Below are 285,698 nucleotides of genomic sequence, written 5' to 3'. Positions count from 1 at the left end.
CAAGCTGGCTCCCTCTGTTGGTCTCAACTGCAGGGCATGGGCATAAGAAGAGGGTCTTTAAAAAGTCTTCTTGACGGGGTCCCACCCCCAGAGATTCTGATGTAACTGGTCCAGGGTGGGGCCTGGGCACTGGGAGCTTTAAAAGCCGCCCAGGTGATTGTGATGTACAGCCAAGTTGAGAGCTTACCCTTACCCTGCCCTGCCAGTCGATGAATCAACAGCAAGCTTTTAGCAAGTGCAAGCTGGTGGGAGGGGGGAGACCAGAAACAGGACACAGTTTCTGCCCAGGCTCATTTACATGAAGCCATAATGAGGACTCCCCACACCCCACGGGCAACAGAGACCCTGTGAAGAGGCCTGGGTGCAAGCACCTGGGGGAGCAGCTGCACCTGATCTGCGCCCAGAAGCTGAGGCTGTCTAGAGGCTCCCACCCATGCACACAACCACTGCGTGCTCCCCCGCCCCCTGCCACGGCGTCCTCACAGGCGCATGCGTCATCTCCGTCCCGCTTTCTTACTCCTCCGACCTTCCCCAAGCGGCCTGACTGAGCACACCCAGCTGCCTGAGGATCCCCTTTTATTCCACAGACAGACGTTTGCAGACTACTTTGGGCACGGACTGAGCACCAGGACTGCAAGGGGCAGCGGGCTGGAAGAAACAAACACGGGCGGGCAACAACAAGGCTCCTTCAAGGACAGTACAGCTCTTATCACTGACAGGTAGAATTCACTTAATGCGCTGCCTCAGGAGGCGCACACAGAGGCTCAAGAGAGTCTCCAGCAACCTGTGTTCTTCTAATGAAATCGAAAGCGGGTTCCATAGCGTTCCAGTTACTCTTGGGTATAAATAAAGAGTCTCATTTTCTATAACAAAAAGTCAGTTCACTCGACTGTCAAAGCCATAAACTCTCCCAGGTTCAAAGTCCCCCCTCCCCTTGGCCAGCAGATCAGCCCTTAGGTGGCTTGGGGGTCTCAGGGTCCTGTGCTGACATTCTGGGGGAGACTCTGCATGCTCTTGAGAAGCTCCCCAGGGCTGGGGGTCCCTGGACCTGACAATGTCTCCTACCAAAGCTGACACCGCAGCAGAAGCCCTGCTCAACATCTGTTTATTCACCCAATATTCAAACTTCTGTGGGTTGTTGATATTTGTTTTAATGAAGGCATTTAAGGATATAAATTTTCATTAGAGCACATCTTATTTTTTGTATGTTTTTACTGCTCTCCCTACTCTTCAGTACTGATAAAATTATTAGATGTTCAATGAGCAATTTATACAACCCAGAAAAGCAGTCATTAATTCATTCAACAACTATTTAGCCAATGGCTCCTGCATCCTTGAATGGTTCTTGCCATTGTGGACATACCAAGAAATACATTAGCACAGACACTACACTCAGAGAGCTTATAGTTCATTCAGGCCTCAGATAGAAACTAGTAAGTATGATAACATCTGGTGCAGAAAGATGAAAAATACAACTCACCTTTCATCTCAAAGCCCAGAGTTTTCCACAGTTCACATTTCAGTACATGACTTTCTAGTACCAGCATTGTCACTGTTACACATGCATTAGGTGGTGAATATTTTTCTCATATCAACAAATATTTTTCAGCAAAATGATTTTAGTATTTCAAGAGGTGGATGAATCGTGAATATCTTAATCATGGGATCTTTAAAGCAGAGAGAGTCCTACCAGGCTTCTATTCTGTGGGTGCGTGGAGTGGGTGTAAAAATCAGGAAACGGTGAGAATTAGGAAGCGGAGCAGTGTCCCCTCCTAAGAGCACACACATTTTGGGAAGAGGAGGGAAGAAAAGTTAAAACTCTGTGTTGGCCAGACTTATCTGTGCTAGATTCAGCCCCAGCCCCTAAAAAGCCACCCCTTCACTGAGCCAAAGATGAGGGGTCAACAGACCCAGAGGACTTGTGTGTCCAGATGGCCCTGGTGACCTGATCAGGATATCGGATGGTAACCATCATGCCACACCGTCTGCAGAAACTAGGGTCCCCCTTGCTCCCTCTGGATTCTTGAATTATTTGAATAATTGCCTCTATCTTCTCGGCAAAGGCCAAGGTTGAGGCGACCAATGTTGGAAGCCAACTTTTCCCTTTCTAAGGGAGGATATTATGCTCCTTAGAGCTGCAAGGCTGGACCCTTGAACACTTTTTGAATGTGAAGGCTGAATCTGGCCCAAATTCCCTTTCCTCAACTACAGCCAAACTGCTGCTGAATTTCAACTTTAAACTTCAGAAAAGTCTGGTGGGTGTCTTTAGCTGGGAGAGACTTTTTCCCTTCCTTTTAATCTGCTCATAAGTCAATAACCAGCTCAGGCAATAAAGTTCATACTTGGAGAAACCAAAGACTAAATCACCATCTGCATTCACACCCAGGGTGGACGGCCTCAGCTTTCAAGAATTTAGTGTTTGTCTTGGAGAAAACCAAGAGCCTAACTGCAGCCAAGGGAAGGAAAAAGAAAGGCCACCTCAGCCTGAAGCACAGTTTCCCCTGCAAACACCAAGCAAAAGTAACAGAACCACAACACAATCCAGGGAACATGTGCTCAGATTTGTTCATTTGAAGGTTCTGAGACCAACTTGCGTCACCCTCCATGTGTCTGAGTTAAATGGATTCACCAAGCCATCTGCGGGTGACGCCCTCTGGGACTCTGCTTGGTCATCACTCCTAAGTGATTCCCTTGTGGGTGTTTTAGGTTTTCCAACTAAACTTTTAAGCTTTGGGCAGGATACATGTGGAGCATGGCGGCTTGGTTTGTTTTACCACCACCCACCTACTTGCCCAACCAAGGGCTCGTTGTGGTGAGGATGGGGAAGAAAAAAAGTGCATCAGAAGTCATGGTTCCTGCCCTCATTTACAAGCCACCTGACACAGGGTAAGTCACTTCTCTGAGGCTCAGTTTCCTCCTCTGAAGAATGGGGAGAGCAGTGTCTTCCCTGTGAGGTTGTACCGTGTGAAATACAGTTGGTTAAACTGTAAAAGGCCACAACAAGTTCATTACTATTATCACTGCTGTTAAATGCTAGTTATCCACTTGGAGACTTGAACTGTCTCATGAATATTCATTTCATTCCCTCCCTCGTATAGTCTCAAGGAGAAAACATTATAGGAAACTTCTGGAGCAAAAGCATAAACTGCACATTGATGGAGCCTAGCCCTGGGCTAGATGCTTCCTCATGAACTTATTTATTCCACTACAACCCCATGAGGTGAGAAATATGATTACCCACTTTCAGATGGAAAGACAGGCTTACTCAGAGTGGTTCCCCATGATATCCTCCCTCAGGGTCCCCCAGCTAAGAAGTCAAAGAAGGCGCTGGTAAACTGACTCTCTGAAAGGAAAACAAACAAACAAAAAGGCTTAGCTGGTAGGGTTTGCCCATTGCTCGGGTGTAAACGCTCCCACCATGGCTGATTTCATACTGCTGGGCATGCACCAGCTTCAGCACATTCCTGAACAAGCAGCATCAGGAAGCAAACTCAGGTTTCCTGGTAAAGGCCTTTCCTAAGCCCACAGTTGAGATACTCCCCTCAAGCACAAGAATCCCCTCATGCCAGGAAGGAACCAGGGCTGGCTGAGCCACCCAGGGCTCCACCCCCTCCTATCCAACCAGACCCTCCTGGGCATGGCCTAAAGCCCTGCATTCTAAACACATGGGCTGGAGTTTGAGTACTGCCTCAGCCGTTGAGAAGGTGATGAGTCCAGTCACCCAAAGGCCCTCCCACTCCTGTCCCCCAAAGGCAGCAGGGGAGCTGACACATCCAAGGAGCAAGAAGACAGCATCCTGGGTCACCTGTACTAGAATTCTGGTTCTGCGTGTCCATTGGGGACTGGATAATGGTGGTGAGCTAATGGCCCTGTCTTTATGATGATTATTGTTTTTCACCAACTTTAAAGATTTCACTGATGTAATTCATACCATTATTTAATTTTCATTTACCACCAAGAAATAAAAAACAGCTGCCAAATTCAAAGATGTGAAAATATGAAAAAGCACATTATAGAATCAATGCAATATATGTAGGTGTATACATATTCATACAGTCCCAGGTTCCCAGTAGCTCATTAAATATTCCGTTCTTTGAGAGCTGAGATTGGGTCTCATTCATCCTTCTTTATGTCCTCAGAGATCCATTAGATTGGATGAACCTATGCCTAGGAGCATGTGGATACATACAATTTATCAATCAGTTATCAATAATTGCCCCAGGCACTTGACATTTAATTTCCATAACAATCCTATGAAATAGGCACTACGTTACCCACACTTTACAGAGGAAGGAACTGAGAATCCTGACTGGAATTTAAACCCCAGGTCTGTAAATACCTAGGAATAACCTGACAGAGGAGGTGAAAGACATACGCTGAGAACTATAAAACATTAATCAAGGAAATTAAAGAGAATTCAAAGAAATGGGAAGATAGTTCATGCTCCTGGGTTGGAAGAATTAATACCGTAAAAATGGCCATAGTACCCAAAGCAATCTACAGATTCGATGCAATCCCTATCAAATTACCCATGGTATTTTTCACAGAACTAGAACAAACAATCCAAAAATTTATATGGAAACATAAAAGATCCAAAATTGCCAAAGCAATCCTAAGGTATAAAAATGAAGCAGGAGGCATAACTCTCCCAGACCTCAGGCTATATTACAAAGCTACGTAATCAAGACAGCATGGTACTGGTACCAAAACAGACATACAGACCAATGGAACAGAATAGAGAACCCAGAAATGAACCCAGACACCTATGCTCAATTAATCTTTGACAAAGGAGGCAAGAATATAAAGTCTTTTCAGCAAGTGGTGCTGGGAAACCTGGACAGTCACATGTAAATCAGTGAAACTGGAACACACCCTCATGCCACACACAAAAATAAACTCAAAATGGCTTCAAGACTTAAACGTAAGACAAGATGACATCAAACTCCTAGAAGAGAACATAGGCAAAACATTCTCTGACATCAGTCGTACAAATGTTTTCTTAGGTCATTCTCCCAAGGCAATAGAAATAAAAGCAAAAATAAACAACTGGGATCTAATCAAACAAGCTTTTGCACGGAAAAGGAAACCATGAAAAAAAAAAAAAAGACAACATATGGAATGGGAGAAAATAGTTTCAAACAATGCAAGTGACGAGAGCTTAATCTGTAAAATATACAAATAACTTATACAACTCAACAGCAAAAAAACCAACAACCCAACTGAAAAATGTGCAAAAGACCTGAATAGACATTTCTCCATAGAAGATATACAGATGTCCAACAGGCACATGAAAAAATGCTCAACATCACTAATTATTAGAGAAATGCAAATCAAAACTACTACAAGCTACCACCTCACACCTGTCAACAAATAAATGCTGGAGAGAGTGTGGAGAAAAGGGAACCTTCCTACACTGTTGGTGGAAATGTAAATTGGTACAACCACTGTGGAAAACAGTATGGAGGTACCTAAGGAAACTAAATATAAAACTACCATATGACCCAGTAATCCCACTCTTGGGCATTTATCTGGACAGAACTTTCCTTGAAAAAGACACATGCACCCATGTGTTCATTGCAGCACTGCTAGCAATGGCCAAGACATGGAAATATCCTAAATGTCCATTGACAGATGAATGGATTAAGAAGATGTGGTACACATACACCATGGAATACTACTCAGCCATAAAAAAGAACAAATAACGCCATTTGCAGCAACATGGATGGAACCAGAGACTCTCATACTAAGAGAATTAAGTTAGAAAGAGAAAGACAAATACCATACGATATCACTTATATCTGGAATCTAATATACAGCACAAATGAACCTTTCCATAGAAAAGAAACTCATGAACTTGGAGAACAGACTTGTGGTTGCCAAGGGCAGGGGGAGGGGAGTAGGATGGAGTGGGAATATGGGGTTAATAGATGCGAACTATTGCATCTGGAGTGGATAAACAATGAGATCCTGCTGTAGAGCACAGGGAACTGTATCCAGTCACTTGTGATGAAACATGATGGAGGATAAGTGAGAAAAAGAACGTATATGTATATACATATGTGTGTGACTGGGTCACTTTGTTGTATAGTAGAAAATTAACAGAACACTATAAACCAACTATAACGGAAAAAAGTAAAAATCGTTAAAAAATAAAATTAAAGTATATAAACCAAATAAATACATAAATAAATAAACCCAAGGTCTGAGACTCCCGACTCCTGAGAAAGGTTCAGAAATGCTCTCTGATCTAACTTATAGAGCCTTGTTCATCAAGGATTGACAATAAATAAACCAATTGACTTCACTTTGGTGCCTATGTTGCTAAAGGATGAATAACATTTCTTTCTATTTTTCTTTTGGCTGTACCAGCGGCATGTGGAAGTTCCCAGGCCAGGGATCAAACCCATGCCATGTCAGTGAGCAGAACCACAGCAGTGACAATGTTGGATCCTTACCCCATGGAGCCGCCAGGGGACTCCTACGAATAATATTTTTGTTTGTTCTTTACGACCGCACCCATGGCATATGGAAGTTCCCAGGTCAAATCAGAGCTGTAGCCCCTGGCCTACACCAGAGCCGCAGCAACGCCAGATGCGAGCCACACCTGCAACCTACACCACAGCTCACAGCAATGCCAGATCCTTAGCCCACTGAGCAAGGCCAGGGATCGAACCCCATCCTCATGGATCCTTTCTGGGTTCATTAACTGCTGAGCCATGAAGGAAACTCCCAGTAACACTTCTAAAAGCAAAGTTTTCTCACCTCTGTCAGGATTTCAGCTTTCGTAGACGTTCTGAAGAGGAGCGTGGCAGGAGGAGTGTCTCGGCTTTGTAAAGTCTTAGGGGCTTGCTGGCATCAAACCTGAAGAATTAAGGTCAGGATGTGAGCCCCAGGGTATAGGGGGCCTAGACTCCATACACTGCTTTGGCCCGTTCAGAGTTTACTGGGTCCACAGCATCATGACTGCTTCTTCCCATCCAGGTTATCACTTCTATTGTTTGGGGAAAGGATAATAATGCCTTTCCCCAAAGTAGTTCAATCTGAGTGGTTTTAGTCTCTTCAAGTCCTTACTCATTTCTGAATGGTGGTGGTGTTGTTTTTATGGGTATGGGTATGTGTGCGTGTTTGGGAGGAAGGGTTCTGGTGGCCGTCTGATGCAGGGAGATTTGAAGCCGAGTCAACTTATCTTTTTGCCTGTGTAAGTGATCGTGTGGAAGGGAGAGCAAGTCACATTCAATTAAAAGGACCGTGTGATTCGGCTCTGCTGCTCAGGAAGCATTTGATGTCAGGCAGCCTGCCTCTCGGATTTGAAGATTAAAAGGATTTTGTTCCACCTTGAGGCAAACACAGCTGCCAACCCCACATGGAAACATTCTGTGCTCCTGTCAAGTTCAGTGACCCGAACACAGTCGACTTTCAGGTCTCTCACCAAACCCGATTCATCTAAGAATAGCTTGTATAATAGGTTTGAGGCTAGCTTAAGGTCCACTGCTTACTAGTATCATCAATTATGTGCTCTGTAATGCTTTTATTTTTTAAATTATACAATGGCATTGTGACAGAGTCCTTTCTATAAAGAACATTTCATATGGACCATTCATTCTTCAACTGCATCCCAACTATTGACTTCATGTTTCCACGTCATTTTTGAATCTTCATCCACACACGTTATCTTAAGCTTCACAGCAATCGAGGTCGTTGTAACTTAAATTTTCCAAGTGGGGTGAACAGCCCAGGGAGAGTAGTGCTCATACACTGCAACTCTAAACCATTCTCCATCCCGCCCCACCCCCACCCCCAACAAGACCACAGCTACTCTTTCGCTTCATTCTCAGGACATGGCCACACATCTGTGACAAGGACAGTCATAGCATTAGGTCTGCCACACAGTAGGTGCTTAGTAAATGCTGGGAGGAACTAACCCCATGCAGACCATTCAGATCATTTCGTACATGACCTTAGACAGCCCACCCACCTACCCACTCTCCCATTTTTCCCCACTACCTTCCCAGTGGAGGAACAAAGTAATCCAGTAAGGACTTTGGGAAATCCACATGGGTGGGAGGAGGTAAGAAGGGAGAGTGAGCTTGTATTTTCCAGGAGGGAAGCAGAACTGACTCAAAAAATAAATAGCCCTTGGACAGGATAGGAAGGGCTGGGGAAGGACATTCTGTGGGGCACTGCTGCCATCTAGTGGGTGAAAATGCAAATGACAAATTTTGCATCAAAAGACCTGAGGGGATGGATCACTGGGGTAGATAACAAAAATCTCAGAATCTTAAATATTGGCAAAGAGTCATCACAGGAGGAGTCAACAAATGCTGACAGAGTGGTCCTCCTGGGCTCAGCCTCTGCCGTGCACTCAAGTGGTAGAGAAGAGGCAGCAGACAAGAGAAGACAGACTCAGGCCCGATGAACAAAGAACCCGCACCAAAACAATGCCCTGTCTGGTGGAGGGCAGGCAGGTGATGGGGCCTGGAATCTCACTTCAATATACATCTATTTGGCATTTTTATTTATTTATTTTTATTTATTTATTTATTTATTTTTGTCTTTTTGCTATTTCTTGGGCCGCTCCCACAGCATATGGAGGTTCCCAGGCTAGGGGTCGAATCGGAGCTGTAGCCACCAGCCTACACCAGAGCCACAGCAACGCGGGATCCGAGCCATGTCTGCGACCTACACCATAGCTCACGGCAGCGCCGGACCCTTAACCCACTGAGCAAGGGCAGGGACCGAACCCGCAACCTCATGGTTCCTAGTCGGATTCGTTAACCACTGCGCCACGACGGGAACTCCTATTTGGCATTTTTAAAATACACTCTTTCGATGGTTATAATGAATTCATTACATGTTAGTGATCATGTACTCTCTAGGGCAACGGTTCTTAACCTCAGGTCCACCAACCATTCCTAGATAGAATTCAGGGGATCCATAGACATGAACAGGAAAAAAGTATACCTTTATTTTTATGAACCTCGAGCTGAAATTTAGTATTTTCTTGAATTAGGAATTATGCAACAAACTGTGATGGTATTAGCAGAGACTGTGAGTGACTTCATCATTCACAGAAAATTATAAAATGTTTTCCTATTACAGTATAGCTGGTGCAGATATCTCAAATCACTTATCATGAATATGAAATTACAATGATTATTAAAAATGCTTCTAGGGAGTTCCCATCGTGGTGCAGCGGAAACGAATCCTACTGGTATCCGTGAGGATGTGGGTTTGATCCCTGGCCTTGTTCAGTGGATGGGGGATCCAGTGTTGACATGAACTATGGTGTAGGTCACAGATGCAGCTCGGATGCTGCATTGCTGTGGCTGTGGCACAGGCTGGCAGCTGTAGCTCCGATTCAACCCCTAGCCTGAGGAACTTCCATATGCCACAGATGTAGCCCTAAAAAGAAAAAAAAAAAGTGCTGCTAAGTCTTATTAATGCTAATTAAGAAGCACATATATTATTAAATCGCTTACCCTTTAAAATATCTTGGTATCTTGGTATTTCAGTATTATTTGAAAAAAAAATGGGGGAGGGGCTCTTTTGGGGGTAGTACTTGCGGCATATGGAGGTACCCAGGCTAGGGGTCGAATTGGAGCTACAGTGGCTGGCCTACACCACAACCACAGCAACACCAGATTGAGCCATGTCTTCAACCTACACCACAGACCATGGCAAGGCCAGATCCTTAACCCACTAAGCGAGGCCAGGGATTGAACTCAGGTCCTCGTGGATACCAGACAGGTTCGTTACCGCTACGCCACCCCGGAACTCCTGAAAACTTTTTATTTTATGCATTTGAAAAGATCACTCCATAAAGGAATCTATGGCACACAAAAGACGAAGGTCCGCCTTTCTGAAGGCTGAGAGAAGGGAGGTGACCACAGGCTGGACTAGGCAGAGGAGAGGGATAAAGGTCTTCACATTTCACTAAAAAGGACCCCAACAAAAACCTTCAATACAAGCCTTTCCTGAGGAAATAGAGCCAAGCTTTGCCAAAATGTAAACATGGAAGGTGTCCCTGACTTCTCCTGTGTCTCTTTGGAAAGAATCAGAGAAGGAAGGTCCCGTGTGGCACAGCGGGTTAGGATCTGGCATTGCTGCAGTTGTAATGCGGGTCTGATCCCTGGCCCCAGGAACTTCCACATCCAGAGCATGTGGCCAAAAAAAAAAAAAAAAAAAGAATCTGAGAAGATACTGTACTAAAGGATGAATGGCTAAAATCATTTTCATTTGGGGAAGATTTTCATTTAACGTGACTTCAAACATCTATGAACACAGAAGACTGACCGCCCGTGAATGGAATTTGGTTGGCATGGCTAACTGCGTCAGCCTGCCCTGGAGTTACACTGTCCCCACCAAACCATTCTGTCTGCAATGGTGAGGTTCTCTTGGTCATAAGATAGAAACCACGGTGAAAGTCTTAGAGGCGATTTAGTGGAGGCCACCGGAATCCAAGGGAGAGTGGACCCACCCTTCCCAGAGCAGCAGGTGCAGGGCCGCCCAGGTCTCCTGGTGACAGGGGTCTGGGATCTTCTCTCTAGAGCAGGCTCTGCAATTTAACTAAGCACACAAGTCACTGGGAATCTGCTTAAAGAGCAGGTCCTGATTAGCTGATACAGGGTGGACATGCATAAAGCCGCCAGGTGATGTTGCTGGTCCGTGGATCACACACTGAGTAGCAAGCCCCCGCCTGCAACACACATGCCTCCACCACCATGTCTCCTGCTGCTATGCCCCTCGCTTTGATGCAAAATCCCTGGGAAAGAGAATGAGCCAGCCCAATCTGAGTGGGCATTGAGGCCTATCTCTGAAACTGAAGTCAGTATGGCCTCAGAGCATGGGCCCATCCACCCTCCCGGAGGGGGAAAATGAGAGAACAGCCAAGAGGGAGGCACAATTGCCCGAGCTATTGGCTGGAGGTGTGCCCTTGAGGCAGAGGAAGTCTTGTGGTCTCATGGCTTCACTGTCCGCCTCTGCTCCTTGCCTCCTCCATCTACACCGTCATCTTCTCACCCAGCCACTTACCCCATCAACCCAAGGATGGATCTCCATGAGGTTGTGTTGACAGGGCCCTGGGCTCTCAGAAACCCCAGGCTACAAGAATGGGAACTTTCGGAGCTCCCGTCGTGGCTCAGTGGTTAACGAATCCAACTAGGAGCCATGAGGTTGTGGGTTCAATCCCTGGCCTCGCTCAATGGGTTAAGGATCCAGCGTTGCCTCGAGCTGTGGTGTAGGTTGCAGATGTGGCTCGGATCCTGCGTTGCTATGGCTCTGGTGTAGGCCAGCGGCTACAGCTCTGATTAGATCCTGGGAATCTCCATATGCTGCAGTAGCGGCCCAAAAAATGGCAAAAAGACAAAAAAAAAAAGAATGGGAATTTTCAAAACTCTCACCCCTTCCGATATAGCCACACGATTCCCATCGCACACCCCACAGAGCCCACAGAATTTAGCTGTGGGCGCTGCAGCCTGCTCCGTGGATGAGCCCCTCTATTTCCTGCACTCTGGTTCCCCAACATCCGTGAAGCTCCAGGTCCTTCCCCAAGATCTCAGACAGCTGTCTGGTCCCTGCCCCTTGGGTTCACCCGCTACAGCCTCACCTCCCCCCGTTCCACTCCTTTGTCTGTACCCACAGCCGGGGGCAAGGGACACTCAGCCTCTTCAGTCCCTTGGGACTCCAGCCACTTATACCAGCCCATGGACCCCCCCCTCCCCCTTCGACTCCCATCCCTGGGCCTTTCAGCTTTGGCAGGCGTGACCTGTACATCCTTCCCCAGCCACCCAATGAGATGCAACTTCAAAATTCATGGACAGAAAATGTCCAGTGCAATGTTTCTGGCAGAGCAAAAATAATTCTCTGAAAGCCTAGGAAAGAAGGCTCTGATTGGAAGCATTGCCAGCACGGCCCCGCGGCAATAACACCAAGCCACAGGCCTATTCTCACACTGTCCCAGGCTCTCAAGTTTAAAAGTGCCAACTTACATGCAGTTGCAAGAATTCGCAGGAAGGTCTAGTGTACCCTTGACCCAGTCCCCCCTGTGGTAGCGCCTGCCAAAACTGTCACTCCATATCTCAACCGGGGTACTGACGTTGACACGGTCAAGATACCGAATATTCCCATCACTGAAGGATCCCTCAGGTTGCTCTTTTACAGCCACGCCCCCTTCTCTCCTGCTTCCCCCGCCCCTTAATTCTTGGCAACCACAAATCTGTTCTGCATTTCTATAATTCTGTCATTTCGGGAATTCTGTATAAATGGAGCCTGGCTATATAATGGAGTCCTTGGGGACTGGCTTTTTTTCACGCGGCATAATGCTCTAGAGAGTCATCCAGGTTGCTGCCTCTATCAAAATTGTTCTTTTTGGTTGCTGAGGAAGGTTCCATGGTATGGATGTGCTATAGCTTGTTTAGTTATTCAAGTGTGGAGGGGCCTCTCCGTTGTTTGTGGCTTTTGACTATTACAAATAAAGCTGCCACAAACATCCTTAGGCAGCTTTTTGTGCAAACATCAACACCCAAGAATTCCACTGAAGAGTCTTACGGTCATTACAGGCTTTGCTTTTAAAAAAAAAAAAAGTCAACTTGTTTTTCAAGGTGGCTGTACCATTTTACTCTCATCATTTTATCAGTTTGAGTGAAATATAGAAAACTCACCTTTGCATTATTTTACCTTCCTGCATCTTCAATATAACTGTCTTAAATATTTCCTCTACATACATTTAGAACCACATCAGACTGTGTTATAATCTCTGCTTCGACTAATTTTTTTTTGGCCCATGCTCCCAGCATGCAGAAATTCCCAGGCCAGGGATTGAGCTCATGCTACAGAAGTGACAACACCAGATACGTAACCCACTAGGCCACCAGGACACTCCCTCTGCTTCAACTATTAAACGTAATTTAGAAAATTCAACAGAAGGAAAGCCTATCATAATTACCTGTGTTGTTTGTTTTTGTCTTTTTGTCTTTACTAGGACCACATCCGCGGCACATGGAGGTTCCCAGGCTAGGGGTCAACCGGAGCTGTAGCCGCCGGCCTACACCACAGCAACGATGGATCCTTAACCCACTGAGCGAGGTCAGGGATCGAACCCGCAACCTCATGGATCCTAGTCGGGTTCATTAACCACTGAGCCACGATGGGAACTCCTAATTACCTGTATATTTGTTTACCATGTTTCCTCTTCCTTCTTATCATTCTAAGTTTCCTTCTTTTATTGTTTCCTCTGTGGGTTTTTGTTTGTTTGTTTGGTTTTGCTTTTTAGGGGCATACCTGCAGGATACAGAAGTTCCCAGACTAGGGGTCCAATCAGAGCTGCAGGTGCTGGTCTACACCACAGCCACAGCAATGCAGGATCCAAGCCATGTCTGCGACCTACACGGCAGCTTGCAGAAATGCTGGATCCCTGACCCATTGAGTGAGGCCAGGGATCGAAATCAAACCCACATCCTCATGGATACTAGTTGGGTTTGTTAACTGCCGAGCCACAAAGAGAACGCCTCTCTTGCTACTTTTGAGATTTTCTTTTTTTTTGCTTTGCTTTTAGTTCTCAGAAGTTTGACTATGTTGAGTCTTGGTGTGGATTTCTTTGAGCTTACTATTCTCTTTGACCCTCACTCAGTTTGTTAAATCTGTAGATTCATGTCTTTTGTCAGTCTATGAAGTTTTCAGGTGTTATTCCTTTTGAATATTGTTCCAGTCTTCCTTTCCTCTTCTTCTGGGACTCTGGTTATGGAAGAACGTTAGATCTTTTGCCACAGTCCTATAGGTCCCTGAGGCTCTGCACGTTTTTTTTGTTTTGTTTTGTTTCGTTTTGTTTTGTTTTGTTTAGTCTGCTTTCTCTGTTAGTCAGACTAGGTAACATCAATGGTTCTATCTTCCAGTTCACCGAGTCTTTCCTCTGTCCCCTCCATTCAGCTGCTGAGCCTATCCAATGAGGTTTCTACTTCAGCTGTTACATTTTTCAGTTCTTAAGTTTCCATTTGGTTCTGTAAAATTCCTATTTATTTGCAAAGACTTGGTTCTTCCATTTGTTTCATGCATGTCTGTGATTGTTTATTGAAGTATTTTTATCAGGACTACTTTAAAATCTTTGTCAGATAATTCTAACCTATCTAATTATTTAACAGTTAAGATAGCCATCTAACAAAGAGCATCTGTTACATCAGTGTCAGCATCTTTTTTCCTTCCGTTTGAGGTCTTCCTGGTTTTTATATGATGGGTGATTTTTTTCTATTGACACAAACATTTTCTTGTTATGTAATGAGACTGGATCTTCTTTAAACCTCATTATCTGGTTGTCTATGACACAACTTCAGCAGGAAGCAGGCAGGGTGCTGCCTCATTACTGAGAGGTAGAGGGAGAAGTCCAGACTCCTCGCCTGGCCTCCAATGATACCCAAGGCCAGGAGCTCCTCATTACTGCTGGGTGGGAGTCTGAGCTTCTTGCCTGATCTCCACTGACTCTGGGGTGGAGGTGGCCTTGTCACTGGGCAGTGGTGAAATTCTGACCCTCCACCAGGCCTCCTCTCACACACCCAGCAGGAAGGGGGAGGGGACCCAGGTGGGGGTGGGTCCAGGTCCCTGTGTGTTCTCTACAAACCCTACAGCCAAGAGGAGGGCCTTGGTACTGCTGGGGTAGGGGGAGAATTAAAGCCCCAGATCCCTACCTGGCCTCCTCTGGTATCACCTCAAACACAGGAAGGAGGAAGAGCACCTCATTTTAGCCTGACAAGGGAGGAAGTCTGGGCTCCCTACTCAGCCTCTGCGGGCAGGGCCACAGTTTTCCCTGTGGTGTTTGGCTGGAGTAGAGCAGTTATTGTCCGAAAGTTTTCTGCCATGTTAGGCTGCCCTTTTCTTCATCCTTGGCTAGAGAGAGCAGGTTTTCACTGGGGCTTTTTTATGTCTGCGCCTTTTGGTATTTCTGGGTTACTGGCTTCCTTAGCTCTGACTCCGGGATATACGAGGCAAAGAAAAGAAAACAGAAAGACAGGGAACTCACCACCACATTGTTGTTTAGGACTCAAGGCCCCTGGCCAGCCCAGCTTCTTCTCTCCACCTTTCAGAGTCTTCCTTTGCTTGTTTTGTAAATAATGTCCCAGAGTTTTGTTGTGCTTAGTTGGAGAAACAGAGAAAAATGTTTCTACTCCATCTTCCCAGCAGAAAGTCCTCTATTTTTTTAACATCCAAAAAGTTCTAGTATAATGTTCACGGTTTCTGCTACTGATTTCCCACTGAAATGCTAGATATTTGGTTGGGTTCTTTTTTTCTTTTTCCTTTTTTTTTTTTTTTTTTTTTTTTGCTTTTTAGGGCCACACTCGTGGCATATGGAGGCTCCCAGGCTAGGGGTCAAATCGGAGCTATAGTTGCTGGCCTACACCACAGCCACAGCAATGCCAGATCCAAGCCTCATCCACAACCTACACCACAGCTCACAGTAACACTGGATCCTTAACCCATTGAGCAAGGCCAGGGATCAAACCTACATCCTCATGGATGCTAGTCAGATTCATTAACCACTAAGCCACAAGAGGAACTCTCGGTTGGGTTCTGGACATAATGGATTCCCTCTTGAGGTAGAAATGTGATTTGGCTTTTGTTTTTTATTGGAGATTCTGTGCAAGAATATTTCTGAGTCCCCCTCAGCACCTTCAAGAGAAGCCTGGCCTATGACAAAAAGACTTTTTTGTTTTTCTCTTCTCCAGGAGATACTAAAATCCAGAAACTGGGCTATGTGGCAAACACACAATAAATAATCAATGAGTGAATCGACCAATGAACAAATGGTAGATAGACAAACAGCACTGGTATAGACTGTGCTATTTTGAACAAAAATGCAAAAGCATGGATGCCTGGTTGCTCTATGTTTAGGGAAACTCGTTGGGATACACCATGGGTCTAGCTAAAAGAAACAGGCTCTTCATATACAATGGAGATGAGTATTAATTAGCCCAGCTCTTCTGGATTGCAATTTAGCAATGCCTATAAAGGCTCAAAATTACTCAATTTCCTCAAGAAATAAAAGCAAAGAAAGAAAAGGCTTTCAGCACGAAGACATCACAGTGTAATTTTTAACACCACAAGTGGAACATTCTCACTTGTTATCTAGAGTCTCGAGAGGGAAATCAATCTTCATCATGGTCTATCCAATCAACAGAATAATCTGCAGCCATTAAAAATGAAGTTTAGGAGTTCCCTTGTGGCACAGCAGGTTAAGGATCTGGTGTTGTCACTGCAGCAGCTAGGGTTGCTTCTGTGGCACAGGTTTGATCCCTGGCCCTGGAACTTCCATATGCAGCAGGTGCAGCCAAAAAAAAAAAAAAAAGTGAAGTTTACATGGACCATGTCATAAGATATGAAAATATCTTTGATGAAAACATACACAAATTGTATAATACCATTATTGAAACTATGCAAAACAAGACTAAAAAGAAATACACCATAACTGGAGTTCCCATCATGGTGCAGAAGAAATGAATCCGACTAGGAACCGTGAAGTCTTGGCTTTGATCCCTGGCCTCGTTCATCAATTTAAGGATCCAGTGTTGCCAAGAGCTGTGGTGTGGGTTACAGATGCGGCTCAGCTCTGGCGTTGTTGTGGCTGTGGCTGTGGCCGGCAGCTGTAGCTCCAGTTAGACCCCTGGCCTGGGAACCTCCATATGCCACAAATACGGCTGTAAAAAGACAGAAAGATTAAAAAAAAAAAAAAAAAAAAAGGGGGGAAAAAATACACCATAATAGAGTGGCTGTATTGAATGAGACCATTTTTTTTCCCTCTCTACTATTCTGGGTTTTCACATTGTTTTTAATGAAAATACATTATGTTCTTTCAATAAAATCCCCACATTTTATTCACAAAGCATCAAGAGGGAGAGAGTAGACTGCAGTTGTGCACATAGTCGAGCACAAAGTAGGAAAATGAAGCTGACATATTAATACATTTTAAAGCATATTACTGTGAAAATCAATTACATTTGACATCCAAACTCCCCACCCTTGAGCTTCCCCTGCTGAAGATTTATCCTCATGGAGCATCCTGTGGACTCTCCCAGTCCTGCTTTGGTCCTCAATTCAGTTCCCTGGTCCCTCTAGAATCCCAACCATAGACTAGAGTGCTGCCGACCTTTCTATGGGCCCGCTCTCCCATTTCTCTGCTCTCTCTGTGTGCCCTTGACATTTCCATGCTCTCCTCCCGACTGTGGGATTCAGTCACTTCCTTTCCACAGGCACATCTTTCCTCTCATTCAGAAAGCAGCCTCTGAGGGGCTCGGTAGGTCTCCAGACTGCAAAGCCTGCACTCACAGTTCCCAGGGAATGCCTAGGATGGGAGGAAGTAACCCCAGTGTAGATCCAGATGTTGAGAGGTGTGAATTGATGCAAAGGGTCCTACTGTGTGCCCTTGCACAGCTAAAGGGTTTTTTTGTTTGTTTTTCTTTTCCAGCTGCATATGGAAGTTCCTGGGCCAGGGATCAAATCTGAGCCACAGGTGTGACCCACGCCATAGTGGTGGCAACACCAAATCATTAATCCACTGAGCCAGAGAGGGAACTCTCTGAAGATTTTTTTTCCTAAAATGGTGTCAGGCTGGGGAGTTCCCATCGTGGCTCAGTGGAAACAAATCTGACTAGCATCCATGAGGATGCAGGTGTGATCCCTGGCCTTGCTCAGTGGGTTAAGGATCAGGAGTTGCTGGTGAGCTGTGGTATAGGTTGCAAACAGAACTGGGATTCCGCTTTGCTGGGACACAGACCAGCAGCTACAGCTCCAAATGGACCCCTAGCCTGGGAACTTCCTTATGTCGCAGGTGCAGCCCTAAAAAGACAAAAATAAATAAATAAAATAAAATAAAATAAAATGGTGTCAGGCTGGACCATGTCTGAAAAATGCTCCTTTGCTCCTGGAAGGTAAGTGTGAGTGACTCCAGGCTGTCAGGAGTTGGAAGATAATGTGCTGACAAAAAGAATATGGAGCACAGCTTCCCCTCATGCTCATGATGAAGACCCAAGTAGCAACTGGCAGGGAACTGGGCCTTCAAATAGAATATTTACCTGTCTCAACAGACCGTGAAGCCAGGCTGTTGAAAGAAGGGACTGTTCCACTGCCAACTGTCCTAAGACATGTCACTCAGGGCCACCCACCTGCCTCCTCCAGTTACTGCACCCTTATTTCCTTCACAGAAACGCTTCCTCCTCACTGCCGCTCATTTTATGCTAGTAGGACTCCAGCCCTCCCCAGAAATGCAGCTATAACCAAAGCCTGAGCCCACCGGCCTGGTGGTATGGCCCCCACCTTGGTGGAGTTCAGGGGTGGGCTCAGAACAATAGTTCTACAGCTGAAACAGGTCGAGTGTATGTATGAACTCCATTCTTAGGGTGTTCTGTTTTGTTTTTGTCTTTTTGCCTTTAATAGGGCCGCTCCTGCGGCATATGGAGGTTCCCAGGCTAGGGATCTAATCGAAGCTGTAGCCGCTGGCCTACGCTAGAGCCACAGCAGAGCGGGATATGAGCTGCGTCTGCGACCTACACCACAGCTCACGGCAATGCTGGATCCCTAACCCACTGAGCAAGGGCAGGGATCAAACCCGCAACCTCATGGTTCCTAGTCGGATTAGTTAGCCACTGCGCCACGACAGGAACTCCCATTCTTAGGGTTTTGCACATGTTGACAATATCTTACCTCGATTAGTCCCCGCAATAGGCTCATGAGGTGAAACATTACATCCCTGCTGTCAGATGGGGAAACTGAGGCACAGAGGCATTAAAGTAACATGCCCCAAGTAGCAAAATCAAGACTCACAGGTCGTCTGATGCCAGGGTTCACGCTCTTCACACCAGCAGTATAGCCTTTGAGGTCACGGTCAGGGCGGCAGAGATGGGCTTTGAGCTTGAAGCAGAGCAGGAGGATGGGGATGCTCGGAGGCTGCTGCCATCTTGGAGCTGCCAAGTGAGACCCGTGGGTGGAGCACGCTCAGCGGGGGCGGGGCACGCTCCTGGGGGCGGAGCTGAAGATGGGAGAAGAGCAGGGGCTGGTGGCCCTGGGAGGCCTGGGATTGGCCACGTTGGAAGGCAGCTCGGTAGGGGGGTCCGCACATCCTCATGTTTCCCACCTCCCTTATGCAGTTTTTCCCCTTATTCTAGTTTGAGTTGGTTTTTGGTTACTTCCTCACTGTCACGTTTTCTGTTTTCTCTTTTTAAGAACTATTAATTGAATGTTAAATCGCCCCAGTAAATCGTCTTGGTTTTTTATCTTTGCTATCACCCATCTCTTTATTTCCTTTTGTTTTACTTCCTGGGAGATTTCCTCGACCTTACCTTTTAACCCTTTTAATGGAAAACATACGGGGCGGGGCGGGGGGGGGGGGGTGTCTGAACTATCATGTTTTTAATTTCTAGATGATCTTCTTCCAATTTTTCCTCTTTTATGGCATCCAAATCATATTACACGTTGTGATCAAGTCACATCGAAGGTCACTGACTAGAATTACTTATTTATTTATTCATCTTTTTAGGGCCGCACCTGCCACATATGAAAATTCCCAGGCTAGGGGTCAAATTGGAGCTGTAGCGGCCGGCCTACATCAAAGCCACAGCAATACCAGATCTGAGCCATATCTGTGACCAACACCTCAGCTCATGGCAACATCAGATCCTTAACCCACTGAGCAAGGCCAGGGATCGAACCCAGTCCTCATGCATACTAGTCAGATTCGTTACCAGTGAGCAATGATGAACAATTTTCTAGTCTGCTCATCCCTGCATTATTTCAGTTTCCTCAATGTTCCTTTTCTGTTTGTTCTGGCCACTGTCTCCCTCACACTGAAAATTTCCCTAAACTGATATATGATCTTGAGTAACCCATTAATATTTAAGTGTGACATAAACAAGCTGATTGGCAGCTGTAAGTGTGTGGACGCCTCCATTTGGTGTTTCTCTGCCGGAGGAGCAGGTGGCCAGCATGACTGTTCATTAGGAACCCCCAGGAGTTCCCCTTGGGATGCAGCAGAAATGAGTCTAATTAGTATCCATGAGGATGGAAGTTCAATTCCTGGCCTTGCTCAGTGGATCGGGGATCTGGTGTTGCCATGAGCTGTGGTGGAGGTTGCAGATGCAGCTCGGATCCCAAGTTTCTGTGGCTGTGGTGTAGGCAGGCAGCTGCAGCTCTGATTCACCCCCTACCCTGGGAACTTCCAGGTGCCATGAGTGCAACCCTAAAAAAGAAAAAGAAAAAAGAAAAAAGGAACCCCTAAATGTCAGTGTTTGAAGGTCTCGCCAGGAGCAGTTTAGTTTCTCCAGAAAATGGACTTTGAACTTCCTTCATGGGGAATGAAGCCTGGCTCCTGGCCGTCTGGAGCTCTGTGATCATGTACAGGAAGGAGTAGGTTTCACTTCCGTTTTTGGCATAGTCCTCATCCCCACTCTTCTCTGCTTGGCATCCCCAGCCTAGAGCATCTCTGGCTCATCTCCTTCAGGGTCAGCCTGCGGTATTATGAGGAGGAGGTCGGGGGCAGGGGGTTGCCTGGATGCAACAGACTGGGCCTGGCCAGGTCTATCCCTCCCCTCACAGGGTTGGAATAACCCCTACCTTTGGCTTCCTGTTTCATGACCACCTCCCATGGTACCTGATTCCTTCAACCCTGAGGCTTCGTGGAATTCTACGGGACAAAGGAGTTGCCTCACCTCAGTGCTACCCCCATTCCTTCCTTGTCAGCCCACCGACCACTCAGTCTGCTTACCACTCTCACATCTGGTGAACCCAGTTCACTGAAGAGGAAATTTGGGGTTTTGCTCTTACTCTTGATTTGGGACAGATTACTTAAGATGGAGCTATAGATGCCTTTATTCTGACATCTTGTAGATGCCATTTATTTTATTTCTTATATTGTGTTATTATAGTTGATTTACAATGTTCTGTCAATTTCTGCTGTATAGCAAAGTGACCCAGTTTTACATATATATATATATATACACACACACTTTCTTTTTCACATATTATCCTCCATTATGTTCCGTCACAAGTGATTAGATATAGTTCCCTGTGCTATACAGCAGTATCCCATTGCTTATCTACTCCAAATGCAATAGTTTGCATCTATTAACCACAAACTCCCAGTCCATCCCACTCCCTCCCACTCCTCTTTGGCAACCGCCATTTATTTTTATTTTTTTATTATTATTTTTATTTTTTGTCTTTTTGCCTTTTCTAGGGCCGCTCCCACGGCACATGGAGGTTCCCAGGCTATGGGTCTAATTGGAGCTGTAACCGCCAGCCTATGCCAGAACCACAGCAACGCGGGATCCGAGCCACGTCTGCAAACTACACCACAGCTCACGGCAACGCCATATCCTTAACCCACTGAGCAAGGCCAGGGATCGAACTGGCAACTTCATGGTTCCTAGTCGGATTTGTTAACCACTGAGCCACAACGGGAACTCCCCGCCATTTATTTTAAAAGCCCATTTCTGGGAGTTCCCACCACAGTACAGTGGGTTAAGAACCCAACTGCAGCAGCTCGAGTAGCTGGGGAAGCAACAATTCAATCCCCAGCCCACAGGGAAATTTCCTCTGAGGAAGGCAGGCTAAGAAGACCACAAAGTCCTGCATGGAAAAATTTCAAATAGCAGCCAGCTGAGGAGGAGGAAAGAGGTGGCTAGCTGGGCTGTTTAACCAGGTGACTCTGCCTTGTAAGACCCTGCCTCTCCCCAGCTGCCTCACTGACTCCCTCCCCAGCTGCCAACAATACAAGGTTCTTTCAACCCTGAGGCTGCTCACTAGATCCATCCAGATGAGCAGTTCTGGATGAAGTCAGGCCAGTGCAAGATCCAAGGGTCTCCAAGAGGGGATAGGGGGTTGGGAAGGGGCAAGGGTAACTTCCTTCCTGGCTTTTCAACTGGCAGAACAAAATGTCCTTTCCAAAAAGCCAGGGGGAGACGGCTTTTTGCTTAGGCCTGAGATGCTTTCAATAACACTATCTAATTAAATTTTCTGGCAAAGAAAAAACAGTCACCACACTCAAGGAGAAAACACTCTATTTTTCTAAGCTAGAGAATGCCATTATAATCTGAACTTGGCTAGAGAAAGAAGGTCCAAAAAGTGATTTCATTCAGAGGAAAAAAATGCGTAAAGGGGGAAAGTGATGACTGTGAATCCTGGGAATCTAGCCCTGCAGAAAGGAACAGGGTGGCACCAGGGAGGTCCCAGCACATGGATGAGGGGTCCCAGCTACCTGGAATGGAGAAGGACATGTAAACATCTGTATTAAGGCAAGGCAGGGGTAGGAGAAGCAGCCTATGTGGGCAAAATCAACTTTCATCACTTTTATTGGTCATATATCCAGAATTCATTATATAAATCTTTCAAAATAACTAGATATTACAAGAATAGTTTACAATTCAGCTCTGATTGCACAAATACTTGACACAGGAAACCATTTTTACAAATACTTATTTTTCTTATAAGAATACTTTAATACAGAAAATAAGTCTCTATATATCTTACAGCAAACTGTATGCCGTTTTTTTCCCATTCAGCCATTATTTCAGGTTTCCCATCACAGACATGTCCATCACATCCCATAAATACATTTGTAATTCACTGCTGCTTTTCATTTGCAATTATTGAGATTCACACTGCTAATCTGTCCTCTGAAAGAATTAATGTATCTAGACTAGAAGAGGTAATTTAAAAACATTCCTTCTTGTCTTTGTTTTTGTTTCTTTTTGGGCCGCACCTGCGGCATTTGGAGGTTCCCAGGCTAGGGGTCTAATCGGAGCTGCAGCCACTGGCCTACACCAGAGCCACAGCAAAGCAGGATCCAAGCCGTGTCTATGACCTACACTACAGCTCATGGCAATGCTGGATCCTTACCCCACTGAGCAAGGTCAGGGATGGACCCGGCATCCTCATAGATACTAGTCAGATTTGTTTCTGCTCAGCCACGACGGGAACTCCCCAACATGCCTTCTAAATATAACTTGTATCAGGTTAATCACCGTGCTTGGTGAAGCATCTTTTCACTTATCACTTAAGCTGGACCAGCTAGTAGGGCATCCCTGCGGTATCAAGGAGAAAGGATAAAGTCCTTACATTCCTAAGACTTTCTAAACTGCAAAAACAAAAACCCTAGAAACAAGAGTTAAAGACAAATCCTTCAAAAGCTAAAACATTTGCTAATGGTTAGAAGTAGAGAATGCTTTTAGATTTGAAGTCTCTCCTAGGCTGAAGAAGACACAAGAAGGTGTCAGGATGTGGCAGTAGTTCTATAAAAGAGTGAAAAACTAAAAAAGTGACTCACGTCGGTCAGTGGTGTACTGTTTCCGAAGTGCCAGGAGATACAGAATCTCAGACTCGGTGGCTGGCTGAACCCAGTCTTTGACATTCTTCTGATGCTGTGGCTTGGAAATAGCTTAATAAATACTTCCTTGGCCAGAACAAGGAAGCATCTAGGCCAGAGGCACTTCACAGAACACTCACCACCTTTCCCTGAAGAGACATGACCCACTAGGGGAAACACTTGGCATTCATTCCGTCCCTTCCTTGTTACTGAAAAGTATGTCCAGTTAGCAGACCTGGTCCTGTTTTCAGACAGCCTGCATTAAAACCAAGATCCTGGCAGTATTCTTCAGTCACGTTCCTGAGTGCTCAGCTCCCCTCATCCAATTTTCTTAAAGGGATTCTTCATAATCAAGCCCTTGTCCAGTGAGAGATTTAACAGCACTTGGAGACTACAGTGTGTCCCATTTCTCCGCTCTTTAATTTCTCTTTCTCACACCAGTGTAACAAACTGCTACAGGTTTTTACAAATACTGCTACTGCAGCATTTTCGAAAGGAGTTATCTTGCATTATCAAAAGTGTGTGATCACATTATAACGGGTCACATTTGCATCAAACTAGGAGATCGCCACATTACGCCTATTGCAGTGATTTTGCGAACTCGGCATAGTCGATGTATCCGTCGTTGTTCTTGTCATCATCTCTCAAGACACCATCTATTAGGTTGATCAGTTCATCCTCACTCATTGGTGCCTGCTCATTCCCTTCCTATAAGATACAAATTAGATAATGATGAGCCGCATCTTTGATTGGAAGTGCTTGGTTAAGGTTCAAAATAAAATGTCCATAAACTCCTTCGAATGGAGTACTTCTAGGAATCCACAAATCACACATCAGATCCAGAGTCAACTCATAATAATCTGATTTAGAAATTACATTTGCCAGTTAAAAGGACGATGCACTCAAAGTAGGGGCTTGCTTTTGGTTTAATCTTTTTTTTTTTTTTTTTGGCTTTTTCAGGCTGCACTTGTGGCATATGGAGGTTCCCAGGCTAGGGGTCCAATCGGAGCTACAGCTGCCAGCCTGCACCACAGCCACAGCAACGTGGGATCTGAGCCGCATCTGTGACCTACACCACAGGTCATGGCAACGCCGGATCCTTAACCCACTGAGTAAGGCCAGGGATCGAACCTGCAAGCTCATGGTTCCTAGTCAGATTCGTTTCTACTGCGCTATGACAGGAACTCCACTTTTTGTTTTAAAAATTACTTTTCCTCCTTTTCTCTTTACAAAAGTCAGAGCTGTTCGTTGTAGAAGGCTGGGTCTGGCTTACACAGAATTCTGAGCTTCACAGATTGCAGGACCCACAAACCCATCCTCAAGATAAGCTCATAGCCATAACCCTCCCGAGGGTCAGCTCTGCTAAAGTGGAAAGAGTCCACACTAGACAACATCTCGGGGTCAGAACAAGAGGAAGAAAGCACTGCTGACCAGCAGACCCCATGATCGCTGAGGTGAAGGCGCTTCTGCTCCCCAAGCAGGTGCAGCAGGGCTCACAGTGCCTAGCGCTGAGCTAATGCTGTTCATGTCCTTGGCTCATTCTTCCTGAGCCCCCTCTCCCACATCCCCCATTTGCTTTCCTGTCACCACCGCCATCCTGGCCTGCCAGGGCTGCTGACCCCAGCCCCTTTCCCTGATACCCAGTCTCTCCTCACCTGTCAGTCCGCCTCCCCAGCGACACTGGCCCTGCTCATGCCTGTCGCCTATGCCAAGCCACAGGCGCTCCCCATGCTCCCCACTGCTTCCGAAGCAAACGCAGCCCAGCTCAGCAGGCAGCCAGTGCAGGCCCACGCCCCTCCCCAACTCTGCCTCTCCCCTTCTCTCTAGAGATTACAGGGGTGGGAGTGGGAGAGACATCAGACCTGGAGAACTAAGATTTGAATTTCAGTTTCCTCACCTCTCCAACTGGGGGTAATAACAAGGCCTGCCCCTTCCTGCTCCCAGGCCACTGCAATGATTGAATGAGATCTCTAACCCGCCAGAGAGTGCTTTGGAAACTCTGAGCCCTGTACAGTATCACCCAAACCCTCCGTTATCACCAAGTCCCTCCATCTCTTGGTCCCCTGATTCGCCGTTCTTCCCAAATGCTATCATTTCTCCCCTGTGTTTTGAGTGTGGTCTTTTTTTTTTGTCTTTTTTACTTTTCTGGGGTCACTCCCATGGCATACGGAGGTTCCCAGGCTAAGGGTCTAATCGGAGCTGTAGCCGCCGGCCTACACCACAGCCACAACAACGCAGGATCCGAGCCACATCTGCAACCTACACCACAGCTCATGGCAATGCCAGATCCTTAACCCACTGAGCAAGGCCAGGGACTGAACCCGCAACCTCATGGTTCCTAGTCAGATTCGTTAACCACTGAGCCACAACGGGAACTCCGGAGTGTGGTATCTTTTAGGTGCTGGTTCTGAGACACGGGTGTGCAGCAGAAATGCCCGTGGCACTTGCTAAAAATACAAGGCCCGGGGGCTTCTGCCTCAGCCAGTCATGCTTTGTGAGAAGGACCACTGAACAGGAAAGGAGGCAGAAGAGAGGGTGAGCAGACAAAGGAGAAGCAGCAATAGCGTGGTACAAGGACAGGAGAGGCCATCACCATCAGGGGCTGAGTTACCAAAGAGAGGCCCTTCCGAGATGCTGCTCAGTGAGCCACTGCCTGACCTACCTCCTTATGGACATGAGTGATGGCTGTGGAGAGTTCCAGGCCATCGAGCAAATTATTGCCGTCATAATCATGCATTTTGAAGTAATGGAGCTGCAGTTCTTGTGGGGACATCTCCGCCTCTGGTTTGTTGATGACACCTTCTAGATGCTCCATGATATGCCTAAAAACCAATAGTGAGACTCAGATCACTTGGCAGTGACAGCGGGATTGCACCAAAATCTTAAGGGCTCTGAAAAGCGCAAGATCTTAAAATTCTGCCATCCCAGAAAAATAAACAGAAACAGTGGCAGACCACATTCAAGGATGACAGACATAGGCAAAGCCATGAAAGAAGCGGGGCAGGGGATCAACCGGTTCATCTGTTATACCGGCAAGACTGTGGGTATTTTTTCCTTTATATTATTAGAATACTATTATAACATTTGGGGGAGCTTTCCTTTTTTTTTCCTTTCCTTTTTTTTTTGGTCTTTTTGCCTTTTCTAGGGCCACTCCCACGACATATGGAGGTTCCCAGGCTGGGGGTCTAATCGGAGCTGTAGCCACCAGCCTACACCACAGCCACAGCAACACCAGATCCGAGCCGCATCTGCAAACTACACCACAGCTCACAGCAACGCTGGATCCTTAACCCACTGAGCAAGGGCAGGGACCGAACCCGCAACCTCATGGTTCCCAGTCAGATTTGTTAACCACTGCGCCACGACGGGAACTCCTCTTTTTTTTTCTTAAAGCAATTTAAGAATAACAGAATATAATGTGTGAGGCTAACTGGCCTGGGGCAAAAGTGGCAAGGTATGAGTCAATGTTTGAAAGTGCCAATAAAAAGTTAAAAAGTCCTGACAGAAGTAAGAAACCGTAGCTCTATCCTGGACTCTGCCACTACCAATGTGTGTGTATGTTTGGGTGTTTGTAAGTGTGTATATGTGTGTGTCTGTCTGCCTGCCCATAGTGAGACAGAATCAATTCAGGCAAATCATGTATTCCTTTGGGGCCTCAAAACCCTCCATCTGTGATAGGATGATGAAGAAAGAATACCTGACTCACAGGGGTTTATAAAGAATAAATCTCATCCGTGGAAAATGTCAAGGGGTCGCACAAATAGTGGAAGGAAAGTGGACTGAGCGAGGGAGCCTTTACAGCTGGCTGCAGCTGCAGACAGGGAGGCCCCTGCACCACAGCCCTGGCTGAATACGTACTCTTGGTCGTGCACTGTGTTCTTATCCAGGCCCATGCTGCCGGGATGCGAGAAGCTGGCCCCGGGCTCCTTGGCCCTGGCCCCTGGGGCACAAAAGGTCCAGAGCAGGCCCCACAGGAAGAGCAGCCACAGAGATCTCATGGTCACCAGTACCTGGGAGGCAGGGAACATAGAAGATGAAGGCAGTAACACCAGAGCTGAGGTCCTTTCAAGCCGACCCAGTGCGCTCCTGGGAACCCTGGTGAAGGAGCAAGGTTGGGAAGAGGAGGATGAGGCCCAGGCCAGCTCTGCCACCAGACTGCAGGATGACCTTGGGCAGTCTGGGGCCCCATCACTCAAATGGGTGGGCGGATCCATGGCATCTCTTGAAGCACCTTGAGAATGCTGAGCAAGTCCGTGAGACCTTCCAAGGACTTGAAGAGTATTCCTGCTCACAGGTAGCTTACAGTCTGGTGAGAGAGAAATACATCCTACTGAGAGCACTAATAAAGGCAGAGAGTGAGGTGTACTCAAGATCAAACCCTCTGAGAGTTCAGAGGATGCAACACCCTTTAGGTGAGGGAGGGAAAACCCGAGAAGGTTAACAGACCCGATGATGCTTCAGCAGGGCCAGGACCCAGGGGCGCAGAGCAGGCGTGCAGGCTCTGTAGGACTGAGGGCAGGTGCAAGTGACAGGGCAGGTACCGACACGTGGGAAAGAAATTCCACGTGGCTCAGTTGGGCTGCTGCTTAGCAGGTATGAAGTAGACACGACAGGACAACAGGCTGCCAAGCGGCCAGGCCATGCTGGGGGTGGCTTTGTGCACTAAGCAAGGAGGCTGAAGGTTCCTGAGGGTAAGTGGGAGCCACTGAGGATTCATGAACTCAGGATGAGATCATAGCTGGGTTTCAGAATAGTGCATTTCACAGCACAGTGAGGAAGGTATTTAATGGAGTGAGGCCAGAGAGAGCGGCTGAAGGAGCGGCGAGGTGGGCCAGATGGAGGCCTGTGGCAGTGAGGACGGCAGTGGAGGCCGAAAAGAGGGCATTAACCCCTCCCTGCCTCGTCCACACCTGGGGCTGCGATGGAAGCAATTAACGGAACCACCGTGAAAGAGCACTGGAGAGGAAACCTCCAGAGGAATTCGGTTCCATCAAGTACCGCTGGGATCTGGCGAGACTTGGAACTGCAGTCCACACCACAGGACAGTCAGCTGCACAGCAGTCTCCCCGAGGACAGAAGCGCTTCGTTCCCCTCCGCATCTCCACCAAGCCGCAGGCAGACCTTCACTAACTAACCGCTGTTAGACAAGTCCTGGTCCTTCCAGGGGCTCACAGACCAGACTCATCAAGGAAAAGAAAGAACAGCCAGGAGACCTCCAGGCCACACAAAGAAAACACCCGACTCACACATTCATCTCCCTGGATAACAGGGGCCCGCGAATTCTAAGGGGCCAAGTGCAACCACAAAACTTGGAGCAGCAAAGAGACAACATGAGGTACTGGTCAGACCCTCCCACACACCACGAAGAGCTCAGCTCCGAAGCTGCCACCATCTCCACTCTGTACCTGGGGCTGGGCAGTGGGAGTGTTATAACCCCAGCCGCCCACCCCAAAAGGCTCCATAGGGTAGGACCCCGCAAGAAGGCCATCCCCACAATGTTCAGGAAAATTTCCCAAGCCCACTTTGGTGGGTATCAGCAGTATCCTCCCAAAGGAGGTGATGGTCACTGGGATGTCATTCAGCTGAATAGGGACATCACAGTGCGATCTGTCACGCTTCAAAACAGAAAAAGATGTTCAACATATACCAAGCAAAAAAGAGCAGGCTGCAGGGAGTTCCCGTTGTGGCTCAGAGAAAACGAATCTGTCTAGTATCCAAGAGGATGCAGGTTCAATCCTTGGCATCACTCAGGGGTCGGGAATCCGGCATTGCCATGAGCCGTGGTGCAGGTTGCAGACGTGGCTCGGATCTGGCATTGCTGTGGCTGTAGTGTAGGCAGGCAGCTGTAGCTCCTATTCGACCCCTAGCCTGGGAACTTCCATATGCTGCAGGTGTGGCCCTAAAAAGCTATTAAAAAAAAAAAAAAAAAGAGCAGGCCACAAAAGTCTGTAAATAATTCATTTTTGTAAAAATCAAAACAAAACAATGTATGTATATTTCTCACACACAGAACAATGACTAAAAACTATGAATAAAGATTATTTTCTGGAGTTCCTGTCGTGGCTCAGTGGTTAATGAATCCGACTAGGAACCATGAGGTTGCAGGTTCGATTCCCTGGCCTTGCTCAGTGGGTTAAGGATCCGGCGTTGCCGTGAGCTGTGGTATAGGTTGCAGATGTGGCTCAGATCCCGCGTTGCTGTGGCTCTGGTGTAGGCCGGCGGCTACAGATCTGATTAGACCCCTAGCCTGGGAACCTCCATATGCCACGGGAGTGGCCCAAGAAATGGCAAAAAGACAAAAAAAAAAAAAAAGATTATTTTCTCAATTATGAGATTAGGAGTAATTTTGATTTTCCTTCTCCTTTTATTGCTTCTAAAATTTCTACTATACGCATATTTTTTCTTTACAAATATGTTTTTAATGCAATTCATCTCACAATTTTTGTTCCAATACTCTACGGATAAAATAAAAAGGGGGGTTCCAGTTAATTCTCATCTATAAAAAGTCAGTCTGGAACAGCCGGTAACTAGGTCCCACCTTGACCAAATAAAAGTGTCCAGACCCTGGGGAGTTCCTGTTGTGGCTCAGCGAGTGAAGAACCTGACACAGCATCCATGAGGATGTGGGTTTGATCCCTGGCCTCACTCAGTGGGTTAAGGATCCGGTGTTGCTGTGCGTCGTGGTGTAAGTCATAGATGCAGCTTGGATCTGTGTGGCTGTGGCTGTGGTGTAGACTGGCAGCTATAGGTCTGATTCGACCCCTAGCTGGGGAACTTTGATGTGCCACAGGTGAGACTGTAACAAGAAAAAAAAAAAAAAAGTGTCCAGACAATGATGAGGCCACTGACACTGTACCTGGTAGAGAAAAGGTCTCAAGTTACTCTCTGCAGAGACTGCCCCAACCAGAGCAGAACAACATGTTCTGACCACATACTGTAGAATTCTGATTCATCGGCCTTGGAGCTCTCTCTTCAGCAAGCCTTCTTCAATTCCAAGTCTAATTTAGGCATTCTTTTTTTTTTGTCTTTTTTTTTGCCTTTTTCTAGGGCTGCTCCCACAGCATATGGAGGTTCCCAGGCTAGGGGGCTAATCAGAGCTGTAGCCACTGGCCTACACCAGAGCCACAGCAACGTGGGATCCGAGCCATGTCTGCAACCTACACCACAGCTCACGGCAACGCCGGATCCTTAACCCACTGAGCAAGGCCAGGGATTGAACCCGCAACCTCATGGTTCCTAGCCGGATTCGTTAACCACTGTGCCACGACGGGAACGCCTAACTTAGACATTCTTTCCACTTGCTCCTAAGTGCTTGCTCCTAAGTGGAAAGGCTGACAACAGCTGTGCACGAGACCTTGAACATGCCTGATAACCCCTCAGTGCCCCTGCTGGACCGGGCTCAGTGAGGGCGGGGACTGGATCCACATTCTCCGCACTGGGCACAGTGCCTGCACAGAGGCTGGTGGTTCTCAGCCTGTGTGCTGTGGTCCTTGGGGGCTGGGGGCAGGGGATTACCAGCTTCACAGATATGCGGCCAGGTTTTGATGTTAAGGTAACTCAAGATAAAACTTGTTTTTGGATACATCTATCAGACAGTAGAGCTGAGTGATCATGGGACCCATGGCACTATTTCCTAGAACTACTTGGCTGGATGCTTAGTATATCAGATGGGGTGTGGGGAGAGATTTTCTATTCAAACAATACCAAAAGGCAATCAAGTGATTGGGAATACAGTGACTTTGGGTCCAAATGGTCCCCTCTTCAAGGAAGGCAGGATAAAGGGCAGGAACCATCCATTTTGGACTTAGCCCACTTTGGTTAGCTGTTGCAGGTTTCTAAGCATTAGAAAACAACAAGGAGTTCCCTTCATGAACCCGACTAGCATCCATGAGGGTTTGATCCCTGGCCTCGCTCAGTGGGTTAAGGATCCGGCGTTGCTGTGAACTGTGATGTTAAGTCGAAGATGCAGCTTGGATTCCGTGTTGCTGCGGCCATGGTGTAGGCTGGCAGCTACAGCTCTGATTCGACTCCTAGCCTGGGAACCACTGTATGCCTCAGGTGAGGCCCTAAAAAGACAAAAAAAGAAAAAAAAAGAAAACAACAAAAGCCAAATCTATGAGCACAGAAGAGAAACTCCCTTGTACAAGTGCTACAGTGAGGACAAGAAATCTGACTGCCACCTAATAAGTTAAACTGTTCACACAGAAAAGGAAATATCAGCAACTCCTTTCCGCCCAAAGAACAAGTTGCATCAGCCACACTCCAACTCAGCTCAAGGCCATAAGCAAAGAGCTTGGCAGATGAGCCCCAGGAGTTCCTGGGCTCAGTGGCCCATGAGAAATTGGAAGAGCTAGGCTGGAGACACATCCAAAGGAGGACAGATTTCTGAAAGGACAGACTTTGGAACACAACCCCGCTTTGAAACATCCTTCATGAGGAGAAGCGCCAGGCCTGGGAGGAAGCTTGGACCTTGGATGGTGGCAGGCTCCCACAGTGCCTTGACAGTGACAGGGCTTCCCTCACTGCTCCAGCCATCTTTCCCAGTCCTAGAGCCTTTGTTCCCACTGCTTCCATCTGTCTGTCCTCCCTCTTCCTTCCAGGCCCAATTCAAATGTCCTCTCGGGGTTCTCCCAGCCAAGACTAACGGTGACCTCCAATGACCTCAGTCTGCAGTCTCTTGCACTCACTTGGCCTTGACATACGGTCACATTGTATTCTCCTTTTGTTTTTCTCTTTTCCTCCCTCTGCGAGGGCTGAGAAGCTATTTTCTCTGCCTCTCCTTTACCCAACTGAATTTATCACAAAGTGCTGAGCTGACCTGGCATAGCACGCCTTCATCAGAATTGGGGCAGTGGGTCCTGGCATGGAGCCATGCTGTTCCCTATCACAGAAGAGCTGACCCAAGCTAGAAAAGCAACTTTGCTTTGGAGACCTCCCACCAGGGGCTCGGCTTGGCCCACCCTTCCTTCTCATTGTATTGTTAGGCCACACGGAAGAGTTTGGAGCCAGCCTTCCTCCCATGAAAACCACAGCAGCTGTTAGCAACTATTCCCTCATGCTGGGGCCCTCAGGAAAAACTTCGAACCCACAGCAGCCACACTCACCAACATCCAGACATCGTGTGCTCAGAGTCAATGCCAAAGAAAAACTCTGACTGACAGTTGCCCATTTAAAACAGCCATGGTCCTAGACTGAAGGCAAGAAAGGAACCAAGGTCCTAGACAAAGAAACATCTACATGGGTTGGGGGCTGACAACTGGTTCTGAAAAAGCAGACATTCAATAACTTGATCTACTTGTTCATTTGGAGAGCCAGGGAGCTGCCATGCTTCACTTACACATTTAATCTTTTTTTTGGGGGGGGGTGCTTTTTGCCTTTTCTAGGGCCACTCCCAAAGCATATGGAGGTTCCCATGCGACCCTACACCACAGCTCATGGCAGCGCCAGATCCTTAACCCACTGAGCGAGGCCAGGGACTGAACCCGCAACCTCATGGTTCCCAGTCGGATTCATTAACCACTGAGCCATGACAGGAACTCCACTTATACATTTAATTAACACGCTTTACTAGAAGCCTGATGCTGACAGGTTCTGAGGATAGGACTGTGACCCAGACTGGCTCCTGTCCCACAGATTTCAGCCTGGTGGGAAAAGAGAGACCAGTAAATAAGTCAGCTGTAGGATACCACAGAAGCCCCAATCCTCACCTGGATTAATACATGAAAGAGGATTTCTTCAATTAAAGGACAACACCTCTGGCAGAGGGAACGACATAACAAGTCTTAGCCTTCTAGCCTAAGCCCAAAAGAATGTCCAATGTGAGAACCAAAAAGGAAGGGTTCAATGTGGTTGAAAACACAGTATAGTGGAGATAGATGAGACAGACTAAAGCAAAAAGAGGAAAGGTCATGAGGGGTCTCATAAGCCCTGTCCAAGAGCTTGAAAGAGCAATGGGAATCCACAGAAAGGCAGTAAGGGAAGAGTGAGGAGGTCTGGTGACTTTTTTGTGTTTTAAAACCATCACTCTGGCTTTCCAGTACATAACAAACTACAGAGTAAAAAGGAGATACAGGGAGCTAGTCAGGAAGCTACCGAGGAAGTCCGGGGGAGAGATGATGGTGGCCTGAACCAGCTAGAGCAGAGGGACTGGGTGTGACGAAGTGGGTGTATCCAGAGATTTGCGATGGATTCGATGTGGATGGGTAAAGGGTGCAGCGGATGAGAAGGACGCCCAGGTTTCCGGCTTGTGCAATCAGGTGGATGGCGGTGCCATACCCAGACAAAAAATACAAGAGGGGAATACAAAGTTCCCCCGCCTCCCCCACTCCCCTGGCACAACGTGGCCAAGCTCGCCAGCCCAACAGGACCTGTTTATTTTTCTCCCCCGGAGGGAGACGGAGTACCAGGGGCAGACGGAGAGCAAAGACTCAGGCCCGCGCGCGCAGGTCCACGGCAGATTGGTCGGGCCCATTAGGCTTATCGCCCCTGCGGCTTCTGCCCGGGAAGAGGCTCTTCTCCTAGTCAGCTATCTTCTCGAAGCGGCTCGGGTCCGAGACCCGCAGCCAGGCCGCTCCTGTCTCCCAACCTGAGCCCGAAACCCCGGGATCCTTGAAGGGACACCGGGATCGCGCCTTGCTGAGGACCCCTGAGGGCCGCCCCACGGATCTCCTCCTCCAAGGTCGGGTCACAGGCCTCACAGGCCGCAGCCAGATCGCGACTGTTCCGTGGTTCACTCACCCTCTCTGCCACCAACTGCCAAACAGCTTTCCGCAAAAGCGAAGCACCCCGGCGTGAGCCTCGCCAGCCCTGGTCCTCAGAACTCTTTGCCCTGGCCCTGGCCCCGCCCCACTCCCAGTCCGCTGTACGCACGCGCGCCCCTTCTGCCCGCCCATTGGCGCCTTGAAGCCCCACCCCTGCTCCGCTGGTGTAGTGCGGGCCGCTGGGGTGATTCCACGTGTAACGGACTGTGGCCCGGTAAAGGTCAAGCGGAGGCATTTCTTTTGCCCACCCTCCAGAGGATGAGGATGGTGGGGACCTGCGTTGGTCTACCTGAACCCCCAGAGTCCTGACAGGTTGCTAGGCAATGCAGGAAGCCTCCCAGAGGCGTAGTCCGAGAGAAATGATGGCTAATGCGACGGGGTGGGCGCCAAAACTGGCTTTCGGCTCCACCTCCACATTTACAGTTTCCTGCATTCCTCTGACTGCAAGTTGGGAAGTATAATAGTATAAAGAAAAAATGTTGCCTGCCATTCCAGTTCGCCGAGGATCAAGCCATGAGCCACTGTACTTGCCCACCCACCGTGTGCCCTGAGGGGAATTCAGAATGGAGAAAAACAGGAACCATTCTGTACTATAGATATACTGGCTTTCAGTTAAGCTGTATCTCTAAGGAAAATTCTCAACTGACCCCATATTCTTGCATCTTCTCTTTCATAGAATGGCACTAAAAGCATTAATTTGAGATGTCTGTTCTTTGTGATTAGCAGCAATCTTTTGATGCTTGACTAGAAGTCTTTCCCCTCAAAAGAGTTCATATATATGTATCCTGGCTTGTTCCTTACCTCTTGAGAGCAGATCCTCAGAGCCGAGAAGCTGTCTCCTCCAATATAGTCCCCAGTAAGTTCCCTTAATAAAACTTTTAACTCACAACTTCTATGTTGTACATTTTTATTTTAGTCAACAGTAAGGAATTTTAATTCTTCTCATGATGAAACAGCCAAAAACACTGGAGCTGGCCTTGGATCCCTCGTTTCCAAGACTGGCCTACGTGCAGCCTCTGATTGCTCCATTCTGCAAGCTGCATTGTCTATAATACACATTCACTCGTATATGAGTTCCACCAAGACTTTATGGGCAGCCCAGTTCAAATACCACTTTACCTGTGCAGTTTGTGAAATCAGCCATCATTCAAGACAGGAAAAAGCACTCCCAAAAAACTGACCCACTAACAAAGGAAACAAACAGATAAGCCCCATATGATTCTGCCCTTATACCTTTTCTCCTATACAAGACTGTTCAGTGAATAGCTATTGATCAGATGGGTAAGTGAATGTAGGACTGTCATTTTTAAAATTCCTTCTCCCATTTGTGCCCATAAAGATACATAATCTTTTTTTTTTTTTTCTTTTTTTCAGTCTTTTTAGGGCCGCACCTGAGGGATATGGAGTTCCCCAGGCTAGGGGTCCAATGGGAGCTGAAGCCACTGGCCTACACCACAGCAATGCCAGATACGAGCCACATCTTCGACCTATACCACACCTCATGCCTGGTCCTTATCCCACTGGGATCGAACCCATGTCCTCATGGGTGCAAGTCAGGTTCATTAACCGCTGAGCCATGACGGGAACTCCTACATAGTCATTTTCATGTGAGCCTGGATCCAGAAAGGGAGAGACAGAGAAAGAAAGTGATTAAGTAGATGATCCCAGAACACTCCCTGCAGTTTGCTTTAGGAGATCAGGGCCCTGCAAGTTGATTGGTATAACTGCTACTGATCATGACTCATTCCTTTTCCCACCTTCAACTGAGTTTGAAATCTGTCAACCCTACCCTAGAGAAAAATTCCAGGATCCCAAAGTCCCTGAAGAAACTCTTACTAATTCAAATACAAACAAGACATGGTCTCTTCTTTCAACAAGCTCAGTGATATCTCCACATAAGTGTCTAACTAGCATCTTACATTTAACTTGGCCCCCCGATATATTAATTTTCACCTCCAAACATGTACCACCCTGTTTTGCCCATTTTAGTAAATGTCACCGCCATTCACTTTTTTCAAGCCAAATTCTAGTGGTTCCCCCCCAAAAAAACTTTATTGAGATATCATTGACATCAAGAAATAATCATCTACTACCTAGACTAGGTGAGACCTTCCCAACTGACCTCCCCGTCTCCATTCTTGCCCCATTCTAGTCCATGAGACAATACGTTTGTGTAAGCCCTCTCTAGGTTGCATGTTTTATAACTTGTAGCTGAACAGATTCCTAACAGGAAAATAATTTGGTCCCATAAGTAAGACATAAAACCAGACACTAAAATGTGGAATTGGTTAACTGAAGGGCAAGGTAGCCACTGGTTAAGGCTCTATTCTAAATGGGAAAGTTGGTGACCAACTTGTTAAGCAAAAGTGAAAATGTTGAGCTGCTGTCACTTGCTGGACCTTGGGGAAAACCCACATGCCCACCAAAGTTGTATGGCCCGAGGAAGCTCAGAAACAATATAGAATATTAGTGAGTGCTGGATGGTTTTTTTTGAAGTAGCTTTCAGCAAGGTCCTTCAAGACAGTGGCGAATCCAGATTAGAGATAACTGATTTGAAAGCAGAGATTAAAGAAAATAAGACCTTGGTAAGAGAGCAACATCTTACCTGCAGCTTATGACCTAAATTGGCTGAGTCCCACAATTTGGAGTCTTTCTGGATTGAAATAAACAATTTCCTTTGAATACCCACGCCGAAGCCAACACCAATGGAGACAGTGAAGAGGGAGCTTTATCAGGAGATAAGGTGGAGGTCTGAGGTAGTGAGGATGGGCTAGAGGTGCCATGTCTGCCTGCTGTGTTTGAATTGCCTCCGCTGCAATGGTGCACGCAAAGATCACCCCCTAGAAGACTCAAATAGTCTAATATTTGGTTTTCCTTATTCTTTTTTTTTTTTTTTTGGTCTTTTTGCCATTTCTAGGGCCGCTCCCGCAGCATATGGAAGTTCCCAGGCTAGGGGTCTAATCGGAGCTGTAGCCACCGGCCTACGCCAGAGCCATAGCAACGCGGGATCTGAGCCACGTCTGCAGCCTACACCACAGCTCATGGCAATGCCGGATCCTTAACCCACTGACCAAGGCCAGGGATCGAACCCACAACCTCACGGTTCCTAGTCAGATTCGTTTCCACTGCGCCACAATGGGAACTCCCTTCTTGTTCTTCAAGGAGAAAACTATTAGAAGAGAATAGAGGTGGGAATAACCTCAATTTATACCTTTTTGTACTGCTTTAATTTTTTTTTTTCCCCCTCAGGGTGGCACCCGAAGTATATGGAAGTTTCCAGGCTAGGGGTTGAACCAGAGCTGTAGCTGCCAGCCTACGCCACAGCCACAGCAACTCAGGATCCCAGTCCCATCTGTGACCTGCACCACAGCTCATGGCAATGCCAGATCCTTAACCCATTGAGCCAGGAAGGCAACTCCAGTGCTGCTTTAATTTAAAAAAAAAAAAAAACTAAGTAAATATATTAATTACTTGGGGAAATTTTTTAATCTTTCATCAGAAAATCATTTAAAGACTCCCTAGATAAATTATTTGATTGCAGGAGTTACCATTGTGGCTCAGCAGGTTAAGAACCTGACTCGTACCCATGAGGATGTGGGTTTGATCCCTGGCCTCGATCAGTAAGTTAAGGATCTGGCATTGCTGTGAGCTGTGGCATAGGTTCAGACTCTATTTGAATCTGGCCTTGCTATAGCTGTGGTATAGGCCAGCAGCTGCAGCTCTGATTCAGCCTCTAGCCTGGGAATTTTCATATGGGGCCCTTTTTAGGTGCAGCCCTACAAAGCAAAAAAAAAAAAAAAAAAGGGAATTGACCGGAAGTCTAACAAATGCTTGAGGGAATCATGTGTCCCTAAAATCTCAAGCCTGGAGCTGTGGTGTAGGTCACAGATGCGGCTCAGATCCTGTGTTGCTGTGGCTGTGGTATAGGCTGGCAGCTGCAGCTCTGATTTGACCCCTAGCCTGGGAACCTCCATATGCTGCGCATGCAGCCCTAAAAGGCAAAAAAAAAAAAAAAAAAAGACTGCCCCTCATTTTAGATGCCAAGCACCATAGTAGACCCCCATGGCTTCCATCTGACTTGGCTTCAAAATGGAGGTTTCCATGATGCCTTCCTGGGATTTGATCATTTGCCAGAACAGCTCACAGCACTCAGGAAAACACTTAAATTTACCAGTTTATTATATAATATAGGATATCATAAAGGGTGCAGATGAGCAAATACATAGGTCTAAGGTTGCCCCAAGCATAAGAGCCCTGGTCCCTTTGGAGCTGGGGTGCCCCACCCAGCAGACACATGGATGTGTTCACTAACCCAGAAGCTTTCCAAACCCTGCACTACTGGGATTTTTATGGAGGCACCATCAATCATAACTCCATCTCCAGTCCATCTCCCCTTCTTGGAGGTTAGTGGGTACAGCCCACCAAGGGTCACTGCAGAACAAAGGACATTCCTATCACCTCAGACATGCTAAGAGATTTAAAAACTATCAGGGAGTTCCCTGGTTTCCTAGCCAGAGATCTTCACAGGATGAGGCACTGTCACTGCTGCGGCTGTGGACACGGCCGTGGCACGGGCTTGATCCCTAGCCCTGGGAACATCCACATGCTATGGGTGCAGCCAAAAAAATAAAAAGAAAGGAAGAAAGAAAGAAAAAAGAAAAACTGTCAGGAGCCAGGATCCAAGGCCCAATATTAGAGCTAAAGATGCTCCTAGGGCTCTTATCACTTATGAAATTGTAAGCATTTTAGTAGCTCTATTTATTTTAGTAAAAATATATATATACCAAATATATATATTTTGTCTTATTATTTCACAACATATACACAAAAGTGTATATTAGAAGATCATACAGATCCATGGAGTTCCCATTGTGGTGCAATGGTTAACAAATCCCACTAGGAATCATGAGGTTGTGGGTTCGATCCCTGGCCTTGCTCAGTGGGTTAAGGATCCCATGTTGCTGTGGCTCTGGTGTAGGCTGGTGGCTACAGCTCCGATTGGACCCCTAGCCTGGGAACCTCCATATGCCACGGGAAGTGGCCCTAGAAAAGGCAAAAAGACAAAAAAAAGAAAAAGAAAGAAAGAAAAGAAAAAAAAGAAAAAGAAAAAAGAAAAGCATACAGATCCATACATTTTCCAAAATGGAATACTCCCTTGGAACCAGCCCCCTGATGAAGAAACAGAGTATTAGCTACGGCCTAGGAGGCCCCTTTGAGCTCCCTTCCAAGCACCATCCTCCCCCGTCAAGGTAACTGCTATCCTGACTCCTCATGTCACAGAGCAGTTTTACCTGTTTTTGTATTTTCTATAAAGGGAATCGCACAGTACATTCTCATTTGTCTGTGACTTCTCTTACTCATCACGGTTTTGAGAGTCATTCCTAATGCGCAGATTTAGAGCCTTAATCCTCATTTCCGCGTGCTAGTCCCTCTTTCCTTCCATCATCAGTGGACATCTGGGTGGTTTCCAATTTGGGGCTGTTAGAAACTATGCTGCTTCGAACATTGTAGAACATGTCTTTTCTTGCACATCTGTTCATATCTCTGCCAGGCATTTACTTAGGAGTAAAACTCCTGGCTTGAAGGGAATGCAGATGTTCGGCTTTATTAGAGGGTGCCAAAAGTTTTTCCAAGTGGTTGTGTCCAACTACCTGGTTTTTTTTGGTGGTGTTGTTACAAAACTCTCATATGTCCTAGCTCCTCCCTTACCTCTTTTTTTTTTTTTTTTTTTGCCATTTCTTGGGCTGCTCCCTCGGCATATGGAGGTTCCCAGGCTAGGGGTCTAACTGGAGCTATAGCCACCGGCCTATGCCACAACCACAGCAACGCAGGATCCGAGCCACCTCTGCAACCTACACCACAGCTCATGGCAACGGTGGATCCTTAAACCCCTGAGCGAGGCCAGAGATCAAACCCGCAACCTCATGGTTCCTAGTCGGATTCGTTAGCCACTGAGCCATGACGGGAACTTCTCCCTTACCTCTTCAGAGTAGTCCCTTAGAGTTATTTGAGAGGCTGTCTCCTGGGCTTGAAGTCCTCAGAAAGTCTGCCAAATAAAATATAATTCTTAACTTTCAGGTTGTGCATTTTTTTTTCAGTCGATAAGAGTTACTTGCAGTCCAAAGCATTCCTAAGTGATACACAGATGGAGCAAGATGTGGACCCAAATGTGAATTGGACTCATCAATGTGAGGCCACTGGGGGCTCGGAGAACAGTTTATGTGGCGTGCTGGGCAGCAGCCAAAGTACAATGGGTGGTAGGTAAGACTGGGTACAGCAAGTACAGGCAAGCCTTTCAAGCATTGGCTGTGAGGGAAAGTATATGGAAGGGAACACAGAATCGAGAAGGGTTGTCTTTAAGATTGAAGATCTTGGGAGTTCCCACTGTGGCTCAGCAAAAACAAACCCAACTAGTATCCAAGAGAGTTCGATCCCTGGCCTCGCTCAGTGGGTGAAGGATCCGGTGGTGCCATGAGCTGTGGGTCACAGACACAGATCAGATTTGGCGTTTCTGCGGCTGTGGTGTAGGCAGCTCCAGTTTGACCCTTAGCCTGAGAACTTCCATATGCTGTGGGTGTGGCCCTAAAAAGCCAAAAAAAAAAAAAAAAAAGATGGCAGACCTTGTGTATGCTTAGATCCTTTGGGGAAGGAGCCAGCATAGATGATGGAAAAGAGCAGAGTGGACCAAATTAAAAGAACACGGTTATTGAGGAGGCAAGAGAGAATGGATACAAAGCCCAGATGAGTATTAACCTGAAATTTGGGAGGCATGGCTATTTTCTGCGAGTGTCATGATTGGGGGAAGGGCAGGTAGGCTGAGTGAGTCAAAGTTTGAAATCATCATTGCATAACTAGGAAAGTAAGCTGCCTAGAGGAAGCAGAAGACTGAGTTGAAGGCTCAACTGAAACTGGAGAATGTCTAATTAGAATAGTACAGGCTGCAAAATTATTTGCTTGTGTATAATGGTTAATGTACATTTCTTGAATTTTAATTAAAAATTGTTTTGTGGGGAGTTCCCGCTGTGGCTCAGTGGTAATGAACCTGACTAGTATCCCCGGCCTCGCTCAGTGGGTTAAGGATCCTGTGTTCCTGTGGCTGTGGTGTAGATGGGCAGCTAGAGTTCTGATTCACTCCTCAGCCAGGGAACTTCTATATGCTGAAGGCGCAGCCCTAAAATACAAAAAATACAAAAAAAAAAAAGTGCCTAAATTATACATGGATGTGGCTAGGAAAAAAATAAATAAATAAAACCAAAATGCTGTCTAATAAAGAACTAAGTTCCTCTTTCTCAGTCACCAAATCTTCCCCCTCTTGCTATCTGCTGTTTGTGACCACACCAGGGTTGAGGGTGGGGATGGACTGGGGAGTGGTAAGGGGGATAAGGAAGTTCTTATAATAAGTCGGCTCTTCGTTCCCCTCCACCTGACAGATGTTCAATGCTGGGTGCTTTTGTGTGACCCCCCCCTTCTGGAGCCCTCACTGCAGTTCCCCTGACAGGGGCAGCACCTCTCTTACAGAAGGCTCCTGGTCCTCTCTCAGTATGTGGTTTCCCCTAGCATCCAACAGACACTCTTTGGGGCAGAATCCCTTTAAAAGTGATCCCAAGCTGGGAGTTCCCATTGTGGCTCATGGGGTTAAGTATCCAGGAAGATGTGAGTTCATTCCCTGGCCTCCCTCAGTGGGTTAAGGATCTGGTGTTGCCCCGAGATGTGGTGTAGGTCACAGATGTGGTTTGGATGTGACATTGCTGTGGATGTAGTGTAGGCTGGCAGCTGCAGCTTCTATTCAACTCCTAGCCTGGGAACAGGTGCAGCCCTGAAAAAAAAAAAAAATCCCAAACTTGTTCAAGGACTTCTGAGTTGGGCTGGGTTTGAGAGGAAACCAGGGTAGAGTCCCCATCTTCTCCTGGGTGTTTTCCAGGGGATGGCAAGCCCCGTGGGGCTCAGAACAGTGGACACGCAAAACTGAGGGTGATGTCTAGGAAGACATCCTCAAAACCCTCAATCTCTTGGGACCCAGCCTGGTTCTCCAAGAGAGCTGGGCATGAGGGCAAAGCATCAGGTGAGACCTGGTGACTGGGAAGAGGGAAACGCCAAGTAGATCCACCTGACAATGAGAGGTCATGGCAGGACTTTGGACATCAGTAACACATGCAGAATCCACAGGGGTGTCCTGTCCTAGGCATATTTGCCTCCAATGCCATTCCTCACCCTTCTCCTCCTGCAGTCTGCCTCGCAAGGGGACTGACCGCCAATGAGTTGCTTTTCCCAGCCTCCCTGGTCAGCTGGCTTCCTGCTGGCTCAGCTAATAGTACCAGCAGCAAGGGATCCAAGGACAGAAGGAAGAAGCATAAGAAGTTCAAGATAACTACAAGAGCGCAATTCAAGATACTGATATCAGTAAAATCTGCTTAATCAAGGCATTGGGGGTAGGGCTTTGTGGTTCTCCATCTCTTATTCATACTTCGTGGGGTTTTTTTTGTTTTTTGTTTTGTTTTGTTTTTTTCATTTTAGGGCCAGACCTGAGGTATATGGAAGTTCTCAGGGTAGGAGTCGAACCAGAGCTGCCACTCCAGGCCTGCACCACAGTCACAGCAATGTCAGATCCGAGCCACATCTGTGACCTAAGCTGCAGCTTGTGGCAACGCCAGATCCTTAACACACTGAGCAAGCCAGGGATTGAACCCACATCCTCACAGAGACTCTGTTGGGTTCTTAACCCACTAAGCCACAATGGGAACTCCTCATATTTCTGATGAAGGCACAACATGGCATTAAAAGCTTGGAATTCTGGCTTATGTTGGGATGTTGTTTTTCAGATATACTATAAACTGGGGTGGATGAAATGATGCCCATTTGCAGTCAGTGACCACACTTCTTCCCAAGGCTTATCAAAGAACATATCACCCAGATGAAAATTCCCACAACTGTTGATTTTTTAAAGTTCTAAACATATATACCTTCCAGAGTTCCTATCGTGGAAATGAATCCAATTAGGAACTATGAGGTTTCGGGTTCGATCCCTGGCCTCGCTCAGTGGATTAAGGATCTGACATTGCTGTGAGCTGTGGTGTAGGTTGCAGACGAGGTTCGGATCTCGAGTTACTGTGGCTGTGGCTGTGGTGTAGGCTGGCAGCTGTAGCTCCGATTCGACCCCTAGCCTGGGAACCTCCATATGTCAAGGGTGCAGCCCTAAAAAGAAAAAAGAAAGAAAGAAAGAAAGAAATATATATATCTTCCTCTTAACAAGCCAAATGCATTAGCACTTCTTAACATGCTTTTTGTTTCCCTCTTCTCCTCCATCATATAGTTCTTGTTTGGAATTTTTGACATTAGTCATTCTGAATAAACATTCTCTTCTTCAGTCTTAGCTTAAAATTTTTTTAAAGCAATACATTTATCAAAATATTTGATCGCCTTGACATCCCATATCTCTTGAAGTTTCTCCTGGATTTGTTTCTCTTGCATGAACACTTCTTTTTTTTTCTTAATGGTTATTTCCCCAATACAATTTTTTTTCTACTGTACAGCATGGTGACCCAGTTACACATACATGTATACATTCTATTTTCGCACCTTATCATGCTCCATCATAAGTGATTAGACGTAGTTCCCAGTGCTACACAGCAGGATCTCATTGTCAATCCCATGAACATGTCTTTTAAAGGTCTTTTTTTGGAGTTCCCTGGTGGCTTAGCAGGTTAAGGATCCAGCATTTTTACTGTTGTGGCACTCGTTTGATCCCTGGCCCAGGAAATTCTGCATGCCCCGGGAGTGGCAAAAAAAATAATGATAGTAAAAATTTTAAAATAATTGGAGTTCCTGTGGTGGCTCAGTGGGTTAAGAACCCAACATAGTGTCCGTGAATATGTGGGTTCAATCCCTGGCCTATTTCAGTGGATTAAGGATCTGACGTTGCCATGAGCACTGTAGGTCATAACACCAGATTCAAGCCATATCTTTGACTTATGCTGCAGCTTGTGGCATAATTCACTGAGTGAGGCCAGAGGTCAAACCCACATCCTTGTGGACTTTATGTTGGGTTCTTAACCCACGGAGCCACACCAGGAACTCCCACCTTCAACTCTTCTATTCACTATACACTAAAGTATCAAGCCACTGCAAAAAAAAGGTATAAAAGCCACAGAGACTGGAAAGGAAAATGGTCTTGACTCACAGATAACATAACCATGCACATAGAAAATGCTTCTGAAGAATCTATAGAAAGCTACTAGAACTATTAAATAAATTTAGCAAGGCTACAGCCTATAGGGCAATATACAGTAATCAATGGTATTCCTATATAGTAGCAATGCACTTGTGGAAAACAAAATTTAAAAAATACCATTACGGGGAGTTCCCATCCTGACTCAGCGGTTAACAAACCCAACTAGTATCCATGAGGACACGGATTCGATCCCTGGCCTTGCTGAGTGGGTTAAGGATCTGGTGTTGCCGTGAGCTGTGGTATCGGTCGCAGACTCAGCTCAGATCTGGCATTGCTGTGGCTGTGGTGTAGGCTGGCGGCTATAACTCTGATTGGACCCCTAGCCTGGGAATCTCCATATGCCGCAGGTGTGGCCCTGAAAAGACAAAAGACAAAAAAAAAATACCATTACATAGCATCCCAAAACAAAATACTTAGGGATAAGTCTAATTATTATTATTATTTTTAGGGCCACACCCATGTTCCCAGGCCAGGGGTCAAATAGGAGCTGTAGCTGCTGGTCTACGCCACAGCCGCAGCAACGCCAGATTGGAGCCGTGTCTGCCACCTACACCACAGCTCACAGCAATGCTGGACCCTTAACCCACTGAGCAAGGCGAGGGAATCAAACCCAAGTCCTCTTGGATACTAGTCAGATTCGTTACCACTGAGCCACAGGAACTCCAAGTCTAATTATTTTAAGCACATTTTTTAAATAGTCTTAAAACTGAGGGCAGTCATCAGATTACTTGAAATATAATTTGCTTAATACACAACGAGTCGTAAATTGCCTTCACTAACCATCTTGCTTAAATTGTTCTTGCAAATTGCATACTCTCCAAGCTTCACGTAGGTTGGACAATGTCACTAGATTCCTTTAACCACCCCCTATAGATGAAACCTCTGACACAGGGGTTGCTCTAGAGACAGCTGATTACATTATTTTCAGGAAGAGGGAGCTAATCTTGCCCAGTTCAAACTGGCCATTCAACTGAGCCTGTGCAAGAGTCCATCGGATGTCAGAGGACCAAAAACTCCACCTTCCGTTCAGACTAATGCCTCCAATTTCTGAACGCGTGTCCCATGAAGAAGCGTGTAACTCAGATACACCTATACAGAACAATAATTACCTCACCTTTTTTTTTTTGGTCTTTTTTCTGGGGCCGCTCCCATGGCATATGGAGGTTTCCAGGCCAGGGGTCTAATCGGAGCTGTAGCTGCCCACCTATGCCAGAGCCACAGCAACGAGGGATCCTAGCCGCGTCTGCGACCTACACCATAGCTCAGAGCAATGCCGGATCCTTAACCCACTAAGCAAGGTCAGGGATAGAACCTGCAACCTCATGTTTTCTAGTCGGATTCGTTAACCACTTCGCCACGACAGGAACTCCTACTTCACCTTTTTCTTATCTCAATCCCTTTTCCCTTTGCCTCAGACCACACTGCTGCTTCTTTCTTTTTCCTTCACTCATGGCATACGGAAGTTCCCAGGCCAGGGAACGAGACTGAGCTGCAGCTGCTGCAACACCAGGTCCTTAACCCACTGTGCCACAGCAGGAACTCCCCACCCTGCTTCTTTATCTCATAAATATCCCAAGTCCCTCGCCGTTAGGGAGGGGGATCTGAGGCTTGTTCTTCAGTCTCCTAGCTTGGCTGCCTCGTGAATAAATCCTTTCTCAGCTGCAAACCTCCGTGTCTCAGCATTTGGCTCGCTGCGTGTGGGGCGAACGAACCTGGTTCTGTGATCGTCTGGTGATTCTATTATCTGAAGTTATTGTGGTCAGGTCCTGTTGCTGTGTTTATCCTTTTGACTCTGTCAAAGCATACCTCAGAGACATTTAGTTATCTGCACGCAAATGACAGACTCGCTATTTTAAGAACAGTCACTAGACTCTTCACAAAAAGGGCTTTAAAAGAGAGGGGGAAAAAGCTAAAGACACTCTGGGCACCCTACACTTCCAGGTTTTTCGGTTTGACCTTTGGGTGGGGGGAGGCTGACTGATCAGCTGTCACCTAGCAGAGTCTCGTCTGTAAAGCATGCTCTTAAATAGGCTGGTCAGGGTAAACAAAGGAAGCAATTTCAGACACTGACAGATTCTTCTGACCATTTGGAGTTTTTTTTTGCTTTTTGTCTTTTCAGGGCCGCATCTGTGGCATATGGAGGTTCCCAGGCTAGGGGTTGAATCAGAGCTGCAGCTGCCAGCCTCCGCCACAGCCACAGCAACGCCAGATCTGAGCCGAGTCTGCAACCTACACCACAGTTCAGGGGAACACGGGATCCTTAACCCACTGAGTGAGGCCAGGGGTCGAATCCACGTCCTCATGGATACGAGTTGGGTTGTTAACTGCTGAGCCATGACGGGAACTCCTGGAGGTTTGTAACTGTGTAATATTCGTGCCAGTTTGAGGCTGTCCTGTTAAGTAAGGTTTGCATCGCTTCCCTCCTCAGAGTTTCTCAGCAATCTCTCCTGGTGATGATCTCCTACGATTTTACACGATGAGCTCACATTTTTGGAGTTTTGTCTATGGGAATCCTGTGTGGTCCGGGTAGAGGGTATGTTTCTTTCAAGGAGATTTTGTGTTTGCTTTTTATTTTTACTTATTTATTTATTTTTTGCTGCACCTGTGGCATGTGGACGTTCCCAGGGCAGGGATCCAGTTGGTACCCACTTGTAAGTTGATTTTTCAATTTGTAGGCCCCTGGTTTCCATCATTAGTATAAGATTGAACTCTACACCTGAAACGAATACAAAACTGTAAATCAACTAAACTTCAGTTAAAAAAAAAAAAAAAAGATTGAACTTTGGACCTGAGTAAGGGCAAACTAGGATTTTGAAATCTCAGGGGAATTTTTTTTTAAACCAAATCAAGAGATTACACCAGGAGATTCTGTTTTCCTGTGCCTTTCTGCAGATTTTACTTCCAGTATATACTTTCACCAAAGGGATATGCTTTCAGAGTTCTAACTTTGTGTGTCAAGTCAATCTGTCCATTCTTGTTAACCCAAAGTTTCTTCTTCTGTTGCTATAAGTCCATTAAAACTCAGTCTTTGGATCCTGAGACCAGTAAACCCCCAAGCTCTGCCTAAGCTCATTTGATTCACACCTCCCACCCCCCCACCCCCAGTTAAACTCCCTCTTAATTAATTAATTAATTATTTTTTTTAGGGCCATGCCTGTGGCATATGGAAGTTCCCAGGCTAGGGGTCAAATTGGAGTTGCAGCTGCCAGCCTACACCATAGTCATAGCAACACTGGACCCGAGCCATATCAGCAACATACACCACGGGTTGTATAACGCTGGATCTGTAACCCACTGGGAAAGGCCAGGAAACAAACCCACATCCTCATGGAGACTAGTCGGGTTCTTAACCCACTGAGCCACAACGGGAACTCCTCCCTCTTAAGTTTTTGACCACTGAGAATTTTCCGTACATTTTTGTAAGTTTAGCTTTCCAATTAACAGAAAGGTTAATTTATCTTACTAGCATTTCAAGGTGTTTTGAAAGCAACAGAAGTGAATATATCTAGGGAATATATTCATATTCATGAAGAAAAATACATTCTAGAATATATTGAATACAAATGTTTTAAATTAGAATGTGATGAAATTATCTTTTTTTTTTTGTTTTAGGGCTGCACTTGAGGCATATGGAGTTTTCCAGGCTAGGGGTCAAATCAGAGCTGAAACTGCTGGCCTACACCACAGCCACAGCAATGCGGGATCGGAGCTGTGTCTGCGACCTACATGGAAATGCCAGATCCTTAACCCACTGAGCGCGGCCAGGGATTGAACCTGAAACCTCATGGTTCCTAGTTGAATTTGTTTGCACTGTGCCATGACAGGAACTCCAGAATGTGACAAAATTATCTTGAAGAATATCTTGAATAAAAATACTCCCTGTAATATTCTAAAAATAACTTAATATTCATTGGATATTTTTAAGAGGAAAAGTTTTTGGTAATCACACATTTGGCAAACTGAATGTAGTTTGGGCATTGAACTAACTGATCCTTCCATGAATTGGCCTTTAGGGATCTGGGATGCTTCCATTCAGCTTTCAGTATTTTTTTTAAAGTACAGGTCAGTTCAGTACACTGCACTTGTTTTTCAGCAAAATGTTGACACATGCCTGCTCGGAATAAATTAACTTGACTGTATCAACGGACTGACTTGGTGGAAAAAGGCAATTCATAAACCAGTTCCTACGTTGACTTTTCTCCTTTTTCCCAAATTCCCATCATTATGGTTTATTCTTCTATAAGTAACATTAATAATTGTTTTCTCTAACATCTCACACAGTTTTAATAAAAATAAATGTAGAGACTGATGAGTGAATGAATCAGTTAATTCTTTTTCTATCTCTTTTTTCTTCCAGATTTATTGACATATAATTGACACACAGTACTGAATAAATTTAAGGTGTACAGTATAATGGTTTGACTTAATACATAATGAAATGATGACCACAATAAGTTTAGTTAGTCATGTTGTACATTACATCTCTAGTACTTATTTATCTTGTCATTAGAGTTTATACCTTTTGATAATCAATTTTTTTTTTTTGGTCTTTTTGCCTTTTCTAGGACCACTCCCGCAGCATATGGAGGTTCCCGGGCTAGGGGTCGAATCCGAGCTGTAGCCACCGGCCTATGCCAGAGCCACAGCAACACGGGCTCCAAGCCGTGTCTGTGACCTACACCACAGCTCATGGCAACACCAGATCCTTAACCCACTGAGCGAGGCCCGGGATCGAACCCGAGTACTCATGGTTCCTAGTCGGATTCATTAACCTCTGAGCCACGACAGGAACTCCTTGATAATCAATTTTAAAAGAATGGTAAACTTTTCAAATTTTATTTTTCACAGTGACACATGTCACTAAACCTGAAATTCTGATTATTAAATATACTAAAGAATGCAATGACAGAAATAGAGAAAAGGAGTTTGGGAATAACAGATACACACTACTATGTATAAAGTAGATAAACAACAAGAACCTACTGTATAGCTCAGGGAAGTGTATTCAATATCTTGTAATAACCCCATAATAGAAAAAAATCTGAGAAAGAATAAACACACACACACGTGTGTGTATAACTGAATCACTTTGCTGTATACCCCAAACTAACACAAATTTGTAAATCAACTATACTTCAATTAAAAATTTTTTAGGGAGTTCCCGTCGTGGCGCAGTGGTTAACGAATCCGACTAGGAACCATGAGGTTGTGGGTTCGATCCCTGCCCTTGCTCAGTGGGTTAAAGATCTGGTGTTGCCGTGAGCTGTGGTGTAGGTTGCAGACGCAGCACGCATCCCGTGTTGCTGTGGCTCTGGCGTAGGCTGGCGGCTACAGCTCCGATTAGATCCCTAGCCTGGGAACCTCCCATATGCCACAGGAGCGGCCCAAGAAATGGCAAAAAGACCAAAAAAAAAAAATTAAAAAACATTTTAAATAAAGACAAAAATAGAGAAAAAAAGGAAGAGGCAAGGGAGGCATTTTTTTTAACCCTGTCCATGGCATGTGGAAGTTCCTAGTCCAAGGATAGTTGTGGCAACACCAGATCCTTAACCCATGGGAACTTCCAAGAGAGGCATTTTTCTTTTTAAACTTCTAAACCTTGAATGCTCTTAACTATCTATTTATTTATTTATTTTGGCCATGCCTTCGGCATGTGAAAGTTCCCAGACCAGGGATCAAATCCAGCAGTGACAAAGACAAATCCTTAACTGCTAGGCCCTGAGGGAACTCCTGAGAATTTTTTTTTTAGGGCTGCCCTCATAGCATATGGAAGTTCCCAGGCTAGGGGTCGAATCAGAGCTTCAGCTGTTGGCCTACACCACAGCCACAGCTGTGAATAGATCTCAGAGGCAAGATCTGAGCCACATCTGTGATCTATCCACAGCTCATGGCAACTCTGACACCCCAATCCACTGGGCGAGGCCAGGGATTGAACCTGCATCCTCATGGACACTAGTCGGATTCATTTCCGATGCACCACAATGGAAACTCCCTGAGAAGCATTTTTAATTGTATTAAATTGAGTATTGTATGATACTTAAAAAAAAAAGCATTGTAGGAATTAAATAATGAAAGTGATAAAAGCTGAACTATAGGACACAGACAGTGTTAAAATTGAGTTCAGAGGAGTTCCCACTGTGGCTCAGCAGTAATTCGACTGGGATCCATGGGGACTCAGGGTTTGATCCCTGGCCTCCCTCAGTGGGTTAAGGGATCTGGCGTTGCCCTGAGCTGTGGTGTAGGTCGCAGATACAGCTTGGACCTGGCGTTGCTGTGGCTGTGGTGTAGGCCAACAGTTACAGCTCCGATTCAACCCCTAGCCTGGGAACCTCCATAAGCTTCAGGTCTAGCCCTAAAAAGACAAAAAAAAAAAAAAAAGGAAAAAAATTGAGGTCAGAGATGAATGAATGAAAATGAACTCTTTTTTTTTTTTTTTGTCTTTCTGCCATTTCTAGGGCCGCTCCCGCAGCATATGGAAGTTCCCAGGCTAGGGGTCTAATCGGAGCTGTAGCCACCGGCCTACACCAGAGCCACAGCAACGCAGGGTCAGAACCGCGTCTGTGACCTACACCACAGCTCATGGTAATGCCGGATCCTTAACCCACTGAGTAGGGCCAGGGATCGAACCCACAACCTCATGGTTCCTAGTCAGATTCATTTACCACTGAGCCATGACAGGAACTCCTGAAAATGAATTCTAAAACCCAGGTAGGCAGGGGACGGCTTCATTGAGCAGGACTTAAGCTGGAGGACCTGGTTATCCAGTCAGGAAACTGGGTTCTCTACAGGCCATTAGCTAAACAAACCCACTAACCTATAGATTATAGCCTGACTATTCACATCCTAAGAGTCTCTTCATATAGAGGGCATTTCTATGATGATTCTTTCTTTCTTTGTTCTATGCCCACAGAATATGTGGGTTCCCCGGCTAGGGGTTGAATTGGAGCTGTAGCTGCTGGCCTACACCACAGTCAGAGCAACCTGGGATCCGAGCCGCATCTGCAACCTATACCACAGCTCACAGCAATGCCAGATACTTTAACCCACTGAGTGAGGCCAGGGATCGAACCCACATCCTCATGGATACTAGTCGGGTTTGTTACTGCTGAGCCATGACAGGAACTCCCTGCTTTTTTCTAATAATATTTAATTTTAAAAACTTCAATTGGTATGTTACTTTCCAGCATCACAGCCACTGTGTGAACAGAAGTATTTATTCATTCTGGAGTTTTTCCAGTCACAGTATTTACTCTAAGAATTAATTAAAATCCTCTGCTTAGTCATTAGTTAGTTAATTAGGATAAGTCTTTTCAGGGTCTATGTACACTCAGACCACCCTTGACATGAATAAAAGGAACATATTAAAATTAAAGGGACTTACTTTGACAGAACATTCTTTTTCAGAAAAGGGTAAAAGTTTGAATCCTTCTGTTCCCTCTGGAAGAATGAGAGATTTCAGAGACTGTCTTATATTCAAAGAACTATGCAGAATATTTATATGAACCTCTCTGTACTGATTGATGACTTACCTTTACTATTCGGAGATAGAGTGGGGGGAGAAGGGATAAAGCATGTCCATTTTAGATACCATCATTTTTCTTTCTTTTTTTTTTTAACCAGAATTGCCAAGAGGATTTTGTCTTTTTTTTTTTTTCCCCAGGGCTGCACCTGCGGCATATGGAGTTTCCCAGGCTAGGAGTCTAATTGGAGCTGCAGCTGCTGGCCTACACCACAGCCACAGCAACTCAGGATCCCAGCCGAGTCTGCAACCTACACCATAGCTCATGGCAATGCCAGATCCTTAACCCACTGAGCAAGGCCAGGGATGGAACCTGCGTCCTCATGGATGCTAGTTGGGTTCATTAACCATTGAGCCATGATGGGAACTTTGCCAAGAGGATTTTAATAAACAAGCCTCTTCCATTCAAGTTTAAGGACAGAATTCATTATAAAATGCTATTGTGGAGTTTCTGTCATGGCTCAGTGGCTAACGAATCCGACTAGGAACCATGAGGTTGTGGGTTCGATCCCTGGCCTTGCTCAGTGGATTAAGGATCCGGCGTTGCCGTGAGCTGCGGTGTAGGTCACAAACGCAGCTTGGACCCCGGGTTGCTGTGGCTGTGGCGAAGGCCGGTGGCTATAGCTCATATTAGACCCTTAGCCTAGGAACCTCTATATGCCGCACGAGCAGCCCTAGAAATGTCAAAAAGACAAAAAAACAAAAAACAAACAAAAAACAACAACAACAAAAAAACCGCTATTGTGTATTTTGTCTTTTCTTGGAAGGTCCTTATAAACGTGTCTATATTTGCTCAAAATGTTTCAAGAAATGCTTACATATCCTTTTATTCTTTGTAATCAAAACCTTTCCTATGAGGTTCTGAGTGGCTTGGGGAGGCCAATCCACAGTCTATCATCAGAGCATCTCTACCTGCAAATCTGTGATGGACGCACACCGCAACTACATAAATGCTGGGAACACAGATGAAACTGCCGGCTTGGAGCAGAGCTGAATGCATGGCTGTTTTCCAGTGGACTGGACAACAGAAGGCTGGGCAGCCTCTGGCCCCCAGGGTCCGGCAGGATGGCCACAGCTCCAAGGCTGGAGCCCCAGCTGCAGGAGGAGGCCGTCAGCGTCTCTCTGGCGAGGTCCCTGTGTCAAGGGGAACGGCATCTCTACTCTGCACATCTTCCTCTCCCTGCTGACTCAGCCTGGCTTGGGCTTGCCCAGGGCTCAATTCTTTACCTTCTCATCTTTACAACTTTAGTTTCAACAGTTTACAAGCAAATTCTGAGTTTCTTAGTTGAAATCCCTGGGAAGAGGAATCTGGTGGAGTCCATTTTTGTGCCTAGCCATCCATAACAGCTAATTTGTCCCTGGGGGAGTCTAACCACCCTTGGGGCAGGAGCTCCCCTTTTTTTTTTTTTTTTTTTTTTTGCTTTTTAGAGCCGCGCCTGCAGCATATGGAAGTTCCCAGGCTAGGGGTCCAATTGGAGCTACAGCTGCCAGCTTACACCACAGCCACAGCAAATTGGGATCTGAGCTGTGTCTGCAACCTACACCACAGCTCACAGCAACGCAGGATCCCTGACCCACCGAGTGAGGCCAGGGATCAAACCCATGTCCTCATGGATCCCAGTCAGGGTTGTTAACCACTGAGCCATGAAGGGAACTCCACCCCACTCGTTTTATGTTTTTGGCTGTGCCTGCAGCATGCAGAAGTGCCCAGGCCCGGGATAGAACCAGAGCCACGGTTCTGACAACAAGCCACAGTGGCGACGCCACCGAATCCTTAACCCCTAGGCCACTGAAGAACTTTCCAGAAGCTCCTACTTTGGTCTTGTGGCCACTCATATCTAAATGGACAGGGCCTCTTGACACAGAAGGAGCTGCTCAGGTATAGTTTGGGGCTGTGATTGAATGGGGGCAGAGTCTCCCAGAAGGGAGGAGGGTGACTGATCTGGCCTGAAGCAGCCCTAAGGGTGGCCCCTCAAGGTCCCTTGGAGACGTATCTCAGTCTCGAAGAGGGTGGGTGGGGAGATATCCCAGAGCCCTCATTGTCCTGCCTGGGAAAACATCCTTGGATTCTAAAATTAACCTAACAGAGGGGAGGGGGAATTGGATGAAGGCAGTCAAAAAGTACAAGTTTCCAGTTATGAATAAGTATTAGGGATATAATGCACAGTGTGATAAATACAATTAACATCACTGTATGTTATACATGAAATTTGTTAAGACATTAAATCCAGGAGTACCCATCATGGCGCAGAGGAAACAAATCCATGAGGTTGCAGATTCGATCCCTGGCCTTGCTCAGTGGGTTAAGGATCCCACGTTGCTGTGGCTATGGTGTAGACCAGCAGCTGTAGCTCCAATTGGACCCCTAGCATGGGAACCTCCATATGCCATGGGTGCAGCCCTGAAAAGAAAAAAAAAAAAAAAAAAAAGAGAGAGAGAGAGAGAAAGAGTAAATCTAAAGAGTTATCACAAGGGAAAAATATCTTGTATCTTTTATCTATATGTGATGAATGGTCGCTAAACTTATTGCAGTAATTATTTCATAATGGATATAAGTTAAATCATTATGCTATATCTGAAACTTATACAGTGCTGTATGTCAATTATATCTCAATAAAACTGGAAGGAAAAAATAAAATAAAAAAGATTAAATTCAATTAGCATAATACCTAATTACTAAATACCTAATATGGATAAGTGCAAAGAATTCACGGCTTTTTTTTTTTTGCTTTGCTTTTTAGGGCTGGACTTGCAGCCTACGGAGGTTTCCAGGCTGAGCTGCAATAGCGGCCTACACCACAGCCACATCAACTCAGGATCCAAGCCACGTCTGCGACCTACACCACAGCTCATGGCAATGCCGGATCCTTAACCTACTGGAGTAAGGCCAGAGATCGAACCTGCAACTTCATGGTTCCTAGTCAGATTCGTTTCTGCTGTACCACAACGGGAACTCCCAAGAATTCATGGCTTTGAAATTTGCCTTTGTACAGCCTTTTCCTGTACCTAATGACCACCCCCAACTTTCCCGGCAGCTGTCAAAGGGAAAGACTGACCATGCAAGCCGACCCCTGGCACAATTCATGTCAACATTCTAGGAGGGCTGGTTGGGCTGGCCAGTCCATAGCACTTAATTCATGTAATTACGACATGAATTACATGATGGGCCAGAAATGCTATGAGCCAATAATCATGGTAATAAGTAAAAGTTGGCTTTCGTATACAAGGATTTGGGCTGTGTGACGACAGAAGATTTGGGAGGTGGTTTGTCATTTTGTTCTATATCACATACCCTGATGATCTAAGCGGAAGAAAACACTGTTGACCGTGAAGGAAAGGTTTTAATTCATGTTCAGATTTGGCATTTTTAGGGTGCCTCCTGGGATCCCCAAATGGCAAATACAATAGTGTGAAAGAAGAGGAGTTCCCGTCGTGGCTCAGTGGTTAACGAATCTGACTAGGAACCATGAGGTTGAGGGTTCGATCCCTGGCCTTGCTCAGTGGGTTAAGGATCTGGCATTGCCATGAGCTGTGGTGTGGGTTGCAGACACGGCTTGGATCTGGCATTGCTGTGACTCTGGCATAGGCTGGCAGCTACAGCTCCACTTAGACCCCTAGACTGGGAACCTCCATATGCCACCGGAGCAGCCCAAGAAACGGCAAAAAGACAAAAAAAAAAAATAGTGTGAAAGAAGAAGCTGGATTAGGAGGTAGGAGGACATCTCCTCATCAGGCCATCTCCATCTCTGGATCGCCTAACGATTCATGGCCACTGTGAAAAACAGTAAAAATAAGAGCGCTCTGACAGGGGGAAGAGAGTATTGGAATAATCTTTTTTTTTTTCATCTTTTCTAGAGCAGCATCCATGGCCTATGGAGGTTCCCAGGCTTGGGGTCTAATCCGAGCTATAGCCCCGGCCTACGCCAGAGCTACAGCAACGTGGGATCTGAGCCATGTCTGCAACCTACACCACAGCCCATGGCAATTCCAGATCATTAACGCACTGAGTAAGGGCAGGGATCGAACCTGAAACTTCATGGTTCTTAGTTGGATTCGTTAACCACTGAGCCATGATGGGAACTCCTGGAATAATCTTATATAACACATCTTTGAGGCAGTACAAGGAAAGAATCAAACACCCAGGCAGCTTACTGTTGACAATGACATGAATTTCCTATTGCAAGAGACTCTTGTTGGAGATGATATAAATTGTAACTACTGTATTTTTTGATAAAAAAAAATTTCCAGAAAAGGAGTTCCCATGGTGGATCAGCGGGTTAAGAACCCAGCTAATATCCATGAGGATGAGGGTTCTATCTCTGGCCTCACTCAGTGGATTAAGGATCCAGCTGTGGCATAGGCCAGTGGCTGCAGCTCCAATTCAACTCATGGCCTGGGAACTTCCACATGCCATGGGTGGGGCCCCCTAAAAGAAAACAACAAAAAACTTATAAGGGGGTTATATTTCCTATAAACCCATTGTCCTAAGTTGAAAATATTATAAGTCAAAAATGAATCTAGGAGCTCCTGTCCTGGTGCAGAGGAAACAAATCCAACTAGGAACCATGAGGTTGCGGGTTCAATCCCTGGCCTCACTCAGTGTGTTAAGGATCTGGCATTGCCGTGAGCTGTGGTGTGGGTTGAAGATGTGGCTTGGATCTGGCATTGCTATGGCTGTGGCTTAGGCTGGCAGGTGTAGCTCAGATTAGATCCCCTAGCCTGGGAAGCTCCATATACCTCAGCTGCAGCCCTAACAAGCAAAAAAAAAAAACAAAACAAAAAAAAAGAATTTAATATACCTAATCTACCACCATAGCTTAGCCTTGCCTAACATAAACATGCTCATCCACTCCTGGGCAACCATGACTTGAAAAGATACATCTACTCCAACGTTCATTGCAGCACTTTATACAATAGCCAAGACATGGAAACAACTTAAATGTCCATTGATAGAGGAGTGGATCAAGAAGATGTGGTACATATACACAATGGAATATTACTCAGCCAATAAAAGGAAACAAATAACGGCATTTGTAGCAACATGGATGGACCTAGAAATTGTCATGCTAAGTGAAGTCAGCCAGACAGTGAGGCACCAACATCAAATGCTATCACTGACATGTGGAATCTAAAAAAAGGACATGATGTACTTCTTTGGAGAGAAGACACTGACTAGCAGGCTTTGAAAAATTTATGGTTTCTAAATGAAACAGGTTGGGGGGTGGGGGAATGCGCTGGGGGTTTGGGATGGAAATGCTATAAATTTGGTTGTGTTGATCGTTGTACGACTATAAATGTAATTGAGTAATAATTTAAAAAAAAACCCTCCAAAAACGTGCTCAGAACTACAGTCTACAGTTGGGCAAAATCATCTAATACAAAGCCTACTTTATTTTAGTTATTTATTTATTTTGCTTTTTAGGGCCTCACCCTCAACATTTGGAAGTTCCCAGAATAAGGGCTGGGAGAGTTCCCACCGTGGCTCAGTGGTTGATGAGTCCAACTGGGAACCGTGAGGTTGTGGGTTCGATCCCTGGCCTTGCTCAGTGGGTTGGGGAGCCGGCGTTGCCATGAGCTGTGGTGTAGGTTGCAGATGCTGTGGCTCTGGTGTAGCCCGGTGGCTGCAGCTCCGATTTGACCCCTAGCCTGGGAACTTGCATATGCTGTAGGAGCAGCCCAAGAAATGGCAAAAAGACAAAAACAAACAAACAAAAAAACAAAACAATACAGAATAAGGTCTGAATCGGAGCTCTAGCTGCCAACCTATGCCACAGCCACAGCAATGCGGGATCCTTAACTCACTGAGTGAGGCCAGGGAACCGGCATCCTCATGGATACTAGTCAGATTCGTTTCTGCTGTGCCATGAAGGGAACTCCCACAAAGCGTATTCTATAATAAAGTGTTGACTAGCTCTTGTGATTTACTGAATACTGTACTGAAAGTGAAAATCAGGATGGGTGTCTTGGTCTAACACGGTTGTATGTCAGTGGTTTCCCCTTGTGAACACATGGCTAACTAGGCTGAGGCTCGCTGCCCTGCCCAGCACCACGAAAGAGGATCTAACCGCATATTGCCAGCTCAGGAAAAGATCAAAATTCAAAATTTTGTGGTTTCCACCTCTATCATTTTCCCACCATCTTAAAGGCAAACCGTCATAAATGAGGGACCATCTGTACAACCTTTTCCTTGGTATCAACAAACAACTCAGTCAGGCATCTACCTAATAATCCTCACCACACCTTCTTTGGGCCCCAGCACCTAACGGCCAGCCTTGAACTTTTAACCAAGGAATGTTCTTTTCTCCTTTGTGACACTACCCTCATTAACTTAATAGCAAGGGATTTACCTGTGAATGGAACAGCCACATTAAAGGCTCTCCTGGAGGCCTCATCCTTCCAGTCACTGAAGACCTTCTTGTTATAATGAAGTCCTGGCTAATCTGGATATTGATTTACTGGTCCTTTTGTGTGTAAGTCAAAGCCTGGATTGAAATTCTCTGGTGGGCAAACAATTCTACGGACTTTCTACTGCCAAGAAACCCATCAAGGTTCAGACTGACCCACCTACGCCTCTACTCAAACTTACACAACAGCCTTTATTTATTTATTTTTCTTTTTAGGGCCGCATTTGGGGCATATGGAAGTTCCCAGGCTAGGGGTCAAATGGAAGCTGCTGCTGCTGGCCTATGCCACAGCCATGGCAGCATCGGATCCCAGCCACAGACGTACACCACAGCCAATGCTGAGTCCTTAACCCACTGATCAAGGCCAGGGATGGAACCTGCATCCTCGAGGATACGATGTTGGGTTCTTAACCTGCTGAGCCACAATGGGAACTCCTTGAACAATAGCCTTTAAAATAAGACACTAATGAAGGAATAAAACTAAAAATCAAACGCCTTAGGGAGTTTCTCTGTGGCACAGTGGGTTTAGGATCCAGTGTTGTCCCTGTAGTGGCTCTGGTTGCTGCTGTGGTATGGATTCGATCCCTAGCCTGGGAACTTCCAAATGCCTTGAGCATGGCAAAAAAAAAAAAAAAAAAAAAAAAGAAAAAAATCCTTAAAGAGGAAAAAGCCTTCATACCCTCCCTGTCAAAAAACCCCGTGGGCAGGAGTATAGATTCACTTAGGTCCCTGGTGCCATAAATAAGTCATTCTCTGAGTCTCTTTAGAAACAAACTCAAATACTGTTTTATTCTCAAGGCCTAAAAAGATTCACTACACACTGTACAACTGTAGACTTATGCTGTGTCTTTCTCTCTCTTTTTATTTATTAATGTCATGTGGAAGTTCCCGGGCCAGGGCTTGAATACTACCCACACCGCAGGTTAGGTTGCGATGGCAACACTGCATCTTTTAATCCACTGTGCTGCACCTCCACAAGTGACCAGAGCCCTCTGGTGCTTAACCCACTGTGCCACAGTGGGAACTCCTCTTTGGTGTCTCTTTAAGTCAAAAGTTAATACCTGTCTTCTCCAAGGAAAATGAACAGCATATCTGAGCTGCCAAGCTTCAGTTTGCGAGGTGTCCTCCCACTTTACACAAGTACTCAACCAGGTCCTCCAGAGTTTAAATTGCCCTGTGATCCTATTCTCATCCAGTATATAGATCATTCGTGTTCCAAAGATGAGGTGAGCAGTAAGACTGTATTCATCTATCTGATTATTCTTTTTTTTTTTCTTTCTCTCTCTCTCTCTTTTTTTGGTCTTTTTCTCTTTTTAGGGCCACACCATGGCATATGGAGGTTCCTAGGCTAGGGGTCGAATCGGAGCTGTAGCTGCTGGCCTACATCACAGCCACAACAACACAGGATCCAAGCTGCATCTGCGACCTACACCACGGCTCATGGCAATACCGGATCCTTAACCTACCAGGGACTGAAACTGCGTCCTTAAAGATACTTGTTGGATTTGTTAACCACCAAGCCACGACAGGAACTGCTCTCTGCTTATCTTTTCGCACAGAGAGAGCATGTGGGTTCCAGAGAGAAGTTAACAGTTTGTCAAAGGAAAATGCAGACCTAAGACAAGATTTAGCCCATGGAGGTGAATCTCTTACTCCAGATAACTAGCTGTGCAAAAGGCTCCTGGACAACTAAGGGACAATTATGAGGATTCCTGAGTCTCACTGGCCACTGCAGGCAGTGTGTTGCCAAGTTTTCTGAAACTCCCACACTATTATTGACTTACCCGAGTCCTTGGTAACCAAATCACTTCTCTGGGAACAAACATGAACTTGGTTTTGTGAGTTCAAGTGAGCTGTTCAATACCCTCCCATTTGGGGCCTAACTAAACATCATAACCTTTCAACCTCTAAGTAAATCAGAGATCTCACCAAGCCCTTAACTTCATGAGAATAAAGACCAATAACTTAGCCTCTCTCATGATCCAGTGGCAAGAGCTTCCCACTTTGCCGAGGGCCAGGAGCTAAACAAATAGTCTATATTGGCTTGGCTTCCGAGTCTCCTTTTTTTTTTTTTTTTTTTTAATCTTTTTCTAGGGCCGCACCCGAGGCATATGGAGGTTCCCAGGCTAGGGGCCTAATCGAAGCTGTATCCGCTGGCCTACGCCACAGCCACAGCAACACCAGATCCAAGCTGAGTCTGCCAACCTCACCACAGCTCACGGCAACGCCGGATCCTTAACCCACTGAGCAAGGTCAGGGATCGAACCCGAAACCTCATGATTCCTAGATGGATCGGTTAACCACTGAGCCACAACAGGAACTCCCTGAGTCTCCTTTAAACCAGATGGTTCCTTGTGCTCTACCATCTTTGTTGCTCCCTGAAAATACACATTTCTCAGCAGGTCCATTTACATCCTTCAAGTGTCCCTACTTTCTCTAAGATGCTATAAAGACTGTCAAGGCAGTGCACCCCCTCACTCTGGTAAGGAGTGATTCTCTGGATCAGTGAATTATTTTGGCAGCAATTTTTGAGCTGGCAAATGACAACAATCTTTATCACATTTTTTTTTTTGCCTCCTTCTTCTTTTTCAGGGCTGCACCTGTGGCACATGGAACTTCCCAGGCTAGGGGGGCCAATCGGAGCTGTAGCTGCTGACCTACACCACAGCCACAGTCACAGCCACAGCCACGCCAGATCTGAGCTGCATCTGCGACCTATACCACAGCTCATGGCAATGCCAGATCCTTTACCCACTGGATGAGGCCAGGGATCGAACTGGAGTCCTCATGGATACTAGTTTGGTTCACAGGAAGTCTTCTTTATCAGAATTTGTCCTAAATTCTTATTTGAGAGAGTCCAGGTTATTAAAAAATAAAAACAGAAGTTCCCATTGTGGCTAGGGGGAAACAAACCTGACTAGTATCTATAAGGACTGGGTTCAATCCCTGGCCTTGCTCAGTGGCTTAAGGATCTAGTCTTGCCAAGACCTTTGGTGTAGGTGGGTAGCTGCAGCTCCGAATAGATCCCTAGCCTGGGAACTTCCATGTGCTGCAGGTTTGGCCCTTTAAAAAACAAACACACAAACAAAAAAACCCCACCACCCTTTCTATTTGTTGTTAATTTTGGTAAATATTATTGATTCAATCATGGTTGTTTTTTGTTCTTGTTCTACAGTCTCTTACTCCCCTGAAAGATACTGGTCCCTAGTGGGCTGGGGTCTTGTCTGCCAGAAAAGAGCTGGGCAGGGGTCCAGCATGTGTTCCGCTGTGCTGAGGGGCAGCTCGTCCTAAGCCTTCACCACCATCCTCTGTTCCTCCATCCCACGCCCCATGCTCACACAAATACTGCTGCACCTGTCAAAGAAAAAGGCAGCAGTTCCTGCAGTCAGTCCCCTGGAGTCTGGCAACCTGGGGGTGGGGCTGGCAAAAGATCAGAGAGAAAAAGGAGGAGAGATGTTTTCCTTTACATTGTCAGGATTGCTCTTATCAACTCTGCTTTTCTTTGCCTGCCCCGGGGCTGCCTCTGGGGAATGCCTGACTAGGGCAAATCGCAGGGTGTCCTCAGGCCACCCTCCCCAAAGGACATGCATTGCTCTCTCCAAGTGAAATCCAGTTCTGGTGACCAACAAGGGCAGCCAAAGGGTAACCAAAAGCCAGCTAGAGCAGTTGAGAGGAACAGGCGTGGAGTTTGTGCAAACCAAGTCAACCGCCAGAGCTGTCCTCATTTTCCTTCCTCTCTCTCCTGGTCTCCAGCAGCTCAGAGCAGCAGGCAACTGAGCACTTCTGCCCCCCAAGTAAGGAAGGGAGTTTCTTTCAGAGCCCAGAGGAGAAAGTACTCGTGGAGGGAGTCAGGGGTGAGGCAGGGCAGGACGGCTGCCTTCAACAGCAGCCCCTTGTGGCTCCAGAGGCAAAGGGCGTGGGAGTCTGAGCTTCCCTTGACAAGAATCGCCCATGGTTGGAGGCATCGAGAAGCACAAAGCAGTGAGTCTCTCGTAACACTGCGAATGGTCAGGCTCACTCCCAAGGTTGTGTTAGGTAGTGGTTGGGGAAAAAGGTGGACACTTTCTAACTCTTCGGGGTTTAAACTTAAAACTTAAGTTTTAAAAGCTTAAAAGCTTGCTCGGATTCTCCCGCCTTCTGGAACCTTCGGTCTGTGCCTTGCACTCTGTCACTTAAAGAGTTTTGTTTTGTCGTTTAGGTATTGCCGTGATTTCCTGTGCCACGGCCTCCCTCCCCACACGGGACTGTCAGCTGCGGTCGCCGGGCCACCATAACCGATCTCAGCAGAGGGTGTCGGTCAGCCTCTTCCTTCCAGGCCGCCATGTAATCCTTTGAACTCCTTAGTACCCACAGCACCCGGCTAAGCCCTGCTAAGAGCTCGATACAGCTTTGATCACAGTCTTTAGACGCCGGAATTAAGAAATAAGTAAATACCGAGTTGGAGAAACAGTTTAAAAACTTTAAGAAATCCAGGATAGGCCAGCCAGTTGGGGTGGGGGGAGACAGGTTGGAAAGAGGAACTCGGCTCTTAAAGGAACGTACAAGTCTCTCCGGGGGAGTCGCGGGCTGGCAACCGCTCTCCCGAGTGCCCCCGGGGTGGCGCGCGAGGCTCGCGCGGCCCCGCAAGGCGGGACCCGGGCCGCTGCCGGCGGCCCCCCGGGGAGTCTCGCTTTCAGAGTTAGCGACTGGGCGGCCCGCCTCTCCCCGGATTTGTGACGTGCCGAAGACAGACCCGGTGACGGAGTCACCGCACAAAGCTGGGTCGTCGGGGCGGGGGGTCTCCCAGGCCAAGAGCCCCGAAGGGATGGGGAGGGGGAAGGAAGCAAGGCGTCCCCAGCTGCCCCTGCTCCGCGCAGCATTAAAGTGAGTGGCGAGTCGGCGGTGGCGGCGGCAGCAGGGGGTTGGCGCCCGTGCGGCCGCGAGCGCCCAGCGCGCGCCTGGCGGCTGTGGCCGCGTTGGCCGCCCCCGCGCCCGACTCGCCGAGGCCGCGCCACGCCCCCTCGGGGGTGGAGCCGCGGCCGGGGGCGGGTCTGCAGCTGGCGGCGCCCGGGCCTGGGGCGGGGGCTGTGGCAGCAGCTGCAGCGGCGGCGGCGGCAGAGGCGGCAGGAGCTGCTGCAGCAAAGGAGGAGGCTGCTCCTGGACGCGTCGGGGCCGCACAGCCGGAGCCCCAGTCCGGAGACGCCGGGCGGTGCGCTGGGTGCTGCGGCTGCTGCCCACCCGCCGCCGCCCGGGCCCCCGCTGCCACCTGGGCCCCAGCAGCCCCTCGCGCCCCCGTCGACACCGCCCGCGTGTGCGCCCCAGCCCGGACGCCGCCCCCGGCCGGGTCTCCACTTCTCGGCTGCGCCTCCCATGACAGCACCCGCTCGAAGATGGCTGCGAAGGGCCCGCACAGCTCCCACCTGAAGATGGAGAGCGAGTTGGAGCGCTGCCGCGCCGAAGGCCATTGGGACCGCATGCCTGAGCTGGTCCGGCAGATGCAGACGCTAGTCGTGCCCGGCGGCGGAGGCGGCCGGCGAGCCAGCCCGAACGCCGCGTTCACCTCTCTGGACACCGGTGAGTGAGGGAAGGGGCTGATTCACAGACGCGGAGCGCGCGAAATGCGCCGCCTCCTCCAGGAAGCGGCCCCGACTGCCTGAGGCCGGCGATGGCTGCTTTCGGTATTACCCGTCCTTCAGTGCCGCTCTTAGCAGCAGCCAGAGTCTTTAGGAAGGTACTTCTGCCCCAGAAGAAAACTCACGTGCAGGGAGTTTGGGAGGAAAGAAGTAAACGGCTTTTGCGTTCTGCCCTCTCGGATCGTTGTGGGCTACTCCGACTACTGTGAAATGGTGGTGTTGGCACGTATCAGATCACGGCATGGGCTAGGCTTTTGCGCCGCTCCTCCAACCCGCATTCTGGTTCCTAAACTATCAGGTGTAGGCTGTCGCTTCTTGCCCTCTCCTCCTTTCCCCGAGTCAAATTGACGGCGAAGCTCTGTATGGCTAGGGGCTTGACGAGCACCAGGGTGGGGTGGTGGAAAAGCGGGAAAGAGGCCTGGTAAGCCTCAGTTTCCTCTTCTCTCTTCCAACTCGCGAGCCATCTAGGCCTGGCAGTCGGTGGCTTTAGCAGTAGGCTGTTTTGGCAGGGCTGGGCTCTAGCGCTGGGGCGGGAAAGCACCCTGATGTGGCAGAGGGGGAACACCCCGCCCCAGTCTCCAACCTCAAATCTTGTTCCTGGTGCCTTGAGCTCAGCCTGGAGAGCCATCCCTGAGCCTTCTCTTTGGCACAGCCACTTCAGAGCCTTGGTAGAAGACGGCAGGGAGTTAATACAGATATAAAGAGTTTTAAAGACCACCCAGCCTGTGGAAGGCGCTTCCAGGAGACAATGATCATAACAATAGGAAGAGTAGTAGCTAACACTCAGCTAGCACTGTGTGCCAGTGTCCTAAGCACTGTACTCAGCCCTTTAATTTCTCCCCAACAACCCGAAGAAGCAGGTACTCTTTTTTTGCCACCTGCAGATAAGGAAACAGGCACAGAGAACTTACATAACTTGATCATTCAGCTATTAAGTGGTGGAACCACAATTTAAACCCAGGTTTCTGAGTACATCCTTTTTTTTTTTCAATGAATTTATTACATTTGTAGTTGTACAATGAGTACATCCTTTTAATAACTTGCGCTGTTACCTCTGAAAATCCGAGCTTGAGGGAGTTCCTGTTGTGGCACAGCAAAAACAAATCTGACTGCTATTCATGAGAATTCGCGTTCGATCCCTGGCCTTGATCAGGGGGTTAAGCATCCGGCATCGCTGTGAGCTGTGGTGTAGGTCGCAGATGCAGCTTGGATCCTCTGTTGCTGTGGCTGGGGTGTAGGCTGGCAGCTGTAGCTCCAATTCAACCACTAGCCTGGGAACTTCCACGTGCTGTGGGTGCGGCCCTAAAAAGCAAAAAAAAAAAAAAAAAAAAAAAATCCCAGCTTGAAGAGTTGTCAGAATGGATGGGGAGACAGAAGTGTGATCAGAGGGCAGTTGTGTGTTAGATTGTGGAGCTCAGAGGAAGAGGAGGTTACAGAAAGCAGCAGCACTGGCCTCTAATTGGTGTTGGGGAAGGGCAGAGTATATTTGCCCAATGAAGAGGAAGGATAGGTGGACAGTGGGCGGAGGCTGCTGGGTCACAGGGATGGACAGTTGGGTTGAGGCTTTGAGGTATGTCTGAGTGTTGCAGTGAGGGGCAGTGACCGGAGCTAAAGATGCATGTTTGAGAGAAACTAGTGAGCCCCTCTCTTCCAGGGAAGACTAGGTAAATTGTACGTTCTCCTCTGTCCCCTGGGTGGGGTGATGTGGTGGGGTGGTAAGGGTAGAATGGAAACTGACCCATTCAGAGGGCATTGGGGCCTGAGTGAGGTTGGCAGCACCACAGAGAAACATGTTGGGCCCAAGATAGGACCTCCTAGAGTTTGTACATGGATGTTCTTCCTAAGCTGTTCTTTAGAGATCTCAAGGAGGTTGAGTGATTAATTCATTGGTATTCTGGGGCAAAGGGTTTTTGGAGCCAAAAAAGTGAAGACATTGGATTAACAGATTGATGTTGTTAAACTGATTTTTTTTTTCCACTGCAGGACTTCTCAGAGCCTTTAATGTGCTCACCTGCATGTGATACTCAAGCCAAGGTTAGAGCATAAACACCACACTCTCAAACTTGCTGTGACCAAATTCTCTGAAGCATTATTGGGAAGCACTTGTGTGGCATAGTTTATAAACAGTATGGTATAGTTATAAAGTGCTTCTTCTATTTGAAAAAATCGTTTTGTAGATATCCCTGTGGGAAGGGCAGAAATTACTGTCCCCATTTTTGTTCTTTCTTTATCTTTGGTTGATTTATTTATTAATTTTTTTGGCAGTGCCCATGTCATGCCGTAGTTCCTGGGTCAGGGATCAAACCCCTGCCATAGCAGTGACATGAGCCACAGCAGTAACAATGTTGATCTGTAACTGTTAGGCCACCAGGGAACTCCAGTTGTCCTCATTTTAGACACCGAGGCCAGAAAGCTCACATAATGAGGAGTTCTCATGATGGCTCAGTGGAAACTAATCTGACTAGTATCCACAGGGTGCGAGTTCAATCCCTGGCCTCGCTCAGTGAGTCAGGGACCTTGCATTGCCCTGAGCTGTGGTGTAGGTTGCAGAGATGGCTCGGATCCTGTGTTGCTGTGTCTGTGGCTGTGGCCGGCAGCTATAACTCCAATTTGACCCCTAGCCTGGGGACGTTCATGTGCCACAGGTGCGGCCCTAAAAAAAAAAAAAAGTCGGAAAAAAAAAAGGTCACATAATGAGTATGTGGCAGAGACTGTACCCACACCTGTCCCTGCCACCAAGTCCACTAGAAACAGAGGGAGTAGTATGGAGCCTGGCTTGGCTTTACTGTGGGAACTGACCAGCACAGAAAGCAAGGCTGGGGCAGTAGAGTCTCTCCTGCCAATTTTGGGGTTTGGTTCTATGAGTGATTTTCTCCCACTGTTAAATCCAGACGCACTTATCCCAAAATAAACACACGCACATGCGCACACAGGCAGACACACACACACACACACACACACACACACACACACACACACACACACACACATGGAAGGAAAATAAATGATTGTTGATGCCCATGCTTAGGGCATTCTTGGTCTTTTATTTTGTTTCTCTCTCTGCTGGCTTCCTTGATCACTGCAGGGATTGAGAGCCTGTTTTTTGAGGGGGTGTTGACACTACCACACCCTGCCCCTCCCCACTCCCCAGCCAGGGAGGAGGTTTTTGTTTTTTTTTTCTTTTGCTTTTTAGGGACACACCAGCAGCTTATGGAAGTTTCCCGGCTAGGGATTGATTCAGAGCTGCAGCAGCTGGCTTACACCACAGCCATGGCAACGCCGTATCCTTAACCCACTGAGTGAGGCCAGGGATTGAACCGCACCCTCAGGGATACTAGTTGGGTTCATCACCTTCTGAGCCATGCGATGGGAGATTCTTAAAAGTTGCACCTGGCTTGTTAGACTCTTATAGTCAGTGATCAGGAGCTTCAACATAAATTATATAATTTGAAAGAGGGGTGGAAGGTGCCAAGGGAGGAAGCTGAACCCCAGTTGAACCCTATTTTACAGATTGAGGCCTTGCTGTATCCATGGAGTTTCCTACAGAAACTAAGAATAGGTCCCAGAGCATGGGTTTCACTCCAGGGAGCGGAAGGGGAAGATCCAGCTGGAGGAAGGGGCTCTTTCTGGTCTGGTGGGAGCGAAGGATCATGCCCCCACAGAAGGAGCCGCTCCCCACCTCCCCACCACCTGCCCAGGGGGAAGGCGGTTGCTACTGTTTGTGCATTTTCTTTCAAATTCACATCTGGTTTAGATTTGGTCAGGATGGATCAGGGGAACCCCAGAGTGTGGCTCGCTGTGATGAGTTTTTTTCATGTAAAAACAAAGCCCATCCAAGTGATTGCAAAGAAAGCAAGCAAGCAAGAAAAACTTTATTATGAAAAATTTCCAAGATAACAAAAAAATAGAGAGGAAAACGAATCCCATGTATCCATCAGCCAGTGTCAATGATCATGAACTCAGGAATAGTCTTATTTGAGCTACACCCTGACCCATTTCTCCCCCACGGTGCAATAGTTCAGTATGTATTTATTAAACAAGAACAGTTTTGAAAAATAAAATTACCATGTTATTATTACAGCCCCCTCCATTTAATTATTTTTTTACAGTTCGTTGGCTAGAGTCAGGATCCAAATGAGGCCACACATTGCTTTATGTTAAGAGGTTGAGTCTGTCTTCTATCCCCAATGTTTTATTATAAAAATTTCAAACATACAAAATTGAATATTCTGCATATTTGCCATAAACACCTGTATTCCCACCACCTAGATTCTGATTTTTTTTTTTTTTTTTTTCCGGGCTGCACCTGAGGCATATGGAGGTTCCCAGGCTAGGAGTCTAATCAGAGCTACAGCTGCCAGCCTACACCACAGCTCACGGCAATGCCGGCTCCTTAACCCCCTGATCAAGGCCAGGGATCGAACCTGCATTCTCATGGATACTAGTCAGATTCGTTTCCGTGAGCCACAACAGGAACTCCTAAACTAGCGCTTTTTAAAAAGAGAACTGGAGGTTATTTTGAGCATTTTTTTCAGCTGAAGCTAGTGGGCCTGTGTTTGAGGCAGGTGGCGTCTTGCTAGTTTTGCCCTCTTCCTCCTGTCACTGTGGTTGGAAGGTCCCAGCCCTTTGCAGTCCTGTGAAGTGAGCAGCTGCAGAGCCCACTGTGTCCCCATTTAACCCAGTAGGAAAGGGCCTGAGCGCCTGGCCTGGTGGCTGCACGCAGCTTTTGTGGCTGAATTGGCAGGTGGAAGAGAGGGAAGCACTGTCCTGCAAATATGGATTCTGGGGAGGAGGCCACTATCTTTGAAGTGAGTTCCTCGGCCCAGTGAGAGGCCTGGAGAGGAGTGGGAGAGGAAAGGAAGCTAGCCGCCAGAAGCCTCTGAAACAAGGTGGGGAGATGGGGGTGGGGGTGGGGTGAGTGCTAAGCGGGGGCCTTCTTTGGGCCTCTGCTCTGGGCCGAGGGCTGGGCTGGGCACCAGAATCAGGACCCAGGCTCCCAGAGTCTGTGTCACCGACGGAGGAAGGGCTTCTTAATGCCCCGGGAAGGGAGAAGCTGGAACACCTCCCCCAAACTGGGATAGGGAGTAGGTTTTGGACAATTTGGAGGATAATAAGCAAACTGTTTTAGCTTTGGAGAAGGACAGAAAGCCTCCATCCACCTGATTCTTTTTTTTTGTTGTTTTGTTTTGTTTTGTTTGGCTTTTTTGGCTTTTCTAGGGCCGATCCCTCGGCTTATGGAGGTTCCCAGGTTAGGGGTCTAACTGGAGCTGTAGCCGCCAGCCTACACCACAGCCACAGCAATGCATTTTCCGAGCCGCGTCTGCAACCTACACCACAGCTCAAGGCAACGCCGGATCGTTAACCCACTGAGCAAGACCAGGGATCGAACCCGCAACCTCATGGTTCCTAGTTGGATTTGTTAACCACTGAGCCACGATGGGAAGTCCACACCTGATTCTTATTTAACAGCTGAACATCTAGACCTTTGGATTTCAAAATATCTTGCAGTTCCATAGACTGACTAGTTGAGAATAGTGGGATGGAAAATGTGCAGCAGGAAGAAGGAGAGTTGGGCAAGGAAGAAAAGACAGTAAACACCCAATATCTGCTTGAGTGTCCGCTAAAGAAAAAAACAGAGAGGCCAAAGGAGAGCGAAGAGTGAGGGCAAAAAGGCTCTGGAGAAGGATCCAGAGTATTACTTTACAAAATAGTCTGAAACTCACAGGTGTGTGACAGTGAGAACTATTTTTATTCCTGCTGTGGGAATTATGGTTTTCTTTTAACCAGCTGTTTACAGCTCTTAGACGGTTCTTCATTTCCTGGCTATCCGAAGCACTGCTCTGCCCCCAGGATCCAGGGGAGACAGATTGTTCTTCGGCTGTGTTATGTTACTGTGGGTTGTGACTATAGCAGCAGTGCATCTTTATTAGCATCTGTAAGATGGGAGTCATTTCTACCTTTCAGGGTTGTGCAGGTTAAATGATACTATATGATAAAGTTCCTGGTCCTCAGGGGGCCCTCAGGAAACACCAGTCCCCCTCTAGTGGTTTAGAGCAGTGCTTCTCAAATCATCAGTGGTGAAGGCTCTGCTTTATGTTCTGTTTTGTTTTGTTTTTCCCTCTTGATTCTCAATCCATTGTGTTCTGATGCTTTCTTAAAATACACAGACTGATTACTGGCCCTCCTCCTCATGTTTAAAATATTTGATTCAACAGATTCACAGTTATTCTGTCACATAGATATCAACATTTCTGAACAGGTACTCTAAATCTCTGCACGCAGCTTGCGGGACTGGGTCACAAACACGCACAGACCCGCCCCGGCCCCGTGGACCACACTTTGAGCAGCACGTGTTCAGAGGACACTCCCATTATTTTGAGGAGAGGTGTAGGCCCTGGGGAGTATTTCAAGATTGAGCCTTGTCTAGAAGAAAGCTGGTTTCTCTTGACAGGAAAGGAGAGGAGCCAAGGAGCCCTAGGGAGTTCTGGGCTGGGCAGTCTGGTGGCGAAGGCGGGGCCTGGTGGCCCAATGGCTGGGCTGCAGACTGGCCCCGTGCTGACCCTGCGTGCTGACCCTGCAAGCGAGAGCTGGGGGGCAAGTGCACCTGGGGCGGGGGGAGGCAGCCGGCCGGGAGGTGGAGCCTGGGCAGAGACGTGGTTCTGCCCAGGGAGCAGGTTCCTGATCCTACCTCGGGTGTTACAGATGCAGAACAGATTAGAAAGAGGGTGGTCACTTGCCCTGTCGCCTACAGCTCAGGAATGCTGCTCAGGCACCCACTTGTGAGCAGGCCACCTCTCCTCCTGGCTGGGATTTTGGAACCGTAGGAGAACATTGCTTTTCCTTCTTGGGCTGATTTAGATTTTATTTTTGACCAGGTAATATATCTACTTGGGCCAACCTTCCCAAGGTACCCAGAATAGAGTCAAAGGCCTCCCTTGTCTCTGCCCCACTCCCCATAAGGCAGCAAAGTTATTAGACGTTTATGTTACCCTTTTACATATTTTTATGTGTAAACATGCAGTGGTCTGCTGTGTATGCTCTGCCTGTCTAATATGTTTATCTTTTTTTTTTTTTTTTTTTTGCTTTTTAGGCCGGAACCGGTGGTGTATGGAAATGCCCAGGCCAGGAATCAAATCTGAGCTACAGCTGCCGGTCTATACCACAGCCACAGCAACTTAGGAATCCAAGCTGCATCTGTGACCTACACCACAGCTCACGGCAACATCGGATCTTTAACCCACTGAGTGAGGGCGGAGGTCGAACCCGCCTCCTCATGGATACTAGTCGGATTTATTTCTGCTGAGCCACGACGGGAACTCCCCTAATAAGTTTATCTTGAAGTTCATTCCGTGACACCCATACAGAGCTTCCTCATTCCTTTATACAGTGGCATGGTGTCCCTTTTAATGGGTGTATCATGCTTTGTTTAATCAGCCTCCCCTTGATGGACAGAGAAGTTGTCTCTAACTTTCTGCTTTTGGAAACAGCACTGCGGGAATGACCTTATATGTTGGTCATTTTATACATGTTTGAGGACATCTGTAGGCATGGGATTGCTGAGTCAGTGGGATGATATATGTTGCCAAACTGCCTTTTCTAGAAGTTCTACCAACTTCTACTCCCCCGGGGATGGATGATAATTTGTTTTGAACCGTCGCTTTTGACCATTTCCTCCAAATGTGAATTTTAGAAATCATGGGGTAGGTAGCAAAGGATGAGCTGACAGTCTGTGGCATCTTCAGCAGGCACAGCTCCAGTGACTGCTCTCTGGGATCTGGGCTTCCGGGATGCTTTCTGGGGGGAATCGCCCTTATGAAGAGAGAAACCCTTCTTTGTGGACATGCCATTTAATTTAATTTAATTATTTTTCTTTTTAGGACCGCACTTATGGTATATGAGAGTTCCCAGGCTAGGGCTTGAATCAGAGCTACAGCTGCCAGCCTACACCACAGTCACAGACAGCAACGCGGGATCCGAGCTGCGTCTGTGACCTACACCACAGCTCATGGCAACGCCAAATCCTTAACGCACTGAGCGAGCCCAGGGATCGAATCTACCTTCTCTTGGATACATTTTGTTATTGCTGAGCCACAAGGGGAACTCCATGGGGGGGGTGTACATTTTTTTTTTTTTTTGGTCTTTTTGCCTTTTCTAGGGCCGCTCCTGCAGCATATAGAGGTTCCTAGGCTAGGGGTCGAATCGGAGTTGTAGCTGCCAGCCTACACCAAAGCCACAGCAATGCGGGATCCGAGCCATGTCTGCAACCTACATCACAGCTCATGGCAACGCTGGATCCTTAACCCACTGTGCAAGGCCAGGGATTGAACCCACAACCTCATGCAGGACCAAGCACACAGTCCTGGAGGCATTTTGCATTGGTGCAAACCTCCCTGAGCCCTGTGCCTCCCCCATGCGGGAGTGGAAGGGATCTGATTGACTCAGCAGCTGTTTATTGGGGGCCTGTATTAAAGGGCTAGACCTGGTCCTTGCTCTCTTTGGGTGGGGGTGGGGGGGCAGTGAGCCGATTACACCGAACATAGCCTCCAGAGGCTGTCCTGAAATCATGCTCAACCTCAGACCCTGCACCTTGAGCCCCTGATCCCGTCCCACTCAGGTCGTCCCTGCCATAGGTGGAGAAAGAAGGTGGCCCCAAGACTGGAGTTTTTGGTGCTGTGGGGGAGACAGCAAATTAAGCCAAGCAGTATAAAATCATCAGCCAAGTGGTGATGTCTGCGGACGAGCTAATGCATGTGAGAGAACTCCGGCAAGTGCCAGGGAGCGAAGAGGTACAAAGCTTTGCCCCTTAACTCTGCTCGGCTGCCAGGTTATCCCTGGGTCATGTTAAAATACCTTAAAAAGCAGAGAAAACCAATTCAGGTTACATGGAAGTTAGGAGCACATGCAAATCCATGATTAAGGCTTTGTGTATGTTTTCTCTTCAGTTGCCTGGGGGGAACTCCTATTTGGTGTAAGAACTTAGCACCCACAGCGGCGCATGGGTCTGCCTTTGCCCCTCATTTGAAATTCTGAAATTCTGGGAATTTGTTCCAAGTCCTGGGAAACTCCACCTCCCCCACCACTGAACTATAGAAAATAAACCCAAGAGGGAAGTTTGTGCTATGATTGTGGTAGAATGTCTGTGTTTTTTCTTTGAAGGCTGTTTAAGTTTGTGTTTAAGTTTTTCTTTTTTTGGTCTTTTTGCCATTTCTGGAGCCGCTCCCGCAGCATATAGAGGTTCCCAGGCTAGGGGTCGAATCGGAGCTGTAGCCACCGGCCTACGCCAGAGCCACAGCAACACAGGATCCGAGCCGCGTCTGTGACCTACATCACAGCTCATGGCAACGCCGGATCCTTAACCCACTGAGCAAGGCCAAGGACCGAACCCGCAACCTCATGGTTCCTAGTCGGATTCGTTAACCACTGAGCCATGATGGGAACTCCTGTGTTTAGGTTTTTGTTTATTTTCTCACACCTGGGCCATTCAGGTGCTGGAGTGGGGTGGTTGGGTGGATACAGGGGTGAATACTAGTCTCCACATTGTGGTGTTTGGGGTCTACGGCCCTCACTGCTGCCACTCTGATCCCTGCTCTGTTTTCCAGATGACTTTGGGAAATTGCTTCTGGCCGAGGCCCTCCTGGAGCAGTGTTTGAAGGAGAACCACGCCAACATAAAAGACTCCATCCCTTTGCTGGAGAAGAATGAACCGAAGATGAATGAAGCCAGAAACTACCTAAGCAGTATCCTTAACCACGGGAAGCTGCCGGTAAGTTATCAGCCCCCCAAGCCCGGGCCTGAGACCTCTCTCCTATTTCTCCTGCCTCCCACCTGCTGTCAGGCCTTCCAGGGGTCCGTGTCTCTTAGGGGTTGGCCCTGCGCTGTTCAACACAGTAGCCAGTAGCCACCTGGCTTGTCCAAATTGAGATGGGCTGTGAGTTTAGTAAAACATACATGGGATTTCAAGGACTTAGCACAAAACGCAAAATGTGAAAGATTAATTATTTATATTGATTACATGTTCAAATGAAATTTTTGGCTATATTAAATAAAATAAGTTGTTAAAATTAATTTTACCTACTTTTACCTTTATTTTGCGGGAGGGGGGAGTGGGCTGCAGTGCAGCATATTGGAGGTTCCTAGGCTAGGGGCTAAATCAGAGCTGCCCCTGCCAGCCTGTGCCACAGCCACAGCAATGCCAGATCCCAGCTGCGTCTTTGAGCTACACCACAGCTCACCACAATGCTGGATCCTTAACCCACTGAGTGAGGCCAGGGATCGAACCCTCATCCTCATGGATACTAGTTGGGTTCGTCGTTTCCATGGAGCCACCATGGACACTTCTACTTTTACCTTTTTTAATGTGACTAGAAATTTTTATTAGAAAAAGTCTACATTATTTTTCGCTTATGCTTGTGGCCCAAGTTAGATTTCTGTTACACAGTGTTTGGCTTTCCTAGTTTGTGCCTGATCCTTTGGTCTCTTTGAGGGTCTCAGGGAAATAAAACCTCAGGGAACCTGGGATCTAGCTGGAAACAGATACGCATGCTGAGTGGGCCAGCAGTGAAGCACTCCATAACATGGCAGCCAGTTTTGAGTCCATGTGCATTTATTGAGCACCCACTGTATGCAGGACACCAAGGGGCAGTATAGAGGGACGTATCATCACGATTTTCTCTAGACCTTTATGGCTCAGAGCACTGTCCACCCTCCTACAGTGTGGGCATCATCTAGGAGCTGGTTAGAAATGCAAAATCCGCATCAGAATCTGCATTTTAATCGGCTCTCTTGATGATTCTCATGCACATTGACGTTTGAGACTATGCTGGTTTACACTGTAGCCTGAGCTATAATAAAACTATAGGTATGGAGTTACCATCATGTGCAGAGGAAACAATCTGACTAGGAATCATGAGGTTTTGGGTTTGATCCCTGGCCTCCATGAGTGGGTTAAGGATCTGGCGTTGCTGTAAGCTGTGGTGTAGGTCACAGACACTGCTTGGATTCCCAGTTGCTGTGGCTGTGGTGTAGGCCGGCAGCTGTAGCTCCAATGAGACTCCTAGCCTGGGAACCTCCATATGCCGTGAGTGTGGCCCTAAAAAGCCAAAAAAAAAAAAGTATAGGTATATCATTAGACATCCAAAGAGGACCTAATTTTTCAAGAGATACTCCAAAGTAATGCACTTCCTGACTTAAATATTTTGTTGCAACCTACTATGTGCAAGGTATTGTGTTACGTACTTTGAGGGCAATAAAGATGAGTCCCGCAGGGACCCTCCCCTCAGGGAGGTTGCGGGGCTACTGAGAAGATAGTCCTATTGGCAGATTGTCCAAGGTGGACGGTGACACATGGCACAGGAGTAGCCTGTATGGGGAGGGGAGTCCAAGGGGACTCCCTAGGGGTGAGGTTGGGAGTCAGCTAGGGGTGATTGGACCCTTTGGGGAGCTGAACCTTGAAGGGGGTCGTGATATGAATATTCCAAGCCGTGGAAGTGGTGTGTAATCCAAGAGTTCCTCCTAGAAGAATTTCCTTAAAGTATGTCAGTTAGCAGGAGGGGAAGGGAATGGTGTGTAACTAGGTATGAAGGGACATTGGGCCAGAGAGTGACTCCGAACACCAGGCCAAGACGCGAGGGGCATTGTCTGTAAGCATTGTGGGGAGAGTGTACTGGAAGTTTAAGGTTACTGCCTTTAGATTTCTTGACAGGGATTATTGTAGCTCTGGGAGGTTTTGTCTTGGATTAAAATAGCTGCTTGGGAGTTCCCGTCGTGGCGCAGTGGTTAACGAATCCGACTAGGAACCATGAGGTTGCGGGTTCGGTCCCTGCCCTTGCTCAGTGGGTTAACGATCCGGCGTTGCCGTGAGCTGTGGTGTAGGTTGCAGACGCGGCTCGGATCCCGCGTTGCTGTGGCTCTGGCGTAGGCCAGTGGCTACAGCTCCGATTCAACCCCTAGCCTGGGAACTTCCATATGCCGAGGGAGCGGCCCAAGAAATAGCAACAACAACAACAACAACAAAAAGACAAAAAAAAAAGACAAAATAAAATAAAATAAAATAAAATAGCTGCTTGACCCTGAGCCTGTTCCTTGATCTCTTCATCTGCCAGTGAAAATGGTTAGACTTGATTGGTGGGTCCCAGGCTTTTCCCACCAAGACCCTTTTAATTGGGTTTTCAGAATGCTCTATTAAATATTTTTTCTTTTTCCTTTTTTTTTTTTGCTTTTCACACCCTCGGCATATGGAGGTTCCCAGGCTATGGGTCAAATCAGAGCTACAGCTGTTGGCCTACACCACAGCCACAGCCACGCCAGATCCTTAACCCACGGAGCCAGGCCAGGGATCGAACTTGCAACCTCATGGTTCCTAGTCAGGTTTGTTTCTGTTGCACCACAACAGGAACTCCGAGAAAACTCTATGAAATATTTAAAAATTCTTTTTAAAATAAAAATGACTCAGGCTTATTGTAAAAATAATTCACTAATTAGGAGTTCTTGTCATGGCTCCGTGGGTTAAGAACCCAACTAGTATCCATGAGGATATGAGTTCCATCCCTGGCCTTTGCTCAGTGGGTTAAGGATCCAGCACTGCTGTAAGCTGCGATGTAGGCTGCAGATGCAGCTCATTCCAGTGTTGCTGTGGCTGTGGCGTAGGCCGGCAGCTGCAGCTCCAATTTGGCCCTTAGCCTGGGAACTTCCATGTGCTGCAGGTGTGGCCATTAAAAAAAAAAAACAAAAAAAAAACTCAGGTGGATTCCCATATATCCCAAGTAGTTCTGATAGGATGAAGAGAGGTGGCTCCTGGGGCACCTCTTCAGAGTAGTGTGGGACCTTCTACACTTGGTCACCTCCGAGATCCTGTACAGCTCAGGGCTTTGGAGGCTAGTGAAAAGGAGCCATTTGTCATAACTTCTGTTAACCAGTAAGTGCCAGGCCTTGCACCATCTTATTGCTGCCTTACAGTAACCTTCAGCAATGGTATTTACTATTATCCCCATTTTCCAGATGAGAAAACTGAGACCCAGGAGATGTTAGTCACTTAGCCAAGGACAAGGACTGCAGTGAAGGTCTTTTTCTTTTTTTTTTCTTTTTCTTTTTTTTTTTTTTTTGCTTTTTAGGGCCGCACCCATGGCATATGGTGGTTCCCAGGCTAGGGGTTGAATCAGAGCTGCAGCTGCCAGCCTACCTCAGAGCCACAGCAGTGCAGAATCCAAGCCATGTCTGTGACCTACACCACAGCTCACAGCAACGCCAGATCCTTAATCCCCTGGATCGAACCCACAACCTCACAGTTCCTAGTTGGACTTGTTTTTGCTGCACCATGATGGGAACTCCTGCAGTGCAGGTCTTAAACGCAGGTCTGCATGCTTTCACGTCCAAGTTCTCATGTTCTTTGCCACTTCTCGGGGCTGCCTCCCTTGAACTGGAGTAGAAATAAAATGACTGAGAAACTTGGACCAATGTTGGTGGTGATGCTGACACTCCTGCTTTTACAGGCCTCAGTTTTGCACCTATCAAGTATTTCCTCATCGCTTCCTCCTCTTACCTGGGTATCCACATGAGGTCATTGTTCCCCATTTATTGACAGAAACAACGAGGCACAAAAAGACTAGGTGACATGCCTGACCCACCCAGCTGAGAGACTCTTCCCCAGGCCAAGTGACTTCCTGCACGCCATCCTTCCACGCAGCCAGGGCTCTGTCGTTCCCTGACTGTTGGATTGAGAGGCCAGGTTCAAGTTCAGATGTATGGGTCCTGCTGAAGGTAGCCAGCTTTTCATTCTGCCCAGTGAGGACATTAACAAAGCCAAAAAAACACAACAGCAAAACCATACTGTCTTCCGTTACCATTGCTCCCTAAAAGAAAAAACATCTTAATGCCAAAATGCAAGATAGATATGCTTAAGAATCAAGGGCAGTGGTGTTTCCATCGTGGCTCAGTGAAAACGAATCTGACTAGCATCCACGAGGACCACGGTTCGATCTCTGGCCTCGCTCAGTGTGTTAAAGATCCTGCATTGCCGTGAGCTGTGGTGTAGGTCGCAGATGCGGCTTGGATCCTGCATGGCTGTGGCTGTGGCTGTGGCCGGCAGCTGTAGCTCTGATTTGACCCCTAGCCTGGGAACCTCCAAATGCTGCAGGAGCAGCTATAAAAAGGCAAAAAGAAAAAAAAAAGAAAAAAAAAAGAATCAAGGGCAGCTTTTAAAATAGTATAAATTTAGCTTTATGAAACATCCTCCACTGGTCCTTAATTTTTCGCTAAGCTTGGTGGAAGCTCTGTTGTCAAGTGTCATTGGTCCACCAGAAACCACTGCAGGCTACACCCTGTCATCTAGTCCTGAAATGTGTCCTGGGCTTAGCTGCCCTTTCCCCCCTTTACAGTAGAACAGGATAATAATAATAATAATTACTCACTGGCCTGTGTTTATCTAGCTCCTTTCTAAAGAGAAGTTCAAAGCTCTTTTCTGGACTTTGCCCTATTAATGCTCTTGGCATTGCTGTGATGGGAGGTGAGGGGTGGCTGTTATTATCTCACTCTCAGCGATGGGGAAAACCAGGCCAGAGCAGGGAGGAAATGGACCTGTGTCTTAAGACCTGGGGAGCAGGGACAGCAGAGGTGTTCCCCAGCTTGGAGGGACCGTGGACCATATGCCTCAGGGGTGTGTGTGTGTGTGTGTGGTCTGTGGCCCTGTTCCAGGGCGTAGGGTGGCCTCACTGGGGAGACTAGCATGTACCCTGGAAACACTCAACCTTTGAGAGGGAATCACTGGTCAGCAGGTCAGGCGTGCGGAGCCCCAGTGGGCCCCCTTGGTAGAGACCCCAGAAGGGAACTCTGTGATGGGGAGGCTTCTAGGAGGAGGTGGGCCTGAGCAAGGCTCCAAAGGATGGCAGAAAAGCTGGATAGACCAAGGGGAAGGGTTCCAGAGGGGGGCTTGTCTGAGCAGAGGCAAAGGAAGCATATCTATTTACAAATAGCAAAGACTGGTTCAGATTCAGCGAGGAAGGGGAGTTTGCCTTCGCTGCATTTCTCTTCATGGGCTTCTGAGAGGGTGTGAGATGACAGGGAGTTGTAGACCCTTCCCCTGGGGTCACAGGTACCCTGGTCTCTCATCTCTCTGCAGAGAGTCAGGGCAGCACCTTCCTGTTGGTGACAGAGGCCAGGGGTGGGGACTGGCATGGCATCTCCTAGGAGCTTGTTGGACAGAATAGATGCTGTGTGGTGGGGGTGGTGCCCAGAGCCTGGCCAAAGGGGTGTTAGGCCAGCTGAGCCCAGAAACAGAGACGGAGGGCTAGAAAAACTGGCCTCAGAAGGTGGGAGATTTTAGGGCAAGTCTGGGTCCATGTTCAAGGCTAGAACTCTTGGCCAGGGCTGACCAGACCCCCCTATGGGGCCTGAGGGAGGCCCTGAGTTTCCTTGTACCAGGTAGAGATTTGGGTGTAAGCAGCACTTGAGAAAGTAGAGAAGAGAAACCATGTTTAAATGCAGGTGCTTGATTCTAATAAGATATGGACAGTGGCCTCCCAGGCCTTCACTCTCCTCTTGTGCCCTGTCCTCGGCTGCTGTGGCCATCTCTCCATAGGGTCCTGCTGCTGTGGCGGGTGGTGGGGGCTTCAGCTTTAGGCCCCTCACCTGCAGGACTCTTTCCAAGGCCTTTCACCCAATCGTATATTTGTGCACATATGTGCATATGGAGGAGCCCTCAAACTGTATATGCTTTGGGCCCCTTAGAACCTGGCTTGGTCCCTGACTCCCCACTTGTGTTAAGAACAAGTGCCCAGGAGTTCCTGCCGTGGTGCAGCAGAAACAAATCCGACTAGGAGCCATGAGGTTGTGGGTTCGATCCCTGGTCTCGCTCAGTGGGTTAAGGATCTGGCATTGCCGTGAGCTGTGGTGTAGGTTGTAGATGTGGCTTCGATTCTGCATTGCTGTGACTCTGGCATAGGCCTGTGGCTACAGGGCTGATTCAACCCCTGGCCTGAGAACCTCCATATGCTGCCGGTTTGCTCCCCCCCCCCCCAAAAAAAGGTGCCCGAACTCCTGAGCACCAGCCTTGGGCCAAAACTTCTGGGAGCTTCAGGAGAGAGGAGTCAGGACCCAGTGTGCAAACAACCTATAGTCTAGTTGGGGGCCTGAAACGCATACACACAGAGCAATCTGGGACTTGTGTAAGAATGTCACTAAGGAGTTCCCAGTGTGGCTCAGTGGGTTAAGAACCCAATTAGTATCCACGAGGATGTGGGTTTGATCCCTGACTCACTCAGTGGGTTAAGGATCTGGTGTTGCCATGAGCTGTGGTGTAGGTTGCAGCTGTGGCTCGGATCCCTCAGTGCTGTGGCTGGCAGCTGTAGCTCCAATTGGACCCCCTAGCCTGGGATGTTCCATATGCTGTGAGTGTGGCCCTAAAACAGAAAGAAAAAAAAAAAAAAAGAATCTCACTAAGACGCATGGTGAGGGCCACTGACTGCGGGTGTGGAGACAGGGGAGCCGTCCATGTGTTTGAGGGTTGGGAAGGCTTCTTGGAGGAGGAAGACAGTTCTAAGGAGGGTCTTAGGCAAGATCACCATGGTTCAGTGAGGGGGCCCTTCATCCTTGGGTACCCAGTGGGGGTGGAGCCAAGGACTTTGGGACGGGAGCCTGCTGACATGGTCCTGTCCTTTCAGCCACAGTACATGTGTGAGGCCATGCTGATCCTGGGCAAGCTGCATTACGTGGAAGGCTCGTACCGAGATGCCATCAGCATGTATGCGAGGGCTGGGATTGATGACATGTCCATGGAGAACAAACCTCTGTATCAGATGCGGCTGCTGGCGGAGGCCTTTGTCATCAAAGGTAGGTGTGGGAGCCGGCCGGAGCTCCTCTCCACTGTACCTAGCTCGTTACACTCCAGCCCGCATGTGCCGGGAGTAGGTGGCAGCTGCAGGGCAGCTGTGCTGTGTTGAGGGTGGGCCTTCAAGGCAGGTGTTTAAGATACTTAACCTCTGTGAGTGCCCCGGGCACTGACCAGCCACGTGGATGCCAGGGTGCCCAGCCACACCAGCACATACTGGGTGATGGCAGGCACTAGGTCTGAATCAGGTCAAAAGATGCGGGTTCTTGCCCTGGCTCTGTCGACAGCTAGTTACCCACCTTCACCTGTCTTGGCCTCAGTTATCTCTAAGGCAGAGTTGTAACGCCTGCCCTTACGGGGTTACTGTGACCAAGAGGGATCAGTTATGTAACCAGGTGGAGAGAGGCTTAAAAATGTGCCACCTGTCATCAGGCTGGCGCTAGTGACTGACCTTGGCTATAGATCAGGTGCTCCATGGCATGGAGTGGCCTGTCCCTCCTCAGGTATTTGCTAGGCACCTGCTGTGAGCGGCCCAGGGAGGCAATGCTGGAATCCAGTGATGGGCAGGTCAGAACCAGTTCCCAGGGTGTCTCGTGCTCTGGTGGGGAGCCAGGCAACACAGGGACAGTGATGTAGGAATTTCATGGTGGGGGCTGAGGATGCCCACCTGGGGAAAGAGTGCCCTTGAACTGACCCTGAAGGTGTTACATGGCAGTCAAAGCCCCATCCCATACTCTGTTCTTGAGGCTTTTTTGTCCTTAGATCCTTGAACCCTGGTATCACAGAGTCTGAGGGGCTGGCTTTTGGTGGCAGTGAGGTCCCAGGAGCCCCTCTGTCTAAACTATTGCCAGGACTCTTGGATACTTGATCCTCCCTCTATTCCAGGACAAACCAACCCCCAGAGAAAAGTCTAGAAACACGTGTGGCCCAGTGGGGATCTGGTGTCTGCCACTGATGGAGTATTTGTCACCTCCTTTTCTCTTGTAGTTGGGGGCCTTCTCCCATCTTGTATACAGGGAAACAGAGGCCCAGAGAAGAGATGTACCTTGCTCGAAGGTTCCCAGAGATTTGTGCTGGAGCCAGGATGGGAACCTCTACTCTGACACTGGCCTTGGAGGATGAGTCCCCACCCCCACTCCTTTTGCCATTGGGTCCCAGGGGGTTAACTGTGACACCTGTGCAGGGCACAGGCTCCTTTGACCATGGCCGGTGGGGCTTCTTGAGAGCTGCTTGTCTGTTCCGGGGTCTTGGGTCTCTTTCCTCATTGACCATTCACGCCATCCTGGGAAACTGCCGAGTGTCACCCCAGACAGACCTGGCACCTGGGTGCCCATCTGGGAGGGTCCCTGTTGGGGACGAGGGGTGGAGGGGGGCTTCTCCCTTCGCTCCCTCTTCCCCTTCTCCGTGTCCCTGGCACAGGCTACTCCTGGGGGTGATCTTCGTCGGATATCCGGGTCTTTCGGGCCTCTTGGAGAACACTTCTGCTGTGGACTCCCCGAACCAGTCACCCTTCCTTAGGGCTTCTTTCCAGCACTTCTTCCTGTAGACCTGGCTCGGTACCTACTGCTCCCTGTCTCCTGCTCTCTACTCTTTCCAGCACGCCTCCAGCTTCTTGGGGGAACCCAGGCCCGGTGGCCAGAGGTGCTGCAGGGGAGGTAAGGAGCCGGGTGTCTCCAGCGTGGGCTGCTCGGTCATGGGCTGTGCTCGCTCCCCGCCCCCACTGACTGCATGCAGCCTCCTACTTGCCTGCCGCCTCTCTGCCTGTCCTGCCTGTCCTGTTGCAGTGCCTGCGCCCTGCTGCTTGGCATGCTGAGGTTCGCTGACCCTGCGTGTGCCTGAGACTGTGCACGTGGCCTCCAGGGTGTGCATGGTGTCGATTTTCCTGGGTTTGTGGGGACCCGGTGGGGCTCCCCACGAAGAGAGTAGGGGAGAGGGATGGCTGGTCATTGGTCCTGACTCCAGTTATGAGCATGGGCTTGTCTTAGTCGGCTTGGGTCGCCATAACAAAATATCAGAGACTGGGTGGCTTAAACAATAGGATTTGTTTCTCCCAGTTCTGGAGGCTGGGAAACCCCAGGTCTGTCTACCAGCAGCATGGGTGTCTGGTGAGGGCTCTCTCTTTGGGTTGCAGATGGCCGCCTTCTTGCTCTGTCCTCCCTTAGCCTTTCCTCGTATGTACTCATGGAGCCATCCCTTTCTCTTTGCCTTCTTATAAAGCCACTAATCCCAGAGTTGCCACTGTGGCTCAGCAGGTTAAGAATCTGACTGGTATCCTTGAGAAGGCCGCTTCGATCCCTGGCCTCGCTCAGTGGGTTAAGGATCCAGCATTACTGCAAGCTGTGGTGTAAGTTGCAGACATGGCTTGGATCCTGTGTTGCAGGAGCTGTAGGCTGGCAGCTGCAGCTATAGTTTGACCCCTAACCCCGGAACTTCCACATGCTGCAGGTGTGGCCCTAAAAAAAAGAAGAAAAAAGAAAAAAAAAATGGTAAAATACCTATGACCTCATCTAACCCTAATTACCTCCCAAAGGCACCATCTCCAAATCCCATCACCCAGGAGTTTAGAGCCATAGCATGTGACTTTGGCAAGACACACACATTCAGTGCTTCAGAAGAACGGTGGCAGTGGCTTGCCAGAGTTCACAGAATAATCACGATTGGTCTTGAATAAGCCCTCATTCCACATGGGGCGAGTCTTCAGTCAGTCCACACAGTACCCCTGCTGAGTAGGTGTTTCTCATTCCCGTGTTACAGGGGAGGAGTTGTGAGCAAAGAGGTTAGGGGACTCCTGTGGATTATACTGCAAGTGGCAGAGCCAGGGTGTGAACCCAGGCAGCCAGAGCTCATTAACACCCCTTGATGGTGTGGCTTGGACCTCTAGACTGAAAGGAATCATAGAAATGATGTAGGCTGGTTTGTGTGTTACCAAGGAGCAAACAGAGGCTGGCAAAATAAGGAGTTCCTATCGTGGCTCAGCTATAACAAACCCGAGTAGTATCCATGAGGACAGGGGTTTGATCCCTGGCCTCGCTCAGTGGGTTAAGGATCCAGTGGTGCCATGAGCTGTGGTGTAGGTCGCAGACACGGCTCGGATCCCGCATTGCTGTGGCTGTGGTGTAGGCTGGCAGCTACAGGTCTTGATTCATCCCCTAGCTTGAGATCTTCTATATGCCGCAGGTATGGCCCTAAAAAGGCAATACATAAATAAATAAGCAAATAAATAAATAAAAGTAATGTGACTTACTGGGAATGACCATTAGCAGAATGCCCCATCCCTAAGCTATCTTTTTTCAGGCTCTCAGACACCAGGCGGCCTCTTGCAAGAGTCTGACATGCCTGCCCCCCCAGCACTCGGCTTATATCTCAGCTTATTTACTGTCTTCTGGTTGATTCTGCTCCCTGGTTCCACTTGGTACCTTGCAGTGGGAGGGGGCGGGACCTGAGCGGCCAGGCCTGGAGGCTCAGTGGGGAGCATGTCTGATGAGCAGGCCCTGGGGCCCTTCACCCCCCAAGAGACATAAACCACCCCCAGCTCACCTGCTCTCCGCTTGGGAGCCGAGGGACTTGGCAGTGTGTCCTGTGAGGGGTCACTCACAAGGACTAGGCTTTGCTCTGAAGTCAGAGGACACGGATTAGACCAGAAGATGCATTCTGATTCTCAGGGAGGGCTTCACACACCTTCCTGGGAGCTGAGGAGGAGGCAGTTGGAGCAGCTGTGGGTTCCTCTTGCGTGAAGTGTAGAAGCGTGACCTGCTCATAGGTGGCTGTTGGAAGGGGGTACGTGACCCTCCAACTTCTCTAAGGGGAAAATCGTGTCCATGTCAAGCTTGTTCGGAAACAATATAAAAACCACAGATTTTTTTCTTTTCTTTTCTTTTCTTTTTTTTTTTGTTGTTGTTTTTTGTTTTTTTGCTATTTCTTGGGCCGCTTCCGTGGCACATGGAGGTTCCCAGGCTAGGGGTCGAATCGGAGCTGTAGGCCTACGCCAGAGCCACAGCAACGCGGGATCCGAGCCACGTCTGCAATCTACACCACAGCTCACCGCAACGCTGGATCATTAACCCACTGAGCAAGGGCAGGGACCGAACCCGCAACCTCATGGTTCCTAGTCGGATTCGTTAACCACTGCGCCACCATGGGAACTCCAGATTTTTTTCACTAAGAGAGAAAAATAAAACAGCTTCATTCCCCTGTCTGAGTGAACTGTCCCCCAGCATCACAGCTGGGCTCAGACTGACCTGGTCCTGACAGGGGTGGAGGGCTGGGTTTTAGGCACCTAGCAGGAGCCTGTTGGAGCCTCTGGCTTTAGAGGAAGCTCCACCTCTCCCTAGGTCGTGCCTCCAGCTCCTCTTGGCTGCCAGGGTGATAGATCTGCCACTTAGCAGTCACCTGCCAGCCCTGGGCAGAGCCGAGGGCCCTTGCCCTGCCTGTCAGAATCCCCCATTCAGCCTCTCCTTCCCCATTTTCCAAGCTCCCCTGGTGTCCCAGACTTTGATGGTGTACCCAGAAATGTGGAGTGTGGACCCTTCCCCTTGGATGCTGCATGTTTGATGGATTGGGGGGAGGATGTAGGGGTGCAGGATTATCACATGCACCACCCAGGAGCTTCTTAGAAATGTGGACTCTCAGGCCCCTCACCAGACCTAGTGAATTAGAATCTGCATTTTAACAGCACCACTGGGTGATGTCTGTGCACCTTACAGCATGAGAAACACTGTCCCGGAACTCTGGTTTAATAAATATTTGTTGGCTGATGGGTTGACCTTCAGTTAGTCTACAAGTGGAATGGAGTTGTTATGCCCACTCTATGGATAGAGAAACTGAGGCTTGCCCACGGTCGTGTAGCCTGTGAGTAGCAGGGCTTGGACTGGTGGCCAGTGGTGTGTCTCCCAAGCTGGTGTCCTGCCTGTGACAGAGGAGCCCTGCAGAGGGTGATTATAGTTGCATAATCATACAGACAAGGGGGGCACAGGAGGTACGGGAGCCCTGAGAAAGGACAGGTTCCTGGCATTTACTGCAGAGCCTGGGGGACGATGCCTTTGGGCACTGTCATTCTGCTCTCTGCCCCGATGTTAGCCCACAGGGGTCCCTAAGTGGGCCTTGGGGAGATGGGGGACTTCAGCCTCTTAAGCCAGGGGCAAGTAGGAGCTGCAGCCCCCTGTGAGGCCCTGCACTTCCTATCTGCTTAGTGAAGAGCAGCCCAGGGCAGTGGTGTTGGTGGGCCCGAGTTGCTCAGAAAGTTTGCTTTCATATATTAATAGCAATCTCCTTGGTCTGGAATGGGAGGTCTGCCCCTCTCCTACCTCATCCCCAGGCCCTGCAATGGCCCTGCTGGGACTTCTGCCAGCCCACTGCCCCTGACCAAGCATGTCGGCCCTGGGAAAGGCAATGGTCTTGGCTTAGTCCAGGTGCAGAAGATAAATATCTGTGTGTTTTTTGCTATTTTAGGGCCACACCCACGGCATATGTATATTCCCAGGCTAAGTGGTCCAGTTGGAGCTGTAGCCACTGGCCTACACCACAGCCACAGCCACAGCCACACAAGATCCAAGCTGCATCTGTGACCTAGACCATAGCTCATGGCAATGCCTGATCCTTAACCTGCTGAGCGAGGCCAGGGATCGAACCTGCATCCTCATGGATTCTAGTTGGCTTCGTTAACCACTGAGCCGCGAAGGGAACTCTGATAAATTCTTGTTTTTGATGGCATCACCCTACCACCATCCTGGTTGTTTTGGGGGGCAACACCTTCCATTTGCTTTGTATGAAAAACAGTCTAGAATAATTTGGTGTCTAGACCCTTCTCAAAAGGCCAGCCCACGGTGCTGCCCACCCTCTGGAGCCCTGGGCCCAGCTCTGCTCATTTGATTCCATGTCCTGTGGCCATCAGCCCTATCTCCCTACAAAACTCCAGGTCCCCCGAGTTCCACACCCCCAATCTTCTCTCCCTCTTCTCCCTTCCTGGAGCCTGTGTTCTAGATAAATGAGGTCACTCCCAGTGTCCAGCATCATCTAAAAAGTACTGTCCCTTCACCTTTTCTTGGGCCACTAACTCTTTTTTTTTTTTTTTCCCTCTGCCCGTAGATAGTGCTAACACTCCTTCAGACACAGTTCAGGTGCCTCCTCCACCAGGAGGCCTCCCTTGGTTGTAGCTGCAGCCTACAGCGTTCTCTCCCTCCATCAAGCTTGTTTGGACCTTGGCCTGGCTTTCCTGGTTGGAGGTCAGTGTCTCCTATGGGGGGCTGGCATCTTGTCATTGTACCCCTCCAGGTCCCTGGCCCAGCTCCCACGGGAGAAAGTAAAATTTGCCAGCAGTCAATTGAGGAAACGCCTGCTGGGGATGCCAGAATGGCCTGCTAAGGTCCCTTCTCTTTGGTGGTGGGCAGCAGGCAGGTGAGCAAAGCCTGCCACTGGTGTGATGTGACTCTGGCAGAAGCAGCCGCTCTGGAGGAGGCCTGTGGCACATGGTGATTTGTCACTGAACTGATGAATCATAAGCCACCTAGTGCCACTCTTTCCTGCCTGGTCCCTGGATCCACAGGCTACAGTGTCAGGGAAGTCTGCCTGAAAAAAGCAGGAAATGCCCAGAGGGGGCCGGTCTGCAGCTTACTGCTGTGTTTTTTGCCTTTTTTTCTAGGGCCGCACCCACAGCATATGGAGGTTCCCAGGCTACAGGTCTAATCGGAGCTGTAGCTGCTGGCCTACACCACCGCCACAGCAACTTGGAATCCAAGCCGCATCTGCAACCCACACCACAGCTCACGGCAACGCCGGATCCTTAACCTACTGAGCGAGGCCAGGGATCGAACCCACAACCTCATGGTTCCTAGTCGGGTTTGCTAACCACTGAACCATGATGGGAATTCTGTAGCTTACTGCTATGATTTGTGGGGCCAGGACAGTGAACTTGCTGCCTGGTGGTGGTGGCCCGGCCATGTGGCTGCCCTCAGTTCTGTCCTGGGGGTAGATCTGCTTTGACACCTGGGGGAGCTGTTTGTGAACTCCCTGGGGCTGCAGTTCCTCAGCTGCCTGCTTCCAAATACGAGTGTCACGCCTGGGAGGACTGTGCCCTGAGCGGTGTGAGGCCTTGTTTGGGGTCTGTCTGGCTAGTCCTAAGCCTTTAGGCTTTGGCATCTGATCATCTCCATGATGAGAAACTAGAGCCAAAGACTGTTTAATTGTTTGTGTCAACACAGTACTTGGATCTGGATCCAGGCCTAGAAGTTTCTGTCCTTCGGCACCAGCCCTGGGGCCCCTCTTAGCCCTCAGGTTAGTGGATGAGCAAGGGATAGGCTGGGGATACACATGTCCTTTGTCCCCCGGCTGCATCTGGCCATTTAGTAGCACATGAGAGCCACACTGCAATGCTTTTAGGGGTCCTGGGGTATCAGGCCTTTCCCCAGCCCCAGCCTTAGCTCCTGATGGGGTCTGGTTTTCCTGCCTCCGCCAGCACTGCCTTTAGCAAGAATAGAGAATTTCCACCCCCAGCGGTCTGACTTTATTCTCAGCTGTCTTTGGTTGTTGTCTGCAGGCAAAAAGGGCCTCTTGGAATTCCTGTCGTGGCTCAGTGGAAACGAATCTGACTAGCATCCATGAGGATGCAGGTTCGATCCCTGGCCTTGCTCAGTGGGTTAAGGACCTGGCATTGCTGTGAGCTGTGGTGTAGGCTGGTAGCTACGGTCTGATTCGGCCTCTAGCCTGGGAACCTCTATATGCTGCTGGTGCAGCCCTAAACAAAACAAAACAAAACAAAAACGCTTAAAGCTGTGTCATTCAGAGGGGCTGCTGAAAAGGGACTGCCCCTTTTCATAGGACTTACTGTGGGTCCCAACATAGGCCAATACCCTGAAATGTTCTACTACACACCCCAAAGCTCCAGCCTCTGTGGCCCAAGGTCTCGTCACCTCAAGACAAAATAGGCTGCCTTTCAACTGGCACTGCTGCCACCATGGATCTGGAATTTGAATTGCTTGGCTTAGAAGTGGCAAAATCCTCACTCCCATACCTGACCTCAGCTCAGCCAGTCCTGCACGTCAAGAATTGTCTTTCTTTCTGACATTATGCTTCTAGGTACTGGTTTGTGTATAACTAGACTTATTGTAATGACAAACATGCTACCTTAACTAGCTGGAAAAGCAGCACAAGAAAGGGGGAAGGACTGGAAATGTATGGGCCTGTGTAACTAGAAAGTTGTTGGGATAGGTGGCATCAGGCATAGCTGAATCCAGGGGCTCTGTATGTTGAGGTCTTTCTCAGCAGCTCCAGGTTTACCTGGTCCTGCAGCCTAGACTCACAACCTCAGAAGGAGAGAGTGGCTCGGTTTCATACCCATCCTGGACCCACTTTCGGTGACCAGTGTCTAGGTTGCTGGGTGGGTGCCTGGGGTGGGATTTCCTCACTTGAATCTTGGGAACTGAGTTGGAGGAATTGTTCCTTGAAGGAAAACTGGGGTCCTGTTTCCAAAGTAGGTGAAAGGTATGAAGGGCAGAGCCCCAGAGCTCAGGCAGAATTGACTCACCTCAGGTTATACCAGTATTGACCAGGTCAGGATTTGAACTTGGCTCCCTCTGATTCTGGCTTTGGGGCTCATCCCTGATGCCCAGGCAGTACTTGTTTGACTGATCTGCTGTGCTCCAGAGAGGGAAGCGAGTGAGACCCAGCCAGGTGTGAGGCTTTCACAGGTGAGCTGGGTGGGGAGGCTGAACTTCAGGAGTAATTGGATGCAAATGCGTGGTGGAGGTGTCCTCCAGGTAAAGGAAAAATCCAGAGATGCCCTGGGGAAATGATGGGGCCTGTTTGGAGTGGGGTGTAGTCACACCTTTTTGGAGCTGAATGGGGGTGTGCGTGGGAGGGACTGGGAAATAGTGGGCATTGAGAGCCCAGAAGCAAGGCTCAGGGTGTCCCTTTTGCTGGTATTCCAGAACTTGGGCCCTCGGTAGCCACACTGTGAGGTGCGACACAGCTTGTTAAAAATCCAGACTCAGCTGTCAGTTGGCACGCTGTCTGGGTTCATCTGGAGCAGAGGGCTTTGGGCCCCAGACTAGGCCAAGTCTTTGTGGATCCAGGAGATAAACTGTCCTCTTTCTTTCTTTCGTTTTGTCTTTTTAGAGCCATACCCCGGCATATGGAACTTCCCAGCTAGGGGTCGAATCAGAGCTGCAGACTGCTACCCTATGCCACAGCCACAGCAACGCCAGATCCAAGCTGTGTCTGTGGCCCATACCACAGTTCACGGCAATGCTGGATCCTGTAACCCATTGAGCGAGGCCAGGGATCAAACCCACATCCTCATGGATACTAGTCAGGTTTGTTACCGCTGAGCCATGACGGAACTCCTGTCTCTTTTCTGTTGGCTGAGTCCTTAGGGGTATCCCCCACTTTGATGGATGGGTGTGCAGAATGCTTCAGGGCCTGTTCTATCAACATCTCAGGGCTTGCCCCCTTCGGCCCCCAAAGCCCTGGTGCCATTGTCCACCCCTCAGGGGGCTGTTCTCTGGCAAATGGCTTCCTTCTCTCCTCTGCCCTGTGTTGCTTCTATTTCTCTGGTGCTCACTCAGTGTGGTAACGATGTGGGGAACGACCCCCCATTTCTCTAGCCATGAGTCCTGCCCTGAGCCCCACAGACAGACCTAGCTGCCTCAGTGGGAGCTTGTCATGCTAAGGGCCCCTTGAAAACCCATGCTGCCGTGTGTTTGAGCCTAGCTCACCCCTTTTCCTCTTGCTCACAGCCCAGCACCAAGGAGGCCACTCTGGGCAGGCTTGCCTGCCAGCTGACAGTTAAAAAGTTGGTCTGGCTGTGGAGTAAAATGACCCCAGTTCGCCCAAAATCCTGCAGCGAGATGCTACATTGTGAAGGTGCTGTGAAAAAGAAAAACGTAGAAATCATTAAGCAGCTGTGAGAATTATGATCTTCAAATTCTCTTCTCACCCTTCCAGATTTTTCTCTCTCTTTTTTTTTTTTTGTTCTTTCTCTCTGTGCAACCCCCAGCTCTTCTCTTCTCACCTGGGATCTTCTGGCTTTAGGAAAACTCTTGAAAATGAAAGAAAGAACCCCAGGCTGCTCTGAGGTAGGGCAGGATATGGTGGGATAGTTGGTTTGGGTTGTTTTTTTTTTTTTTTTTTTTTTTTAGTCCTGGTATGGCAGGAATTGGCTGTTTATTTTGGCTTCCTCCACGAAGGGGCGTCATCCGTCTGCCTTGTGGGGGTGCAGGTCAGCACTGGTGCTGCTGCTGCACTGGCGCCAGACTGTGGTCCACAGAGTGAGAGGCTGGCCTCCGGATGGAGAGGAACAAGCCGGCCAGGGTGTCTTGGAAGGAGGCTGGGTGTGTGAATCGACCCAGGGTGGCAGAGTCGCTGGAAGGAGACCACAGGGTGGGAGGGGAGGGAGCCCTCTCCTCTGCCGTTTGGAGGCTGCTGCAGAGAGAAAGAGAGAAATTGGTGGGAACTGGGCTTTGAGGGTGCATTTGAGAAACCAGCACCAACACTAGGGCCCATCCTCTGCCAGTGTAGACAGCTGTAATTCAGCCCACGGATACATGAAAGGGGAACCATGGCGGGCTGGCCAAGAAGCCTGGGATTTGGGAACTCCTGGTGGGTCACTGGGGGTAAAGAAAGATGCCTGGAATCTGGGCGAGAGAACGGATCGTTTTGAAGCCAGAAGACTTGGATCTAGTTGGTGCTTTTATTTATTTATTTACGTATTTATTGGTTTTTAGGGCTGCACTTGTGGCATAGGTAAGTTCCCAGGCTAGGGGTCAAATCGAAGATGCAGCTGCCGGCCTACACCACAGCCATAGCAATTCAAGATCCAAGCTGTGCCTTCGACCTACACCACAGCTCAGAGAAACGCCAGGTCCTTAACCCACTGAGCGAGGCCAGGGATCGGACCCGCATCCTCATGGATACTAGTCAGGTTCATAACTGCTGAGCCACAACAGGAACTCCCTAGCTGAGGGGCGTTGGATGGAACCTTTTCCCCTTGAATTAGAGTTCTCAGTTGTCCTTCTAGGTAGGGAAGGGCGAAACCTCTACCTAAGAGGTCATCGTGAGCGTCACTTGAAAACTTTTCTGACCACATGTTCTGTTCTTTATAGTAACATCTAATTTAATTTTCATAGCCACTCTATGAGGTGGGCGTGTTAGTGATCCCATTTTGCAGTTGGGGAAACTGAGATCTCTCTAAGCATTTTGAGGTATATCTTTCCAGTCTTTTTTCCTACACGTTTATATGTTTTAAGTAAAAATAAGTTTATACAGTCTTATATTTTAAATCATATAACTTTTTTAATTTAAAAAATTTCTCTTTTTTATTGAAGTATAGTTGATATACAATGTTGTGTTAGTTTCAGGTGTTCAGCAAAGTGATTCAGTTACATATATGTTCTTTTTTTTTTTTTTTTTGCTTTTTAGGGCTGCCCCTGTGGCATATGGAGGTTCCAATGATGGGAACTCCTACATATGTATTCTTTTTTAGATTCTTTTCTCATATTGATTATTACAGAATATATGAGTATAGTTCCCTGTGCTATGCAGTAGGTCTTTGCTTTATCTTTTTTTTTTTTAATGGCCTCATCCATGGCATATAGAGGTTCCTGGCTAGGGATTGACTCTGAGCTGCAGCTGCAACCTAGGCCACAGCTGTGGCAATGCCAGATCCTTTAACCCACTGCACTGGAGGGGGGATCAAACTCACACCTCCACTGCGACCGGAACCATTGCAGTCAGATTCTTAACCCACTGAGCCACAATGGGAACTCCCATTTATCTTTTTTTTTTTTTTTTTTCGTATAGAGTAGTGTGTATGTGTTACTCCCAAGTTCCTAATTTATCCCTCCCCTGCACCTCTCCTTTTTGGTAACCTTAAGTTTGTTTTCTATGTCTGTGAATCCATTTCTGTTTTATAAATAAATAAGTTCATTTGTATCATTCTCTCTTAGATTCCACATATAAGTGATAACATATGATATTTGTCTTTCCCTGAATGACTTCACGTAGTATGATAATCTCTAGGTCCATCCATCATAACTTGTTTCTCTTTGCCTTTTTTTTTTTTTTTTTTTTTGTCGTTTTAGGCCCATACCCAAGGCAAATGGAAGTTCCCAGGCTAGGGGTCAAATCGGAGCTGTAGCTGCCAGTCTACACCACAGCCACGGGAGTGCGGGATCTGAGCTGTGTCTGTGACCCACCCCACAGCTCGCAGCAATGCCAGATCTTTGATCCACTGAGCGAGGCCAGAGATCGAACCCGCAACCTCATGGATACTAGTCGAATTTGTTTCTGCTGCGCCACAATGGGAACTCGTCTTTAATTTTTTTCAATTGGTAAAATATGACATATAATTTAGCGTCTTAACCATTAAAACATTTTTTTAACCATGGTAAAATATACATAACAAAATTTATTATCTTGGCGCTCCTGCTGTGGCACAACAGGATTGGTGGCGTCTCTGCAGCACCAGGACACAGATTCCATCCCCCGCCTGTCACAGTGGGTTAAAGGATCCGGCATTGCCACAGCTCTGGTGTACCCCACATGTGTGGCTTGGATCTGATCCCTGGCGCAGGAACTCTATATTGCTGTGGGGTAGCTAGAAAAGAAGGAAAAAAAACATGTTAACCTTTTTCTTTTGCTTTTTAGAGACACACCTGCAGCTTATGGAAATTCCCAGGCTAGGGGTTGAATCGGAGCTGCCGGCTTACACCACAGCTCACGGCAATGCCCGATCCTTAACCCACTGCTTGAGGCCAGGGATTGAACCCATGTCCTCATGGATACCAATTGGGGACATTACCACTGAGCCACAATGGGATTCTTCCTTAACCATTTGTGAGTGTACAGTTCAGTAGTGTTAATTACTACTGAACATTTCACATCGCTGTGCAGCTGGTCTTCAGAACACTTTAGCTTGTAAAACTCAAACTCCATACCTGGTAAACAGCTCCCTGTTCCCCTCCCCCAGCCCCTGGCAGTCCCCATTCTTCTTTCTGTCTCTATGCATTTGTCTATTCTAGGGACCTCATAGAACTAGAATCATGCAGACTTTGTCTTTTGTGGATAGTTTATTTCACTTAGCATCATGACCTTTAGTTCATCAATGTTGTGGCATATGGCAGGATTTCCTTCAAGGCTGTCTAATATTCCATTGTGTGTATATACTATATTTTCTCTATTCATCCATCAGCGGACATTTCGGTTGTTTCTGCCTTTTTGCTCTCCTGAGTAACGCTGCTTTGAACATGGGCACACACATATCTCTTCTAGCGCCTCTTTTCAGTTCTCTTTCATATGTCTCCAGAAGCGGAGTTCCTGGATCATATGGGAATTCTGTTTTTAGTCTTTTGAGGAACGGCCAGACCGTTTTCCACAGCAGCTGCACCATTTTATGTTCCCACCGTCGCCCGCTTTTAAGTGCAATTTATGAGGGTTCTTCCCAACCTGCCCTGAGGCTTCCTCCCTGAGGGCTGAGCCATGACTTGCACTTCTTCCTCCCCCCACCCCCCACCTCAGGGTACCCAACTCTGGGCGTAGCCCTCTCGGGTGCCCTGTGCTCTTGGATCAGCTGGGTAGGCAGGAGGGAGGGGTCCACCCGTTTGGAAAGTTCCATTGCCAAGGAAGCATCGTGCTCTCCATCTCCGCGTCCAGGGCCGGGGCTCCAAGGGCGGGACTTCTTGGAAGGGCTGCTGTCTGGGATGCGATGAGTCATTCAGACAGATGGGGCCCGGACCCGCCTGGCTGTTGAGCCGGGGCTGTGCCAGGATCAGCTTGCCTCCAAACCGAAAGTTTAGCGTTAATGAACAAGCAAGCGCTCCTCTTGAAAGGGGACCTTGTTTGGTTTGTCGAGCTGGGTGCTTTCACTGAAAGGCCCCTCTGTCAGTGGGAACCAGGAGGCAGTGCCCGGTGCTCCCTGGCAGCCCCTGGCTTCCTGCCCACTGGACAGGGGCTGCGTTGCACCCACTGGGGATCCTTTGGGCTGAGCTCAGGGGCAGCCTGTCTCCCTCTTGGATCTAGTGCTATGGTTTGGCCACTTGTGCAGAAACACACGGGGCAGATGGTGAAGGAACCCGAGGTTGGAGTGCCCGGTGGGCTTCCCAACCAGATATTTGTGGACAGGAAAGTGGATCTTCATATGAATCAAAGAGCAAGTATAAGGCAAAGAAGCCCCCCCTTTTATGAGCAGAGCTGGGTGACTGGGCTGTGACCCTCATAAGAAGAGCCATTGCCAGGCCAGGAAGCCTTTTGGCCTGAGGTATACTGGAAATTATTTCCCACAGGACCGCCTCAATGACTGTCACCCTTTTACTTTGGTCATTATTAGTTCCCTGGAATTACACCTGCTTCCTTTAAAAAAGGCATCATACCTGTTGTTTTTAGATACATGTTCACACTGTGAGGCGAATAGAATATCAGTGTATAGTTTGATGAGTGAGGCAAGTATAAATACCCTTGGAACCAAAACCCCAATAAAGACAAAGGACATTTCCATCACCCCAGAAGATTCCCTCAGGTCCTTTCCCACCTGATTTCTCCCCGACCCCAGGCAGTGGTTGGGGGGTTTCTACTAATATAGGTCATAATTTTACTCCTTTAAAAAAATGTCATCTGGAGTTCCCGTCCTGGCGCAGTGGAAACGAATCCAACGAGGAACCACGAGGTTGTGGGTTTGATCCCTGGCCTCACTCAGTGGGTTAAGGATCCGGCGTTGCCGTGAGCTGTGGTATAGGTCGCAGACGCAGCTCGGATCTGGCGTGGCTGTGGCTGTGGCTGTGGCCAGCAGCTATAGCTCTGATTCGACCCCCTAGCCTGGGAACCTCCATATGCCTTGGATTCGGCCCTAAAAAGACCAAAAAAAAAAAAAAAAAGTCACCTGACTGAAATATACAGCATGTACTTTTTGATGTATGTCTGGCTTCTTCTATACAATGTAATTTTTAAGAGATTCATCCATGTTGTATTATATCAGGAGTTGGTCTTTTTGATTTTTTTTTTTCTTCTTTGGCTACCCAGCACATCTGGAATTCCAGGGCCAGGGATCAGATCCAAAATGCAGTTGTGACCTATGCCACAGCTGTGGCAGTGCTGGATCCTTTAACCCACTGTACTGGGCCGGGGGTCAAACCTGCGTCCTTGGTGCTGCAGAGATGCAGCTGATCCCATTGCTCCACAGTCTGCTGATTATTTCTTTTTTCTTTTTTCTTTTTTTTTTTTTGTCTTTTTGCCATTTCTTGGGCTGCTTCTGTGGCATATGGGAGGTTCCCAGGCGAGGGGTCTAATCGGAGCTGTAGCCACAGCAACGCGGGTTCCGAGCCGCGTCAGTGGCCTACACCACAGCTCACGGCAACGCCAGATCGTTACCCCACTGAGCAAGGGCAGGGACCGAACTCGCAACCTCATGGTTCCTAGTCGGATTCGTTAACCACTGTGCCATGATGGGAACTCCCTGCTGATTATTTCTAAGTAATGTTTCATTGCATAAATATGCCACAATTTGTTTGCAAGAACCATTTTTTTAGTTGGCGCGGGAGAAACCCCGCGGAACTCTACTTCGGCATGCGAGAATGAGTGTGCTCGTCTCTGTGTCCGTCCTTTCACTAAACACCAGGCCTTGCTCCCCCTGGGTGCAGAGACCAACCAGAAGTGGGTGGAGAGGATGGTTAAGACAAAGGGGAAAGGCACACGCAGAGAAGACACAGCTAAATGTTCTGCTGGTTCTGATGTTTTAAGAAACTTTCATAGGGGAGGTGGTTTTGCTGTGGGCTTTAAAGGAGGATAGGATTTGGAATTCAGGGAGATGCATGGTGGTGAGGCCCCTCCTAGGAGCAGAAGGAACAGTGAAGCACAGAGAAGATGCCGGCCCCACAGACAGATATTCCTGAATTCACCACCTCCGGGTGGCCAGCCCACCGCCTTGGAACTGGCCGCCTGAACCTGCCAGGCAGCTGGCATCATCCCAGTTCTGCGCTCCAGAGGTGGGGCAGGAGGGTGGTGGAATGAGGATCTGTTAAAACAGACCCTGTCTGTTTCTTCCGGAGTTGGTTGTGGCCTCCTGCCATCTGCGCTTGGCTTCCAGGCCCCTGAAGAGTGTCTGTGTCCCACCAGTCTTCAGGGTGCACAGGCCACCGGGCTGGAGAGGAGGGGCTGGACTAGCACCAGTGGTGAGCGGAAGGCCTGCCTTCTCCCGCCTTCTCGCGGCATCTCCTCCAGTGCCCTCCTCTGTGTTCCCCCTCCCCCTTCAGTCCTCTCCTGGTCATGAGTCATTTGGCAGGAGGCACAGTGACACTTGGTGACCCGGGTGACTGAGACTCTGTCTTGAGCCAGGGCCTTCATGGTCCGTGCCTGCTTTTCCCCAGGCTGAGGCACCCCGACCTTTGGACCTGTTCACACCCCAGCTTGGCAGAGGGCAAGGTCACTGAATCCATATGAGTTGGGATCTAGCCAGGAAAAGCAATCGCTTCTTACCTTGTGTTTGTAGAGCACTCTGTACTTTGTTAGACACCATGAGGCTTGTCATTTCTTCAGCCCGCCAGTGCTTGCTGAGTGCCCACTGTGCGCCAGGTTGCAGAAAGGGAAACATGATAAGGTCAGTGCCTTTAAGGAGCCTGCAGTCTAGTGGAGCAAACGGGGGTGAACAAATAAGTATAAGAAATGGAAAAAAAGTAAAGAAAAATAGGAATATATGTGTATGTATAACTGGGTTACTCTGCTCTATAGCAGGAATGGACAGAACATTATAAATAACAATAATAAATTTTTTTTTTTAAATCAGGAGAAGTGGTGGGGCAGGAATATGTAGAGTGTATACAAGGGCCCACGGGAAGAATGGTTGGTTATACCAGGTTGTATCTGTATCACCATAGAGAGGCAGAAGGTGAGCTGTCATTTGGGGTGGACTTGGGGGGTGCGGTAGGGGTGGCATTCCAGGCAGGAGGAGTAGCCTGAGCAAGGTCAGCATTTGGGAGCAGAGGTTGGGTGTGGATGCAGCGGGTATGGTGTTGTAGTCAGCCCGGGCTGCTGTGACAAAGGACCCCACGCTGGGTGGCTTATGCCCAGCAGACACTTCTTTCTCACTATCCTGGAGGCTGGAAGTCCGAGATCAGGGCATCAGCATGGTCGGCTTCTGGCTAGAGCCCTCTTCTAGGTTGTTCTTCCTGCTTTGTGCTCCCCTGACGGAAGGGGTGAGGAGCTCTCTGGGGTCTATTTTATTTTATTATTTTATTTTATTTTATTTTATTTTATTTGCTTTTTTTAAGGCTGCACCTTTGGCATATGGAGGTTCCCAGGCTAGGGGTCGAATCGGAGCTACAGCTGCCGATCTACACCACAGCCACAGCAACACCAGATACGAGCTGCATCTGAGACTTACACCAGAGCTCATGGCAACGCTGGATCCTTAACCTGCTGAGCAAGGCCAGGGGTCGAGCCCACATCCTCATGGATCCTAGTTGGGTTTGTTAACTGCCGAGCCATGAAGGGAACTCCTCTGGGGGGGGTCTCTCTTATAAGGACACTGATCCCTATCAGGAGGGCTCTCCTCCCCAGACGGAATCACTTCTCCACCTCCTGTTACCATCACCGTGGGCATTAGGATTTGAGCATAGCACTTTTCACGGGGACGCAAACACTCAAGCTCTAACATCTGGTGGGAGACAAGGCTGCAGAAGTGACAGGGATGGATCTTGGAGGGCCTGGAGTGGAGTTTGGGCCACCTTCTCCTGTAGCAATGGGGACCTCGGAGGGTTTTAAGCACTGAAGTTTCAGAGGAATCACCCGGGAGCTATGAGCAGGATGAATGAGAGTGAGACTGGAGGCAGGGAGGCCAGCTAGGAGGCTGATGTGGCCATCCACTCAAGAGATAAAGCCTGAGATAAAGAGGTAAGGGGAAGGGAAGAGAAGGGAGGTTTGAAATGCTTGGTTATCAGTTGGGTATTGGAGCCAAAGGGCAGGAGAGAGGTGAGGTTTCTCATACCTCCCTTCAGTCAGTTTGCCTTGAACATCTACTTCATGTGAAATACTGTGTGGGCACACAGATGAGAAAGGTCTGGATTCTGCCGACCAAGAACCACAGTCTAGAAGGGCAGTCGCTGGTCAGGACCGTGAGTTGCCTGTGACAGGAACACCATTTAAGTGGACTTTGGCCCCTACCCTGAGAAAAACGTAGCAGGAGGGGACTATCTGTGCATATTCTGGAAAGTGTCAGGGGGGCAGAGCTTCAGGCAGGGTGCTCAAACACTGTCTTTGGAAATCTGCCCTTTTCCATCATGTCTCATCTCTGCTTTGTGTAGACTTCACTTTTTTTTTTCATGACTAAGAGTTTATTCAGTCTTTTTCCTGTCTCCAAACAAAACAAAACAAAACAAAAACCCAAACCAGACATAAATATAGTTGTTTTGCTTTACAGCTTTTCCCTTCTTGGTTTCTCCTAGTTTGGGAGCTTTTGTGTTTTTTTTTGGCTTTAGAGCTATGCTTTTATGTTTAAAATTTTGGTTAAAAAAACACATAACATAAAATTTACCATCTTAACCCTTTTCAGGTGCGCAATCACGTTAACAACATTCATATGGTGTAGCTTTTTTTTTTCTTTTTTTTTTGGTCTTTTTAGGGCTGCACCCACGACATATGGAAGTTCCCTGGTTGGGGGCCAAATCAGAGCTACAGCTGCCAGCCTGAGGCGTAGCCACAGCAATGCAGGATTTGTGTCTGCGACCTACACCACAGTTCACAGCAACGCCCGATCCTTAACCCACTGAGCGAGGCCAGGGATCGAACCCAAATCCCCACGGATACTAGTCGGATTTGTTTCCGATGTGCCTTGACGGGAACTCCCATGGTGAAGCTTCATTTTATGTTGTGAGCCTCATGAGAAGTCCTATAGCTTCATTTTGAGGCAGGCTGTTCCTAACATCTCCAGGCTGGCCTCTTGGTTTAATGAGCCCGGTGGAAAGGGTAAGAATTCTGGGACTGGGACTTCTCCGCCCAGACCAGGCCACGTGCATACCCTTAGCCAATCACTGTGGCCCTGACGATGGGTCAGCTGGGCTCCCGTGCCTGCCTAGGAGGTGGGGCGTGCTCTTCGCCCTGTGAACCCTGGGGGCTGAGGCTGCAGGAGTAGTGGTGCTCTTGCCCTGGATGCAAACAAACAACAAACGTCAGGCTCCACTGCAGATATAGGTGAGGTAGACATGGTTTGGTTCCACGGGAGGGTGCTTATAAATGCTGTGTAATTGGAGCTAGGGTCTGGGGTAATCCACAAAGACTCACCTTTAGCCCCCATTAACTACCAGGGGAGAGAAGCGCTGGCTGTAAATAACCACCCCGCGGTGTAGACTTGGTGAGTGCTTGGGGAGGGGATGTTTTCTCTCAGCACCTGGGAGGAGGGGTCAGGACTGGTTCCTGGAAGGACAGGCAGGAGTGGGGGTGCCATAGCCTGGTTCCCTCGTGGGGCATGGGTGCCTGCTGTTGAGCCACCGCTTGATCCCAGCTGCCGCTAATACCATCCTTGCTTGAGCCCCCTCCTTCCTCTCCCAGGACCTCCGCCTCCCACTGGCTGCTTCACGGTCTCCTTGGATGAGCCCACCCTGGGCCCCTGGGAGGGACCCGGAGTCGGGGTCCCGAGTGGGGCAGGTGCGAGGTGCTGTCCTCCTCCCACAGGCCTCTCCCTGGAACGCCTACCCAACTCGATCGCCTCCCGCCACCGCCTGACTGAGAGGGAGGAGGAAGTGATCACCTGTTTCGAGAGGGCCTCCTGGATCGCTCAGGTGTTCCTGCAGGAATTGGAGAAGGTGAGCTGGGAATAACAGCCCCGTGGTCACCGCTACCCTCTATGAAGCACCTGTATCTATGTGCCTCTGCCCCCTGCTAGCCTGTAGGTCCTGCTTGTGCAGATTAGAAAAGCGGACCCTCCACCAGCCCCTAAAGATGCTCCGCTTCGTTCATTGGAAAATGCATTCCGGTATCCTGAGTTGGTCAGCGTGAGCCAGTTTTATGGAGTTGCCTTTGTGGCTCAGTGGGTTGCGAACCCAACTAGTATCCATGAGGATGCAGGTTTGGTCCCTGGCCTTGCTTAAGGATCTGGCGTTGCCCTGAGCTGTGGTGTAGGTCACAGAGGCAGCTCTGATCCTAAGTTGCTGTGGTGCAGGCTAGCGGCTGTAGCTCCGATTCGATCTCTAGCCTGGGAACTTCCACATGCTGCAGGTGCAGCCCTAAAAAGAGCAAAAAAAAAAAAAAAAACCCAAAAAAAACAGTTTTAATAAATAGATGCATACACGCCATCTGTCAAGGGCTGGGAACCTCCTTGGTGTCTACGACCAAAGGCGAAAGCCCTGCTTGTGTCCATTCACTGGTTTACCCCTTATATAAGCAGCTCTCCAAAGTAGGTACCACATTCATCCCTGTTTAAGCCATTTTCCTACTACTTATTTTCCCCTTGGAAGGGAGCAGTCAGGCTGGTTCTTGTAGACACCCCTCCCGGCTCTCAGGTTCCCCAGAAGCTCCCTCCTGGATCCCCTCAGGGGAAGGAGATCTTGGGGCCCATTTTTTAAGCCTTGCAGAGGCTGGCAGAGCTGGCCACTGGGGTCAGGAAGTTCTCAGACCTCCTCCTGGATCCTGCGTCAAGGCGCCTGTATGAACTGTCTATAGGACAGCAGTTCCAGGTGTTAGCAGCAACTGCAGTGGTGCCTCAGTTCTTCCCTCCTGGGGGTGTGGGGGTGTTTGTGGAGAGGACAGGCAGCCATAGTCAACAGAGATACTGCTAACAGTTACTGCTTTCCTGGCAGGTGCTACCCTGGGTACTTTGCCGTTGTTTTTTTTTTTTTTTGGTCTTCTTGCTTTTGTCTAGGGCCGCACCCGTGGCATATGGAGGTTCCCAGGCTAGGGGTCTGATCGGAGCTGTAGCCGCCGGCCTAGACCACAGCCACAGCAACGTGGGATCTGAGCTGTGTCTGTGACCTACACCGCAGCTCACGGCAACGCCGGATCCTTAACCCACTGAGCAAGGCCAGGGATCAAACCCGCAACCTCATGGTTCCTAGTCGGATTCGTTAACCACTGCGCTGCAAAGGAACTCCACACCGTTGTTTTCTAATTGAACCCTCAAGCAGCCAGCTGGAACTTGTTACTGTTGTTATTCTGATGTTGTACCTGAAGAAACTCTGGTCTGGAGAGGAGTTAAATAGCTTCCCAGAATTCAGACAGTTCATAAGTGGCACTGGCAGGGTTTGCACCCTGGGGCGCTTGTGACTTTGGGGTGGTACTTGAGCATCCTGTTGAGTAGACATTAGCTGGCAGACTCTGTGGCACAGTGAATTACGATTGGCATCCAGATGAAGGAAGCTGTCACGAGTGGCGAGACTCAGCGCCCAGATGTTTGAACTTGACCTACTTTGGCAAATGTCACAATGTCACCTGTTTTTTTGCGACAGGCCTTTTTGGAGGAGTCCTTCTCAGGCTGGGGCAATTCCCCTTGAGCAGGGATTCTCAGCCTCAGCAGGCTTGATGTTTGGGGCCAGACAGTTCTTGGAGTGGGGCTGCCCTGGGTGCTGTAGGAGCACCCCTGACCTCTACTCACAGCAGCCATGCTCCCCCCACTGTGACAACCAAAGTGTCTCCAGATGTTGCCAAATGTCCCAAGGGGCAAAGCTGTGCCCCCCTGTTGAGAGCCCCTGCCTTAGAGCCCCTCTGCTGGGCGAAACTTCAGGGGGAAGGAGGGGTGACTGGGAGGCTCAGGAGAAACAGGACTAGAGTGTAGTCCCTGGCAGAGGGCCACGTGGAGACAGGAGTTGACCTCTGCCAAGGTCACATGCAGTGTTTGAGGAGCTCTTCCCGTTTGAATTGCACATGGAAAGGTGCAAAGTTGGGAGGAAGCTTTCATGAAATAGACAGTCTCCCCTTTGGTCAGAAGCCCAGGCTTTGGACTCTTAAAAGGGGATTAGAGTGATGAGCTCTCATGGTGTTGAGGGCCGGAATCAGTGCCTGGGGGCACTGGGCAGACAAATGGGCTCCACTACCTGGTTATCTGGGGTCAAGGGAGGGCAGGCCATAGGACCCTGTGCGTTCTCAGGGATGCTGGGTGTCCCTTCTGCTGGGTGAGCCAGCCCCAACTTCTGAGGAACTAAGAATCTCTCTTAAATGTACTTCAGTTTCTTTTCTTTCTTTCTTTCTTTCTTTTTTTTTTTTTGGTCTTTTTGTCCTTTTTAGGGCTGCACCTGTGGCATATGGAGGTTCCCTTCCCAGGTTAGGGGTCTAATTGGAGCTGTTGCTGCCGGCCACAGCCACAGCCACACCAGATCCAAGCCGTGTCTGCGACCTATACCATAGCTCACGACAACACCGGATCCTCAACCCACTGAGCGAGGCTAGGGATTGAACCTGCAACCTTATGGTTGCTAGTCGGATTCATTTCCGCTGCTCCATGATGGGAACTCCTACTTCAGTTTCTGAAAGATATGGTAGGTGGCTTGTTGATCCCCTCCCCCAGATCAGAGGAGGAGGTGACATAGTAAAAGCAGGCCCATCAGTGGGTCTAGGTGACCCTCAGAACTGAGGCTTCAGCGATAGCTCAGCTAACATAATTGTCCCTCAGCTTTCTCTGGAACCAGGGATCCCAGCCCTTTGGGCTGTTCTGAGGTTCCATGATGATGTGACAAGGACCATGGTGTCTGGTAGGGACTCAAGTGTTTGTTGAATGAATATATAGTAGAATCAGTATATGGTAGAAAGAGCCTGGAATGTGTTGATGGCCAGATTTGAGTTTGAGGCCCAGGCCAGCTTTGTGACTTCAGGCACTTTCTGAGCCTCAGTTTCCTCGTCTCTAAAACCAGCTTTCTAGAGCTCTTGAGGGCATCCAGCATTTGTGCCAGGAGGATGCTTTAGACCCATCTTAAATTAAAAGTTTTTTTTTTTTTTTTTTTGGTCTTTTCTAGGGCTGAACCCGCGGCATATGGAGGTTCCCAGGCTAGGGGTCTAATTGGAGCCAGAGCCCCAGCAACGTGGGATCTGAGTCTCATCTGCGACTTACACCTCACTGCAGCAATGCCGGATCCTTAATCCACTGAGCGAGGCCAGGGATCGAACCCGCAACCTCATGGTTCCTAGTCGGATTCATTAACCACTGAGCCACGATGGGAACACCTAGACCCTGTCTTAAATTAAAGCACGCTACGTTGAGTTTGGTCTCAGTATGGCCCTAAGTACCCCTGGAGGCTTGGGTGGTGATGCAGCCACCGCTCTGCCTGGGCGGACCCTGGCCCCAGCCCCTGTGCCTCACAATGTCCAGACAGTGACTCTGTGTGTTTCTTTCTCAGGTCACAAGTAACACCACATCCCGGCATCTGAAAGGCTCTCCCCTGGTGGACTATGAGCTCACCTACTTCCTGGAGGCTGCCCTCCAGAGCGCTTACGTGAAAAACCTGAAGAAGGGGTAGGTCGTGGCAGCCTGGCAGGGCCTGGGCACTTCTCGGGGGCTGGGGCCTGGATGTTTCTCGGGGGCAGGAGCAGGAGGCGTCTTCTGGGCTGAGAGCTGTCAGGAAAGGTTGCTCTGAGTCAGGCGTCCCTCTCCTTTGGCCTCCGTGTGTGCAGGCTCCCCGGGGAGGACAGGGGATACTGGCTTGTTCACGTCTTGTCAGATGGCGCTTGCCCAGGTGCTCGGGTGACCGTCGAGCCTCAGGAGGCTGCTGAAGCACTGCAGCCCACGTGTTGGGGGGTGGCCCTCTTTAGAAGCGTGGTATAGGAAGAGTCAAATATGGTGCGCTGGGAGGTCTGGTGGTTGTCACTGTCACCCGAAGTGTCACCTAAAGTCATTTTGCTTCTCGGAGCCTCCTTCCCCTCCAAATTTAATGGAAAAGGGGTTTCCTGCTTATTCCAACTTTCAAGGAGTTGTGAGATGTGGGCGAAAGTGTGATGAAAATAAAGGTCTGGATCATTTTAGGGGTGTGTCTGCCCTGCTGTTGAGGTGGCAGCAAGCTTGTGCTGTGCATTGACTGGAGGGCCCTGGGACCCAAGAGCGTGGTGCCCAGAACTCCTTCCCTCGTCTCTTGCTCCTTGGGGTTAAGCAGAGCGCCCTCCCTCCATGAAGAGCAGTGGATGCTTCCTCGTGGGTGGGAACAGCTGGTGGTGCAGGTGCCAGGACCTCTGTGGTGGCTGGATGGTGGGGAGGGAGGGAAGGAGAAGGGGCACAACTGGGGGGGGGGGTGCTGCATGTTGGTGGCAACTGTGGCTCTTTTGGTGGCTCGGCAGGGCTCAGTGCCTCCCTGAGTCTGGAGACCAGCAGGTGGGGGGGCCAGGGTTTCCTGTGCCCCATCAGCTCCTTCCTTGGCATCGTCACCCTCTGCAGACACAGTGGGCTGGGGCCAGAGGACAAGCGGACAAGTGGAGGGACTCAGTGCAGCCATCACCGTGGGGGCTGGGCACACACCTCACCAGGTGAGGAACCTGAGGGGTCAGGATCACGAGCTTTCTTTGCTCTGACTAGCTAGAGTCCTTTGAAGCCCATATTTTATTTTTGGTATGATTTATTTGGTTAAATTTTACTTTATTCATTCTTTTAAATTTGACATTTTTGAAATAGATCATTCTTGCACCTGATCCCAAATTAAAAGGCACAGGAAGTTCCCTTTGTGGTGCAGTGGAAAGAAATCCAACCGGTATCCATGAGGATTCAGGTTTGATCTCTGGCCTCGCTCAGTGGGTTAAGGGTCCAGCGTTGCTGTGAGCTGTGGTGTAGGTCGGAGATGTGGCTTGGATCCCAAGTTTCTGTGGCTGTGGAGTAGGCCTGCAGCTGTAGCTCTGATTTGACCCCTCGTCTGGGAACCTCCATGTGCTGCAGATGAGGCCCTAAAAGGCAGGGGCGTGGGGGTGGGGCACAAAAGAATAAACAATAAGAAATTTTCCTTCCCTCTCCACCTGCTGCCTCCTGGTTCCTTTGTAGACAGTGCTCCTCGGCTCCTATATTATTCCAAGATAATTAGCAGTGTATGCAAACAATTATATGTATGTATTATTTTCTTCCTTTTTTTAGTGTATGTTCTCTCCTTTGCCTTTTTTCATTTAAAAGGTATCTCTTGAAAAAACTAAGTAGAAATAAATTTTAAAAATCTCCTGGAGATTTTTTCATATCAGAGCTGCCATTTCTTTGCAGTGCTGCATCATATGTGTAATATCCTGTGTATAGGCGTTCCCTTCATGGCTCAGTGGTTAGTGAATCCGACTAGGAACCATGAGGTTGTGGGTTCGATCCCTGGCCTTGCTCAGTGGGTTAAGGATCCAGCGTTGCCGTGAGCTGTGGTGTAGGTTGTAGATGCAGCTCAGATCCCGCATTGCTGTGGCTCTGGCATAGGCCAGCGGCTACAGCTCCAATTGGACCCCTAGCCTGGAAACCTCCATATGCCACAGGTGTGGCCCTAGAATAGACAAAAAGCAAAAAAAAAAAAAAAAAAATCCTGTGTACAGATGTCCTGTAATTTGTTCACTTGGTTCCCAACCGAGGAACAGATAGGTCATTTCTCTCTGACTTGGTCTGTTTTGAGCATATGCCAGAGTCCAGAATAGAACCTGTGCATTATTTCAGTGGCAGACTGTCTGTAGGGTGAATTTTTGGATAGGAAAGTTCTGGGTCAAAAGGTGTGAGCCTCGGTCATGGGGGTCGAGATTGCCAACTTGGACCTTATAGGGATTGTTTCAGTTTCTTTGCCACCAAGAGGTGTGAGAGAGGCTGCTTCTTAAACCCACCCCCCAACTTTGCTCAAGTTTTTTGATGTTTATCAGTCTTTATTCATGAAATATGCTATCTCAGCGTCATTATCAATGTGCACTTTTCTTAGGGAGATTAAATTTTTGTGTTTTAAGTGTTGTTTGCATCTTGAAAAGCGCATAATGATCCCTCCCCCATCATAGTGTATTAAGTAATATAATAATGCTTGTGGTAGAAAATTTGGGAAATACATTAAAATATAAAATGAGAATATTAAAAATCACATATTCGCAGTTCCTGCTGTGGTGCAATGGGATCAGTGGCATCTTGGGAGCACTGAGACACAGGTTTGATCCCTGGCCCGGCACAGCGGGTTAAGGATCTGGCATTGCTGCAGCTTAGGTCAAAACGGCAACTTAGATCTGATCCCTGGCCTGGGAACTCTGTATGCCATGGCGTGGCCAAAACAGAAGCAAAAAAAAAAAGAGAGAAATCACATGTTCAATCTTTAGATCATGAACTGGCAAATTATGGCCTTCTAGCGAGCCACCTGCTTTTGTGAATTAAGTTTTATTGCAACACAGCTTGCCCATTCGTTTAGGTAGCCTCTGTATCTATGGCTTCATTAGAGCAGCAACTGCAGAGTTCTGTGCCGCCAAGCCTAAAACTTGTCTGGTCCTTTATAGAAAAAAAAAATTGCTGTACTCTAGAATTCCTATTGACATCTTGATGTATGTCTTTTTTTTTTTTTTTTTTTGCTTTTTCTAGGGCTGCTTCCAGAGGCGTATGGAGGTTCCCAGGCTAGGGGTCTAGTTGGAGCTGTAGCCGCTGGCCTACGCCAGAGCCACGACAGCGCAGGATCCGAGCTGCATCTGCGACCTACACCACAGCTTACTGGCCACATAAGATCCTTAATCCACTGAGCAAGGCCAGGGGTCGAACCCACAAACCTCATGGTTCCTAGTCCAATTCCTTAACCACTGCGCCACAACGGGACCTCCCTTGATGTATGTCTTTTCATGTTTTTCTATGTACACACATGCAGGTGCATTTTTTCTTTTTAAACAACAACAAAGTAGTATCTTAGAGTACTGCTGCTTTTCCCACTCAGGGCTTGGTTGTGTGCCTCTTTCGTGTTTCTGCTCATCTGTCTCTCTTCCCCATGAAGCTGCTCTCTGTGGGATCCAGGGGGAGGTAGCTAAGCCCACACCTGCAGGTGGGCTTAGGACTTGGTGGGCTGTGGGCTGGAACAGGCATCTTTGGCCTGGGCCCCGTGGTGGAGGGGATGCTCGGGGGTGGGGATATTCCTGGAGACAGGAGTCTGGGTGGGGCTGGAGAAATGAGGATGAAGCTGCGGATGCTAGGATTGTCTGGGAAACGATGAGTTAAAGACGTCTCAGACCCTTGAGGATGGGAACTCCGAGAAGCTTGAATGCAGATAGTCCGTTTTCGGGAGAAGGCAAAGTCACGTGAAGCTTTCGACGTAGTTTGACGTGGAGCCCTTGCGGAGGTGGGTCTTGGGGGGGACCCAGCTTCAGGAACCATTGTTCTGAGACTCTGAGGGGAGCAGCTGGACTGAACTGCAGGATCTGGCCCAGCAGCTTTGCATCCGAGGGCATCCCTGTCCTGTCAGAGCTACAGCCTGTCGTTCAGGGAGTGGGACGCCCGGGAGAGAAGGAAGTGGAGTCCTTGCCCAGAAGGCAAAGCAGGCCGTGGTGAGGCCACTTCCAGGAGGCAGGGGTGGCTTGAGATGGCCGGGGGTGGGCGTGGGCCTGGGGGGAGGCAGCCTTGCCTCGGCTGGACCCCAGCCTGAAGGAGGCCTGTGCCGTTTCTCTCTTTCCACTCTGCCCTCACGTTAGAGGAGGTGGGGATGCTGCACTAGTCTTGTCCTCCAAATGGTGCGACCAGGGAGGGGGACCCGGCCAGGAAACAGGCTCTCTCCCTGCCCTCCCCTCGTGCATAAACACCCACCAGAGTGCCTGATTCATCACAGCTGCTTAGAAAATCGAAGGCATTACTATCATTTATTTGTAATTTTTTTTTTTTTTGAGGTGGTCTACAACTGGGTGGGCTGCTGGCTCAAGCTTAAAAATGTATACCTTTTTTTTTTTTTTTTTAATTTCTCAAGTGCTAGGCCGGGGTGGGGGGCGGGGGCAGTGGTATCCCCATTTGGGACGCAAGGGTTGGGAGGCCCAGAGTGCCAAGGTGGTTTACCTGCCAGTCGGCCTGGCCCAGGAGCCCTGGGTGCCTCAGACCGACCACCAGTAGCAAGGGGCATCACCAGGACCCTGGGCAGCAAGCACGCTGCCTCTGCTCTGGCCCTGCCACCAGCTTTTCTGTTCTTTTTCGGTTCCTGAACTTGAGTTTCCATGAGATGGTAGCCCAGGGGACTGGTTCCTGTGTTTACTGCCCAGGCAGCTGCCACCTGCCACCGGCTGCTTCCCTCTCGCTGGAGACTGTCGTTGCCCCGTGTTTGCAAATAAAGTTTTATTGGCACATAGCTACACCCATTCATTTAGGTCATCTCACCCGCAGAGCTGAGTAGCTGGGGTTGAGACTGGACAGCTAACCCAAAATACTGACTCCCTGGCCCCTTACGGAAAAGAGGTTGCTGACACCTGCTCTCCGTTTAAGAAGTTCTCTCTCCCAAGGCCTCTTGCGGAAGAAGTGTTCTTCCTCTATACGGGAGCCCCATCGAGAAGAGCTTGTGGGGAGGGGACAGTTCCCATTTTAGTGTTCTGTGCACCCTTCATTCAGTCCTTTAACGAAATAATTCGTCATACTTATGTGTGTCACCTCTTAGGTGCTGAATTTGGGCCAGGCACTTAGGGCTTTGCTTGCTTAGGTATTCAGTCGTCCCAGCAGCCCTCTGAGATCAGTGCTGTGGTTACACCCCCATTTTACAGATAGGAAATTACACCCCCATTTTACAGATGGGAAAGCGAGGCACAGAGAATCCTCCAGGTCTGAGACCATTAACCACCAGGCTGCACTGCCCACAGCAGAAACCCTGCAGCGGAGACCCTGCTGCCGCCCCCGAGATGCTCACAGCCTGGTGTTTGTCCATCTTCCCCTCCCCCCAGCATGCCCCTGCTTGGGATGCACCGTCCCTGCTTCCGGTTTGAAGAGTTGGTGGCCGTCAGGGCCGGGTAGGGGAATGGGAGGCCACTTAGTGACCCCGAGTGAGTTCCTCCTCCACGGCCTCACCCCCACCTCTAACGGGGCATCTGTTTGCCCTGCATCCCAGGCTGTGAGGGTCCAGAGGGTAGGAAGAAATGAAAAGCACTTGACTCTGGGAGTTCCTGTCGTGGTGTAGTGGAAACAAACCTGACTCATGTCCATGAGGATTCAGGTTTGATCCCTGGCCTTGCTCAGTGGGTTAAGGATCTGGTGTTGCTGTGAGCTGTGGTGTAGGCCGCAGACACAGCTTGGATCCTGAGTTGCTGTGGCTGTGGTGTAGGCTGGCAGCTGTAGCTCCAATGGGATCCCTAACCTGGGAACTTCCATGTGCTGTGGGTGCTGCTCTAAAAAGCAAAAAAAAAAAAAAAAAAAGAAAGAAAGAAAAAGAAAAGAAAAGCACTTGAGTCTGAAATTCAGAGCATATTAACTCCCTCTCTGCCAGGGTTCCCCCACTTCCACCCCAGGGCTGCCCACTGCCTTCCCCACACCGACCTCTCTGCAGGTGTGATGAGGTTAAGGGGAAAGTCAGGAATAGCTGGGAGGGAAGGAGGGAGAGAGCCAGCAGTTCTTAGGCATCTGCTTTGTGCCAGGCTGGGCCATGTGCTCTGTGTATGACACTGTGAGGGAGGTCGAGTGACCCCTGTCCACCAGTGAGGGGACGGGGGTACAGGAGCTTGAGTCATTTGCCCGGCCTTTCCCCCCCGCCCCCGGGATTCCAGCTTCATTTCTGAGTGGCCTGGAAACCCATCCATTTCCAGTTTTGGGGTGTCAGAGGGCAGCCTGGGCCCCTGTGGGTGTGGGAGAATGGCCCTGGTGGTGGGGCCGATCCTGGTGGGCTGAGTCAGGGCCCTCCTCCCCTCTCGGGGACCCTGAGTCACATTTGCAGAGGGTGGCTCCTTTTCCTGGAACCAGGCAGGCTCCTTCCTAGAGTGGGCCTGCTTCCTCCCCGTCTCTTTGTATTGTACACTCAGGCTGTGTGTGTGTGTGTGTGTGTGTGTGTGTGCGCGCGCGGGTGGATGCAGAAGCACTGATCATGGGTTGAGGCATTAACCGACCAGCACCCCTCCCCAAAAGCCCAAGTAACTTCAGTTACTTTTCTGTCCCTGTCCCTTCGTCCCCCTCCCTTGGTCCTCTTTTCCTCCTGAAGCACAGATTTTGGTCCTTCAAGCCAGGATGCTGACTCCCCTGCCCAGCCCTGCCCCGCCTCCCAAATAAAGCAGGATGGAAATGGGTTCATCATTTCCAAGCACACAGCCCAAACATTTGAAAGCCTGAGTGTGGGCGGCACTGCCCAATGCGCATGGCAGCAACTCAGCCCCTCTCTCGGTTTCCTGTGAACACATCCAGCCCGGAGGTGGTCCTGGGACATGACATACATAGAGCAGCCTTGGTTGCCTGGCTGGGCTTTAAATCGTTTCTTTACACCTTTCCTTTTCATAGTAGCTCATGTTCGTTGACTCCTTATTTATTGCATGTCATGCAGAATGCGGATGCCTTGACATGGAATCCCCTGAAGTTGGAACTAATAGTCCCATTTCATGGACGAAGAGGTTAAGCACCTTGCCCAAAAGTCCCCAGGCTACCAGGTGGTGGTGCCAGCAAAGCTAGCGCTAAACTGGGTCTGTCCAATGCCACAGCCCAAGGCCAGGCTCATTACATAGCGCAGGACCCAGCATACCCACGGTGGGTCTGCACCAGTGAGCTCTTGCAATTATGTAGCAGGGTCTTCAGGTCACAGTTATGTCTTCCTAGGTGAATCACTGATTCCAGTATTTTTCTTACACATTTGTTGTTGTTAGGAAGTTTAAAAAAAGAGTCACTTTAGCCCAGGATTTTTTTTTTTTTTTTTTTTTAGGGCCATACCCGCGGCATATGGAAGTTCCCAGGCTAGGGGGTGAATCAGAGCTGCAACCACCGGCCTACGCCACAGCCACAGCCACGTGGCATCCAAAACTCCTCTGTGACCTTACACCACAACTCACGGCAACGCAGGATCCTTAACCCACTGATTGAGGCCAGGGACGAACCCACAGCCTCATGGTTTCTAGTTGGATTCGTTTCCACTGCGCCACAATCTCCAGCCCAGGATTTTTCAGCCTCAGCACTGTTTTTAAGCTGATACCCTTCATTGTGAGGGCCTGTCCTATAGATTGTAGGTTTTAACGACATCCCTGGCCTCTATCCCCTAGAAGTTAGCAGATCCCCCCGGCCCTGAGTGTGACAACTAAATGTCTCCATTGAGATAGGTCCTAGGGTGGGGTCCGGGGGTAAAATCACCCCAACCTGAGAACCTCTGTCTGAGCCCAAGGTACGAGAGGCAGGAGGTCAGGGTGAGATTGGGACGCAGACACCTGACATGGGTCACGTTTGCCAGGGCAGCTTTGAGGTCTTTTCAAGGGCTCCAGAGCCACTTCTGCTGGTTAAATTCACCCTCTCTTGCCTGGGCTCTTGAGGTATTTGGGAAGGGGCAGAAACCCTTCTCTGTTTTCAGAGAGCTCTTGGCCCAGCACGTGTGTGTGTGTGGTGTGTGTGTGTTTGGGGCGGGGAGAGCCCAGCCCTTCACGTCCCAGGCCCCCGCCCCATCCCAGGGCAGGATGATGACCAACCTTCCTTAAGGGGCTCACATCCCAGCGGGGCGCTGACTGCATAGGAGCCAGCGCTCTGTGCCAGAGGAAGAGAGGGCAGAGAGGTGGGGTCCTGCTGCTGCCTGGGACAGGCTGGATCTAAGGAGACAGTTCATCCTGGGGGCTGGTGCAGTGGGTCTCCTCCCACCCCCAGGCTTGGGCGTTGCTGGGCCGTAGAAGAGGTCCCTGAGGGCTTAAGGAACAGGAGGAGATGGGGGGACCTGCTTCTGGGCTAGAGTCTGAGGGCTTGAGCTCAATCCCCCCTGGGCAGGGGGTGGACCCAGTCACCAGAGGGGCCGGAGGAGCTCCTTCTGAGTGTGGGGCACTCAGCCCCGGGGGCCAGATGGCCACAAGCAGGGCCTGCTCCCAAGGTCCCTGCAGTTGAGGTTTGACATAATTTAAAGGGTGTGGTGTTCTGCCTTGCACTATGTGGTGATGTTTGCTCGGCCTCTGGGCACTGCTGCTCCTTTAATTCTGGGCTTCAGTGAGACCTGGCTGCCACTTACTCATTCACTGTCTGAGGGACATTCATTTTTTCCAAGGACCTTGTCCTCTTGATCCAGTAGTTCATTCCCTCAGCCGACTCCTGCCGCTTGCTCTGTGGCTGATGGCAGGGTCCCTAACTGACCTGGGGCTGCAAGTACTTCCTGACCGTCAGGAGTTGGGAGGCCCCTCCCCAAAGGCAGGGACCCGGGATACCTGGGGTCCACTTCCCCTCGCCGCCACCAGAGGGCAGCCATGGACTCTGGTTGAGCCTCACCCGAGGCAGTTCTGCGGTTGCCAGCTACGGCACCTGTCTGTTGGAGGAGGCACCTTTCTGTTGGGAGAGGAGATGGGGGTGGGTGGGTGGGTGGGGGGGAATTGGGGGTGGTGGCAATGGCAGCTGGGCCCAGGGTCCTGGCTGTAGGGGAGGCTTGGTTCTCTTTCACATGATGCAGCTGTGGGGGTGACGCAGCACGAGAGGCTGGCAGCGATGCAATGCCAGCGAAGCTCTTGGTGACCCGACCTCCCTAGGACCAAGGCTCCGGGCATTTCCCAAGAAAAGAACGTGAGCCTGAGCCGGCTTGGCTCCCTCCCCTAGAACGGGCAAGGGACCATCTGTCTTTGGGGTGGTTTTTTCCCTTTGCTTCTCCCTGGACCTGCAGAACCCATGGTTGGCTCAGGGCCGGGAGTGACTTGAGCCATGTGTGTTGAACTAGGTGGGCTGTGTGTTTTGTGCATGTTCTTTAAAAATAAAAATTCTTTTTTAATTACTAAAGCAGTAGGTGCTCATTGTACCAAAACCAAACAATAGAGAAGGGAGTGTGTGTTTTCTGAGGGAGTTCCCCAGGGCTTGGCAGGGTGTGCAGCTTTATGAAAACACTTTTCCTTTCTGCTGTGTGTGTGTGTGTGTGTGTGGAGGGGGCACCTTAGACAGCCCAGCCTGCTGTTGGGTGTGACCCCCTGAGGGGTGTGTTCAGTCAGCAGTAATTTTTATTCTCAGCAACCACCCAGTATCAGCAGTTGGGGGGGGGGTGCTGGGGAGAGGGCAGGAGACAGACTGCTTGAAGGGGCATTCAGGGACCAGAATCACCCAGCAGCGGAGCCCAGGAGAGTCTGGTGGTCCCTGTCAGGCTTTGGGCACAGGGAGACTTTGGAGGCCCATCGAAGAAAGCATCCTTCTAGCCTCTCAATGCACAGCTTTCATTGCCCGTACCGCCCCCACCTCACTAGAAAGGTCCCCTTGCCTGTATGTCCTCAGGGCCCTGCAAAAGAAATGTCACCGCCTCTTTCTGCGGCTGCGAGTAAAGAGGAGAGCTTTAAGTTCTGAACTGATGATGTGGGTCTGTAGCAGGAGGGAGGAACTTGCCGTTTGAACTTCACCTGAGCTTGTCTCCTGACTCAGTCCTCCAGCCGTTGGGATCTGCCAACTGGCTGTGCATTTCTGGGCCTTTGGCTGGAAACCTCTCATACACAATGAGCAGTGCCAGACCTGAGATGGGGGCTTCTGGCCAGGGTTGTACGTGCCAGAGTCTGTTTAGGTTCCATTCAATGAAAAATTCCACACACTTTTTCCTTCTCTGTTTCAAATGCAACCAAATCCCGCATTCCACAAAACATTGGTTGTGCACCTACTGTATGCAAAACATTTTACCAAGCTCTTGAATAAATCAAGAGCATGGCTAATTTTATAGACTGTGCAGGGCTGTGAATGAGCTATTCATTCACTCGTTTGGTCTCTTAATTCATTCCCCCTGAATTAATTGAAAGCCTGCTGAGAACAGGACACTTGGTATACAGTATCCAGGCTCTTGGTATACAGTAGGCACTTTGTAAAGGCTAAGTCAGTGGGATCCTGGAGGTCAAATGGCCAGGAAAGGAAGGGGTAACTGTGCCAGGTTGGAAAACACACACTGTCTTTCTTGAGGGTCTGGTTAGTTAAAAGGGAGTAAACTCTGAGCCCCTTGGTGCTTGTGGGGAGGGCACCTCTCCCCTTGGGTGAGTGATGGCCTGAGAAGGCAGCATCTCGCAGGCTTGGATTTTCCCACTGGACAATGAGGGTTTGTTTATTCCATGATGATGTCTTTCTTTCTTTCTTTTTTTTTTTTTAGGGCCACACCCGCAGCATATGGAGATTCCCAGGCTAGGAGTCTAATCTGAGCTATACCTGCCAGCCTACACCATAGCCACAGCAATGCCAGATCCTTAACCCACTGAGCAAGATCAGGGATCAAACCTGTGTCCTCATGGATGCTAGGCAGATTCGTTAACTGCTGAGCCACAACAGGAACTCCCATGATGATTTCTTAAGTGCCTTTTATGTTCCAGGCATTGCGTTGGTACCCAGGAGTGTGACGCTGGTGGTTGCAAAGACTGGATGAGATGAATGAAGTGCTTTGGAAAATCTGCCCCCTTGCCTGCTGCTGACCAAGGAGGGGCCCAGGGGAGCCCACGTGGCCCACCTGTGGGCCCCCCTAAGATGGGCTGTTTCTCTCCACCCATCCCCTCTCGCCCATCTCCTCTCTCCCTCTGCTCCAGGGGTTTAGTTGAGTTGGAATCCCTGGCCTCCTGGCTTCTCCACATGCAGACTGATTCTGGGCCAGGGCCCTGTTGGGATAGTGTTAAAAGTGGCAGCTTTGCTCAGAAAGGTCAGCGTGAGCAACCAGAACAAAGGGACCTTTCAAGCCGGGAAAGCCCCATCTCTGCCTGGCACCGGCAGTGTAGACCTGGGGACAGGATGACTCAGGCTGGTGGGAGAAACCCCAGCTAGTTTCCCACTTCCCAGAGGGGCGCGCTGTCATTCCCGACAGCTCAGGATGGGTTGGTGCCAGCGGGGATTCCAGATCTCTCCTGTCTGGCCCTGGCCACCAGAACCTATATTGGTTTTTCTCTTTACCTGCATTCAGTAAAAATTGGGGCATTCCTGCTGTGGCTCAACAGGTTACAAACGTGACTAGGATCCATGAGGATGCGGGTTCGATCCTGGCCTCGCTCAGTGGGTTAAGCTCTAAGGCATTGCCGTGAGCTGTGCTGTAGGTTGCAGATGCGGCTCCAGTCCTGTGTTGCTGTGGTGTAGGCCGGCAGCTGTAGCTCTGATTCGACCCTCAGCCTGGGAACCTCCGTATGCTGAGGGTGCAGCCCTAAAAAAGCACACACCTAAATAAATAAATAAGTAAATAATAAATTGGGGCTTACCGAAAAGATATGTAACGGTGATTATAGATTTTGAAACGAGTGAAAATATACAACGTTGGGGGCACAGGATCTTGTTAAGTTGCAGTTCTCATTCCTAAAGTGTGCGTGTTGGGGGAGGCAGGGTCCCTGGGAGTCTGCATGTCTCCCAAGCCCCCAGGTGACACCCATGCTGACCTGGTCTGGGAGCACTCTTTGAATGTGGATGATGTAGAAACTAAAGGCAGAGAGGGGAGTTCCCATCGTGGCACAGTGGTTAATGAATCCGACTAGGAACCATGAGGTTGCAGGTTTGATCGCTGGCCTTGCTTAGTGGGTTAAGGATCCGGCGTTGCCGTGAGCTGTGGTGTGAGTCGCAGATGTGGCTCGGATCCTGCGTTGCTGTGGCTCTGGCATAGGCTGGTGGCTACAGCTCCGATTCGACCCTTCACCTGGGAACCTCCATATGCCGCGGGAGCGGCCCAAGAAAAGGCAAAAAGACAAAAAAAAAAAAGAATAAATAAAAAAATAAAGGTATCGAGGGAGGACAGTCCTTGCCTTGCAGTGGGAAGAAGGAACCGCAGTCCCTTTTGGCTCAGGCTTCCTAGTAGCAGCCTGGGCCAGGCGGCCAGGACGCAGGCTGGCAGGGAGCACACAGGGTGGAAAATCACCCCCAGGTCTAGGTTGCTCCAGGCTCCTCTGGCCCTGAGGGACTGCCCCAGGGCCCCCTGCCCTCAGTGGCAGCACCCAGACAGGAGCTGTCTCTTAGGGCCCATGGTGCCCTGTGCTGCCTGTCCCTCTTGGTTCTTCAGAAGCTCTAGGCAGACCAGGGAAGATTGTTGGGACTCTGACTGTATCTCACAGGTCTCTGCCTCCTCCTCAGCCTTACAAACGGGTCTGAGTTTATCATGTTGCACGTTTGCACATTTGGGGCTTGCTGGTCTGAAAGCAGAGACTTCCCAGAAGGCAGAGCATTGATCTCCTATCCCTTTATAGCTCCAAGCGCCAAAGCTCCCAGGAATTGGTTTCCCGCGTGAAAGTTGCAGGAGAGGCGCACGTGACTTTCCTGGCCGCCCCCTTTGGCTTCTCACCTTCCATGATCTTCCACTTCTAAATTTGCCGGCCTGGCAGCCTCTGCTTTCCCCTGCCAGCTGTGATCCTGAGAATACCCCAAACAAGTGAGAAGGGGCCATCCTCAGACATGAGCTGAGCTTCAGGAGCAGGCAGGAGCCCTGCCCTCTGGGGATGCTCAGTGTGAAAGGGTCAGCTTGTAAATGGAAAAATGACGGCTATGCCAGGCTTGCTTCAAAAGGGGATTAACACCGGACAGGAGCTATGCAGTCCGGAGGAGTAGCCATGGGGAGGGCCTGGGAAGGCTGCAAGGAGGAAGTGATATTTTTAAGGATGAAAGGGGCAGGGTTCTTTAAGGCAGTAAGGGAAGCCTGTGCCAAAACTTGACATAGGGAACTGTGGAGGGTTGTTCGGAAAGGATTGAGTGGGGAGTTTCCATTGTGGCTTGGTGGTAACAAACCTGACTAGTGTCCATGAGGTTGAGGGTTCGATCCCTGGCCCCGTTCAGTGGGTTAAGGATCCAGCGTTGTCGTGAGTGCGGTGTAGGTCGCAGACGCAGTTTGGATATGGTGTTGCTGTGGCGGTGTCATAGGCTGGTAGCTGCAGCTCTGATTCGACCCTTAGCCTGGGAACTTCCACATGCCACGGGTGCGATCTTATATTTAAATAAAAAAGAAGAAAGAAAAGAAAAAGTTGAGTGGTATGAGATGGGAGAGAGGCAAGGAGCAGACCCAATACCCTGAGAGGCCGTGCGGAGGGTCTAGACTGGGCTCTGTGAGCCTGGGGGCACCGAGCTAAAGCTAACATGGGAAGGAACAAGCTGACTTGTGCAGGTCAAATAAAGCCCTTAAGGGACACAGGGAGCAGTTTTTCAAACTCAGGCCACACCCTTGAGTAGGTTGCAAGATCTCTTCGGGGGACTGCCGTTAGCAGGTTTAGAATGGGGAAGTAGGGAGAGACATAAAATAGAAAAAATCAGGCTGGACTGCATTGCACGTGGTAGAGTGAGTAATGCGTCAAGAAACTGCAGTTTCCTGTAAGCAGTGTGTGCATGTGCGCTGAGTGGCCATGTCACATGTTTGTCACTACGGATCGTACTTTCAAAAGCTGGAAAAGGCCTTTAAGGCCCAGAGGACTGATTGGAGGGGGTGAGACCAGCTGTCACTGTCATTCATGCAGGCCCGTGGTGACGCAGGCCAGTCTAGGGCTCTGGTGGGAGGGACTGAGAGGTGAGGCTGAATTCCAGTGTAGACAGATGCGGCAGGTGGAGGTGGAGAATGCGAGGCTGATTCACATCAGAGAGTCCGACACCAGCCCAAGCTCTTAGACCAAGTTAACATCTTGTTTGAAATACTCGATCGTGGTCCCTTCCTGCTGGTGAAGTGGAAGCCTGAGTTTCTGGAGGACCAGGGGGAGAAGGATCTTTTCTACTCTCTCTTTTTTTGTTACCTTTTTTTTTTTTTTTTTTGATTTTTAGGGCTGCACCTGAGGCATATGGAAGTTCCCAGGCTACGGGTCGAATTGGAACTACAGCTGCCAACCTACGCCACAGCCACAGCGACACGGGATCTGAGGCGTGTCTGCGACCCACACCACAGCTCACCTCAATGCCGGATCCTTGATCCACTGAGTGAAGCCAGGGATCGAACCCACATCCTCATGGATACTTGTCTGATTCGTTTCCTTTGCGCCACGAAGGGAACCCCCTTTCTGTTCTTTGATCGATGGTGTCCTGGGTCTCTAGGCTCCAGGTGTTACAATTCTGACCTTTCATGCCAATCATTGGATGTTTTTAAATAATGCTCCAACAAACAGGCTCCTTGCATCTGCAGGTTTGATGAGGCTGTCTTTGCAGGAACTAGGCTGGTAATGACCCTGCTTCTGCTGTCTTCCCACTAGGAACATCGTGAAAGGCATGAGAGAGCTCCGGGAGGTCCTGCGCACTGTGGAGACCAAAGCAACTCAGAACTTCAAAGTGGTAACAGGGCTGGCTGTGGCTGGTTTATCCAGGGCTTGATTTCAGTAGGAAGCAGCTGAAGCCCTAGCAGGCAGCCCCTGAATCAGGGAGGATGGTGCCTCGCATGCATGCTTCTCCTCTGACTCTTACAGTCATGGCAGACTTGGCTAATCAATCTCCTCATTCTTCTCCTCCGATCCTGGGACACACCCTCAGCGTCCTTCTTAGCACAGTACTGCGCATAGTCCCTTGCATTAGATCGGAGCTGAAACCTCCTGTAATTCTTAGGAATTGGTTTACAGTCTTAATAAATAACCTCGGCTCGCTTTCTTGCCCCCATTCGGGTCTGCCTTCTTAGGCTTTTATTCACCCCAAATCAGAGCCATCGCCACTCCTCCCTCTAGGATTTAGAAGCGAGAGGGCCAAAGATGAAGTAGGAGCTGTTAAAAGCTCCTAGTGGGGCAGCTCAGTGCTGGAGACACAGAGCTGCCAGGGGGCTCCTTAGGGGTAGGGTGGTGGGCCTCAGTGCTGGAGACACAGAGCTGCCAGGGGGCTCCTTAGGGGTAGGGTGGTGGGCCTCCAGGAGGGGCAGCACCTTGCAAGGGGACAGACCTGGCCGGGGGGGCGTGGGGGAGGGCACGCTGGGCAGGAGCCAGCCTGTGCCTGCACCTGAGTTCCACCCTCTCTGTAGATGGCGGCCAAGCATCTGGCAGGGGTCCTGCTGCACTCCCTGAGTGAGGAGTGCTACTGGAGCCCCCTGTCGCACCCGCTGCCCGAGTTCATGAGCAAAGAGGAGAATTCCTTCATCACACAGGCCCTGCGGAAACCTCACCTCTACGAAGGAGACAAGTAAGCCCTGCCTGCTCTGGGGACCACGGCAGGCTCATGCCACCGTACCCAGGGTTTGGTCCCCACTGGTGGCCCCTGTCTCTGCCCCATGCTGTCCTCCAGCTATTGTCCAGCTCACTGCCAGGCAGGCCTTCAGAATCAGCAGACTAGAGAAGGCAGATCTCGGGGTGAGGTGGGGAAGGATCCTATAAGGCATCCAAAGGCCAAACAGATTATTTGAGGAGGGGTGGTACCTGCCTGCCTTCCTCATAGGCTTAATGTACAGTCTCTCTTGTTTGTGCCAGTAACTGAAGGTGGGGCCTGTGACCAGCCCAGCAGAGCTTCTCTCTCGCTCTTCTCTGCTGCTAGCCCCGCTGTTTCCTGCAGAGCTGGGGGCTGGAAGGGACCTCCCCTGTTCTCGCCAAGAGCATCACAGTATTTCCAGCCCTTGCCCGCTGCAGCCTTTTGGACCCATAACTCTGGGGCATGATAAAGAGCTGCAGGTGGGATCCGGTGCCTGTGAATTATGCAGGAGAAGGTCACCTTACCAGCTGACTCCGGGGCAGCAGGGCCTATGCGGCGGGTCTGCTGTGCTAGAGCCAGGCTGCCATTTGTGTCTTCCAGCCTCTACTGCCCCAAGGATAACATTGAGGAGGCCCTCCTGCTGCTGCTCATCAGCGAGTCCATGGTAAGCTCCCGGGGCTCCTCCCAGGCCTCTGCCCCCGCCCAGGGTCAGGCCACGGGACTCGGACACAGGCCATCAGGTCCTGGCCCCCGCCCCCACCTTGGGCATGGCCCTGAAACGGTCTTCTTGGACCTGCTCCCCACTTTGGGGGATGGGCCTCACTCATGAGATTTAGGTCTGGGTGTTGTGGGCTTCATTCGGGGGCCTGGGTCCTGTCCCCGAATGAGTAGGCCCTGAGCTCCAAGTGCTCACGTCCTGCCTCTGGAATTACCAAAGGTATTATCAGCAGGTCAGCAGAATGTTGCATGGACAGCTCTGTGCTGGGGCTGTGAGGATGGGAGGGTGTGGAAGGAGCGTGTGCTTTCAAGGCAGGAGGCCTGGATTCAGGTTCTAGCCCTGCCACTCTGGTTGAGGCCCTGGGACCTCAGCCCTTCGCCACTAAGATGATAGTAACCAGCAAAGGTAAGGAGCCTGTGCAGGGAGTGCCCGCATGCATGCCACTCTTAATGTGGAGTATCATCTCCTCTGTGCCAGGCCCTGTTCTAGATGCCAGAGAAGCGACAGCACCCAAAACGGAGGAAATTCCCTGTCCTCGTGGAGCTTCCCATTCTAGCGAGGGAGGTGGGCAATAAACGGATTCACCACTCACTTAACCAGGCGTTCAGTGTCTGAGTGCTGTGGAAAAATAAGGCACAGGGCGTGAGATGTGCTGGACAGAGCACACGGGAAATGCTCTCTTGATTTTTTTCCCCAGACCCGCCTCTCCTGCCACAGCACACACACAGGCGTGCGTGTGCCTTGGAGGCTTGGCAGGGGCCAGGGCAGTGGGTTGGACGTCCAGGAGGTGGCAAAATGAAGGATGGGGGGTCTAGGGGAGCTGGAGGAAGGGTGGGCACGAGCGGCAAGCCACATGTCCTCTGACTGAGGGCCCCTCAGAGATGATGCGCTGGGGGCCTCCCAGATTGAGAACTAGTTTTTTTTTTAATGATGCATCTGAGGGAGTTCCCTGGTGGTCTAGTGGTCAGGATTTGGCATTTTCAGTGCTGCAGCCTAGGTTCATTTCCTGGTCTGGAGACTGAGAGCCCACAGCAGGCTGCTGCAGAGGCAGCCCCCCTCCCCCCCAAAAAAAACCCAGATGCATCTGATGAGAGTAGTGTGTGAAAGTGGAGTTTATGAATCTCTCCAGGAGTTCCCATTGTGGCTCAGTAGTAATGAACCTGACTAGTATCCGTGAGGATGCAGGTTCATATCCTGGCCTTGCTCCATGGGTTAAGGATCCAGTGTTGCGTGAGCTGTGGCATAGGTCGCAGACGCAGCCCAGATCTGGTGTTGCTGTGGCTGTGGTGTAGGTCAGTGGCTATAGCTCTGATTCAACCCCTAGCCTGGGAACTTCCATAAGCTGTGGGTGTGGCCCTAAAAAGACCAAAAAAAAAAAAAAAAGTCTCGGAACAGCCAGAAAATGTCCCTTTGGACACCTGGGACTGTGTGATGCCAGGGTTTGTTTAGACAACTTTGGTCAGTAGGTTGCTTCCGGTGCAGCAAATAGGCAGGAAGAGGGGCGCTGGCCTTGGGGGGGAGGGCAGGAGAATGTTTCCTTTCCCAGCCAGGTGGGGTCCATTCGTGAAGGGCATGGGTATTTGTTTCCCAAGGGCAACCTGGAATTGTGGTCCTGAAAGGTTTGCAGAGTACCTGCTTGTGTGGGGGTAGGTGGCTGCTCCTGGCTGGGGACATCTAGCTGGTTAGGCTGATGTGGAGATAAAGCTACCAAATGCCTGATCTGACTTTCATGGGAGAACTGTGGGTTTTACAGTCTGACCCCAGTTTTATTATTATTATTATTATTTGTCTTTTTGCCATTTCTTGGGCCGCTCTTGCAGTATATGGAGGTTCCCAGGCTAGGGGTCTAATCAGAGCTGTAGCCGCTGGCCTACGCCACAGCAACACGGGATCCAAGCCGCCTCTGTGACCTACACCACAGCTCTTGGCAACGCCAGATCCTTAACCCGCTGAGCAAGGCCAGGGATCGAACCTGCAACCTCATGGTTCCTAGTCAGTTCGTTAACCACTGAGCCATGATGATGGGAACTCCCTGACTCCAGTTTTAAATTATGGCACCTCAGTGATAGACCCAGACCTACCCAACCTGTCACCTACACACACCTCAGCCATCAGGTCAGACTGTGCCGAAGTCGCCTATCCTGGGAAACACTGATCGTTATTGTCACCTTCCTGTGCTGAGGGTTACAGTGTGGTGCGCAGGTTTGAAGTAAAAAGGGGAAGATGGAAATAGTTTTTAGATCCTTTCTTTGCCCCACTGATTATCTTGTAGAGTTAGGCATCATGCTGAGCCATATGAAAAAGAATAGTTTCACTTGCTTCAGTCTCATACTAATATATCCCCACCTTACAGATGAGGAAAGTAAGGGGCAGGACAGGCACATGCCTTGGTCAAGGTCACATGCTAATAATCCTCGCAGCCGCAGTTCAAATCACATCTGTGATTCACTGACTGCTTTGATTCTTAGTTTTCTCATCTGTAGAAGGGCCAAGATCAGATCTGGCCAAGATGAAGAGGAAGGCAATGTTCGGATCAGATCTGGGTTGGGGGGGTTCTCTGTAAACAAGGATATGGCTGTCCATGTGAGGATGGGCTCTGTCCCCGCAAGCATTTTCTTTTTTTTTTTCTTCTTCTTAGGGCCACATGTGTGGCATATGGAGCTTCCCAGGCTAGGGGTCCAATCAGAGCTGCAGCCGCCGGTCTACACCACAGCCATAGCCACGTGGGATCTGAGCCTTGTCTGTGACTTACACCGTAGCTCACAGCAATGCTGGATCCTTAACCCACTGAGTGAGGCCAGGGATTGAACCCGCATCCTCACAGATGCTAGCTGGGTTCGTTACTACTGAGCCACAACGGAAACTCCCGCAAGCATTTTCTGTGGCTGCTGTTTGATCTGGGTGCCCAGAAGCAGAGTTCACATGCTTTTCTTTTAAAGTTATGCCCCTCTCAAACCCTCAAGGTGCCCTGTATCTCAAAGGTGGCCCACACTTGGAGCCGAGGTGAATTTTCCCAAATATGTGGTTCTCCTCCAAGCAGCAGGTGTCTGGCCACCTGGCCTGCACAGGCGATGTTGTGGGGGGTGGGGTGGGGGGTCTAGGCCTGCTGGCCAGGGGGGTGTCCTGGGAATTCCATGTGGCTCTCGAGGCAGAGGAAGCGCTCAGATGCTGCATCTGCCGTAGCTGGTGGTGGAAGGCTCTCTTCCGGAGCTGGTTGGTTGGTTTCCTGCTCGCACCCAGCCTGTCAGGCATCCAGAAGCTTAAGGTTATTTGAGAGAGGATATTGGCAATGGACATAGCCTTGATGTCTCATCCGCTGAGGGCTTTCCGCCTGGGATCCGAATCTGGCCACTGGGACTCCGAGCAGTTTATCAGAGTGACCAAACCGCCTCTGACTTGTCATTTACCCTGGTTTTACCCCCTCCTTCCTGGCAGGTCACATTCTCCATCAGCTGTGGGCGCCCCTGCCAACGTCCTGGGCCCTGGCTCTGACCCCTCAGCTGACCCCCAAGGCTCCACCTGGCCTCTGGGTACCAGCGGGGTTTTCTTCATCTCCCTTTCATGCTGTTGGATGTGGCTGCAGCTGATAGGCAGAAGCGGCTAGACGCAGGCGGCTGCCTTGGCTGCTCTTTGGGTTCTCGTAATCCTTGCAGAATTCATTATCCCGCAGGAAAAGCTGTTCCAGCCCTACCCGCGCAGGAGGCATAATCATCGCAGCTCTCCACCTCCGGGGTCGCCAGAGCACCTGCTGTAGGAGAGGGTGTCTGTGGGTTTCCTGAGCGCGTCAGCCCCTGTTTTATGGTGTAGGACTCAAGGGAAGAAGTGCATGGGGTCTGGGTGTGGGCCTGGTCCTAATGTAGGTAGAGCGTTTGTTTTGTGCTCAGTGTGATTAGAATGAACAGGGAAGTCCTTGTCTTTCAAGAGGTAAAGAGAAACCCCTGCAAATGCTTTCACCGAAATGCAAAGGCCGTGCGTTACTGCTGGCCAAAGGATACTTGTCTTTTGGACCCAGTTGTGAGTTTGGGGGACCAAAAGGGCATGTAAAAATGCCCACCTGCCTACCCACCTACACATCTCCCCATCTATCCAGTTTAGTCTGAGCAGCGACAGTCTGCCAGGTGCTCGGTGCTGGAGATACGATGACAAACAGCTAAATCATAGCCCTTGTCCCAGATGTCCCCCCACCTAGTGGAGTGTGTGTGTGTCTAGGGACGTGGAGGAACTCTTGGTCCCCAACTCAGAAGGAATTATTTCAACCTGATGAACCCCACATGCGTAGTCTCATTTTCAAAAGAACCGTGTATCAAAATCAGCCTGATTTTCTCAGTTGGGTAGCCAGGAGGTACAGGATTCTGCCATTTCTAATTTTTCTTTCTTTTTTTTTTTTTGTCTTTTAGGGCCGCACCTGCAGCATATCCAAGTCCCAGGCTAGGAGTCAAATCAGGGCTGCAGCTGCTGGCCTGTGCCACAGCCACAGCAACGCCGGATCTGAGCCACATCTGTGACCTACACCATAGCAACACTGGATCATTAACCCCCTTAGAGAGGCCAGGGATCAAACCTGTGTCCTCATGAATGCTAATCAGATTCGTTTGCACTGAGCCATGACAGGAACTCCTTATTTTTTTAATTTATTTTTGTTTTTCGTTTTATGGCCATAGTGTGCTGGGCTTGATGTGGGGTCTTAGGTCCCAGACCAGGGATTGAACCTGGGCCACAGTGGTGAAAGCACCTGATCATAACCACTAGACCACTGGGGAACTCCCATCTGAAATCTTGATCTAAGGCATTAAAAATAGGTGCTACAACAAACTGAATCCTTGGGGCCTTGTTTCATTAGCCAGGGGAGAAGTTAGTGCTGGTGCTTGGCAACTGAAAGGACACCAAGGCTCAGCTCGAGTGAGGCTGGGTGGGTGGTGAGCCTCTGGGCCTTGGCATCCTGCAGGTTAACAGACTGACCTCCAAGGCCAAGGGCAGGCATCCAGTGATTTGAATCTTGACTTGGCCATTCACAACCTGTCTAGCCTGGGCACGTTCCTTACCTCCCTGATCCTCAGCTTTCTCATCGGTAAAATGGAGCAAATAGGGTCTCTCCTGAATCAGGTCTCTCTTGCAGTGGTGGGGTGGCTGGCATAAGGAAATGAATGTGAAAATGCCTGGTACATTGTGGATGTTCAGTGCGTATTCATTTCATCCTGTTAAATACTTGATTCAGACTCAGTCATTTTATTTGTCTTTTGTCTTTTTAGGATTGCATCTGCGGCACATGGAGGTTCCCAGGCCAGGGGTCTAGTCGGAGCTATAGCTGCTGGCCTACACCACAACCACAGCAACACCAGATCCAAGCCGCGTCTGCGACCTACACCATAGCTCATGGCAACACCAGATCCTTAACCCACTGAATGAGGCCAGGGACCAAACCTCATTCCTAGTCGGATTTGTTTCCGCTGCGCCACAACAGGAACTCCATGACTCAGTCATTTTAGAAAACATTTGGGTTCAGGTCTGGTTGGGAGGAAAATTGGTTTGAGGATGCCATTTGATTTAAAAAAAAAAAAAAAAAAGCTTCCTGGGCTTGATTCCATTTGGGACTTGGCGGATGAGCACAGGTTGTTCTAGCTTCTGGCACCCGGTTTGCTCTAACATGAGGCCCTGCTGTGCTGCAAAGGAAAAGGGTCAGTTAGCGCTGCCAGCTCAGGTCACTGGGGACAGTAGAGGTGGGAGAGCCTTGTGCCCTCACTGGTGGGATGATTTCTGCTTCAGGAGCCCAAGGCACAGGGGAGCAGGGCCTGGCATGGAGCTGGCCAGGGACCCTGGGAGGGTGGGACACATCACAGCATGTTATTTCTTGGCTCTGTAGACTGGCAGCTAGAGATCTGGTGGTAATTATGTCTGCTGGTGGGGGACAAGTGACAGCACGGGCAGGCTCTGACAGCATCCTCCAGGGAGGGGCAAGCCCCATGCCAGATGCTGCCAGGAGGCTTCTTCCCGGGGTGATGGTTGTGGGGGGTAAGTGGCAGACCCTGAGGCTGGTTCTTGACCAGATCAGAGGCAGTCTCCAAGGACAGGGCTGAGCAGAGCCCTGGACACATGTCCAAGGGGCTTGTTCTCCGCAGAGAAGCAGCATCTGGTGCCTGAATGAGAAAGCCCAGCCTTATGTTTTGCTTTGGTACTTCCCTAGGCAGAGCCATCCCAGGCCTCTGGTGGCATGAACGGAGGCACTTAGAGGCAAGGGAAGAGCCAGAGTGAAGTCAGAATGTCTGTGTTCTAGTCAGGGTCCTGAACCCCCTGTTTGTATGCCTCAGGGAGCCTCCCTGGTCTGTCTGGGCCTCAGTTTTCTCATCTATAAAATAGGACAATAGAACAGGAGCTGGTAGTTGTATTATGAGATACCACTTAGAAAGTGCTCCGCAAGTTGGTTCCCTCCTCCTACCCTGTTTGTTTGCAGGATCAGAGAGTAGAGACGAGGCTGGGCAAAGTGACGGTCAGTGCCGTCCAGGGCCCTGCAGCCAGCATTGTCAGAACCGGGGCTGGCAGAGGAGGCAGGAGGGGCTGCAGGTACTCAGGGCAGCAGAAGCCGCCCTGGACTGGCCACCAGAGGGTTCAGTCTTAATTCCCGGGGACCTTGCACAAGTGTGTTCATCCCCTGGGGCTCAGTTTCCCCATCTGCAAAAGGGGCATCCGTGATTTCATCCCGCCCCTCTGTGGGGTTACTGTGAGGCCAGACGAGATGCCGGCTGTGGTAACTCAGCTCCTAAAACGCATGGCACACGCATAAGGAATGGCTATTTGAGCCAGAACCACCCTGCCTGAGGAGTTTCACATGGGCTGGCCGGCTTTAGGGAATGGAGGTGTTCCTTGTGGGTGTTTTCTCGAGGCCCCATGTTTGCTTCATGGATGAAGAGGCCCGAAGACAATGGGTCATGCTGAATCGTGGGGGGATGAGGCGGAGCATGTTTGGCTTTTCTTTGGCTTTTCCTTTCCTGGCTGGCCAGAGGCCTGGGGCAAATGTCCCTCAGTATGGGGAGGCTGCCCCTGGGAGGACAGCAGAGAGCCCAAGACTAGGGACAGGGACAGCTGCTGAGCCCTGCTTGGGATTAAGTGCACCCCCAGCGGTAGGAGTGGGGGGTTTTGCAGGGGAAAGTGTAGGACGACAACCTGCCCTCCTTCCAAGGCGAGTCAGGAGTCTGGTGTTAAGAACATGTAGCGTCTGTGTAATTTATGTCTGTCACTGCACTTGATCTGGAAGATTTCCTTGTGAAGACACTGCAGTGGTGGAAGAGAAAGAGTGTGGCTGAGACTGGTTCAAGGCAGGCTGCTGATGGGGCTGGAGGTATTAAGCAGCCTAAGCGGGGTGAGCCCAGCAGAGGAGGGAGGGGCACAGCCAGGGCACCCTGGGCAGGGGCTTGAAATCCCCAGAGAGTCTGAAGGCTGCTCTGGCTCCTGAGCTGCACATGAATTCCTACCGCGTGGACGGCCCCCTTGCTTTTTTCTGCCCCTTCTCCCCCTCCACCCCGTTGCCATGGCTACATACATACCCGCTGCCCAGCTGCCCTGCAAACGCTGAAGTGGTTCACCACAGCCCTGCCCCAAAACCATGGCAACCTCTCAGCAAACTTCTGCTTTTGGCTGTCCTTTGGGGACCCGCGCTTTCCTCTTGGCACAAGTGCCAAGTCCCAAGGACCCTCGAGAAGGTGCCTTCCCCACTGTCTGCCTGTTGGGGGAGGGGCTGTCCCCAGGCGGAGGATATGCTCCTGGGATCCCCACTTCTGTGACCCAGTGCTTGCCCAGCCCCGTGCTGGAAATCCATGCCTCCCTCCCACCAGGCACACATATTCAGAGACACTGTTCTGGGTCAAGGTCAAGGTCAAGGTCTAGGGCAACAGGAGGAAGTTGCCACACCAGGCCCAGAAATCTTTCTCGAATGTCACTTGTAAGTGCCCTGTGTGGGCCTGTGCTGGGGCTGGGAGGCGAGAGTTGAGTGAGATTCATCCTTTCCCTGGGGACTGATGCCAGTGGGGTCCAGGGTTCAGGGTGGGGGGAGGATGAGGGGGGCGCCCAGTCTCCCCTGGCAAGATGAGTCAGGGTCAGTGGCAGAAGGAAGGGGTCCCCGAGTTGAGTTGAAGGAGTCAGAAGGCATCCACGCTGACAAAGGGAACAAAGACAGGCCTTGGTGAGGAGCGGGAGCCACAGGAAAGGACTTGGGACCTGCTGGAGAGAAGCTGGCCCGGTGGGCAGGGCCTGGAGCTCAGACTGCCCTGGTGGAGGTGGTGGGGGCTGCTGCACTTGGAGGACAGACCAACCAGAGCTCACTGCCCACCATCCCCTGCGTGAGACTAGGCTGCATGGCTGGGTCCCCAGTCCTGAAGGTGCCTGGCAGGGAGCCTACCCCTGTGGGCTGCCTGCCCTGCCCCCTTTCCCCCCAGCCCAGAGGTCTAGGTCAGATTCCGTTCATACGTGTCCTAGGTACTGCTGCTGCTGCCAGTTCCATAGCTCCTCTCTGAGGGCAGGGACAGTCTCCCATCCTCCCCCCGCCACTGCCTGGTGGGGCCAGAGCTGGGAAGAAGTTGCCGGAGGTGGAGGAGCAGGGAGGTACATGGCCTGGCACAGAGCGAGTTTTGTGTTCTTCGGTGAGATAGCTCCTGCCAAGGCTCTCCTTAGAATTTCTTCTCTCTTCCTGTTGGTGCCCGTGTGGGTGGATTTCATCAGGAAGGAGGGGGATTTCTCTGGCACTCTCCCTCTCTGTACCTCTCCATTAACCCTTTGGAGCCTGACCAGCTCCTACTTACCAGGCTGGCACCAGTGCCCTTCTGGGCATCACCTGGCATCCCCGGCACCATTTCCTGGGGCAGGTCCCAGGTCCATTGGGGCGATGGGCAGCCCTTGCCTATTGTGCTTGGCAGGGCAGCCACCAGGAACCCCAACCACTGGGCTGAAATGACCCAGAGGGTAAGTCACATCCTTGGGTCTTATAGGCATTTTGGCTTCTAGAAGTCTCTCTGGGAGTGTACTTCAGGCCTTCAGGACAGGACCTACAGTCCGAAGGCCTCTGTAGCCATCACCCTCGGGAGCCTTGGCCCCTGACCTGGAGGAGGGGATAGTGCTCTTGTCCAGAGGGCTGTTGGAAGGACCACCTGTGGACGTGTTTGAATCTGACCAGCGGGCTCTGGGTTTTAAGTGTCAGCGGTTCCTTTTTATTCCTTCAAGAAGGCCGAGTCCTTGGATCTGAGGTCTTTAATGGGGAAGTAAAGGAAGCCGAATCCCAACTCAATGGAAGGGGTTCAGCCCCTTCTGCAGAGGGAAGGGGATGCTGGGAAGAGACCCTTTTGGCAGAGGGGAGAAGAGGCAGGAGAGGGAAGATGCTGGGAGCAGGCAGAGGGTGGTTCTGGCTAGAACCCCGCTTTGCCTCTGCTGAGGCATGGCCCTCAGAGTGGGGGGAGGGGGAGTGTGTGTGTGTGTGTGTGTGCTCACGCGCGTGTGTGCGCACGCTCATGCACATGTGCAGGAGACATGGACTCAGAGCATCCCTGGCCTGCTGACCCCCGCCGTTGGGGAGCCCCGTGACTCCTCTTTAGCTACCCCTGAGCCTGAGTGCTGTCCCCAGGGTGTGAGTGTACAGGAGGGGGTGGGACCACAGGCCACAGAACAGGACCCCAGTTTCTGATGGCGAGATTTCTGGCTTGGTCATACCAAACTCCCCACTTCAGATGGTATAGAATCACCCACTCCTAAAGCATGTTTTCCCCTTGCCGCTCCCCTCCCTGAGCAGCCCCCTGGTGACTCGGAGCTACAGGCCTCCTGAGTGCGGATGCCAAGCGTGGAGACCTGGGGTTGCGGGGAGACTCCTGGGGAGGGTCAGAGGAGAGTTCTGTAGTTGGAAGGAGTCAGAGGTGAGGTCTGGGCTGGACACAGGGCTGATGGGAAGGAAGTGTGGGGGATCCTTATCAGAGGAGCTTGGGGGACCTGCAGAGGAAGAGAGGAGGTTACAGAGGGGCCACAGCCCAAGCTCCTGTCCTGTGAGTCAAGTGGCCGAGCCACCCACCCGATCTAGTTAGTTCCAGGAATTCTCTGAAGCTCTTTGTGTGAGCGGACGATTACCAGCACACACGGAGCTCTCCCACGAAACAGCTGCCGGTATCCTCAAAAATGCCAGTGTCCTGGACACAGAGAAGGGCTGTGGGGCTCTTCCAATGAAAGGAGACTCGTGAGACATGGCACCTGCACGCAGGTGTGATCTTGAGTTGGATCTGGACGTGAGAACACTACCAGAAAGGCCACCCGTGAGACGGGCGGCCAGATCTGAATGTGAGCTGGTATCAGAGGATAGAAATAAATGCTCCATTTCCTGAATTCGGCATCTCTGTTGATGAAAAGAGTGGCCTCTTGTATTTAGGGGTGAAAGGCCATGTTGCCCTAATTGCCCGCTATTAATGTTGCTGTTATTGTTGGCGAGACAGAGCAGATGTGGTCAGTGTTAGCAGCTGGGTTTACTGCTGTAGGACTCTTCCTGACACTTTTCTGGAGGTTTGAGAGTTTGCAGAGTAAGGCTCTGAAAGCCAGGAGCATGGTCCACGGCGCTGCTGCCTCGTCAGCCTGGGCTATGGATAGAGGATTCGCTCCCTCCCTTGCGGGTGGGGAGAGGCGCCGGCCAGTTCTAGGAGTGTGGCCTGGGCCATGGACAAAAGGGTGAAGGTCATGCAGAGGCAGGGGCCCTGGGGGGACAAGCACCTGCTTATTTTCTGTCCTCGCCCTTTCCTATGCCGTGTCTCCCCACAGGCTACACGGGATGTGGTGCTAAGCCGGGCGCCAGAGCAGGAGGAGGACCGGGCGGTGAGCCTGAGGAACGCCGCGGCCATCTACGACCTCCTGAGCATCACGCTGGGCAGGAGGGGGCAGTACGTCATGCTCTCCGAGGTACCCATCCCCAGGGGGGTCAGGTGGCACACTGGGGGATTGTCCTCCTCCACGGCCCTTCCCCGCCTCCACCGAGGCGTACAGCTCCGTAGGAGACCAAGCTAGGGATGGTCCCATTTTCAGTGCTGAGGTGGCTACCCTTCACTGGCAGGGTGGTTTTTCTGGTTTGAGGAATGTTTTTATGTGGGCGTTTTGTTTTGCCTTTTTTTTTTTTTTTAGTGCAGCTCAGGGCATATGGAAATTGCCAGGCTAGGGGTCCAATCGGAGCCGCAGCTGCCGGCTGCACCACAGCCACAGCAGCATGAGACTGAGTCACATCTGTGACCTACACCACAGCTCACGGCAATGCTGGATCCTTAACCCACTGAGTGAGGCCAGGGATCGAGCCTGCGTCCTCATGGATACTAGTCGGGTTCATTACCTCTGAGCCACGACAGGAACTCCCTGTTTTTATGTGGTTTTATATGTCTTTTGAAGAACGCATGGTATGGTGTAGAGAAGCCCCAGAGGACAGTCAAGCACCCCTCAGTCGCCGGCATAGGTAACATGGTGTTTTGTGACTGCCCCGCCTGGCAGGGTTCCAAGCTGGGTGTGGTCGGGGAGCCTGGATCACCCTTCCACCCCAGCTGAACAGAGCACCTGCCTTGTGTGGGGCAAACCCTGCTGGGGCCACGCTCTGTGGGCTGGGCCCAGGGAGTAGTCACTGTCCAGGTGTGGGGACCAGGGGCAGCTCAGCTCCCCGCTTTCTGGCCCCCTGCCCACAGGGTGAATGGCACTCACCCATTTGTGAGCTTTCAGATCCAGCCCTGGGGCCTCGGGCTCCTTGTGCAGGTGGCCCTCCTGGTTGCAGATTCTCTTCCCACGTGTTCTGGAGGGCTCCCAGGAGGAGGGGTGACACGTGCTGAGCCCCTACTGGGCACCTTGTGAGGTCCTTCCAGAAGATACCTTCTCTAATGTGGGGGGATAAGTAGTTTCTCAAGTTCACCAGTTAGGAAGGCGAGGCCCAGGAAGGTGAGTTTCTGCCCAGGGGAACCCAGCGTGGGGGGACCCAGGCCACCAGCTCTGAAAGTACCCGCCATGGGGTCCTGTACCCCTTACTCCTGTCCCTACCCGCCTGGCGATGCCACACAGTGGATGAATCCCAACCTCACATGCTGGCTTCTGGAGTTCCCATAGTGGCTCAGTGGTTAACGAACCCGACTAGTATCCATGAGGACGCGGGTTTGATCCCTGGCCTCACTCAGTGGGTTAGGGATCCAGCGTTGCCGTGAGCTGTGGTGTAGGTTAACGATGTGGCTTGGATCTGAGGTGACTGTGGTGTAGGCCAGCATCTACAGCTCCGATTGGACCCCTAGCCTGGGAACCTCCATATGCCATGGGTGTGGCCCTAAAAAGACAAAAAACAAAAAACAAAAAAAAACAACAACAAAAAATTCCAGTTCTACTCATATGCTGGCTTCTGCCTCGGTCACCTGGAAACACTTCTGTTAGGGACTGTCAGATGTCACAGGCAGTCCTTGACTTGGGGTGGCGCAAGATTGGACAGGCTGGGAAACATAATTTTTCTCAGTGGTCATAGAGAAGAGCAGGGGAAAGCCTGTACATTTGGGGGGCATTCTATGCCTGGGCTTTGGAGTCAGCCTGCTCTGCCACTTACTGGCCCGCTGACTCTGACAAGTCATTTGAGCCTCAGCTGCTTCATCTGTGAACTGGGAGTAATGAGAGCACCTGCCTCACTAGATTGTTGGAAAAGTAAATGAATTAATACACGTAGAAAGCTGAGAAGAGTGTGGGCACAATGGTAAGAAGAAATGTCAGCTGTCATTCTTTTTATTAGGCGTTTACATGCCGAAAGCACAAATCTCATTTCATTTGCTTTCCACCTTCGCCCTGTGAGGTGTTCATATGACCTGGAGGTGGGAACTGGGAGCCAGAGAGGGTGAGAGATTTGCATCAGGTCATACAGCAGGCTAGTGGCAAGGACAGGTTATCCCAAGAGTTTCTCTTAATTTATTTTTTATTTATTTATTTATTTAGTCTTTTTGCCTTTTCTAGGGCCGCTCTCATGGCATATGGAGGTTCTCAGGCTAGGGGTCGAATCAGAGCTGTAGCTGCCAGCCTACACCACAGCCACAGCAACATGGGATCCGAGCCGCGTCTGCGACCTATACCACAGCTCACGGCAACACCAGATCCTTAACCCACTGAGCAAGGTCAGGGATTGAACCTGCAACCTCTCAGTTCCTAGTTGGATTCATTAACCACTGAGCCATGACGGGAACTCCAATTTTTTATTTTTTTATTATAGTTGATTTACAGTGTTCTGTCAATTTCTGCTGTACAGCAAAGTGACACAGTTGCACATATATACATGTATTCTTTTTCTCACATAATCCTCCATCACCCCTGGGGTTTTCTGACAGGAACCAAGTATGAGCTGTGGCGACCTCCAGTGGGAAGCCACATGGGCAGTGATTACCCCGGGAGAGTGTGGGGTGGGCTGGGGTTGGGAGGACCTCTGGAGGCACTGACCTTTCCCCTCTCCCCAGTGCCTGGAGCGAGCCATGAAGTTCGCCTTTGGAGAGTTTCACCTTTGGTACCAAGTGGCCCTCTCCATGGTGGCCTGTGGGAAGGTAAGTTCCAGGGCGCTCTGGGGGTTGCACACTCACCCACGGGAGCTCCCCTCTCCTTTAGTCCCTCCCAGACGTTGGGAGGTGGTGGGGGAGACAGTGATTCAGAAATCTTGTCCAACAGCTGATTCTCATCTCCAGGAGAATGAGGGTCACGGGGGGGTCACACACAGACCCCTGCGTGACTCTGGTGTCTGTGAGTTGCAAGCGTGCCAAGTGTGCAGGTGTGAGTCTGTGGATGCCTTTCACTGAGTGTACGTGCACACCTGGGGCACCGCAGCATTTCCGCCTGTGAGATGGTTGGTGTGACTGCGGGAGACAGACGTGGACGTGGGTCCATTTGGGCCACAGCTCTCTTCCTGCCTGTGAGCGTGGCTTCAGAAAAGAACCTTCCTGCAAATCCCGAACTTGCCAAGGAGGGAGGGGTGAGGGGTAGAGCAGAGCAGAGCCCCCCACCTCCCCGAGGGAGGTTGCGCTGCGGGGTGGATGTGGCTGGGGGCGGTCAGGAGGAGCTGTGCCCAGCCAGAGGCTGACGTGAGTTACCCCATGGCTCCTGAGCTGCCTTTACTTTCCGCCCACCAAGCCCCGTCCCCGCACCCCCTGGTTTTCCCTCCCATGAGAATCCCGCTTACATAAGCCTCTATTCTCAGCAGTGACATGAAAGGAAAACCTTTCCGGAGCTGGGTGCTGAGGGGTGTTGGGGCTGAGGATGCTACGAATGCAGGAAGTACGGAGGCATGAGCTCACAGATCGTTCCAAGAGCTATAAACACCCAGAGCCCATTTGTGGGCTTGAGGGAATTCCTCCCCCGCCCCTACCCCCCCCACCCCATCTGTGCCACCTGCCATTTCTAGCCCCGCAGCCATCTCTGAGGAGGGTCCTCCTAGGCTTGCCAGCATCTCCTCTGCAAATGGAGGGCGTGCTGGCCAGGTCCTGGCAGGGAGGGGGAAGAAGAGCAGGTGCTGTAGCCTGAAAGCTGGGAGGGGCTGGGGAGCTACAGCCGGGAATCAAGTGAACAAGCCTTCCTGCACCCTCCTTACCTTGCCAGGCACTTGTCTTCCCAAACCTCTTCCCTTCCTGCATCACACTGGCCACTTCCCAGAGCATCCTGAAGTCATGACGTGATGTACCCTGGCTCTGTCCTTAGCAAGGCTCGGGGAGAATTCAGAACACACGTAGGATGAGGCCGACAGGAGGGATGTGGGGTGGAGGGCTGGAGCTTGTATGGAGCCTGGGCAGACAGCTCACAGCAGCATGCTTCTTCCCACCTCCAGGAAACAGAGAAGGTGCCTCTCATCTCATAATAGTCCATGGAGCATGGTCCAGGAGGAGAGACCCAGGGCCAGGAACATGGTTCTTACCCTTCTTTGGGTCATGGACCCCTTTGAGATGCTGAGGAAAGCTGGGGATCCCTCCTCAGAAGAATGCACTGCATTCAGAAGTTAGCTTTAATTTCTAGGGATGCTCCTGGAAGCCCCCCAGTCTTAGGAGAAAGTGTCCTGTTTGCTTGAGAAGGATGTGGGGGAGGGGGGTCTCCTTACTAAGAAAAGCCAGGCTCAGAGAGGTCTAGATGGAGCTTGGCACCCCTGAGATCTGGGGAGCTGGTATCCTGGCTCGGCTCTTTCCAGACCAGCAAAGTGGACACGAGAATGGGCTTACAGGCAGGAAGTCAAGGTGGTATTTTGGGGGGGGTTCCTCATGCGTGAGGCCCCACAGGCTAGAGACACTGGGTCACACCCACCCCTGCATTCGGTGCAACAGGAGATCTTTCCGGAAGCACACTCTCCAACCCTGCCCCTTGGGAACCCTGCACATCAGATCAGTCTGCGTGGTTGGCCCAGGCAGCCCTCGGAAGAGTGGCCGGACCACACACCTTTACCAAGAGCCTAAGGTGGGAGTCCAGGTCCTGTACCTGTGATTGTTCCCAGAAGTTCTTCCAGAAGGTGAGGCCGGGTGGATATGAATCTATCTGGCCCCTCCACCTGCAGGAAGAGAGGATGAGTTCCCTGAGTGAGGTTGCTCCTTCTCTTGGTCTCCTCCGCAGTCACAGCGGCTGTGTTGCTAGGTAACCAGCAGGACAAAAAAGGGGGGAAAAAAAGCCAGTAGCTCCAACTGTGGAGTCCTCAGATGGCTCCTTAAATAGCAGTGTTTCATGGTCAGGGTAGCGGTGTAACTTGGAAGGTCAGGGTTAGAAGCCAAGGGAGGAGGCCGAGGCTTGCTGGCGTTTGTGGACACAGGGGGCTGTGGTGAGGGGGCTGGGAGTGGCCTTCACAGAAGAGGGTCTCAGGAGACAAGGGATGGCCTGGCAGCTCCTGCAGGCCCCTCGCTTGACCTCTGTCGCTCCAGCCTAGGCTGAGCACCAGCCTCCCAGCCAGTCATGTGCCAGCATCTCTTGGTCTCGTACCCTCTCGTTTCCTGAGAGAGCAGCAGGGTGGGGGCTTCGTGCTCTCTCCCCAGCCTTTCTGTGGGCACTGACAGGTGAGAGCCGTGGCCTCTTCCCCTTCCCCTTCCCGCAGTGACCGTGCAACCCCCAGTCCTGTGCTTGGCCTGGCTGAGAAAGGCTCTTCCTGTCTCAGCAGGGAAAGGAGGTGGGGCTAGAGGAAAGCAGGGCATCAGGGTAGACCCAGACCAGTGGGCTCTCAGCTCTGCACCTGCTGGTCCCCACGATGTGCTGTGGACAGGCAAGCCCTCCAGAGCCCCCCATTTCCTCAGCAGGGCCTCTGGAGTGACTGGGGAGGAGGAAAGTTGATTCATGGTGGGGAGCTTGGTGTACAGTAAGAATTACAGTTACACACACTTGCCCTGCCTGTGTGTGTGTGTACCAGGGAGGGTGAGGCCTCTTCTCTGGCCAAGGTAGTCACCACAGAGGCTGGGTAGGGCAGTGGTTACGAGCTTAGAGCCAGGTGGTTCAAACCCCAGCTTAGCCGCTGATGGGCAGTGCGGCTTCAAACACGCTGCTTCACTTCTCTGCATTTCAGTTTCTTATCTGTCAGTAGGGACACAACACCCTACCTCATGAGAGGGTTGTGGAAATTAAACAGCTTAATGTTTACAAAGCACTTAGGGTAGGAGTCAGTAGACTTTCTGTAAAGGGTCAGAGAGTAAACATTGTTTTGTTTTGGTGGTTTGGTTTTTTTTTGTTTGTTTTTTGTTTTTTTTTGGTTTTTGCCATTTCTAGGACCATTCCCACGGCATATGGAGGTTCCCAGGCTAGGGGTCGAATCAGAGCTGTAGCCGCCAACCAACACGAGAGCCACAGCAACGGGATCCGAGCCACGTCTGCAACCTACACCACAGCTCATGGCAACGCCGGATCCTTAACCCACTGAGCAAGGCCAGGGATCAAACCCTCAACCTCATGGTTCCTAGTTGGATTCATTAACCACTGCGCCACAACGGGAACTCCAGCGAGTAAACATTGTTGACTTTGCAAGTCAGCCTGGCTCCGAGGGAACTGCCCCACTGTGCATCATGAAAACAGCCCTAGGAAATGTGAAAATACCCACAGGATTGGACGTGGCCGAGTTCCAATAAAACTTTACTTGCAGAAGCAGCGGAGAGAGGGCCAGATTTGGCCTGTGGGCTGGGTTTGGCTGGTCCTCCACACTCCTGGCTTCTCTCCTGCTGCTTCCCTGCCAGCCTCTATGCTCCCCCCACTTGCCACCACCAGCCCTGCCTCCAAGTCCCCATGTGGGTTTGTGCTCATCTCACCACCTAAAAACTTAGGATGTTGAATTCAGATGTTCGGGAGAGTCCCTGCTATCTCTGAAAATTCTGTGGTTCATGTTTCATTTTTGGTTTTTTCGTTATTTTTTTGTCTTTTTAGGGCCGCGCCTGCAGCATCTGGAGGTTCCCAGGCTAGGGGTCTAATCGGAGCTGTAGCCGCTGGCCTGTGCCACAGCCACAGCAATTTGGGATCCGAGCTGCGTCTGCGACCTACAGCACAGCTCACAGCAATGCCGGATCCTTAACCCACTGAGCTAAGCCAGGGATCGAACCCGCAACCTCATGGTTCGTAGTCGGATTCGTTTCTGCTGCACCACCAGGGGGAACTCCCTGTGGTTCACGTTTAAATCTCTTTTGAAAGGCTTCCATCCATTGTCATCTTAGCTTTTGTCGCATCCCACCTCCGGGCAAGGGTCATGACCTCCATTTTCCAGATGAGGAAACTGAGACCTGGGGCAGTGAAACGGGGGGCTTGCCTGCCACCCCCACCTGCTGGGTCTCTTCCTGGCTCAGGAGGAATGGGGTGCAGAGGAGGGGCTGGCTCTTTGGGAGCTGCCCCCACTGCAGGCAGGAGGCACCCAGTCTGTCACCATCCAGGGCCACAAGTGACCTTGCTGCCTGCCCTTTCCCCTGCAGTCATCCTACGCTGTGTCGCTGCTGCGGGAGTGCGTGAAGCTGCGGCCCTCGGACCCCACTGTGCCCCTGATGGCCGCCAAGGTCTGCCTAGGGTCCCTGCACTGGGTGAGTGTGCTGCGGGGGCAGGGCCCAGGAAGGGCGGCTTCCTGCGGGGGGACGGTGGCAGGTGGGCACACGAGGTGGCAGCTTGAGCACCATGCTGTGCGTGTAAGGGGTAGGGGAGCGTGGGGAGCTGCAAGGAAGGCAGGGAGGGTGGAGAACGGCTGCTGAGAAAACTCCAGCCTCCGCCCCCAACTCAGGATGGTGTCTAGTTTGTAGTTCAGCCTTGAAATGTCTCCAGGGAGCCGAATGTGGAGTCAGAAGTCGAGGTGCCCCCCCACCCACCCACCCGCAGCAGCGGGAGCGGGCGGGATCTTGGAGTTCTGGGCCAACCCACTGTGTTAGAGTCAGAACCACCTCTGGGCGGGAGGGGAAGATGCCCTCTTCTGTTAGCCCCTGACCTTCCTCTGGGCTCCAGCCCTCAGGGGGCCCTGCCCTGGGCTCAGCTGTCCCCTGACCGCTCTCTGCTGAGGTGGCCAAATTGTGGAAGAGGAGCTGAACGTGTGGCCCCTGTCCAGCAGCGGCTTTACCTCGAGGAGGTGGGCAGCGGGGAGCAGGGAAAGAGCCCGGGGCTGGGAATCAGAGCCCCAGGCCTCCCCCCACCCCCCGCTCTGCCCCCGGCTCCCTTGGCTGCTGCTCCAGGCCTGGGGGTCTTAGGGCCGGGCCACTGCTCTGGGCTCTCCTCTCACTGGGAGCTCCCTGGCTGACCTCCCCGACTTCCTCGGGTCCCCATCAGCCTCCTGATACCAGGGGCCGTCCTGTTGGCACCCTCTTGAGCCACATGGAGCCATGCAGCATTTCTCCCCACATCCCCTGTTTTCAGGCTAATCAAGCCCACTTCCTTCATGGGCCCAACTTCTCCCAAAGGGGGCGCTTCTCCCCTCCGTGGTCCTCCCCTTCCTGTTGTCCTGACACCCCAGCCGACGCTCACTGTCATGTGCCCCGCTTGTTCCAAGGCCACAGGCTCCAGGTGATACCGTCCGGGGTTCTTGGCCTCCTTAATCCATAGAAATGGATACATTCAGGCAAGGCTTTATTCGGGGCTCCTGGTGCCGCAGAGGGGAGCAAAAACGACAAGCAAGAGGTTGCCTTGGTCTCTTGCTCCCTGAGGGGGAGCTGAGTGAGTCCCTTATATGGGGTGAGGGTAGGGGGCAGGTCGAGGGGTTGGGCCAGTGGGGTGGCTTGAGTGGTTTGCCCCCCACTTTGGTGGCATTGTGTGCAGGAGGGTGCATACCCCTTGCTTTTGTCTTTTTGTATCTTGTTGTGCAGGATTTGCCTGAAGGCCACTGCACAGTTATTTTTAGTCCCTTCTAGACTCCTTGTATTTTGTTGCTGGAGGAGACATTGATCCAGGTGCAAGCACTGCAGCAAAGGGTCCCAGGTCCCAGCCTGTCTCAGGGGTGCCTACAGCGGGCACTTCAGAATTAGTGGCCTCTCCAACTCCTCCAGCCCTGGGAAGGGAGGCTCCAAGTTCTAACCCTTCTCACCAAGTATCTGGAGCACCCTCTCCCGGGTCCCCACCTTGCCACCCAGTGGGCCTCATCCCCTCTCGGCTGCAGGGATTGAGGAACGGGAGAAGCAGCACCTTCTCCTCTGTTCCCTGGCCTCGGGCCCGATGTATGAAGTGCCCCCATGGCCCTGCCTTGGCGTCCCCAACTGTGGATGATGGGAGGCGGTGGGAGGAGGGAAAGCATGATTTTTGGCCCCAGGCTTTACAATGCTGTTTCTTTAAGACTGATCTGTAACAGGCTCTGAGCCTTTGGGAGAGGCGGGGTGATGAGGTGGGTAAATTTCACTGTTCCTCGTGTGTGGCATAAATGACATAAAATATGAACACAGCTGGGCAAGTCAGGGAGGCTTCCAGGAGGAAGAGGCCTGGAACTGGGCTCAGGGGCAGGCCAGTGGCGGGCCCTTCCATCACAGCTTGCTTTCCCCAGCCCCATTTCCCCTGGCAGGGAAACTCCTTGCTCCCTAAGTTCTTTAGGAAGGCCGTTGGCCTCTTACGCCCTAGAGGGTAGGGTATTCTTGGGTGCCAGCAGAGTGGGGATGCCAGGCTGAGCACCTGCAGCAGCGGAAGGCAGTGTGGGCCGGAGGATGCAGAAGGTGGGCTCACTAGCCCCTCACTCACAGCCTTGCATGTTCCCGGGACTCTCATCAAGCCCATCACCAGCATGAAGCCCAAATACCCAGCTCACTGAGGGTGGGGCGGGGAGGGCATCTGTGCTCCCACGGGCAGGGCTGCCCGCTCTGAGGGGGCTGTGGGTCCACCCAGCCAACAGCCGCCCTTGCCAGGAAGCCCTAAATTTAGGTCTTCCCGCCGCGGAGGAGCTGTTTCCCTCAGCAGCATAATTACAGTAATTATGTGCATTCAGATTACATGGTAATAAAATTAGGATCAAATCAGTCCAAATTGAAATCAGATGAGTTAGGAGCAAAGTAATCAATGACAACATAAATAGAAAAGCCCAAAAGGAAACTTAAACATGCAGACTTATCATCGGAATTGGGGAGGAGGGCGAGTTGTTTAACCTCAGCTGAGAAATATATTTGGGTTTGGGGGGCTGGTTAGAGCCAGAGTTTAAACTGGGTACAGGCTCGCGTGTGGTCTTGTTGGGAGGCTGGGGGTGGGCTCCTGGCAGCCTTCCCTGCTTTGAAACTGCACCTTCTGTACCTCCCCACAGCCCCTTTGTACCTGCCTTAGACAGCCCATACCTTAGCATTTCTTTTATTTTCTTCTTTTCTTTTATTTTTTTATTTTTTTATTTTTTTTTATTTTTGCTTTTCAGGGCTGCACTTGCGGCATCTGGAGGTTCCCAGGCTAGGGGCTGAATCAGAGTTCTGGCTGCTGGCCTACACCACAGCACAACAATGCCAGATCCGAGCTGCGTGTGTGACCTGCACCATAGCTCACAGCAATGCTGGATCCTTAACCCACTGAGCGAGGCCAGAGATTGAACCTGAATCCTCATCGATACTAGTCGGGTTCATTATTGCCGAGCCACAACAGGAACTCCCGTTTGTTTGTTCATTTGTTTTTGGCATTGCATTTCTTGTTGCATGCATGTCTCTTGAAGGCAAGAACCATCTCTCCTCTTTCTTGAAATCCCAGCCAGAATTAATGCCTAGTGCTTGTTGAATAGATTCTCCTTGCCAGTGAGAATAATCTCTGGGTAAGGAAATCCGCCTTATATGGTACTTGCCCTTCCATGTCTTACACCCTCAGCCCCTGTCCCCATGAAGAACCCTGCATGTAGTAGGTGTTCACGCATATCTTGTAGGATGACATCTGCCCCAGCTGGCTAGGAAGTATAGGTGTGGGGAGTCTGCATCTGGTTCATGGTTCTCTTTGGCTCTCTGGGTTGGCGCTGGGCTGAGTGCGGGCTGTGGGTGGCCAAGGACAGCCTGCTCTCCTAGGAAGCAGGAGAGGGGGGCCCAGCCCTCTCTGTCCTCCAAGCCAAGAACAGGAAGAATGGGTCTGACTGGCAGGCAGAGGGCTGCTGGTGCTGGTGACAGGGCACAGATCCTGAAAGGTGTCTGACGCCCCCTCCATCTCCTGCCTTCATGGCTATTCTGGCTCATGTCAGCCCCCAGCAGGCAGAGCCATCGCCCGGCCAAGCCCTGCGAGTAGGGGACAGAGATCTGGGGGTGGACAGTTAGGCCTAGGTTGCGGGAAGGGAGGCTGAAACTGGAACATTGGCAGAACGGGTTGTGCAGGGTGAAACCAGACTAGGTGGCCATGTGCCCAGAGGTGGAGCACCTGCTGTCCCTGTGTCCTGTCCCCATGCTGAGAGCCAGTGTAGGACGCCCCAGGGCGGGTCTGGGTCTGAGAGCAAGGTTGCCCCGGGGTGAGGTGGGAGTGGGCAGAGGGACCTGTGTGGCCACCGCTGGCTGCCCTGGGGGTTAGAGCAGGCTGGGCTGGGTGTGTATGCCCTAGCCCGCCACTTAGGGGAGGGCACCCCAGGCTGTGACGTGGTAACAGCAGTGGGGCAGCCTCCTGCCTTCAGCATGGCCAGCGTCTTGCCAGGGTCCCCAGCCAGTGATTTGGGGCAGGAGAAAAAAAAAAAAAACAAAAACTGTCAATATTTTTTCACATCCCTCCAAAGACAATTCAAAATCATTTAATTGAAAAAGTTAAGGAGTTCCCGTTGTGGCGCAGTGGCTAACAAATCCAACTAGGAACCATGAGGTTGCAGGTTTGATCCCTGGCCTTGCTCAGTGGGTTAAGGGTCCGGCGTTGCCGTGAGCTGTGGTGTAGGTCGCAGACGCAGCTCGGATCCCGCATTGCTGTGGCTCTGGCGTAGACCGGCGGCTATGGCTTCGATTGGACCCCTAGCCTGGGAACCTCCATGTGCCGAGGGTGGGGCCCTAGGAAAGGCAAAAAAAAAAAGAATGGCTGCTCTCCTGCCACTAGCTTCTGGAAATTATGAAGAGTGTTTGTTCCTTCCAGGAAGACACAAAATGCCTTTTCAGGAGCACAGATAACAACAGGTCCAGGGCCCTATGGGAAGTGACGAGGGAGAAAGCAGAGGTGCTGTTGAAGCAGAGCGCTGCAGGCTCAGAAATGACCTTTCTCGGGTTCCCAGGGAGGGAGGAGGGGGTGAGGATTCCAGGGGTACAACCTCTTTGGCAAGCAGGATCAGAGTGTGCACGCCAGGAGCCTGTGTGTTTGAGCACCAAATTAGGAGAACCGGAGAGGTGCTGGCACTTGGAAGGGCAGGGGAACGCTTTCCTCACTCAGGGAAGACAAAAGCCAAGGGTCAAAACATACATGCTTCAGTGCATCCTCTTCCCAGAGGGTCAGAAAGGAGAAAAAGGAAGACCCGCTGACGGCGGCCCTGAATCAGGCACCTCGGAAGACCTGGGCTGCTGACTCAGTTCTGCCACTTACTAGCCCGGTGACCTTGGATAGGTCCCCTAAACTCCGTGTCCCTCAGAACCCACAGCTGTGGAACACCTGTTCCATCAGGTGGCTGCGGTGCTGTGCCCCTCCAGGGGAGCACCCACCTTCCCTGGGGTTGAGAAGGACGAGGGAGAGGATCTCCACCTGGGCTTTGTGGCAAAGGTACATGGCTGCCGCAGGAAAGGAGGTGTTAAGAAGCAGTGTAGGGAGGAGTTCCCGTTGTGGCTCAGTGCGTTGCGAACCTGACATAGTATCTGTGAGGATGTGACTTAGATCCCTGGCCTCACTCAGTGGGTTAAGGATCCGGTCTTGCTGCGAGCTGTGGTGTAGGTTGCAGACATGGCTCCGATCTGGCGTGGTTGTGGCTGTGGCTATGGCATAGGCCGGCAGCTGCAGCTCCCAATTTGACCCCTAGCCTGGGAATCTCCATATCCTGCAGGTGCACCTGTAAAACATAAAAAAGAAAAGAAATAGAGACTAGAGTAGAAAATATCCAAGTTTATTACCCACACTAGAGGTGAGTACGGCGACAAGAGTGGGTGAGTGGTTACATGTGTGTCCGAGACCACGGGGAGGGATCAGAGAGGCTGACCGACCCAGCACAGCAGACCGCACAGGGAGACCATGTCCTTGTGTAAAGTCACTCTTGTGTTTTTTGTTTTGTTTTTTTGTCTTTTTGCCATTTCTTGGGCCGCTCCTGTGGCATATGGAGGTTCCCAGGCTAGGGGTCTAATTGGAGCTGTAGCTGCCGGCCTACACCAGAGCCACAGCAACGTGGGGTCCAAGGTGCGTCTGCAACCTACATCAACAGCTCACGGCAACGCCGGATCCTTAACCCACTGAGTGAGGCCGGGGATCGAACCCGCACCCTCATGGTTCCTAGTCGGATTCGTTAACCACCGAGCCACGACGGGAACTCCTAAAGTCACTCTTGTGAGTAAGGATCAGGATTCCAAGAGGGTGTTTGATGCCACATCCTAATTTATTAATGAGCTCACATAGCTGTCGGGGACAGGAACTCTACTCAGATGGCACAACTACCAGGCTGAGACTTTAAAACAATTCTGGAAGATTAATTATAGATAGAAAATGACGATGATAATAGTTTCTGTCTATTCAGGCACCGCTCTGAGCATTTATCACGTCTTTATCTCATTCAGTTCTCCTGGCAGCCCTGTGGGACAGACACCCATTATTCCCATTTTATGGAAGAGCCGACTGAGGCACAGCCAAGTGAAGTGACTTGGCCAAGGTCATGCAGTTAGTAAGCAGCCAGACCCAGATGTGAACCCAGAAAGCCTGGTCCCAGAGCTCGTGTGCTTAGCTGCGAGGCTGCCCTGCTCTCTGCGTGAAAAGCTTACTTGTGGGTGTGAAGTCAACTCTGGATTTGGGTGGGACCATCCTTCTTCAGAACCCAGGTGGCACAGCCACGTCCTCAAGGGCTGTAGGAGTCCCACTCTTATCTTTTCTTTTTTTTTTGTCTTTTTGCCTTTTCTAGGGCTGCTTCTTTGGCATATGGAGGTTCCCAGGCTAGGGGTCTAATCGGAGCCGTAGCCACCGGCCTACACCAGAGCCACAGCAACACGGGATCTGAGCCGCATCTGCAACCTACACCACAGCTCACAGCAATGCCGGATCCTTAACCCCTGAGCAAGGCCAGGAATCGAACCCGCAACCTCATGGTTCCTAGTCAGATTCGTTAACCACTGCACCACGATGGGAACTCCCCACTCTTGTCTTAGAGGAAGGAGAATTGTGCATTGTATACCTATTTTTAATATGTCTTTAAAATATGTATCTTATATTTAAAGTAGTGTATGTGGGGGGTTTTGTTGATTTTTAATGTGACAGCATTTTTGCCTTTTGCTGGCTGGTTAGAGCACCAGTGTATAAATATATTAGTATTATATGTAAACTCTTTTGTGGTAGGTCATAGAAATCAGATAATAATGTTGACCATGTATGAACATGGTGCACTGAAACCTTGTGGGTTTGATTTGGGACAAATGCTGGCACCAGGCTTAGAGACCATTTTAAACTATCTGGGCAAGTCTGGCAAATACTGGCCAAGGGTGGATGCTTACCTGGGGTCAGAGTGGACCACAAGTTGGACGAGCTAAGGATGTACGTTGTCTCTCTCTCTCTCTCTTTTTTTTTTGTCCTTTTTTTTTAGGGCCACACCTGCGGCGCATGAAGTTCCCAGACTAGGGGTCACATTGGAGCGACTGCTGCCGCCCTACGCCACAGCCACAGCAACATGGGATCTAAGCCACGTCTGTGACCTACACCACAGCTCGCAACAATGCCTTCATCCACTGACTGAGGCCAGGGATCGAACCCGCGTCCTCATGGATGCTAGTTAGATTCATTTCCACGGAGCCGCAATGGGAACTCCCAGCATAGGGTGTATTTGAACAGAGGAATAACTTGCCCCTGTTCGCCAGTAACTGCTGAGCTTTGCCCCTGGCTCGCCGTCTACAGCATGGGCTGCGGGAGATAGAAGCTGGCATTTGCTGAGAAGGACATGGCCGTGAGAAGAGTGTGTAGACACAGAGTGCAGTAGGTTTCTGAATTCTGTCTATAACTCATACTTGGTGGTTTATAAAAAAGCTGGCTCCTGTTCGAATGGGGAATAATGATGCCTAAAGACAGAGGGAGACAAGCCGCACCAGCAGTGGGGATCTGTGAGGGATGAGCAAGATGCTCTTCATTCACTTTGCCTTTTCTTGGTGCCCCCTGTCCTCCGTCTGCCCTGAGGGCTCCGGGGACAACCCCAGCCAGGCCCCTCCTTGGAGCTCCCGTAGCCCTGGGCCAGCACCCCACAAGAGCCGCCTTGTCCTGTAGGGTCCCGCCCTCTTGTGGGATCCTGTGCGTGGTCATCCGGACGTCCTGCCCCCGAGTCACTGGGCCTCCCCAGCCAGGCCCAGCATAGAGCCTGGTCCTGCAGAAGCCTCGGGGGAGGTTTGTAGGGAGGAGCAGTAGGAGTTGAGCTTGAGGGGTGGTCCAGCTCCCCGTGTTCCACATGAGGCCCTGTGGGGCACAGAAATGGCAAGCGACCTTCTCAAGGCCCCATGTCTGTCACGTGCCGAGCCAGCGTTGGGTGGCCTCGTCCTGTGCTTTCCTCTCACCCTAGCTCTGACTTCAGGGACCCATAGTCTTGTGAGTCTTGCTGGGCCACGTGCGCCAGGAGAGCCCTTGGTGTCTGCAGCCTGGGGCCCACATCGCCAGCCAAGCCTGGGCAGTAGGCAGCTAGGGGATTCCTGAACGGCTGGCTCACCTGAGCCCCGGGACCTCAGGCCTGATAGTGTTATAGGCCCAGCTCCCAGACTCCCACATCCTTTCAGTGACCAGCCTGCTGACCCGGAGGCTGGCCGCTTCAGCTCCACCATGAGGGGCTGGAGAGCTACCCGTGTCAGTGCTTGTCAGGGACAGTGGTCAGGCCCCTGGGCTTCAGCTCCTGTCCCGCCATCTCTCTCTCCGGGCCATCAGCTCACCCACTCTGCCTCTCTTGTACTTTCTTCCTCTTCTTCTTTTTTGGCTTTTGTCCTTTTTAGGGCCACATCCACGGCATATGGAGGTTCCCAGGCTACGGGTGTAATCGGAGCTGTTTCTGCTTGCCTACACTACAGCGCATGGCAATGCCAGATCCTCAACCCACTGAGCGAGGCCAGGGATCAAACCCACAACCTCATGGCTCCTAGTCAGATTCGTTTCCGCTGAGCCATGATGGGAAGTCCCTTTTCTTCTTTTTTAAAATCTCCTCTCCGTTCAGTGGGTTCTCTGCCCTGTAAGCCTTTTCCTTGCACATCGCTCACCACAGCTGTGCCCAAATGGTGACCGCAGCCCAACTCACCTCCCCACAGCTAGTGGCCTTTATCTCAGGGTCCCTCGTGCTCCATGGAGGGCGAGTCCACCTGTGCCCTCAGCTGGGGCTGGGGGTCAGGCCACGAGACACACACAGCTGCCCCCCCACATGGGCTGGGGTGGGCCCAGGCAGGGAAAGGAGCAGGGTGGGGGCACGCCAGCTGGGGTGCTGGAACCCACATTAACTCTGGGGGTCGGGAAGGGGAGACGCCTCACGCCAAGTGGCCTTGACATCTGTGTGGCAGTGGGGCTTGGGTTATGAATCATTCCGTTCCTTGCTGAGGGCGGTGGCAGTCGTTCTTGGTCACACTGCCACACCAGGCACATGGGCAGATGACATTCCTGGGTTCAGCAGAAGGGAGGAGGCCTCCAAGAGGCCTGTGGGCCATGAGTGGGTACAACTAGGCCCCCAGCTGTCCCCTGCCTCCCAACTGGCCTGACTGCCATGCATGCCCCAGAGGGCTCCTAAGGGCTGCCTGGTGTGTACCCTTCTCTTCGTGTCACATGTTGTGTGTGATGTGTGCACACGTGACCTGCGCCTATTGGTCCCTTTCCAACTGGAACAGTCCCTCCTGCTCCCAGGACAGAAACAGCCCCAGGCCTTTTTCCCCTGAAAAGTTAGAGCTCCCTGTGTCAGGGAGCAAGCTCAGAGCAGAGCCAGAGTGGCGGCCTGCCTGCTCTGCAGGGTCAGTTGTGTCCCCGAGGCCCAGTCCCCAAGCCCTGCCAGACCGCTGCTCCTGGCTTCCCTTTCTCTGCTGAGTGGGACAGGGACCAACCCAGGCACCTACAGACGCCCGGGCGGAGAAAGGGAGCTGGCACAGACTGGCCTGCTCCTAGGTCCAGGCTTCCGCAGAGCAGCTCCTGGGGAGCTGGGCTCCCCGGAGCACGGGGAACTTTCCCTGTGAGAGGCAGCATCTGTGACCTTGAGCACAAGGCCCTCTTTGGGGGAAGGATCCAGGGAGTCACTGGTGGAAGAAACGGCTGCCCTTCCATTCAGCGGCTGTCCTTCCATTCAGCGGCTGTGTGGCCTCAGACCAGCCGCCTGCCCTCTCTGGTGAGGCATGAGGCATTGCCGTTTTGAGGGTCCAAGGCTGGTGACCCCAGTGACCTTTGCCTCTCCTCTTTGCAGCTGGAGGAGGCAGAGCGCTTTGCCCTGATGGTGATCCACCTCGGGGAAGAAGCTGGGGAGTTCCTCTGCAAGGGCTACCTGGCGCTGGGTCTCACCTACAGCCTGCAGGCCACCGACGGTGAGTGCCATGGCCTGGGAGCCTCTGCTCGGGGTGCCTCAGCTCCCCTCATGGCCTCCCGGGCCTCTTGAACCACCAGTACCCACCCCCATAAAACGGATAGATGAGCTTATGCTTATGAACACACACACGTGCACGCGAAAGGTGCCTGGTTTGGGTTAAAGCCGAAAGCCTCATGGGGAAAGTGTTACAGAGGTTTCTGGTGGGCTGGGGGCAGGGTTTCAGTGGTCAGTGGGTATAGACACTCTCTTGGGGATGCCAAGAAAGTTCTGGAGGTGGATGGTGGCGGCAGCTGCATGACATGGTCAGTGTACTCAATGCCTCTCAATTGTCCTCTTGAAACTCGTTGAGATGGTCAGAAAAGAAGCCTCCTGGGTAACTTCCTGGGTGATGATGGCCAGCATAGAGACGTGGGCCTTTGAAAGGGTCCAGGTGGCACAGCAGACGAAGGAGCAGAAGGACCTCTTGTGCCAAGAAACATGCTGGGAGGCTGGGGATGGGGACACCTAGGGACACCTGCACCCCCTCCCCTGGTAACCAGGGTGGAGGGTGGCAGCCACTGGAACTGCGTAAGTGGGAGCATTTGCCAGACAGAGTCACGGTGGGGCCTGTCCCCGCAGAGCTCTCTTCCCAGGTGGGCCCCCTTCCAACGGCCCCTCACAGCTCCATCTCCCTCCTGTCTCCCGCAGCAACTCTGAAGTCCAAGCAAGACGAATTGCACCGGAAGGCCCTGCAGATGCTAGAGAGGTGAGGAGGCCTGAATGGCAGCATTGGCACGGGGTGGTTCATTCTCATGCTCCCTCAGGCGACCCTTTGGTGTAGACAGAACAAAGGTTTCTGTCCCCATTTTACTTTATTTTATTTGTCTTTTGAGGGCCTCACCCATGGCATATGGAGGTTCCCAGGCTGGGGGTCGAATCAGAGCTGCAGCTGCCAGCCTGCACTGCAGTCACAGCAATGCTAGATCCAAGCCGCTGAGTGAGGCAAGGGATCGAACCTGCGCCCTCATGGATACTAGTTGGGTTCATTACCGCTGAGCCAAGATGGGAACTCCTGTCCCCATTTTATTGACCAGCAAACCGAGGCTCTGAGAGCTCACTTGGGAAGCAGGGAGCAGCCTTTGGGGTTGGGTGGGCAGGTTGAGCCCTCCACGTGGGTGGAGCCCCCCCCCCAACCAGGCTCAGCTCCCACCCAACCCTGCCCCCCACCCCGAGCTCAGGGCTCTAAAAGGGAATAATAACCCCTTAGTTTTGTAATAATTAAGCAGGAGAGCACTTTGCCCAGGGACCTACAAGCAGCAGGGTCTCAGAAAGGGTGTTGGTGGCCTTCTCCCAGCTCCTCCCCATCCTGAGGGCTGTGAGGACCCCAGCCCTCGTCCTCCCCGAGATTTCCTGGGAGCCCAGATTCCAGGTGGGAGGGAGGGGGAACGGGGGGCAGAGAAGCCCCTCCCACCGCGCCAGCAGCCCTGCCTCCCTCCCATCCTTGTGGGGCCCTCTCCTCCGCAGCCGGGGCCTCCCCAGCATCCCTCCCCTCCCTCCTCTGGCCCATCACAGGGCTCTTCCCCTGACCCCGGTGCGTCTTGCTCCCTCTGAGCTGAACGCTGACAGGAAGCTGCTGGGGAGGGGCCTGCCCCAGACTCCATGTGCCGGCTTCCTCGGCCCGTCCAGCTCCCCTTTGGGGCCAGTGGTTCTCAAACCCATGTGAATAGGAGAGTCCCGTCCTGGCCACCCCCTTCTGAACTCCCAGGATCAGGGGACACTGCCTCCCTTCCTCGCCATCTCTTCATTCCCAGGGCTTCTTGCCCAGAGAGGCCAGCCCGAGCCTCTCCATCCTCAGGAAGGGGTCCCTTCTGTCTGTGATGGAGAGGACAGACTCCAGGCTCTGAGCAGACCACGGCCAGGCCAACCACTGCCCAGAGAAGAGGGGCTTCCGCCACCCCCAGTCCTACCCTCCACAATGGCCCCCGCCTCCACCAGAGCCAGCCCTCTAGGCATCCACTGCCCCCACCTTGGGCTTTCTGCCCCAGCCACTGGGCACCCCCAAGAGCAGGGCCGGGCAGAATCCCTGACATTTTTCCCCGCAGTGCCCAGCACAGGGCCGGCATGCTGGAGGCCCCCATCACACCCCCTGGTCGCTGCCCTTTGGTGACTGACTTGCTGCTCCCCTTCCCCATACAGAGCCCAGCAGCTGGCGCCCGGCGACCCCCAGGTCATCCTCTATGTCTCCCTGCAGCTGGCCCTCGTCCGCCAGGTGGGTCCTCATAGTTCCTAACACCCGGGTCTCTGGGGCTGTTCATCTTCTCCTGCCCCACTGCTTTTACCAGCTGTGTGACCCTTGGCAAGTGACTTGACCTCTCTGAGCCTCTGTTTCCTTCCCTGTTATGTGAGCACCTTGGCATTCCACCTCAGCGGGGCCTGGTGAGGATTAAATCAGCTCATGTGGCCCTGGCCCATGGTGGGCACGCAGGAAGGGGTTTTTCTCTGCCTTACCCTCCCTACAACATCCTGGTCTCCTGAGAAGTTGGCAGGTGACCACAGGAAGCGTTTGTGGGTGTCCTCACCTTCTGCCGAGCTTTCTCCAAGGTCTGGGGGAGCAGAGGGATTGGCATGTGGACCTATTTCTATGGGACCCAAAGCTTTCTAGACCCAGTGGACACGTCTGGGGCCTGATGGGAGCCTCCCATCCGCTGACCACCTTGCCCACCCTGGGGACCACCCATGGCTCTCCAGGCCCACCTGCCTGCCTTCTCCCAGCTGAGCAGCTGAGCTCTTGGTGCCGAGAGGACCCTGGTTGGTTCGGGGAGTGAGGCTGGGCAGTAACCCATGCGGTGGGTTACCTTTCAGAAAAGAGGGAGGGCTCCCACCCCCCGGGCCCCTCAGAGCCTCGGCTTTCACATGTGTCTCGGCCCCTCAGGCCGATGCTCTGTGCAAAGCAGGACCTCCCAGGGGCCGACCTCCCAGGGACCCTGATCCTGAGAGTGTGGACCCTGGACCACTCAGGGACTGCAGACAGGTCAGTGGGGAGCAGGGCTAGAACTGTTGGAGAGGAGCCTGCTCAGAGTCAGGAGACGGGCAGCCTGGCTAGCAAGGGTTCTGCTGTGCCCCACACTGGCCTGGGCGACCCCTGCATCTGGAGCGGAGGGTACGGCTGGCCCCATTTGACACCTGAGGTGCTGAGGCTCTGCTGAGCTCAGGGACTGGGGACTGGGCAGGTCAGCACGATGTCTGCGCCAGAGCCCACGGTGACCCAGTTAAGAAGCCCCAAGTGGCTCGCAGGATCCTGTTCCCCTGTCCCATTAGGAGGCAGGGACCTTGGAGCCTTGTTCACCGGCCTGGAGGTCGGTTTTACTGGTTGGTATTGACTTCGGGCCCCTTGTCTTGTCATCACTTAGTTCCGGGGACTGTGTTTCCAGCCCCTCTCCCACGGTGGCCCTGGCCCCTGACATCCAGAGCCGGGAGGAGGCACTCGGTTCCCCTCTGCCCCTCTCTCCAGGGACATCCGTCTGCTCTGGTGCCCCCGGGGTCTCAGACATAAGGATATCTGAGACCACTTTATTTTTATTTATTTACTGTCTTTTTGCCATTGCTTGGGCTGGTCCCATGGCATATGCAAGTTCCAGGCTAGGGGTCAAATTGGAGCTGTAGCCGCCGGCCTATACCACAGCCACAGCAATGCGGGATCCGAGCCGCATCTGCAACCTACACCACAGCTCATGGCAACGCCAGATCCTTAGCCCACTGAGCAAGGGCAGGGACCGAACCCGCACCCTCATGGTTCCTAGTCGGATTCGTTAACCACTGAGCCACGATGGGAACTCCGAGACCTCTTTATTTTTAGCCTTCTGTAAAAGAACTGGTGCTTTTCTTGCCAGCTGAGTTCCTGATCGACCTTGGGTGATGCATTTTTTAATATCCTGAATTATTCAGTCACCTCTTCTGAAGGGTGTCTGTCCTCCCAGAGAGATGGCTGGGCCAGGCCAGCAGAGCCGGGCACCCAGTTTCCTTGGGGACCCCAGATCTTGGTAGCCTCAGAGTAGGGGGAGGGTCAAGGGCCCCCGAATGGACTCTAGGCTGGTCCTGCCTGCCTGGGACTTGAGCCCCTCCAGCCCATCCTGCCCAGAGCACACATGGCTGTCCGGCCCAGGGTGGTAGAGTCCACGCTGGAGACTCCCCAGGGTAGGAGCAGCCTTGAGGAGGCTCAGACAAGCTGAGCCTGCGACCACACTGACCATAGCTTCCTCCTTTACTTTCTGTGACCTTTTCATAAAGGGAGGTCCCCGTGGGAGGACTGGGCCCGGCAGTAGTGCCCACAGCTTGGGCAGAGGCCAGATGGAGACCAGGCAGGGGCAGGCACACCGGGGACCTGAGGCCCCAGCTAACCTGTGCTGTAGGCCCCTCAAGGGGTATTGGAGCCTGGGGTCTGAGGTTTGAGGAATAACTAGACTTTTCTGAAGAGGATTTAGGAGGTTCCCGGGAGGAGAGGGCCCTGGTGTGGATTGAGTCATAGGAGGCGACACAACTGTCAGGCCTAAGCACCTGCAAAAACACATCCCTCAGGACGTGACAGGAAGGATGGATCTTCTTACCTGCTCATTTGCTGCCTGGGCTTTGGGGGCTTGAAGAGGAAACTCACATTTTCCAGTGTGCTCAGAACTCCGCAGGATATTTCCCTCCCTTGTCTGGCTCTCTCAGCCACTGTCATAGGTTGCAACTGTTATCCTCGTTATGCAGCATAAGGACTGCAGCTCAGAGACCAAGTACTCTGCCCTAGGCGCCAGCTAGGAGGTTGCAGATCTGGGATCCACACCCCCATCTAACCCCAGAGCGTAAGCTCTTGCCACTGTGAGTCCTGAGGAGGAGGTGGTGTTTATCTGTCAGCCCCCGTGACCAGGCTCAGAGAAGAGATCCAAATGAAGCTAGTGGTCTGGGTGGCGTCTCCTCACGGCCCCCACGCCTCTCTGGTCTAAGAAGCGCTTTGCAGCCAGTCCTTCATGGTGCACTGTGAACCTGCCGCTCTGGATCGACTCTTGCCTGGGGACAGCACTGGCTTCCCTGGCCCGCCTTGGGACAGCAGATCCTTCTTGCCCTTTTGTTTGGGGGTGTGTTTTCTTTTTTTTTTTTTGTCTTTTTGCTATTTCTTGGGCTGCTCCCGCGGCATATGGAGGTTCCCAGGCTAGGGGTCGAATCAGAGCTGTAGCCACCGGGCTACGCCAGAGCCACAGCAACGCGGGATCCGAGCCGCGTCTGCAACCTACACCACAGCTCACGGCAACGCCGGATCGTTAACCCACTGAGCAAGGGCAGGGATCGAACCCGCAACCTCATGGTTCCTAGTCGGATTCGTTAACCACTGCGCCACAACGGGAACTCCATGGGGGTGTGTTTTCTCATCAGACCTCACCCCCACCCCTGGTGCCCGGGGTCTCACTTGAATCTGCCGCACCCTCATTGGCTGGCACCTGACCCCAGGTGGGGGCGGGGTGGGGGAGGGGGCGGAGGTGTGAGCCTTGGGGAAGGTCGCTAAGCTGGCGGTTTTCTCTGGCAGATCTCCAGCGCCATGGAGCAGCTGCAGGAGGCCCTGAAAGTGTGCAAGGATGATGCCAACGCGCTCCACCTGCTGGCGCTCCTCTTCTCCGCCCAGAAACACTACCAGCATGCCCTGGACGTCATCAACATGGCCATCGCAGAGTATCCCGAGAACTTCAAGTGAGTTCCCCGCAGACACTGCTGAGCTGGGGGGCTGTGTGCACACCCTGCCTCACCATGTCATCAGCCAGCACACACGGATGACGTGCCCGCTGCAGGCACACCCCCCGGCTGGAGGGTCAAGGTGGGGCAGTGACCTGTGGGGTCAGAGCCTGGTTCTGGCGTTCTGTTTTGGGCCAGGTGGCACCCTGTGGGAAGTGGGGAGCTCTCTGTGGTAATTGCAGGCTCCCCAGGGGGCTGCGCAGACCACTAAGGAAACTGTGCTCCAATGCGTGTGGCTCGAGGTGCTTCCATCCCGCCCTGGGCTCTGCATTTGCGCCTCATGGGGACACCAACTTGCGTGAGGTCATCATGACCCTGGCCGGGCTGATGGAGGCCAAGTGAGCCATCCACCTACTTCCAAGCAGTCCGGGCAGTCAAGGGGAAGAGGGACCATCCCTCCCGGTGCCCCTGGCCTCTCCCTCTGTCCCCAGCTCCTCCACAGCCCTGTTTACCACGTTGCCCAGATGCCTATCTCTGTGGAGCAGAGTTTATGCTGCACTTGGCCCTGGTGGTGGTGGGCAGGACAGGCCTAGACCCCCGTGTCCTCACCTATTCACAGAAGACCCCCTGCCACCCACCCAGGACATTGGGGAATAAGAGCCTCCTGGGCAGCTGAGGCCGGAGGGTGCCTTGCTCTGTGAAGCAGGGGGATCATCTTGATTTCGGCCCTCCTTCCCTGGGGCAGGTGACACTGGGTGTAATAGACCCTGCTTCTCTGAATCCCATGATCCCAGGAGGAGCGGCCCTGAGCACCCCCACTTCTACTATGCCCCACCTTAGGGCCAGAAGGAGGGCCATTTAAAACCAGCCAAAGGCATTCAGAGAGCAGATATCCCTTTAGCAGAAAGGAACGTGGTACCCTGAGAGGTGACTCACGTCAGCAATGGAAACAGGTTCACAGAGAATTAAGGAAATTGGTGGGTGCCACAGCCCCGATCGGTGATCAAGGGAAGCTGCCGCTGGTCCAGCCCAAGGAAAAGTTCCTTCTATATGGAGAGCCCAAGCATCTGTCTGTCCATCCTTAGCCCAGCTGGGGTGGGACTGACCATGCAGGCAGGGTTCAGGCCTCCCTGTGCCCTTGGCCTTCTTCAGAGGCTGCTGCTGTGGCTTTGCCTGTGGACTTTGCTGGGGATGGCTTCCTCCTCACCAGGCTTCAAGCAGGGTGCTTTGGGAATGGCAGCATCTCAACCATAATCTCCCAGTGTCCCCACTGAAGCGGGAGCCCCAGGGGAAAATGCCTAGGATGGGTCCAGACTGACCCCCCTACCCAAAACACCCTGGCACCTGACCCCATCGTCCTGGGCCAGGTGGGTCCCAGATGCCCAAGGCCAGGAGTACGCAGATACAGTACATAGCCAGCCCAACATAGCCTGTTCTCAGTGTCCGGGAGATGGCCCTGGCTCTTGGCCTCTACCGTGCATTTGAGAAATCATTAAAATTGAAATGAGTTCATTTCCAAAGGCAGGTTGCAGAGTTCCCATTGTGGCTCAGGGGTTAAGAGGCCTTAGACATTGTCTTTCTTCCAAGTGAAATCTTCCATGCAGGTGGAGATGGAACAGGGGGGAGCAGAGCCTTCCCAGGAAGGCCAGGGGTGTGTGTATGTGAGGGGGCTGGTCACGTGCTCCTGCCTCCAACCCTCAGCCCCCCAGTTCCAGTACAGGAGCCCCCATTCCAGCATCTCCCACCTTATTGCACATCCAGGCTGAATGCTTTCTGCTGCAGAAAGGCCATTCTTTGCAAGTCTGCTTGAAGCCCACGCTGTGTGAGGCACAGTAGGAGTAGGCTTTGTGTGTGAGGGCAGCATCCTCCGGCCCTGGCCAATCAGGAGGTACCTTCTGCCGCCCATCCTCTTCCTCCTGGCTCCTGGCTCCTGGGCTGGGCGAGGAAGCCTTCTTCTTCATTGTCAGCTTCCCCCAAGTGCTCTCTCTACCCCTCCACTCCTCCCACCTCGATCAGGTGCCAGCTGTCAGCTCCTTCACCAGAAATGCTTCACCCACTCAAAGTGTCTTCACCCAGCCAGCGGGGGAGGTGGTCCTTGCCATGAGGTTGGTGACACTCCGCCAGGTGCCCCGTGAGTGGACTTCTGGACCTCCAGAGACACCTGTACCTGAACTGTGGCATTTGCACCTGCACGCAGGCAGCCAGGGAAGTGGCTTTTAGCCAACCCTCCAAGGCATCCTGAACCCAAAATAGATGGGAAGCCCGGGTGCAGATTTGTGCGGTCGGTCAGTGCGCAGGACAGCTGCTGCTCTGGGTCAGCTGCGTCCCCACTTCTGCAGGCAGGAGCCTTCTGAAGGGGCAGCGTCTGCCATGGGAACAGCGCTCCCCCATCCAAACACCACAGAGCCAGGGCCTCTCAGGGGCTGGGGTCTTAAGAAGACACCTCTGAGGTCCCAGCCTAAGGAAGGAAGAGCCTCAGAGGCCTCCTCGGGGCGCCTCTGTTACTCTGTTCCTGCAGAGGGACCTCCTGTGGAGCCCTGGGGACCAGAGCATCCCAGCAGCCCGGGATGCCTCACTCTATGAGGTCTGCCCGTCCAGGGGCTGCGGGGATAGAAAAAAAGAGCCAGGTTCTTCATCTCTGAGCCACCGTGGGGCCCTCACATCCAGACCCTGAGGGGCTCCTTCTTGATCTGGGCCAGCCCTAAAAGGCTGTCAAACTAACTGGAAAAAAATACACAGGGGGCTTCTGGCTTCCAGAACTGTGAGAGCATATAGTTCTGTTGTCTTAAGCCAACACCAAAACCAACCAACCAAAAAAACCTTAAAAAAATAGCGGGGAGAGGGAGAGAGAGTTGGGAATGGGGGTGGAAGCTCCCCCTGCCACACAGCACTCCGGAGTGACCCTAGGGTGTGACCATGGCTCTTTGCAAATAAGTCAGTAACTTTTCCCCACAGATGAAACCCATGGATTAGCAGGAAATGTCATTGAGTCCATTACCGGTCAGGGATCACTGAAGAATGTCATTGCTCTTCAGTTGAAACTGCATCCTGCCTCTCCAGCTGCTCCTTGCATTGGGAACACGCTGTGTGTGGCTCCAGCTGTTGCCACGGCAGTTAATTAAACCTCTCACCCCGTAAATATCACTGTGGCCAAAGGGGGGAAAAAAAAAATCAATCCCCTTCGCTCTGACCTCAGCATCCCCAACAAGGTCTGTATTCTAAGCACTTAAAGGCCTGTGGTCTGGGTCTGTCTGCCACCCAGTGCCCTGCCGACGGCTGTGTCAGGTGGCTGGGACCTGTTGAGGCGCTTCCTTTCTGCACAGGCTGCCTTAGTGAAGGAGAGGCTGGCAGGGTGGTGTCAGGGGTGGAGGAGGCCTGGCACGGGCGATGCTGGTGGGTGCCACAGACCCCTGTCCTCGTGAGCCTGTCCCCACACGGGAGCCATAGCAGGTCCCTGCCTGTGCCACCTCCAGCTTGCCCCTCCTTCACGTGCCTCCATCCTCTCCTCTGTTTAAAGGCTCCCATCTGTCCGACCTCCCTCTGCCTCCAAGGTCTTTTGTGAGACTCAGATAAGAAAAGATAGCGCAAGCGGTTTTACTACTGGGTTCAAGGACAGCGGGGCGGGGGGGGGGGGTGCGGATCTGGAAGATGGTCCATAAACAGTGTAAGGCTGTGACCTGGGTTGTGAGGGAGGCAGTGCAGGCGATGGGCCAGGCGGTGGGGAGGGGGCTGCTGTGATAAGGTGTTCGGGCTCCGTAGCTGCCCAAGAGGTCACCATTCCTACGGGGAGACTTAAGCCTCCGGGAGAAAAACCCAGCTTTCGTGGAGTTGACTTTTGAAAACCCTCCTGAATTCAGGGATTAGAAGGCAAAGCAAAGAGGATCTCAGTTTCCGTGCGGTGGGGCGGCCGTTGGTTAACAGAGCTCGCGTTTCAAAAGGCAGGAACGTGATGAGGCAGAGAACGATGCCCTGTGGGGACAGCGTGAACCTGGCACGGGGTGTGTGTGGGGGGACCAGACACCCAAGCAGCTTCCTGAAATCCCAGGGGCTTCAGGCTAAGAAGCCCTGGACACATGGGCAGGCCGGGCTGTCGCTGGCCGGTGTGCAGGGGGCCTCAAGGGGGCAGCAGGCTCCCTGTTTGGAGCTGGGTTCCGAGCCAGATCGGGCCTCGGAATGGGAGAGGTCCAGCAGCCAGCGCAGAGATGCCTGTGCGGGTCGCTTCTCCGGATTGGGACTCAGCTGGGAGGGTCATGGGGAACAGGCTGCTGATAAGCTTGGTTCCCAAAGCCACGGGCTCCGGGCTCCGTCGGGTGCTGGTTTTAGGTAACAGATTCCTTGTGCTTTAGTCAGGCCGCTTGTCGGGGGAAGGTCGCCATAGTAACCAAACAACATTCCTGGGCTAATGATGGGAGCTTTCCAATAACCAGCCCGTCAGTCACTGCTCCCACCCTGGGCCTGGCAGCCTGCCAGACCGGTTTTGAAAGCCCAGGCCATGGGTTGGTTGGCAGAAGAGGAGCCAACTGGTTTGTCCTTCCCTTCCCCTCGGTGGCAGGGCCACCTCCTCCCACTCTGCCTGGGAGTTTCTGCCCAGCCCAGGTCCTGGAACACTTGGAAGGTCCTGGGGGAAGGGGTGTTGGAGCCCTAGGGAGCGCTCCCCAGAGCTGTAGCTCCCATTTGACCCCTAGCCTGGGCCCTCTTGACAAGCCAGAGCTCGCCACGTAGAAACAAATGGAACCAGTCACAGCATCTCCCCCAGGAAACCTGGGCTGTTTTGGAAAATGTTTGAGTTGACAAACTAGGCGTTAGCTGTGGCCAACGTCAGCTTCAAGGGCTCCCCTCTGATTCCCTACCTGGCCAGCCTCACCTTTTTCTTAGGTTTGCGTGTGTTAAATGTCCAGTCGTGCCTTCCACCGAGCAGAAACAATCGGAGGCCTGGGGCTTCTGTGAATGTCTCCGCCTTAAACCCGGCATGTTTGCTGGATGGTTCTTATTAGGGACTTGCCGAAGATCAAAAGGACACTTAAAATACCAGCGCTTCAGCGAGGGGGCTGGAATCAAAGGTATTAGCACAAACAGAGTTTTTCACCTTGCCAGGTTCATTAGACATTTTTGGCTGCCACAGTCCCTGGTAAGGACAAGAGCCGCAGGGTAAACTTGCAGGGCATGTGGTTGATGGGAGTGTTAAGCCAGCCATAATCACGGGCACTGGTCCACTCTTCCCCAAAGGTCAGCTCCTGCTCAGCTAAGCTGGGTTGACATTCAGCATGTCCCTTCGCTGGTTGTTCTGTGGAGCCTCCTGTGACCTCACTGTGTGACACTGCAGTCTGCTAGTGTCCTCACTCTCTCTGTGGCTTCTGCTTACACTCCAGCTAGGAGGGTAGATGATCCAGGAGGTTTGATTTGGGGAAGAAGAGGGAAAGGGGGGGACAGACAGGTATTTGCAGGCTTTCCAAAAGGAATTCTTTGTTTGAAAGTGGTTTGGGGGAGTTTCCTTTGTAGCTCAGAGGTAACCCACCTGACTAGTGTCCGTGAAGGTATGGGTTTGATCCCCAGCCCCCGCTCAGTGGCTTAAGGATCCAGCACTGCCATGCGCTGTGGCGTAGGTCACAGATGCAACTTGGTTCCTGCGTTGCTGCGGCTGTGGCATAGGCCAGCAGCTGTAGCTCCCATTTGACCCCTAGCCTGGGAACTTCCATATGCTGCAGGTGCAGCCCTAAAAAAACAAATAAATAAAGTGGTTAGCCCTTTGCTTCCTGATCCTCCTGGAGGATCCACATTTGCTGGAGGCAGGCACTGTGTTCCCGGAGCCTTTGGTTTTCAAGCAGGCGTGGCCCATCCCCAAGTCCCTGGGAAAGGGTCCAGGAGGCTTTTTCATGCCCATGAAGTAAGGCTGCCCCTACCCCTGCAGTGGGTGGTCTTAGGTCCCCAGGTCTGCTCCCTGGGTAGAGATTATAGACCAAGACCAAGGTGTTTGCTTCTTGGTGTCTTATGCTGCGCTGGAGCCAACGTTTGTTCCATTGAAGTACCTGCTTTCTGGAAATTCTTCCACCCTGGAATGAGTTTGGAATGGGTCTATGGGGTTTGGTTCATATCTTTCAAGATTAAGAATTTGTGTCCAGCGGTAACTGGAGGTGACCTGCCTCTGAAGGAAGCCGGGCCGGAAGGCCCCTGGTTCAGACATCTGTCAGGAAAGCTAAGGGTGTGCTGTGGGTGCTGGTGGCTGTTCTGCAGGTGGGGCAGGGCTTTGAAGCAAAGAGGTGCTAATCCTGGAGGCAGAAGCTTGCGGGCTCTCAATTTTAAAGCTTCAAAGTCAAGGCATATTGAATGAATTCATTACGAGGTAGAGCGTCAGTGCAAACCTTGAAAGATTAGGGGACATGGGTCGGTGTATTCCTCCAGAACCAAGGAAAAATGATGGGTTTTCAGAGCTGAGAAAAAACAGAACCAAGGAAAAATGATGGGTTTTTAGAGCTGAGAAAAGCTGCCGTAAGTGTCCCTTCCAAGGTAGGGGTTAGTCCATGGGAAGATAATAAAGACGGGCCTATGGCCCTCTCCCTTTCAGGGAGGCTGTTCCTCTTAGGGCTTTAAAATAATACCCTTGGAGTTCCCATCGCAGCTCATCGGACACGAATCTGACTAGCATCCATGAGGACACAGGTTCGATCCCTGGCCTTGCTCAGTGGTTTAAGGATCCTCTGCCACAGACTGGCAGCCACAACTCCAATTTGACCTCTCGTTTGGGAACCTCCCTATGCCGCAGGTGCGGCCCTAAAAATAAGACCAAAAAAAGAAAAAAGTAACACCCTCAAAGAGCAAGTGCGTGGGAGCGTAATCAATTCATTGCCCTGGTGGAGTCTGGGAGGCCTGTGACCTTGAGCACTTCCTGGCTTTGCAGGTCTGAGTGAGCACCCGGTGACTACAGCCTGAATAGAGGCGAGGGCGTGGCTGCCTCCTACTCAGACGCTGCTCCTTCCCTTCTCCCCACTGCCCATCCTGTGCTAGGGGAGGGGCCTCAGAGCCCCACCTGCGGGCTTTCATCCCTGTCCCTGCTGGTCAGATCCCAAGGGGTGCCCTCCTTACCTGGCTTCACTTCCAAATCCATCCTCACAGGCTCCCCTCAGGCTCCACTTTGCCCTGAAGCTCCTGCACTTAACGCTGAACCCCTCAGGAGCTCCCGCTGTGGCGCAACAGGATTGACAGTGGCTTGGGAGCACTAGGACATGGGTTTGATTCCTGGCCCAGCATGGTGGGTTAAGGATCCAGCATTGCCGCAGCTGCGGCTTAGTTTGAGGCTTCGGATCGGATCTGATCCCTGGCCTGGGAGCTTCCTATGCTGTGGGGCAGCCAGTTGAGTATCGGATGCTTCTTCTGTTTCCTAGTTGCCTTGGATGTGTGGTTGAGCTTCCCTGAGGACATGGAGGCACCTGCAGGGCAGAGAAGGCCTGTCCTCTGGCTCCCCTTCCTCCCTGCAGGAAACCCAAGGTGGGGCACCCCGCACACCAGTAGCCCCTCCCACGGGGAGACCCTGGTTGTCGTTTTGTTTGTTCTCTAAGGAAGTGGCGGGGTTGGGGAGTGAGGGGGGATGACACATGGGAATGTCGGCTTCTTACAGCCCTCAGAGTGCTCTCACATCCCCTTAACCTGGTTTGGTTATTGTTTGGGTTTGATTTAGTGTTTATAACCCTCCTACTCTAAAAGTGAAACGGCTTAACAGGAAAGTTAGCTGGTATCTCAGGGTCAGCTGACAAGTGGCAAAACAGGAACTAGAACCCAAGCCAGCTGATTGGCTGAACAACCCCAATATGCTTGAACTCCAGGAGCTTCAATAATAGTACCACAGCGGGACACCCAGGGCTCCTCTGCACCAGGCACTGCTCTAAGCACTTTTCATGCATTAACTCTTTTTTTCTTTCTTTTTTTTTTTTCCTGGTCTTTTCAGGGCCACCTGCACGGCATATGGAAGTTCCCAGGCTAGGAGTCGAATCAGAGCTGCAGCTGCCAGCCTACACCACAGCCACAGCAATGCAGGATCTGAGCTGCCTCTGCGACCTACACCGAGGCTTGCGCCAGTACCAGATCCTTAACCCACTGAGCAAGGCCAGGGAGTGAACCCGAGTCCTCATGGATCCTAGTTGGGTTCATTACCGCTGAGCCGCTACAGGAACGCTGGGAGGTGTAGGAATGGTTACTCCCACTTTCCGGGTGAGGAAACAGAGGCACAGAGGGCATAAGTAGGCACCTGTGTATAACGGGCTCAGTAAGTCATAACAAGAGGACCCAGGTGGACCGAAGCCATTATGTATGTTATTTGCACATAACAACCACCAGAGCTTAGCGACCCTGTCATTTCCATTTTATAGCTATGAAGCTCAAGCTCTAAGGTAAAATGACTGGCCAGCATGAGGGTGAGGGGGTGGGGGTCTCATAACTAGCAGGGAAGCTGGGATTTGAACTTGGGTCGGCCGACTTGGGCCCTGGTTTCCCAGAGGAGCCCTATTTCCTGTAGAGCTCCAGGCGGTGCACAGGCTCTGGCCTCCTGGCTGAGGAGTTACTTTCCAGAGGCGTGGCTGCCTGACTCAGAGAATAGCCTGCTTTTTCCACTCAATTATGTGTTTTCTATAAAAATAGAACTCTTCATTAAAATAACGCAGCACAGCCATCAGCTGGAATTAGTAATTACTGTCCTTTAAAGAGATAATTGCCCCTTTTGTGTATTCGCCCTACCTGCTGCCACCCTCTCCCCCTCTTTGGCAGGGCTCCTGCAGTGGCCAGGAGCCGAGGCCAGGGGACCTGGGAATGTGCTGATGGGGCAGTGGGACCCGGGAGAAGGGTGAGTTCCCGCAGGCTGCTTTTCAGCTTTGCTTCCTCAGGTCCTGGTCCTGGGGCCCCTGCAGCTTTCCCAGCCTCAGTGAATCCTTGTGACTCAACTTCCTTCTTCTGTTACCCAACAAAGACTTGTTGAGTGACATTGGGTGAGACGCTGGGGATTCAAAGATAAGAAAGACACGGTCCCTGGAGTTCCCGTCGTGGCTCAGTGGTTAGCAAATCCGACTAGGAACCATGAGGTTGCAGGTTTGATCCCTGGCCTTGCTCAGTGGGTTAAGGATCCAGTGTTGCCGTGAGTTGTGGTGTAGGTCGCAGACGTGGCTCGGATCCCGCATTGCTGTGGCTCTGGTGTAGGCCGGCGGCTACAGCTCCGACTCGACCCCTAGCCTGGGAACCTCCATATGCCGCAGGAGCAGCCCAAGAAATGGCAAAAAGACACACACACACACACACACACACACACACAGACATGGTCCCTGACCGAGCGCGCGCGCGCGCACACACACACACACACACACACACAGAGACATGGTCCCTGACTGAGCGCAGGGTCTGGGAGGGAAGACTGGTAATGATGGAGCCATCTCAGGATGCCCACTGACCTTGCTCAGGGGGTGGCCAGGCACCGGGGGTGGCTGCCTTTAAAGTTTCTGTTGCCCTTAGTCCTCCTAACAGCCTTCCTGGTAGCACCATTGTGGCCCCTGTTCAACAGCCAATTGAGCTCAGAGAAGCAACGGCGCCTGCTAGGAGACAGCAGGGCCGGGAAGGGGACCCATGTCGCCTGATGCCAAAGGCCCTGTTTCAGCACGATGTCCTCCTGTTTGACAGGGAGTGACTCCCTCAGGTACACAGCAGTTCTGGTATTCAAGTGTTTCTTGCCCGTGCTGCATCAAATGTATAGGGAACTTCTTTTAAGGAACATGAAAGTGAAAAATGTGGACCTGTCGTGCTTGCCACCCACACAACCCCTGTCCTTCCCTGCAGCCAGCTCGGCTCTGCCAGCATCCCCCTGCCACCAAGAGTTGGATGCTGGGGTGAGCAGCGGGGCCGGCACACGGGAAGATGACTGGAGGCCTTGGGTGAGAGCAATGGACACGATGACAGTGCTTGCTTAGCCAGAACTGTTGTCACAAAAATATCCCCCATTTACAAAATAATTCTTTTTAAAAGAAAAAAAAAATTTTGGGAAGGCTCATGTTCACCCCGATCTGAGGAAGCCCATCCTAAGCTATTGCGTCCTCACAGCAATGCAAAGAAATGATTTGTCTTTGCCTCCAATGAGAACCGCTCCAAGGCTCCATCCTTTGGCAAATAATTAGCAGGCTGATCCCAGCTCAGGATTGCAGGCAGGGCAGGGCCTGGGAGGAGAGGGGGGAAGGGGAGGCGGGTACCAGGCCCACCTGTGCTTTCCCCTGGGTCCGCCATCCTCAGCCCCTGGCTGGGGCCACTGGGAAGACTGGCAAAGCCAGTGACCGGTGGTGATACCCAGGGACGCTGATTTCACTGGTCTCTGTCTTTCCCCAGGGGAGGAGGGCTGCCCAGGCGCAAACAGACGGCAGGGCTGAGATCCTTCAGCAGGGGCTGGCTCTGTTCAGGTCTGATGAGCACCGGCCTCTGGCCCCAGGTGCTGGCCTGTGCAGGTGACTCGGAAGGTGGTAGGTCCCAGCCTTGTCCAGAGCATAGTGGCAGATGAGGTGTGCAGTGAGGATGGTGGCTGAGGAAGCCCTGAGCCTGGCCTGGGGTGGCTGGTGTGGGCTGCCAGGGCTCCCACGGCAGTCAGGGAGGGCGTGAGCTCCTAGACGGTGGACCTGCGGCTGCACTGGGCCTCCTTGCTAAGAATAGGGTGCACATGTCTGTGGAGAGAGCTGACTCTCCGCTCAGCCCCAGCGGCCTCAGCCCTGCGGTGGAGACAGAGGGCATGGTGTTGCCGCTGACCTTTGCTCCTTCGCCTTCCCCAGAAAGAACACTCACATTCACACCTGCCTACAGATGCAGCAGTGGCATCGTGGCCAAGGCGTGCGGCCTTAAAAGACCTCAGTGTTGGATTTCCACTATTGGCTCAGTGGAAACAAACCTGGCTAATATCCATGAGGATGCAGGTTCAATCCCTGGCCTCACACAGTGGGTTAAGGATCCGGCGTGGCTGTGGCTGTGGCGTAGGCCAGCAGTGGTAGCTCCGATTTGACCCCTAGCCTGGGTACATTCATATGCTGCATGTGTGGCCCTAAAAAGAAAAAAAAAAAAAAAAAGTTTATTCCGCATCTAAGAAACAGGGAAGTACTTGCAAGAGGGTTCACAGCCAAGGTTGTTTGGCCCTGAGAGTGTTGGCTGTGGCTCCGTTTGTCCCCTCCGTGCCTCTTCCCTTCTCATGCCCATCTCTGGGCCCAGGAGCTGTGAGGAAGACCACCTGCCTTGCTGAACATGCCGTGAAGCTCTGGGGTTCTCAGAGCCTTCAGAGACACCTGGCTGGGACACTGCTTTTCAGTGTCTGCGAGGCCCGTGTTTTTATTTTTATTTATTTATTTTGTTTTAGGGCTGCACCTTCGGCATATGGAGGGTTTTTGTTTGTTTGTTTTTGCTTTTTTGTCTTTTTGTCTTTTTGCCTTTTCTAGGGCCATTCCCGTGGCATGTGGAGGTTCCCAGGCTAGGGGTGGAATCAGAGCTGTAGCCGCCGGCCTACGCCAGAGCCACAGCAACGCGGGATCCGAGCCGCATCTGCGACCTACACCACAGCTCACGGCAACGCCGGATCCGTAACCCACCGAGCCGGGCCGGGGATCGAACCTGCATCCTCATGGATTCTTAACCCGCTGAGCCACAATGGGAACTCTAGGCCTGTGTTTTCAAAGGAATCTCTTCCCCGAGCCCCAGGCAGGTCCACGCTTGAGGACTTAGTACAGCTGTGGGTTTCTCAGCTGCTGCTTCTGGGTCATCCCAGTTCATCCTGCAGGAGCCCGGGGCAGACAGGGCAGAAGACTGCACTCCCGTTTCACGGGCCTGGAACCTGTGAGATGCCCAGCAGGGTGGCAGCAAAGCTGGGCCTTTGGCTCAGGTTTCTCACTGCGGGGCCAGTGTCTGTCCACTGAGTGACGTCCCAGTGCAGGGTCAGGACAGCAGTGTGGCCATTCCTGTCTGGGAATGGCTTTTGTCGGAGGGCCATCGGATTGCATTATCCCGGCCTTCCTGTCTTGGAGACTCTCCTCAGGTGGACTCTTGGCCCCACCTGGGTGACCATCCTCTGGGCTGAGGACCCCCCATCACAAGGAGCCACACGCCTTCATGTCATGTCCAGAACTCCCTGTTCCCCCCTGCTGCCCCTGGCCCTGGGAAGCCGCTTCTGGACAGCTGAAAACCGAATCAGCCAGCTCTCCACTTGTTGGCTGCGTGAGTGCAGCCCCCTCTGCGGTTCATAGGCGTCCGCGAGCAGAGGCCTCACCTACCTCTGAGCCAGGACCCAGCCGTGGGGCGTGGTGCCGTCAGAAGTTGGCTCTGATTTAACGTGGCTTTCGAGACCCAGGACATGGCTGGGTGGTTGTAACGACACACGTTTTTACAGTATTAAGCTACGTGGGCACCGTGTGTCAGCTCTGTGCAGGCACTGGGGAAGCGAGGCCACTGACACGGAGGGAGGTAGGATCCTGTCCTGCAGGCCCTGGTCATCCAGGTGGGGCTGTATAGCACGACCCAGGGCAAGATCAAGGGTGCTTTTAACACCTATAGGCAAGACTGGCCACGAACTGTTTCTAGAGGATCTGCATTACAAAATGCTTGATTTATCTTCCTTGTTAAACGCCTAAGCCTGTGTGGCAAAAGAGAAAAATGTGTGAGTGTGTGTTTGTGTGTACATGGGAGAGAGTGTGTGTGTGCGTGTGTGTGTGTGTGTGTGTAATTAAATGCTGAATGAAGATTGTCCTAGGAGTTCCCGTCATGGCACAGTGGTTAACGAATCCAACTAGGAACCATGAGGTTGCGGGTTCGATCCCTGGCCTTACTCAGTGGGTTAAGGATCCGGCTTTGCTGTGAGCTGTGGTGTAGGTCGCAGATGCGGCTCGGATCCCGCGTTGCTGTGGCTCTGGCGTAGGCCGGTGGCCACAGCTCCGATTAGACCCCTCGTCTGGGAACCTCCATATGCCGTGGGTGTGGCCCTAGAAAAGACACACACAAAAAAAATAGTGGGGGTTTTTTGTTTGTTTGTTTTTGAGTTCCCCTTGTGGCTCAGTAGGTTAAGAATCCAACTAGTATCCTTGAGGATGCAGGTTTGATCCCCAGCCTTGCTCAGTGGGTTAAAGGATCGAGCATTGCTGCAAGCTGCAGCATAGGTTACAGATGTGGCTTGGATCTGGCGTTCCTGTCGCTGTGGTGTAGGCTGGCAGCTGAAGCTCTGATTTGACTCCTAGCCTAGAAACTTCCATATGCCACAGATACAGCCCTAAACAGAAAAAAGATAAAATAGTGGGGTTTTTTTTAAAGTCTCAGAATCCTTTCTTCAAATGACATTTTAGACTCATTTCCTTCAGCATATAGAAGAGGTATGCCAGGAGCTGGGCTGGTTGAAGGGGGTGGGGAGCCCAGGCTTGCCCTCTGCACCCCAGCCCCTACTGCCAGCAGCCTCCCCACAGCCCCACCCAGGAAGCAGTGTCCTGATGAGACTGTGGCCTGCGGTGTGGGCCCCACCAGCCACAGGGGCACCCAGGGCTCTGCCAGCCTTCTTGTACCACCGTTTGAAGAACGAAGTCACCTGTCCTAGCAGATGAGTTGGAGGAGGAGCCCTGGTCTCCAGCAGGGCCAGCAGTTTGGTTGTGTTAGCAGAACGGCAAGGAGTGGGGCTGTTTGCTGACCCCGTTGCCAGGCGGAGAGAGTTCAGCATCGAGTTAGAGGCGTGGATGGCCACTGTGGGGGTGGGGGGTGGTAATGTATAGTCCCCATGGGGACACATAGAAAGTCAGAGGGTCACATCTGGTTAAGTGGGCCAGATGTCAGAGGGGGAGGGGGAGCACCAGTCAGGGCAACGATGTGAAACAAAGCCCGGATGAACCCAGGAGCCTGTCCTGCAGTCCAGGGAGCTGCTGGTACCCAGTGGGCACACACAGGTGCCCAAGATCGGGGGAGCAGTGGCAGGAATGGGAGGTGGCACACAAAGGCACTTAGATCAATGGTATCGGTGGTCCGGGCAGCGCTCCTTTTGAGGAAGGTGGTTCTGGCTGTGCTGCACCGCATGGAAATCTCAGGAGCTAATCTGGAGCCTCCTGGGATCCGGGAGCAAAGGATCCAACCATCAACTGGAGGGTGACTGTTGAAGCGCTCACCCCAGCCCAGAAAGGATGTGGTCGAGTTGAGAAATTCCACTCTGGGTCACTCATGCTAATGGAATGTCAGAAGCCACGAGGCTAAGAGCCTGCACTGGTAGAAGTCCCTGTAGCGCCAGCTCAGCTTTCAGCCACTTCTGTTCCAGGCACATGGTGTGGTCAGGGCTGCCACGGACCCCTGCTGGCTCTTGGGGAGGCAGGGAGCAGGAGGGGGAAGGGCCCTGGCGGAGAGGTACAAGCTGAAGAGGAGGCCCGACTGGGGAGATTTGGGGCCTGGGGAAGGCTGCTGAGGGGTTGGTCTCCCCAGGGAACTGGCTGGGAACGTGGCCCCTGGGGGCCCTGCCCAGGGAGGGGACTCTGCTGCTCTGGCTGCCTCAGGGGAGGGACAGCCCTGGAGTAGACTGAGCCTGGGTGGCCCGGCCCCATGCTTCTCTTCCCTCCGCCAGCTCCCAGCTACATCCCACCCCACCGTCCTCTTCGTCCAGCATCAGCCCTGGCACGACCCCTCTCCTGTTCTTTCCTTGCCCTGAGTCTGAGCTGCAGGCCTGGATTCTCTGGGCAGTTTCTCCTTGTTAAGCATCAGTTACCACCCTGAAGGCAGAACTGTGCCTCCTGCTTCATACTCCTGAAGCAGAGGCTCCTAATACTTGTGGATGTGTTGGACCTTTCGAGAGTCTGGGAAAGGGAGTGGGGGAGGCAGGACCGGTGTCCCCAGCAGCTTCCACCCGAGTCCTGAGACCATCCACGTCCCTGCCCAGGCCCGTGCAGTCTACACTGTGGGGAACACGCTTGCTGCCCTCAAGACCGTGTAGGCCAGCTGGGTGATTACTTAATATGTGTTCTGCGGGGCATCCTGAGAGTCTGGGGAGGCTTCCTGGGGGAGGTGGGATTTAAAGTTGGGTGCGGGGAAAGGGGTGAAGATGTCAGGAGAGGCCCTGTGAAGGTGGGGACGGTGCTGTGACCAGGGGCAGAGAAGGCATGTGGCATTTTTGAGCGAAAGTGAGGAAGACGATACTTGCCCAGAACTCAAACCCTCTCCACTAAAAAGAGGCAAATTCCACCCTTACTATTCTCTATTAAGCAATCACAATCCGAGGAAAAACAAGGGGAGAAGAAAGGCACAGGGTGAGGCTGTCAAAATCCTTTATGAGGCTGGAGGCTCACGGCTCAGTAGAGGCAGGGAGGCCAGCACCCTGCCTAATGGAGAAGATGCTGCAGCCGTGGTCCCCAGGATGCACCCTGTGTCCATGCAGAGCTCGGCTTCTGAGGTCCACAAGGGCCTGTGTGCCACCCTCGAGGGGGGCGGGTAGAACCACCAGTTAGCCATCCAGTTCAGGGCCTGGGGCTAACGTGGGTGTGCCCAGCAGCAGTGCCGTGAATGGAAGGGCCCCGCTGCTTACCACCCATGAGAACCAGGCGTCACAGGCTCGTTTGCACCTCAGTGGCTCAGCCAGGTTGTCTGCAGGCTGCCCAGACAGCTGGCGTGCATCAGCGTGGCTGGCAGTGCCCATGGTAAAAAGATTGCCGTACTTCTGTAACTGTTGGTAAATAGCTGCTGCCTTGACCCTCCCCAGGATTCCAAGGTCTATCACTGGGCACCACAGGGCGTCCAGACCCCACCCGGTCCTGGTGAGCCAGTGTGCTGGTGGTCTCTGCTGTGTCCTGGGCGGAGGGAGGCAGCCATCGACCCCTCTCATGGTCCTGTCTCCCAGTGGGATCAGCCCTTTCCCTCTGGTCCCAGTCTGTCTCTGGGCCACATCCCCACTGTTCTGACCCCAGAGGACATCAGCTTTGGGGGTTGAAAGCGATTCTGAAGTTGCAGTCTCTTTTTGCACAGTACCTGTTCCTACGTGGTATCTGACCAGAGCTTCATGTCCTTTCATCCTATTGAATATATAAGGATAGCTGGCAACTTAGGCTATTCTTTGAAGGATTCTTTGATAAAGTTAAAACCTGTGGGTTATTATGTATCCAGGGTCAGGAAACAAGGTTCGCATCAGTGAGGAGACACTGGTTGAGCACCCGTTGTGGGCTGGCGGGGTGGAACGCCCAAGCCGGCCCTTTTCTGACTTTTTCGCCCATTCCTTGCTGAGCCTTCTTCCTGGAGTCAGAGTTGCCTTCTGGGTCCGTCTGGTCCCCTCGTGGGCCTAGGGAGGTGTGTAAGGACAAAGAGAGCCACGTGTTCACTGAGGATGCTGCAGAGCTGGGGGTGGGGGGTGGGGGCAAGAAAGCAAGGCTGGTAACCCCTCTGGAGCATGGTCCAGAGGTTGGGTGGGGTAGTACCCGATCAGGTGACAAGGGCAAGAGCGACCTGGACAGTGACGAGGGCGGGAGAGTGCTCTGCGCCTTGGCAGCGAGGATGGAGAAACGGAGACACACAGAGCCTGTGATCCAGGGGTATGGCTGAGGCTGCTGTGCTGTGGGCAGTCTGCCTCCTAAGAGGGCCGGTGAGGTGAGCAGAATCCCTTCAGGTTCCACCTGGGAGAAAAGCCAGGGGACAGGGGCCTCCCCGGAGGGCCATCTGACTGCCTCTCTTCTTCCCCACAGCCTGATGTTCACCAAGGTGAAGCTGGAGCAGGTACTGAAAGGCCCAGAGGAAGCGCTTGTGACCTGCAGACAGATGCTGCGGCTGTGGCAGACCCTGTACAGCTTCTCCCAGTTGGGGTGAGTGGCTGGTCCCTCGGGTTGCCAGAGAGTGGGAGACTGAGTTGGGAGGCAGTGGTTGCCTGGGCAACAGCCCCGCAGCTGAGCAGCCCTGATGCCTGCAGGGTGGGGGCGGTGAGGATGTTTGAATGAGAAAGTAGGACTCACTGCTCCTGGGCCTTTTGCCTCCCTGCTCTAATTTTAACCTCTTGACCGTCCTCTGCAAAGGACATAAAGAAGCTGTTTAGGGCACTGGAGTTCAGAGGGGCAAGAAGGAAGAGAAATCATTATTAAGCATCTGGGCCACATGTTGGGGGCCTGCTGCTCTGTCTCGTCCATCAGCTGCTTTTATCTTATCCACTGTCAGATGCTATCCTCACCCCAGGGGTAGACTGAGACTCAGAGCCTCATATAAGGTACCATAGCCACTCTCCTATATAAACTGTAGTGGTAGGGCTAGAACCCAGGTCTCCTGAGCTCTAGCCTATGGCACTTGAAACTTTCCTGATGCCATGTGGAAGCTAGGACAGGAGGAGGAGGAAGCCAAGCTCCTTAGGGGCCCCCACTCCTCCCTTCTTGCCCAGTGTGTCCACATGTCGCCTCTCCTGCTCCAGTCCCCAGCCCAAGCTCTGGGATTTTCCTGGGCCAGAGCAGAGCACTTTTGTCCAGGCTGCATCTGCAGAAAGTCTTAGCACACACCTGCTGGGACACCTGGGCTTCCTTGGCCTGTGCAGCCCACAGCAGAAATGGGCTTGATTTCTGAGTGGGGCAGGGCCCTGCCTCTTCCTGGGCCTGTACCACTCCTCCCCTTGGCTGGCTGTGTCATCCCCACGGCCTCAGGGGACCCTCCCCCACTCTGGTGGGTATTTGCATTTTCACAGGGACTCTGGGAGCCCAGCAGCCTCTTATAGTCCCCAGAGGAATGTCACTAAAGGTGCAGTTTACAGAGGAGGCCCTGGGGTAACTTGATGGAATAAAATTCTTGAGCCTGTGGCTGGGGGGAGGGTGGGGGTCAGCCTGTTTTTTGCAGGCCTTGGGGCCTGGGAGATTCCAGGGCTGAGCAGGACCAGTGGGTGGAAACTGCCAGAAGGGTGAGGGACTTTTCAGAAAGGAAATGGGGAACCAGCTGGCCAGCTGGGTAATGTGAGGGTGAGTGCTGGAACCTGGTATAGACAGACCCGCATTCAGATGCCCCTCGCTCTGCCACTCACTGGCTGTGACGGGTCCCGCAGGTACACAGCCTGGCTCCCCTTGCAGAGAGGAGCTATTCCCGGAGCTGGCAGGGAACGCCTCTTAGCTGGATGGCTGGCTGCCTGCTTATCCAGGTGTTCAGGGTCGTGGCAGGGTGGGGGGGCCCCCCTCTGAGCTGCGGCCTTGTCTCCCTCATGTGGGGCTTAGCTTGTGCTGGGGAGCTGCCAGGTGCTCTTGGGGCAGGTCCGTGGGGTTTGCCTTGGGGTCTTTTCAAGTCACCACCCACACCGCACCCTCCTCTCTGGGGAACCTCCCAGCAATGCCCCCCTCCGCGCCAGGATGGAGCAGGGCTCAACCTGGCCAGCCACCGGGAGGCAAGCTGTTGGGACTAGAGGGTTGGATCCAATCCCCTCCTGGCTTTCCCAAGACCCGGGAGCATTCCTTCTGGACCCAGAGCCAGAGAGCAGAAACTGGGGCTTGTAAAGTCTGCTCTGGGGTGATTGAGGATCAAGGCCAGAATCCACAGCCTGAAGGTCTGTCCTTCAGCCCCACCCAGCCGTCCCCTCCCCCTGCTCTGTTCCCTGCCTCCTCCTTCCTCTGAGCTGCCTGGCCAGCCCACAACTCAACCCGCCACCACAACCCTCCACCTCCCACCTGCCTGCCCTGGCCTTGCTCAGAAGCCCTCCCGGCCTCTGCTGCCCCAGCACAGGCTTCTCCATCTGGGTCTTTGTTAAATGCTCAGCTTGTCTCTTCTTATCCCATCTGGCTGTCAGGTCCTTTAGGGTAGGGGCCTAGGACCAGGTAGCAAGGGGTCCCTGAGATGGGCTGTTTCCAGAGCCCTAGGAGAGCCCCCTTCAGGGGGCTGGGAGGGAGGACCAGAAGCTCCGTCTGTGGATCGGATCTTAGCTGGCATAGGCTGGGCACCTGCGCACGTGCTCAGTTCATCCTCACCGTGACCCCTCGTCAGGTCGACCTTCTCATGCTCATTAACTCCACACAATAACCATGCTCATTTCAAGAAGAGCTAAGATCTAGAAAGGTTAGGTCGCTAAGCCCTGTGGCTTTCCGCCAGTGTCCTGGCTCTTTTGCACCAGGTACCTCCCGGGGTGGAAAGAGGGCGAGAGGAAGGCAACCAGCCCTGACCCACTGTGTTTTGTGGGCGGTTTCCTCTAATGCCCACAAAGACAGCTGTGCACCCAGGGGCCCGAGTTCAGTGGGAACCGGAGTTAGGATGGCAAGGATACTGGCCCTGGAGTTCTTTATGGGACCAATGTCTTGGTGCCCCTGTGCAGGGAGGAGGCCTCTGGCCCCCGCTGGGCCTGCCTTCTCCTCTCCTGCCCTTTCTGCTCAGTCCTTTAAGCTGAGGACTGAGGTTCAATGGCCATGGGCACCCTCGGCAGTGGGCAGGGGCGTCCTGGGGGCTGCACCACCTTGCTGAGCTGGTGGCTCCCCCATATCCTCTAGCCGTGCAGAAGCTGTAGGGACCTGGGGAATTGGGAAGGGTGATGGGATCGCCTTGCTTGTTTATCTGCCACCTCAGGACCCCCTCTGGCTTGTCTGGGGGATCCCCCTGGCAGCCCAGGGGATGGGTGACCTGAGGCAGGGCATGCCTCTGGGCCTTCCTTCTTGGGGCAGGGGGCGGGCGGGGGGAGAATGGGCTGGTTTATAAAACTAGGCTTTCCTTGGAAGCCAGTCCACAGTGCCCACCCTGTGCCTGGCTCTCCACTAGACACTGAGAGGTCAGCAGAAGGCCGGAGAGCCCTCCCCCTGGCCTGGGGGAGCTTCTGGCCTTCGCCACTTCAGAGGAGGGGAACTGACGGCCGAGAGAGTTTCTCATCATCAGCGTCCATGATGCCGGGATCCATCCTGATGGAGAACCAGTGGGGAGGCAGTGTGAGGGCAGGGGAGCCACAAGAGGCCTCTAGACGGAAGGGAGGCCCTCGGGCTGGGTTCTAAAGGGCGGGGGGTTTGGAGTAGACCGAGAAGAACAGCGAGAACATTCTTGGTGGCCAAAGCATGAATAGGTATGTAGCTTTGGAAACCAAACGTGGCAGCTTCAGGGACTAGAGGGGAGGTTGATGGCCCTGCAAGCACACAGCGGGCAGCCTAGGTGGGGGTGGGGGTGGGGGTTGGTTTCACTACCCAGACCCTCTAATGGCCTTTTACACTTTCAGAAACATGCCCATATTATCTTTTTTTGTAAAAATGTGATCATACTCCTTTGCAGTAACATCATATCAGGTTAGCCTCTGGGGTGAGCCAGATTCTAGAATCTCAAGCCCGAGCTCCCATCTGGCCTGCTGCTCTGGTCATCTCCATCCCTTTTCTTTTCGTCTTTTTGTGCTTTTAGGGCCACACCCGCAGCATATGGAGGTTCCCAGGCTAGGGGTTGAATTGGAGCTACAGCCGCCGGCCTACGCCAGAGCTGAGCCGCGTCTGCGACCCACACTACAGCTTATGGCAACGCCGGATCCTCGACCCACTGAGCAAGGCCAGGGATCGAACCCACAACCCCATGGTTCCTAGTCGGGTTTGCTTCCGCTGCGCCAAGACGGGAACTCCATCACCATCCTTCCTAGGAGTCTTGGGCCTGAACTCTCAGCCCCAGAGCCTGCCTGGTGCAAGGCTCCCTCTTTCTCCCTCCTCGCCCTCCGCCTTACCCAGGCCTGGCCCTCTCTTGCCTTCCAGAGGCCTGGAAAAGGACGGCAGCCTTGGCGAGGGCCTCACACTGAAGAAGCAAAGTGGCATGCACTTGACTCTGCCCGATGCCCACGACGCAGACTCCGGTAAGAATGCGCCCCGTGGGCTGCCATCCACGTGAGCCCACAGCTCCTTCTCCCAGCCTGAGCATCTGCCCAGCCTGGCCAAACCCACCCCGCCTCGCCCCAGCTGCTGTGCAAGGGTCTGTGCCAGAGAGCCGCCCTGGGGCCTCCTAAAGGCTGATCTTGGCAGGAAGGCTGCTGGCCCTGGGGCAGGAAGTGGGCAGCCGGAGTCAGCAAGGGGAGCAGGCCAGCCCCTGTGTGGGGGGTGAAGAGAGTCAGGGAGACTGGGGTGGAGAGATGGCTATGGAGCCCAGACACTATTCCCCCTTAGGCTGCAGCCCAAGGCCAAGGCATGCCATGATGCTGTCCTCAGTAGGTGGAGTCAGGTAGACAGGAATGGGCCGAGCTTCTATTTACAACCCTAAGCCCAAAGCTGACTGTTGCTTCCTGGAAAAACTCATCCTGACATCCACGGCTTGCGAAATTCAAACAAGTTCAGGATCTGCAAACTGACACATTTTAACCCAAGCCCTGATGAAAGCGAATACCTTCCTTTCAAACATAAGCAGAATTAGTCATGGGAATGAAAGCATGAGGGAGTTGTATTTGGTGGCATTGCTCATCTTTTCCACTTCTGGGGCCATGAACCAACATGCGGCCTTGCTGTCAAGGGATGGGGCCGATGTCCAAAGCCAAGCCCGGCACCTGATTTCAGAGGCGCGTCTGTGGAGCGCCGGGCTGGATGTGGAGCTGCTGACACCACGGAGGCAAGGATGCCGGAGGGTGCAGCGCCCTTGCAGTTCAAGAGGGAAGAATGCTGGGCAAAGTTATTGGGACTCCATGTATGCGCGCCTTATAAACCGGATCTGTGGTTTGCCCTGAGGTCTCCTGAGTTTATTGGAGCCTTTACTGCCTCCGGGAGAGAGGAAAAGTGCTCGCATTTCACTTGCATGTGCATTGCAAATGTCAACGGCTTATATATCCTGAACAGGAACCCATGTCACTCAGAACTGCCCCAGGGAGAAATTCTCCAGAGCCACATAGGGTCTGGCCAGAGGTGCTACCCAAGGATCCTTTATAGGCCAACCTCAGAGGGGACCTTTCTGCAAAGAAATAAGATGCACTTGTGGAAACAAAAAGTAACAATGTAAAAGGAAGAAAGGACAAGGCACCCACCGTTTCACTCCCCAGATTCTGTAATGGCCTTTCACACTTACGGAGACGTGCCTGTATTTTCTTTTTTGTAAAAATGTGATCACAGTCTTTTGCAGTCTGCTTTTTTCACCAAAAGGTATAATGTCATTATCTTTCTGCATTGATATTATCTTATGGTCATGCATCGTTATTTTATTTCTTGGCTTTTTAGGGCCGCACCCATGGCACATGGAAGTTCCCAGGCTAGGGGTTGAGTCGGAGATAGAGCTGCCGGCTTACATCACAGCCACAGCAATGTGGGATCCAAGCCGCGCCTGTGACCTACACCACAGCTCACGGCACCGCCAGATCCTTTGAGCAAGGCCAGGGATTGAACCCGCATCCTCATGGATACTCCTTGGGTTTGTTACCTGCTGAGCCACAACGGAAACTCCCTGCGTTGTTATTTTAATGACTGCATGGTCTTGTATGATTATCCTCTGACCTGTTTTTAATCAGTTCCCACTGGTGGACGTTCGGGTCCTTTCTGTCCTCCGTATCCCAGGCGGTGGTAGAATGCCCACCGTTGCCGACAACTCACGTTTATCTTGTGAAGTGAGTCCTAGAAGTGGGCCCACTGCCTGATTGCCCCACAGGAAGCTCCTCTCCCCAGCAAGGGTGAGGGTCTGAGGCCGGCTCTGCCAGTGGGTCTGTGCACGGTTTTGCGGCCGCTGGGCCGCACCCCCCGGCCCTGACTTGATGTGCCCTACCCTCAGGGCTGCGCAGCCACGGTCCCTGGGCCTGCAGCGGGACGCTTAGGCTCTGCAGCTCAGCCTCTCCCGTCTTGCTCTGCAGGCTCCCGGCGGGCGTCATCCATCGCAGCCTCCCGGCTGGAGGAGGCCATGTCGGAGCTGACCATGCCCAGCTCAGTCCTGAAGCAGGGCCCCATGCAGCTGTGGACCACGCTGGAACAGATCTGGCTCCAGGCTGGTGAGTGTCCCCCTGCTTGCAGGCCACCAGGGCCCCCTCTGGCTCTTCCAGGTCCGCCCTGGCAGCCCAGGGTAGGGGAGCTGTGTCCTGAGGAGAACTCGTGAGATCTCAACCCACGGAGCGGATGGGAGAGCCAGAGAAGAGGTCAGGTGTGCAGGCCCCCAAGACCGTGAGGCCTGGGGGTCAAGTTCATTGAAGGCGGACGGCTGGTGATGCCAGGGTTGTCATTCGGGTAACAGTCTCTCTCGCTAGCTGATGGGCACTGGTGCCTCAGTGGAGTTTGAGGGTCTGTCCGCCTGGAGGCAGGCGGCCTCAGAGGTCCCCAGCTCACTGCCTGTCCTTTTCTAAAATGAGCTAGTGTGTATCAAGCAGCTAGCACATAGTAAGTGGGTGCTTGGGAAACAGTTCTTGGCTTCTGTCCTGTCTGTCCACTCTAGTGGCCATGGAGGCAGAGGGAGTGGGGCACCCAGCAGTGAGGGTCCTTGATGCTTGGCTAAGCAATACTGAGGAGTGACTGAAAGTGATTGAAAATTTAATCCAGGGAGTTCCCATCGTGGCCCAGCAGGTTACGAACCCAACTGATATCCATGAGGACACAGGTTTGACCCCTGGCCCCGCTCAGTGGGTTAAGGATCCAGCATTGCCGTGAGCTGCGGTGTAGGTCAAAGATGTGGCTCAGATGTGGTGTTGCTGCGGCTGTGGTGCAGGCCGGCAGCTACAGCTCCAATTCGACTCCTAGCCTGGGAACTTCCATATGCTGTGGGTGTGGCCCTAAAAAATTAAAAAAGAAAAGAAATCTAATCCAGTGGAGGTATGAGAGGTGGATAAGAGTGAAAAGAGAGACCACCAAGGCCAGGGATGTGTCCCAATGAGATAAAGTAGCGGCGGCAGCAGAAGAAAGAGGAAGGCGATGGGACAGGTGGGATCTTAAAAGAGGGCCAGGCCAACCTGCACCCTTGACCTTGGCGGGGGAAGCCCCTCCCTCTTTTCCCTTTCCCCCTCCCTCTGACCTGCAGCCTCTCCCCCAACGGGGTGGTGCCAGAAGCCCCAAGGGGAGATGGAGAAGAGACTGAAAGGAGAGTCTCCGTTCCTGGGACCTGCAGGTTTTTCAACTCAGAGTTAGAATGTGCTTGCTGACTGGGAGTCTAAGTTCCCCGCTGCCTGGATTCACATATGGACACATTAGTATGCAGGACGCCCCCACGCTCCCTTCCACGGGCTCTAAATCTGGGGGAAAAATTTGGACCAAGATTCACAGAAAGACTAGACTGGGATGCATATTAATAATGCACATATCGCCCCAGTTAGCATATCAGGCTCCCTCAGGACACCTGGGGTGTGGGGGGCTGTGCTCCACCAGCAGCTCATCACCTCTGCGGCAGGAAGAGGGATGTCGCAAAGTCCAGAGGGATATCAGACAAGGCCTCCTCTTAGGCAAAGATGCCCTGTCTTTGTCTGAGATGTGAGGCTGTGTGTGACAGGTCCCAGCGGGCACCCTGGGGCCCCACCCCCACAGGGGCCTGCACCCTCGCCACGGAGCTGTGTCAGTGGCCAGCCACGAGTGATGGGTTCTGGAGCTGCGTGCTGCCTACTCTGGACTCGCAAGGTCTTTTGTCTTAATGCTCTGCCTCGTTTACTACTCTCAGCAGAGGACGTGGTTTCTGCGTTTCGCAAGGCTGCCTGCCTGTCTGAGATGTGCTGCTTTATGCTGGGGATGCTAGTATGTTCTGAGAACTCCAAGGAGGGTTAAAGGCCTTCCTGAGGCCTGTGATTAGACATGGAAATTCAGTGGAAACACGCCCTGCGGTAATTCGCACAGTAGCCTTCTCTCTCTGGACATTATCCGAGATGTTCAGCCCACAGAGAGCTCGGAGCACAAAATCTGAATGCTTGGCACAGGGTGCCAGGTAAGGGTTAGGGAGGGTGGCATTAGGAGACAGGTTTGGGGGATGTGATCAGTGCAGAAGAGCGCTTCTTCCTCATGTAGCAATTCAGAGGCAGCAGCCTTGACTTGGATGACAGCTCTACTCTCCTGGTCCAGGGACCCCAGCTTCCTTCTGTTTTGTTGCTCTGCTCTCACTGGGGTGTCACTCTTATCCTTGGCGTCCAAGGTGGCTTTCCTCCACAGTCACATTCCAGAGCACAGCTACGAAGAGTGGGAGAAGGGGACACCCCTCCTTAGAAGGACATACCCTGGCATCTGCACACATGAGCCACCCAAACGTAGTCACATGACCACAGAGCTGCAAAGGACTCTGGGAAATGTCATTATTTTGGGTGCCCATATGTGGCATCAAAAATCAGGGGATTTGGAGTTCCCTGGTGGCTCAGTGAGTTCAGGATCCGGCGTTGTCACTGCCATGGCTGGGGTCTCTGCTGTGGCACAAGTTCACTTCCTAGCCCCACAACTTCCACATGTCACAGGTGAGACAAAAAAGTCAGGTGATCTGTCCTTATAGAAGAAAGGAGGGGGAGTTCCCATTGTGGCTCAATAGGTAGCAAACCTGACTAGGATCCATGAGGATGTGGGTTTGATCCCTGGCCTTGCTCAGTGAATTAAGGATCCGGCATTGCTATAAGCTGTGGTGTAGGTCGCAGACACAGCTCAGATCTGGCGTTGTGGCTGTGGTGGAGGCTGGCAGCTGCAGCTCTGATTCAACACCGAGCCTGGGAACTTCCATATGCCGCAGGTGCAGCCCTAAAAAAAAAAAAAAAAAAAGAAAAGAAAAGAAAAGAAAAAGAGGAGGAGGAAGAGGAATAGCTAGGCTGGTGGACAGCTGCCAGAGCCAGAGAGGGCAGCAAGAAGGTATCCTGGGTCTTTCCTTCTGAGCAAAGGAGGATTCTGGAGAATCTTCACTCTATGAGGCCCCTCCCCTCCCCACCATCATCACCAGCAAGCATGTGCCGAGCGCCCCCTTGAAGGGCTGCCAGGAGCTGATCACCAAGGAGTAACTTCTCCCTAGGCCCCACCCCACCAGCCGACCCAGGCCAAGAGTATTGTCATCAGCACCCCCACCCACCCCGTCTAATGACTCTACCAGCTGTAGCAAATTTCCAGGAAGGGAAATGTGTCCCCCCCCCCCTTATCATTTTGGAATGAGCTCATCCCCCTGGTTTCAAGAGAAATCGCATCCCCAGTCTGTTTTGTCCATCGCAAACCCTCTCTTAGGTTGGGAAATCTTGTATCCTTCCTCTCCCCACGGTGGTCCTCCGCCTTCCCTCTTCAGCCGCATTCCCATCCCAGGGTGACGTGAGAAGCCTCTCAGAGGGTTCCCACCTGAGAGATGAGTTTCAAAACTGTCACCTCTCTGGCCATGGGTCTGTGTGAAAAGGGGAGAGGCGCCTGGCCCTGTGGATGCTCAAGAGAGGCTTTCCATGGAGGCCCTGTGGAGCCTCAAGAGAGGCTTTCCATGGAGTTCCCATTGTGGCTTAGGGGTTAACCAATCTGACCAGCATCCATAAGGATGCAGGTTCAATCCCTGGCCTTGCTCAGTGGGTTAAGGATCTGGTGTTGCTGTGAGCTGTGGTGTAGGTGGCAAACACGACTCAGATCCCACGTGTGGTTGTGGTATAGTCCAGCAGCTACAACTCTGATTGGACCCCTAGCCTGGGAACCTCCATATGCTGCTGGTGCGGCGCTAAAAAGCAAAAAAAAAAAAAAGGGGGGGGGGATGTTTCCAGAAGAGCAGGATGGCCCACCTTCTTCTCCCACTGCAGCTTGAGTCTTGGGCAGACAGTGCGCTAGAGAGAGGGAGACCGATGGTGGGAGCCCCCTGACCTGGAGGGCCCTGGGCTTTTTCTAGCTCGGGGTGGTCCGCCCAAGTCTCAGCTCCCAAATGGCAGATACCCACTGTCTGGGCGCTGGTGTCCTGGCTCTTTAGGGGACCCTGAAGCAGGAGCTGCCCCTGCTGTCAGCTGCGCAGACTGGGGACCCAGGGTGGGGCCATCAGGGCTGTGTCTCAAGAGCGTATTTATGATAGAGTTACCACGCAGCGGCATCAGCTGCGTCTGACCCCTGGTCCCCTGTGCGCCTCTGGTCCTTCAATTTCCCTCTTGGCACCTCCTCTTTCCCCTTCTCCTCCTCCCCTCTGTCTTCTCTCCCAGCCCCTGCCCTCCAGCCTTCGGTGCCCGCTCCCCTGTCCTGTCTCCCTTTGCTCCTGCTTTCCCTCCTTCCCTCCTCTGTCACCCCCTCCTCCTGAGTCCCTGAGGACAGCGCTCCCAGGACAGGAAGTCAGGAGCCCTGATGCCTGCGTGGCCCCCTCTGGGGCCCAGGGTTGGAGGGTCCCAGCCCAACCCCCAGATCCCTTCCAACGTTCTGCTTCTCTGTGCGACTCTCCTGGCTGGTCCCCACCCCCTTTTTCTGTCTCATTCCTTCCTCCCTGCCCCCCTTCCTTCCCCTTTATTCTGAGCATCCATATGTCTGAGGGTTTGCTCCGTTATTTCCTTTAGAGGACAGTTTTGGGGACCCCTCCCCCAGGGGCTGAAGTTAGATCCTTTTTAGGGTCTAACCTTCTCTCCTGCCCTGAGGGGGTGCCTCTCTCCTTTCTGGGGTCTCTAGGCAGCCCATCTCACCAAGGGAGGCCTTCAAAGGGCGGGGCCCGGGGCCCTCCCTCACTCGCCCTGCTCCTTGGCTCCAGGCCCGCCAAGCAAGGCCCCCCTCCCTGCAAAGAGGGCTCAGCCTTGGCAAGAAAGGCGGGAAGCCTGGAGCCAGCTCTGGGTGCAGGGTTAGATCAGGATGCCTCAGAAAAAAAAATCATACAAGGGACTGTTGCAAAGCTCCAGGGAACAGATGTTTTCCATTTGGAGCCTGCGGAGAGAAAGCGCAGAGGGGGGCGGGTAGAGAGCGATGGAAGGAAGCGGCAGAAGAGCCGAGACAGACAGAGAGGAGGACAGGAGTAGGCGGAGAGGAAGAGACGAGGGGAGTGGAAATCAGAAGGGCGGGAGCGAAGAGGGAGGGACCGAGGGGATCAGAGAGGGGCCTCCGACACTGAGCAGGCAGCAAGGCCCCCGTTCAACCTTGACTATGAAAATTCAAGGAAAATCCGGTAGCATTGATTGTTCCTCCAGCCCTGGCTGGGGGAGGCCAGGATGGGTGTGGGCTGGGAGGTGGAGGCTGGGGCACTGGCGGGCGCGGTGCCATGTGGCTCCTGCTGCAACCCAGGCCGGCCATCTGGGGAGCACCATGTTTGGTAAAACAACTGCCTGGGGACACTGAGGCTGTGAAGAAGGGGTGCATTGCAGCCCCCAGACCTGTGGGTCTGTGTGCAGGTCCAGGGCCCCGTCCCGGAGGCCGGGCCTGTCAGGGGCTATCTGCCAGGCGGCCAGGAGCCCTCAGGAGCCCTCGCTCCTCTGGCTCTGTTCTGTGTCATCTGATTTCCTGCCTAACAGGTATTGAAGTCCATCAGAGCAGAGCGGCCCTGCCTCTTTTTCAGGGCATGTCCTCTGGCGTGTGCCTGGGACAAGGCCCAGGGCCCCAAGGAAGGAAGGAGGTGGGGAGCCCTGTAATTGAAATCTGTTGCTGTCGAGGCACTAGGAAATATTCCCAAGGGAAGGATGGGGGACAAGCTTCAGAGATGGGGCTCAAGAGACAGCACGGCACATTGTCAACAGCTTAGTGAGCCATGCCAGGACCGGGTGGGCAGGTAGGTCAGGCCTGGGGCAGGCCTGCTGGGACACAGATCCAGGGGAGCGGGGAGCCCAGCCTCTGAGCTGAGCTCCTGGTGATGGAGGAAGCAGCCTCGGGGCTGGTGCAGGACAGGCCTGCCCACCCCCGCCCCTCACACCGCACACTTCCTCCTGCTTCTCCCTTCTCCTCTGTGACCCTCAAAGTCTGGCTACAGTGGGGGCCAGCCCTCCAGGTCTCCAGGCCCAGCCTCCCTTCTTTCTGCCCATCCAAGCATCCCTGTGCCTTCATGCCTCCGCTCAAATGCCGCCTCCCCCAGGAAGACTTACCTGACCACACCAGCACAGCTGATCTGACCCCTTCTGAGTGCCTGGAACGCTCAGCGTTGGCGCTTGTCACTCCACTGCCCTGGGTCACTCCAGTGGTTGGGTGGCTCGGCTGCTCTATTTCCCGACCTGCGCTTTTTCTCCACCTCGTGGAAGGGCCAGGCGCACGGTCAGTAGGCCACAGCTGGACATTGGACACTCAGGTATGAGGGCAGCCTGCTGAGAGCCCCAGGCAGCAGAAGGCAACGTGACAGCAGAGCAGAGGCTGAGGTAGCCCATCCCCTGACCGCTGGGCCTGCCCTCCCTGCAAGGCCCTGGGTTCAAAGCTTGCGCCGCTTGGCCTGGCCTGGCCTGGCCTTCCTGAGCTTTCCCCCTGGAAATCTTAAGTCCACGCTGTCTCTGAAGACACGAGCCTGTGCTTCTCTCTCCCGCCTCATCATGAGAGCCTGGCCCAATTCTCTGACTCTCCCACATTCTCGCCTCCGGTAGAGAAAGAGGGTGCCCTGCTCAGAAGCCCTCTGCAGCAGTTCGGGTGCGGCGGGCTCCTTGGATTACACAGCGGACCTTAGGCAGTGTTCCTGCCAAGTCCCCCCTCTGCTGTGCGCTACAGTCAAGGCCTTGATGAGGCCTCCTTCCTGCTTATTCTTGGAACAAGAAGAAGGGGTGACCGGGCCCGGGTTTTCCACCTCTTCTAGAAGCTTCCTCTGGGAAGTCTGTTATCCACCTCCCACCCCCAGACTGAACCTGAACTAGCGTAACCTCTGCTCTTAGCCGTTGCTGGGAACAGCTCCTTCTGTGCTCCCACCTCTGTGTGGGGGGCACCAGCCCCAGAGGGGGCCGCCGAGCCCCGGCTGCCACGAGGGGAGGGCTGGGGGCTGTGAGGCAACTCTGATGAGCCCAGTTTCTAAAAGTGCCTCTGGTGGGTGTGTACCTGGGCAGCGTGGGTTTAAAATGCGCCTTTGTGTGGGCTGGCCCAGGCTTGGAGAAACTGCCCCATGTTCAGCTGATCTGGGGGAAGAAGACAAACCGGCTGTGGGGCAGATCTTCCCTGCCTGCCAGTTGAAAGGCGTGCGTGTCCCCTGTTCCTCTCCCTGTGACAGAAAGTCCCAAGTTTAGAGGGAGGCCAGGAGCTGCCCCCCCTGCCGAGGGCCTGGGGGGAGGCCCTCCCTCTCTTGGCCTGGTGTGTTATCCTGGGGCGCAGGAGAGCACCCGCCCCGCTCCCAGACTCGGGAGGATCCAAAGAGAGAAGATGCTTCCTTGGCCCAAGGTCAGCTCACAGTCAGCGCGGGCAGTTCTCTGGCTGTTACCGGCTCTCCTCAGTGTCGGCCCCAGTCCTGCCCTTTGCAGGTGCTCCCTGGGCCTCTTTCCTCCTCGTCCTCCCACCTGTCCTTAGTGGCCTCACTCGGCTGTCCTCGTCCTGATCCCGCAGGTGGAGTTAGCACTGCAGTCAGCTGCCCTTCCCGCAGAGCCGCCTCAGCTGCATCCCACCCAGATACGTGATGAACAAGTGAAGGGATGCGACGAAAGTCAGAGTCTCCCGAATAAACACTTGGCTGCAGGGGACCACTTGTGCCCCTGCTGCCAGTGTCCGAAGTCAGCCTGGTGCAGACCCCTTGCTTACTCAGCCTGTACCCATTGCCTCCTCCCTGAAGCCGGATAGCACAAAAAGTGTTTGTGCTGTAGGGTTTTGTGAGCGCTGGCAGAGTTCGTGCCCATGCAACACGTAGCATGAACCTGACACAGCAAGCACTCAGAAACTCCCGTGCCCCAGAGCGAGCCCTTCCTGTGCTGTCCCTCAGTGGAGTGGTTTCTGTCACCCAAAACAGCTCCCAAACGCTGGGGGCTGACAGTCGGAAGTGGGAGGGGGCCGCCGCCACCTATGGCTTTTCCCCCCGCCTCACCTGCCCTTCTGGTCTTGCAGCCGAGCTGTTCATGGAGCAGCAACACCTCAAGGAAGCAGGCTTCTGCATCCAGGAGGCGGCGGGCCTCTTCCCCACCTCGCACTCGGTACTCTACATGCGGGGCCGGCTGGCTGAGATGAAGGGCAGCTTGGAGGAGGCCGAGCAGCTGTACAAGGAGGCGCTCACAGTGAACCCCGACGGCGTGCGCATCATGCACAGCCTGGTGAGTCAGCCCCCGACCCCCTACCCTGCCGCCACTGTTCCCTGCTCTCCTGGGGGAGGTGGCCTTCTCCCTGCTCTGTCTTTCTTGTAGAGGCAGCCCATTCCCCCTCAGTCAGAGCCTGCCTGAGTCGATGAACAGATCTGGGAGGATGGGTTGATTCTTCGTGACTTCCTTTCTCTGTGTTTCTGGAAGGCGATCTAGCCCCAAAGGTTTTCGCTGATAGTCATCAGATTCTTGCCCTGGAGACTCGAAGCAGATACCAAAATGCCTTTTTTTTTGGGGGGGGGGTGTTGAGGGTGTCACCAGGCCCTCCCTGATCGTGGGGCTGCCTCCCCCACTTCAGAGCAGCTCCGTGCCTCCTTGTGGGATTCAGCTTGTGCCCTGGAGTGGCTGTCATCTCAGGTCTGACCTAAGCGCACGCTGCATACGGCCCCGGGGTGCAGAGAGAGGCCGGCAGCCCCAAGTCCTAGGACATGGAGCCAGGACTCGGGTGTCCAGGACTAAGTGACTTTCCTGTGGGAAGCGTCGGTGGCTGGGAGCCGGGTGCCGTTGCTCTTGTCCTAGCCTTGTCACGCCCGTTCTGGCTGATCATGGGCAAATCAGCTGCTTCTTGGAACCTCAGTTTTGCTTACCTGTGCAGTGGGGATTCTCTGGTCCGGGAAACCCTTCCTTGACAGGTGGAAGGGTAGGAATCAGTGTTTTGTTTTTTTTTTTTCTGTGCCGCCTTTAGTTGCTTTCAGAGAGCAGGTATCAGGATAAATGCAATGATCTGAACATGCACAGGCCCGCGTAGGCCCCGGGATTTCCGAAGCGTGACTTAGGAGCGCAGGGTTAGTAGTACAGTCCTCCCCTGTCGAGGTCTGGGTTTCACCTTGGGTGTCCCACTTCAAGGGCTCTTGGAAGAGAATGGCTGCAGGTGGCGGGAGAGTTATCGTTGTCGAAAGGGGTCTGATTAGTTGATGGAGTAGACGCCTCGGGGAGTTTGCTGTCGGCTCACTGTCAGGGAAAACAGTTCACCTCTGAGCATAACCCAGGCACGGATGGACGCAGGGATCATCTGGTGAGGATGTAACTGTCACATGGGGGGAGGGGCCGGACCAGGTCGTCTTTATTAAGGTCCTTGTGCACAGACTAGAGCAGAGATTCCCATCGCAGCCATATTCCCCCTGCCTCATTGCTTATAGGGTTTCTAGCTTAGACCCACGTGTGTGTCCGGTGTCGCTTGAAGGAAGCCTGCATGGCAGCGTCACATGCTGGTCCAGGTTGCCCTCTTCTGCACGGCTCTGGGTTGCCTTCCAGTCCGCTCAGCCCATGTTCGCGTTTGGCAAAGCACATCTCCCTCCCTCCCGCAATTCAGCCATTAGCTCCTCTGATAAATGCCTCCCCGGAGGTCACATCCAGAAACTTGATTAGGGAGCTGGGAGGGAGGATGTGGGCTCTGTCATTAGGCCTGCAGCCAGATGGCTGTCTTCCACTGATTGCGTTCTCGGATGGAAGCCGGCCGGCCGTGTCAGTGCCCCCCACCCCGCCCAATCCAGTACCAAGCACTGTTTGAAGCACTGGCATACCATTTTTTTCATGTATGCTTATTATTGTTTGTAGCCATTTTCCTGAAATTGAAGCCGGTGCCAAGGGTGGGTTTCCATGGTAACCAAGTGGCTGTCCAGAGTGGCTCCCTACAGATGTTTCTGCAAGGGTCCCCTTTCTCTTCCCGGGGTGCCTTGCTGATCTGATGAAATCAGAGCCAGGACTGCCCACTGTTCAAGTTACAAAGCAGCCAGAGGGGCAGTCGGCTCCAGCGTGGGCAGCCCAACCCCTTTCCACACTCTCTGTTCCTGCCAGCATCCCACACGCATGCATAAAGAATAGCAAATTGCAAGCCTGGAGAAGATTGGCTAAGCCCTTTTTTTTTCCCCCAAAGACATGGAAACGCTTTGGCGCCTTGGTCTCCAGCGTTCCCTGATCTAAGTGTCTTCCCTGTGCTTGTCTCAGACTTGGGACATCTGGGATCTAATCCTGGCTCTGGCCCTCATTCACGCGGGTGATTTAGGAAAAGACACACTTCCACGCTCCTGCTGTCTCCTTACGTAAATGAGTAATGATCTTCTTCATTCCTGGACCAGCGTTGTTCTCATCAAATGAGGTGACGCACGTGGAAGTGCTGCCGCACGTCTGCAGTGCCACATCAGAGAGGCAGAACACAGCACACACACCACACGCAGCGCTGCTGATCGGTCACAGCGCTCTTTCCCACTGAGCACAGATGGGACCTCGGGATCTTGTTCACCATGGTACTGTACGCTGGGAGCCACTCCCTTTGGTCTAAGTCGGCTTGGCACTTATATAAGGGATTCATTGTGAAAAATAGTCAGTAGAGAATGAAAGAGATACAGCAGTTGTCTTAGCCTGAGGTTGGCGCTGAGCTTGGAGGATTATCCAGAGAAAGAAACACAGAGGGGAACAGATTACTGCCCCCCCCCCATCCCCACTGAAGGCATTGCCAAGGCAGGTTCCCAGGGGGACATCCTGGCCTTACCACGCCGCTGCGGCTCTGTGAGGACATCGGCCTCCGATAGGTACAAGGGGAAGGAGACACAGCCACCCCGGAGACCATGGCCACCCAGAGCCTGGGCTGGAGGAGCTCTGGGTCTCCCAGTGAGCTCCCGATGCAGTGGCTGAGTCCCACTCTGTGTACATGGGACAGGAAATTTGGACACAGGTTAGAGAAAATCTCTCGGAGGAGAAGGCTATTGCTTTTGGGAGCCGGTGTTCAGACTTCTGAGAATATGACCTTTAGCCCAGGAGCATGTTCTCAGCTCTCTCTGTCCCACTGCCCTCCCAGCCCTGGATGTGATGGATCTCCACCCCGGGCTCAGCTCAGGCTTTTCCACCCAAATCAGGCAGGAAGGAGACACCTCTTCGGCAGAGCTGTACCAGCGAAGAGTCCCCACTGTGTACACAGCAGCGTCTCAAAGGGGTCTGTGCTGTCAAGCCTTGGTCCTCTAGGCTGCCACCTCCGCCAGCCTCAAGGATGGCCAGGTGGCTTTGGGAGCCTGCCAGGTGCAGAAAGGGAAAGGCATGCTCTCTGGCCATGGAAATTCCCAGCGAAATCCCAGGAGCAGATTCTGATGTTCTCTGCCAGCTCGGCCTCGGGTAGCTGGAAACCCCACTCACTCAGCCTAGGGGTTCCAAATTGAATTTACTGGCAGAAGAATGTAGTTAAGAAGGGGAAAACCAATCTTTACGTGCCCGCCCCCAAGGAAACGTGAGAAAGGAAGCAGGGCCCTTCCCAAGATCAGCAGAGGAGCTGGCCCTCGGGTGACAGTGTTCTTTTTCAGACAGGGCTCCGCGAGCTTGGCCTCCAAGGGAGCAGAGATGCTTCGGGAGGTCAGGGAGCCCCGGAATGACGGATGGAGTGATCAAGTCACGGGGAACCCCCAAGATGGGCTCCTTTGAGGTCGCCTGCCCTTGATGGTGGGAGGGTCACTAGCTCTGGCCACAGACTCACTCACTCTCCCTGCGCTCTGCTTGGCTGAGCCGGGAGTATGGATGCTCTGGTGTAACCAGTCTCACCGCAAGTGATAGCTTGAAAGCCACAGCCAGGAGTGGGCAGGCGCAGCTGCATCCCTGCCTTTTAGGGGGGCAAGGGGCGCCCTCTTCTGCCAGGGACAGATTCTAAGGGGTTGGGGTTCCTGGCCCCTCTGGCCAGGTTTCCCCGCCCCTCAGGTCACGATGTCTTCTGGAGACAGAGCTCCGGACTCCCTGCTGCCCCATCCTTCTGGAACCCTTTCCTCCTCAGGCACCCTAGCAGCAGGGGGAGACAACCCTGGCTGAGCTTGGGCTCTTGTGAACGAGATGATTTCTGAAGCAACCCTGGCTGCGTGACCCGGGCTGTTCTCTCTCCAGCTGCCCTGAGTGTCCTCTGGTGAGAGCTGGGGATGAGTCATCCCCCTGCTTCCCGTTGGGCTCCCAGCGGCACTGTCTTTAAGTGGGTTTGAGGATCAAGGGCACGGCCACGGCGTGTGGCCACCCCCAGATGGCCCCTGAGCTTCTTGGCTCCCTCTCTCCAGGCTGGAGTGGGCCACTTGAGGATGTAAGTCCCTAGCAGCTCCCCGCCACCACCCCTCTCCCCCGCCAGGGCGGGGCCTGAGTCCAGGAGGCCCAGGGCTCTGCCCCACCCAAACCTGAGGTTCTGGGTTGGGCCTTTTGCAGGTGTTCGAGGAATCCAGGCGGAAGGCTCTGCTCTCTAAGGTCAAAGAGGTGACCTCTGGCTGCACAGAGCTGCTTCCCCCACCCTCCTCCCCTGGCTGGTTCCAGCCACAGCTCTGGAGGGCGGGACCAGACAGGAGAGGTGACACACCTGAGGCAGACAACCAGCCCTGCCAGCCCTCAGTTACAGGGACACTGGGAGATGACGCCCCCTCACTGGCTCAGTTTTGCTTCTGTCAAATGGGGATAATAATTCAGGCCTTTGTGACCGCAAGTGGTCATTTTAGGACTCAGATGGACCAAGAGCTGTGAAAAGATGTCAGCTCTGGGTATTTTGGCCACCACTTATGCAGAAGGCTTGGTGGCAGGTGGACAGGGACCAAGGACCTCAGAGCCGCCTTTGGGGTTGCTTCTGGGGCTGCGTGGCTGGGACGGTTTTAAGTCCCCAGTATTGGAGGCAGCCTGTGCCTGGAGGTTGGAGCCCAGCCTTTGAGTCTCACTGACCTGGACTTGAGTCCCACTTTGCCTGTACTTGCCATGTAACCTTGGCCAAGTTCCTCACCGCCCACCCCCACCCCCTGCCCCCAGCAGCTCCGTGTCCTCATCTGTAAAATGGAAATTGCAATGCCCAGCACCCAGGATTTGGGTTACAGAGTTCTGTGAGTTAATGGCCCGGTGGTTGGGGTTACTTTTACCTTTTGCGCTCTGAAGTGTGGCTCCCAGGCCAGGTTTGGGTGCTCCTGGCTTGCAGAGAGAAAGGGAAGCCCAGAGCCGAGCCCCAGACACTCACTGTCACTGAGCCAGGCCAAGGAGGTACAGGACGTCAGCGCCAGCCACCCTACGGGTGGGACAAGAGTGTAGGCAGTGAGAGGCCAGGCTGGCCTCAGCTGAGAGCAAGAGCAGCTGGCCAGTGGCTCAGAGTCTGTGTTGTGGGATGGGGGGGGGGGTGGATTTGAGACCTGCTCTTGCCCTCTCGTGCTCCTAGGTGACCCTCCAAAAGGGGCGGGCCGGGCCCTGAGGCTGCTGGAGCCGAGGGGCTGGGAAGGCCAGGCTCTGGAGCGGCCCTGCCCTCTGGCCCATAGTTGGATTAGCCAGGTTCAGCCACTGCTTCCTGTCTTGAAAGGAGGAAAGGTGTCCTGAGCAGCTGAGTGAAATTCAGTGTCCAGCCTTCTGGAGTTTCCCAGACGCTGGACCAGACGGCAGCAAGGTCCCTGCCTCTGCACCCAGGACACCCCACCTGCTCTGGGCTTCTCCCGCCTCATTGGCTTCCTGAGCTGTGACAGGGAGGGGACTGAGGGTCCAGGCCGCCTGAGGGAACCGGAGGCCCCAGCACTCTCTGTGTGTGTGTGTGTGTGTGTGTGTGTGTGCGCGCGCGCGCGCACTCCCAGCGGGGAGTGGGGTGAGTTCTTGCACAGGCACCCCCGTCCTGGGGGTCTGTGCCTGCCCCACCCGCTCCAGTAAGGGAGGGATATTGCTTCTCAGGGGCAATGTCTTGCTGGCCATTTGACCTCCTGATGCTGTGGTTTTCTTGTGTGTTTTCTGGCCTCTCGCCAGCACTGCCTGCCCCAGGGCCAAGGGGAAGAGAAGGAAGGAGGCTCCGCCGTGTGAGGGTGGGAGGTGCCAGGGCTCCCAGCCCGCCTCATGCCTGCGCGGGCCCAACCCCTGGCACACACCCTGGACCCGCACCCCATGTGGTGAAGGTGGAGGCAGGGCCCGCTGCCTCTGGCCCAGGGCTTTCGGCAAACCTTAGGCCGGTGTGTGGACTCCTGAAGTCCGTACCCACCCGGATGCAGACGTGGACGGGAAGCTTTCTCTCGGTGTCACAGACTAGATCAGAGCCATGGGTGAACACGGTTCGCTTAATTTAGCCCCAGTATCAAGGGTCAGAAAGACTCATGCATCTGGAGGGTACAGAAGGCCAGTGCACACCCCAAAAAGGCCAGCACACCCCTGCCTCCTGCTCAGAGGGGAGCCTCTGCTACGGGGTCCCCTTCTCAGTGCCTGTCACAGGATGTTCACTTCCAGAATCCAAAGTCCAGAGGCCTCGCCACAGCCACCAGACCTGGCCCTGTGGGCCCAGCCATGTTCCACGGGGGCAGAGCCCCCTGCCTAGAGGTGGGACTGGCAAAGGAACCCCCCCCCCAACCCCGGGCTGTGACTCGCCCCCTCACCAAGCCTGTGCTTGTCTTCGAGCCCGGCTGTGACCCTCTGGGGACGGACACCACTCAGCCGAGGGGCCCACGGGTAGTTTCGACATCTCACCCATGGAGGCCCCAGGAGGAGGGAGGGACAGGGGTGAGCTCTGCCACGTGAGAAGCACGGACACCTCTGCTGCCCCAGAAGACCCCCACCTAGCTGTCAGCTGGGTGTTGGGGTCCAGAAGGAGTCGTGCCCCTCCGCCCCTCCTACAGGATATAGGACCAGCCTGTGGCCTTGGAGCTGCCCCAGCTGGGGGAGGGCAGTAGCTGGGTGTGGGCTAGGTTCTCAGCCTGGAGAGAGTCCTCGTTCCTGGTTGGGTTGGACAGGTTGAGGCTGACACGTCGGGGAGAAGCTGGAGTGCAAGGAGGGAGTCTGTACTGGCTGGAATGGGGGCCTCCCAGCACCCCGGGATGGGTGAAGGGAGGGCGCCTTCCCTGGAGCAGCACAGGCTCCTGCCTGCAGCGCCACGGTCCCCAAGCAGGGGGCTCCAGGGACCAGGAGGCTCCAGCAGCCTCCAGCTGATTCCCGGCTTCGCAGCTGGAAAGGCTGTTACAGAATCCCAGGAATGTGCCTGGAGCTCAGAAAGAAAATTCCCAAAATAACTTCTATAAATACTCGAGGGTAGGGGTGGGGAGGGAGCTCGCAGCCTGGCCCGAAGCTGGCCTGGCACTAGGGGCAGCCCAGCCCCAAAAGAAGGCGGTGGCTCACCCAGCCAGGACCTTCGTGCTGCCGCACCCCTCTGGGGGAACAGTGTCAGCCACTGAGTGAGGTGGGGTGCAAGTGGCAATTCTGAAAAGGGCAGGCGGGATCCTCCCTCCCCTTCGTCCCCATCCTGGCTGCTGCTCCTGACCCCACCCTGTCCTCCTGCAGAGAACCCGGCTTCCTAACAAAGACAGTCCCCTCACAGTCTCCCTGCAAACCCGAGACCAGACCCCAGCTGGGGTGGGGCTTCTCAGGTTGCCTGCCTTTGTGGCCCTACGAGGAGGTCACTAGGGACAGGTAAAGGCCGCTGGTGTGCCAGGTTTTGTATCCAGGACATCCCGCCACCCAGACCCTGTTGAGCTGCCGTTCTGTGGGGCTGGCAGTGCCAGGCCCCCTGCCTCAGCCTCAGGGGAGCACGTCCAGGATGGCATCCTCGAGCCCCCAGTAACAGCACGATCTCAGGTGACCATGTAGGCAGAAGGGGCCGTCCTTGGGGAAGACTTCTGGAGGAGCAGGGTCCCAGGTAGAGGAGTGGTGGCCAGAGGCTCTGCCATCGCGGAGATCCAGGAAGCGAGGAAAGAGGGAATGATGAGGGCGGGAAGGCCTGGGGACTCCGTGGCCCTGCCCCTCCCTGAGCGGTGCCCGTTATAGGCGTGATGCTCCGTCACCCTGAGCAGCATGCACGTCGTTCCCATCCTGGCGTGGGAGGCACAGCCGTGCCATCTCCCAGGTCAAGTGTCAGAAGCTGAAAGTCACTCAGCAGGTCTGGTCTCCTCTCTCAGCACAGGGTCGGGAGGGGTCTGCAGGGACATTGGGATGCAATCGGGATGCCGGTTCTGGGTTCCCACCTTCTCCCTGGAGACCTGTTCTCAGGGCAGCTGGGAGTCAGGGTGCCAAGAGGGTGCCGGACCGTGGGCCCTCAGCCCAGTGCCAGGCTGAGGGCAGAGCAGGTGAGACCTCGCATCTTCCTGGGGCGGGGCCCCGCTGAGTTGTCAGGCAGCAAACAGCTCGAGTTGCTACCAAACATGAACTGAACAGGCTGGTGTCTCGGGCAGGTGGCTGCAGATCCTGTTACAGGCCCTGGGCCTCCGGGCCCCAGCCTGACCCCGGTGTCTCCTTTCAGGCGCTAAGGTCAGCACCCCAGGGTGGGGGGGGGGAGCCTTGCCCTCTAAAGGAATCCGCTCTTCTGCACCCTCCTTGTCCCCCCTTCCCCCCACCCTGACCCTCTGTTCAGCTTGGGGACACTTCCATTTGCTGTCAGCCCCAACCTGCGCCCTGCTACCCAGTTTCAAATCCATCCTTGCAGAATCCCCACAGTAGCCTACAAAGGAGGACTGTTCGCTGCCCCAGATTACAGATGAGGAAACAGCGGCTCCGAGAAAATGGGCCACTTGCCCACGGTCACGGCCCTTGTCAGAGACAGAGCTGGGAGTCCAGCCCGGCCAGGTCTTCCGGCTCTACAGCCCTGGGCTTTGTCCCTCTACGTGGGACACACAGAGAAGCCTCCCCAAAACCTTCAGCGCCGCGAGGAAAACCAACCCTCCGTCCCACCCCAAACATACCTGTGCCCTGTTCAGGCTGCAGACACATCTGGGCCCCTTCCCAAACACCTACACACTTCTCAAGATCAGGGGTTTTTAAACTCATTTTTTAGCTGTAGAGCCCACTTTTCAAACAAAGTCTCCCATGGAAGCTCAATAGAGAAAACTTGGTGTGTAAAAACCACAGGGCCCCACCCCCACTCTGGGAGGCGCTGCTGGCCTTCTCCGTCCGTCCTCGTTGCTCCCCCATGGGCAGCACTCACAGGGCTCAAACCTTCCATTTTTGGTGCTTAATTGTGGTGTCTGGCGGCCTGTCGTCTCGCCTTCCTGCCCTCCTCCCTGTGGGCCCTGTTCCATCATGAGCTGCTCAGGGTCCAGCTCCCAGGCCATGCGGGCAGAACAGCTTGGCCTGGAGCCCTGCCGGTCAGGCTGGGCACTGCCCTCCGGTCCCCGGCAGCCCTGAGTCAGCACTGCTCCTCTCTGGCCAGATCCAGGGGCTGTGCCTCAGCCTCCACCCTGCCCCTGGTTCCCCTGTGCGCCCCCATCCCTGTGGTTCCCTGGGGACGGCTTGGCTCTGCCTCGAACAGCTCCCCTTCCCTGCCCGGCCCCCTGGCCACCAGACGGCCAGCCAGCACCTCCAGAGAGGGAGAGAGGGGCTTTTCTAGGGCTTCCTGAGCCCCATCTTTTACTCTTGCCTAATTGGTCGTGTTCCAGGCCCTCAGAGGACTTTATGAAATCAGCCATGTGCATCTTCCCCAGTGGGTCTCCATAGCAACGGAGGGCCTAACTCTGGGGAGTGCGGCGGGAGGAAAATGTTCCAGCTAAAAATGTACATGGCCATCCGTGGGCGGGCACCCGCGAGGGGGCTCCAGGCACATAGAAGGCAGCTCCTCAGCCCCCGCCTGTCCAGGAAGCCGGTGTGGTTCGGGCTTTATCTCATGTCTTTGAACGAGAGGCTGGCCCCCGGCGCTGTGTGCTGCTCTGTGACACTTTTGAGGTCTGGAACACACATGGATGGGTTGGTGCAAAGCAGCCTTTCTGGGACTGGAGGTCACAAGAGGACCCTGGCCCCCCCACCTCCCCACATCCTCCTCAGTGTGGGTGGACGGGGACATCAAGGAACAGGGTGCTAGTTTCACTTCCCAACCCTTTTGGAACCAGTCCCATCACTTCCTCTATCGCTCGGGGTCGTTGGAGCCAAACAGCAGGGCCAGGCCTCCTGGGTGGTCCTGACCCCTCCCCAGAGGCCCTCCCCTCACCCAGCATCCATCCGTCCCTGTCTCTGGCCATCTGACTCTCTTCCTGTACCCCTCGCCTGCCAGGCCAGGCTGGGCTGGGTTTTAGGTCCCAGGAGGGCAGGCTACTGCTGCAGGCACAGGACCTGTCCCTCCACCCTCAAGCCTGGAGTGCACCCTCCTCGGCCCCGAGTGTGCCTTGGGGAGAAGGGCGGTGCCACAGTGCAGCACAGGGACTCAGGGTCCCACACCCATGACTTCGAGTTCACACATGCCAGGCATCATTCAAGTGCTTTGCCTGTACTGTCGTGTAAACGTCACAACCCTAAAGGTGGGCCCGGTGGTCCTTCGCATTTACAAATGAGGAACCCAAGGGCCAGAGAGCGGTGACGTGCCCAGAGTCCCGCAGCTGTACTGGGGAGACCCAAAGCCAGGTCTGCTGACTTGAAAGCCCATCCCCTGGGGCCAGGAGGGGCAGAGTTCCCACTGCAGGTGACCCAGGAGGCCGGGCTGGAAGCCAGGCTGGGACAGACAGACACAGGCAGGACTCACATGGGTCACGACCTGTCACTTGACATCCCCAAGCCTGAGAGGCGGGCCCACACTGGCTCTTGGCCACACGTGCTTCTGCTTCTTAGCCCATTGGACACCCCTGGCCCGGGAACAGCCTCACTCACCCCACCCTGTGCTTGCTCCCCAGGGGCTGATGCTGAGTCGGCTGGGCCGTAAGAGCCTGGCCCAGAAGGTGCTGCGGGACGCCGTGGAGAGGCAGAGCACCTGCCACGAGGCCTGGCAGGGCCTGGGCGAGGTGCTGCAGGCCCAGGGCCAGAGCGAGGCCGCCACCGACTGCTTCCTCACCGCCCTCGAGCTGGAGGCCAGCAGCCCAGTGCTGCCCTTCTCCATCATCCCCCGAGAACTCTGATGCCATGTGGCAGCAGCTGGAAGGGAGGGCGGTTGACAGGCAGGCCTCAAGAGCCCGGGTCAGGGGAGGTGCAGGGCCTCAGGGAAATACAGCTCTAGGGGACACTTCTGCTGGCTGCAGCCCTCCTTCTCCTCGCCTCCGCCACCTCGCCCCTACTTCCCCTCAGGCCCAGCTGGGACTGGGAGCTGCTCATCTGGAGCTGGGTGGACCAGATTTGCATCAGAAACAAATCCCTTGTTCCTTGGAACTCGGACATCGTGGCCTTTATGAGCATGCAACTAGCTGGGAGGCCACATCAACGTGGGGACCTCTCTGCAGCGCATCCACATCAGCCAAGTGTGTGGTAAGGGTCTCCGAGGCTTGGGTACCTCCCCGCGCCCGTCTGGAAGCCCCGTACCTGTCCCTCTCCCGCAGCATCCCTGACCCTGGATTTTCCAACTTTGCACAAGCTATAGTCTCAAACCTCAGCTCTCTGCCAACCAAAGAGGAGCCCGATGAGCTGCCCTGGGGCTGGGCCATGAGGGTTCCCCTGTGTTCCTTCCTTGACCCCTCGGGAGACAGTCTGCCTGAACCCTAAGCGACTTAGAGTCGTGGTGACTGGACTTATCTCCCGAGAACCCTGGTGGGGGAGCCTCACAGCTGTACTTCACTGCCCCCACCAGGCCTCTGGGCCCTGGGGAGCCCCATGGCCCTGGTCTCACAGCCTACCCCTCAGGTCCTGTCCAGGGCACTCCTGGCTTGAAGGAGTGGAAGGTGGAAGAGGATGGACCTCGGGGTCCTCTCGCAGGTCTGAGTGAGTGGGCGCTGCTTGGTCTGGCGCTGCTTGGTCTTGCCCCGCTTTGCCCAGTGAGGCCAGCTGGGCCCCACTGTGCTCTTCCCCTGTCGCCAAGTGCCTTTGGGGCCTCTGGTGTCTGGCCAGGGCCACTGAGTTCCAGCCGTAACTAGCCTTCCATTTCTGCCTGCCCCCACCACTCTGGAAACATGCCCGGCCACCTCCTGCCCTGGGCCGTGGCCCCTGGGATACATGCCTGGCTGCTGGTCCCAGCCCTTGCTAAATACCTTGCATCAGCACCTCGTTCCTCCTAGCCTTACCTTTCCGGGCAACAGGTACAGTGTAAACCCCTCCGGGGGTTATAATAGAGAGACTGGCCATCTGAAGGACTGTCCTTAACACATCTCACCCCCCACAGCCCACTTTCCCCTCCGGCTTTCTTGGGTGACCCAGGCCAGACCCTGGCCATTTGGGTCCCTCCTGCCTGCGGCCAAATGGGGACTGTGATTAGAGACCTAAAGAGGAGCCGGAGCCCAGCACCTCGTCTCTGAGCAGGCCTCTGTGTCTGTGACACCCTCTCCACCGGGGTCCCAGGGTGCTGGTGGGTGGGTCATTTTCCTGCTGGCCCCCTCAGCCCTGCAGCATGATGCTCTTGGAATTCGCCCCAGGAAGGCAGTCCCCGCGGGCCTATCAGGGAATTCCTTTTTTATCTGCACTTTGGGTTTTCGTTTTCAAGCGCCATCTGGTACATTTCTCACTTGAAGGTGTGTGGAAAGCTCGGGCCAGGGCTGCCTCTTCTGTTCCTCGGACGGGAGGGGGGCTGTTAGAGACCCACCCACCTCCCGGCCCTGGCTCCACACTGCACACCCCGGGTGCTCCCAGGGGGAGCCCGTGCCTCCTGGCCTTCCCACACCGGGCTGAGGGACACTGCAAGGACACCAGGTCCTTCACCTCCTGGTGGGAGGATCGCTGTATGTCTGTGTGTATGTGTATAAATATATATATATGATAGAGATCTATTTTTATTCTGGAATTCTGTTTGGAAAAAAGTAAACAAGAAAAAGCAAACGCTGTTGGTTTACATGGGGATGCCCAACGCTGCTGGTAGTGAATGCTTGGTAATAATAGGAAAGGCAACAAATGCATTTTGACTTGAAGCGTTCCTTATAGGGAGTCTCCCAGGGCTGGGCAAGTTGCTGACAGTTTGAAACAAATGTCTGAAATAAAAGAGACCCGTGAAGGGAACGCAGGCTGGTGTGAAGCAGTGTGTTCATCTCTCCCCTGGGACAAGCGTGGAGAGGGCCCTGGAGAGGAGGCAGAGGCCTGAGAGGTCCCGAAGGCCAGGGCGGGCTGTGCAGGTGGGGGGGGGGGGGCGGGCTAAACCCTGGGGGCGTGGCCAAAGCCTGGAGGTAGGTGGGAGGGGGCCCGGAGGGGTCCAAGCAAGGCCGGCTGGAGGGGGCCGCCTCCTGGCCTGCCACCTGTCCCTCAGGTGGGCTTGAGACCCCTGCTGCCTCCAGGGCCCAGGGCCGGACTTGCCACCTGAACAGGAGAGACTGCCACAAGGGCACTGCCAGTGCAGCATCTTCAGCACTGGGCGAAAGCGCCAGGGGAGGGGTGTGTGGTGAGGATCCAGGCTGGTCCAGATCAGGCCCTGCTCTGACAAGGCCATGCCAATACTCTCCTCCCAGAGGTTATGCCATGTGGCAACATACTACAGATGTTACAAAACATGCATCAAGGGATGACATAAATGTACAGAGAAGCCCTGTTTTCTTCATGCACCCCAGCGGATTATCGGGTCTACCCCCAAGACCGCACCCACTCAATTTGAAGACAGCTGCCTTAAGGCATCGTCTGGAACTCGGGCTTGGCCTCGACAGAACTGCCCACTCAGCACGCTGGTCACCTCCACCCCGACCCCCAGCCCTATGCTCGGGGATGTCAGTTTTTCTGTCCTAGTGAGAAGGGCCCTTCTTGGTGCCTCTGGCGCCCAGCGTCTCTTTCACTGTCCTACTTTATTTCTAGAAAACACGTTTAGTCTTTAGTGATTAAACAATTAGTATCAGATTACTCGTCACACACCCTCACCCCTGGCTCCCAGCCCCCCTGGGGTGAGAATTAAAGGCTGCTTTAGGTTATAGGTCTGCCAGCCTAGGAGAAAGGTCTAGAAAAGCTCATCGTACAAGGACGAGAATGGAAGCATTTGGAGGGAGGGAGGGAGGCAGGAAGGGAGGGGAGGCCTTCCCATTCCTGAGGAAGGCTTGGCTGAGCTGACTGACCTCGAGCTGGTCAAATGTTGGGGGTCAGGCAGTAGTGGGGACCCAGGCGTTTCCCGATCTCCAGGCTCCCCGTCTGCAGAGCCCTCCCTCACACACAAGCCCTCCCTGGAGAGGAAGGGAACCAGCCCTGTGTCCAACCCATTGTGCCTGAAGGGCTGGAGTTTGGGAATAAGACTCGGGGTTGCACTGTCACACGTGGACCTCTGGCCCACAGTGCTTCAGTATTAATAATGTGTATCTGCAGCACAAGTATGAATGGAATTTCAGCCGCCATCCCCCAGACTCCTCTCTGGGACCAGAGTGCTCATTGTTGCATTTACACCCCCAGCCCCCGACCAGAGCACTCAGATGTTGTCACGGTGCAAATATTTCTCGGCCTTGCTTGGGAAGCATCCAACTAAACACATCTCCCCCAGCCCATGCTGCCAGCTGCTGATGACAACCCACAGTTGGCAAGTGCCTCACGCCTAAGCGACCTGTGGGACCATCCACGTGGTGCTGACTTGCATTCTGGAGGCGAAGAAGTCCTGCCCAGAAACTACCCTGTGCCAAAAAGTCCTTTGAATTTTCATCCAGCTCTTTCAGTTGCAGAGATGCAATGCAGATAGTTCCAGGAAAGAGACGGGGGCGGCGGGGGGCGGGGACTGCAGAGCACAGACCCGAGGCCAAAGCAGCCACTCATCCAGTTTTGGTGGTAGAGTCAGCACCCAGCCTGAGCCCAAAGACCCAGCTCTACCACTGGTTAGCCCTGGGCCCTTGACCCAGTCACCTAACCTCTCCGTGCCTGTCTCCTCATCTGTCAAGGAAGAATAATCCTAGAATAATGCCTGCTTTATAGACTGTCCTGATGATTAAATGAGAACAGCGTGGAAAGAGCCTAGGCCAGTGCCTGGCCCTTAATAACCACTCGCCACTCACCGCCATGTGTGTGATGCTTTTCTCTGTGCGCCTGTTCCCTCCTTGCTCCCTACGGGGCCGGCCCTGCTCACTCGGAGATGCTCCCATAGGACCACATTCTGTCTACATACCCTGGCTGACCTTCTGCTTCCAGCACCGCAGCAGCCCAGGCGTCTTAGTTTAAGATTCTTGGATGAGAGGATCCCACTGGTCCCACTCATTTCTCCACGGGTCCCCAAGAGCAATCAGCTGCGACCGGAGTGCACGGGCCTCAGGACGCAACTCCAGCTGCAGTTCTGGGTGAGCGGTAACCGGACCCCTACCGAGACCCTGCATCAGCCCATCATTCCCTCCAGCGTCAGCCTCCTGGGCACTGGATGAGATGCAGGTCCCTCCGGAAGAGGCAGACAACAGAAGTCACGCCACCTGAACACCCACCCCTCCCCTTCCCTCTCACTGTCACATTATGGTGCACCCTCCTGGGCTCCTGTCCCGGCTCTTCTCTTGATGACAGTGACAATGCTAACATTCCCCCTGCACGATACTAGGCATAAGGCACTTGACTTATCCGTGACCTCTGTCTCCAACACTGCTCTTTGGTAGTCAGCGACCTACAGAGGTGGATTTTGTCCCCAAGAAAGGTGATGAGATCATGGTGCCTCCACTCCCAGCTTGGACTATGGCGAAGCCTGAGAATAAGGTCTTTGCCCACCAAGCCAATACCCGCTCACCAGCGCCTGTCATTGAGGCAGCAGACTGACCCCTCCAGGATCCATGGACATGTCACCAGGAATCCTCTGCTGAAGTGTCACAGGGTCAGACACATGGGTCCAGAAGCCCTCTCCCCTGCTGGCAGCTGCAGCCCATGGCTCCAATGCTCAGTGCTCAGAAGCACCCTCACCCCTTCTACAGTCAGAGACGAGGGTGCTTAAGCCTCCTGGAAAGTCCCCCTCAATAGCAATTGGTGGTGGGAGCAGAGGCTGAAAAGCCTCAAAAGCAGTGTGTCAGAGAGAAGGGGAGAACAGCTGGTTGGGAGGGACAGGAAGATAGAGGCAACAATGCAGAGGAGATAAATCTCTGTGAAGATGAGTTCTCTAATCAAAAGAAACAGATGCCTGTTTTCAAGCTGACAAAGAAGATACAAGCATGAGATCTCGGTTTTATCCCAGACAACCTTTCCAGCTCCTGCAGCCTGTCCTTGCAGAGACTCCTTGACTTAAGGGACCCTGGGTCTCTCTGCTCCTGGTGGCCCTGCCCGTCCCCAAAGAAGCACATCTTCCTTCCGTGGGTCTCCTCTCCGGGTGCACCTGGAGGCCAGCCTTTGGTAGAGGGACATGTGCCAGGGCACCCACCCATGGGGGGAAGGGCTCCAACCAGAAGCAAGGGGGCACAGATGGGCGTGGTGAAAGCCCTTCTCACAGGGGAGGGAAGTCAGGTGCAGGCAGGTAAAGTGGCTGCCTGAGACCCCCAGCCCGCCAGGACAGTGACTGACACGCAGGCAGTCTGCGTTTGGGACCCACGCTCTATGGCCATCTTCCTGGGACACCTGCCAACCCGACGAGGAGCATGGATGCTGACACGAGATCAGAGCAGGCATGGGGATGCTGTTGCAAAGAGGAACTGGCCTCAGGTGTCAGCTCTGACACCTGAGATGGGTCCCTTCTCTGCATGAGGGTCAGAGCAGAGGTGGCTTCCCCAGCTCCCTCTCTCTGGGTCCCAACAGCTAGTACAGTCTCTGTAACTCTGCCTGTGAGTGCAGTCACTTCAGCTCAGGCCCAGAAGGAAGAAGCCACTGTCAGCTCCCTCTCACCTTCCTCATTCTCAGGAGCCCACAGCTCACTACCCCACCTGCAACAAGGCCCCCGGCTCAGTGGCTGCGGACAGTGGCACCTGACACAGTTCACACCCCCATGCCTGAGAGCACCCCGCCAAGGGTGTAGGGGCTTTGCCGGCCTAGCCCAGTGCAAGCTGGCCTGGGCCCACAGAGGGCCCTGCAGATGTGCTAGGCTGGGGGCCAGGGCACACTCCTCTAGCCAGGCAGCTTCTCTTCTGAGCTGGAACACCACTGTCCTGGGTCCTTGCCCTCTCCTTCCTCCTGTCCATCTGCCAGGTCCCTGTGGCCTCGATGACCCACGTCCTCCCATGCCCACCCCACTCCTGCAGGGCCTCTTCCCACAATTCACACATGCCCTTCATTCTTCAAGACCCAGTTCCCATGTTTTCCAAAAGTGTCTCTTCCTCACTCTGCACCTCCCACCACTCACCCCATGGGACCTTTAGGCTTTGTCAGAACACCCAGCCTGGCACAGCCCCCATATCTCACACACACCTGGGCTCAGCCCCACCGACATGTGCCCTCATGAGTGGGGTACCAGCAGGGCTCTAGGGAGGCTCTTCTGCCACCAGGAGGCTTGGGGTGTAGATGTAGAGTGAGGCCACCTTGCTTCATCTGCTAGCTGACCCTGGCCTTCCCCTCTTGCCCAGCCCACACACCATCCCGACACCTTACCCCATGGTGTCTGGGACAGGGCTCTGCAGAGAAGCCTCGGCCATCCTGATTCAATTATGGCTGCTCAAGGGACCTAGCGTTGGTCTCAATCATATTTATATTTATAATTTTTTGCCACTCTGTGGCCTATGGAGTTCCTGGGACAGGGATCTGATCCAAGCCTCTGTCTTGACTTAAGCTGCAGATGCAGCAATGCCAAATCCTTAACCCGCTGTACTGGGCCAGGCTGGGGATCAAACCCACTGCGTCCCAGTGCTCCAAAGATGCTGCCGATCCTGTTGTGTCATAGCATGAACTCCAGTCCATTCTATTTTCTTAGTAAAGTTACACATGTTTACCCCCACTCTATAAATTATTTTAGAAATATGTATGCATTTTCACCCTGAGGAGCTTCATCTATACTATAGATACATGAGTCAAAAAACTAAACGCAACTTGTCAGAAGTTCCATTTTTATCTCCATGTAAGATAGGGCACATTTAACATTTTGGAATAATATGGGCACTGGAGATTTTATCTGAATCTATAAGTACCATTTGTAAAATATTAGGAGTGTTCTCTCCCCATCCAACCCCATTCCCCATAATGTAACTTTCAACACGATGGCTCTTTAAGTGATTTATAGAGAGCTTGTTTATAACAGCTAGCACTTGTAATATCAAGATCAAACTTCCAGGAATGATTTCTAAATCAGTACTAAATTTCATAACCTCATATTTTAAAAAAAATTTTTTTTTCTTCTTTTTTGGCTTTTTAGGACTGCACTCTCGGCATATGGAGGTTCCCAGGCTAGGGCTCAAATCGGAGCTGCGGCTGCTGGCCTACACCACAGCCACAGCAACATTGGATCCAAGCCGCATCTGCAACCTACACCATAGCTCACGGCAACGCCAGATCCTCAACACACTGAGCAAGGCCAGGGATTGGACCTGTGCCCTCATGGATGCTAGTCAGATTCATTAACTGCTGAGCCACAACAGGAACTCTGTCTTTTTTTTTTTTTTTTTAATGGTTGCACCTGTGGCATATGGACGTTCCTGAGCTAGAGGTTGGATTGGAGCTGCAGCTCCCAGCCTACACCACTGCCACAGCCACATGGGATCCAAGCCACATCTGCAACCTACGCCGCAGCACTCAGTAACACCAGATCCTTAAGCCACAGAGAAAAGCCAGGGATTGAACCCACATTCTCACAGACAATATATCAGGGTTTTTAACCTACTGAACCACAATGGGAACTACTAAACTTTATTTCATCAGATGGTTTTTGTCAGCATTGAATGGGAAAAAGGGGTGAGATCATTCAGGCTAACAGCCCTTTCCTAGACAATTCTTTGTGGTCTGAAATAATCAAAGGAACAGATGTGATATAAAAGACTTCATGAAACACAAAAGACCCTGAATAGCCAAAACAAATCTTGAGAAAGAACAATAAAACTTGAGGTATTACACTCCCTGACTTCAGACTATACTACAAAGCTATAGCAAACAAAAGAGTATGTTACTGACATAAAAACAGACACATAGATCAATGGAACAGAATAAAGAACCCATAGATAAACCCACACACTTCTGGTCAGTTAATCTATAACAAAGCAGGCAAGAACACACAATGGGGAAAAGACAGTCTTTTCAGTAAGTGGTGCTGGAAAAACTAGAGAGCTACACGTAAAAGAATGAAATTAGACATTTTCCCACCATCATATACAAGAATAAACTCAAAATGGATTAAAGACCTAAATGTGAGATGGGAAACCATAAAACTGCTGGAAGAAAACATAGGCAGAACACTCTTTGACATAAATTGTAGCAATATTTTTAAATTTTTTCTCCTAAGGCAAAATAAGTAAAAACAAAAATAAACATAGGGGCTGGCCATTTGGGAGATGGGATTAGATGGTGGAGCAGTAGGAGTGGCATGCACCTTCTCTCATAAAAACAACAGCATTAAAACCAACTGCTGAACAACCTTCAACAAAACAGACTGCAAACTATCAAAAAAAAAAAATCCTATTCCAGAAGACAAAGAGAAGGCTACATTGAAAAGGTAGGAGAGGTGATTATGCAATATATGCAAACCCCATAACTGCCAGGTGGGCGTCCCATGGACTGGAAAGTAACTATATCGCAGAGGCTCACCCATGGGAATGAGAGTTCTGAGCCCCATGTCAGGCTCCCGCACCTGGAGATCTGACATTGGGAGGAGGAACCCCCAGAGCACTTGGCATTGAGGGCCAGTGGAGCTTGTGCACAGGTGATCCACAGGGATGGGGGAAACAGAGACTCCATTCTTGAAAGGCACACCCAGACTTTCATGTACACTGAGTCCCAGGGCAAAGCAGAGATTTTATAGGAATCTGGGTCAGACCTGCCTGTGGTTCTTGGAGGATCTCCTGAGAAAACAGGGGTGGGGGGGCTGGCTTATTGTGCAGGAAGTACATTGGAGGCAAAGGTCTTGGGAATAATTATCAGCATGAGCTCATCTAGAGGTGGCCATTTTGGAACAATATGGCCCCACCCATCAGGTCTGAGAAGCCCCAGGCCAAACAATAAACTGAGTGGGAACACAGCCCCACCCATCAGCAAAGAGGCTTCCTAAAGACCCCCCTGAACCCCCAGGCACAGATCCACCTCTAATCACACCCAGAGACAAAGCCCCACCCACCAGACGTATAAGAATCAGCTCCACCTACCAGTGGGCAGGCACCAGTCCCCCCCACCAGGAAGCCCACACCAAGCCCCCATACCTCCTTCAGCCATAAGAGGGGCAGGCATCAGAAGCAAGAAAGGCTACAATCATCTGCAAAAAGGAGACCACACCAAAAATCTATACAATGAAAAGGCAGAGAATTATGACTCAGATAAGGGAACAAGGGAAAAAAAAAAACCAGAAAAACAGCTAAGTGATCTGGAGATTATCAATCTCCATGAAAAAGACTTTAGACAAATGATAGTAGAGATGAATTCAAGATCTTGAAAATAAACTGGAGGCAAAGATTGATAAATTACAAGAAACACTGAGCAAAGAAATAGAAGATTTAAGGATTAAGCAAGCAGAGGTGCAAATTAAAATAACTGAAATAAATTCAATGGAGGAGTTCCTGTTGTGGCGTAGCAGAAATAAATCCCACTAGTAACATGAGGTTGCGGGTTTGATCCCTGGCCTTGCCCAGCAGATTAAGGATCCAGCATTGCTGTGAGTTGTGGTATAGGTCGCAGATGCGGCTCAGATTCCATGTTGCTGTGGCACAGGCTGGCAGCTGTAGCTCCATTTCAATCCCTAGCCTGGGACCCGCCATATACCTTGGGTGTGGCCCTAAAACAACAACAAAAAAAAAACCCAAAAAACAAAACAAAACAAAAAAACACAGAAGCAACCAACAGCAGAATACAGAAGAATGAATAATCAAGGTGGAGGACAGACTAGTAGCAATCACTGACGTGGAACAGAAAAGAGAAAAGATTGAAAAGAAATGAAGACAGTCTAAGAGAACTCTGGGACAATGTTAAATGCATTGACATCCATATTTTAGGGGTACCAGATGGAGAAGAAAGAAAGGGCCAGAGAAAATATTTGAAGAGATAATAGCCAAAAACTTCCCTAACATGGGGAAGGAATCACTCACTCAAATTCAGGAAGTGCAATGATTACCATATAAAATAAACCCAAGAAGGAACACCCTGAGACACATATTAATCAAAGTGAATAAAGGTAAAGACAAAGAGAAAATATTGAATGCATCTATAGAAAAGGAACAAATAACATACAAGGGAAACTCAATAAGTTTATCAGCAGATTTTTCAACAGAAACTCTGCAGGCCAGAAGGGCGTGGCATGATATACTCAACATGATGAAAGGAAAAAACCTCCAACCAAGATTACTCTACCCAGCAATGCTCTCGTTCAGATTTGAAGGAGAAATCAAAACCTTCTCAGATAAGCAAAAGCTGAGAGAATTCAGCAACACTAAAACAGCCTTACAACAAATACTAAAGGAACTTCTATAGGCAGAAAAGAACAAGAGAAGAAGCAAAGGAAAAAGAGCAGCAAAAACAAATCCAGAGTAATTAATAAAATGGCAATAAGAACATACATATCAATAATTACCTTAAATGTGAATGGACTAAATGCCCCAACCAAAAGACATAGACTGGCTGAATGGATACAAAAACAAGAGCCATATATATGCTGTCTTCAAGAGACCCACTTCACTTCTAGTGATATGTACAAATTGAAAGTGAGAGGATGGAAGAAAATATTTCATGCAAATGGGGATCAAAAGAAAGCTGGAGTAGCAATACTCATATCAGACAAAATAGACTTTAAAATGAAGAATATTTTCAGGGACAAAGAAGGACATTACATAATGATCAAAGGATCAATCCAAAAAGATGTTATAACAATTTTAAATATCTACGCACCCAACACAGGTTCACCACAATATATAAGGCAACTGCTAACAACCTTAAAAGGAGAAATTGACAATAACACAATCATAGTGGGGGACTTCAACACCCCACTTACAGCAATGGACAGATCAACCAGACAGAAAATCAATAAGGAAACACAGGCCCTGAATGAAGCATTAAACCAGATGGACTTAATAGATATTTATAGGACATTCCATCCAAAAGCAACAGAATACACATTCTTCTCAAGTGCACATGGAACATTCTCTAAGATTGACCATATCCTGGGCTACAGATACAACCTCAGTAACTTTAAGAAAATTGAAATCATATCAAGCATCTTTTCTGACCACAATGCTATATGACTGGAAATCAACAACAAGAAAAAAACTGCAAAAAAACACAAACACGTGGAGACTCAACAACATGCTACTGAACAACCAATGGATCACTGAAGAAGTCAAAGAGGAAAATTAAAAATACCTAGAAGCAAATGACAACAAAGACACAACACTCCAAAACCTATGAGATGCAGCAAAAGCAGTTCTAAGAGGGAAGTTTGTAGCAATACAAGCCTATCTCAAGAAACAAGAAAAATCTCAAATAAACAACCTAACTTGATACCTAAAGCAACTAGAAAGAGAAGAACAGACAAAACCCAAAGTTAGCATAAGCAAAGAAATCATAAAGATCAGAGCAGAAATAAAGGAAATAGAAACCAAAAAAAAAAAAACATAGAAAAGATCAATGAAAGTAAAACCTCTTCTTTGAAAAGATCAACAACATTGATAAACCCTTAGCCAAACTCATCAAGAAAAAAAAGGAGGACTCAAATCAATAAAATTAGAAATGAAAAAGGAAAAGTTACAAAAGACATCACAAAAATATAAAGGAGCATAAGAGACTACCACAAGCAACTATATGCCAATAAAATGGACAACCCAGAAGAAATGGACAAATTCTTAGAAAAGTACAATCTTCCAAGACTAAACCAAGAGGAAATAGAAAAGATGAACAGACGAATCACAAGTACTAAAATTGAAACTGTGATTTAAAAACTTCCAACAGGAGTTCCCCTCATGGCACAACAGAAACACATCTAATTAGCATCCATGAGGATGCAGGTTCAGTCCCTGGCCTCACTCAGTGGGTTAAGGATCTGGTGTTGCTGTGAGCTATGGTGTAGGTCACAGACACAGCCTGGATCCAGCATTACTGTGGCTGTGGTGTAGGCCAGTAGCTACAGTTCTGATTCAACCCCTAGCCTGGGCATGTCCATATGCCATCTGCGTGGCCCTGAAAAAACAAAGAAACAAAAAAACTTCCAACAAACAAAAGTCCAGGACCAGATGGCTTCACAAGTGAATTCTATCAAAAATTTAGAGAAGTTATATCCTTCTGAAACTATTCCCAAGAAAAATGCAGAGGAAGGAACACTCCCAAACTCAATCTATGAGGCCACCATCACCCTGGTACAAAAACCAGACAAAGATACCACACACACACACACAAAAATTACAGGAGTTCCTGTCATGGCTCAGTGGTTAACGAATCTGACTAGGGACCATGAGGTTGTGGGTTCGATCCCTGGCCTTGCTCAGTGGGTTAAGGATCTGGCATTGCTGTGAGTTGTGGTGTAGGTTGCAGACACAGCTTGAATCCTGCATTGCTGTGGCTGTGGTGTAGGCTGGCTTCTTCAGTTCTGATTAGACCCCTAGTCTGGGAACCTCCATATGCCATGAGAGCAGCCCTAGAAAAGGCAAAAAGACAAAAAAAAAATCACAGGCCAATATCACTGATGAACATAGATGCAAAAATCCTCAACAAATTACTAGCAAACCAAATGCAACAATACATTAAAAGGATTGTACATCATGATCAAGTGGGATTTATCACAGGGATGCAAGGGATTTTCAACATCCCCAAATAAGTATGATACACCACATTAACAAACTGAAGAATAAAAACCATATCATCATCTCAATAGATATAGATAAAGCTTTTGACAGAATCCAACACCAATTTCTCATAAAATCCTTCCAGAAAGTGGGCATAGAGGGAAACTACCTCAACATAATAAAGGCCATATAGCACAAACCCGGAGCTAACATCATTCTCAGTGGTGAAAAGCTGGAAGAATTCCCGCTAAGATCAGGAATAAGACAAGTATATCTGCTCTCACCACTACTATTCAACACAGTTTTGGAAGTCCTAGCCACAGCAATCAGAGAAGACAAAGAAATAAAAGGAATCTAAATTGGAAAGGAAGAAGTCAAACGGTCACTGTTGGCAGATGACATGATACTATACCTAGAAAATCTAAAGATGCTACCAGAAAACTGTTAGAGCTCATCAATGCATTTGATAAAATTTCAGGATACAAAATTAGTACAGAGAAATCAATATATACTAACATTGAACAATATACACCACATTTCCATATACTAACAATGAACAATCAGAAAGAGAAATTAGGGGAGCAATCCCATTTACCACTGAATCAAAAAAAGAATAAAATACCTAGGAATAAACCTATGTAAAGAGATAAAAGACCTGTACTCTGAAAACTAAAAGATGCTGATGAAAGAAATCAAAGATGACACAAATAAATGGAAAGACATACCATGCTCTTGGATTGGAAGAATCAATATTGTCAAAATGACTATTCTACCCAAGGCAATCTACAGATTCAATGCAATCCCTATAAAATTACCAAGGACATTTTTCATAGAACTAGAACAAAATATTTTAAAGTTTGTCTGGAAGCACAAAAGACCTAGAATAGCCAAAGCCATCTTGAGAAAGAAAAATGGAGCTGGAGGAATCAGGCTTCCTGACTTTAGACAATACTACAAAGCAACAGTCATCAAAACAGTATGATACTGGCACAAAGACAGAAATATAGATCAGTGGGACAGGATAGAAAGCCCAGAATTAAACCCTGGGCTTTCTATCCTGTAGGTGCAATTGCACCTACAGCCAACTAATCTACAACAAAGGAGGCAAGAATATACAATGTAGAAAGACAGTCCCTTCAGTAAGTGGTGCTGGGAAAACTGGACAGCTATAGGTAATAGAATGAAATTAGAACACTCCCTAATATTATACACAAAAATAAACTCAAAAGGGATTAAAGACCTAAACATAAGACCAGATACTATAAAACTCTTAGAGGAAAACATAGGCCAAACACTCTCTGACATAAACCACAGCATTATCTTCTCAGATCCACCTCCCAGACTAACAACAATAAAAGCAAAAATAAACAAGTGGGACTAATTAAACAAGTTTTTGCACAGCAAAAGAAAACTAAACAAAATGAAAAGACAACCCACAGAATGGGAAAAAATATTTGCAAATGAAGGAATTGACAAGGGATTAATCTCCAAAATTTATAAACACCTTCTGCAGCTCAATATACAAAAAACAAACGACACCATCAAAAAATGGGCAGAAGATCTAAACAGACAATTCTCCAAAGAAGACATACAGGTGGCCAAAAAAACAAATGAAAAGATGTTCAACATCACTCATTATTAGAGAAATGTACCACCTTACACCAGCCAGAATGGCCATCATCAAAAAGTCTACAAACAGGGAGTTCCTGTCATGGCTCAGCAGAAGCCAATCTAACTAGCATCCATGAGGATGCAGGTTCGATCCCTGGCTTTGCTCAGTGAGTTAAGGATCTGGTGTTGCTGTGAGTTGTGGTGTAGATCAAAGACTCAGCTTGGATCCCACATTGCTGTGGCTGTGGTGTAGGCCAGCAGCTACAGCTCCAATTCGACCCCTAGCCTGGGAATCTCCATGTGCCAATGGGTATAGCCCTAAAAAGACAAAAAAAAAAAAAAAAGTCTACAAACAGTAAATGCTGGAGAGGGTGTGGAGAAGAGAACCCTCTTAACCCTCTTACACTACTGCTGGGAATGTAAACTGGCGCAACCACTATGGAAAACAACATGGAGATTCCTCAAAAAAACAAAAGTAGAATTACCATTAGATCCAGCAATCCCACTCCTGGGCATCAATCCAGAAAAAACCATGACTTGAAAAGATACATGTACCCCAATGTTCATTGCAGCACTACATACAATAGCCAAGACATGGAAACAGCCTAAATGTCCATCGACAAAGGAGTGGATAAAGAAGATGTAGTACATATATACAATGGAATATTACTCACCCATAAAAAGGAAAGAAATAATGGCATTTGAGCAACATGGATGGACTTAGAAATTATCATACTAAATGAAGTTAGACAGTGAGACACCAACATCATATGCTCTCACTTATATGTGGAATCTTAAAAATGGATATAATGAACTTCTTTGCAGAACAGATACTAACTCGCAGACTTTGGAAAAAGTTATGGTTACCAAAGGAGACAGGTTGGGGGTGGGGGGCATATGTGCTGGGGTTTGGGATGGAAATTTTGTAAAATTGGGTTGTGAAGATGGTTGCAGAATTATAATAAAATTAAGTTAAAAAGATAAAAAATGAAAATAATAATAAAAATAAACAAAGGGGATCTAATTAAACTTAAAGCTTTTGCAAAGCAATAGAAACCATCGGCAAAAGGAAAATACAACCTACTGAATGGGAGAAGATATTTGCCCATGATATGACTGATAAGGGGTTAATCTCTAAAATACATAAACAGCTCATACAACTCAAAATCAAAAAAACAATAAACAACAAAAAAAAAACAATGAACCTGATTTTAAAAATGGGGAAAAGACCTAAAGAAACTTTTTTCCAAAGAGACATACAGATAGCCAACAGGCCCATGAAAATATGTTTGACATCGTTATTCAGAGAAATGCAAATTAAAACCACAATAAAATATCACTTCACAACTGTCAGAATGGCTACTGTCAAAAAAATTACAAATAACAAATGTTGGGAAAGATGTGGAGAAAAGGGAACACTCCTACCCTCTTGGTAGAAATGTAAATGGGTGCAGCCACTACAGAAAACAGTATGGAGGTGTTTCAAAAAACTAAAAACCCAACTACCACATGACAAAGCAATTCACTCCTGGGTATAGATCCGAAAAAAACGAAAACATTAACCCCAATGTTTACAGCAGACTTATTTACAGTTGCCAAGTAATGGAAGAACACTAAGTGTCCACTGCCAGATGAATGGATAAAGACATGGTAATATACACACAACAGAATACTACTCAGCCATCAAAAAGAATCAAATTTTGCCATTTGCAATAACATGGATGGGTATTATGCTAAATGAAATGTCAGAAAAAGACAGATACCTATCTTATATATCACTTATATGTAGAATCTAAAAAGTTAAACTAGTGAATATAACAAAAAAAACCCAAAATATTAGAGATGCTAGAATACTATAGCACCTCCAGTATTCAGTGAGCACCTACTATGTGCTAACACTGTGCTATGCACTGGGAATACACCGATGCCTCAGTAGATCTCAACTCTGTGATCCCGGAGCCCACAATCCAAAGCTGGCCTCAGACAAGGATCTGCAGGCTGCTGTGGCTCTTAGGAGAGGCACCCACCTGCTTAGGGAAGACCAGGGAAGGTGCTTGGAGTTGGCACACAAAGGGCCGGGGAGAGTGGTATTTCAGGCAAGGGATGCCTCCCTCCCTATTCTAGCTACAAGTTAGACAGATGGTATGGAATACTGAGTAATGCCCCCGCACCCCACAAAGGTGTCCCATTCTAATCCCCAGAACCTGTGAGCACATTCTTACATGGTAAAGGAGCCTGCGAGTGTGATTAAATTAAGGGTTCTGAGCTGGGCTTACTGTCTGAGTTATCCAGGTGAGCCCCATACAATCACAAGGAACTCTACAAGAGGGAAGCAGGAGAGTCAGAGTCAGGTGTAGATGTGACGGTGGGAGCGGGAGTTAGGGGTGGTTTAAGGAATGGGCCATGAGCATAGGAAGCAGGTGATCTTGAGAAGCTGAAAACGACAAGAAAACAGATTCTCTTCACAGAGCTTCCAGAAAAAGCCTCCTTCTCAAACCACCTACCAACACCTTGACTTTAGCCCGGTGAAACCGATTTGGGGATTTCTGACCTCCAGAACTGGAAGAGAATGAATTTGTGATGTTTTTAAGCAACAAAGTCTAAGGAAATTCACTGCAGCAGCCATGGAAACCAATACAGGTGGTCTGGTTAGCAAGCTACCCCAGGCACGGGGTCCTCCGCAGTCTGGCCCCTGAGCCCAGCCCAGGAGGAGTTGAGGATTAGAAGCCTCAACAGGTATGATGCTGCCTGAAGTGCGTCCTAGCGTCTCCTCTGGCCCTGCGGAATAAGAGGCGCTCCAGCAACTTCCTTTCTCCTTGATGGCCCTCAGTTGCTATGCAGGACCTCTGACCTCTGGGACTTCAGAAAGGGGATGAGGGGACAAAGGCCAGTCCTCGTCAAGCCCTGAGCTCCATCTGTGACCCGCACAGCTCGGGTGCACCGCCTTGCCGTTCCCCCTTGCCCCCTGCCGGCTTGTTCAGTTCATGTGGGGGGCACACTTCCCTGCCTACTACCACTAAGTGCACTCTGGTGACCAGAGGTACAGCCCTCCTTCCTGCCCACAGTTCTCAGAGACTAAGCCACACTCCCACCCAAAGCAGTCACATTGCCACCCCTCTCCCCTGCTGGTTGGGCCTCAGTCCCCCATACTTTTCAGAAGGGTGACACGTTTTTCTAATACAGCCGAGTATTTCAACAAGGCAATAAGAAGTACCTGCCGAGAGACATTCTCCAGGCATCCACCCCCTGGGTCTCCCCTGCCTCTGGCTCCTCCTCCTTCTGTTCCCCCTTTGGCCCCCCCACCCCGCCCCAGGGCTTACTCGCCACCTCCAACATCCAGGCCTCCGTCAGCCTTGGCTCTTCCTGCCATACAGAGTTGCCTCTCTGGGAGACTGCAGACAAACCGGGCCAGGGTCTGGGTCTCTGGCATTGGCTCCCATAAACCCACCCAGCTCCTACGGCCATGAATCTAGAGCCCAAACCCTTTCCTTTGGGCCAGGCAGGCTCTGCATGCCTGCAGCCCTGACCTTGGCCAAGCCAAAGACCTGTGAGAAGCCCAGCCAAGAGTCAACCTGGCAAGAGGTGCCTGGCTTCCAGCCCCTCCTTACCTGTCTATGCAGAATGACCTCTACCAGTGAGGCTCTGGGAACTCCCTTCATGAGGACAACCCGGCTTGCACCATCCTCTTCCCTCAGGACACAGCCAGATGCTAACTCGGAGCAATCACCTCCTCATAGCTGGAGAACGATTTCCTAGAGCCTTGGTCCTGTCTTCTTAAACCTATAGGGGTGAAGAACTTCCTGTGGCCCCGCCCAGAGTTATTGGTGATTGGTGCCTTCACACCATCTCAGCAGTGGTTCTTAACCTTGGCCGATCATTGGAATCACCTGGGGGGAGGGTGGGTGGGTAAGGGGGACACTTAAAAAAAAAAAAAAAAAAGACCGGGCCTGAGTCCTACCCCCAGAAAATTTGATGTGACCTGCCTGGGGGCTGCCAGGAACTGAGATTTTAAAAACCTCCCCAGGGGACTCTAAAACGCAGTTTAGAACAACTAAGCTGAATTGTGCTTTCAAGATTAACAGGGCTTTCAAAGTAATCCTAGGTGCAGGTGAGAGGTGATGCTGGAGGCAGGGCTGGTCACCTGAGCCCTGTGGCTCTTGGCCTCCAGGTTGGCAAGAACCCTGTGGGTCCAGAAAGCAGTGGGAGTCGGGGTGCCAGTGGGGTTGAGGAAGGAGGGAAAGAGAGGAGAAGAGGGGAGAGAAAGACAAGCTGTCCCCATCAGACATGCCCTGACATAACGGAGAGGAAACTTCACATGGCAGCAGTGGAAGATATTCGCGGCCAAGAGGAGTAATTCGTTTTGGGTGAAGCCAAATCCAGAGGGCAGTTGGGGTGTGTGGAAGGGGACGGAGAGGAACGAGGGGTGCTCCTGAAAGCTGGTGTCACAGCGGTCCAAGGGGAGGGAGGGGGTGCCCTGCAGGGAAACTCCTCGGGGATGTGGGATAAACCCCACATTCCCTTCCATCTGCAGGGCTTCTATGGCTTTTCTAAGCCCATTAGGACCTGTCCCTGGGTGCACATGACAGCCCTAGCTGCTAAGTGTTAACATCCCCATCGCAGAGCTCAAGCTCAAAGTCAACCTAGGTCTGTCTAGTCTCTCCACATCGGAAAAGACAGAAGGACGCCCTGCTCCTCAAATAATGTTCCAGTTTTAGGCTCAAGGCAGGAAAAAGCCACCCAGAATCTGATCTCTTTGGGAAAGCCTCTCCCTACTGGTATGAAATACTGTAAAAAAAAATGCTGGAATATGTCAAAGAGCAGAAGCAAAACCTTGTTCTCCTCACTGCCTGGTACCTACCAGCCCTTCTGCTAGTACCCAGGGCAGAGCCTCTGTCACATCACCCCAAGTCACAGGCTGCATTACAGGCAGATGGTGAGGCTGCTAAGGAGGACAGGGTTGAGATGCCTCCAGGTCCAGAAAGAAGACAGAAGCCATGGGAGCCAAGGGCAAAGCGTGGTGAATGGACTCAAATAACAAGGGTGTCGGATGGCCCTGCAGAATGTTCTCCAGGGGCTCCACCTCCAGGTCAAATCTCGGCAGGCCTCCCAAACGCCCTTCTTGCAGGCTAGGCAAGAGACCCTCTCCCTTTCTTCTTCTGAAAGGGCCTTCATTCTCTTCTAGAACACGGGGGACCTGCCTCAACCCCGATTACACACCTAACACAGATGGGCCCCTGCGGCTGTGTCTGCGCCCAGGGTCTAGCCCCCACTCCTGGCCACAGCTGGAGGGCCCAGGAGTAGCCCCTGACCCAAGCTGGCCAACTGGATTCCCTCTCCCTGGAACCCAGTTCTGGAACCGAGAGGGGCTGGTCACGTGCTTTGAGGGCGTGGGCTCGGTAAATGACAGGAGGAGGACGTTGCATTAAATCCTCTGCATGGGAAGAGGCAGCCGAGGGAAAGCAGAGGAAAACCAGAGGGAGAGAGAGGCCTTCCTGCCCGCCCCGGTCACCCCTCTGGCATCCCGCACTGCCCTTGCTGGCATGAGGGGCGCCTCTAATCTTCCACCCACGAGCCCTAAGATGGAGATAATGGCCCCTCGCCTCACTCCTTCTAGAACCGCTGCCCTGAGCACAGGCACAAGTGGAGACACTGCTTCCTAAAGAAAACACCCTCCATCAGGACGGCCAGCCGTACCTTCTGCAGGGGCCTTTGACACATGTGAAAAGTAAAATGGGGAGCTCTCTGCCCTGCAGTCACCTTCTGATCAAAATGGGACAAGAGCCACCACCCCGAGGCGTCCGCCTGATCTCCCAAGGGGCTGTTTTCTGCTCCGAAGGAAGGCAGTGTAGGGAGTTTCCTCCACAAATGGGAGGAAACTTGATCAAGCCAGTGGGACGACGGCCTCCCCTTCCCTGCCCAACACTCACACTATAAAGGTGTTTATAAGACTAGAGAGGAGAGGTGTTTTTTTTTTTTAAAACATATAATAAAATGTAAGGGTTTATATTATGTTTTTTTCTTTTCTTAGTTTAAAAAAAAAAGATTCCTCCTTTTTTTTTTTTTTTTTTTTGCTTTTTAGGGCCACACCTGCAGCATATGGCGATTCCCAGGCTAGGGGTAGAATTGGAGCTGCAGGTCCTGGCCTACACCACAGCCACAGCAACACCAGATCTGAGGCATGTTGGTGATCTACACCACAGCTCCCGGCAACTCCCGATCCTTGACCCACTGAGTGAGGCCAGGGTCAAACTCGAGTCCTCATGGATACTAGTCAGGTTCATTACTGCTGAGCCACGATGGGACTCCTCCCTATCATTGATTAATGACTCTGTCGTCTCCCCATCCTTCATGAGGCCCTGGCCGTCCAGCAGAGGGTCTGTCTGGCTGGAGCAGCACTGACTGCTTGGCTGTGGTCTGGGCTCCCCCCACCCCTCTCTGCCCCCACTTGCACCCTCCACTCTAGTTGCTGCCGGCTCCCTCTGTTTCCCTCCAGCAAATAATTCTTCTGCTTTCTGCTCAGACAAGGTTCCTTGCCCTCCACCTTCCTCCCTCTCCTCTCTGCCTCTCTCAATCTCCCCGTCCCTTGGGTGCCAGCCAAGCTGCCGCCTGCCTGCAGCCGTCCTTCCCTGCTCAGGCCGTGCTGTCCTGTCCCTGCTCTGAGCGCCTGTGACCTTTGTTGTCAGAACCGCTCTTCTGTCTACCGGGCACGGTGGTTTTAGTTTCCCAAGACCAGGGCCTGTCTTCGAGGTGGAACCCCATCCACAGGATGGCAGCCCCTGCGCTGCGCACAAGGTGAACAGAAGGAGCTTCTTGGCACGGTTTTGCAAGCCACCCTTGAGCCGGGAACGCCTCCAAACTACCTTTCTGGCCTTGTCTCCCCTACAGCCCTCCCGAAACTCAGTCACATGCCTCGTTCATCTCTGTCTCAACCCCCACACCCGGGCCCCAGCACAGCACCTGGCACGGAGCAGACACTCAAAATATTTTTGTTGACTCGAAACCGCAAATGCTTGTTGGGTTGAATCAATATTGTTCTTTTCAGGGAGTTGAGAAAGAGAAAGAACCATCTGTTGGGATCCTGTCAAGCTCAGGTTGGCCTTGACTGAATGCCGAGCCCCCAAGAAAGTCTCCTGGAGTCTGGGAGGAATTATAAGCCTGGCACAGCGGAGACCCACACAGAGCAGCACCCGAGATGCTGTGAGAGCAGCCCAGGGGCACAGCCTCCAGAAAGACACCCCTTGACAATACACAGAGTGAGCATATAATTTATTGTTCAAACCAAGAGACTTCTGAGAGCGAGCTGGAAATTTTGCTGGGACTGTTCCAGATCAGCGGGCTGGATGGTCATCTTGGGCAAAGGATTATGGTCTGTGGTCAAACCCTCCTAAAGAACAGACAAAATAAGCGTTTTCTAAACATAAGAACTTACGGAAACTCACTTAGGGCCAAGAAGGATCTATTTTAAAAGCCAATTGTGTTGTTGAAGAAAAGGCTGTGTTCTCGGCCCATCTTGGCTACGGTCCGGGGCTGCTTGGGGAACTGTGCTGAAGACGTGTATGCTCCTGGGCCTGGGGTTTTCTGAAAACAACAGAAAACAGGGGGTGATCAGATGATGACGCCAAAACTGGGAGCCTCCTGAGTCTGGCTGTTGGCTCAGATGTGGCCAGTGAAACCCCACAGGGGGAGACGGGGCTGTACCGGCCTGGGCCAAGGCCTGTGTGCCCTTGAATTAGAGTCTGTCCTTGGAGCTGAGACCTGCACCTGTAGGTGGCTCTCCCTAAGGCTGCGGGGTTGCTGAGAGAAGGGCGGAAGAGCAAGTGAGAGCCCCAGGGGGAAGGGCTCACACCCCAGCGCACCTCTCCTAGGTACCTCCGAGGAACCCCAAGCAGAGCCTGTCCCTGGGAATGCCAGCACACCCCCTCTCATGACCTCAGGCTACTGGTGGTGCGTTGGAGAGAATGGGTTCTGAACCTGGGTGGTTGACCTCAAAAGCCCAAACTCTGTGTTTCCCTTGCTCTCCCAGGATGACAGAGTCAGGTGCTTCTCTACCAGGGCTTCAGACCACAGGCTCAGAAGTAGACATTCTCAAGGAAGTGAAGAGTTCTAATTTTGAAAAGTCGTGTTTTCATTTTGATGAGATTCTTGAAAAAATGATCTTGCCCATTATTTCTACAAAGCTTCTCTTCTGTAGTGATCAGATGCAAATGAATGTTATTCATAGAGAAAGACTGATTTCTTAGGTCAGCGTTGCCCATGCTAGACCTTTTCTTTCTTCCTTTCTTCCTTCTTCCTTCCTTTCTTTCTTTCCTTTATTTTCTAGGGCTGCACATGCGGCATATGGAAGTTCCCACATGAGGGGTCAAACTGGAGCTGCAGCTGCCAGCCTATGCCACAACCACAGACACAGACACACAGGATCCAAGTCGCATCTGCAAACTATCCCACAGCTCACGGCAATGCTGGATCCTTAACACACCAAGTGAGGCCAGGGATTGAACCCGCGTCCTCACGGATACTAGTCAGATTCATTACCACTGAGCTACAACAGGAACTCCCTGGACATATTTTTGAATGCTCCACAATTTTATCTTAGAGACGCTGCATATGGGTAAGGGGAGAGTTTTAATGTCACACAGGCCTGAGTTTGAGTCCTAGTCTCACCACCCATGGCTCCGTATGACCCTGGGCCACGTGCTTCCCAAGCCTGACCCATCGAATGAGGTTTTGAGGCTCACTGGTGGCCGCTCGTGACAATCGGCACCTCCAGGTCGGCAGCCAGGGCTCCACCCACCAGCCACCACCCCTATTATTATTCCCTATTATCACCAGCTTGTCGTTGCTGTCCTTCCTTGCAGTTTGTTCTCTCTTCAGGAGACAGTGAGAGTGCTGTTGCCCCGAGCGTGGGCTTGCGTGGTCAGCCCAGAGTGAATGACATCCGCTGCCTGCAGAAGCTGCTTTAAATGACAGGATGTTTCCCTTGCCAAAAACGGCGGAGCAGCCTGGAAATCTAATCAAGTCCTGGCTGGACGTCAAAGGAAGCTGAAGCCTTTATTAAGTGCTCTTAATGAGAAAGCAGCATACGTGTGGAGTCCTGGAAGGCCACCCCTCAGGAGGCTGCCGGTTGCGGTTCTCAGGCCTGGAGAACATCCGGCTCTGCCTCCCAGCCCTGGTTTCACTGGTATCAAGCAAACTTCTGGTTGGCCTTGGCTTCCTTCAGTTTCCTACAAGCGAAGACACGCCACAGAGTGGTGGCCCCAGACACCAACCCCCTTGCTGGACACTTGTAAAGGAATACCACGCCTTCCAGCTTCTCCATCAGTCTCCCGGGAGTTTGGTTAGCATGACTCTAACTTCCTGAGGAAGCCAGCCCTGTGAGCTCTGACAAAAATCTGTGTCTGCATCCTGGCGATGCAGCCAGGGTGTGAGGATCTGCTGGAGGGATCCGCTAGCCTCCCACTGTCGGTGTGTTTTTAATTTTACTGGTGGGGGCTCCCTAGGATTCCTCCAGAGAAGGACCACACTGCTGCCACCACACCTGGCAGCCCAGGAGTGAGATGACCTGGGACACCTCAGGTGGGGCTGCGGGCGGCGGAGGGGGGGATCTGCAGTCTCTGGCTCCTCCCAGCCGCCCTGATCCCCCGGGGGGACCCATTTTCTCAAGGGCAGAATTTGTGTTTCTGTCTTCCCAACCCTCTCAAATAAAGCCATATACCAGTGAGTTTGGGGGACTTTCAGACTGAGGTGCTGGCTGGTGCTGGCTGGGAATAACAAGGTCACGGGAATTAAAATTTTAGCCTTAAACAAACAAGCAAACCCAGCCACTGTTCATAAGTTCCATGTTATGCTTTTGCCATTGTTCTTGGTCTCCTCCAGGCCCTCGCGGCTCTCGCACACTCCCAGAATCCACCTGGTGTGTCTGCATGGACCTGAGCTTCTTTCCCTGTCTGCCCTGAGTCTCTGGGGGCAGGATGATGGCTCAGGCCTTAATGGTCCCCTTCGAGTCAATGCTTCTGCTGTGGCTTTCTACTCCCAGAAGACACACACACAAAGCCTGGTGGTTCTGGATGGGTGGGGGCAGCCAGGGCCCACTGCTGGCTTCAATTCATTAAACGGGTGTCTCCACAAAACATCATGGACGACAAAACACTGATGGCTAATTACCGTGCTGGCTCTTCTCAGCTGGACCCAGAACACACCACACTCTTTGGGCCTGGAGTCACTCAGCCTGAAGCTGGCTCAGGGCTCGCCAAGTGACCTTAACAGGCAATTTTAGTGAGTATGTATATGAGAATTGTATGTAACTATCATACCCCCATCCTACCCCCCAATGCCCCCCACCCTCACCCCAAACCTACCACCATATCTGTCTTTCAGGACACTTACTGAACAGGGAGGCAAGAATCGAGGTACTCTGGATTGAAAACAAGAAGTAACAGAACTCGCCATAGGTATTTTCAAGTCATAATGACCTGGGCCCGGGCCTTCACGCTGTAGAAAAAAAATTTTTATAAGTTTTTTTTTTTTTTTTTTTGCTTTTTAGAGCCGCACCAGTGGCATATGGAGGTTCCCAGGCTAGGGGTCTAATCAGAGCTGTAGCTGCCGACCTACGCCAGAGCCACAGCAACGTGGGATCTGAACCAGTCTGTGACCTGCACCACAGCTCACAGCAACATTGGATCCTTAACCCACTGAGCAAGGCCAGGGATCAAACCCACAACCTCATGGTTCCTAGTCAGATTCGTTTCCACTGCACCACCACAGGAACTCTTTAAGTGTTTCATAATTAGTAATATTTGATATATTTTGATGCTTTATTTGCCTCCTATGAATAACCAGATGAAGCAGTGTGCTATGGTAGAAAAAGCCCTAGACTGGGCCTTGGAAGGTGTGTCCTGGCACGAGTCACTGTGAAATGGGAATCATACCTGCTTTACCGGCTCTACCTGCCTTGGGGATAACTGCAGATTGAAGATTAAGTGAAAGTCTCTCCTGTCCCTGCCTAGACACCCTCCTCTCTCACAGGCTCCCTGCCCACACCTGGGGGGGGAGCATGTTCTCTTAATTAAAAAATAAAAAAGTATTCACAGCAATGCATTGACACAGTGCAATGCTATGAGATTAACATAAATGGATGAACACAATTTTAAAAAGACAAACACCTCAACAGACAAGTTAGCAAAGGACCATGCACAAAGAGGAAAATTCAGTGAGGAAACTGGGAGGGGGGGCCTTTAAGATCATCAGGAACCAAACGGGTTCTTTTTTTTCATTAATAAAGTATAGTTGATTTACATGCTGTGCCACCCAATGAGTTCTAATGAAAATAACAATGAGATATTTTGTGGGGGTTAGGGAAAAAAAGAAAGAGAGGAAAGAAGGAAAGGAGTAAGGAAGGGAGGGAGGAACCAAAACTTTACCCACAGTGTGGATACTCCTATGTGACCGTGGTAGAAGCATTAACATGATAAGTCTTTCTGGAGCACAACTGGGCAAGCTATGAAACAGCTTAAAAACAGATAATACCTATCCAAAGGGAGAGAAAGAAAGAAAAAGGCGTCTGGGAGTTCCCACTGCGGTGAAACGGGATTGGCGGCATCTTGGGAGCACTGGGATGTAGGTTCGATCCCCAGCCTGGCAGAGTGTGCTAAGGATCTGGCTTTGCTGCACCAGCAGCTTAGGTCACAACTGGAGCTCACATCTAATCCCTGGCTTGCCAATTCCATATGCCACGGGGCAGCAAAAAGAAAGAAAAAGAAAGAAAGAGAGAAAGGAAGGAAGGAAGGAAGGAAGGAAGGAAGGAAGGAAGGAAGGAAGGAAGGAAGGAAGGAAGGAAGGGGGGAAGGAAAAGGAGTCTGGTTATAAGATTGTTTCAGGAATCCAGAAGATAAATGATGAGTCCTGAGCCCAGATACACCAGGAAAATGAACACAGCCCAGATGCCACAGCAGATAATACAGACAAAATGTTAACCTTTTTTCTTTTCTTGCGATTCAGTTTTTTCCTCTCCCGTTTTCAGATACCTGTGCTACCTGACAGAAATAAGCCTTTGTGGCATAAGGTCTTGGATCTGTTTCTAAGGAATACAGGACCTGGGGGAAGTGGGTGGAGGTAGAGACTGGCCGGGAGCTGGTCATTTTTGAAGGGGTACTTGAGGGTTCTCTCTATGTGATGTATGTTTTTTAAGTTTTTATAAGACAAAGTTAATGACAGTATATATTTATTATTTTGGCCCAATAATTCAATTTTTAGGAGTTCTTCCTAAGGAAACAAATGAGAATGTGCGCAAATATTTGGCCACAAAGACATTCACTAAAACATTGTTTCTAAAAGTTGAAAAAATGAAAATAAATGAAATGACCAATGATGGGTGCCTGGCTAAATAAACTGTGATTCTTCCATCCAGCTCTCCAGGTTGATGAATTTTTATGGACATAAACAGTACTCCCAGATACTGTCATGTGAACAAGGCAAGCTTAAAAAATGTGCATGAAAAAACTGGGAATGGAAGGTTCACTGGCAGTTGTTTTCTCCAGGTGGTGCCATGTTGGGTAAAAAAAAAAAAAAATTTTTTTTTGTTTGCTTATTTTTGTTTATTCCTAATTTTTCTATGATAGACTTGAGTGCTTTTGAAACATGAAAAAAATTACACCTAACATAGAGATAAACGAATGTGGAGATGTGGTAAGTGAAAGGGGGGATAGGAAAAAAAGATAAAATGAGCAGTAAGGTTAGAACAGAAATGTATCCTGTGAGATCCTTGTAACACGTGAGGCTGAGCCACACATTAGCCTGATGGATTTGGCTGAACAAGCTCCCAAGTGCAGACCCTCCACAGGCTTTAAGAGCAAGGCTTTCAAAACCCTGTTGTCATCTGGGTGGCACAGCAGTGTAATTAAGGCTGCCATTCTCAATTATTCACCACGAAGGGAGTCTGTTATTACCAGCCAAGCACAAGTCTGATAATCAAGGGATGCGTCTCATCATTTTACAACTCATGGCAGAGAAGATGAAAACAGCTGCATTTTCAACCTGATGCATCCGTGGGACAGAGGTTGCTACGGGGCAACATGGTGTGACCTCTGCACTCCCACTGGAGAAGTCTGAACTGCCATAGGAACACAGGCATGGGAAGTCAGGGGAATCTGGACAGCAACGGTGGGTCCAAAGGCCCCTTGGTTTGGCCATAATAAATGCACTGCTCCCAAGCCAGAGTGGTAGCTAGGGCAAAAGAGGCTGCTAAGGGTGCTACCGATAACTCCATGCCCTACGACAGTCCGTGCCATCAATGGGACTGCTGAGAAAGCTGCGACCTGGACCCCTTTCCCCCCATGCTGCATGTGGCTTTCATTTCTAAGCTTCCAAGTCATGAGCTGCTTGGGAGGCCCGGGGCCAGGACTGGTGAAGCCCTGATGTGTGCCTATGCCATCCAGCAGCCTTCCTGCACGTGCTTGGTCTTCTGAATCAAAGGCAGGAATTACTGAATGTATTTGTACCCCCTGCCCCATGCGTTGCATGAGTTCTTTTAAGTGGGAACGTCAGGGAAGTGGAATAGGCCCAAGTTCATATCCTGGAGGCACACAGGAATCCTGTTTAAGTGAGAAGTAATGATCAGGCTAGGGTCCTGCAATAGGCAGGAAGCAGCTCCAGCAGAGTCCCTGCCTCTACCCAGAGGACGGCAGGTGGGCCAAGGTGAAGCGAGGGAAGGGTCCTGGTCCAGGATGGCTCTGAAGATGGGTGTCGAGAAATGGATCCAGTTCAATGAGAAGGGGTTTAAAACAAGGAGGACATGGACATGGAGTTCCCGTCGTGGCTCAGTGGCCAATGAATCCGACTAGGAACCATGAGGTTGCAGCTTCGATCCCTGGCCTTGCTCAGCGGGTTAAGGATCCGGCGTTGCCGTGAGCTGTGGTGTAGGTCGCAGACTGGGCTCGGATCCCGCGTTGCTGTGGCTGTGGTGTAGGCAGGTAGCTACAGCTAGCCTGGGAACCTCCATATGCCATGGGTGCAGCCCTGGAAAAAGCAAAAAGACAAACAAACAAACAAACAAAACAAAACAAAAAAAACAAGGAGGACAGGGAGGGGCAACACGGGGATAGGGGATTAAGAGGTACACCCTATAGTATATAAAATATATTGTATATACTTTGTATACGTATAAAATATATTGTGTATATTATGTATACATATATGTATAGGATATATTATACAATGCAAGGAATATATAGCCAATATCTTATAATAATTATTCTCTAAAATTTTTGAATCACTATATTGTACACCTGTAACTTATATAATATGGCATGTCAACTATATTTCAGTCAAAAAAAAAAACAAGAAGGGGGTTTCGCTGATAGTTAAGGACCCAGCATTATCACTGCTGTGGTGCAGGTTTGATCTCTGGCCTAGAACTTCCACGTGCCTCAGGCATGGCAAAAAAACAAATAAACAAAACAAGAAGGACATTTAACCGTCCTGCTCCTCCCTGAGGTTGGGGATTCTGCCCTCTCATTTACTGGGGATCTCTGTGCGTGATCCAGGGCTTTGGACCACGTTATGTAGGATGCATGGGCGAAGAGCAGCACCCAAGTTCAAGGCAGTTCTAAGCACCTCTTGTACGGATTGGGTGGACCATTTCTTAAACCTTGCTATTGTCAGGGCTATGCTTTGGCAACTCTGGGTTCCCCCTGAACGAAACTTTTCAAAAACCATTGACATTTGGTGCCAAAGGCGAACAGAATTATCGCCTTCCTGGAGTCCCAGAACCTGCTGCCAAAGGAAGGAACAAGAAGTCTTTTATCGTTTCCATTCCTTGCTGTGGGGCATTGTTCCATCTCAGCCTTCCTGATAAGATGATCAGTTTTCTCTTCCCTTTGAAAAAGTCTTACTTAATTGAGTTTCTACTCAATTAACCAACAGGGGCTGCAGGGATTAACACAGATGGATAAAATACTATCATCAACCTAGAGGGGTTTATAATTCAGTGAGGGACATAGGCAGAACCAAACAAAAACATCAAAAAAGAATAAACGAAGACATGAGTAGCTAGGATGATGGTGAGTGAGAGTGGCAATAGCTGCATGGCTTCAAGATTCCAAACCAGGCCCTTAGTGTACCTGACCTGTGCGATCTCACTGGGATGTTACAAAGGGCAGGAGCTTTCCCCTCAGTGCAGAGGACTCAGAATGCACGGGTCTCACAGCTTCTCTGGAGTGCTCCTGGGACCCTGTCATACCCTGAAGACATACCCTAGAGTCCATTTTGGACTTTTTTTTTTTTCTGTCTTTGTCTTTTCAGGGCCACACCTGCAGCATCTGGAGGTTCCCAGGCTAGGGGTCTAATTGGAGCTACAGCTGCTGGCCTACACCACATCTACAGGAATGACAGATCCGAGCCTCGTCTGCGACCGACACCACAGCTCACGGCAACGCCAGATCCTTAACCCACTGAGCGAGGCCAGGGGTCGAACCTACAATCTCATGGTTCCTAGTCAGATTCGTTTCCCCTGCGCCACAACGGGAACTCTCTCTTTGTTTTTTCTTTTCTTTCTTTCTTTCCTTTTTTTTTTTTTTGCCTTTTTGTCTTTCATCTTGGACTTCTTGGTGTATTTTGTTCCAACCCCTAAAGAGCAATAACACTTAGTACCATTGCGGTCCTTCGGTGAAAGCCCTGCCACCCCCTTCACCCACCACTGAACACACTCCTCCTCCAGGGCTGAGAGGATGGGACTGGCTTATCTATATAACACTGCCCAGGAAATGAGAAGTGCCTGGTGCTTCTGAACATCTGTGTGAGAGCAGATGAAATGATCCCAAGTTTTTGCATGAGTTATGTCCTCCCCAAATTCATAAATCCTATGAATTTTTGTTGTGTTGAATTATGTTGAATGTTGAAGAGTGTTCCCCCTGAAAATCTTAAGTCCTGTGACTTTGGAATTCCCAGTAAGTCACACCGTGACCTTACTTGGAAAGAGGGTCATTCCAGATGTAATAAGTTATGATGAGGTCATTAGGATGGGCTGTAATTCAATACAAAAGATGTCTTTTATTTATTTATTTATTTATTGGTCTTTTTGCCTTTTCTAGGGCCACTCCCATGGCATATGGAGGTTCCCAGGCTAGGGGTCTAATCAGAGCAGTAGCTACCTGCCTACACCACAGCCACAGCAATGAAGGATCCGAGCTGCGTCTGCAACCCACACCACAGCTCATGGCAACACCAGATCCTTGACCCACTGAGCAAGGCCAGGGATCGAACCCGCTACTTCATGGTTCCTAGTCGGATTAGTTAACCACTGCGCCATGATGGGAACTCCCAAAAGATGTCTTTTAAAAGGGAGCAATTTTGGAGATAGACACACACACACACACACACACACACACACACGTAAAACATCATGTGAAGATGAAGGCAGAGATCTACAAACCAAGGAATGCCAAAGATGGGATGCTATACAAGAGCTGTAGAACTGATTTTCTTTGATTCAAAAGGAACCAACACTGCTGGCACCTTGATCTTGGACGTCTAGCCTCTAGAACTGAGACAATAAATTTGTTGTTTAAGCCACTCAGTCTGTAGTCCTTTGTTATGGAAGCACTAACAAATGAATGCATACGTGTTCAACTCATTTCTTCAAAATACAATGTGCCAGAGAGTGTGCTGGGAGTTGGGAATACAGTGTTATATGATTGTCTCCTAATCTCCATTTCCCTAAATTCCTTAGTATTAGGACAATTTTTTTTTTCTTTTTTGGTCACCCTGTGGCATATGGAGTTCCTGGGCCAGGGATCAGATATGAGCCACAGTTATGACCCAAGCCACAGCTGTGGCAATGCTGGATCCTTAATCCACTGTGCTGGGCCAGAGACTGAACCTGTGTCCCAATGCTCCCAAGACGATGCCAACCCTGTTGTGCCACAGTGGGAACTCCGTTAGGACAATTTTAAACTGGGCACATGTCTACCCAGAATAAAGAGTAAATTTCCCAGCCTCCCTTGTGGCTATATGTGGCCACATAGCTAATTTCAAGCCAAGAGGATGGATTCCCAAGAGCATCCTAAAGGATGCGGCAGCTCATCCATCTTCCCCCCACCTCCTGCCTGCGAGCTGGTCCCGTGTTTTCAGCTCTCTGGGATCATGGGGGTGGAGCTATGCTTAGCAGATCAATACATTGAAATATGATGCTGCAGAATCACCACACCAGCCCTAAACTGCCTACTGCAGGCACTTTATATAAAAGAAAAATAAGTTACTATCTGTCTCTAATATTGTTATTTAGGGTTCTGTTAGTGGCAGCAGAACTCAGTCTTCCTTTACAAACAGACATGGGTTTTACATTCTATTAGGGAATACAAAAACATGGCACAGTATCCCCCAGAGGACATATATGGTGCCATGGGGGTGCATGTAAGAGGATAAACTGATCTGGTCTGAAGGGCTGGAGAAGCCCTTTAAGGAAGTACATTTGAGCTGAGACCCAAAGGAGAAGGAGGAAGAGAAGTTTGCAGGGCAAAAAGACTGCAGGAAAGGTATGTATGAGAAGCAGAGCCTCCTTGCCTGCCAGCTCGCATCTCTCACAAGTATCCTATCTTAGTAAATATATTTCCTGCCTGTCAATAAAAATTAAAAAAGCATTAATGGGATAGGTCAAGGAAAATCAAAATGGGTGAGGCCTCAGGGCAAGCCCAATAGGAAGATGTTATTCATTCTAACCTTGCTGGGATAAACTCATTGCATTGGAAAAATAAAATAAAAAGTGCATAGGCTCCTGTCAAAAAAAATAGTTAGCGACCTGAAATTCGACTTGCTTGTGGCAGTTACTGCTTTGTTGTTTTTTCACGTGCATATTAACACTGAGTGGTTTTACTATTTAGTTGCAGAGGTAAACTGTCAAATGTCGGCCTTGTATATCCAATCTTTGCAAGTCCTCAGTTCCCTGAAGCCTCCTCATTTGCAGGCAAGTGTGCAGGTATTCACTGGCCCATCCTTCGTTTTCTAGATCACCCTGGGGGTAGACCAGGCTCCAGCCTCATTAGAAATCGGTGGTGCTTTTTCCTGGGGACTTTGGAGCTGAGCTGGCAATGCCCTACTCCTGGTCACAACGATTGGTCCAGGGGCAGGCACGTGACCGTCATGCAGCCAATCAGAAGAGCCTTTTTCTTAACACTGAGGATCGAGCAGGCGGTGGAAGTCTGGGGCTAAGGCGGTCATCTTGCCTGGCTCTTGAAGGGAGCAAGTCCAAAGGACAAAGAAAGGTAAATCTTGGGCCAATGTGTTAGAGACTATGTACTCCAATAAAGTCTGCCCTGCCTTTATGTTTTTATTTTTTGCTCAAGCTAATTTGGGATGGATTTCTGTCACTTGCAACTGAAGAAATCCTAAGGGATATATTCTGTCTGTTCCTAGTCAAGATGTTGTTAGAAGACAGGAGCGCAGGAAATTCTTCACACTCGCATCCAGACAGGGATATATGACTCTGCTGATATTAATACCATTGGAAAAATTGCACAGATTTTTAAAAAAGAAAAATTGCCAGGATACATTTTTCTTAATAACCCTAGTACAGCTGTAGCTATATTTGAAAGGTTATATTTTTCCAAAAATGTTACCTACAAGTTAATTCATCTTTGAAGAGACTGAAGCTGGGCCTCTTCTAATCATCTTAATTTTCAGATACCATTCAAGCATCAATTTGGCTTTTTTCCTAATGTCACCATATTTACTAATTATTTTTCTGCTCCTCATAGAATTTAAAACTATCAGCTTCGGTTTTAATTGAACTACTTCCTTAATGCAGAGAGTATGCCACAGATCTGCTATCCCCTTTACAAATTTCTATCAACTGTGATAAATGATAAAACACTCATTTGTATCTGTACAGCCTCTTTCCTGTTTATCTGATCCTTCAGTATTCTTTATAAGCTTGTCAGGTTTTTAAGAAATACAGAAACATCTTGGAATACCTCTGGCATCAAGTAAAAGAAACAGATTTTTTCATATGACATTGTAAGATTTTATTCCTACTGTCAGGAAAGATGCATATCTCTTATTTTTTTTTCACTTTATATACAACTGTGAGAAATAACAATTGAAAAGAATCTGCTCAGCAAATCATCATTGCAAGCCCCAAATCATATGAATGACTGACTCCTAAGTAGTAGTAATGGCACTATTTTTATTGAAGTAACAAAATATTTTTAAAAAATTGTTTTTATGTTGACCGTTTTCATGACTTTTCTTTAGACTATCTACTTTCCTGACTTTTAAAAATTATATTTTGGAGTTCCCGTCGTGGCACAGTGGTTAACGAATCCGACTAGGAACCGTGAGGTTGCGGGTTCGATCCCTGGCCTTGCTTAGTGGGTTCAGAATCCAGCGTTGCCGTGAGCTGTGGTGTAGGTCGCAGACACAGCTCGGATCCTGCGTTGCTGTGGCTCTGGCATAGGCCGGTAGCTATGGCTCCGATTAGACCCCTAGCCTGGAAACCTCCATATGCCGAGGGAGCCGCCCTAGAAATGGCAAAAAGACAAAAAAAAAGGTTAAAAAAAATTATATTTTGAAAAATTATAAAAGCACTGCAAAAGAGAAATGAAGCAAAAAACCATCCTTAACCATAACACCTCTAAAAGCATAGTAGCTGGCCACCCAAAGCATTTTGCTTCATTTCCTATTTTTTATATGTCTAATTTTTCTTACATTATTTTAATTATGATAGACATACCAATTTGTATCCTGCATTTTTTTTACTAATTAGATCATATACACTTTGGTGCTATTTTATAATTTTAACAATAATTGCCTTAATGGCTGTAAAATATTCCTTTGTGTGGATATTTAACATTCTTTTAAAATTATTTTCCTCTGCTGGAGTTCCCGTCGTGGCTCAGTGGTTAACGAATCCGACTAGGAACCATGAGGTTGCAGGTTCGATCCCTGGCCTTGCTCAGTGGGTTAAGGATCCGGCGTTGCCATGAGCTGTGGTGTAGCTCGCAGCTGCGGCTCAGATCTGGCGTTGCTGTGGCTCTGGTGTAGGCCGGCGGCTACAGGTCTAATTAGACCCCTAGCCTGGGAACCTCCCTATGCTGCGGGAGCGGCCCTAGAAAAGGCAAAAAAAAATAAAACAAAACAAATAAATAAAATTATTTTCCTCTGCTAGTACAGGATTGTTGCTACTGTCATCTTGCTATTATAAATAATCGCTTGATGATATTTTTGTATAAATGAATTTCTACATATAAGATTATTACTATAGGAGGGTTTTCTCACAATAGAATTAGTAGGCTAGCAGATATAAATAGTTTTGATAGCTCAATACCTACTGCCAAGCTGCTTTCCAAGGGGTTGTATCCATGTATACGCCCACCAGCAAGAAACAAGAAGAACAGTGATGTTATATTTCACATGCCAAGTAGATTTGGGGAAAAAAAGATTGAGAACAACAACATCTCCCTCACTTCTCTTTACCTTAATGGGCGTATGAAATAAAGTCATCAGTGGCTCCTATATGTTCAAAGAGGTTATGCAGGATATCTGCTATCCTTGATGCCTGTATGTGATCTCTAATCTAGAAAATCCTGTTTGTGATAATTCACAAAAAATGATTCCCAAGTTTAGAAAGGAATTTATGCATTGTGTCTTATTATAGCATTAGTTGTTTTTGGTTTGGGTTTTTTTTGTTTGTTTGTTTGTTTTTTGGCCACATCTGCAGCCATGAGGAAGTTCCCGGGCCAGGAATGGAACCGGTGCCATAGCAGTGACCCAAGCTTGCTGCAGTGACAAAGCCGGATCCCTAACCCACTGCACCGCAAGAGAACTCCAATAGTATTAGTCTTTTGATCTGGATATTCAGTACCATTGTGCTTGCATAACAAAGTTGTGAATGTAAACAAAATTTGTTATAGCACAAAAGAATTCTCCAATGAGCTAACCACTTATAAAAATTATATCCTATTCAAATATCCCTCTCTGTTTAGCACTAGCATCTACCACTGCAGACAGGTTTGAATCAGTCTCTCTCCCTTATTAAATGATATTCAACAACACATTTCAGATAAAATGAAAATCTACTTCACGTGAAAATGAATATTTTACCAAATAATGCAAGATTTCATGAAGTCAATGAAAGAAATAGAGAAGTACCTAAATCACAGGAAAAGTCTTTGACCAATGAGGAGCCAGCAAAATTAGATTCGCTAACAAGAAAGAAGTTGAACAAGGATTGTGACGCTATTGGTGCTTCAGTAAAGATTAATTTAAAATATCAAAGACACTCGTGGGAAAACTGACGAATCTTCAAATATTTTTTTCTAAAATTTGTCCTCTATGATTTCATTAGAATGTCAAGCAGGAAGTGAAGGATGTCACTATGCAATCATAAAATATTGGCAGAAAAAAATAGAAATAATAAAATATGGTCAGAAAAAAATAAACTAAAATCAACACAATTTCCTTTTAAATTTTTTTTTTATTTCTTATTTTTTTGTCTTTTTGTCTTTTTAGGGCTGCACCTGCGGCAGATGGAGATGCCCAGGCTAGGGGTCGAATTGGAGCTGCAGCCACCGGCCTACACCACAGCCACAGCAATGCCGGATCCTTAACCCACTGAGCAAGGCCAGGGATCGAACCTGCAACCTCATGGTTCCTAGTCGGGTTCGTTTCTGCTCTGCCATGATGGGAACGCCACAATTTTCTTTTTTTAATCTAAGAATTAGTATAGTTGCAATTATAAGATATCTTCATAATTTGTAGTTTAAATCTTTTTAAGTAAAATCCAAATCAAACTTTGACTATGTTGAAATTTTGATTCCATTTAAAGTAGGTTCACCTTAATAGGTCTTTTTTGTGGGTCAAGTTATATTTGGATAATGAAGACTCCATTATGAGGAATAACTGAAATCCAAGTTAACCATCAACAGAATGGCTGAATAAGTTACGATATGATAACTTGATTATTTTCCCAGTAAAAAGAAAGTTTAAAAGGATTTCTAAAAACACAGAAGTAAAATATGTGCTAATTGAAAAAAAGATGTAAAAGGGAGGTGTAACATAAGCACAAGTATGTTTTTAAAACTGCATAGAAAAAAAAAGGAGAAAATTACTTAACATTGTTGGTTGCTTATGAATAATGAAAAAAAATTTTAAGTAGAATTTTCAATATTTTCCAAATTTTACTCATTTTTAGTCTAACTTAAAACTTTTTTTTTTTTTTAAGGGCATAAGGAGGTTCCCAGGCTAGGGGTCTAATCAGAGCTGTAGCTGCTGGCCTGCACCACAGCCACAGCAACGTGGGATCTGAACCACGTCTGCAACCTACACCACAGCTCACAGCAATGCCAGATCCTTAACCCACTGAGCGAGGCCAGGGATGGCACCCTTGTTCTAATGGATACTAGTCAGATTCGTTTCCACTGAGCCACGATGGGAACTCCTGCTCTAACTTAAAACCTTTAATATATTTTTACTTAAATGTTAAGATATTTTATTAAATGCATAGAGAAACATAGCTCAGGTATGTGGCTGGGATAGGTTGAGATCAGGCGACTGAGCGATGAGCCGATCTTTTTCCTGGGATTCCCTAAGTATCAGGATGTGGTTCTCTTTTCTTTGGACTCAAAATAATTTTTCCATTAATCTTTTGCCTGCGGGGCAAACTGTGCAGGTCAGCAGTCCACATTAGGAGAGGAAAGGGGGCTTGCAAACTGAAACCATCCTGTGTGTGCAGTTTTACCTCCCCGGGTTTGAGCCCTATACCTCACCTTCCCTTTCCTTCAAGTCCTGAGCATCCCTGTGATTCTAAGGAACAAACAGGCCCCCATCTCTTCTGCAATCCCCACACCTGCTTTTTAGCCTATGGCTTTCTCTACTTTTTATTGTCCAAGAATTGTTGAAATCTCTTATTTGCTGATGTTTCCTCCCCCCTCCAACCCAGTAGATTTATTTATTCTTTTATTACCATTTTATTGGGATTTGAGAGTGAGAAGAGACTGATGTATGTGGCCAATTTGCTGCATTGAGCGGGAAATTATGTACTGCTTTTAGAATAGAAAACATAAATTTAAATTCCAATAGCTCTTATGACCATAATTACAGAAAGCAAAGATAATCAAATTGCATAATATCAGTTTATCCCACATAAGCAGGAACTGCACCTATATAATATTCACCCTTGTAGATTTTCTCTGAAACCACACTGCTTCATATTTATGTCAAAATTGGATCCTCTCCTAAGAATGAGCACTTAGGAGGTCCTGTCATGGCTCAGCGGAAACAAATCTGACTAGAATCCATGCGCATGCAGATTCAATCCCTGGCCTCAATCAGTGGGTTAAGAATCCAGCGTTGTCATGAGCTGTGGTGTAGGTCACAGACGCAGCTCGGATCCCAAGTTGCTGTGGCTCTGGCGTAGGCCAGGAGCTACAGCTCCAATTCGACCCCTAGCCTGGGAACCTTCATATGCCGTGGGTGTGGCTCTCAAAAGACCAAAAAAAACAAAAAAACAAAAAAAACCCCAAACAACCTTTATCTATTTTATAAGGTAAATGTCTGTGAAAATTCCCAACATAGCAACTCTTTGTGAATTTTAGTTTTTCTCTTTTTTTTGTAGATGCTTTTATGGAATTAACGTGAGGCTAATGTCTAAAGGTGTCACACACATGTTTTGTGCACAGAATGAACAGTTAATGGTGACATAAATATCTAATAATTGAGACCCCCTTCTCACATTTCTCCCTCTTTTTGGTTCTTTTTCTTTAGCCCAGGTGCTCTAATCCTTGCTGTCTCATCAGTATTTCTGGGAGGATGATGGGGGAGGAAAAAGAATTTATTAAGTCACCAACCCACCTTAGTATGAATTGGATCAATATAGTTCTCCTACTAGGAGCTTTTTCACTTATAAGAGGATGTATCAAAAGGAAAAATCACCCCCCAAAGACTTTGGCAGTTAAATCAACAGGGACACATCTTGTGTCTCACCTCTTAGGCTCCCATGTCAAAACCCCTACTATGGTACACCTCAAATTAATACAAGGTTATAAATCAACTATACTTCAATTTAAAAAAAAAAAAAAAAGGAAAGAGGAGTTCCTGTTGTGGCTCAGTGGGTTAAGAACACAACACTGTCTCTGTGAGGAGCTGGGTTCAATCCCTGGCCTTGCTCAGTGGGTTAAGAACACAACAATGGAGTTCACGTCGTGGCGCAGTGGTTAATGAATCCGACTAGGGACCATGAGGTTGCGGGTTCGGTCCCTGCCCTTGCTCAGTGGGTTAGGGATCCGGCTCTGCCGTGAGCTGTGGTGTAGGTTGCAGACGCGGCTCGGATCCTGCGTTGCTGTGGCTCTGGCATAGGCCAGTGGCTCCAGCTCCGATTCAACCCCTAGCCTGGGAACCTCCATATGCCGAGGGAGCGGCCCAAGAAATAGCAAAAAGACAAAAATAAATTAAAAAAAAAAAGAACACAACACTGTCTCTGTGAGGAGCTGAGTTCAATCTCTGGCCTTGCTCAGTGGGTTAAGGATCCAGCATTGCTGAAAGCTGCAGGACAGACAGGTCACAGATATGGCTCGGATCCAGTGTGGCTGTGGCTGTGGCGTAGGCCAGCAGCTGTGGCTCTGATTCGACCCTTAGCCCAGGAACTTCCATATGCTGCAGGTCTGGCAATAAAAAAAGAAAAAAAAAAAGTTCAAAAAAAGGAAAGAAAAAAGAAAAAAATAATCCCTCCTAGGGTGTTTTAGGCATTGCTGTAATGAGTGGGGAGATATAAATACAAATTCACCTCTGGGGTCCACGAGTAAAGAATGACTTGGGGAAGAGCCCCTGGATCCTAAAGCTGACACGACAACTAGCACTTTGGTCTCCTTGACTTCGGCTTGGAAGGGACAAGTGTGGGATGCCCCTTTCCTCACCCTTGCCCTTATCTCCTTCCTGTTTGGAGCTGGAACGTGCTGGGAAGCTTACAAGCAAATGCATCAGAAAACTCTGGAGGTGGCGGCTGGAAGGAAGATGGCTCACGTGCAGTATCAACAGACGATATTAAGCTTGAGTCATCAGTGCTAATTTGGGGCGCCATGCTTCCAGCTGTGCATGCTCAGCCACTCAGCCCCACCCAGTCAGACATGGGCACAATGAATCACAGACCCTTGGTTAGCATGAGTGAGTGTGTATGCTTATCTGTGTACATGCTGGTTGGGTGACTGATGTCAGGGTGTCCATATCCTTCAAGGGGGCAGCGAGAGCACGGATCAAATGTCTCATTTGCCTTCGGATGCTCAAAAGTGCCTCCCTGGCATGGGGCCTCACACACTGAACCATGCAAAAAGGATTTGTGGAAGAGGTGAAAGAACTTCTATGGAAGTCAGCTAGACTCAGCTTTATACAAAGAGATGTTGTTGAGAAGAGACTGGAAGTTCTAACATCTTAAGGGTGGCCCAGGGAGAAATATGGCCAGTTAAGGAAAGCCATTGTGCAGAGTTCCCATTGTGGTGCAGGGGAAACAATTCCAACTAGGAACCATAAGGTTGTGGGTTCAATCCCTGGCCTCACTCAGTGGGTTAAGGTTCCGGCGTTGCCATGAGCTGTGGTGTAGGTTGCAGATGTGGCTGGGATCTGGCATTGCTGTGGCTGTGGGCTAGGCCGACAGCTATAGCTCCCATTAGACCCCTTGCCTGGGAACCTCCATATGCTGTGGGTGCTGCCCTAAAAAGACAAAAGGCAAAGAAATAAACACATAAAAAAATTAAAGCCATTGTGGTAAGGCTCTCAGCAGGAGCCTAAGCTGCAGCCAGATCAGAGCCTCGTAGGCGAGCTGGCGGGTGAACCTCCCAGGAGGAAGAAGCCTCCTGCACATGAACTTATCCCACGTCAAAGGGGACCACGCAGGCCAACCCGGCCCCATGAATAAGCCTCCGTCATCAGTGGGGGGTTGTGGCTCCAGAGACGGCACAACGTCTGCCACTTGGCTTTAACCCCAGATCAGCTTGACACGTTCGAAGACATTAAGCAAGTCACCTGGTCATGCTCACTCAAGGGACAGCGCAGCTTAGAGCCCAGGTTCTGAGGTCACCATAGACCGGGTCTAAGCCCTGGCTCTACCTTTGGGCAGCAGACTTCCGTTTCCTAAGCTATCAAAGGAGGATGATAAGTAGTACCCACCATATTGCAGTGAGGATGAAATGAGATGCATGTCAGTCATGGAGCACCGTGCCTGGCACCAGAAAACCAATGAGTGACAGTCATTGTCACCATCAAAACTGACCCTAACAGAGTAGCTAAGTTTCTTCCAGTCCTCAGGGTCCTTAACAGTTCTTTGACTATGACCTTAATTTCCAGAACGAGGAAACTGAATAATAAAAGCGGTCAAATGAGTTTTCAGAAGGAGGCCTAAGGATGAAGGCATTAATCTCCTGAAGGTCAGGACGACGTCCTCCTAAGAAGTATCATTTCTTTACCACGCTCACACTGTGTGTCACTAGCTCCCACCGCTGGGACCAAAGGAGTTTGCCCTCTGAAATTTACAAATTTGTGGATCTAAACCAAACCCACAAATCTGCTCTGGGAATGCATGTTTAGAACAGACATGAATCACAGCCCTGGGCTGTTTCTTTGTCTTGGAACATTTTCCATGAAAGTATTCTTTTCACTTTGCTGAAGGACAGGATGTTCCAAATCAGTGAATCACTTTTATTTATAAAATGGAAGGGATGAATGACATCAATGAAATTGGTAGACGACGGGTCTCCAAAAACCACAGCCACAGAGCTCAGGAATTTCAGACATTAGGCTAAAAGCTGGAGGACTGGCTGAGCGTCTTCTCCGCAGGTCCCTACCCACCTCATCTGCAGTAGTCAGGTAGCCACCCTTCCCTCATCCCTGTAGGAGATGGAAGGTTTCATTTCCCGCGAGGCTGCACCAGAGATCTGGACCCAGGAGCCCGGGCAGAATGAGGACAGGGAGCTTTACTGAAAACAGGAATTTGGGGGGTTCCCCTTTTGGCTCATTGGGTTAGGACCCTGACTAGTATCTATGAGGACACGGGTTCGATCCCTGGCCTCGCTCAGTGGGTTAAAGGATCTGGCATTGGTGTGAGCTGCAGTGTAGATCCAAGACGCAGCTCAGATCTGGCACTCTGGCTGTGGTATAGGCCGGCAGCTGTAGCTCTGATTTGACCCCTAGCCTGGGAACCTCCATATGCTGTGGGTGCAGCCTGTAAAGACAGGGGGGAAAGAAAGGAAAGGAAGAAAACGGAAGTTTCTAGACATACAGGCGGCCAGCAGGCACATGAAAAGACGCTAATCACTAATTATTAGAGAAATGCAAATCAAAACCACAATGAGGTATCACCTCATACAGGTCAGAATGGCTATCATCATGAAGTCTACAAATAGTAAATTCTAGAGAGGGTGTGGAGAAAAAGGAACCCTCCTTCACTGTTGGTAGGAATGTATATTGGTGTAGCCACTATGGAAAACAGTATGGAAGTCCCTTAAAAAACTAAAAATAGGGAGTTCCCCAGTGGTCTAATGGTTAAGATTTGGTGCTTTTGCCCCTCCAGCCTGGGTTCAACCCCAAGCTGCTACATGCCATGGCCAAAAAAATAAAAATAAAAAATGTTTTGAAATCAAAAAGAACTAAAAATAAGTTACCATATGATCTACCAACCCTATTCCTGAGCATATATCTAGAAAAGATGATTAATTTGAAAAGATACATGCATCCTGATGTTCACAGCAGCACTATTTTGTCAAACATGGAAACAACTCTAGTGCCCATCAACAGATGAATGGATAAAGAAGGTGTGGTACAGATGTTCCCTGGTGGCACAGGGGATTAAGTATCTGGTATTGTTGCACATAGGGTGCAGGCCACGGCTACAGCTCGGGTTTGATCCCTGGCCAAGGAACTTCCACATGCTAAGGGTATGGCCAAAAAAAAAAAAAAAGATGTGGTGTGGTTTATATATAATGGAATATTACTCAGCCATAAAAAGAATGAAAACTGTTTTTTGCAGCAACATGGATGGAACTAGAGATTATAATACTTTTTTTTTTTTAATACAGCTGCACCTGCTGCATATGGATGTTCTTTGGCTAGAGGTCGAATGGGAGCTGGAGCTACAAGTCTATGCCACAGCCATGGCAACACCAGATCCAAGCTGCACCTGTGAACTCTGCTGCAGCTTGTGGCAATGCCAGATTCTTAACCCACTGAGTGAGTCCAAGGATTGAACCCACATCCTCACAGAGACAACGCCAGTTCCTTAACCCACAGAGCCACAACAGAAACTCCTGAGATTATCATGCTAATTGAAGGAAGTCAGACAGAGAAAGACAAATACTATATATTACCGTACATGTGGCATCTAGAAAACAGTACAAGTGAATCTATATACAAAACAGAAACAGACTCACAGGCATAGAAAACAATCTTATGGTACCAAAGGAGAGAGGAGGGGGGAGGATAAATTAGGAGTGTGTGATTAACACACACAAACTACTGCACATAAAATAGGTAAGCAACAAGGATTTACTATATAGCACAGTGCCTATATTCAATCTTGTAATAACCTATAATGGAAAATGATCTGAAAAAAATACATATAACAGAAGCATGTTGCTGTACACCTGCAACTAACACAATATTGTAAATCAATTATACTACAGTTTTAAAAATGGAGAAAGAACTATACAACAAATGTTGAGACACCACCCCCCAGCCCAGCCCCTTCCCTACTCAATTACCAGAACACTAGCAACTAGCCCCACACTAGCAACTGCCTGTACCCCAGGCAGGAGGCTGAGGAGTCATTCTGAAGTACATGACATGATCAAGAGAAAGCCTAACAGATGCAAACATCTATGAGCTACACAGAGGAAAAGCCAGTCCTCATCTCATTAGTCTATTGTGAAGTTCACCTGGAAATCATCCCTACCTGCATTAGTTTCCTGTTGCTACCATAACAAATTACCATAAATTTAGTGGCTTAAAACAACAGAATTTTATTTTATTATTACTATTATTTTTGTCTTCTTTTGCCTTTTCTAGGGCCGGGCCCGCAGCATAGGGAGATTCCCAGGCGAGGGGTCTAATCAGAGCCGTAGCCACAGGCACAGCAACGCGGGATCTGAGCTGCGTCTGCAACCTACACCACAGCTCACGGCAACATGGGATCCTCAACCCACTGAGCAACGCCAGGGATCAAACCTGAAACCTCCTGGTTCCTAGTCGGATTCGTTAACCACTGCACCACTATGGGAACTCCTTGAAACAACAGAATTTTATTGTCTCATAGTCCTAGAGGCCAGAAGTCCCAAATCAGTTACACTGAGCTGAAATCAAGGTGTTGGGAAGCTGTGCTCCCTATGATTAGGATTAGATTAGGATTCCCTTAAAACCTACCCCCGGCCCCTCCCAGTTCCTGGTGGCACAGCCTTCCTTGGCTTGTGTTCTTAAAAGTGTCCTTTTAAGAGGGAGACAGAGGAAATTTGAGAAGGGAGGAAAAGGCAGTGTGACCAGGAGGTGGAGATTGGAGGGAAAAGAAAAAAAAAAGAAAAGAAAAAAAAAATTTCACCTTTATTGGCTATCTGAATTTCTTATTTTATGAATTGTTCATTCACTGCCTTTATCTGTTTTACCTTTTCTTTTCCTTTTTACAGCCACACCTGCAGCATATGGAAGTTCCCAGGCTAGGGGTCGAATCAGAGTTGTAGCTGCCAGCCACAGCCGCAGCCACAGCAATGTCCTCATGGATGCTAGCCATGACGGGAACTCCCATTGCCTTTATCTCTTAAAATGTGTTATCTCTGGAAAAGATGCTTTATCCTAAAATTAGATATATGCTAATATATTTTCTCCTGATTTTACAGTTTCAAAAGTATTTAATTCTTTAATTAACATGGACATTATTTTAACATGTAGTATAAAGAATCTATTTTTTCCAAGTTAACCAACTGTCTAGCATGAAATATTTCTTCCTTTCTCCCTACTGATTTGTCATACCATCTTTACCAAATATAAAAATCTTATATATTCTAGAGCCTTTGAGCTCTGTTTTGTTGTTGTTGTTTTTTTTTTTTTTTAGGGCCACACCTGCGGCACATGGAAGTTCCCAGGCTAGGGGTCAAGTTGGAGCTGCAGCTGCTGGCCTATACCACAGCCACAGCAACACTGGATCCAAGCCATGTCCACAGTCCACACCACAGCTCACAGCAATGTCAAATCCTCAACCCACTGAGCGAGGCCAGGGATCAAACCGCATCCTCATGGATACTAGTTGGGTTCGTAACCTGCTGAGCCACGGCGGGAACTCCCTGAGCTCAGCTATCTCAACTTTTCTTTCTGATGTTTGCTGTTACGTCCTTCCCCACAGGTTTCTATTTACAAATAAATAACTATAGTCCATTAAAGCACCCCAAAATAATTTCATATTTTCTCATTCCTTCTTTTTTAATTTTTGGCATTCTACTGATTACTTCTCTGAAAGAGTTCATTTTTTTCAAACACAGGTCCATGTATTTGAAAACTTTTAGAAATAGAAAGAATTTTCACATTTTTGAAAGGAAAGAAATTAGGAACACTTTTCTTTCTTGCTATTAACAGCGATCTACTGAATATCTCTGATGATTGTAATGATTAATTAATTCAACAAACACTATGTGCCAGCCATTTTCCTACATGCTCGGTCTACAAGACAAAAACAGACAAAAATCCCCACCTTCATGAAGCTTACACTCTGGTGGGGGAGACAGATTAAAAACGGGATACGCACATTTTTAAATGTACTGCCTCAGACAGTGCTGAGCACTATGAGAAAAATAAACCAAGAAAGAGGGGCGGGCAATTCTGAACAGGTGACTAGGGATGACCTCAATAAGGTCATATGAGTCAAGACCTAAAGAAAGTGGAGGAGCCTCTACTTTTCTTCTATAACGTGACACAAACGGGTTACTTACATTGAAATCCCCAGTGTATCTTCAGATATATTTTAAGTATATCTGAAATCAGTTACCTTAATCATTCATTGCTTTTCCACTACAATGAGAGGGGATGTTCATCAGGATCAAAAGGAACCACTGCCCATTTTAAACATTAAATTCATCATGAGTTAACTGTCGGCCGACATACTTACAGGAGTGAAGCAGCCTGTTGGAAATCTTTGAACTGTAGAACGAAATATGAAGCTCCTAAATTTGAAAAGAGAAGATATGTTTTTCTACATCTTTTAATGTGAGGATCTTTAACATATTCTCTATCATTAAATATTAAAAAATGCTAATCTGGATATGATGGTTATAGATGAGGTTTAAAAGTCATTAGTGTTGGTTGTTAAGTATGTAAATAGGAAGGGATGAGTGAAATTAGTAAAAGCAATGTAATAAGCATACAATTACCTGGAAGCGTACTTAGGAACTGGTGCAGGAAGTAGGTCGTATTGCCCTGGTGAAAGCTTAACTGACTACAAACAATGGAGAAAAACACCAGTAATAGATTAATACAGCTCTCAAACTAACTTTATTATCTTTCGTTCATAAGCCTTTATTTTGTGACCATGCAGTATGATTTCTTTTGTCTCTTTTTTTTTGTCTTTTCTTGGTCCGCTTCCACAGCATATGGAGGTTCCCAGGCTAGGGGTCTAATCAGAGCTGTAGCCCTCAGTCTACGCCAGAGTCACAGCAATGAGGAATGTGAGCAGCATCTATGACCTACACCACAGCTGACGGCAATGCCAGATCCTTAACGCACTGAGCGAAGCCAGGGATGGAACCAGCAACCTCGCGATTCCCAGACGGATTTGTTAACCACTGAGCCACGACAGGAACTCCAACATGATTTATTTTCTATTTTACTAGTGGAAATGGTATATTTTCAAAGGCAGAGATTCAAAATATTCAACAGATACTCAGTTTTCATGGTGAATTTTATGACTGTATGCCTGCAATGGTGTATAGAAAAATGCTGTACAATTAATCATATTTTAAATGTACTAGACTCAACAAATCCAACTGACAACCAATTAGTGAAATACAAATCAATTTCTCTGATCCCTGGCCCAGGAACTCCATAATGCCTTAAGTGTGACTAAAAAAGAAAAAAAAATAAGAAAACAATCTCATTTACAGCAGCATCAAAAACACAAAATCCTGGACTTCCCTTGTGGTGCAGTGGGTTAAGGATCCAGCATTGTCACTGCAGTGGCCTGGGTTGCTGCTGTGGCATGTTTTTAATCCCTGGCTTGGAAACTTCCACAAGCTGCAGGCATAGCCAAAAAACCCATAAAACCACAACATACTTAGGAATAAATTTAATTAACAGATGGAAGATCTGTACAGTGAAAACTATAAGACACTGATGAGAGAAACTGAAGAAGATACAAATGAAGGGAAAGATATCCCATATTTATGAATTAGAAAAATTAATATTGTTAAACTATCCATACTATCTATCCAAAGCAATCTATAGATTCAGTGGAATCCATATCAAACTTCCAAAAGCATTTTTTCAAAGATACAGAAGAAACAATCCTAAAATCAATAAGGGACCACAAAAGATCCCAGATAATCAAAGCAATCTTGAGAAAGAAGAACAAAGCTGTAGGCATCACACTTCCTGATTTCAAAACTATAGTAATCAAACCAGTATGGTACAAGCATAAAAACAGACACATACACTAATGGAACAAAATAGCCCCCAAATAAATTCACACATATACAGTCAACTAATCTTTGACAAGGGTACCAAGAACACACAATAGGGAAAGGTTTCTCTCTTCAATAAACGGTATTGGGGAAACTGGATATCTACATGCAGAGGAATAAAACTAGACCCTATCTTTTACCACTCACAAATACTAACTCAAAAATGACCGAACACTTAAATGTGGCATGTGAAACCATAAAACCCCTAGAAGAAAACATATGGAAAAAACTCCTTGACATTGGTGTCAGCAAAGTTTTTTTTTTTTTTCTTTAGATACGACACTGAAAGCACAGGCAACAAAAGCAAAAATAAGCAAGTGGAACTACATCAAAGTATGACCATGGAAATAATCAACAAAATGCAAAGGCCACCTAAGGAATGTTATAAAATATTTGCAAACCACATATCTGATAAGGTGTTAAGAGCCAAAATATGTAAGGAACTCTTTTTTTTTTTTTTTTTTGTCTTTCTAGGGCTGCACCTGTGACATATGGAAGGTCCCAGGCTAGGGGTCTAATAGGAGCTGCAGCTGCCAGGCTACACCACAGCCACAGTGATGTCAGATCTGAGCCAGGTCTGCGACCTACACCACAGGTCACAGCAATGCCAGATCCTTAACCTGTTGAGCCAGGCTGGGGATTGAACCCGCAACCTCATGGTTCCTAGTCGGATTCGTTAACCACTGAGCCACAACGGGAACTCCCCTATAAGGAACTCATACTACTCGATAGCAAAAAAACCAAATAATCCAATTTAAAAATGGGCAAAGTTCCTGCAGTGGCACAATGGGATTGGCAGCACCTCCGGAGCACTGGGACACAGGTTCAATCCCTGACCTGGCAGAGTGGGTTAAGGATCTGGCATTGCCATAGCTGTGGCATAGGTCACAACTGCACCTTGGATCTGATCCCTGGTCCGGGAACTCCACATGCCAAAAAAGAAAAAAAAATGGGCAAAAGACCTGAATAGACATTTCTTTCATAAAAGATATACAAATGACCAAATGATATGGAAAGGTGCTCAACATCACTAATCATCAGGGAAATGCAAATCCAAACCATAATGAGATATCACCTCACACCTATAGAATGACTATTATCAAAAAGACAAGAGATAACAAGTGTTGTGCAGATGTTTAGAAAATGAAACCTTTGGGTACTGTTGGTGGGAATATAAAATGGCACAGCTGCTATGGAAAGCAGTATGCAGGCTTCTCAAAAATTAAAAGCAGGGAGTTCCCGTCATGGCGCAGTGGTTAACAAGTCCGACTAGGAACCAAGAGGTTGCGGGTTCAGTCCCTGCCCTTGCTCAGTGGGTTAACGATCCGGCGTTGCCATGAGCTGTGGTGTAGGTTGCAGACGCGGCTTGGATCCCGCGTTGCTGTGGCTCTGGCGTAGGCCGGTGGCTACAGCTCCGATTCAACCCCTAGCCTGGGAACCTCCATATGCCGTGGGAGCGGCCCAAGAAATAGCAACAACAACAACAAAAAAAAAAAAAGACAAAAGACAAAAAAAATTAAAAGCAGAACTATCATAGGATCTGTCAATCCCACTTCAGAGAATAGATCTGAAGGAAAAAAAATCAGCACCTGAAAGAGATTATCTGCACTCCCATGTTTACTGCAGCATTATTCACAGTTAACCAAGCTATGGAAGTAACCCAAGTATCCATCAATGGTACATATGGATATAGTGTACATATACTGGAATATTATTCGACCATAAAAAAAGAAGGAAACCCTATCATTTGCAACAACGCGAATGACCCTGAAGGGCACTATGTTAAATGGAAGAAGCCAGACAGAGAAAGACAAATACCATTTTGCAGCACTTATATGTGGAACCTAAAAAGGCTGTACTCATAGAAACAGTAAAAGTCCAGGAGCTGGCAGGTGGAGGAAATGGGGAGATGTTGGTCAAAAGACCTTTTTATCAGATAAATAAGTTACAGAGATACAATGGAGAGCGTGGTGACTGCAGTTAATAATACTGTACTGTATACTTGCAAATTGCTAAGAGGGTAGATCTTATGTGTTCTTATCTCACACACATTATCTCACACAAATGGTAACTATATGCGGTGATGGATGTGTTAATTACCTTGATCGTGCTGATCATTTCACAATGTATACATGTATCAAATCATCACATTGTACACCTTAAGTATAGTCAGTTTTGTCAATTACCATCAGTAAAGCCGGGGGGGGGGGGGGAAGAATTAAAAAAATCCAACTCGGTGATCTAAAAATAGTAAAGACAGTGAGACTTGAGTGGGGTTTTAAGGAAGGTAGGACTTCCTTGAGGAAGAAGGGGTTCTAAGAAGGAGAACCTGCAGAGGAGACTGCCTCTCTGCCTGTTGTGAAACTTGTTGCACACCACCTGGTTGGCTCTGTTGTCCCAGGGTCCGTGGACAGTAGGGGAGTGTCAGGGAGGGGATGGATGAAGGAAGGGAAGCAGAGAAGGAAAAGGAATGAGAAGCCAGGAGAAGACTAACGGGACGTCCAGGACGTCCTATGTTCCAGGAGCTGGCAGGGAGGAGCAGGGTTACCAAGTCCTGGGAAGAATCCCTGCCGCAATGGACAATCTCCCCTTGGCCTCATATTATATTAAAATCAGATTTAAAAACACCATACTGCCTTTATTGGAAAAGAGGCGTCCACATCCTGACGTTATCTGCCACATGGAAGTCCAGCTATTACATTTCACCCTGCAGCTGTCTTTCCCATATTAATACAGAATTATGACCGGAGAGCCAGCTTTTTGTGGACTCGGTGATAATAACATTAAATACAGTAAAATTTTTTGATGAAATATACAACAATGTCCTGATGCACCTGTGCCTTGTTCACTGCTCACCTGACAGAATAAACAGCATGGAAACACGAGTATTTTTTTTTATTACACTGGAAACACAGAAATGTATTTTAAGCAGGAGGCTCTCTTAGGGGTTACAACATTCTACTTCTTGATTTTGATGAGAAAACCCAGGAGTTTGCTTTGTATTTCCTTTTACATTTTGCATGTATGCTTTACACTCCTTGCTCTCCAGCTCCCTCCCTCCTCTCACTCAGGCACATGTGAACACACATACACAGAAGGGGAAAGAAGAGAACTGAAAAGTGAGAAAAAACCCAAAACCTTAAAGCAGGTGTTTATTCATCTACATTCAGCAATGACATGGTTTTTTTTTTTCTTTGTCTTTTTGCTATTTCTTGGGCCGCTCCCGAGGCATATGGAGGTTCCCAGGCTAGGGGTCCAATCGGAGCTGTAGCCACCGGCCTATATCAGAGCCACAGCGACACGGGATCCGAGTCACGTCTGCAACCTACACCACAGCTCACGGCAGAGCCGGATCATCAACCCACTGAGCAAGGGCAGGGACTGAATCCGCAACCTCATGGTTCCTAGTCGGATTCGTTAACCACTGCGCCACGACGGGAACTCCGACGTAAGATTTTTTAACTGAAGCAATAATGGAAAAACTCTTGCACAGCATTAGTCTACAAAGGAATATTAGTTACCTGAAGCATTTTTTTCTTTTTTGGGGGGGGGTCTTGGGGGCTTTTTAGGGCCGTGTCCGCGGCATATGGAAGTTCCCAGGCTACGGGGCTAGGGGTAGAATAGGAGCTGCAGCTGCCGGCCTACACCACAGCCACAGTGATACCAGATCTGAGCCACACCTGTGTCCTACACCACCGTTCACAGCAATGCTGGATCCTAAACCCACTGAGTGAGGCCAGGGATCAAACCCGCATCCTTGTGATACCTAACCCGCTGAGCCATGATGGGAACTCCAAGTAGCTGTAGCTTCTGTTTGCCCTACTTTACTTGGTATTGGCCATTCTTTGATATATATACATATATATATATTTGTTTGTTTGTCTTTTAGGGCCACATCCACAACATATGAAGGTTCCCAGGCTAGGGGTCTAATTGGAGCTGTAGCCACTGGCCTACACTGGCTCACGGCAACACCGGATCCTTAACCCACTGAGCAAGGCCAGGGATCGAACCCACAACCTCATGGTTCCTAGCCGGATTCCTTTCTGCTGCGCCTCGACGGGAACTCCTCTTCACTATTTAAAATAGCTGCAGAGAGGACTGACTTTTTTCCATGACGTCTTGAATAGTCAGCTGCCTTATGTAAAGGACTGCCTCTCTGCGCAGAGCTGAACTTGTTGCAAACTATCTGGATGGTTCTATTGTCCATATATATATAATGTATGTGTGCATGTATATACACAGTATATATACTTATATACAGTATATACATTTTCCCCCTAATCCCTACATATGCTTCTGGTTTCCTCAGTTGCAATGTAAGGCTCAGAGAATCTAGACAATGTGCCCATAAAAATGGTTGATCTAGGAGTTCCCTTGTGGTGCATCAGAAACAAATCTGACTAGTGCCCATGAGGACAAGGGTTCCATCCCTGGCCTTGCTCAGTGGGTTAAGGATCTGGCATTGCTGTGAGCTGTAGTATAGGTCACAGACATAGCTCCTGGTGCTGCTGTGGCTGTGGTGGAGTCTGGCAGCTGTAGCTCCGATTCGACCCCCAGCCTGGGACCCTCCATGTGCCACAAGTGTGGCCCTAAAAAGAAAAAAAAAGTTGATCTAGTTAATTAATGTTTTGATCCATGTTGATTAGGCACTCAGAAATCCTGCACTAGCTTGGAGTCATAAAAATTTGCAGGATGATATTAGTGTGGATACGTAGTTAATTGAGTTGTGCCAACCCCATCAAGGACAGAAAACTAGAATAAGTACAAAATACCCAACCCTGCTCATTAGGCTCTTGGTTTGAGGATATTTTGAGAACCCAGACCCATAAATAGTTGGGACAGAAGGAAAAAGATTTTTCAGACCTTTAGACGTCTATAAAGAATAATTATAAGGCGAATGCAGCCACAGGCTGGCAGGTTGTTTTAGGCCCTACTGGTAGAAATTTCATCTTGTACCTTCTCTCTGAGAAAACAGTATCCTACTTCATACTGAAATATCACTGACTCACCATGCAAACCCCTTTAGGATCTGAAAGACAGACAACACAGCACTTTCTCAAAAAAGAAGCCCGCCTAATGACACCAATCATAGTGTTCTTAATTTTACCAACACCCCGTAACCTTCAGCAGCTCTAAGTGAACTAAGAACTCTTAGTGGGTCCCCATGCCTAAGGTAAGTTTTCTGTATCCACCTTTCAAAATTCACTTTGACAAATTTGCATGTGACAATCACTGCTTTGCCATGCAGTTGCTCTCTGAGAGTTCAGCCTCAAATAATATCTGCTAAATGTGTCAACTCGGAGCACCATTATTTTTTTTTTTTTCACTTAAATGCACAATGAATTGTTCCATCTTATCTGTGTTTTGCTCTTCTTTATCCCAGCACTTAAGACTTAAGTTCCCTGAAGTTTACCTGTTAGCCACTTCCTAGGCACAAAGTTTCTCTCTGCTGGTACCTTACTCCTTGAAAAATCATCCTGTTAAAAATGTCTTCAGCTGTTATTTACCACAGAGCGCTTTGCAAATCAACATGTCTGCAGAGACATCATGACCACAGCTATGAACATAGCTAACAAAAATCAATGAACCAACCAGGTTTTCTCAGCCTCCGTCTCCCAATCAGCTGTTCAAGGATGTCTTTAGAACACATTAAAATGGATCCTTGGGAGTTCCCGTTGTGGCTCAGCAGAAACGAATCCATGAGGACGCAGGATCGATCCCCAGCCTCACTCAGTGGGTTAAGGATCTGGTGTTGCCGTGAGCTGTGGTGTAGGTCGCAAATGCAGCTTGGATTCTACATTGCTTTGGCTGTGGTGTAGGCTGGCGGCTTCAGCTCCAATTAGACCTGTGGCCTGGGAATTTCTATATGCTGAAGGTGTGGCCCTAAAAAGACAAAAAAAAAAAAAAAGGACCCTTGGATTCATTCTCTGAGTTAATAGGGGCGCTGTTCCAGCTGGGCCACTCCTTTTTGACCTAAAACAGATACTGGGAGGTGGCAGAGGCACCACATTTGTTTTCTTTCACATGAGCTTGATCTTCTAAAGCAGTGCTAAAGCCAACCTCAACAGAAGTTTAAGGCAAATTTTTTTTTTTTTTTTTTGGCTGCACCCTCAGCATACAAAAAAATTCTAGGGCGAGGAATCAAATTCATGCCACAGCAGTGATCCAAACCACTGTAGTGACAATGCCGGATCCTTAATCCACTGAGCCACAGTGGAACTCCAAGGCAATTTAAAATTTTGTTTAACTGTGTTTTCCACTGAAATCTTCATAACCTAGGAAGTGAATAAGAGAAGTTTTAAAATGGGAAATTAAAAGAAATAAGAGGAAAAATATTCGTTGGAAAACTTTTTGATTTCTTTACAAATGAGCATGACCGAAAAGAATGTTGCAAGCACACTGAAAACAAGTCAAAATCTATAGGAAGGGAAAAAAGTAAAGGTGAGATGCCTTGCTCCCTACCTAAGCCCTACTTCCTAAACAGAAACCAGGGTTAATGATTGCTTAAGTATCTCTCAAGAAAAACAGTATGCATTTAACATCATATACATATGTTTTCATTTATACAAATGAGATTATGCTGTAATAATCTGTTTCTTGAATTTTTTCATTTTATAATATATCTTGGAGATGCTTCCATATCAAAACATGTAGATTTACCTCATTATTTTTAATGGTAGCATGGTATACCACACAGTATGGATGTACCACAGTATATAATGAGCCCTCTAGGTAATTTATAAACAATCCTTAACCCACTGAGCGAGGCCAGTGATCGAACCCGCAACCTCATGGTTCCTAGTTGGATTCGTTAACCACTGCGCCACAACGGGAACTCTGGCCCTATGTGCATTTAAAACATGACCAAGAATCATCAAATTGCCCTCCAAAACACTTGCAACAATTTATATTCATACAACTAGTGTATGAGAATATGTTTCTGTATCCCTTTTGCCAATATAATGGGTACCATCCAACTTAAATTGTTGATCATCTGATAGGTGAAAAATTGTGTCTATCCACTTGTTTTAATTATTTAATTATTAGTGGAATCCAAGCATCATTTTATATTATTTTAGCAGCTGGTATATCTCATTGTGAAGTTCTAGCTCATATCACTTGCTGATTTTTATTTGCATTTCTCTAATGATTAATGATGTTGAGTTTCTCTTCATGTGTCTATTGGCCATCTGTATGTTTTCTTGGAAAAATGCTTACTCAAGTCTTCTAACATTTTTTAATTTTTTTAATTTTGAGCTGTGCGAATTATTCATATATTTTGGATATTAACCCCTTCCTTATTGGTCATAACATTTGCAAATAGTTTCTCCCATTCAGCAGGTTGTCTTTGTTTCATTGATGATTTCCTCTGCTGTGCAAAAATCTTTAAGTTTAATAAGGTCTCATTTGTTTATTTTTGTTTTTGCTTTAGGGTGAGGAGGCAGATGTGAAAAAATAATGCAGTGATTTATGTCAAAGACTGTTCTGCGTATGCTTTTTTCTACGAGTTTTATGGCTTCTAGTATTACATTTAGGTCTTCAATCCATTTAGAGTTTATTTTTGCATATGGTATTAAAGAATGTTCTTCTTCTTCTTTTTTTTTTTTTTTTTTGTTGTTGTTGTTGTTGCTGTTGCTATTTCTTGGACTGCTCCCGCAGCATATGGAGGTTCCCAGGCTAGGGGTCTAATCGGAGCTGCAGCCACTGGCCTACGCCAGAGCCACAGCAACGCAGGATCCGAGCCAAGTCTGCAACCTACACCACAGCCCACGGCAACGCCGGATCGTTAACCCACTGAGCAAGGGCAGGGACTGAACCCGCCACCTCATGGTTCCTAGTCGGATTCGTTAACCACTGCGCCACGACGGGAACTCCCTTCTTTTTTTTTTAATGGCCACATCTGCAGCATACAGAAGTTCCAGGCCAGGGACTGAATCTCTTCCACAGCAGTGACCCAAGCCACAGCATCTGGCCACACTAGATCCTTAACCAATAGGCCACCAGGGAACTCCAAGAATGTTCTAATGTCACTCTTTCACATGTAGCCTTCCATTTTTCCCAGCACCACTTAGGAAAGAGATTGTCTTTTCCTCATTACATATTCTTGCCCCCTTTGTCGTAGATTGACCATGGATGTGTGGGTTTATTTTTGGGCTATTTATTCTCTTTCACTGATCTATGTGTCTGTTTTTGTGTCAGCACCATACTGTTTTGATTACTGTAACTTTCTAGCACAGTCTGAAGTCCAGATTTTTTCTTTATTCTCAAGATTGCTTTGGCTATTCACGGTTTTTTGTGGTTCCATATACATTTTAGAATTATTCCAGTTATGTGGAAAATATCAAGGGTATTTTGACAGGATTGCATTAAATCTGTAGATAGCTTTGGAGAGTATGGCTATTGTAACAACAGTAACTCTTCCAATTCACGAACACAGGACATTTTTCCATTTCTTTGTATAATTTCATCAGAGTTTTATAGTTTTCAGAGTACAGGTCTTTCAGCTCCATGATTAAGTTTATTCCTAAGTATTTTGTTCTTTTTGATGTGGTTTTTAAACAGGAGTGTTTTCTTGTTTTCTCTGATAGTTCATCATTAGCGTATAAAAAAGCAACATATTTCTGTATATTAACCTTGTGTCTGGCAACTTTACTGAATTCATGTATTAGTTCTAATAGGTTTGTTTTCTTTTTCTTTCTTTCTTTTTTTTTTTTTGGTGTCTCTGCCTTTTTTTTCTTTAGGCCACACCTGCAGCATATGGAAGTCCCCAGGCTAGGGGTCAAATCAGAGCTGCAGCTGCTGGCCTACACCACAGCCACAGCAGCACCTGATCCAAACTGCATCTGCGACCTATGCCACAGCTTGTGGCAATGCCAGATCCTTAACCCACAGAGCCAACTTACATCCTCATGGGCACGTCAGGTCCTTAACCTCCTGAGCCACATTGGCAAACTCCTCTTTGCTCATTTTTAAACCTGAATGTCCACTTCAGTTGGATGATAAGAGAATATGGCTCACTTTTACCCTTTGATGGGAGAGTGGTGAAGCCACAGAATTAGTGGTCAGCATTTTCCTAAAACTCCCTTGTAGCTTCTCTCCCTTATAGCACTCTGCTCTTCCAGCCTGGCTGACCTTGGTCACCAGTGACTCACTGGCTACAGACTGGGGCAGAGTCACCACCTTCTCTTTGTCCCATTCATTGTAGGGAGGCTTTGGCACAGACTGAGCTGACTTCAGGTTGCTGAAATGCCCCTGACATGTTCATGTCAAGTGTATGCTTTACTTATTTTTTTAATTTTTATTTTTCTTGCTTTTTAGGGCCTCACCCACAGCAATACGGAGGTTCCCAGGCCAGGGGTCAAATCGGAGCTACAGCTGTTGGCCTACACCACAGCCACAGCAACGCTGGATCTCCAACTCACTGAGAGAGGCCAGGGATTAAACCTGCTTCCTCATGGATACTAGTTGGATTTGTTTCCACAGTGCCACAACGGGAACTCCCTCAAGTGTATACTTAAAGCTTTCCCATTTAAGTCTCTGGATCCATGTTTCCCATTGAAAACATAAACAGTAGCATTTAAAATGGTCCTGGACTTATTCTCTGCAAGGTGGAGTGGCATTCAGGCCCAGTTTTTGTGGGAGCATCTTGGCATTGCATCGCAAAAGACTTAGACATCTACGTGCCCTTTCCTCAACAACTTCACTCTCTAACTAAAAGCAGGAAGTGGCTGAATATGCAGCATTAGCATTAGGCTGTCCTTATAGAAGAATACTCTGCAGCTATTTAAAATGATGTACAGGGAAGTTCCCTCGTGGCTCAGTGGTTAATGAATCCGACTAGGAACCATGAGGTTGCGGGTTCGATCCCTGGCCTTGCTCAGTGGGTTAAGGATCTGGCATTGCTGTGGCTGTGGCATAGGCCGGCAGCTACAGCTCCGATTAGACCCCTAGCCTGGGAACCTCCATATGCCGTGGAACCGGACCAAGAAAATGGCAAAAAGACAAAAAAATAAAAATAAAAAAAATAAATAAAATGATGTACAGAGTACATGACAGTGTGGAAAAGATACAAAATATATTTCCAAAGGGAAAAAAATTCTAGTTTCTGCCGACAGCAGGCTAGGTTATTTGGATGATGAACCTTCCCACTGCACTCAACTACTAGACACAAGGGATACAACATTAAAAATAAACAAGAGTTTTTAAAAAGATATGAACTTGATGACAAGATAAGGAATATAAGACTCCCAAACCAAGAGAAAGCAAGAAACCAGAGAGGCAAATGGCCGAGTTTTGCTCATAGATGTTTGCTGGTCCAGCCAAAACTCTGCAAAAGGAGTTCCCATCATGGCGCAGTGGAAACGAATCCAACTAGGAAACATGAGGTTGTGGGTTTGATCCCTGGCCTTGCTCATTCGGTTAAGGATCCAGTGTTGCCGTGAGCTGTGCTGTAGGTTGCAGATGCGGCTCAGATCTCATCTTGCTGTGGCTATGGTGTAGGCCAGCAGCTATAGCTCCAATTGGACCCCTAGCCTGGGAACCTTCATATGCTGCAGGTGCAGCCCTAAAAAGCAAAAAACAAAAACAAAAACCCAAATAACTCAGCAGAAAACCAAAGGTGGGTTTGAGTGATCAGAGCCCTCGAAGGATCCAGAGGCTTTGACCTGAGCCATCAATGATGGTGATCTAATGGGAATCCTACCCACAGGAATTGGAGGCCCCAAAAGGAGACTTACTAAAAGCAACCCTCCCACCTCATCCCGATGCTGAGAGGACTGCAGAGAGAGTTGTCTTGGTGTTAAGCAGAATTGGAATAGAGGGAAGAAACCCACCCTTGTCAGAGTGTAACCGTGGGTTGGTCCCTTTCATGGATTCCAATTCAAATTCCCATCACTGGAGAGATCCAAGAACATATAAGCAGTGCATTTTAAGTGGGACCAGACTGGTCACTCCCCTTAATATCAGCAGAACAAAAAGCAAACCTTCCCTTAGGTGTCAGGGAATTCCTAAAACGATTTTTCAGGGGCAATGAGCAACACACAGTCAAAGATAACCACACATCCAAGAAAAAATGAGTAAGGCCCAGGCAGATATCAGATATGTGAGGAATCGTTCAGGCATGTGTGCATTCGGCAAATATTAACCATCGGACACTGTTCCTGAGGCAAAGATGTAACAGTGAAAAAACAGCTAAGTACTCATGTCTTTATGAAGCTTCACTCTCATGGGAGGAGACAGACAATAAACAAAAAGCACAAAGTGCAAGTAAATTATATAGTATACGGATGGCTCTACGTGCTAAGAAAACAAACAAAAAGAGCAGAGAAGGGAAGGTTGAGGGTGTCAGGTGGCCAATTTAAATGGGGCTGATTGAGAAGGTGACACACGGATAAAGACTGAAGAAGGAGAAGGGGTAAGCCAAGCAGATATCTGGGATAAGAGCATTCTGAGGAAGGAAGATGCGGTGCAAAGCCCTGAGGTGCAGGGAAGTAGCAAATTCAAGGAGCCATCAGGAGGAGGCCAGTGGGGAAGGAAGAGAGTGAGCGGAAGCGTAAGAGATGAGGTCACAATGAAGCCAGTCCCCTGTCAACCTGTCAACCCTGAGAGCAGCCACCCAGAGATCACACCCACTATCACAATGCCTGAACCTAGAGGTTCCCAATCAGGAGTGGGGTTTTTTTGTTTGTTTGTTTTTGGTTCTCTCCTTCCCCAGGAGACATGTGGGCAATGTCTGGAGACAGGGTTGGTTGTTACAACATCTAATTATCCAGAAATGCTGTTAAACATCCTACAAAGCACCAAACTGCACCCCCCCCTGCCCCTTCACACACGCCACAAAGATTATCCTGTCCGAAAAGTCAATAGTGCCAAGGGTGAGAAATCCTGGATCTGACAGAAAAGGGGAAAGTCATCAAGGCTGTTGGATAGACAAGCCTGGGGTTCAACATAGAAGTCTGGGTGGGAGATAGACATTTGGAAAGTGCACACAAAGAGCTGGTGTTGCAAGCCTTGAGATGATCAGCGGGCAATGAGCATAGATGGGGAAGCAATGTGGGTGCCTGGGGCACTCTCACAGGAAGGGGGCAAGGAGAAGGGGCAGAACCCCCCAAAAGACTGAAAAAAAGAATGAGGATTGAGGGGTTCTCTTGTGGTGCAGTGGGTTAAGGGTTGGGCTTTGTCACTGCAGTGGCTTGGGTCACTGCTGTGGCTCGGGTTTGATCTCTGGCCTGGGAACTTCCACCTGCAGCAGGCAAAGCAAAAAAAAAAAAAAAAAAGACGATTGAGGAGGAAGCGTCGAGGGGAGATGTGAGAGAAAACCACCCAAGAGAGCGAGAGAATAAAGACTAGGGAAGTCCACTCGGTGCCCAGGGGAGGTGAAGAATTTAAAATGAGACTAGTCATTCAGTTACACGGATGCAGGTGCAAAGTTCGCAGAGGGATTTGACCAGGGTTGTGGCTTTGCCAAACAAGGAAGATGAACCATGAGGGGACGGGGAATTGAGGGCGTGTGCAGGGAATAACTCTAATGATTACCTTTGGAACTTAAGCTTTGAAAAGAAATAAAACATTAGAAAGTTGAGAGGCAATGAAAAGTGGCAGTGTAAGCAGATAGGGTAGGAGGTCCCCAGAGAAAGAGATGCAGGCATGGCTTTCTTGACATAAGAGAAGAGGCATGGCCTAAGCTGTTTTGCGATCTCAGCCTGGCCACAACGCTTGTCCTTGAATAGGACTTAATTAATGGATTTAAGTGAAATGAGGGGATGTGGGAACAAAAGAAAATCAGTCAAGAAACAATAATTCAGCATAAAACACTCCTAGTTCCTCCTAGTCCTGGTGAGATATATATATATCATCATCTGCTATATGTCTTTGAGTTCTGCAGGCACTAAGGCCCTCATCCAAGTGGAGGATGAAACGGTGATGTTGACTCTCCTGACTTCAATCAACTAAAGCTTGGACTCTGTCAACCTTGGCCCCAGTTCTCTGATGAATTCTCCTCCGCTCAAGCCCCTTCATGATAACATATGGGCCCTTAGCTTAAAACTTCCCCAGTTTTGGGAGTTCCCGTCGTGGCGAAGTGGTTAACGAATCCGACTGGGAAGCATGAGGTTGCGGGTTCGATCCCTGGCCTTGCTCAGTGGGTTAAGGATCCCGCGTTGCTGGGAGCTGTGGTGTAGGTTGCAGACGCGGCTCGGATCCTGCGTTGCTGTGCCTCTGGCATAGGCTGGCAGCTACAGCTCCGATTGGACCCCTAGCCTGGGAACCTCCATATGCCGTGGGAGCGGCCCAAGAAATGGCAAAAAGACAAAAAACAAAAAACATCCCCAGTTTTGCTGTTGGGGAGACACTGCTTTGGGAAAGACACCCGTGTTCTCCTTACTTGCTGCAATTAGTAAGTCCTGCCCTTCTCCTGCTCTTTGGCTTGGTTCTATCTTTTGGTTCAACAACCACCAAGATGAAAAACTCAGCTTTTGGGATCAATGGATTTACAGACTGGGAAGAACGGAAAAACTGTTGAGGCTGGGAGACTAGAGGGAGTGAGGCAGAAGATTAGGGGAGAGTGATCAGAGTGGGATGCATGCAGCTGAGATTATGGAGGGTGAAATGATCGGTGTTGAAGAAAATCTAAGGCGTGAGTGGCTGATGGAGGAGAGAGTTCAAGAAATTGAGAAGCCAGATTTGGAAAATCATCATTGTCTATTGTGTACTGAAATTATGACAGGAGTAGTGGAAAGAGTGCCAAGGAGCAAAGGGAGCCAAAATCATCCAGACATGAGGTGCCAGAACCCAGGGATTAGTGGATGACGGCAACACAGGGGAAAAGTGGGTCATAAAACTACATAAGGAAGAGAGATGGTGCCATTTTTGTATGTGTGTTCTAAAATAAAAACATTACTTCTCTAATAAGAAAACACAGATTGTAAAAATTGTAGATCCATGATCAAATACTCTTTGGAAAAAGCCAGATACAGATGAGCGCGCGCACACACACACACTCGAAAGGATTCTTTGATACAGGTTCTCCAGTTGAGTTACATGCTTCAGAATCAAGGTATTAAAAATAGTAAGAGATGCAAAGTATTGCCTTTGGAATGGATTAGCAATGAGATCCACTGGGAACTATGTCTAGTCACTCATGATGCAGCATGATAATATGAGAAAATAGAACCTATACACATAGGTGTAACTGGGTCACCATGCTGTACAGCAGGAAAAAAAATTGTACTGGGGAAATAACAATTAAAACAAACAAAACAAAACAAAATAGAGCTTTCTTACAAATAAAGAACAGCACTAATGAGGTATAACATAATCTATGAAAATTAGGGCACTTGAGAATGTTGCTCTACCTCAATAAATAACAATGATGTATACTGTATTCACCTTAAATTCAAATTATTATTTTACTGAATTCTACTTAAAAAACTGAAGTTTGAATTTCATTGGTGCGTAAGCAGTGTTACATCTGAATAGCCCTCCTCTTAATGACTGTATTGTCATATATCTTTGAAACAGAAAATTAGGAAATCACTTAACTCTCCCAGTTTCCAGAGCTCAAGCCTTTGTGGGAGAGGGGGAGAAAGAGGAGAAAGGAACAGGAAAATTATGTTTTCAGAAGGTTTTATCCAGCCCTCTGGGTAGGCCAAATTCTTTTGGTCTTTTAAAGCTTTAAATTTTGCCTAATACCAACCATGTAGATTTTCTCCTTTCGACACTGGGCCCAGCGTTACCCTCAGAAACCTCTAAAAGCCAGCAGAGAAGCACCAGGAGGCAGGTGGATGGTGGTGGAAGCTGAGGCAGAATGCTATCGCCTTGGAGGTGGCCAGAATGATCTCGCACGTCGCCAGGTTACCTGATACTAAGCCGTAAACGTCTAGGCATAATTTAGTGTTTGTATTCATCCGCTGAGGCGAACAGGATAAGATTAACCCGATGAGCATTTATCATTCTGCCCGGTGTCAAAGCTATAATTTGCAAAGCCGTAGGAAGGGTTCACGCTTGGGATACATGAGCTCATCCGGCTGGAAAGATTTCTAGTCCATCCTAATAACCACAACCCCTTTCCATTTAGTTCAACCTCCGGTTGCAATGCATCTACTCCGGGTATCACCATATTATGCTGACACGGTTGTAAAGCATGGTACTATTTTTGGCTCCTTTGTAAATGGACGCTATTAAGGCCCAAAGTCCCAAATAACAAAGTCCAAATCCCAACACTGGCCCTTGGGCTCAGAAGCCCTCAGTTGAAAGTACTATCTCGCCTATTTATTTATTTATTATTTATTTATTTTGCCTTTTTTAGAGCTGCATCCACGTTATATGGAGGTTCCCAGGCTAGGGGTCAAATCGGAGCTACAGCTGCCGGCCTACACCACAGCTCATGCAACGCCAGATCCTTAACCCACTGAGAGAGGCCAGGGATCAAACCCGAATCCTCATGGATCCTAGTCGGGTTTGTTAACCGCTGCACCACGTCGGAACTCCTGTGTCGCCTATTTGTTAGCTATGCGCCTATGACCCTGTTGCTTCATCTCTATTCACCTCAGTTTTCTCATCTGTAAAAGGGGGATAGCATCTGTTTTGCCGGTTTCAGAATGCCTGGGAAGAACTACTAAGAAAATATATGTGGAAGCTCACAGTAAACTATTAAGAGCCACATGGGGGAGTTCCCGTAGTGGCTCAGTGGTTAACGAATCCGACTAGGAACCATGAGGTTGCAGGTTCGATCCCTGGCCTTGCTCAGTGAGTTAAGGATCCGGCATTGCCGTGAGCTGTGGTGTAGGTTGCAGACGCGGCTCGGATCCCGCGTTGCTGTGGCTCTGGTGTAGGCCGGCAGCTACAGCTCTGTTTCCACCCCTAGCCTGGGAACCTCCATATGCCACAGGAAGTGGCCCTAGAAAAGGCAAAAAGAGGGAAAAAAAAAAGAGCCACAAGGAGTGAGGGTGGGGGATAAATTGGGAGGATGGGATTAACACATACACACTACTATGTATAAAACAGACAACCAACAAGGATCTACTTATAGCACAGGGAGGTCTACTCAATGTTCTATAATAACCTATACGGGAAAAAGGAATGGATATATGTATGACTGACTCACTTTGCTGTACACGTGAAACTAATACATTATAAAACAACTATACTCCAATAAAAAAATTTGTTTTTGTTTTTTAGGGCTGCACCCATGGCATATGGAGGTTCCCAGGCTAGGGGTCCAATCGGAGCTGTAGCTGCCAGCCTACACCACAGCCACAGCATCGCCAGATCCTTAACCCACTGAGCAAGACAAGGGATCGAACCTATGTCCTCATGGATGCTCGTCAGATTCGTTAGCCACTGAGCCATGATGGGAACTCCTCCAATAAAAATTTTTTTTAAATAGAAAAAAAAAAAAAAAAGCCACAGGAATGTTATCTTGTATCCAAAGTCCAGGGAGCTCAGCTTTTGAATCCCACCTGACACTGAACTCTCCCCTGGCATTTCCTGCTACACTATTTATCCCAGCCCTTGATCTATTCTTGTATTGTTACTGAACTATTTCCCAGTCAGGAACATCTTCCCTCCACAGAGCCTAGCAGGGCAATAAGCCCAGCAGGCTCTACATTCTCAATATCACGCATGGTTTGGTGGAGCTGAGAGGACAATCTGACCCTCCTGGTACCACATTTCTATAAGAAATTCTTCCCAAAGCTTCCTTACTGTCCAAAGTTATATTCACGCTCTAATAAGGGGACTGCTCACCAAAAGGCAAGGCTTTCTCTTTAGAAGAAGAGGGCACACTAATAAACTGCTTAAAGATGCCAGGAGTATGGCCCCATTACACACAAGACCCCAGGGGCTCCTCACGTCAGGGGAACCCTGCCGAGAGACCCCAGCGAAGGAAAGAAAATTTCCCCATGTACTTACTTTAGTTAAGGAGTTCTCATAGGGAAAAATCTTGCTGGGCATATTTGCAAATGAGGCAGCCTTTTGTTTGATGCCTGAAGGAAATAAGGCATCCTCCAGGTTTTCAATTTCTCCTGGGGAAGATACACTTTGAGGAGAGAGAATTCTTTCCTCAGGGCCTCTTGAGAGCTTTCCCACACCAAGTCAACAGCTAGTAGTGCTTTACCTGATCTCTGTAAACCAGCGTGCTGGGGCTTGATCGCGGTTTGTCTTTAAATGAGTAAGTGGCTATTTGCTTCTTTAACAAGTCCAAGAAGTCAGGAGGCATGTACTGGGGAAGGTCATTTGGTACCGGATCGTTTCTTTGCACGAGAGGTGGTTTTCCCCGTCCTTCGTTTTTAAAACCGTAGGTTGCTATCACTGGATTTAATAGAGATTCTTCAATAAAGGTTTTCAAGTGGTAAGTGCCAGGATTAGGAGTGTTCTGGGGAGGAGTGACATCATTTTTCAGGTCAGTGTGTACACTGGTAACATCTTCTAAAGCATCATTCTTGGAAAGGCCTCCTCTAAGTGGCATTTCTTTTTGTTTTAAAGTTTAATTTTTTTTTTTTTTGCCTTTCCTAGGGCAGCTTCCCACGGCATATGGAGGCGGTTCCCAGGCTAGGGGTCGAATTGGAGCTGTAGCAGCTAGCCTACACCAGAGCCACAGCAATGCGGGATCTGAGCCGCATCTGCGACCTACACCACAGCTCAAGGCAACACCAGATCCTTGACCCACTGAGCAAGGCCACGGATCAAACCCGCAATCTCATGGTTCCTAGTCGGATTCTTTAACTACCACGCCACGATAGGAACTCCTAAAGTTTAATAAAATTCTTATCAAATGTAGTAAATGCTCCCAACAGAACAATATTTTAAGGCAAGCATGATGATTTCCTCCTTTTCGAGACAACTGCTAAGTTATAACAAATGGGTTATGGCCATAAAGTTTTAAATTTAAAAAATTTTCAAAATGTAGTTTCAGAGATACTTAAACTTGAGATTCAGTTTGACTATAAATGTCAGGTCTTTCACAGAACCCCTCAGGCTAAGTTTCATGACTAAATAGAAGTTATCCTACTTCTGCTGAGTCGATACCACATGTTTCTTTCTAGCCCCAAAGAAAGGATAGTATCATGAGACCGAGGATGAACTGGTAGAACACAGGGTCTCATCAGTCCTGTAAGAGGTTTGGTACTTTCAAATCACAAAGTACCAAATCATGGCTGAATGGCCAGACCTGACAGTTCAGTTACCATTGTTTTTGGGGCCATCTTTCCGCTGAGCTCTCAGCTCAGGTCCACCATTGAAACTGATTCAATTCCAAGACGGCTTTGGTCCCTGGGGCCCCTCTGCTGCAGAAAGGTATGAATAGAAAATATTTCTGCCACATAGAAACGATATATCTCGAGAGGGGGATCTTTGGGTCACCTTTGTTTCATATCTTACCACCTTAATAAAAGTTATCACAGGCTCTTATTTTTTTTTTTTTTTTGCTTTTTTCCTTTTTAGGGCCCCACTTGGGCCATGTGGAGGTTCCCAGACTAGGGGTTGAATCAGAGCTGCAGCCACTAGCCTATACCACAGCCACAGCAACTTGGGGTGTGAGCCAAGTCTGAGACCTACACCATAGCTCATGGCAACACCAGATCCCCAACCCACTGAGTGAGGCCAGGGATCAAACCCGCATCCTTATGGATCCTAGCTGGACTTGTTAACCGCTGGGCATGAAGGGAACTTCACAGGCTCTTACTTTTTATCTAAGATAAAAACTGAATGCATGCTTTTTCCAGAATGCATGCTTTTTCTTCCTTGTGTAATCTCACCAAGATCATAAGCTAGATTGACTTTATCAAGATATCCTGTAAAATACCTAGATCCCTAGAGTTTTTTTTTCCTAGAGTTGTTTTACTTCCAAGATTTTATTGCACTCCAAATTTAATTTCTCAGTCACATGTAGATACCAAAACTATAAGTATGAAATGAGGCTCACATAGATTTGAATAACCATTGTTTTCTGACAATTAAGTAACAGTAAGGCTGATTAAAACACTAATAGGAATAAGAATAACTTGAAAAGAAAAGGCTGAAAATATACGTACTGTTAATGCTATTCTCCACCATCCTTCTCTTTCCAAAGATGATGTCTTCTGGGTTGGTTTCTATTAATAAACATAAAATATGCTATTCAATTGAGAAGTGATCCCTGGAAGTTAAATGTCACTTATAAAACATTTCTTTTTTTTTAAACTTTTTTGCCTTTTAGGGTTGCACCCACGGCAAATGGAGGTTCCCAGGCTAGGGGTCCAATCAGAGCTGTGGCTGCTGGCCTATGCCACAGCCACAGCAACTCAGGATCCGAGCCGCATCTGCAACCTACACCACAGCTCACAGCAACACTGGATCTATGACCCACTGAGCAAGAGATCAAGCTCGTAACCTCATGGTTCCTAGTCAGATTCATTTCCACTGTGCCATGATGGGAACTCCTATAAAACATTTCTTGAAGAAACTAATACCTGCACCAAACTGGTCAGCCTGAATTAAGATAAAAGCTACATAATGATAAATTTTGCCTGTAATAGTCCCAGAAATTGGTATTTTATGATCTTAAGTGCTTTTTAAATATCTAAATTTCCTTTGGGTAATAGAATAATAAACATCCCTATCTTAGATGTCCTAAGGATAAATAGAGGTGATAAAATTCGGTACTCTTAGGGAGAAAAGAGTTGTGTAAATCCAAAATTGTATTAGTACAGTTGTTATTAAGACTTACAGGGAGTTCCCGTTGTGGCACAGTAAAAATGAATGTAACCAGTATCCATGAGGATGTGGGTTCGATCCCTGGCCTCGCTCAGTGAGTCGGGGATCTAGTATTGCTGTGAGCTGTGCTATAGGTCGCAGACACAGCTCGGACCTTGTGTTGCTGTGGCTGTGGTGTAGGCAGGCAGCTACTGCTCTGATTGGACCCCTAGACTGGGAACCTCCATATGCCATGGGTGCAGCCCTAAAAAGCAAAAAAAAAAAACAAAAAACTTACAGCTCAGGGGGCTCAAGGTAAAAATGTATAGTAATAAAATTAATGTATGTGATTATAGGGATGCAAATTCCTAGAGATACAGCAAATATTGAAAACTGCCATTTCCTGGATTTACTTTTGCTATCAAATATGTATCCTATAAGCCAGCTGTGACCTGAAGAGGCAGAATGACAGAGGAACCAGACAGACTTGAGCTTGAACTCCAGGTCGGCCACTGGCTAGGAGCACTAGGCAAGTTAACTCTCAGGAACCTCAGCTTTCTCATAGGAGTACAAAAAAGGCACCAGGGCTGGCATGAAAATAAGGCATCATAAAGACTTGTACCCACAAGCAGGGCTCAGTAAATGGAAGCTTTTATTTTTAACATCTCATCTGCTATGAAGCAGATTATTTTGATGTTCTTCTGTTTCCAAGGATGCCCATCTTCCACAGTAAGTATTCTACACCCATTTATCATCCCGCATTTGTTTCAGCCTCACTGTTGGCAGCACAGGTTATTTTTTCTTTTTGTCTTATTTCCATTAGGTAAAATCATTGAAATATTGAGTTCTAGTTGCATTTGGAATGCTCTTGTTATTACTGTAAAATATAGGTTATCTCAAGCCACAAGGCATTACAAGTAACAAAATCTAATCAGTAAACTGATGTAATTCATTCTTCCAGTCTAGCAACTCATATCCATTTTACTTATAGGTACCTCTGTATTTCAGTTTTACCTTGAAATATATGTATTTCCCTTTAAAAAAAAAAAAGTTCTTTCGTATGCACTAAGTCTGAATTTCATCCTATCATTCCCTTTGTGAGATGTATGTTGAATCTTTTCTGTTGCACATTTATAGTCACAGAAATCAAACTTTTTCAGGCAGGTCAAGACAAATCTCCACCTCTATCTAAGACCAGGAAATGAGGTGGGAAGGGAGAAGTAAACATGATACTCACAAAGGAAGGTAATTGGCAGCTGCTGTTTTGTTTTGCCGGACAGGTGATCTAAACTTCACCTATCTCTCACTTCAAATCCACTTTGGGGACGAATCACTTTACACAAAATAGGCTGAATATCTCGGGCCCAAATTTATTTACAAACTAAACAAAGATAGTTTCAACTATTTCATAAATACTAAAACGGGAAGTCGGGCAAAAACGTGTCCAATAGGCTAGGGAAGGAAAAACGCATTCTCTCGGCAGACAGAGGGGACAATCAAAGAATTCTAATAACACTATTAGTTGTCCGGCGTAATTAATGGTAGTTAAGAAGGGGGAGAGGAGTTCCCGTCGTGGCGCAGTGGTTAACGAATCCGACTAGGAACCATGAGGCTGCGGGTTCGGTCCCTGCCCTTGCTCAGTGGGTTAACGATCCGGCGTTGCCGTGAGCTGTGGTGTAGGTTGCAGACGCGGCTCGGATCCCACGTTGCTGTGGCTCTGGCGTAGGCCGGTGGCTACAGCTCCGATTCAACCCCTAGCCTGGGAACCTCCATATGCCGCGGGAGCGGCCCAAGAAATAGCAACAACAACACAACAACAACAACAACAACAAAGACAAAAAAAAAAAGAAAAAGAAAAAAAAGAAGGGGGAGAAACAACACGGAAACCAAAGAGCGACTGGGAAGGATAAGAGAGAGCCAAAGAGGAAAGCCAACCAAGTGGCGCTCAAATATTGATTAGGAAAAAAGGATGCAGTATAGCCACAAGGGCCGGGAGAGAACGGTAGGGAGAACCGAGGGGTGCAAGGGCCTGGGATTAGAGGGAGGTGCGATTTTTGGCAGAGGAGCCCGGTTGAGGGGAACGGTGTTCGGTGTGGTGGGGTCTGTGGAGGAGGAAGGCAGTACCGAGGCTAAGGAACCACAATGGCCACGCCTCAGGTCTTCCCTTACGGCAGCGGAGGTCATGGTGGTGGTTGGCTGCTCCATGGCGGCCTCCTAGCTCCCTGGGCCGAGGCTGGCGTCCGGTTGCCTGGAGGCGCCTGGGTTGTCCTGCTCCCGAGCATGCGCAGGAGACCCTGGCTCCACTGGTGGGGGAGGGGAAGCAGGCACATGGGTGGAGTGCGAGGAAAGGGTTCGAGGCCGTCATACACAAGCCTCGTAAGAAAATTCAGAGGGCTCTGGAGTCGCCAGAGAGCCCTCGGTAAGTATCTGCTCCAAGGGAGCCTTGCAAAGGCGGCTTGTAAGGGCTAAAGCGTCCCATGATCTCCAAAAGCCTTTTCCCTAATAACCCCTAGGCAAGGAGTCAGCATGCTTGCTAAGACAAAAATCAGTCTTAGCAACCACTTTCTAAGATTGTTTCTAAACTCCTCCAGATGGAAATTCTAGGTGTCACTTTGAGAAGTGAGCCCTAGACACAAGAAGCTGTGAAACCACAGACCACTGTTTATTGTCTTTATGGACCCTTTTCATTTTTGATCTCTTAGCTGTAGCTTCTCAGCCTATTAACAACCCTGTGAAGTAGGTATTAATCCCATGTTACTTAATGAGGAAACAGGCTTCCTTGGACGATCTAGCACAGAGAAATGGCAGAGCCAGAGTTCAAACCCAGGTCCCACTGCCCACTTCACCCTGGAGTTTCCGCTTCCTTTCACACTTTCAAGAAAAATGTGGATTCAATTCTTCCTCACCCCCTTTCCTAAAACCATCTTAATCTTTCAGTTAAAATTGCACTTAGTAAATAAACCAGTGATCGATCCAGTTGCCAAATCCAGTGGGGATTTTTCAAGCTCTTAGCAAACCTGACCTCCATTTGTCATTGCTGCATTGATTGTTCCTTTCTGGAATCCCTCTTCTCCCTTAACTACCAGGATTTGAAAGCTGGCTGCATTTGCTGTGATTTATTGTGCTTCTGTCTTAAAGAGGTGATAATAAATTGGCACCCACATGGGATGATTATGATTAACTTGAGTGAAATATTTGGAACCATGTCTGGCACAGTGCATTCAATAAATTATCATTGCCTTCAGAACAAAACCAAAATTTCCCTCATTAGAACTCGATGGTCTGCTGTATTTGCAGATCCCACACACGCCACCTTCACATTTTTTTGTATCCCCCAATTTTAAACATATCTAAAGCACAGGTTTTTGTCCTAATTCTGAGCCCTTTGAACACAAGAATTAAAACATTTGTTTCCTTTCAGAAATAAAACCAGAGGATGGACTATAGCAGTGCTTTTCAAAAATTAATACGCATGCAAAATATCTGGAGAAGTTAAAACATATTCTGATTGAGATTCTAGGACAGAGCCTAACATTTGACATCTTTTTTTTTTTGTCTCTTTAGGGCCACACCTGCGCATATGGAAGTTTCCAGGCTGGGGGTTGAATTGGGGCAACAGCTGCCTATCACACAGCCACAGCCACGCGGGATCTGAGCCATTCTGACCTACACCACAGCTCTGAGCAATGCTGGATCCTTAATTCAGTAAGTGAGAGGCCAGGGGTCAAAACTGAATCCTCATAGATCCTAGATAGGTTCTTAACCCGTTAAGCCACAAAGGTAACTACTTAACATTCACATTTCTAACAAGCTCTCAGATGATTCTGTGGGTGAGTTTTTGAGTAACAAGAGACAGTATTCCACTAAATTTCTCTTAAAATACGGGGATTCTAAATTCATTTAATGTAGCCTTTAAAAAAAGGGAAAAAAAAATGGGGCGGGGAGCCGGGCACCAGGTTTGAAATCAAGAACTGAAATAGTTAAGAGCAAGAAGTAAAAAAACAGAACTTTCACAAGTGATTAAGCCAGTCCATCACTATGCTTAATTTCATTTTCTCATTTTGGCTGAGCCTGTAAAACTGGCTCAGCAGACTAGGGACTGGTACCCTAGAGACTAAGTGAATATGATGAAAGGTACAGTGAAGTCCAGAAACCCGTACAAGGTATGAAATATAAGGGAACACCTAGATGAGAAGACAGTTTTGTGTCTCAAAAATAGAAACAGCATGGGTCATCCATTTCAAGGACTTTACCAGTAAGACTAAGTATGTAGAATAAACAAAAAGTTCCCTTTAAGACAACATTGTTTTGCACATCACTGAGAAGAGTTTAAGATTTTCAGATATATAACAGGCAGTTTTTAAAAGTGAGGGAGTCTTCTGAATACAAGACTACATTAAGTAGAGACCAATGAATGGTGCTTTTGCTATGCATCAGATCTTTAATAAGAATTCTAGGTTAATGGAGTTCCTGTTGTGGCTCAGAGGGTTTAGAACCCAACTAGTATCCATGAGGATGCAGGTTCGATCCTTGGCCTCACTCCGTGGGTTGAAGGATCCCGCATTGCTGTGGTGTAGGCCTGCGGCTACGGCTCCCATTCAACCCCTAACCTGGGAACCTCCACATGCCTTGGGTGCAGCCCTAAGAATACTCTAGGTAAAAAGTACATATTCTAGGATCATTTTTAACTGCAACTGAATTGTCTTGGTTAGATTTATTGTAGAGCAGACATGCTAAAGTATTGAGAAAAAGTATTACTGTGATCCTAAAAATAAGATCTGAAAAGTTTTGAAATATAAGATTATGTAAAACTATGCTAAATGCTTTACCTAACATTATATAAAAACCAAATTAGAAACCAGCTGGCTAAGTTATACCCATTTTACAAGTAAAGTAACTGAGGCTCAGGTAATATCAACCTTTTCAAGGTTATGTACAGCAGTGATCTGAATAACACTGCAATAAAACTTGAGAGCCCATGTTTAATATTCTGGGCATTACCGTGCCAACACATCAATTTCCTCCCACCAAATACCTATTTTGGCCTTCCTTTTGACTAAACTCTGAAGGTCTTCCTATTTGATTGATCAATATGTAATATTAATATTATATTAATATAATTGATTCCTGTAACTGCCCTTGTCCCATCTTACTTAACTCTTCCTTCACTGACCATCCAGTTTTCCAACAGAACTAATTAACAGTGGTATTAAAATAGTCAAAGATGGGCCAAACAGACTGCCTCTTGGGAAATTAAAAACCTTGTAAAGCTATAATAATCAAGGAACAATTATACTTAAATGTTTTAATCTTGGCTCTGGTTTGCTATGGAATCTTTCATTAAGTATTAAAAAGGTAGTTAGAAAAAAAAAAAACAAACCCTGATAACCACCTTTTGAGTAGCTTAAATTACTGAGAAAGCAATGGTTCAGAAGCAAGCAAAAACTAAAACAAGTGTTTAGTTACTGTCAATCCACTACTAAAGACACCTTTTTGTAAAACATGCTGCAGAGAAGCAGGCACAATGGCAACCTCTTTTTGGTAGTACAATTAAAAGGTACAGTGAAACATTAGCATGTAGAGGTAAAACATAATGACCCTTCCCCCCCAAATTTGGATTTTTGTTTTAAACACATTTTTGTTTTTAAGTCACCTCATGACTAAAGTCAATATGAATAAATGGATGCTGAAATTTAAACACAATTTTAGATAGTCAAAAAAAGCACTTGGCTAAATTATACCAAGTAGAAACCACCTCTACATTTGAATGTCAAAATTATTCCACCTCAACAATTAAATGACTCAGATTCAGAGCAACAGTTGGGTAAATTGTAATTTTTTTATTGGAAAACAAATATACAACTTGGAATGGATTTGAGGCAAATTGTGCCATAAGCAGATTTTCTTTTAAGTGGCTAAAACAAAGTTTAAAAAGCAAGTAACAATAAAAGAAAATGTTTCTGGTACAGGACCAGCAGTACAAAAAAATAGTGTACGAGTACCTGGATAAAACACCCGTTTTGCAATAGTGCAACTTTTAAGTACATATTGTTGACTGTCCATAGTCCACGCAGAGTTACAACTCCACACTTTAACAACAACATGCTGACAGTTCCTAAAGAAAACTACTTAAAAAAAAAAGGCATAACCCAGATGTTCCCTCATTTGACCAACTCCATCTAAGTTTAGATGTGCAGAAGGGCTTAGATATATCCAGAGTAAGCCACATGCAACATGTTACTTGATCAATTTTCTAAAATAAGGTTTCAGGACAATGACAGTAAGATAAGGGAAGAAAACATGGAGGAATGAAGTCCTAATTACTATACATGCATATTTTTTTTTTTTTGACAGTAGGGGAAACCTTTTACAGATAAGTTACAAACAAAGAAAAGGCAAATAAACAATTTTGTACAAGAAATTTAACACATTCTGTACAACATCTTCACTTTGCTGTCATCATTTGTACAAACTCTGAAAAAGAAGAAGTACACAAAATGTTGAGTCAATGGCAAAAGTCTGACAAAACCAATCTATTCTATCACTGAGCAGTCTCCATTCCTCTTTCCCCAAAATTACCAAGTACAGCAGACAGCTAATTTATTGCCACGGCTAGATCTTCATAAACCAATTTTTATTAATGAACAAACCAAATCAATGCTTTAGATGAGCTATTATAAATAAAAACCATTCTTGCTCCTACTTAAGTACCATTATGACACTTTTTTTTTTGTCTTTTCAGGGTCGCACCCAAGGCACATGGAAGTTCCCAGGCTAGGGGTGGAATTGGAACTGCAGCTGCCAGCCTATATATACCACAGCCATACCAGATCTGAGCGCATCTGTGACCTACACCATGGCTCACGGCAACGCCACAGTGAGCAAGGCCAGGGATTGAATCCGCATCCTCATGGACACTAGTCAGATTCACGACCTGCTGAGCCACAACAGGAACTAACCACATGATACTTTTGAACTGAAGTAGGTGTAAACAATTTCACACTTAGAGCTAACTAGAGGAGGGAAAGGAGAATCCAAATAAAGAAATGAAGTCATCTTAATTAGGATCTTGAAATAGTTTTGAACCTTTTCAAACTGTTCCACAGTCATTAACAAAAACTGTTCTACCATAGTTTGGAGTGCGCTGCTTCTCAAACTTTAATGTGCATGTGAAATTACCTAGGAATCTTGTTAAAATGTAGATTGTAGGTAAAGGGGTAGGACTTTACAGTAAATAGCTCTAAAAATTGCTCAGGTGACAGTGATGGTGCCTAATCTGCAGACAGTACTCTGAATAGCCAAAGGTTAGTAAATTATCAATAACTGGTTTTTGGAGATTTTTTTGGGCCATGCTCAAGACATATGAAAGTTCCCAGGCCAGGAATTGAACCTACAACACAGCAGTGACCTGAACTTTTGCAGTGGCAACACCAGATCCTTAACTTGCTGTGCCACAAGGACCTCAATAACTGTTTTAGCATCTTCATTTCTCTTAATTCTGACCTATCAGACATTGTACAAACACCTCTACATTTAAGTCAAAGCATAAAATAAGGCCGTGAGAGTAAAACACTTACCTTCATAGTTTACTTGACCATCACCATCAATATCTGCTTCCCTGATCATTTCATCAACCTCTTCATCTGTTAACTTCTCTCCAAGGTTTGTCATCACATGGCGAAGCTCTGCTGCACTAATATAGCCATTGCCATCCTACAGAAATGTTCAGCAAAATGTCTAAGCAAAACTATAGATGTAATAAGTTGGAATAAAAGTTTATTAAACTCCACATTAGGGAGCAAAATACAGAAACCTATACAAACGAAGAGAATCTACAAGTAATGACCTGTAAATTAAGTGTCACTGAGAGTCAAGCAGGATACCATGATATTGAAATCACAATTTCTTAGTTTCAAAGTCAAGTGACACCTCTTTGCCACAAAATTATAATGCAATGTGTTAACTACGAAAGCTCCATTTATACTGAATTCTTAGGTCCTGATAGCTTTTCATCCTCAAATTAAAATTTAACAGATCCTGTCTTTGAATAATTACCTTATCAAACACACGGAATGCTTCTCTAATTTCTTCTTCACTGTCTGTGTCTTTCATTTTTCTTGCCATCATTGTCAGAAATTCTGGGAAGTCAATTGTGCCATTACCTGAAACAGTTTAGTTGAAACATTACAACAGAACTTAAATGCCACTTCTTCAACTCCCCCTTCTCAAACCCTAAAATTAAAAAGACCTACCATCAGCATCTACTTCATTAATCATGTCCTGTAACTCTGCTTCTGTGGGATTCTGCCCAAGAGACCTCATTACAGTTCCCAATTCCTTTGTTGTTATAGTTCCATCACCATCCTTGTCAAATAGTGAAAAAGCTTCTTTGAACTCTGTTTCAAAGAGAGACCACAATTCAAATGTACAGGTTAACAATAAAAAGGTAACCCCCTAAATGAAATGTATTAAATCAACTCTCAAAGAAAAGATACACACACAAAAAATGGGATTTTGATTCCTGAAGGATTTGATGGGAAAACTCTGTTAATTTCAAATATCTTTAATTATAATGCTCATATTGATCTACCAGGGAGCTTTCTTCACCTTAAATCTTACAGGGAACTCCAAAATTTAGATCAGATAAAAGTCAAATTATTGTTGAAGAAGCCAAAAAAAAAAAAAATCAAAGCCCTAAACACCTGGGCTTCTATTTTCTGCTGAAGCTGCTCTGCTGAACTCAATTCAAAATTACAGACTTAAAAGTTCCTGTGTGGCACAGTGGGTTAAGGATCTGGGGTTGCTGCAGCTGTGGCATAGATAATGCAGGTTTCAAGTGCAGCAGAGGTTCAATCCCTGGCCAAGGACCTTCCACAGGCCATAGGTGTGGCCAAAAAAAACAAAAAAACAAAAAAACAAAAAAAAAACAAAATACAGATCTAACCTACACTCAGAATAGAAGAGGTTACTGGTATCAAAAACATATTTCTATATGGCAACTATACTATTTGCAGTAATCCTCAAAATTGAAATTAAGTCTATTTGATTACGTACTTAATAACAAACAAACAAACAACCTTTAAACTTCAGAATAACATGTAATAAGCCAGTTTCCTTTTCTGGAAGATAGGCAGTATCACCAAATAATATATAATGATGTTAACCATGGGATAACCAAGATATGAATGGCCCGGTTTTGTTTTTTTCCTTTTCAGGGCCACACCCATGCATAAGAAGTTCCAGGCTAGGCGTTGAACTGGAGACACAGCTGCAGGCCTACACCACAACTCACAGCAATGCCAGATCCCCCACCCACTAAGCAATGCCAGGGATCGAAACCACATCCTCATGGATACTGCTAGTCAGATTCTTTTCCACTCCGCCATGAAGGGAACTCACAAATGGCTAGTTTTAACTAAGTGCTATATCATTGAAAACAAAAGATAATTTAGGCCTTTCTTCAGAATATAAAATCCCAAGCTTGTAATGGAGTAAAACACATAACTGCCTACGATCTTAAAGATCATCTTATGAAATTATGTTGCTTTTAATTCACCACTAGATTATATAGAAAGCTACTGGAGCAACAGTCCAGAATATGGAAACTAAAGCAGAGATTTAACTTGATAGTGCAAAGGCATATATATACATTAATAACAAAGCTAGTAAAGATATTAGACCTTATCAGTAAGCAAATACATAAGCATGAAGCATAGAAACAAAATAAAAGCAGACTTTGGAACTCAACTTCCTGGGCTAAAAATGTTCATCCACCTCTGCTATTTACTAGTAATATAAACTTGGGCAAATTTTCTGCCTCAGCTTCCTCATTTTAGTTAAGAGAGGATAATTGCACCAACTTCCTAAATTTAGGAATTAGTATCGAAAAAGCACTTAAAACTATGCCTGGTAGGTTAAGTACTTAATAAATGTCAAGAAAAAGATGATTGTGGAGTTCCCGTCATGGCACAGTGGAAAGGAATCCGACTAGGAACCATGGGGTTGCAGGTTCCATCCCTGGCCTTGCTCAGTGGGTTGAGGATCCGGGGTTGCCATGAGCTGTGGTGTTGGTCGCAGACGAGGCTCGGGTCCTGCGTTGCTGTGGCTGTGGCTGTGGTGTAGGCTGGCAGCTACAGCTACAATTAGACCCCTAGCCTGGAAACCTCCATATGCCGTGGGTGTGGCCCTAAAAAGACAAAAGAAGGAAAAAAAAAAAAGAAAAAGATGATCTCATTTTTTCTGGAGCATCCAAAAATACACTGAAAAACTCTTGACCCTCTCTTGGTTTTCGAAACAGCACTTCTACCACTGCCAAAGGCTCTAGCTCCTATTTGTCTCCCACATGTTGATGCGACCAGTCTTCTTACGCTTTTTTCTCTCCTTGGCCACTTCATGTATGCCCACTTATAACGAAGACTTTCCTACTTTAACTCATCTCTCTCAACATAATACCTTTATTTCTGACTTGCTACAGGACATCTCCCCTGGCTGACCTCAAGCAACAAAACCTAATGAAAATGGGGAGTTCCCGTCGTGGCGCAGTGGTTAACGAATCCGACTAGGAACCATGAGGTTGCGGGTTCGGTCCCTGCCCTTGCTCAGTGGGTTAATGATCCGGCGTTGCCGTGAGCTGTGGTGTAGGTTGCAGACGCGGCTCGGATCCCGCGTTGCTGTGGCTCTGGCGTAGGCCAGTGACTACAGCTCCGATTTGACCCCTAGCCTGGGAACCTCCATATGCCGCGGGAGCGGCCCAAAGAAATAGCGAAAAGACCAAAAAAAAAAAAAAAAAACCTAATGAAAATGAATTCTATCTATACTCCCTAGAAACCCTAGGAATGAATGCAAGCAAAAGCCACCTTAAATCTTCCCCCTTGAATCCTGTCAACAAGTCCCGTTGAACTCTTCAAATGGGTTGTTTAAAATTACCCAAAATATCTGGGTCCTATTACCTTTTTGGATTATTACATTACTTTCTTCTGCTTCAATTCTTTTAATTGCTTAGCTTTAGACCAAAGCCACACATAGGAAGTAGCATAGTTCCATTTAAATATTACTTGTTTTCAGACGAACTTGCCTACTACAGAAACTTAGCGCCAAACTACTGACTGATCTTATGAAAACATACAGTACCTAAGTCAACCCAGTAACAAAAATAAATCAGTTAAGAACTACAAATAGCAGAATTTGATGAAAACATTTCTATTTTACTCAGGCTTAAAAAAAAAAAAAAGGGGGGATGTATATACTGTCTAGGAATATACAAACTATAAGGGTTTGAACACATTAGCATCTATCACCTAATAACATAGCCTCCAAAAACATTAAAGTATTTATTTACATCACATCTTCTGCTATAACTTGGCTACAGGTATCACTTAACACAATTGTGTGCAAAAATTCCCAGGGTAACTAGCTATAATCATTTTACTAAATGAATTAAAGACAAATTCTGTTTAATTCATGCTACAAGTTTATATATGTGTTCTAAATTTCAAGAGGTTTAAAAATCTAATCTCTTAAAATGTTTGCCGGAATTAGTGAAAAGCAGAAAACCTTCTATGCCTCAACTACTGTTTATGGATACAAAAAGGAACAAATGGAAACTCCCTGAATTAAACCCAAAAGTACAATTTAAATTCACCTGCCTTTACAACTCACCACCTGTGCTTCAGAGCTAATTTAATCTTCATGTACAGAAGTGTATTGTTCTGAACACAAATCCCTGTGAATGACTTGAAATATAAACCCAAGAATCCAAAGTATGAAACAGGTCCCAAATGTCACCAGATATCGTCAACATAATTGATGGAACCTCCCCAAATCCATTCTAGTTATGCCCAAGTTGAAACTTTCAGGACTCATACTATTACTTGTATTTATTTGTTCACTACTAGCAACCCCAGGATTCCTATTTATCACATAAATGTATAATTTCATTACAACAGGCTATCATGAAACAATTACACCAACAACTAATGACATCCTGGCAAAGTCATCGACAAAATTAACTTGCTAGTGATGTTATGCTGGACTATCCTAGATTGCTCTTTAAGACCAGGGCAACATAAACGATTCTGGTAACTTCACCTAAACAAGCATACTTTTTTCCTAGACCAATTTGTTAGTGAAACTTCAAATCTGAAGTAGTAATGATTATCATATGAAGCTAAAGCTAGCTAAAAAGTACCTTAGTATACTCAGCCTTGCATTATATGTATGAAGCTTATTAACTTTTTTTTTAAGAACGCAGGTCTAAGACTAAAATGTTACTGGTTACCAGCAATTAACGATTTTCCAAATTAAAAAAATTTCTTGCCTTCAGCCCAAAGGTGGACACTGAAATATACCAAATGTAAAAGGAAGGAACTTTGGAAAGAGGCAAAATCAATTTTTAGGAACTCTATTCTGAGTAGGTACTGTTCTAGAATATATCTGTGTAGCATACCTCTTGAAAATTTATCTATTCAAGAAATATTTATTCAGTCCTAATTGTGTGGGAGGTAATGGAGTACAAGAGTTAAGGTCTCTGATGTTACAGGGTTTTTATTTTAGGAGCATAAAAGCTTTGGCTCCTCTACCTTAAAAATTAAAAGTTCACTAAAACCCTGGGGTCCAAGGAACAGCTTTAAAAGTCCAGGAAAAGGGAGAATTGGCAGAGATTGTAGAATAGATTTTTCTACCCCTCCCACTAAAAATTTAATTGTACTACAGAAACCAATGAAAAGACAGAACTTATAGACAAGGTTCCCATGAACTACAAGTATTCTTGAACAAAAATGCTATCAACTATTGAAGATTGTTCCTCTTGTATTTAACAGACACAAAGTACTTTTTAAAAGAGCTGTATGTGTATTTGGGAGAGGAGTAATGAGCATCAACTATGTGATAAGCCTCTTGAGTAATATATCTTCTAACCTAAAATGAACATGCTGTGCCATATGGAACTACCTGATTGGGAATACCAAGAAATCAAAGGCAATGAAGGCAGGTGTGTTAAAGCAGCTAAGAATTTAACACTGCAAATAACAGGTCAAGCCAGTTTCTCAAGGAGACATTATATTAAAAACTACTCTGGAATAACTTACATGTCATTGATACATTTTAAAATAGTGTAAGTGAACGAATTATTTCCAAATCTTTGCTTAACTACTTCAAACACATCTAGTACATGCAAATTTACCAACCCTGAAAAGCAAATCCCCAGTTCAAGTCAAACACACACAGCAAGAACTAAAAATAAAACCTGCTTAAGTATACTCCTTAATGCTAATAGTTTTTACCTTATTTAGTTCTATCAAATATTAATTGTAATGAACATTTAAGAAGACTAGCATATTTCTCTGGCTCCTCCAATTTGTATATGTATGGAGGAGCGGAGCTTGCTTTATTTTTGGCTGTGCCCATGACATGAAGAAGTTCCTGCACCAGGGATCAAATCCACGCCACAGCAGTAACCAGAGTCGCAGTAGTGACAACGCTGGATCCTTAACCTGCTGAGCCACCAGGGAACTTCAGGGGTTTAATTTAAAAGGGCGATATAGCGAAGTCCCATCTGCGTTTCTCAGTTTTCTCTAACATTAAAAAAAAAAAAAAAAAAAAAGCTTTAATGTTTTTGGGCACTTGAAAGTCCTTCCCTACTAGGAAAAGTGGCAGTGAAAATTGCTTGATGTTTTTGTTAGTAAAGTCTCCAGTCAAAATCAAGGAAAGGAGTTTGAAAAGCATTTCAACATTGCAACTAAAAAACAAAACAAAAAACCTCAAAAAAGAAGTTCCCGATGTGGCTCAGAGGTCAACAAACCCAGCTAGTATCCATGAGGTCATGGGTTAGAACCCTGGTCCTGCTCAGTGTGTTAAAGGATCCGGCGTTGGCTTGAGCTGTGGTGTAGGTTGCAGACGAGCTCACTTCTGAGCTCACTTCTGGCGTTGCTGTGGTGTAGCCCAGCAGCTGCAGCTCTGATTCAACGCCTACCCTGGGGAACTTCCCTATACCACAGGTGCAGCCCTAAAAGGCAAAAAAGGAACACCACTTAGCGAGTTCCCCAACATTTTGATGTTAACTAGCCATCTCAAAGTATTAGAATAAAATCAAAAGTACTAATTACATGGCATAATGACAAGAGGACATCAGGTTTTACTTAACAATTTCACTGCGTCCGTGGCAAACCAAAGGATAAAAGATTTAAACTCATTTCAACAACCATCATTGTTTTTTAAGATAAAATTCAAATTACTACATCTGTAAAATAGAATGCTAACTTTTGGATCTAAGTTTTTCACCAAATAAATGGTTATTCTGTGACTGACCATTTATGCAATTCTAAGGTTGAAATACTTACTTATAATCCAGGGTAAATTCAACATTCCTTTTCTGATTTTACATTTCAAATTACCTATTAGTTACCATTTGGCCCACTTTTCTTATGCAGACTGATTTGGAGTTGCAGTGTTAAAAACTGCCAGAAATCAGGAAAAACAAAACGACCACCTCTACCAGGCTCAGAAGTATACCCACATAACCTAAAAACATGTCTTTAATTACAGTTAGCCCCATACATCTTTCACAGACAAGTTTACCTTCTCACTTGCCAAAGCAGGTTAGGTTCAATTACTGTATTACATTACACCCATCTGTTACCACCTACTACTCAAGATCGAAGTCAATTCATGCCATACAGGTAATCTTATTTTGAGAATGGCTATTCAATTTACAATAAAATTTAATGGGTATTATCTAGCAAAATTATTTCTCACCTGCAATCTGCTCTTCAGTCAGTTGGTCAGCCTACAAACAGATCAAAGAGATAAGAGAGAGATAAGTGGGTTGAGCGTAGGTAGTTTAGCAGTTACAGAAACAAGGTTCACCTTGTCCCATTAACTTCATTTAGTTCAACATTCCTTAGTAACAGCAATAAACATAAGTGGGTAGAAACACATACATCTGGCTTATCTTCAAAGCTAAGCGATCCTGCCGCAAAGTTTAAGATATAAAAATACTTTAGAAAGCAAACCTGGCATACTAGAAAGTTTAATTGGTATTCTTTTAAAGGACAGATCCAACAGAAACATTATTTCCTTCTTCAAAGTTAGGATATCCAAACTTACGCTCACCTCCTCAGATAGATATACAAGTCATTGTTACTAGAAACTGCCGCTGAATCAAGAATCAAAATTAAAAATAACAAACAAGGACTACATTTAAAACTCCCCTATAAATGGTTAAATACTTCGCTTGTACGTGAATGTGATCTTCCAAACCTCAAAAAAAACCAAATAGAAACAACCCCCCCAAAATTACCAAGCATCTATATCAAAAAAAAAAAAAAAAAAAATCCCGTCTATCAAAAAAAGATAAAAATCCAAGCAGTCCTGACTAGGGCAACATGAAAGTTACCAGGTTTTACCCCTCACCTATCATGCAGGATTCTGAATATCTGAAGTACATTATTTACAAAATGTTAAGTCCAGCTATTCATTTTCTCTTGACATTTGAAATCCCTAAGTGAGCATAAGGTTTGTGACAGAGGAAAGTTACTTGGTTTACTTTAAAAAATGCAAATAACAAAGCTCCTTGTTCTTCACCTGGCCTTCATCCTTGGTCATTTCACTGCTTTCTGGTACATACATACACCCAGAGGCACTAACAAAAAACAGCCTATCTAATATTCCTGCCCACATTAACTCAAGGGTGCTATAATGGATCCATTATAACACACTTGGTATAAAAAGAAAAAAGAAAAACAAATACTGCCTGGTTTCCTTCATTTTAAATGAACACACCCCTGGAAAGGGTAGCACCTTTATACAGAATAGCATTAGATTTTCTCTAGGGGACAGCATGTGAACATTTAAGAAGAAACCCAGAAAACATAAGTTTCTTTCCCTGACCAACAATTTTGATCTGACCTTGCTGCAAACTCAACTCACTACTATTTTTTTAAAAAAGAAAAAAGCCAATGGCCTAGTAACTTAAAATTGAAGAAACGATAATTAAGCTCAAATACAGAAGTTTATAAAATTATCTACTTTTATCCTTACAAATCCCAATCCTTCAGGAAGAATTTAGTAAAAAAAAAAAAAAATACAGTTACAGATTGTTTTCTCCAGGAATAAGATTTAAACCCAGTAACTCCACTGAATTAGTTTTTCCTCGTTAGAGGTTATAGACAATTTTAGTCTAATTCCATTCTGCAGGACTTTTATCTTTTCTGAAAGAAAGGCAACATAGCATGATGGAAGAAAAAAGTATGGTGCTTTGAATCATTGCTGGGCTAGTATCCCAGCTCTGCTTAGTAACTGTGTGACCTTGGACATGTTACTCAACCTCTCATAGTCAACTTCCTTTGTAAGACACAATACTAACTTATACCTTGCAGGGTTACTGCGCAGAGCAAGTGAGAAGCTATGTAAAGGGCCAGTCCAAAGAACTCAGTGATAACTATCTTATATAAATTAACCAAAGATTCTACAATGTAATGTTAAACACCAACCTGACTAGTTCAACTTCCACAAAGGCATCAAGGCATCATCATCAAGCCCTTTGTAAACCCATCACATTCCACGTTAATTTTAAGATGAGAAAATCTATTTCCAAGAACTGAAGAAACAAGGTGCAAGCCTAGGGAGATGTGGCAGGAGACATCCATTTAGGACTAAATATATTAAGCCAAATGTGTGAAAGCCAAAGGAATGATTGCTATGAAACAGTGGGGTTTTTTTCTCTCAACAAGCTTGGGGGGGGGGGGACATTTTGGGAAGACTCATTTTTATGAAAGCTGAGATGGGCTTAGGAAGAAATTATACAAAGTTTTAATGGCCCCACATCCCATCCTACTGTCAGGCTACTGTCAGGCAACTGTAATCTCAGTAGAGATCACAAACAAGCTTCAAGACATGAACAGGAAACTAAGGTGTTCACATAGCCTGAAAGTACTAAATTGTGTTTACAGTGTTTCAGGAAACTTACACACACTTTTTTGTATTTATTTCTAAACCAGAGATCAAGGTTCAAAATAACCTTAACCAACAACATTCAGATTAAAGCCTCCTAAAAAGCAAGAACATAATAAAGCTCCCTAACACTCTAATCTGTAAGCCTTTTCCAATGACATGCAAATAAATCTGGTTCTTAATTCTGTCTATGGAGAGCGCCATTTTTTTAACAGAAGAACTAGAAGAATTATACTTTTGGGAAAACTCAAGCTCATTAACGTGTGTTTTTCTCAGTAATAATTCACTAGAGAGATGACTTAGTTCTTACTCCTTTATTTCTACAAATATTGATACAATTCTTCCTACCACTCTTGTCAACTCTAGAGAAAGCTTGCAGGTATCAGTACTCTCAGGTTCCACCTCAAACTACTGGCCTAGAATTTGCATTCTGGAGAACGACAGGTGATCTGTAAACACAGAGAAAAACAGGGAGCCTACTAATCTAGACTACACGTGTTACCTCCAGGGAATTATATACCTATTAATCATTTCCCAAATGGCACTCAAAAGTAGGTATGGAGACCCTGGGAGCTTATCTAGATAAAGGTGGTATAAAAATAATTCAAAGTTCTTATCCAAATAGATGTATGAGTCCATAGGTTTGAAATGGAACAAACTTCCTTCATTCCTGTTTACTCCAAGTGCTACTTAGATACAACAAAAGCTTCATAAGTAAAAATTGTACAATTTCAGATATCAAGGTTATTTGTTTTACTTATATGAAAAGCAGTTTCTAAATTATTTCAGTAGAGTGAAAACATACCTTTTATTCTGATAGAACAGCACTTACAGAAACCACTAGAAGAAATTAGTTAATAAAAATCAAGGCTTTACTAAAGGGCTAATTTGGTCATCCTGGCTAAATCTAGAACTTTCTGTATTTTAATAGAGCCATAGTGAATTTCCTCAGTCTAGGAGAAACAAATCTTACTGTTTTTCCATGGAATGATTATTTATTTAGACTCAAGTGACAAAATTTCCTATCTTCTTAAAATAATTCCTCTTTCAGTGAGCATGTAGCAACTCAGGATGTGTACGTAAACCCAAGAGCCATGTGATACAAACTTATTCCACTTCCACATCTCTGACCTAATGAAGTCTTAATTTTAAACTGTCAGGTCTTCTAATTATGAAGTCACCTGAAAACAATTTTCAAATTTGTTAACAATGACTATCAATTTAACTAACCCCCCCCAAAACATCGATGCAAACATTAACTACAAAAGCTTACCATTGGCAAAAGTCCAAGAAAGGGCAGATACAAATTCTATGCCTCGCTAAGAAAACCCATTTAAGCTCTTGAGAAACCTTTTCATTTAAGAAATTTTAATTACTCAATTTAGAATCTTATACATGCCTATAGTGTACACCGTTTCACCTAAAAGATAAATTCAACCAGCATATTCAAAGTTAGAATAAAATAATTTAAGATATCAAGATGGAACGAGTACGTCAAACAAATGTGAACTCCTCTCCCCACACCCATATACAGCCTGGGTTTCAGTTGGCAAAGATTCCCAACTCCTGTTTAAGATGTCACCTTGCCTTCTGGACACACCCATCGCCTGTAACCACTTGGCAGAAGGAACCACAAAATAAGTATTGCAAATTACAGCCTTCACTTATTAAAAAAAAAAAAAAAAAAAAAAGCCAGGCAAGACCAAGGACAAGAAAACGCTTCTTAAAAATTCCCTACCCCCCAATAATACTCTTCTATCACGACAGTCTTTCACAGCCATTACTGTACAAATGAATTAAACCGAACGTTAAGATGATATGGCACTTTCTCTACGAAAATACAAGTTACTTTCATGAAAGTTAGAGAGGGGCAACACCGATAACACTTCGGCATGCACGTGAGTACTCCAGAAGAGGATGGGGGCCCTTCTCAAAGGCACCCTTCCAATTGTCACAGAAGGATAAGACCAGACGTTCACAACGGAACAGCAGTCACTCCGGGGCTGGCTTTAGGTAGGTGACTGGGAAACGTCTTATAGACCTTGTCTGGAGTCTCCGGCTTTCTCTAACAAGATACGCAGTGCAAAGCTGCGCCTGACTTCAGAAATAAAGCCGTTTCCTTCAACGACAGCACCGCTTAAAAAAAATTTTTTTTTAAGTGTCCAGGTCGGGGGGTGGAATTAGGGCCCAGATGGAGTAGGAAGATCAAGATTCAACAAGCTTCCTTCGCGCTGCCAGCGGGGGAGGGGAACCGGCAAGCTCTCCCTCCCCCACTCCTGCCCGACCCGCCTGCCCCGCAGCAACGCGGGCCGCCCGGACCTCCGCAGCCCTGCAGGTGCCAGCGCAGCAGCTGGGGCGCGAGCTGAGCCGAGCCGGGCGGGCGGTGGCTTGCGGCTCCAGCCCCGCGCCCGCAGCCCCGCCCCCGGCCGCTCCCCGCGCCGCGCGGGCTCGGCCCACACGGCCCGCCCGCCCGCTCGCCCCCCGCCCCTCCCGGCCCGGCACGCGGGGGCCGCGGGCTAACGTCGGCGCGGGCGCTCGCCCCGGGCCTCGCGCGCTCCCGCCCGCCCCCTTGGCGCATGGCGGCCGCAAGCGGACAAAGACGCTTCCTGGCGCCCGCAGCAACCGTCCGTTGGGCTTTTGAATCCGGCCCCGGGCTGACCTTTCAACATGCCCGACTCAAGGCTTCTGTGTTCCCGCAACCCCCACCCTCCCGCTCTCGCCTCCCCCCGGGTGCCGGACTGCCCCCAGCCCCGGCTCCATCCTCGTCCAGGCCAGCCCCTGAGGAGTTCCGCGGCGCCGGGGGCAGTAGGCCTGGACCCCAGCACACCAGGGGACACCTCCCTGAAGAAAATGGGGGTGGGGTAGCACCTGCGACACAACCGCCTCAGGCGCCCCCAGCCTCTAGCGCGCCATCCCCCTGGAGAAGACCATCCCTGGAGAGTGTTAGGAAGCGAGTTCCCCTGCTTTCGTCAATTCGCTTCGGCCTCTTCCCCCACAGGTCGAGCGCCGGCAGATTAGCGACGCACTCACCATGCTGCAAGCGCTACCGGTCTCCGGGACGCGACCACACAACCACTCAGCTCGCTCGCTCCACTCGGACTAATTCTCCTCCGCCCCCAGCGCCTCATAAACACCTCCCTCCGCCAAATCCCTCCGCCGCACACCAGATAACGGAACATCACAAACGAGTCCCGGCCAACCCCCTCCCCTCCAACTTCTCTTGAGACCCCTTTATCCACAGTTATGTGGTCGAAGATTCAGGAGATAAAGGGAAGGGGCGAACAGATGACGTAAATGGGTTTCATTCCCTAGCGAGCCGTTGAAGGGCTGGTGGAGTCGAGCCTAAGGGGAACTACTTTGCGGCGCGGAAGAGCATCGTGGTGGCGACTTGCACCCCGATGGTCGTTGAACCGGTCTCTGATTGGCTGGTTCGTACCTGCAATGCGTCACTAGTGCTCACTGCCGCCGCCGGGACGCGGTGTGGCTGCTGCCGTTGCTGCTCAGGCCGCGCTGTCCTGGCAACTGCGCCAGGCGGCTCAGTCGTCTCCCTTGCGCTTGGCTGGATAGTCTTCCTCCTCCGCCCATCCTTCCCCGCCGCAGTCACACACATTCCCGCCCCTTGTGTAGGGGTCTACGAAAACACCCTGAGCCAATAAAGAATGAAGCTACAAGACCCAGGGAAACCCGTACCCCGCGCCCACCTCCTCAGCCTTGTATTTGGGCCTCATGGAGGCCACATACCGTTTCAAACCCATGAAAATGTGGGTAAGGCCGAACGCAGCTGCTCAGCTGATTAATCTGAAAGAATCTTCCGTGTACTTTCCTTCAGTATCAGGGGTAATTTACCAGAAAAAAAAAAAAGTCACACAGAAACAACAGCATCCGAGATTCTGTGAGACTAGTCACTCTCAATAACCCCTTGATATTGTGGAATAATAGGGTTCTGACTTGGAGTGAGACCTTCGTTATGAGTATTGTTTTAGCCACTTAGAGGTATAACCTTGGATGAGTCATTTAATCTTTAGCTTCATTTATAAAATAGAGGTTATAATAGCTACTTGGAAGATTACTGTAAGAATTAGAATCATATACAGATTAGCGTTCAGATAAAATGTTAAAGAACCTGGCACAGGGTTGGTTTAATTGTAATAAAGCCATAATATATATGGTCATGGTGAATTTCATAGTGAATTTGCCCTTTTGAGTCTCTAACCTCTCATTTAAGTGAGCATTTTTAAATCTACATAAAAGTTAGCTCTTTGGAATTGGCACCCTTTTGCACTGTTGGTGGGAATGTAAAATGGTACAGCCACTGTGGAAAAGGATATGGCAGTTCCTTAAAAAGTTAAAAATAGAATTACCATATGATCCAGCAACTCTACTTCTTGGTATATATACCCAAAAAAACTGAAAGCAGAATCTTGAAGAGCTATTGGTACACCCATGTTTCATAGCATTATTCACAATAGCTAAAATGTGGAAGCAACCCAAATGTCCATCACTGGATGAAAGGATAAGCAAAGTGTGGTATACATCTGTGGCTACACGCAATGGAATATTATTCAGCCAGAAAAATTCTGCAATATACCATAACATGGATGAACCTTGAGGATATTAAGTGAAGTAAGTCACAAAAAAGAAAAATACCATATGATTCCATTTATATGAGGTACTTAGAATAGTCAAAGTCACAGAAACAGAAAGAATGGTTGTCAGGGGCTGTGGAAAGGGGGAATGGGGAATTATTGTTTCATGGACATAGATAAGAGCTTTGGTTTGACAAGATGAAAAGAGTTGTGGGGATGGATGGTGGCGATGGTTGCACAATACTATGAATATACTCTACCACTGAACTCTACACTTTAAAATGGTTGAGACTGGGAGTTCCCTGAGGACTCAGCAGGTTAAGAATCTGGCACTGTCACAGCATGGGTCACGGCTGTGGCAAGGGTCTGATCCCCGGCCCCTGAGCTTCTGTATGCCCCTGGCATGATCAAAAAAATAAATAAATAAAATGGTTAAGATGGTAAATTTTATGTTCATTTCATGACACATGAAATTTTTAATTTTTGAAAATTTTTTTTTGTCTTTTTGCTATTTCTTGGGCCACTCCCACGGCATATGGAGGTTCTCAGGCTAGGGGTCTAATCGGAGCTGCAGCCACTGGCCTAAGCCAGAGCCACAGCAACATGGGATCCGAGCTGCGTATGCAACCTACACCACAGCTCACGGCAACGCCGGATCGTTAACCCACTGAGCAAGGCCAGGGACCGAACCCGCAACCTCATGGTTCCTAGTCGGATTCGTTAACCACTGCGCCACGACGGGAACTACTTTTTTTTTTGTCTTTTTGCTGAAACTTTTTTTTTTTTTTTTTTTTTGGCTGCACCCTTGGCACACAGAAGTTCTCAGGCCAAGGATCAAACCTGCACCAAAATTTCAGCCTTCACTCGGCTGCAGCAAAGCCGGGTCCTTAACTCAATGTGCTACAAGGGAACTTCCTAAACTTTTTTATTTGGAAAACTTTAGATATAAAAGTAGAGACACAAGTATAACAAACCCCCAAGTACCCATCACTCAGCTTTGCCAGTGAATAGTATTCTGTCATTCTTGTTTCATGTATTTCCCCCCACTTTAAAAATAATTCTTTGGTCCCACCCAAAATAAGCAAGGATGTTCATAACCTGAAATATTTAACAAGTGAATGGTGCACACCTACTGTGTAATCTCATTTGAATAGAATGTAATTGATACCTTAGAGGGGGACAGAGAAGGCACAGAAGAGAGGACCTTAGCTCATCACAAAGGTTCCAAGTTTCCCAAAGAACTCCTAAAACGAGTCCGACATTATAATGGGCTAGGAAAAAAGTGAAAAGGCAGGGAGGGAGAGCGAAGCAAGTTTAGATGCAATTAGAGGCATGCAGTTGAATGGCAAAATGGATGAGCTGTCAGTGGTTAGGCTTTACCACGTCCAGCTAACCTCAGGAGAGGGTGCTGGGAAGTTAAAAAGGAGCTAGGAGTTCATGCTCAAACTGCAGTTCCCCAAGAAGGTCGGCAGAACCACTGTCAAGAAAGAATCCTCCCGGGGCCACATCAAGGTTTTAGAATTTTCCAGGCACTGGGGACACTTGAAGCCTAGTGAACAGTATTTTCAGCAAACCTAAGGTGAAATCTTGCCT

At 49.5% G+C, this 285,698-nt stretch overlaps 4 protein-coding genes across 7 annotated transcripts; 1 reads left to right on the top strand and 3 right to left on the bottom strand.

Moving 5' to 3' along the window:
- Positions 1-22,304: 22,304 nt before the first annotated feature.
- Positions 22,305-34,174, bottom strand: MCFD2 (multiple coagulation factor deficiency 2, ER cargo receptor complex subunit). Of its 3 annotated transcripts, none has more exons than XM_047782135.1 (4): positions 34,073-34,174; positions 27,194-27,345; positions 25,998-26,157; positions 22,305-24,043 (listed from the first exon to the last, which is right to left on the bottom strand). In XM_047782135.1, the coding sequence occupies exons 2-4, from the start codon at positions 27,331-27,333 to the stop codon at positions 23,915-23,917; spliced, it is 429 nt and encodes a 142-aa protein (XP_047638091.1). In that variant the 5' UTR covers positions 27,334-27,345; positions 34,073-34,174; the 3' UTR covers positions 22,305-23,914. The 3 variants fall into 3 exon arrangements, with proteins under 3 accessions (XP_047638091.1, XP_047638092.1, XP_047638093.1); XM_047782136.1 differs by lacking the exon at positions 34,073-34,174 and adding an exon at positions 33,739-34,023 and having other exon boundaries at positions 23,737-24,043; XM_047782137.1 differs by lacking the exon at positions 34,073-34,174 and adding an exon at positions 27,567-27,647 and having other exon boundaries at positions 23,737-24,043.
- Positions 34,175-63,311: 29,137 nt separating this feature from the next.
- Positions 63,312-197,866, top strand: TTC7A (tetratricopeptide repeat domain 7A). Of its 2 annotated transcripts, XM_047782133.1 has the most exons (20): positions 63,312-63,799; positions 73,458-73,621; positions 80,511-80,679; positions 100,322-100,452; positions 103,972-104,087; positions 118,781-118,859; positions 119,530-119,687; positions 120,291-120,354; positions 131,185-131,322; positions 133,872-133,955; positions 138,315-138,419; positions 148,307-148,424; positions 149,114-149,171; positions 150,602-150,674; positions 153,969-154,129; positions 170,791-170,907; positions 174,766-174,863; positions 176,829-176,963; positions 184,834-185,036; positions 195,623-197,866. In XM_047782133.1, exons 1-20 carry the CDS (start codon positions 63,616-63,618, stop codon positions 195,842-195,844), a joined length of 2,577 nt encoding a protein of 858 aa, XP_047638089.1. In that variant the 5' UTR covers positions 63,312-63,615; the 3' UTR covers positions 195,845-197,866. The 2 variants fall into 2 exon arrangements, with proteins under 2 accessions (XP_047638089.1, XP_047638090.1); XM_047782134.1 differs by lacking the exons at positions 63,312-63,799; positions 73,458-73,621 and adding an exon at positions 82,275-82,332.
- Positions 197,867-217,343: 19,477 nt separating this feature from the next.
- STPG4 (sperm-tail PG-rich repeat containing 4) lies at positions 217,344-264,777 on the bottom strand. The gene is given in 8 exon segments (XM_047782807.1): positions 217,344-217,696; positions 217,699-217,798; positions 220,604-220,708; positions 241,335-241,389; positions 241,597-241,661; positions 260,018-260,275; positions 261,933-261,992; positions 264,742-264,777. Coding segments are annotated over 8 exon segments (699 nt in total). The 3' UTR covers positions 217,344-217,676.
- A 3,615-nt stretch (positions 264,778-268,392) lies between these two features.
- Positions 268,393-282,898, bottom strand: CALM2 (calmodulin 2). Its single transcript, XM_047782132.1, has 6 exons — positions 282,550-282,898; positions 277,324-277,354; positions 270,825-270,968; positions 270,628-270,734; positions 270,150-270,285; positions 268,393-269,046 (listed from the first exon to the last, which is right to left on the bottom strand). Exons 1-6 carry the CDS (start codon positions 282,550-282,552, stop codon positions 269,018-269,020), a joined length of 450 nt encoding a protein of 149 aa, XP_047638088.1. The 5' UTR covers positions 282,553-282,898; the 3' UTR covers positions 268,393-269,017.
- Positions 282,899-285,698: the final 2,800 nt, after the last annotated feature.

Source organism: Phacochoerus africanus, chromosome 5, assembly GCF_016906955.1.
Source record: "Phacochoerus africanus isolate WHEZ1 chromosome 5, ROS_Pafr_v1, whole genome shotgun sequence".
NCBI lineage: Eukaryota > Metazoa > Chordata > Mammalia > Artiodactyla > Suidae > Phacochoerus > Phacochoerus africanus.
This window is presented reverse-complemented; position numbering and strand designations above follow the sequence as displayed.

Excerpts from the sequence above, each read along its gene's own strand:
- MCFD2 (XM_047782135.1), bottom strand. The coding sequence starts at position 27,333 with ATGAGATCTCTGTGGCTGCTCTTCCTGTGGGGCCTGCTCTGGACCTTT. Across the intron at positions 26,158-27,193 it reads AACACAGTGCACGACCAAGA|GCATATCATGGAGCATCTAG; the intron begins GTACGTATTCAG and ends ATTGGTTTTTAG. Across the intron at positions 24,044-25,997 it reads TCACTCATGTCCATAAGGAG|GAAGGGAATGAGCAGGCACC; the intron begins GTAGGTCAGGCA and ends TGTATCTTATAG.
- TTC7A (XM_047782133.1), top strand. The coding sequence starts at position 63,616 with ATGGCTGCGAAGGGCCCGCACAGCTCCCACCTGAAGATGGAGAGCGAG. Across the intron at positions 138,420-148,306 it reads GCCTAGGGTCCCTGCACTGG|CTGGAGGAGGCAGAGCGCTT; the intron begins GTGAGTGTGCTG and ends TCCTCTTTGCAG. Across the intron at positions 148,425-149,113 it reads CAGCCTGCAGGCCACCGACG|CAACTCTGAAGTCCAAGCAA; the intron begins GTGAGTGCCATG and ends TGTCTCCCGCAG.
- CALM2 (XM_047782132.1), bottom strand. Across the intron at positions 270,969-277,323 it reads GACTGAAGAGCAGATTGCAG|AGTTCAAAGAAGCTTTTTCA; the intron begins GTGAGAAATAAT and ends TCTTTGAAACAG. Across the intron at positions 270,735-270,824 it reads TAATGAAGTAGATGCTGATG|GTAATGGCACAATTGACTTC; the intron begins GTAGGTCTTTTT and ends AAACTGTTTCAG.